The sequence below is a fragment of the Bufo bufo genome, chromosome 6 (genome assembly GCF_905171765.1).
Source record: "Bufo bufo chromosome 6, aBufBuf1.1, whole genome shotgun sequence".
Taxonomy (NCBI): Eukaryota; Metazoa; Chordata; class Amphibia; order Anura; family Bufonidae; genus Bufo; species Bufo bufo.
In genome coordinates this window covers 437,412,873-437,688,968 of record NC_053394.1, presented here as the reverse complement: position 1 = coordinate 437,688,968, position 276,096 = coordinate 437,412,873, and the positions used below count along the sequence as shown (strand labels likewise).

Here is a 276,096-nt window from a genome sequence, read left to right as displayed (position 1 = left end):
AGATATGTGCCCCTCACAGTAGGTTATTACCAGATATGTGAACCCCCTCACAGTAGGTATAACCAATATGTGCCCCCTCACAGTAGTTATTACCAGATATGTGCCCCCTCACAGTAGTTATTACCAGATATGTGCCCCCTCACAGTAGTTATTACCAGATATGTGCCCCTCACAGTAGTTATTACCAGATATGTGCCCCTCACAGTAGTTATTACCAGATATGTGCCCCCTCACAGTAGTTATTACCAGATATGTGCCCCTCACTGTAGTTATTACCAGATTGTGCCCCTCACAGTAGGTTATTACCAGATATGTGCCCCTCACAGTAGTTATTACCACATATGTGCCCCCTCACAGTAGTTATACCAGATATGAGCCCCCCTCACAGTAGTTATTACCAGATATGTGCCCCCTCACAGTAGTTATTACCAGATATGTGCCCCTCACAGTAGTTATTACCAGATATGTGCCCCCCTCACAGTAGTTATTACCAGATATGTGCCCCCTCACAGTAGTTATTACCAGATATGTGCCCCTCACAGTAGTTATTACCAGATATGTGACCCCCTCACAGTACTTATTACCAGATATGTGCCCCCCTCACAGTAGTTATTACCAGATATGTGCCCCTCACAGTAGTTATTACCAGATATGTGCCCCTCACAGTACTTATTACCAGATATGTGCCCCTCACAGTAGTTATTACCAGATATGTGCCCCCTCACAGTAGTTATTACCAGATATGTGCCCCTCACAGTAGTTATTAACAGATATGTGCCCCTCACAGTAGTTATTACCAGATATGTGACCCCCTCACAGTAGTTATTACCAGATATGGCCCCCCTCACAGTAGTTATTACCAGATATGTGCCCCACACAGTAGTTATTACCAGATATGTGCCCCTCACAGTAGTTATTACCAGATATGTGCCCCCTCACAGTAGTTATTACCAGATATGTGCCCCTCACAGTATTTATTACCAGATATGTGCCCCTCACAGTAGTTATTACCAGATATGTGCCCCTCACAGTAGTTTATACCACATATGTGCCCCTCCACAGTAGTTATTACCATATATGTGCCCCCTCACAGTAGTTATACCAGATATGTGCCCCTCACAGTAGTTTATTACCAGATATGTGACCCCCTCACAGTACTTATACCAGAATATGTGCCCCCTCACAGTAGTTATTACCAGATATGTGACCCCCTCACAGTAGTTATTACCAGATATGTGCCCCCTCACAGTAGTTATTACCAGATATGTGCCCCTCACAGTAGTTATTACCAGATATGTGCACCTCACAGTAGTTATTACCAGATATTTGCCCCTCACAGTAGTTATTACCAGATATGTGCCCCTCACAGTAGTTATTACCAGATATGTGCCCCTCACAGTAGTTATTACCAGATATGTGCCCCTCACAGTAGTTATTACCAGATATGTGCCCCTCACAGTAGTTATTACCAGATATGTGCCCCCTCACAGTAGTTATTACCAGATATGTGCCCCCCTCACAGTAGTTATTACCAGATATGTGCCTCTCACAGTAGTTATACCAGATATGGGCCCTTCACAGTAGTTATTACCAGATATGTGCCCCCTCACAGTAGTTATTACCAGATATGTGCCCCTCACAGTAGTTATTACCAGATATGTGCCCCTCACAGTACTTATTACCAGATATGTGCCCCCCTCACAGTAGTTATTACCAGATATGTGCCCCTCACAGTAGTTATTACCAGATATGTGCCCCCTCACAGTAGTTATACCAGATATGTGCCCCTCACAGTAGTTATTACCAGATATGTGCCCCCTCACAGTAGTTATTACCGGATATGTGCCCCTCACAGTAGTTATTACCAGATATGAGCCCCCCTCACAGTAGTTATTACCAGATATGTGCATTCACAGTAGTTATTACCAGATAGAGTGCCCCTCACAGTAGTTATTACCAGATATGTGCCCCTCACATTAGTTATTACCAGTAGTTATAAGTGCAAGATAATGCACCTGGGCGTAAAAACCCAAGAGCAGAATATAAAACCAGTGATACAGTCCTAGCCTCAGTATCTGAGGAAAGGGATTTAGGGGTCATTATTTCAGAAGACTTAAAGGTAGGCAGATCCATGTCATAGAGCAGCAGGAGATGCCAGCAGAATGCTGGGGTGTATAGGGAGAGGCATTACCAGTAGACAGAGGGAGGCGCTCATGCCGCTCTACAGAGCACTAGTGAGACCTCAACTGGAGTATTGTGCGCAGTACTGTAGGCCATATCTCCAGAAGGATATTGATACTCTAGAGAGAGTTCAGAGAAGAGCTACTAAACTGTCCATGGATTGCAGAATAAAACTTACCAGGAAAGGTTAAAGGACCTTAATATGTATAGCTTGGAAGAAAGAAGAGACAGAGGGATATGAGAGAAACTGCTAAATACATAAAGGGAATCAACAAGTTCAAAAGAGGAGAGCATATTTACAGAAGAAAACCTGCTAAAGAGGACATAGTTTTAAAATTAGAGGGGCAAAAGGTTTAAAGTAATATCAGGAAGATTACTTACTGAGAGAGTGGTGGATGCATGGATAGCCCTTCCTGCAGGAAGTGGTAGCTGCAAATACAGAGCAGGAGTTTAAGCATGCATGGGATAGGCATAAGGCCATCCTTCATATAAGATAGGCCGGGGGCTATCCATAGTACTCAGTATATTGGGCAGACTAGATGGGCCACATGGTTCTTATCTGCCGACACATTCTATGTTTCTATATGTGCCCCTCTCAGTAGTTTATACCAGATATGTGCCCCCTCCAGTAGTTTATTACCAGATATGTGCCCCCTCACAGTAGTTATTACCAGTATTTGCCCCTCACAGTGTTATACCAGATATGTGCCCCTCACAGTAGTTATTACCAGATATGTGCCCCCCTCACAGTAGTTATTACCAGATATGTGCCCCCTCACAGTAGTTATTACCAGATATGTGCCCCCCTCACAGTAGTTTATTACCAGAAATGGTGCCCCCTCACAGTAGTTATTACCAGATATGTGCCCCTCACAGTAGTTATTACCACATATGTGCCCCTCACAGTAGTTTATTACCAGATATGTGCCCCCTCACAGTAGTTATTAGCAGATATGTGCCCCTCACAGTAGTTATTAACCAGATATGTGCCCCTCACAGTAGTTATTACCAGATATGTGCCCCTCACAGTAGTTATACCAGATATGTGCCCCTCACAGTAGTTATTACCAGATATGTGCCCCTCACAGTAGTTATTACCAGATATCTGCCCCTCACAGTAGTTATTACAGATATGTGCCCCCCTCACAGTAGTTATTACCAGATGTGTGCCCCTCACAGTAGTTATACCCAGATATGTGCCCCCTCACAGTAGTTATACCAGATATGTGCCCCTCACAGTAGTTATTACCAGATATGTGCCCCTCACAGTAGTTATTACCAGATGTGTGCCCCTCACAGTAGTTATTACCAGATATGTGCCCCCTCACAGTAGTTATTACCAGATATGTGCCCCCTCACAGTAGTTATTACCGGATATGTGCCCCTCACAGTAGTTATTACCAGATATGTGCCCCCTCACAGTAGTTATTACCGGATATGTGCCCCTCACAGTAGTTATTACCAGATATGTGCCCCCTCACAGTAGTTATTACCAGATATGTGCCCCTCACAGTAGTTATTACCAGATATGTGACCCCCTCACAGTAGTTATTACCAGATATGTGCCCCCCTCACAGTAGTAATGTCCAGATATGTGCCCCTCACAGTAGTTATACCAGATATGTGCCCCCTCACAGTAGTTATTACCAGATATGTGCCCCTCACAGTAGTTATTACCAGATATGTGCCCCTCACAGTAGTTATACCAGATATGAGCCCCCCTCACAGTAGTTATTACCAGATATGTGCCCCCTCACAGTAGTTATTACCAGATATGTGCCCCCTCACAGTAGTTATTACCAGATATGTGCCCCTCACAGTAGTTATTACCAGATATGTGCCCCCTCACAGTAGTTATTACCAGATATGTGCCCCCCTCACAGTAGTTATACCAGATATGGCCCCCTCACAGTAGTTATTACCAGATATGGCCCCCTCACAGTAGTTATTACCAGATATGTGCCCCTCACAGTAGTTATACCAGATATGGCCCCCTCACAGTAGTTATTACCAGATATGTGCCCCTCACAGTAGTTATTACCAGATATGTGCCCCCCTCACAGTAGTTATACCAGATATGTGACCCCCTCACAGTAGTTATTACCAGATATGTGCCCCCTCACAGTAGTTATTACCAGATATGTGCCCCTCACAGTAGTTATTACCAGATATGTGCCTCTCACAGTAGTTATACCAGATATGTGCCCTTCACAGTAGTTATTACCAGATATGTGCCCCCTCACAGTAGTTATTACCAGATATGTGCCCCTCACAGTAGTTATTACCAGATATGTGCCCCTCACAGTAGTTATTACCAGATATGTGACCCCCTCACAGTACTTATTACCAGATATGTGCCCCCCTCACAGTAGTTATTACCAGATATGGCCCCCTCACAGTAGTTATTACCAGATATGTGCCCCTCACAGTAGTTATTACCAGATATGTGCCCCCTCACAGTAGTTATTACCAGATATGTGCCCCTCACAGTAGTTATTACCAGATATGTGACCCCCTCACAGTAGTTATTACCAGATATGTGCCCCCTCACAGTAGTTATTACCAGATATGTGCCCCCCTCACAGTAGTTATTACCAGATATGTGCCCCCCTCACAGTAGTTATTACCAGATATGTGCCCCTCACAGTAGTTATTACCAGATATGTGCCCCCTCACAGTAGTTATTACCAGATATGTGCCCCTCACAGTAGTTATTACCAGATATGTGCCCCTCACAGTAGTTATTACCAGATATGTGCCCCTCACAGTAGTTATTACCACATATGTGCCCCCTCACAGTAGTTATACCAGATATGAGCCCCCCTCACAGTAGTTATTACCAGATATGTGCCCCCTCACAGTAGTTATTACCAGATATGTGCCCCCTCACAGTAGTTATTACCAGATATGTGCCCCCCTCACAGTAGTTATTACCAGATATGTGCCCCCTCACAGTAGTTATTACCAGATATGTGCCCCTCACAGTAGTTATTACCAGATATGTGACCCCCTCACAGTACTTATTACCAGATATGTGCCCCCCTCACAGTAGTTATTACCAGATATGTGCCCCTCACAGTAGTTATTACCAGATATGTGCCCCTCACAGTACTTATTACCAGATATGTGCCCCTCACAGTAGTTATTACCAGATATGTGCCCCCTCACAGTAGTTATTACCAGATATGTGCCCCTCACAGTAGTTATTACCAGATATGTGCCCCTCACAGTAGTTATTACCAGATATGTGACCCCCTCACAGTACTTATTACCAGATATGTGCCCCCCTCACAGTAGTTATTACCAGATATGTGCCCCTCACAGTAGTTATTACCAGATATGTGCCCCTCACAGTAGTTATTACCAGATATGTGCCCCCTCACAGTAGTTATTACCAGATATGTGCCCCTCACAGTAGTTATTACCAGATATGTGCCCCCTCACAGTAGTTATTACCAGATATGTGCCCCCTCACAGTAGTTATTACCAGATATGTGCCCCCTCACAGTAGTTATTACCAGATATGTGCCCCCTCACAGTAGTTATTACCAGATATGTGCCCCTCACAGTAGTTATTACCAGATATGTGCCCCTCACAGTAGTTATTACCAGATATGTGCCCCTCACAGTAGTTATTACCACATATGTGCCCCTCACAGTAGTTATTACCAGATATGTGCCCCCTCACAGTAGTTATTACCAGATATGTGCCCCTCACAGTAGTTATTACCAGATATGTGACCCCCTCACAGTACTTATTACCAGATATGTGCCCCCCTCACAGTAGTTATTACCAGATATGTGCCCCTCACAGTAGTTATTACCAGATATGTGCCCCCTCACAGTAGTTATTACCAGATATGTGCCCCTCACAGTAGTTATTACCAGATATGTGCCCCTCACAGTAGTTATTACCAGATATGTGCCCCTCACAGTAGTTATTACCAGATATGTGCCCCTCACAGTAGTTATTACCAGATATGTGCCCCTCACAGTAGTTATTACCAGATATGTGCCCCTCACAGTAGTTATTACCAGATATGTGCCCCCTCACAGTAGTTATTACCAGATATGTGCCCCTCACAGTAGTTATTACCAGATATGGCCCCCTCACAGTAGTTATTACCAGATATGGCCCCCTCACAGTAGTTATTACCAGATATGTGCCTCTCACAGTAGCTATACCAGATATGTGCCCCCCTAACAGTAGTTATTACCAGATATGTGCCCCCTCACAGTAGTTATTACCAGATATGTGCCCCTCACAGTAGTTATTACCAGATATGTGCCCCTCACAGTACTTATTACCAGATATGTGCCCCCCTCACAGTAGTTATTACCAGATATGTGCCCCTCACAGTAGTTATTACCAGATATGTGCCCCCTCACAGTAGTTATACCAGATATGTGCCCCTCACAGTAGTTATTACCAGATATGTGCCCCCTCACAGTAGTTATTACCGGATATGTGCCCCTCACAGTAGTTATTACCAGATATGTGCCCCCCTCACAGTAGTTATTACCAGATATGTGCATTTCACAGTAGTTATTACCAGATATGTGCCCCTCACAGTAGTTATTACCAGATATGTGCCCCTCACAGTAGTTATTACCAGTAGTTATAAGTGCAAGATAATGCACCTGGGGCGTAAAAACCCAAGAGCAGAATATAAAATCAGTGATACAGTCCTAACCTCAGTATCTGAGGAAAGGGATTTAGGGGTCATTATTTCAGAAGTCTTAAAGGTAGGCAGACAATGTCATAGAGCAGCAGGAGATGCCAGCAGAATGCTGGGGTGTATAGGGAGAGGCATTACCAGTAGACAGAGGGAGGCGCTCATGCCGCTCTACAGAGCACTAGTGAGACCTCATCTGGAGTATTGTGCGCAGTACTGGAGGCCATATCTCCAGAAGGATATTGATACTCTAGAGAGAGTTCAGAGAAGAGCTACTAAACTGGTCCATGGATTGCAGGATAAAACTTACCAGGAAAGATTAAAGGACCTTAACATGTACAGCTTGGAAGAAAGAAGAGACAGAGGGGATATGATAGAAACTGCTAAATACATAAAGGGAATCAACAAGGTAAAAGAGGAGAGAAGATTTACAAGAAGAAAAACTGCTACAAGAGGACATAGTTTTAAATTAGAGGGGCAAAGGTTTAAAAGTAATATCAGGAAGTATTACTTTACTGAGAGAGTGGTGGATGCATGGAATAGCCTTCCTGCAGAAGTGGTAGCTGCAAATACAGTGGAGGAGTTTAAGCATGCATGGGATAGGCATAAGGCCATCCTTCATATAAGATAGGGCCGGGGGCTATCCATAGTATTCAGTATATTGGGCAGACTAGATGGGCCACATGGTTCTTATCTGCCGACACATTCTATGTTTCTATATGTGCCCCTCACAGTAGTTATACCAGATATGTGCCCCCTCACAGTAGTTATTACCAGATATGTGCCCCTCACAGTAGTTATTACCAGATATGTGCCCCCTCACAGTAGTTATTACCAGATATGTGCCCCCTCACAGTAGTTATTACCAGATATGTGCCCCTCACAGTAGTTATACCAGATATGTGCCCCTCACAGTAGTTATTACCAGATATGTGCCCCCCTCACAGTAGTTATTACCAGATATGTGCCCCTCACAGTAGTTATTACCAGATATGTGCCCCCCTCACAGTAGTTATTACCAGATATGTGCCCCCTCACAGTAGTTATTACCACATATGTGCCCCTCACAGTAGTTATTACCAGATATGTGCCCCCTCACAGTAGTTATTACCAGATATGTGCCCCTCACAGTAGTTATTACCAGATATGTGCCCCTCACAGTAGTTATTACCAGATATGTGCCCCTCACAGTAGTTATACCAGATATGTGCCCCTCACAGTAGTTATTACCAGATATGTGCCCCTCACAGTAGTTATTACCAGATATCTGCCCCTCACAGTAGTTATTACCAGATATGTGCCCCCCTCACAGTAGTTATTACCAGATGTGTGCCCCTCACAGTAGTTATACCCAGATATGTGCCCCCTCACAGTAGTTATACCAGATATGTGCCCCCTCACAGTAGTTATTACCAGATATGTGCCCCTCACAGTAGTTATTACCAGATGTGTGCCCCTCACAGTAGTTATTACCAGATATGTGCCCCTTCACAGTAGTTATTACCAGATATGTGCCCCCCTCACAGTAGTTATTACCAGATATGTGCCCCCTCACAGTAGTTATTACCAGATATGTGCCCCCTCACAGTAGTTATTACCGGATATGTGCCCCTCACAGTAGTTATTACCAGATATGTGCCCCCTCACAGTAGTTATTACCGGATATGTGCCCCTCACAGTAGTTATTACCAGATATGTGCCCCCTCACAGTAGTTATTACCAGATATGTGCCCCTCACAGTAGTTATTACCAGATATGTGCCCCCCTCACAGTAGTTATTACCAGATATGTGCCCCCCTCACAGTAGTAATGTCCAGATATGTGCCCCTCACAGTAGTTATACCAGATATGTGCCCCCTCACAGTAGTTATTACCAGATATGTGCCCCTCACAGTAGTTATTACCAGATATGTGCCCCTCACAGTAGTTATACCAGATATGAGCCCCCCTCACAGTAGTTATTACCAGATATGTGCCCCCTCACAGTAGTTATTACCAGATATGTGCCCCCTCACAGTAGTTATTACCAGATATGTGCCCCTCACAGTAGTTATACCAGATATGTGCCCCCTCACAGTAGTTATTACCAGATATGTGCCCCTCACAGTAGTTATTACCAGATATGTGCCCCCCTCACAGTAGTTATTACCAGATATGTGCCCCCCTCACAGTAGTAATGTCCAGATATGTGCCCCTCACAGTAGTTATACCAGATATGTGCCCCCTCACAGTAGTTATTACCAGATATGTGCCCCTCACAGTAGTTATTACCAGATATGTGCCCCTCACAGTAGTTATACCAGATATGAGCCCCCCTCACAGTAGTTATTACCAGATATGTGCCCCCTCACAGTAGTTATTACCAGATATGTGCCCCCTCACAGTAGTTATTACCAGATATGTGCCCCTCACAGTAGTTATACCAGATATGTGCCCCCTCACAGTAGTTATTACCAGATATGTGCCCCTCACAGTAGTTATTACCAGATATGTGCCCCCCTCACAGTAGTTATTACCAGATATGTGCCCCCTCACAGTAGTAATGTCCAGATATGTGCCCCTCACAGTAGTTATACCAGATATGTGCCCCCTCACAGTAGTTATTACCAGATATGTGCCCCTCACAGTAGTTATTACCAGATATGTGCCCCTCACAGTAGTTATACCAGATATGAGCCCCCCTCACAGTAGTTATTACCAGATATGTGCCCCCTCACAGTAGTTATTACCAGATATGTGCCCCCTCACAGTAGTTATTACCAGATATGTGCCCCTCACAGTAGTTATACCAGATATGTGCCCCCTCACAGTAGTTATTACCAGATATGTGCCCCTCACAGTAGTTATACCAAATATGTGCCCCTCACAGTAGTTATACCAAATATGTGCCCCCTCACAGTAGTTATTACCAGATATGTGCCCCTCACAGTAGTTATTACCAGATATGTGCCCCTTTCACAGTAGTTATTACCAGATATGTGCCCCCCTCACAGTAGTTATTACCAGATATGTGCCCCTCACAGTAGTTATTACCAGATATGTGCCCCCTCACAGTAGTTATATCCAGATATGTGCCCCCTCACAGTAGTTAAACCAGATATGTGCCCCTCACAGTAGTTATACCAGATATGTGCCCCTCACAGTAGTTATTACCAGATATGTGCCCCCCTCACAGTAGTTATTACCAGATATGTGCCCCTCACAGTAGTTATTACCAGATATGTGCCCCCTCACAGTAGTTAAACCAGATATGTGCCCCTCACAGTAGTTATACCAGATATGTGCCCCTCACAGTAGTTAAACCAGATATGTGCCCCTCACAGTAGTTATACCAGATATGTGCCCCTCACAGTAGTTATTACCAGATATGTGCCCCCCTCACAGTAGTTATTACCAGATATGTGCCCCTCACAGTAGTTATTACCAGATATGTGCCCCCTCACAGTAGTTAAACCAGATATGTGCCCCTCACAGTAGTTATACCAGATATGTGCCCCTCACAGTAGTTATACCAGATATGTGCCCCCCTCACAGTAGTTCTACCAGATATGCCCCCTCACAGTAGTTATTACCAGATATGTGCCCCCTCACAGTAGTTATACCAGATATGTGCCCGCTCACAGTATTATGCCAAGATATGTGCCACAGTAGTTATACCAGATATGTGCCCCTCACAGTAGTTATACCAGATATGTGCCCCCCTCACAGTAGTTCTACCAGATATGCCCCCTCACAGTAGTTATTACCAGATATGTGCCCCCCTCACAGTAGTTATACCAGATATGTGCCCGCTCACAGTATTATGCCAAGATATGTGCCCCTCACAGTAGTTATGCCCTGATATGTGCCCCCTGACAGTAGTTATGCCCAGATATGTGCCCCCTCACATTATTCTGCCCAGATATATGCCCCCTCACAGTAGTCATGGCCAGATATGTGCCCCCCTACAGTAGTGATACCCAGATATCTGCCCCCTTCACAGTAGTTATGCCCAGTAGTTATTCATAGATTTCCACTCTAGGATCAGATTACGCTCCTCCCTGCTGCCAGGGTCTCTCTGCTCTGCTATCTGATTGGTTGCAGGCCGGGGTGGGCGGGGAGGGGAGGGGCTGGCTTCCACTCTAGGACAGAGATATAGGGAAAAAAGAAGAGGGGATTAGTCGCAGACTCCTTGGTGTCTAGAGAGTCTGGGATATCCAGGCAGGGCGCCAAAGGGAACGGACCGTGGTGATATGATGTATCTAGGGTCCAAAATATATTTAGGGTGAATACTTATTGATTTTTTTATTTATTGCTATTATTTTTTTTTTTTATATATATGTTTATTGATATATTTTTATTTATTTTTTTGTGTGTCGGATGTTGAAGGCTGCCACAGGTGTAATGTCCAGATAGAATTAATCTAAAGTGGACATGGTACATGAAGGAGAAACAAAACAAGAAAAAAAGAAACCTGTATACGGCGCCAAATCCCTCAGAGGTAGTCAGCTGCTTATTTAGAATGGTCAAACAGGGTAGTTGAGTGCTAAAAAAGCGTCGTCTCATTCACTATTGAAAAATCCCAGATGCTTGGTAACCCAGCAGGGTTATTTTTAGGATTAATAGTGATGGTATATTAAAGATGGTATATTATAAAAATGGTACATTAAAAATGCCCCGTGGGAACAAAATACATTTTTCAATCAAGGTATTCTCTTTGAAAAAGATTTTCTAAAATGCAATTTTCGAAATGGAAATTTTCAAGTAAAAAAACTCACTTCACCCAGGAGGGGCAGGGTGGGATAAAGCACATAACACCCACTCTGCTTCCTCCTGCGCCTGGGTCGCCTAAAAGATCGTCTGGAAATAAACGGCAGTCACAGCTGGAACGTCTGGTAAATTTCCTCTTTATTAGCACAGGGTAGGGTAAAGGTAAAGGTAGGCTCAACGCGTTTCGGGGTCACCAAGGATCCCCTTCATCAGGAGCATAAGTAAATACAATAGTTCACATGTATTTATACTTAAAAAGAGCGGCAAAAACCTGTTTGCAGGGCATCAGCAGCGGGGAGGAAGTGATGTCACTTCCGGTATGCGTTCCAGAGTGGAGCGCATATCGGCCGGCTGAGTTTGAATAGTTCCGGTTTGCGTTCCAGCGTGGAACGCACCGGAACCTGGAAGGTAGGAAGGCAGGCGCTTGGAAGGTAGGAAGGCAGGTCACTTCCTCCAAGCGCCTGCCTTCCTACCTTTCAGGTTCCGGTGCGTTCCACGCTGGAACGCAAACCGGAACTATTCCAAACTCAGCCGGCCGATATGCGCTCCACTCTGGAACGCATACCGGAAGTGACATCACTTCCTATCCCCGCTGCTGATACCCTGCAAACAGGTTTTTGCCGCTCTTTTTAAGTATAAATACATGTGAACTATTGTGATTTACTTATGCTCCTGATGAAGGGGATCCTTGGTGACCCCGAAACGCGTTGAGCCTACCTTTACCTTCACCCTACCCTGTTCTAATAAAGAGGAAATTTACCAGACCTTCCAGCTGTGACTGCCGTTTATTTCCAGACGATCTTTTAGGCGACCCAGGCGCAGGAGGAAGCAGAGTGGGTGTTATGTGCTTTATCCCACCCTGCCCCTCCTGGGTGAAGTGAGTTTTTTTACTTGAAAGTTTTTTTACTTGAAAATTTCCATTCGAAAATTGCATTTTAGAAAATTCTTTTTCAAAGAGAATACCCTGATTGAAAAATGTATTTTGTTCCCACGGGGGCATTTTTAATGTACCATTTTTAATATACCATCTTTAATATACCATCACTATTAATCCTAAAAATAACCCTGCTGGGTTACACAAGCATCTGGGTTTTTTCAATAGTGAATGAGACGACCGCTTGTTTTAGCACTCAACTACCCTCTGTTTGACCATTCTAAAATAAGCAGCTGAGTACCTCTGAGGGATTTGGCGCCGTATACAGGTTTCTTTTTTTCTTGATTTTGGTTTCTCTTCCACTCTAGGATCAGATTACGCTCCTCTCTGCTGCCAGCATCTCTCTGCTCTGCTATCTGATTGGTTGCAGGGAGGGGAGGGGCTGGCTTCCACTCTAGGATCAGATTACGCTCCTCTCTGCTGCCAGCATCTCTCTGCTCTGCTATCTGATTGGTTGCAGGCCGGGGTGGGCGGGGAGGGGAGGGGCTGGCTTCCACTCTAGGATCAGATTACGCTCCTCTCTGCTGCCAGCATCTCTCTGCTCTGCTATCTGATTGGTTGCAGGGAGGGGAGGGGCTGGCTTCCACTCTAGGATCAGATTACGCTCCTCTCTGCTGCCAGCATCTCTCTGCTATCTGATTGGTTGCAGGCCGGGGTGGGCGGGGAGGGGCTGGCTTCCACTCTAGGATCAGATTACGCTCCTCTCTGCTGCCAGCGTCTCTCTGCTCTGCTATCTAATTGGTTGCAGGCCGGGGAGGGGAGGGGCTGGCTTCCACTCTAGGATCAGATTATGCTCCTCTCTGCTGCCAGCATCTCTCTGCTCTGCTATCTGATTGGTTGCAGGCCGGGTGGGCGGGGAGGGGAGGGGCTGGCTTCCACTCTAGGATCAGATTACGCTCCTCTCTGCTGCCAGCATCTCTCTGCTCTGCCATCTGATTGGTTGCAGGCCGGGGTGGGCGGGGAGGGGAGGGGCTGGCTTCCACTCTAGGATCAGATTACGCTCCTCTCTGCTGCCAGCATCTCTCTGCTCTGCTATCTGATTGGTTGCAGGCCGGGGTGGGAGGGGAGGGGCTGGCTTCCACTCTAGGATCAGATTACGCTCCTCTCTGCTGCCAGCATCTCTCTGCTCTGCTATCTGATTGGTTGCAGGCCGGGGTGGGCGGGGAGGGGAGGGGCTGGCTTCCACTCTAGGATCAGATTACGCTCCTCTCTGCCGCCAGCGTCTCTCTGCTCTGCTATCTGATTGGTTGCGGGGAGGGGAGGGGCTGGCTTCCACTCTAGGATCAGATTACGCTCCACTCTGCTGCCAGCATCTCTCTGCTCTGCTATCTGATTGGTTGCAGGCCGGGGTGGGCGGGGAGGGGAGGGGCTGGCTTCCATTCTAGGATCAGATTACGCTCCTCTCTGCTGCCAGCATCTCTCTGCTCTGCTATCTGATGGGTTGCAGGCCGGGGGGGGGGGGGGGGGGAGGGGCTGGCTTCCACTCTAGGATCAGATTACGCTCCTCTCTGCCGCCAGCGTCTCTCTGCTCTGCTATCTGATTGGTTGCAGGGCGGGGAGGGGAGGGGCTGGCTTCCACTCTAGGATCAGATTACGCTCCTCTCTGCCGCCAGCGTCTCTCTGCTCTGCTATCTGATTGGTTGCAGGCCGGGGTGGGCGGGGAGGGGCTGGCTTCCACTCTAGGATCAGATTACGCTCCTCTCTGCTGCCAGCGTCTCTCTGCTCTGCTATCTGATTGGTTGCAGGCCGGGCGGGGAGGGGAGGGGCTGGCTTCCACTCTAGGATCAGATTACGCTCCTCCCTGCAGCCAGGGTCTCTCTGCTCTGCTATCTGATTGGTTGCAGGCCGGGGTGGGCGGGGAGGGGAGGGGCTGGCTTCCACTCTAGGATCAGATTACGCTCCTCCCTGCTGCCAGGGTCTCTCTGCTCTGCTATCTGATTGGTTGCAGGCCGGGGTGGGAGGGGAGGGGCTGGCTTCCACTCTAGGATCAGATTACGCTCCTCTCTGCTGCCAGCGTCTCTCTGCTCTGCTATCTGATTGGTTGCAGGCCGGGGTGGGCGGGGAGAGGAGGGGCTGGCTTCCACTCTAGGATCAGATTACGCTCCTCCCTGCTGCCAGCGTCTCTCTGCTCTGCTATCTGACTGAGCTGCACAAATATGTGCCCCCTCACAGTAGCTATACTTTGATATGTGCCCCCCTCACAGTATTATTCTTAGATATGTGCCCCCTCACAGTAATATGCGCAGCTGTGCCCAATCACAGTAATACACCCAGCTGTGCCCCTCACAGTAGCTATGCTTTGATATGTGCCCCCCTCACAGTATTATTCTTAGATATATGCCCCCTCACAGTAATACACCCAGCTGTGCCCCCTCACAGTAATATACCCAGATGTGCGCCCTTACAGTAATATAACCAGATGTGCCCCCTCACAGTAATATACCCAGATGTGCCCCCTCACAGTAATATACCCAGATGTGCCCCCTCACAGTAATACACCTGTAACATCCCAGAGTATGTCACTAAAACTCTGTCACCCAGCTTCATGATGTTAAAGTGTAGATGTGTTGTCATCTTGTGTATTCTGACATTGCATTTATATTGTATGCCATTTCTATGTCTGTATTGAATGTATATGCTGTAATATTCATGTACACCAGCAGGTGGCAGCAATATGTAGACAGAATAAAGCCAGTTAGTATATCTAGACTGGAATAGACCATTCCAGGCTAGCTTCCCCCTATCTGAGGAGGAGTGGAAAGTTCCCACACCCTACTTCAGAGGGAGGATAGAAAGTTCTAGGCAGAGTACCAGCCACCCCCTGTTGGGGTAGGCTGTGTGAATAGGAGCTCCCAGAAAACAGGGATCCCAACCAAGGATTCAGGCCTTTGCTGAGGCCCAAAGCAACATTTCCAGCCTGAGTTACTTACCTCAGCTGGATGACAAAGAAAGCAGCAACTTCAGAACTATTAGATCTCCAGGACGCCACCATCATTCCCTGCGAGCAGTCCTGTAAGTACAGATTCAAAATACAAGGAGAAGATAAGTACTTCCATAGCTAGTCAGGCCCAAACCAAGCAGAACCCAAGACAGAGCAGAAGACAGATACCTGCCAGATTCTTAAAGGCGCATGTATTAGATGCAGAATATATATATATAATTCCTGCCACATATTGCCAACACTTGCTGGGACCCTAGACTATTGCTGTAACATTGTATGGATCTAGAGCTGCATAAGATAACCTCAAGTAAAGACAAGTTGGACCCCATTCTCTGTGTGGAATCCCATCATTCCTCCATTACTCCTATTTACAACACTCAATTTTGTTGCATGTGAGCCGGGATACAGGAGTCCAGCCGTACTAAGGTAGGAGACACCGTTGACACAATACAGAGACAATATCCCCCTCTGGCATTCCTCACCTAGTACGTGTGCTCATACCATCTTAAATGGCCCTTCTACAGTACCTGCGCAAGCTGCAACTGGCATCACGAACTTGACTACACCTAAATCTGACCCACTGCATAGCAGCCCCAATGACAGTGTCTGCTCATTGCACACCCAGCTGTGCCCCATCACAGTAATATACCCAAATGTGCCCCCTCACAGTAATACACCCAAATGTGCCCCCTCACAGTAATATACCCAAATGTGCCCCCTCCCAGTAATACGCCCAGATGTGCCCCCTCACAGTAATACGCCCAGGATTGTGACCCCTCTAAGTAAAACAAAAAAATGTTCCCCAGTAGAAGCAGCAGGATACAGGGAGCTTATGGCCGGCGCCGCCCCCTGCCCAGACCTGCAGTGTGGAGCGCAGACAGGGGGAGGAATGATGGAGCAGGGAGCAGACAGACTTCTCTCTGCTTCATCATCACAGGCAGCCATCTTTGCTTCTTAGAGTGCGGGACATACCTCCCTCATACCGGGACCGTGGACAGTCACTGAGATCCGAGACTGTTCCGCCGGATCTGGGACGGTGGGGAGGTATGCTATGTGGAGGTATAAGAGCTGTAGAGCTCTGTGAGGGTATATATAATAATTATCTCCTGTAGGGCTCTGTAAGGGTATATAATAGTATTATCTCCTGTAGAGCTCTGTAAGGGTATATAATAGTATTATCTCCTGTAGGGCTCTGTAAGGGTATATAATAGTATTATCTCCTGTAGGGCTCTGTAAGGGTATATAATAGTATTATCTCCTGTAGGGCTCTGTAAGGGTATATAATAGTATTATCTCCTGTAGGGCTCTGTAAGGGTATATAATAGTATTATCTTCTGTAGAGCTCTGTGAGGGTATATAATAGTATTATCTCCTGTAGAGCTCTGTGAGGGTATATAATAGTATTATCTCCTGTAGAGCTCTGTAAGGGTATATAATAGTATTATCTTCTGTAGGGCTCTGTGAGGGTATATAATAGTATTATCTCCTGTAGAGCTCTGTGAGGGTATATAATAGTATTATCTCCTGTAGAGTTCTGTGAGGGTATATAATAGTATTATCTCCTGTAGGGCTCTGTGAGGGTATATAATAGTATTATCTCCTGTAGGGCTCTGTGAGGATATATAATAGTATTATCTCCTGTAGAGCTCTGTGAGGGTATATAATAGTATTATCTTCTGTAGAGCTCTGTAAGGGTATATAATAGTATTATCTCCTGTAGGGCTCTGTAAGGGTATATAATAGTATTATCTCCTGTAGGGCTCTGTAAGGGTATATAATAGTATTATCTCCTGTAGGGCTCTGTAAGGGTATATAATAGTATTATCTTCTGTAGAGCTCTGTGAGGGTATATAATAGTATTATCTCCTGTAGGGCTCTGTAAGGGTATATAATAGTATTATCTCCTGTAGAGCTCTGTAAGGATATATAATAGTATTATCTCCTGTAGGGCTCTGTAAGGGTATATAATAGTATTATCTTCTGTAGGGCTCTGTGAGGGTATATAATAGTATTATCTCCTGTAGAGCTCTGTAAGGGTATATAATAGTATTATCTCCTGTAGAGCTCTGTGAGGGTATATAATAGTATTATCTCCTGTAGGGCTCTGTGAGGGTATATAATAGTATTATCTCCTGTAGAGCTCTGTGAGGGTATATAATAGTATTATCTTCTGTAGAGCTCTGTGAGGGTATATAATAGTATTATCTCCTATAGAGCTCTGTGAGGGTATATAATAGTATTATCTCCTGTAGAGCTCTGTGAGGGTATATAATAGTATTATCTCTTGTAGAGCTCTGTGTGGGTATATAATAGTATTATCTCCTGTAGAGCTCTGTGAGGGTATATACTAGTATTATCTCCTGTAGAGCTGTGTGAGGGTATATAATAGTATTATCTCCTGTAGAGCTCTGTGAAGGTATATAATAGTATTATCTCCTGTAGAGCTCTGTAAGGATATATAATAGTATTATCTACTGTAGGGCTCTGTGAGGGTATATAATAGTATTATCTTCTGTAGGGCTCTGTGAGGGTATGTAATAGTATTATCTTCTGTAGAGCTCTGTGAGGGTATATAATAGTATTATCTCTTGTAGAGCTCTGTGAGGGTATATATAGTATTATCTCCTGTAGAGCTATGTAAGGGTATATAATAGTATTATCTCCTGTAGAGCTCTGTGAGGGTATATAATAGTATTATCTCCTGTAGGGCTCTGTGAGGGTATATAATAGTATTATCTCCTGTAGGGCTCTGTGAGGGTATATAATAGTATTATCTTCTGTAGAGCTCTGTGAGGGTATATACTAGTATTATCTCCTGTAGTGCTCTGTAAGGATATATTAGTATTATCTCCTGTAGAGCTCTGTGAGGGTATATATTATCTCCTGTAGGGCTCTGTAAGGGTATATAATAGTATTATCTTCTGTAGGGCTCTGTGAGGGTATATAATAGTATTATCTCCTGTAGGGCTCTGTGAGGGTATATAATAGTATTATCTCCTGTAGGGCTCTGTGAGGGTATATAATAGTATTATCTCCTGTAGGGCTCTGTGAGGGTATGTAATAGTATTATCTCCTGTAGAGCTCTGTGAGGGTATATAATAGTATTATCTCCTGTAGGGCTCTGTGAGGGTATATAATAGTATTATCTCCTGTAGAGCTCTGTGAGGGTATATAATAGTATTATCTCCTGTAGAGCTCTGTGAGGGTATATACTAGTATTATCTTCTGTAGGGCTCTGTGAGGGTATAGAATAGTAGTATCTCCTGTAGAGCTCTGTGAGGGTATATAATAGTATTATCTACTGTAGAGCTCTGTAAGGATATATAATAGTATTATCTCCTGTAGAGCTCTGTGAGGGTATATAATAGTATTATCTCCTGTAGGGCTCTGTAAGGGTATATAATAGTATTATCTTCTGTAGGGCTCTGTGAGGGTATATAATAGTATTATCTCCTGTAGAGCTCTGTGAGGGTATATAATAGTATTATCTCCTGTAGAGCTCTGTGAGGGTATATAATAGTATTATCTCCTGTAGGGCTCTGTGAGGGTATATAATAGTATTATCTCCTGTAGAGCTCTGTGAGGGTATATAATAGTATTATCTCCTGTAGAGCTCTGTGAGGGTATATACTAGTATTATCTTCTGTAGGGCTCTGTGAGGGTATATAATAGTAGTATCTCCTGTAGAGCTCTGTGAGGGTATATAATAGTATTATCTCCTGTAGAGCTCTGTGAGGGTATATAAAAGTATTATCTCCTGTAGAGCTCTGTGAGGGTATATAATAGTATTATCTCCTGTAGGGCTCTGTGAGGGTATATAATAGTATTATCTACTGTAGAGCTCTGTGAGGGTATATAATAGTATTATCTCCTGTAGAGCTCTGTGAGGGTATATAATAGTATTATCTACTGTAGAGCTCTGTGAGGGTATATAATAGTATTATCTCCTGTAGAGCTCTGTGAGGGTATATAATAGTATTATCTTCTGTAGGGCTCTGTAAGGGTATATAATAGTATTATCTCCTGTAGAGCTCTGTAAGGATATATAATAGTATTATCTCCTATAGAGCTCTGTGAGGGTATATAATAGTATTATCTCTTGTAGAGCTCTGTAAGGATATATAATTGTATTATCTTCTGTAGGGCTCTGTGAGGGTATATAATAGTATTATCTCCTGTAGAGCTCTGTGAGGGTATATAATAGTATTATCTTCTGTAGGGCTCTGTGAGGGTATATAATAGTACTATCTCCTGTAGAGCTCTGTAAGGATATATAATAGTATTATCTCCTGTAGGGCTCTGTGAGGGTATATAATAGTATTATCTCCTGTAGAGCTCTGTGAGGATATATAATAGTATTATCTACTGTAGGGCTCTGTGAGGGTATATAATAGTATTATCTCCTGTAGAGCTCTGTAAGGGTATATAATAGTATTATCTCCTGTAGAGCTCTGTGATGGTATATAATAGCATTATCTCCTGTAGAGCTCTGTAAGGGTATATAATAGTATTATCTCCTGTAGGGCTCTGTAAGGGTATATAATAGTATTATCTCCTGTAGAGCTCTATGAGGGTATATAATAGTATTATCTCCTGTAGGGCTCTGTGAGGATATATAATAGTATTATCTTCTGTAGGGCTCTGTGAGGGTATAATAGTATTATCTCCTGTAGGGCTCTGTGAGGGTATATAATAGTATTCTCTCCTGTAGGGCTGTGTGAGGGTATATAATAGTATTATCTCCTGTAGGGCTCTGTGAGGGTATGTAATAGTATTATCTCCTGTAGAGCTCTGTGAGGGTATATAATAGTATTATCTCCTGTAGAGCTCTGTAAGGGTATATAATAGTATTATCTCCTGTAGAGCTCTGTGAGGATATATAATAGTATTATATCCTGTAGAGCTCTGTGAGGATATATAATAGTATTATCTCCTGTAGAGCTCTGTAAGGATATATAATAGTATAATCTCCTGTAGGGCTCTGTGAGGGTATATAATAGTATTATCTCCTGTAGAGCTCTGTAAGGATATATAATAGTATTATCTCCTGTAGAGCTCTGTAAGGATATATAATAGTATTATATCCTGTAGGGCTCTGTGAGGGTATATAATAGTATTATCTCCTGTAGAGCTCTGTAAGGGTATATAATAGTATTATCTCCTGTAGAGCTCTGTGAGGGTATATAATAGTATTATCTTCTGTAGGGCTCTGTAGTGATATATAATAGTATTATCTCCTGTAGAGCTCTGTAAGGATATATAATAGTATTATCTCCTGTAGAGCTCTGTGAGGGTATATAATAGTATTATCTTCTGTAGAGTTCTGTGAGGGTATATAATAGTATTATCTCCTATAGAGCTCTGTGAGGGTATATAATAGTATTATCTCCTGTAGAGCTCTGTAAGGATATATAATAGTATTATCTTCTGTAGAGCTCTGTGAGGGTATATAATAGTAATATCTCCTGTAGAGCTCTGTAAGGATATATAATAGTATTATCTCCTGTAGTGCTCTGTGAGGGTATATAATAGTATTATCTCCTGTAGAGCTCTGTGAGGGTATATTAGTATTATCTACTGTAGAGCTCTGTGAGGGTATATAATAGTATTATCTTCTGTAGGGCTCTGTGAGGGTATATAATAGTATTATCTCCTGTAGAGCTCTGTGAGGGTATATACTAGTATTATCTTCTGTAGGGCTCTGTGAGGGTATATATTAGTATTATCTACTGTAGAGCTCTGTGAGGGTATATAATAGTATTATCTCCTGTAGAGCTCTGTAAGGATATATAATAGTATTATCTCCTGTAGAGCTCTGTGAGGGTATATAATAGTATTATCTCCTGTAGGGCTCTGTGAGGGTATATAATAGTATTATCTTCTGTAGGGCTCTGTGAGGGTATATAATAGTATTATCTCCTGTAGAGCTCTGTGAGGGTATATAATAGTATTATCTCCTGTAGAGCTCTGTGAGGGTATATAATAGTATTATCTCCTGTAGAGCTCTGTGAGGGTATATAATAGTATTATCTCCTGTAGGGCTCTGTGAGGGTATATAATAGTATTATCTTCTGTAGGGCTCTGTAGGCATATAATAGTATTATCTTCTGTAGAGCTCTGTAGGCATATAATAGTATTATCTCCTGTAGGGCTCTGTGAGGGTATATAATAGTATTATATCCTGTAGGGCTCTGTGAGGGTATATAATAGTATTATATCCTGTAGGGCTCTGTGAGGATATATAATAGTATTATCTCTTGTAGAGCTCTGTGAGGGTATATAATAGTATTATCTCCTGTAGGGCTCTGTGAGGATATATAATAGTATTATCTCTTGTAGAGCTCTGTAAGGGTATATAATAGTATTATCTCCTGTAGAGCTCTGTAGGCATATAATAGTATTATCTCCTGTAGGGCTCTGTGAGGGTATATAATAGTATTATATCCTATAGAGCTCTGTGAGGGTATATAATAGTATTATCTCCTGTAGGGCTCTGTGAGGGTATATAATAGTATTATCTCCTGTAGGGCTCTGTGAGGGTATATAATAGTATTATCTCCTGTAGAGCTCTGTGAGGGTATATAATAGTATTATCTCCTGTAGGGCTCTGTGAGGGTATATAATAGTATTATCTCTTGTAGAGCTCTGTGAGGGTATATAATAGTATTATCTTCTGTAGGGCTCTGTGAGGGTATATAATAGTATTATCTTCTGTAGGGCTCTGTGAGGGTATATAATAGTATTATCTCCTGTAGAGCTCTGTAGGCATATATTAGTATTATCTACTGTAGAGCTCTGTGAGGGCATATAATAGTATTATATCCTGTAGGGCTCTGTGAGGGTATATACTAGTATTATCTCCTGTAGAGCTCTGTGAGGGTATATAATAGTATTATCTCCTGTAGGGCTCTGTGAGGGTATATAATAGTATTATCTTCTGTAGGGCTCTGTGAGGGTATATAATAGTATTATCTCCTGTAGGGCTCTGTGTGGGTATATAATAGTATTATCTCCTGTAGAGCTCTGTAAGGGTATATATAGTATTATCGCCTGTAGAGCTCTGTGAGGGTATATAATAGTATTATCTCCTATAGAGCTCTGTGAGGGTATATAATAGTATTATATCCTGTAGGGCTCTGTGAGGGTATATAATAGTATTATCTCCTATAGAGCTCTGTGAGGGTATATAATAGTATTATCTCCTGTAGAGCTCTGTGAGGGTATATAATAGTATTATATCCTGTAGGGCTCTGTGAGGGTATATAATAGTATTATCTACTGTAGGGCTCTGTAAGGATATATAATAGTACTATCTCCTGTAGGGCTCTGTGAGGGTATATAATAGTATTATCTCCTGTAGGGCTCTGTGAGGGTATATAATAGTAATATCTCCTGTAGGGCTCTGTGAGGGTATATAATAGTATTATCTCTTGTAGAGCTCTGTGAGGGTATATAATAGTATTATCTCCTGTAGGGCTCTGTGAGGATATATAATAGTATTATCTCTTGTAGAGCTCTGTAAGGGTATATAATAGTATTATCTCCTGTAGAGCTCTGTGAGGGTATATAATAGTATTATCTCCTGTAGGGCTCTGTGAGGGTATATAATAGTATTATCTCCTGTAGAGCTCTGTGAGGGTATATAATAGTATTATCTCCTGTAGGGCTCTGTGAGGGTATATAATAGTATTATCTCCTGTAGGGCTCTGTGAGGGTATATAATAGTATTATCTCTTGTAGAGCTCTGTGAGGGTATATAATAGTATTATCTTCTGTAGGGCTCTGTGAGGGTATATAATAGTATTATCTCCTGTAGAGCTTTGTGAGGGTATATAATAGTATTATCTCCTGTAGGGCTCTGTGAGGGTATATAATAGTATTATCCTGTAGGGCTCTGTGAGGGTATATAATAGTATTATCTCCTGTAGGCTCTGTGAGGGTATATAATAGTATTATCTCCTGTAGAGCTCTGTAGGCATATAATAGTATTATATCCTGTAGGGCTCTGTGAGGGTATATAATAGTATTATCTCCTGTAGGGCTCTGTGAGGGTATATAATAGTATTCACTATGTGGTTCACATCAAACCACTATTTATTAACCGCTAATTCAACATCGGAATAATAGCAGCAATGCATACAATTTATGATTAAAACATTCATGTTAAAAAAAACCTAAAAAAATAAAATACAATGCACTGATTGTTTCAATATATGCAGAAACGCACCAAAATAGAGTCTCCTAAAAGTGTGTTGGACTCTATATATTGCAACAATGTTCCTTTGCCTGATGGCAGTATGTATCCAAATCAATCGTGTTGGGGATACTGTCTCTTTAAATAGAGAATGTGGCCAAGTCCACAGGCTGCAATAGCTTATACTATTGAATGCTGCTGGGGGATGCCGTTTCCCTCTATATGTTTGTCTTCAGCAGTCCTTTCGCCGGCTTATAATACGGCCTTCAATAGTTAGGTATGTTGTATATTGCAGGGAAGTATTGCTTACCCATATAGACGAGTCTTCAGCAGTCTGGTTTAGCCGCTCGTTGCACCGCTCACTCTCGGCGTCCTCGCTCTCTGGTGTTTGTCACGTGGTATACCAGAGATATCGCGGGACTTGGAAGTTTCAGTCCGATATTCCTATGAGAGGTGCCTAGGTAAGATGAAAAAATGGAGCGCTCCACTTGTGAAGAATGATTTAGATTTCATCAATCATATCCAAAATCTTGTTGTAGACAGGGATATAACGCTAGACGCGTTATAAAAGGAGATGACGTACCAACAGGGATAAAGCTACTGAGGAAGAGGATTGAAGTCCTCGAAACGCGTTTAGCGTTATATCCCTGTCTACAACAAGATTTTGGATATGATTGATGAAATCTAAATCATTCTTCACAAGTGGAGCGCTCCATTTTTTCATCTTACCTAGGCACCTCTCATAGGAATATCGGACTGAAGCTTCCAAGTCCCGCGATATCTCTGGTATACCACGTGACAAACACCAGAGAGCGAGGACGCCGAGAGTGAGCGGTGCAACGAGCGGCTAAACCAGACTGCTGAAGATCGTCTATATGGGTAAGCAATACTTCCCTGCAATATACAACATACCTAACTATTGAAGGCCGTATTATAAGCCGGCGAAAGGACTGCTGAAGACAAACATATAGAGGGAAACGGCATCCCCCAGCAGCATTCAATAGTATAAGCTATTGCAGCCTGTGGACTTGGCCACATTCTCTATTTAAAGAGACAGTATCCCCAACACGATTGATTTGGATACATACTGCCATCAGGCAAAGGAACATTGTTGCAATATATAGAGTCCAACACACTTTTAGGAGACTCTATTTTGGTGCGTTTCTGCATATATTGAAACAATCAGTGCATTGTATTTTATTTTTTTAGGGGTTTTTTAACATTAATGTTTTAATCATAAATTGTATGCATTGCTGCTATTATTCCGATGTTGAATTAGCGGTTAATAAATAGTGGTTTGATGTGAATCACATAGTGAATACTATTATATACCCTCACAGAGCCCTACAGGAGATAATACTATTATATACCCTCACAGAGCCCTACAGGAGATAATACTTTATATGCCTACAGAGCTCTACAGGAGATAATACTATTATATACCCTCACAGAGCCCTACAGGAGATAATACTATTATATACCCTCACAAAGCTCTACAGGAGATAATACTATTATATACCCTCACAGAGCCCTACAGGAGATAGTACTATTATATACCCTCACAGAGCTCTACAGGAGATAATACTATTATATACCCTCACAGAGCCCTACAGGAGATAGTACTATTATATACCCTCACAGAGCCCTACAGGAGATAGTACTATTATATACCCTCACAGAGCTCTGCAGGAGATAGTACTATTATATACCCTCACAGAGCTCTATAGGAGATAATACTATTATATACCCTCACAGAGCTCTGCAGGAGATAGTACTATTATATACCCTCACAGAGCCCTACAGGAGATAGTACTATTATATACCCTCACAGAGCTCTGCAGGAGAAAGTACTATTATATACCCTCAAAGAGCTCTATAGGAGATAATACTATTATATACCCTCTCATAGCCTTACAGAAGATAATACTATTATATATCCTCACAGAGCTCTACAGGAGATAATACTAGTATATACCTTCACAGAGCTCTACAGGAGATAGTAGAAAATTGGTACCTGGAATTTTACTTTCCTTGAGTCCGAAGGCAGCACAGAATGGGGTTAACGTTGACCTCTTTTGTTTCATAGGTCCGCCCACCTAGATTTAAACAATCAAACAATTAATCAATCATATAATCAATACGCCTATAAGGTCTGGTGAATGCAAACTGCCCCTTGTATTAAAAAATAGATCCACACAGTTGCAGAACAAAAAATATAATTTATTTAGGGAGGGTAAGCCTGTGCTGCCTTCGGACTCAAGGAAAGTAAAATTCCAGGTACCAATTTTCTACTTTCCCTTATCGTCCTCGGCAGCACAGAATGGGATTTTTATAGATTCCAAAGGGGGGGATTATACTGAAGCTGAACTTAGAATGCCTGTGCCAAAGGCTGAGCTCCTGGACTCGATGTCGAGGCGATAATGCTTTGCGAAGGTGGAAGGAGTGGACCAGGAGGCTGCGCTGCAGATTTCTTGTATAGACACCTGCCCATATTCCGCCCAAGAGGCTGCTGTCGATCTCGTGGAATGAGCCTTGATGGAAAGTGGTGGAGTTTCCCCCTCTAACAAGTAGGTTTCTGTGATGGTGTTCTTTATCCCCTGGGCGAGTGAATCCTTGGATGGCGTTCGCCCTCTTCTCGGTCCAGAATAAAGCAAAAAAAGACTTTCGTCTAAACGGAACTCTTCCGTTCTTCGCAAATATGTTTCTACTGCTCTTTTCACATCCAGCATATGTAATTGCTCCTGTTCTTCATCCGCCGGATTTGGGAAGAATGTAGGCAAGAAGGTTTCCCTATTAATATTCATAGTGGAAGAACCTTTGGTTGAAAGGAAGGTATGGTTCTAATCAATATCCCATCAGGAAGGATTCGTATATATGGATGTCTGGAAGATAACGCTCGTAGTTCCCCCAATCTTTTGCCGAAGTAATGGCTACAAGAAACAGAACTTTGCAGAGAGATATCTGATGTCCACCTGTTCCAACGGTTCAAAGGGTGGTTTTGTGAGTCCCCTTAGTACTAGGGATAAGTCCCACACAGGAAAGGGTTCGTGAATCAGAGGATGGAACAGATATTTATTCTCTGTCAAGATATTAATGGCAGTCATCTGGGATTTTAAGGTATTCGGCTTCAAGCCCATATCAAATCCTTCTTGAAGGAACTGAAGAATACTGGAGATGTTTATTTCCGTATATCCTTTCCCGACAACCAAGACCGGAATTTTCCTAATACTTTGGCATATTTCACATTGGTAGAACGCTTGCGGGAATTCATTAGTGTGTCAATGACCGAAGCTGGTAGGCCCTCTTCCTCTAATCTGCTTCTCTCAACATCCAGGCCGTGAGGTGTAACCTGTCTAGGTTCTGATGGAATAGACCCTGCTGGAGGAGAAGGTCGGGGGCACATGGAAGCTTCCAATAGTTCCCTTCGGACAGTTGGAGAAGAAGAGGAAACCATGACCTCCGGGGCCAAAATGGTGCTATTATATTACTTTGGGTCTTTCTACCGCAATCTTCTGTAGAACCCTCGGTATGAGGGGTGCTGGTGGAAATAGGTAGACAAATAGGCGACTCCAAGACATCGAGAAGGCGTCTACCACTGTCGGCCGTCGTGTTTGCTCAGGGAACAGAACTTCTGGAGTTTCCGATTTTGTCTGGAGGCCATCAGATCCCAGGTTGGACAACCCCATCTGGCTATGATTTGCTTGAAGTAAATCGGATTCAAACCCCACTCGCTCGGACTGACTGTCATCCGACTCAGACGATCTGCTTGTATATTGTAACAGCCTCTTATATGAATCGCTCTTAATTGCAAAGATGTGATTCTGCCCAGGTGAAAATCCGTTTGCATAATTTCATCAAGGACGGGCTCCTCGTTCCTCCCTGTTTGTTCAGATAGAACACCGTGGAGAGGTTGTCTGAGCGAACCAGCACCGATTTTCCTTCCAGGAGGTTTGAAAATGGACTAGCGATTCCAGAACAGCCTTCATTTCCTTGAAGTTCGAGGACTGTCGCATCCTGGGGAGACCATTTCCCTTGGATCCATCTGTTCTGCACATGAGCTCCCCAGCTTCTGGCTGAGGCATCCGTGGTCATTATTATCGGTGACAGATACTGAAATGATTTCCCTACTGTGAGCTTCTCCGTCTGTAACCACCAGTTCAGACTCTGAATAACGGAAGGCCTCAGGCTGATTCTTCTTTCCAAATCGCAATGACTGGTGCGTCTTGCCTGTATCATATTCCATTGAAGGTCTCGCATATGGATCTTCGCCCAGGGGACCGCATCTATGGTAGAAGTCAGATGACCCAAGGTCTTCATCACTCTGCGTACGGATGGCTTGTGAATGGATCTCAAGGTTCTCACTTCCTCTCTGATCTTCTGACTTGTCTGAAGGAAGGAAACTTTCATGCAGCGGGTGTCTATCACCATCCCCAAGAATCTTTTCGACGTCGTTGGGGAGAGCTGAGATTTCTTCCAACTCATTATGAAACCGAGGGACTGGAGAAGCGAGATGACTGTACGGAGATGAAGTTGTAACTGTTCCTCCGTTGCTGCTGCCACTAGCCAGTCGTCGAGGTAAGGATAGACTTGAATGGCCTGTAAGCGTAGATGCACTGCTGCCACCACTGATTTGGTAAAAATCCTGGGTGCGGACGTCAGCCCGAAGGGCAACGCTCTGAATTGAAAGTGCAGGATTCTCCCTGCTCTTCTGACGGCCACTCTTAGGAATTTCCTTGAGGAAGATCTTATGGGCACATGCAGGTAGGCGTCCTCCAAGTCCAGGGAGGCCATGAACTGATCTCGCTGAAGAGTGGACACCACCGATCTTAATGTTTCCATCTTGAAATGGATTTTTCTCAGAAAATGATTTAAGTATCTGAGGTCTATACGATATACCCTCACAGAGCCCAACAGGAGATAATACTATTATATCCCCACAGAGCTCCATAGGAGATAATACTATTATATACCCTCACAGAGCTCTACAGGAGATAATACTATTATATACCCTCACAGAGCTCTACAGTAGATAATACTAATATATACCCTCACAGAGCCCTACAGAAGATAATACTATTATATATCCTCACAGAGCTCTACAGGAGATAATACTAGTATATACCCTCACAGAGCTCCATAGGAGATAATACTTATATACCCTCACAGAGCCCTACAGAAGATAATACTATTATATACCCTCAGAGAACTCTACAGTAGATAATACTATTATATACCCTCACAGAGCTCTACAGTAGATAATACTATTATATACCCTCACAGAGCTCTACAGGAGATAATACTATTATATACCCACACAGAGCCCTACAGTAGATAATACTATTATATACCCTCACAGAACTCTACAGTAGATAATACTTTATATACCCTCACAGAGCTCTACAGGAGATAATACTATTATATACCCTCACAGAGCCCTACAGTAGATAATACTATTATATACCCTCACAGAGCTCTACAGGACATAATACTAGTATATACCCTCAAAGAGCTCTACAGTAGATAACACTATTATATACCCTCAGAGAGCCCTACAGTAGATAATACTATTATATACCCTCACAAAGCTCTACAGGAGATAATACTATTATATACCCTCTCAGAGCCCTACAGAAGATAATACTATTATATACCCTCACAGAGGTCTACAGGAGATAATACTAATTTATATCCTCACCGAGCCCTACAGTAGATAATACTATTATATATCCTCACAGAGCTCTAAAAGAGATAAAACTATTATATACCCTCACAGAGCCCTACAGAAGATAATACTATTATATACCATCACAGAGCACTACAGGATATAATACTAGTATATCCCTAAAGAGCTCTACAAGACATAATACTATTATATACCCTCACAGAGCTCTACAGGAGATAGTACTATTATATACCCTCACAGAGCTCTATAGGAGATAATAATTATATACCATCACAGAGCCTTACAGAAGATAATACTATTATATACCCTCACAGAGCCCTACAGAAGATAATACTGTTATATACCCTCAGAGAGCCCTACAGGATATAATACTATTATATCACTACAGAGCTCTACAGGCGATAATACTATTATATAACCTTACAGAGCTCTACAGGAGATAGTACTATTATATACCCTCACAGAGCTTTATAGGAGATAATACTATTATATATCCTCACAGAGCTTTACAGGATATAATACTAGTATATACCCTCATAGAGCTCTACAGGAGATAATACTGTTATATACCCTCACAGAGCTCTACAGGAGATAATACTGTTATATACCCTCACAGAGCTCTACAGGAGATAGTACTATTATATACCCTCCCCGAGCTCTATAGGAGATAATACTATTATATATCCTCTCAGAGCCTTACAGAAGATAATACTATTATATACCCTCACAGAGCCCTACAGGAGATAATACTATTATATACCCTCACAAAGCTCTACAGGAGATAATACTATTATATACCCTCACAGAGCTCTACAGTAGATAATACTATTATATACCCTCACAGAGCTCTACAGGAGATAATACTATTATATATCCTCACAGAGCCCTACAGAAGATAATACTATTATATACCCTCACAGAGCCCTACAGGATATAATACTAGTATATCCCTACAGAGCTCTACAAGAGATAATACTATTATATACCCTTACAGAGCCCTACAGTAAATAATACTATTATATACCCTCACAGAGCTCTACAGGAGATAGTACTATTATATACCCTCACAGAGCTCTATAGGAGATAATACTATTATATATCTTCACAGAGCTCTACAAGATATAATACTAGTATATACCCCCACAGAGCTCTACAGGAGATAATACTATTATACCCTCACAGAGCCCTACAGGAGATAATACTATTATTACCCCTCTATGGATAATACTATTATATACCATCACAGAGCCTTACAGAAGATAATACTATATATCACAGAGCCCTACAAGATAATACTTTATATACCTCAGCCCTACATATAATATATACCCATAGAGCCTACAGGAGATAATACTTTATATACCCTCACAGAGCTCTACAGGAGATAGGAAGAATACGTACCTGGTATTTTACTTTCCTTGAGTACGGAGGCAGCACATCACGGGTTAATCCCATTCCCTTCAGATTGTAGGACCGCCCACCTAGATAAATCAGAATAATTAATAATTAATTAGCTCCCTAATAAGGCAGCAACCAGAATGCATCCTTGTGTTAAAAAATAGATCCAGACACAAAAAATTCATAATGAAAATATTTATTAGGGAGGGTATTGATGTGCTGCCTCCGTACTCAAGGAAAGTAAAATACCAGGTACGTATTCTTCCTTTCCCTTTTCGTACTCCGGCAGCACATCACGGGATTTGTAAGATCCCAAAGGGGGGGCTTCCGCATCTAGTACTGCACTCAAAACCCCAGTGCCGAAGGCTGAGCTCTTGGTATAGATGTCCAGGCGGTAGTGGTTCGCGAAGGTCAGTGTTGAAGACCAGGACGCTGCGTTGCAGATGTCTTCTAGAGAAACTTGCGCTTTTTCCGCCCAGGATACTGCAGTGGCTCTTGTAGAGTGTGCTTTGATTGGAGCAATCCCGTCAAGTGCATATGCTTCCATAATGTAGACTTAATCCACCTTGCAATGGTATCTTTGGATGGACATTGCCCTCTTCTTGAACCGGCATATAACAGGAGCAGGTTCTCTGCCTTTCTGAACTCCTTGGTTCTGAGAAGGTAAATTTCAACAGCCCTCTTAACATCTAGTGTGTGTAACGCACTCTGTTGTTCATCAGAAGGATCAGGAAAGAACGCTGGAAGGAAAGACTCTCTGTTAATGTTAGAAGAAGATGAACTTTTGGTTGGAAGAAAAGGCATGGTACGAAGTAGCACTCCGTCTTGAAGAATCCTCAGGTACGGATGTTTAGAGGAAAGGGCTCGTAACTCTCCCAACCTCTTTGCTGATGTAATTGCGATTAGAAAGACACCTTATAGGTAAGCCATTTGAAATCAGCTTGCTGGAGAGGCTCGAATGGAGAAGTCGTTAATCTTCTGAGTACCAAGGACAGGTCCCAGACCGGTATGGGTTCTCGAAAAACAGGTCTTAACTTCTTATTGCTTTAAAGAACCTGACGATGAGCGGGTGATGAACAAATTTACTTTCGGTCATGGCATTGATCGCCGTCATATGTGCCCTTAGTGTATTGGGTTTGAGACCCTTTTGAAAACCGTCTTGAAGGAACTGCAGTATAGAAGAGATGTAATGACTGAACAATTCGACTCACAGAGCCATTGTGAGAATTTATTCCAGATCTTGGCATACTTCATATTGTTGATTGCTTCCGAGAGCAAAGAAGTGTATTGATTACTGAGTCTGAGAGTCCTCTTTCCTCTAGCGCAGATCTTTCAGCCTCCAGGCTGTGAGGTGTAGTCTGTCCAGATGCTGATGATATAGACCCTCTTGAAGCAAAAGATCCGGAACTAGAGGGAGCTTCCAGAATTCCCCCTTGGAAAGATGGAGAAGAAGGGGAAACCACGACCTTCTCGGCCAGAATGGCGCTATTATATCGCCTGAGGCCTCTCTGCAAGGATCTTCCGAAGGACTCTCACAATGAGAGGGACCGGAGGAAAGATGTACACGAACAGGTGTCTCCAACTGAAGGAAAAAGCGTCCCCGTGTGGGTTCCTCCCACCTGTTCAGAGAGCAAAACCTTGGCAGCTTTTGTTCCTTCTGGACGCCATCAGGTCCCATGCTGGCAGACCCCATTTGGCCACTATTTGCTGGAATATGTCTTGATTCAGCTCCCATTCTGCCGGTTTGATCATCCTCCGACTCAAGCGATCCGCTTGAATATTGCAGCAGCCTTTGATATGCATGGCTCTAATTCTAAAAGGTGGGACTCTGCCCAGGAGAAGATCTGCTTGCACAAGCCTAGGAGAACCGCATTCCTCGTCCCTCCTTGCTTGTTCAGATAAAATACCGCCGGGAGGTTGTCTGACCGCACAAGCACTGGTCTTCCCTTTGTCTCTGCTGCAAACTGGTGGAGAGCCAAGTGGACCGCTTTCAGCTCCCTGAAATTTGAAGATTGCTTCTTCATCTGTGGGGACCAGAGGCCTTGAACCCATCTGTCTTGGAGGTGTGCTCCCCAGCCTTGGCCAGATGCGTCTGTTGTGATTATGACCGGAGACATGAACTGGAAACTCTTCCCAGAGGAAAGATTCTTGGTCTGCAGCCACCAGTTTAGACTCTGAATTGTTGAAGGCTTCAATCTTACTTTTGCTTTCAGACTGTGGTGGGTGTGATGCCACGTCTGGAGCATATCCTGCTGTAAGTCCCTGGTATGGATCATGGCCCAGGGGACGGCATCCGCTGTCGCTGTCATATGTCCCAGCGTCTTCATGACTCTGCGCACTGAAGGACGATGTAAGGATAATAGGGTTCTTATCTCTTCTTTAAAGTCCCAACCTTTACAGCTGGCAGGAAAGTGTCATGCTGCGTGTGTCTATCCTGAATCCTAGGAAAGACTTGGAGGTAGTAGGAATGATTTCTGACTTCTTCCAATTTATTAGGAATCCTAGGGATTGAAGCAGTTTTATCGCTTTCTGGAGATGAATCTGCAGAAGGTGTTCGGATTGGGCGCCAGAAGCCAGTCGTCCAGGTAAGGAAAGACTTGAATATTCTGGAGACGAAGAGTCACCGCTACTATAACTGCAATCTTGGTAAAGATTCTTGGTGAAGAGCAGAGGCCAAAAGGAAGAGCCTTGAACTGGAAGTGGAAGATACCTTCTCCCTCTGCATAGCCAGTCTTAGAAACTTTCTGGACGACTCTTTTATGGGGATGTGTAGATACGCGTCCTTTAAATCTAAGGATACCATGTACTGATCCCTTGTGAGTACTGCTGTTATTGATCTTATAGTTTCCATTTTGAAATGAACTTTCTTCAGGTACTGATTTAAGTAACGCAGATCTATGATAAGACGGCTTCTTCCGTCTGACTTGGGTACATGGAATACTCTGGAGTATACCCTTTCCCCTCTGGTGGTAAGGAACGGATTCCAGTGCGCCTTTTTTTACAAATTCTTCCAGTAAACGAACTAGTAGAGGATCTCTTCCCCTGTTTGTCAGAAATCTGTCTTGGGAAGTGGTCGAACTCCAGTTCGTAACCTTCTCTGACGATCTGGAGACCCCAATTGTCTGAGGTAATCCGCAGCCATTCTGGATAGTAGTTTGACAGGCGGCCTCCCACTTCCTGACCTGTGGCGTCAGAACTCCATGTTTGGTTGCTTGGAGTCGTCTGGCTTTTTTCCTGGCTTTTCAGGAGCTGGTCTGAATCTACGGTCAGATCTTCCCCTGGTTGAGCGTCCTCTAAAACTTGACCTCCTATACTCCTGTCCTCTATAGGGACGAAAAAACTTCCGTTTGTCTCTACGTCTGGTCTGAGGAAAATTCAAAGTCTTCTCCTCCATATTAGCTTCCAGAAGCTTATCCAGCTGAGAGCCAAAAAGTCTTCCAGGCTCAAACGGCAAGGAGCAGAGATTACTTTTAGACGAAGGATCACCGGACCATAGCTTCAACCAGAAGGCTCTTCTAACGGAGTTTGATAGAGCCATATTTTTCGCCGTCACCTAACGTATCCAGAGGAAATCACAAAGGAACTCCGCCGCCATTTTCAAAGATGGTAGCTGTTGAAGCAATTCCTCCCTTGGCACTCCATCCTCTATATCCCTACCCAGCTGGCTTAGCCATACCCTGAGAGCCCGAGCTACAGGGACTGTAGCCATAGCAGCCTTGCTTAGGGAGGCCAGGTAGGTGTGCAGTCTCTTTAAGAGCCCATGCCTTCTTCTCCATAGGCTCCTTGAGCAAGGAGGAGTCATCAGTAGCTAAACGGGTAACCGCCGGGTCTACTCTTGCTGGGACTTCCCAGCTGGTGGATTCAGCAGGATCTGTTTTGTACGCTGCTCTAAATCTGGATCCCAGATTTATCTTTCCCACTGGCTGTTCCCATTCTTTGCACATAATGGACTCAAGACAGGGTGACTAGGAAACACAGAGGCTTTCTTAGGAAAATAAAAAAGATTTTCTTCTCCGTTCTGATGTCTTTTCTTTTTTAGACTCCATGCTCCTCTTTACTTCCTTAATCAATTGGTTAACGTTACTTTTATTAAACAGAAAGTTATCCTCCAGAATCGGTGCTCGGACTCAGAGTCTGAAGAGACTTCACCTTCAGAGCGTGAAGACTGCTCAGAAGACGACTCAGAAGATAACTGATCTCTCCTGTTACTCTTCTTCCTAGTTTTAGCAAGAAATTTCTTAAATAGAGACATCATTTTCCTGGTTTCTGCATCAGAAGCCTCATCTGAATGAGAACAACTCTTACATATATTGGTGGAGCAATTAGGAGGTAACGGCTGAATACAAGATATGCACAATGCTTGTTTGGATTTGCGTTTCTTAGCAGATCTAGATGGGGAGACCTTAGGAGGATTCCCACTACACTGCTCACAGTAATCCTCTGGATATTCATCAGGCAGAGGCTGATCACATGAATGGCACAACCTGTGCCTGCTCTTCCTGGACCTCTTCCCTGTTCTGCTTGAGGAGCTGGACATCTGTAACACATAATACAGGAACCAGTAAACAAGGGAAGCTTATGGAGGATTTGCCTGACACAGGACAGGCAGGAATTACCTTTACAATACCAGAGCTCTGCTGCCAGGCACATGCGGCAGCGAGCACTACAGGCAGCTAGTTTAAATACTTACAGCTGTATCAGGTAGGCAGCGGCATGCAGGATGACGTCAGACGCCCAGCGCCTGCGTTCCACCAGGCGCTTCTTGCGCTCCACAGAACCGGAAGTCCGGAACCGGAAATACTGCTGCCGCCGAAGGAGGCACACGGGGTGATGTCAGACGCCCAGCGCCTGCGTTCCACCAGCGCTTCTTGCGCTCCACAGAACCGGAAGTCCGGAACCGGAAATACTGCTGCCGCCGAAGGAGGCACACGGGGTGATGTCAGACGCCCAGCGCCTGCGTTCCACCAAGAGCTTCTTGCGCTCCACGAACCGGAAGTTCGGCTGACGAGGAGGAGGCATGTGAGAAAACGTCAGACGCCCCGCGTCTGACAGAATAATAGTTGGTGCGGTAAGCGCTACCTCCAATGCAGAAAGCGCGTCCTGGAAAAACACAGGAGCAAACGCTAGGGGCCAGGAAATATACATGGCCAAATAGAAAGAAAATAAAAAAGGTCAATCAGGCTATCTGATCCAGGTAACCAGCCGCTAGGTGGGCTTACTGAAGGACAATAAAAAACACAAGGATGCATTCTGGTTGCTGCCTTATATTAGGGAGCTAATTAATTGATTAATTATTCTGATTTATCTAGGTGGGCGGTCCTACAATCTGAAGGGAATGGGATTAACCCTTGATGTGCTGCCGGAGTACGAAAAGGGAAAATACTATTATATACCCTTACAGAGCCCTACAGGAGATAGTACTATTATATACCCTTACAGAGCCCTACAGGAGATAATACTATTATATACCCTTACAGAGCCCTACAGGAGATAATACTATTATATACCCTTACAGAGCCCTACAGGAGATAGTACTATTATATACCCTTACAGAGCTCTACAGGAGATAATACTATTATATACCCTTACAGAGCCCTACAGGAGATAATACTATTATATACCCTTACAGAGCCCTACAGGAGATAGTACTATTATATACCCTTACAGAGCCCTACAGGAGATAATACTATTATATACCCTTACAGAGCCCTACAGGAGATAGTACTATTATATACCCTTACAGAGCTCTACAGGAGATAATACTATTATATACCCTTACAGAGCCCTACAGGAGATAGTACTATTATATACCCTTACAGAGCCCTACAGGAGATAGTACTATTATATACCCTTACAGAGCCCTACAGGAGATAATACTATTATATACCCTTACAGAGCCCTACAGGAGATAGTACTATTATATACCCTCACAGAGCTCTACAGGAGATAATACTATTATATACCCTTACAGAGCCCTACAGGAGATAATACTATTATATACCCTTACAGAGCCCTACAGGAGATAATACTATTATATACCCTTACAGAGCCCTACAGGAGATAGTACTATTATATACCCTTACAGAGCCCTACAGGAGATAGTACTATTATATACCCTTACAGAGCCCTACAGTAGATAATACTAATATATACCCTCACAGAGCTCTACAGTAGATAATACTAATATATACCCTCACAGAGCTCTACAGGAGATAATACTATTATATACCCTCACAGAGCCCTACAGGAGATAATACTATTATATACCCTTACAGAGCCCTACAGGAGATAATACTATTATATACCCTTACAGAGCCCTACAGGAGAGAATACTATTATATACCCTCACAGAGACCTACAGAAGATAATACTATTATATACCCTCACAGAGCCCTACAGGAGATAATACTATTATATACCCTCACATAGCCTTACAGGAGAGAATACTATTATATACCCTCACAGAGCCCTACAGGAGATAATACTATTATATACCCTCACAGCCCTACAGGAGATAATACTATTATATACCCTTACAGAGCCCTACAGGAGATAATACTATTATATACCCTCACAGAGCCCTACAGGAGATAATACTATTATATACCCTCACAGAGCCCTACAGGAGATAATACTATTATATACCCTCACAGAGCCCTACAGGAGATAATACTATTATATACCCTTACAGAGCCCTACAAGAGATAATACTATTATATATCCTTACAGAGCTCTACAGAAGATAATACTATTATATACCCTCACAGAGCCTTACAGAAGATAATACTATTATATATCCTCACAGAACTCTACAGGAGATAATACTAGTATATATCCTTACAGAGCTCTACAGGAGATAATACTATTATATACCCTCACAGAGCACTACAGGAGATAATACTATTATATACCCTCACAGAGCTCTACAGGAGATAATACTATTATATACCCTCACAGAGCTCTACAGGAGATAATACTATTATATACCCTTACAGAGCTCTACAGGAGATAATACTATTATATACCCTCACAGAGCTCTACAGGAGATAGTACTATTATATACCCTCACAGAGCTCTACAGAAGATAATACTATTATATATCCTTACAGAGCACTACAGGAGATAATACTATTATATACCCTTACAGAGCTCTACAGGAGATAATACTATTATATACCCTCACAGAGCACTACAGGCGATAATACTATTATATACCCTCACAGAGCTCTACAGGAGATAATACTATTATATACCCTCACAGAGCTCTACAGGAGATAATACTATTATATACCCTCACAGAGCTCTACAGGATATAATACTATTATATACCCTCACAGAGCTCTGCAGGAGATAGTACTATTATATACCCTCACAGAGCTCTACAGAAGATAATACTATTATATATCCTTACAGAGCACTACAGGAGATAATACTATTATATACCCTTACAGAGCCCTACAGGAGATAATACTATTATATACCCTTACAGAGCTCTACAGGAGATAATACTATTATATACCCTTACAGAGCTCTACAGGAGATAATACTATTATATACCCTTACAGAGCTCTACAGTAGATATACTATTATATATCTCTCACAGAGCTCTTCAAGAGATAATACTAATTATATAGCCCTCACAGAGCCCCATACAGGAGATATACTATTATATACCCTCACAGAGCACTACAGGCGATAATACTATTATTATTCCCTCCACAGAGCTTCATACAGGAGATAATACTATTATATACCCTCACAGAGCTCTACAGGAGATAGTACTGTTATATATCCTCACAGAGCTCTACAGGAGATAATACTAGTATATACCCTCACAGAGCTCTACAGGAGATAATACTATTATATACCCTCACAGAGCCTACAGGAGATAGTACTATTATATACCCTCACAGAGCTCTGCAGGAGATAGTACTATTATATACCCTCAAAGAGCTCTACAGGAGATAATACTATTATATACCCTCACAGAGCTCTACAGGAGATAATACTATTATATACCCTCACAGAGCCTACAGAAGATAATACTATTATATACCCTCACAGAACTCTACAGGAGATAATACTAATTATATCCCTCACAGAAGCTCTACAGAAGATAATACTATTATATACCCTCACAGAGCCCTACAGGAGATAATACTATTATATATCCTTACAGAGCACTACAGGAGATAATACTATTATATACCCTCACAGAGCCCTACAGGAGATAATACTATTATATACCCTCACAGAGCTCTACAGAAGATAATACTATTATATACCCTCACAGAGCCTTACAGAAGATAATACTATTATATATCCTCACAGAACTCTACAGGAGATAATACTAGTATATATCCTTACAGAGCTCTACAGGAGATAATACTATTATATACCCTCACAGAGCACTACAGGCGATAATACTATTATATACCCTCACAGAGCTCTACAGGAGATATTACTATTATATACCCTCACAGAGCTCTACAGGAGATAATACTATTATATACCCTCACAGAGCTCTACAGGATATAATACTATTATATACCTCACAGAGCTCTGCAGGAGATAGTACTATTATATACCCTCACAGAGCTCTACAGAAGATAATACTATTATATATCCTTACAGAGCACTACAGGAGATAATACTATTATATACCCTTACAGAGCCCTACAGGAGATAATACTATTATATACCCTTACAGAGCTCTACAGGAGATAATACTATTATATACCCTTACAGAGCTCTACAGGAGATAATACTATTATATACCCTTACAGAGCTCTACAGTAGATAATACTATATATATCCTCACAGAGCTCTTCAAGAGATAATACTATTATATACCCTCACAGAGCCCTACAGGAGATAATACTATTATATACCCTCACAGAGCACTACAGGCGATAATACTATTATTATTCCCTCACAGAGCTCTACAGAGATAATACTATTATATACCCTCACAGAGCTCTACAGGAGATAGTACTGTTATATATCCTCACAGAGCTCTACAGGAGATAATACTAGTATATACCCTCACAGCGCTCTACAGGAGATAATACTATTATATACCCTCACAGAGCCCTACAGGAGATAGTACTATTATATACCCTCACAGAGCTCTGCAGGAGATAGTACTATTATATACCCTCCAAAGAGCTCTACAGGAGATAATACTAGTATATACCCTCACAGAGCCCTACAGAAGATAATACTATTATATACCCTCACAGAGCTCTACAGAAGATAATACTAGTATATACCCTCACAGAGCCTACAGAAGATAATCTATTATATACCCTCACAGAGCTCTACAGGAGATAGTACTATTATATATCCTCACAGAGCCCTACAGGAGATAATACAATTATATACCCTCACAGAGCTCTACAAGAGATAATACTATTATATACCCTTACAGAGCTCTACAGGAGATAATACTATTATATACCCTTACAGAGCTCTACAGTAGATAATACTATTATATATCCTCACAGAGCTCTTCAAGAGATAATACTATTATATACCCTCACAGAGCCCTACAGGAGATAATACTATTATATACCCTCACAGAGCACTACAGGAGATAATACTATTATTATTCCCTCACAGAGCTCTACAGAAGATAATACTATTATATACCCTCACAGAGCTCTACAGGAGATAATACTATTATATACCCTCACAGAGCTCTACAGTAGATAATACTATTATATACCCTCACAGAGCTCTACAGGAGATAATACTATTATATACCCTCACAGAGCTCTACAGGAGATAATACTATTATATATCCTTACAGAGCCCTACAGGAGATAATACTATTATATATCACTACAGAGCTCTACAGGCGATAATACTATTATATACCCTCACAGAGCACTACAGGCGATAATACTATTATATACCCTCACAAAGCTCTACAGGAGATAATACTATTATATACCCTCCAGAGCCCTACAGGAGAGAATACTATTATATACCCTCACAGAGCTCTACAGGAGATAATACTCTATGAGGGTATATAATAGTATTATCTACTGTAGAGCTGTGTGAGGGTATATAATAGTATTATCACACAGCTCTACAGGAGTAACTACTACTATATACCCTCACAGAGCCCTACAGGAGATAATACTATTATATACCCTCACAGAGCACTACAAGAGATAATACTATTATATACCCTCACAGAGCTCTACAGGAGATAATACTATTATATACCCTCACAGAGCTCTACAGTAGATAATACTATTATATACCCTCACAGAGCTCTACAGGAGATAATACTATTATATACCCTCACAGAGCTCTACAGGAGATATGATATTATTACCCTCACAGAGCTCTACAGAAGATAATACTATTATATACCCTCACAGAGCTCTACAGTAGATAATACTATTATATACCCTCACAGAGCTCTACAGTAGATAATACTATTATATATCCTCACAGAGCCCTACAGTAGATAATACTATTATATATCCTCACAGAGCTCTACAGGAGATAATACTATTATATACCCTCACAGAGCTCTACAGTAGATAATACTATTATATACCCTCACAGAGCCCTACAGGAGATAATACTATTATATACCCTCACAGAGCACTACAGGCGATAATACTAATTATTATACCCTCACAGAGCACTACAGGAGATAATACTATTATATACCCTCACAGAGCTCTACAGGAGATAATACTGTTATATATCCTCACAGAGCTCTACAGGAGATAATACTAGTATATACCCTCACAGAGCTCTACAGGAGATAATACTATTATATACCCTCACAGAGCCCTACAGGAGATAGTACTATTATATACCCTCACAGAGCTCTGCAGGAGATAGTACTATTATATACCCTCAAAGAGCTCTACAGGAGATAATACTATTATATACCCTCACAGAGCTCTACAGGAGATAATACTATTATATACCCTCACAGAGCCCTACAGAAGATAATACTATTATATACCCTCACAGAACTCTACAGGAGATAATACTATTATATACCCTCACAGAGCTCTACAGAAGATAATACTATTATATACCCTCACAGAGCCCTACAGGAGATAATACTATTATATATCCTTACAGAGCACTACAGGAGATAATACTATTATATACCCTCACAGAGCCCTACAGGAGATAATACTATTATATACCCTCACAGAGCTCTACAGAAGATAATACTATTATATACCCTCACAGAGCCTTACAGAAGATAATACTATTATATACCCTCACAGAGCTCTACAGGAGATAATACTATTATATACCCTCACAGAACTCTACAGGAGATAATACTAGTATATATCCTTACAGAGCTCTACAGGAGATAATACTATTATATACCCTCACAGAGCACTACAGGCGATAATACTATTATATACCCTCACAGAGCTCTACAGGAGATAATACTATTATATACCCTCACAGAGCTCTACAGGAGATAATACTATTATATACCCTCACAGAGCTCTACAGGATATAATACTATTATATACCCTCACAGAGCTCTGCAGGAGATAGTACTATTATATACCCTCACAGAGCTCTACAGAAGATAATACTATTATATATCCTTACAGAGCACTACAGGAGATAATACTATTATATACCCTTACAGAGCCCTACAGGAGATAATACTATTATATACCCTTACAGAGCTCTACAGGAGATAATACTATTATATACCCTTACAGAGCTCTACAGGAGATAATACTATTATATACCCTTACAGAGCTCTACAGTAGATAATACTATTATATATCCTCACAGAGCTCTTCAAGAGATAATACTATTATATACCCTCACAGAGCCCTACAGGAGATAATACTATTATATACCCTCACAGAGCACTACAGGCGATAATACTATTATATACCCTCACAGAGCCCTACAGGAGAGAATACTATTATATACCCTCACAGAGCTCTACAGGAGATAATACTCTATGAGGGTATATAATAGTATTATCTACTGTAGAGCTGTGTGAGGGTATATAATAGTATTATCACACAGCTCTACAGGAGATAATACTATTATATACCCTCACAGAGCTCTACAGGAGATAATACTATTATATACCCTCACAGAGCACTACAAGAGATAATACTATTATATACCCTCACAGAGCTCTACAGGAGATAATACTATTATATACCCTCACAGAGCTCTACAGTAGATAATACTATATATACCCTCACAGAGCTCTACAGGAGATAATACTATTATATACCCTCACAGAGCTCTACAGGAGATATGCTATTATATACCCTCACAGAGCTCTACAGAAGATAATACTATTATATACCCTCACAGAGCTCTACAGTAGATAATACTATTATATACCCTCACAGAGCTCTACAGTAGATAATACTATTATATATCCTCACAGAGCCCTACAGTAGATAATACTATTATATATCCTCACAGAGCCCTACAGTAGATAATACTATTATATACCCTCACAGAGCCCTACAGGAGATAATACTATTATATACCCTCACAGAGCACTACAGGCGATAATACTATTATTATTCCCTCACAGAGCTCTACAGGAGATAATACTATTATATATCCTCACAGAGCTCTACAGGAGATAATACTGTTATATATCCTCACAGAGCTCTACAGGAGATAATACTAGTATATACCCTCACAGAGCTCTACAGGAGATAATACTATTATATACCCTCACAGAGCCCTACAGGAGATAGTACTATTATATACCCTCACAGAGCTCTGCAGGAGATAGTACTATTATATACCCTCAAAGAGCTCTACAGGAGATAATACTATTATATACCCTCACAGAGCTCTACAGGAGATAATACTATTATATACCCTCACAGAACTCTACAGGAGATAATACTATTATATACCCTCACAGAGCTCTACAGAAGATAATACTATTATATACCCTCACAGAGCCCTACAGGAGATAATACTATTATATATCCTTACAGAGCACTACAGGAGATAATACTATTATATACCCTCACAGAGCCCTACAGGAGATAATACTATTATATACCCTCACAGAGCTCTACAGAAGATAATACTATTATATACCCTCACAGAGCCTTACAGAAGATAATACTATTATATACCCTCACAGAGCCCTACAGAAGATAATACTATTATATATCCTCACAGAACTCTACAGGAGATAATACTAGTATATATCCTTACAGAGCTCTACAGGAGATAATACTATTATATACCCTCACAGAGCACTACAGGCGATAATACTATTATATACCCTCACAGAGCTCTACAGGAGATAATACTATTATATACCCTCACAGAGCTCTACAGGAGATAATACTATTATATACCCTCACAGAGCTCTACAGGATATAATACTATTATATACCCTCACAGAGCTCTGCAGGAGATAGTACTATTATATACCCTCACAGAGCTCTACAGAAGATAATACTATTATATATCCTTACAGAGCACTACAGGAGATAATACTATTATATACCCTTACAGAGCCCTACAGGAGATAATACTATTATATACCCTTACAGAGCTCTACAGGAGATAATACTATTATATACCCTTACAGAGCTCTACAGGAGATAATACTATTATATACCCTTACAGAGCTCTACAGTAGATAATACTATTATATATCCTCACAGAGCTCTTCAAGAGATAATACTATTATATACCCTCACAGAGCCCTACAGGAGATAATACTATTATATACCCTCACAGAGCACTACAGGCGATAATACTATTATTATTCCCTCACAGAGCTCTACAGGAGATAATACTATTATATACCCTCACAGAGCTCTACAGGAGATAGTACTGTTATATATCCTCACAGAGCTCTACAGGAGATAATACTATTATATACCCTCACACAGCTCTACAGAAGATAATACTATTATATACCCTCACAGAGCTCTACAGGAGATAATACTATTATATACCCTCACAGAGCCCTACAGGAGATAGTACTATTATATACCCTCACAGAGCTCTGCAGGAGATAGTACTATTATATACCCTCAAAGAGCTCTACAGGAGATAATACTAGTATATACCCTCACAGAGCCCTACAGAAGATAATACTATTATATACCCTCACAGAGCTCTACAGAAGATAATACTAGTATATACCCTCACAGAGCCCTACAGAAGATAATACTATTATATACCCTCACAGAGCTCTACAGGAGATAGTACTATTATATATCCTCACAGAGCCCTACAGGAGATAATACTATTATATACCCTCACAGAGCTCTACAAGAGATAATACTATTATATACCCTTACAGAGCTCTACAGGAGATAATACTATTATATACCCTTACAGAGCTCTACAGTAGATAATACTATTATATATCCTCACAGAGCTCTTCAAGAGATAATACTATTATATACCCTCACAGAGCCCTACAGGAGATAATACTATTATATACCCTCACAGAGCTCTACAGGAGAGAATACTATTATATACCCTCACAGAGCACTACAGGAGATAATACTATTATTATTCCCTCACAGAGCTCTACAGAAGATAATACTATTATATACCCTCACAGAGCTCTACAGGAGATAATACTATTATATACCCTCACAGAGCTCTACAGTAGATAATACTATTATATACCCTCACAGAGCTCTACAGGAGATAATACTATTATATACCCTCACAGAGCTCTACAGGAGATAATACTATTATATATCCTTACAGAGCCCTACAGGAGATAATACTATTATATACCCTCACAGAGCCCTACAGGAGATAATACTATTATATATCACTACAGAGCTCTACAGGCGATAATACTATTATATACCCTCACAGAGCACTACAGGCGATAATACTATTATATACCCTCACAAAGCTCTACAGGAGATAATACTATTATATACCCTCACAGAGCCCTACAGGAGAGAATACTATTATATACCCTCACAGAGCTCTACAGGAGATAATACTCTATGAGGGTATATAATAGTATTATCTACTGTAGAGCTGTGTGAGGGTATATAATAGTATTATCACACAGCTCTACAGGAGATAATACTACTATATACCCTCACAGAGCCCTACAGGAGATAATACTATTATATACCCTCACAGAGCACTACAAGAGATAATACTATTATATACCCTCACAGAGCTCTACAGGAGATAATACTATTATATACCCTCACAGAGCTCTACAGTAGATAATACTATTATATACCCTCACAGAGCTCTACAGGAGATATGCTATTATATACCCTCACAGAGCTCTACAGAAGATAATACTATTATATACCCTCACAGAGCTCTACAGTAGATAATACTATTATATATCCTCACAGAGCTCTACAGGAGATAATACTATTATATATCCTCACAGAGCTCTACAGTAGATAATACTATTATATATCCTCACAGAGCCCTACAGTAGATAATACTATTATATATCCTCACAGAGCCCTACAGTAGATAATACTATTATATATCCTCACAGAGCCCTACAGGTGATAATACTATTATATATCCTCACAGAGCTCTACAGGACATAATACAAACCGGATTACAAAAAAGTTGGGACACTATACAAATCGTGAATAAAAACTGAATGCAATGATGTGGAGATGGCAAATGTCAGTATTTTATTCAGAGTAGAACATAAATCACGGAACAAAAGTTTAAACTGAGAAAATGTACCATTTTAAGGGAAAAATATGTTGAATCAGAATTTCATGGTGTCAACAAATCCCCAAAAAGTTGGGACAAGGCCATTTTCCCCACTGTGTGGCATCTCCCCTTCTTCTTACAACACTCAACAGACGTCTGGGGACCGAGGAGGCCAGTTTCTCAAGTTTAGAAATAGGAATGCTCTCCCGTTCTTGTCTAATCCAGGCCTCTAACTGTTCAATCGTCTTGGGCCTTCTTTGTTGCACCTTCCTCTTTATGCCAAATGTTCTCTATAGGTGAAAGATCTGGACTGCAGACTGGCCATTTCAGTACCCGGATCCTTCTCCTACGCAGCCATGATGTTGTGATTGATGCAGAATGTGGTCTGGCATTATCTTGTTGATAAATGCAGGGTCTTCCCTGAAAGAGATGACGTCTGGATGGGAGCAGATGTTGTTCTAGAACCTGAATATATTTTTCTGCATTGATGGTGCCTTTCCAGACATGCAAGCTGCCCATGCCACCCGCACTCATGCAACCCCATACCATTAGAGATGCAGGCTTCTGAACTGAGCGTTGATAACAACTTGGGTTGTCCTTGTCCTCTTTGGTCCGGATGACATGGCGTCCCAGATTTCCAAAAAGAACTTTGAATCGTGACTCGTCTGACCACAGAACAGTCTTCCATTTTGCCATACTCCATTGTAAATGATCCCTGGCCCAGTGAAAACGCTTGAGCTTGTGGATCTTGCTTAGAAATGGCTTCTTCTTTGCACTGTAGAGTTTCAGCTGGCAGCGGCGGATGGCCCGGTGGATTGTGTTCACTGACAATGGTTTCTGGAAGTATTCCTGAGCCCATTCTGTGATTTCCTTTACAGTAGCATTCCTGTTTGTGGTGCAGTGTCGTTTAAGGGCCCGGAGATCACGGGCATCCAGTATGGTTTTACGGCCTTGACCTTTACGCACAGAGATTGTTCCAGATTCTCTGAATCTTCGGATGATGTTATGCACAGTTGATGATGATAGATGCAAAGTCTTTGCAATGTTTCGCTGGGTAACACCTTTCTGATATTGCTCCACTATCTTTCTGCACAACATTGTGGGAATTGGTGATCCTCTACCCATCTTGGCTTCTGAGAGACACTGCCACTCTGAGAAGCTCTTTTTATACCCAATCATGTTGCCAATTGACCTAATTAGTGTTAATTGGTCTTCCAGCTCTTCGTTATGCTCACATTTACTTTTTCCAGCCTCTTATTGCTACTTGTCCCAACTTTTTGGGGATTTGTTGACACTGTGAAAATTGGAATCAACGTATTTTTCCTTTAAAATGATACATTTACTCGGATTAAACGTTTGATCCGTCATCTACGTTCTATTACAAATAAAATATTGACATTTGCCATCTCCACATCATTGCATTCAGTTTTTATTCACAATTTGTTTAGTGTCCCAACTTTTTTGGAATCCGGTTTGTATTATTCCTCCCCCTGTTGATATGTAATACTATTACTCCTCCTCTTTTAGATATGTAATAGTATTATACCTCCCTGTGTAGATATGTAATAGTATTACTCCTCCCCCTGTAGATATGTAGTAGTATTACTCCTCCCCCTGTAGATATGTAGTAGTATTACTCCTCCCCCTGTAGATATGTAGTAGTATTACTCCTCCCCCTGTAGATACGCAAAAGTATTACTCTTCCCCCTGTAGATATGTAATAGTAACGCTCCCCCTGTAGATATGTAATAGTATTATTCCTCCCCTGTAGATATGTAATAGTAATGCTCCTCCCCCTGTAGATATGTAATAGTATTACTCCTCCCCCTGTAGATATGTAATAGTAATGCTCCTCTAACTGTAGATATGTAATAGTATTACTCCTCTCCCTGTAGATATGTAATAGTAATGCTCCTCCCCCTGTAGATATGTAATAGTAATGCTCATCCCCCTGTAGATATGTAATAGTATTATTTCTCCCCTGTAGATATATAATAGTAATGCTCCTCCCCCTGTAGATATATAATAGTAATGCTCCTCCCCCAGCATATATGTAATAGTATTACTCCTCCCCCAGTAGATATGTAATAGTATTACTCCTCCCACAGTAGATTTGTAATAGTATTACTCCTCTCCCTGTAGATATGTAATTGTAACGCTCCTCCCCCTGTAGATATGTAATAGTATTACTCCTCCCCCAGTAGATATAATAGTATTACTCTTCCCCCTGTAGATATGTAATAGTAATGCTCCTCTAACTGTAGATATGTAATAGTATTACTCCTCTCCCTGTAGATATGTAATAGTATTTCTCCTCCACCTGTAGATATGTAATAGTAATGCTCCTCCCCCTGTAGATATATAATAGTAATGCTCCTCCCCCAGTATATATGTAATAGTATTACTCCTCCCCCAGTAGATATGTAATAGTTTTACTCATTCCCCTGTAGATATGTAATAGTAATGCTCCTCCCCCTGTAGATATTTAATAGTATTACTCCTCCCCCTGTAGATATGTAATAGTATTACTCCTCCCCCAGTAGATATGTAATAGTATTACTCCTCTCCCTGTAGATATGTGATAGTAATGCTCCTCCCCCTGTAGATATTTAATAGTATTACTCCTCCCCCTGTAGATATGTAATAGTATTACTCCTCCCCCAGTAGATATGTAATAGTATTACTCCTCCCCCAGTAGATATGTAATAGTATTACTCCTCTCCCTGTAGATATGTAATAGTAAAGCTCCTCCCCCTGTAGATATGTAATAGTAACACTCCTCCCCTGTAGATACGCAATAGTATTACTCATCTCCCTGTAGATACGTAATAGTATTACTCCTCCCTCTGTAGATACGCAATAGTATTACTCCTCCCCCTTTAAACTGGATAATAGTTTGTCCCTTCTTCCACTTCCGGTGACGCTTGGTTTGTAGCTCCTCCTCTGGGGCGTGTCGTCAGTGTTCCCGCCCGCGGCGCTGTGCATTGTGGGATTCGTAGGAGGCGGTGTGGAACGTTAGGCGCCATCTTGTCTGCTCTTTGTGGCGGTTCTTCTACTCACGGCCTCGGTCTCTGGAGTTTTTTCCCCCGGACATATTCGTAGTCAGAATGGGACGGAAGAAGAAGAAGCAGCTGAAGCCCTGGTGCTGGTATCCTTATTCCGTCCGGTAACCGTGCCTCACCCCCCCCCCCCCTCCCGGGTAACCGTGCTTCGTCCCCCCTCCCGGGTAACCGTGCTTCGTCCCCCCTCCCCTTCCCTTCCCTGGTAACTGTGCTTCGCCCCTTCCCGGGTAACCTTGCCTCATCCCCCCTCCCCTTCCCGGGTAACCGTGCCTTATCCCCCCCCCCCCTTCCCGGGTAACCGTGCCTCATTCCCCCCCCCCCCCCTCCCCTCCCGGGTAACCGTGCCTCACCCCTCACCTCCCGGGTAACCGTGCCTCACCCCTCACCTCCCGGGTAACCGTGCCTCACCCCTCACCTCCCGGGTAACCGTGCCTCACCCCTCACCTCCCGGGTAACCGTGCCTCACCCCTCACCTCCCGGGTAACCGTGCCTCACCCCTCACCTCCCGGGTAACCGTGCCTCACCCCTCACCTCCCGGTAACCGTGCCTCACCCCTCACCTCCCGGGTAACCGTGCCTCACCCCTCACCTCCCGGGTAACCGTGCCTCACCCCTCACCTCCCGGGTAACCGTGCCTCACCCCTCACCTCCCGGGTAACCGTGCCTCACCCCTCACCTCCCGGGTAACCGTGCCTCACCCCTCACCTCCCCGGGTAACCGTGCCTCACCCCTCACCTCCCGGGTAACCGTGCCTCACCCTCACCTCCCGGGTAACCGTGCCTCACCCCTCACCTCCCGGGTAACCGTGCCTCACCCCTCACCTCCCGGGTAACCGTGCCTCACCCCTCACCTCCCGGGTAACCGTGCCTCACCCCTCACCTCCCGGGTAACCGTGCCTCACCCCTCACCTCCCGGGTAACCGTGCCTCACCCCTCACCTCCCGGGTAACCGTGCCTCACCCCTCACCTCCCGGGTAACCGTGCCTCACCCCTCACCTCCCGGGTAACCGTGCCTCACCCCTCACCTCCCGGGTAACCGTGCCTCACCCCTCACCTCCCGGGTAACCGTGCCTCACCCCTCACCTCCCGGGTAACCGTGCCTCACCCCTCACCTCCCGGGTAACCGTGCCTCACCCCTCACCTCCCGGGTAACCGTGCCTCACCCCTCACCTCCCGGGTAACCGTGCCTCACCCCTCACCTCCCGGGTAACCGTGCCTCACCCCTCACCTCCCGGGTAACCGTGCCTCACCCCTCACCTCCCGGGTAACCGTGCCTCACCCCTCACCTCCCGGGTAACCGTGCCTCACCCCTCACCTCCCGGGTAACCGTGCCTCACCCCTCACCTCCCGGGTAACCGTGCCTCACCCCTCACCTCCCGGGTAACCGTGCCTCACCCCTCACCTCCCGGGTAACCGTGCCTCACCCCTCACCTCCCGGGTAACCGTGCCTCACCCCTCACCTCCCGGGTAACCGTGCCTCACCCCTCACCTCCCGGGTAACCGTGCCTCACCCCTCACCTCCGGGTAACCGTGCCTCACCCCTCACCTCCCGGGTAACCGTGCCTCACCCCTCACCTCCCGGGTAACCGTGCCTCACCCCTCACCTCCCGGGTAACCGTGCCTCACCCCTCACCTCCCGGGTAACCGTGCCTCACCCCTCACCTCCCGGGTAACCCTGCTTCGTTCCTACCATCATAGTGTTTCCCCATAAGTCAGTTTAATGGCCTCACACCTCAGGACTACAGGCCCCTGTTATATCCTGTATCCTCCTGTGATGTGTGCGCCTTCCGCCAGGCCTGAGCCTCGTACGCCCCCACCTTCGGCCAGGCCTGAGCCTCGTACGCGCCCCCCCACCTTTCGCCAGGCCTGAGCCTCGTACGCCCCCCCCCCCCCCCACCTTTCGCCAGGCCTGAGCCTCGTACGCCCCCCCCCACCTTCCGCCAGGCCTGAGCCTCGTACGCGCCCCCCCCACCTTCGACCAGGCCTGAGCCTCGTACGCGCCCCCCACCATGTATTTAGCTCCTGTCCTGTGGGTGTGGGATAACTTTCTCTGGCATAGCCCTTTGAGGCATCAGTGGACCAGAGCCTGTGACTCTCCTGCTCACCTGTAGGGCCCCGTTCTATGGGTGCAGTTAGGGTGAACTTCAGGGCCCTCCCGATGCACTGCAGCCCCACACACTACACCGCTCTGGTGATGCTGGGTGGTCCTGCTTAGGTCGGCAGCTCAGAGGCGGATGCAGTGCTACCTGCCGTGCCTTGTGGGACCCCCAGGCATGTGCTGTCTGCTCAGGGCCCCGGGGGCCGAGCCCGCACACCTGGCTGCTGCTTCCACTCACAACATGCGGTATCTTAGATGATTCAGGATCCTTAACTGGCTGCCAGGTACTGCAACAGAGACTTCGATGATGAGAAGATCCTCATCCAGCACCAGAAGGCCAAGCATTTCAAATGCCACATCTGTCACAAGAAGCTGTACACCGGCCCAGGCCTGGCCATCCACTGTATGCAGGTGAGCCCCGTCTCCCACCCGTCCCATAGCGCGGTGGAGGTGCCACGTCCGTCTGTGTGCCTGAAGACTGATCTTTTCTCTAGGTACATAAGGAGACCATCGATGCTGTGCCCAACGCCATCCCTGGGAGGACAGACATCGAGCTGGAAATCTATGGCATGGAAGGCATTCCTGAAAAAGACATGGAGGAGAGGAGGAGAATGCTTGAGCAGAAGACACAAGGTATGTCCGGCCAGCCACTGTCCACTGTCCGCGGCTTCTTACTGTCAGTCTTCTCATGATGCCTCTTGTCCTGTGTTCTTCCCAGCCGATGGACAGAAGAAGAAACAGGATGACTCCGATTATGAAGATGACGATGAGTCCGGGCCATCCAGCGCGTTCCCATCCCAAATGCAGGCCCAGCAGGGGTACATGCCCGGTCTGCACGGATTAGCGGGAGCTCCAGGCATGCCCCCAGGTGAGCGCCCGCTCCCAGGTGCTGGTTCTCATAGATTGGGCACGTGGTTGCGTGCTTCTGTGTGATTTTTAGATGAGCTCTGCCCATCGGTGTAATAACCCTGAGCTGTGTATGTGCTAGAACCCTGTCCATACACGGACTTGGGCCACTCTCACACCTGTGTTTGGTGTGGATCAGCACAGACGGATCCATTCAGATAATACAACCGTCTCCATCCATTCAGAACGGATCAGTTTGTATTATCTTTAACATAGCCAAAATGTCAATAAGGGGTGGATCCGTCTGACTGCAAGCAGTGTTTTGGTGTCCGCCTCCGGAGCGGAACGGAGGCGAACTGATGTACTCTGAGCGGATCTTTTTTCAATTCAGAATGCAGTTTAAATGGGGTAGGGAATCAATGACCCCCGTTCAGGGCGACCTGTGGAGGATGGTCGGGTCAGTCATTGTTCTAGCACATAGATGAGGCTTTTCCGTTGGCTCAGTTTCCAGGATCATCAAAGATGTTCTGATGTCAGAGGTCAGTTTCCAGCCACGAATGCTGACATCTGAGCAACAAACCTCACCAGCAATTTACCCAGGAGAATTTCTTCTTTGAGCAAATCCAGGAAGCTGTATTCTCAAATTATTAGGGGGGATAAAACCTGGGTCTCGGGATCCTGAGTCCTTGCAGTGGAAGCACAAGGGGTCACCAACTCCGTGTGTTCAGCTGGAGAGATCAAGGCAGTCGATTGGTATCCAGAATGCGCTTTATTTCTAGAATTCATGCCACACAAGGCGACAATTGCTGAGACACCTCTGCTTCCACCTCGAAGGCGTTCCGTGAGGCAGTCGGGGAATGTGGCTTCATGGAGCTCAGCCACCCACAATTTGTCCCAAAATAGTTTAAATGGAGCAGCGCGGGTGAGACAGCCGCACTGGGCGGGGGTCTGAGTGTCAGAACCTCACCACCTGAAATTGATGACGTTTCCTGAGAAGAAGTCGTCAATATCTACGTCTGAGGTTTTATCCTGTATCAGATACAGATAAACCTGGAAGACCATACGGAACGGACTGTAAAAGAACTGGCACGTTCATACCAAAAGTGTGAATGAGCCCTAATGTCTACGAGGGGCAGTATACTGGGTCAGAGAGGGGCATTTATCAAGACGTGTGCTCCAAATCTACAAGCCGATGCCTCTTGGTAATTTAGACGCCTCTAGCCCTCAGTGCGCCAGAATCTCGCTTTTACACTGGTGTCTGGCCGAGGGAAGCCCCCTGCATGACTGTGCCCCTCCGAGCTTTGGTAAATAGAGCCTGTGCTGCTGGTGACTGATCCTCTTACAGCTAGTCTTCTGTTTCTCTCAGGAATCCCTCCTCTAATGCCCACTGTGCCACTGATGCATGGGCTCCCGCCCGTCATGCCCGGGATGCCTCACGGGTTAGTATCTCCTCTTGCTTTACTGTTTTGATATAAAGCCATTTACCTGGGTATGACTCTTTTCTCTCTTTTTTCCAGGATGTTACAGATGGGTGGCCTGATGCATCACCATGGCCCGGGAATCCCCCCTATGATGGCTGGTTTGCCTCCAGGTGTGTTGATTTGGCTGGGAAGGTTCGGCTTCATGGTTAAGAACTCTTTAATAACGTGTCTTCTCTACCTTTCAGGTGTGCTACCGCCGATGGGCCCTCGTCCAGGGATCCCTGCTGTTACTCAGGCTCAGCCCATCTCAGCTCCAGGTGTTAGTAGACTTCTACCTCCCAGTACCTCTGCCCAAGCCATGTCGTCTGTGCCCAAGCCACTATTCCCCAGTGCTGGACAGGTAAGAATCATTGAGCCGAGACGTATCCTGTGTGTTGTGACACAGACCTATTTCTCAACCAGAATGGCAGCTAAACTGATGGCGGTAGTGACAGGGCTGTGGGACATGCTTCTGTGTCCCCTCTGTACATTATATTCCTGGAGATGGCCAAAGATAGAAGCCGTCGCTCTGTGTTTGTGTTGGGGTAACGAGGGGCGGCTCTGGGGGCTCTGTGTGTGTGGGGTAACAAGGGGCGGCTGTGGTGGGCTGTGTGTGTGGGGTAACAAGGCAGCTCTGTGTGAGTGTTGGGGTAACGAGGGGCGGCTCTGGTGGTCTCTGTGTGAGTGGTGTAACGGGCGACTCTGGTGGGCACTGTGAGTGGGGTAACGGGGCGACTGGTGGGCTCACGGGGCGGCTCTGGTGGGCTGTGTGAGTGGCCTAACGGGGCGGCTCTGGTGGGCACTGTGTGAGTGTTGGCCTAACGGGGCGGCTCTGGTGGGCACTGTGAGTGTTGGCCTAACGGGGCGGCTCTGGTGGGCACTGTGTGAGTGTTGGCCTAACGGGGCGGCTCTGGTGGGCACTGTGTGAGTGTTGGCCTAACGGGGCGGCTCTGGTGGGCACTGTGTGAGTGTTGGCCTAACGGGGCGGCTCTGGTGGGCACTGTGTGAGTGTTGGCCTAACGGTGCGCCTCTGGTGGGCACTGTGTGAGTGTTGGCCTAACGGGGCGCCTCTGGTGGGCACTGTGTGAGTGTTGGCCTAACGGGGCGCCTCTGGTGGGCACTGTGTGAGTGTTGGCCTAACGGGGCGCCTCTGGTGGGCACTGTGTGAGTGTTGGCCTAACGGGGCGCCTCTGGTGGGCACTGTGTGAGTGTTGGCCTAACGGGGGTGGTCTCCGTGTGAGTGTTGGCCTAACGGGGGTGGTCTCCGTGTGAGTGTTGCCCTAACGGGGGTGGTCTCCGTGTGAGTGTTGGCCTAACGGGGGTGGTCTCCGTGTGAGTGTTGGCCTAACGGGGGTGGTCTCCGTGTGAGTGTTGGCCTAACGGGGGTGGTCTCCGTGTGAGTGTTGGCCTAACGGGGGTGGTCTCCGTGTGAGTGTTGGCCTAACGGGGGTGGTCTCCGTGTGAGTGTTGGCCTAACGGGGGTGGTCTCCGTGTGAGTGTTGGCCTAACGGGGGTGGTCTCCGTGTGAGTGTTGGCCTAACGGGGGTGGTCTCCGTGTGAGTGTTGGCCTAACGGGGGTGGTCTCCGTGTGAGTGTTGGCCTAACGGGGGTGGTCTCCGTGTGAGTGTTGGCCTAACGGGGGTGGTCTCCGTGTGAGTGTTGGCCTAACGGGGGTGGTCTCCGTGTGAGTGTTGGCCTAACGGGGGTGGTCTCCGTGTGAGTGTTGGCCTAACGGGGGTGGTCTCCGTGTGAGTGTTGGCCTAACGGGGGTGGTCTCCGTGTGAGTGTTGGCCTAACGGGGGTGGTCTCCGTGTGAGTGTTGGCCTAACGGGGGTGGTCTCCGTGTGAGTGTTGGCCTAACGGGGGTGGTCTCCAGCGGTCTCTCTTCACTGCTTCCTCTCTTTGTGCTGCAGATGGGATCACCAGTCACCAGTTCCACCTCCTCGTCCTCCGGCTCCGAGGGCCTCTCTGCACCCGCTAAAGTGCTCTTTCCTAGTGCTGCACAAGTATGCAGGAGATTGCAGTATTTAGTCTCTGCTTCACATATTAACCCTTTGGACTTCTGTTGATTTACTGACAAACTTTAAATAGTGGAAGTTTTGTTTTACACTGCAGTCTGAAGGGTTAATGCATGCGTTGCTTTTACTGGCCGTTAGTGCATGAATGTGTGCCTTCTAGTACATCCACCGACAGCCTTGGACTATTGGCTATTGCCCCCGTTGCACAGACCTCATTCTAAAACCTATGCGGGACCGTTCGGAGGCTGTGTAAATTCCACCGTAATATGGCATGTTACTGCACTCTATCGACACCGTATCGGAGGTCCATGCCTCACAAGCCTGTAATACAGCCTTAAAGGGTTTCTATCACTTCGTATGACATAATTAGCTCTCAGACACTAGCGATCCGCTAGTGTCTGCTCTGGCCAACCATCCTAATATAAGAGCTTTTGGGGCAGCCGTTTTGCTAAAAAAATAACTTTTATAAATATGCTAATGAGCCTCTAGGTGCTATGTGGGCGTCATTAGCACCTAGAGGCTCCGTCTACCTTCATACACAGCCACCGCCCAGCGCGTCCCTCCAGCCCGCCCATCTCCTGCTGAATGCGATCCTCCGTGTGACGCAACGGACGAATTCTCGCGCATGCGCCGTGCGCGGCTGTATTCGGCGCATGCGCAGTGAATGTCTGACCGCTTCCCTGCTCAGACATCTCCACTGCGCCGATGACGTCATAGTGCTCCAAGGAACAGGCGCAGTGGAGATGTCTGAGCAGGGAAGCGGTCAGACATTCTCTGCGCATGCGCCGAATACAGCTGCGCACGGCGCATGCGCGAGAATTCGTCCGCTGCGTCACACGGAGGATCGCATTCAGCAGGAGATGGGCGGGCTGGAGGGACGCGCTGGGCGGTGGCTGTGTATGAAGGTAGACGGAGCCTCTAGGTGCTAATGACGCCCACATAGCACCTAGAGGCTCATTAGCATATTTATAAAAGTTGTTTTTTTAGCAAAACGGCTGCCCCAAAAGCTCTTATATTAGGATGGTTGGCCAGAGCAGACACTAGCGGATCGCTAGTGTCTGAGAGCTAATTATGGCATAAGAAGTGATAGAAACCCTTTAAAGGGGTCCTCTCACTTCAGAGAGTGGCAGTTATCATGTAGCTGCAGTTAATACCAGGCCCTTCCTAATGTATTGTGATTCTCCATGTTGCCGCCTCTGCTGGCTTCATTCATTTTCCGATCTAATTATACATGACTCGTTTCCATGGTTACGACCACCCTGTAATCCAGCAGCGGTGGTCGTACTTGCACATTATTGGAAAAGGTGCTGGTCTGTTTGTGCTCCCACGGTCTCCGCCACCAGAGAGGTCGGAGCTGTTTCCTCTTGTATGCATGCACGACCACCACAGGGTGGTCGTAACCATGGAAATGAGCCGTGTGTAATGTAATCGAATAAGGAATGAAGCCAGAAGAGGAGGCAACATGGAGAATCACAATACATTAGTGAAGGCCATGAGAACTGCCATCTGCTGTGGTCAGAGCACCCACTTAAAGGGGCCCTCCGGTTCTAGGAAAAAAAAAACATTAACTGGGGAAGGAACTGAGCACTTGTGGCGTCTTCATCTTCTCAGGCTCTGCTCTGACCAGCTGATGGAGCATTCAGCAGTCCACCACACTTAATACTTGCACAGCCTTGGCCTCGGATCGGCCAGCACTGCTCGTGTGACTTCTGAATGCATCAGGTGGTCTGAGAAGTGGTGCAGCCGTGTGGGATGGCTGAAAAGGTTGTCGGTGAATGTTTTTTTTATTGAACCAGAGGGTCGCTTTAATGTCTCAGGAGGGAGATCCTTCTGTTCACACAGTCCATGGGGTTGTTTTTGTAAGTTCCTCCAGGTTTTGGGAGTTCAGTGCATGCTGAAGACGCTTGTGTTGGATTAGTGTTCTTTGCTGTAGATGCTATTGTGGATTGGGACTGGTTCACCAGTCTGCTTAGTCTACCTCGGCAGCCGGTAGAGCTTTCACTTGCCGTGGTGTGTGCTGGTCCGGCAGCCGGTTCAGCTTACACTTGCCGTGGTGTGTGCTGGTCCGGCAGCAGGTGCAGCTTACACTTGCCGTGGTGTGTGCTGGTCCGGCAGCAGGTACAGCTTACACTTGCCGTGGCGTGTGCTGGTCCGGCAGCAGGTACAGCTTACACTTGCCGTGGTGTGTGCTGGTCCGGCAGCAGGTGCAGCTTACACTTGCCGTGGTGTGTGCTGGTCCGGCAGCCGGTACAGCTTACACTTGCCGTGGCGTGTGCTGGTCCGGCAGCAGGTACAGCTTACACTTGCCGTGGTGTGTGCTGGTCCGGCAGCAGGTGCAGCTTACACTTGCCGTGGCGTGTGCTGGTCCGGCAGCAGGTGCAGCTTACACTTGCCGTGGCGTGTGCTGGTCCGGCAGCCGGTACAGCTTACACTTGCCGTGGCGTGTGCTGGTCCGGCAGCCGGTACAGCTTACACTTGCCGTGGCGTGTGCTGGTCCGGCAGCCGGTACAGCTTACACTTGCCGTGGCGTGTGCTGGTCCGGCAGCCGGTACAGCTTACACTTGCCGTGGCGTGTGCTGGTCCGGCAGCCGGTACAGCTTACACTTGCCGTGGCGTGTGTTGGTCCGGCAGCCGGTTCAGCTTACACTTGCCGTGGCGTGTGCTGGTCCGGCAGCAGGTGCAGCTTACACTTGCCGTGGCGTGTGCTGGTCCGGATTTGCTCTGTACTTTGTCGCCTTAATCTTGGTTACTAGAATGTCTGGTTTCTCTCGGCAGGCTCCATCGACAGTGGCAGGACCGGTGGGCACAGACTTTAAGCCCTTGAACAGTGCCACAGTTACAACATCGGAACCTCCTAAACCAACGTTTCCCGCTTACACTCAGTCAACCATGTCAACCACTAGCACCACAAATAGCACTGCTGCTAAACCGGCTGCTTCCATAACAAGTAAGCCCGCTACCCTGAGTACTACTAGTGCTACTAGTAAGTTGATCCATCCAGATGAGGATATATCACTGGTAAGTCCCGACTCTTTACCACATAATAACCGCCATACCTCTAGGACCCCGTGTCGCCTATTGTGTAACCTTTGCTCTTGCTCATTGGCTGTACATTGTTAAATGCTGCTTTCAGTTGCTATAGTGTGTGAAACGTTTTGCCTGCTCTAATGGATCCCCTTATGTTTGTATTGCTGTTTTTTAGGAAGAGAAGCGTGCTCAGCATCTGAAATACCAGCGTAACCTTCCTCGGCCAGGACAGGCACCCATGGGAGGTCTTGCAAGCCCTCTTGGAGCTATGATGGCACCACAGCCTGGCATCCCACCTCAGCAGCCTGGCATGAGGCATCCAATGCCCCCTCATGGTGAGTGTATGGTACTGATACCTGCCAGTAAAGAGCAGATTGGCTGGTGAATAGGGAGAGTGAAGCTTCTATACTGTGCCCTCACCAGTCGGGATGCTTAAGAGCTCCGTACATTTATATATGACGTCTTAAAGGGGCTCCCCGGTTATAGTGCACAGTGCTCGGTGATGTACAGAAGATCTCTGATGCGGCCTCTCCTTGAGGGATCAGTAAGTTCTGCTGTACGCCATTGATATCCTGGAGAAGACTTCACCTGGTTCTTGCCCTTTGCCGAGCTGACGTTCTGTCTGTGGTATCTCCATCTCATGCATCCTTCTCTCCACAGGTCAGTTTGGGAGCCCGCACCAAGGCATGCCAGGATTTCACCCAGGGGCAATACCTCCCTTTGGACAAGCACCACCTATGGTCCCACAATTCCAAGGTGGGCCCCCTCGACCGCTGATGGGAATGCGACCTCCTGTCATGTCTCAAGGTGGCCGCTACTGACCATGCTGCACGATAAATAGGTTTGGAGATTAACCCTTTCTCACCTTGTGCTGTGTAAATAGCCACGCTCCATCTCTCCCCGCATACCAGGAACTGTTGGACATTTCTTTTACATGGGGGAGGGTATTTTTATTTCTGGGGAGGGAGAGTTCAGGGACATGAGAGCGGACACTTTGCTGATGTCACAATTTATACTGTATGGCTTCTTTCCCATCTAGGTTTTTAGAAGTGGCGTATAGTAAATATGGTTCGTTTAATTGTGAAGGCGCCAAATACCACCACAAGGCAAGTTGTGTGACATTACTTTGCTGTATGTAAGGTGACGCCTTCACAGCTCCTCCCAGGGCTGTTGGACCCCTGGTCCCCAACTATGGTTGGTGAGGGCAGTATCAGTTTGTTGTATCTGGATATCCTCCGACCTCTGTATTCACTTGCGCATTATGTAATAAAACGAGAGAAACCCTTCTGACTTCTTATTAATTGCCGGAGCTGCTCCAAGGTTTGTACAGTTGCATGTTCCACGCAGACGCTGCTCCTCGTCTACCAAGTAACGGGCTGCTTGCATGGAGTGTGTCCCCTCTAGCTGCACCTGTACTAACCTGCGTCCAGAGCGATTGCCTTCACGTCCTGCTTTACAGATCCAGCTAGGGGCATCTGTGGGGAGGCCTCTGGCAGCCATTTTTACAGGTCTAGCTACCGTGCAGAAAGTGGGAGGACGGCATTGTGTTCAGAGGAGCTTTGCCTAGTGATTACATCTGTTCTATCAGTTTTGCATGTCTTTCACTCCAGTTACTGAAACTGTTCTAAAACCAGCCTTTTTCTTCTCCCCGTAGCACTGCCCTAGCACAGGCTGAGTCTGTGTTGCCCTGTTCAATCTGAGGCAAGTGGCATTTATTTTCTTCAGGGGCCCTCACAGCCTTAGCTGTTGGATATATATGTCCCCAAACTTGCAGCAAGTTTGGTGAAGGCCCCTGCCATTTTCTGTAATGTAGGGCTTCTGCTGGTTCAATGTTGTGTACTGAGAGTTGCTGCATTAAATCCCGGCCCCTCGGTGACCAGGCTCTGGCTGGGCAGTGCTTGGTGTTGTCAGTGCCACTGCTGACAGCACTGCGTACTCCATGGTTGCTCCAGACTCTCAGCGTTACTGTCTATGAACACAGCGCATTCTAGGCCATCACTGCCGCAGGGCCGTCTGACCTTGGAAGTCCAGGGTCAGGTTCTCGTGTGCTCTAGACAGTAATGTCTCCTTCGGCACATGGTCTGTCCTCCAGATTTCAGGCCTTCAGTGTCACCGTTTACAAGGGATGTGCTGAAGTACGGATATGTCATGTATGTGCTTAATGTTTCATGCTCAATAAAGTTACCTGTGTGACCAGGACCAGCTTCTTCTCTCACTGAACCATCACACCCAGCATCCACAGCAGGTCACCCCTCTAGACTCTCCATGGTGACAGACCTGTAGTATGTACCGTGTCTGTAACTGCACAGACCCTGGGGTTCATAGGGGTTGTATGTGTCCTTGGGCCCATGTGGTGTGTGTGTGTGTAGAGTCCCTGGGGTCTGTGTGTGTGGGGAGGCCTGGACGCTTGCACTGTGTGGTTTCTTGGCCTGTTAAATTAAAACTATTGTGGACAGGACTGTTCGTGTGTCCATACCAAACAGTTATCTTATTGTAAGCAGAATGTTCAGCTCTCGTCAAAATTTCCTTATTTCATCTCGGGAGGAGAGCACACAGGAGCCTGTTAGTGTGTAGACCTGGAGGCCCCCCCCCCTAGTGTGTAGACCTGGAGGCCCCCCCCCCCCCCGCCCCTAGTGTGTAGACCTGGAGGCCCCCCGCCCCTAGTGTGTAGACCTGGAGGCCCCCCGCCCCTAGTGTGTAGACCTGGAGGCCCCCCCGCCCCTAGTGTGTAGACCTGGAGGCCCCCCGCCCCCTAGTGTGTAGACCTGGAGGCCCCCCCCGCCCCCTAGTGTGTAGACCTGGAGGCCCCCCCCGCCCCCTAGTGTGTAGACCTGGAGGCCCCCCCCCGCCCCCTAGTGTGTAGACCTGGAGGCCCCCCCCGCCCCCTAGTGTGTAGACCTGGAGGCCCCCCCCCGCCCCCTAGTGTGTAGACCTGGAGGCCCCCCCCCCCGCCCCCTAGTGTGTAGACCTGGAGGCCCCCCCCCCGCCCCCTAGTGTGTAGACCTGGAGGCCCCCCCCCCCGCCCCCTAGTGTGTAGACCTGGAGGCCCCCCCCCCCCGCCCCCTAGTGTGTAGACCTGGAGGCCCCCCCCCCCGCCCCCTAGTGTGTAGACCTGGAGGCCCCCCCCCCCGCCCCCTAGTGTGTAGACCTGGAGGCCCCCCCCCCCGCCCCCTAGTGTGTAGACCTGGAGGCCCCCCCCCCCGCCCCCTAGTGTGTAGACCTGGGGGCCCCCCCCCCCGCCCCCTAGTGTGTAGACCTGGAGGCCCCGCCCCCTAGTGTGTAGACCTGGAGGCCCCGCCCCCTAGTGTGTAGACCTGGAGGCCCCCCCCTGCCCCCTAGTGTGTAGACCTGGAGGCCCCCCCCTGCCCCCTAGTGTGTAGACCTGGAGGCCCCCCCCTGCCCCCTAGTGTGTAGACCTGGATCGCTGGACACAAGTCTCTCAGGTGTGGGATTTTGTGAATACCTACCAGACCCGTACTCTGCACCTGAGGGGGACTGTGCTCCGTCGTGAGGCCTTCTGGATATCGCCTAGCCGGCGCTCACACGGTAGGAATTCATAAACCGATCTAGCAGATATTTACTGCGTGCGTTCAGTGGAGATGCTATTCCCTCCATCTATTCTCTATAGAAGGGTTATCTGTATACTGTAGTGCCTTCACATCCCCTGCCACGTTTCGTAGTCTCTTCCAAGTGTGCCTTGTGCATTTAAACAAGCTAGTTCTTTTATACTACTATGACTAAGGCTGATTTCACCAGAAACGCATAAGCAAGATATTTTTAACTTTTTTTTTTTGTATATCTTGAGAAGTAAAGACTTTCTGTATTTTTGGCTGGTGCTGAACGTTCTGCGCTTTTTACTTGTCATCCCTGGGAGTCAGCCCTGCGTTTGTGCATCTAACATGGAGGTGAGCAGATCTTATATTTCTCATTGCTCAGTCTTCTTAGTACTGGCTTTTCTAACGGTGGCTGCAGATAATGCTCAGCTGTGCCAAGTGTCCAGTGAGGAGAGGCGATTAAGGAGCCCTCCGGGAGATGTGGACACAGAATTGCATGTCGGCCCCAGAGGGCAAGACCTGAAGTCTCCTTAACCCCTTCCCGACATCCCCTGTACTTGTATGACGCAGCGGGAAGTGACTCCCTGACAGCTGCCATACACCCACTAAATCAGCAGCAGGGGCCCTGCTGCATCCACCGGCATCGGTGACAACACAGATGCCCGTGCATTAACCCTTTGTATGCTGGGTCACCACTGACCGCAGCATGCACAGGGTTTGTGGAGGGAGAGGGCTGCGATGACTGTGACCCGATGACTGGTAAGGCAGCCCTATGCCTTAAATGGGTGTCAGAGCCTACCCGATATGGAAGCCCATGAGATCCAGTCCCAAGGATAAGTCTCATAGGCACGCTGTCAGTGTATTACAATGACTGGCAATACATTACAATACACAATGCATTGTAGAGCGGAACAGACCCCTGAAAGTTAATGTTCCACAGTGGGACAAAAATAAGTTCTGTGTTTTTGATAATTAAAAAAAATGAAGTTTCCAGTGGGGAAAAAAAAGCACCCTTTCCCATCATCAAGCCCTATACAATAAAAAAAAATGAAAATAGACATTAAGTATCGTCGTGTCCGTAATGACCGGCTCTATAAAAATATCTCCCCAGGGATCAGCATCCTCCGCGCACTGCAGCTGTTCTAAAACTACGAATCCCAGCATGCTCCTTTCACTTCTATGGGACTTACAAGAACAGATGAGTAAGAGTGCATGCTGGATGTTGTAGTTTCACAGCAGCTGGAGTGCCAAAGGTTGCTGATACCTGCTCTACCCTGTCAGATGACAGCCATAAAAAAACTAGTAGGGAGCGATCAAAAATTACAATGTACCCCACAATGGTACCACTGAAAACGTCACTTCATCCAGCAAAAAATGACCCTCCACACAAGACGATCGGCAGAAAAATATGGCTCTCAGAAAATGACACAATGCTTTGTGTAGAAGTGGTAAAACGTAAAGAAATTACATAAAATTTGGTTTCTCTGTAATCGTCCTGACCAGCAGAATGAAGGTAACGTTGCTTTAACCGCACGATGTTCGCTGCTTCCCAAAAAGCTTGATAATTGATAAATCGTATGTGACCAAAATAGAAGCAATGTTAACCTCGAAGAGCGGAAATTAAAATGTATGGTTGTCTGAAAATGGCTGCACTGGCGCCCGTAAACCGTTGCACCAAAATCTGCCCTCCAAAAACCATATGGCGCTCCTTCCCTTCTGATTCCTGCCGCGTGGCCAAACAGCAATTTACCACCACATATGGGCCGATGCTGCTCTCAGGAGGAAACGTTGACTTCATCATGTAAATGCAGTTAATACCAGGCCCTCCCCTACTGTGTTCTTCCTTTATAGATTGTAAGCTCTTGCGGGCAGGGTCTCTACCCCTAGTGTACCAGTCTGTTAATAGTTTCTTGTACTTCTATGTTTTTTGTGTAACCCTGGCTGGATGTACAGGAAATGAATGGCCCTTTAAAATAAATAATGTATTGTGCTTCTCCATGTTGCCTCCTTTGCTGGCTTTTTTTCTATCCCGTTATACAAGGCACGTTTCCTTGGTTACGACCACCTTGTATTTCAGCAGCTGTGGTCGTGCTTGCACACTGTAGGAAAAGGCAGTGCCCGTAGGAACGCACACAGGCTGGTGCTTTTTCCTCTACATAATAAATCCAATTTACTAGTGAGACAACCCCAACTTGGGGTGCTTTTTCTCCTGTTACCCCTTGTGAAAATGAAAATTGGGAGCTGAAAATGGCCTGTACACCCCTCAGTAAATTCCTTGAGGGTGTAGTTTCCAAAATGGGGTCACTTTTTGGGCATTTCTATTGTAGAGGTACTTTTTTTTTTTTTTTTTTGTGTGCCTTCATATGTGACCTGGTACCCAAAAACCATTCCAGCAAATTCTGCCCTCCAGAAAGCACATGGCGCTCCTTTCCTTCTGAGCCATGCAGTGTGCCCATACAGCAGTTTGAAGAGAAGGCTGTGGTCCGTGTGCACCAGCTCGCCATTCACTTCTATGGACGGCTCCTTTTTATACACTTTAACAGAGAGATCTGTCCCATAGAAGTGAAATGGTGAGCAGGTAAACAGTGGAGGGAAGGCTGTGCTCACACGGAGCACGGCATTCTCTTCGTCCAGCTGATCGGTGGGGGTCCTGAGGAGGGGTCATCAATATTAAAAATCCCAGAAAACTTCCTTAAAGGGAACCCGTCACCGGGATTTTGTGTATAGAGCTGAGGATATGGGTTGCTAGATGGCCGCTAGCACATCCGCTATACCCAGTCCCCATAGCTCTGTGTGCTTTTGTGTATAAAAATGATTTTATACATATGCAAATTAACCTGAGATGAGTCAGAGCTTGAAAATATGACTCTTCTCTGGTCACACAAGTAAGATATGTCTCTTTTATGTTAATTTTCATATGAATCAAATTGATTTTTTTTTTTACACAATAAAAATCCTGGTTACAGGTTCCCTTTAACTCGTTTATGAGGTATCATTATCTGTCTTACGAGCAGAGAAATTCAGATTTAGAAAATGGCTAATTTTGTGAATTTTTCCGTATGGACAACCGGTACCATCTCACTATTTTTCTTGTGCCCCTTTCCCGGAATCACAATTGCCATAAAAAAATTTGAATCAGTGTTTTTCTTCTCCTCAGCAGCAGCCATGTCTCCCCGACCCTATGGTTCTAGTGCACGTTCATATGTACAGGGAGTGTGGCCGTTTTATTGGAAGGAGCATGTTCTCAATAGTATACAGATCACCGGCCAGCTGTAGTACTGTGACGGTACCAGCAGTGGTGCACACCGGCCAGCTGTAGTACTGTGACGGTACCAGCAGTGGTGCACACCGGCCAGCTGTAGTACTGTGACGGTACCAGGAGTGGTGCACACCGGCCAGCTGTAGTACTGTGACGGTACCAGCAGTGGTGCACACCGGCCAGCTGTAGTACTGTGACGGTACCAGCAGTGGTGCACACCGGCCAGCTGTAGTACTGTGACGGTACCAGGAGTGGTGCACACCGGCCAGCTGTAGTACTGTGACGGTACCAGCAGTGGTGCACACCGGCCAGCTGTAGTACTGTGACGGTACCAGGAGTGGTGCACACCGGCCAGCTGTAGTACTGTGACGGTACCAGGAGTGGTGCACACCGGCCAGCTGTAGTACTGTGACAGTACCAGGAGTGGTGCACACCGGCCAGCTGTAGTACTGTGACGGTACCAGGAGTGGTGCACACCGGCCAGCTGTAGTACTGTGACGGTACCAAGAGTGGTGCACACCGGCCAGCTGTAGTACCAGTAGTAGTGCGCATAGTAAGGGCTCATTCACACAAATGTATGTGTTCCGTGCATTGGGGCCGCAATTTGCGGTCCCCAATGCACGGAGAACGTTCGTAAGGCCTCTGGGACGCATCCAGACCCAAGGAGACGTTATACTGTATGGGGGCAGCCACAAGGAGACGTTATACTGTATGGGGGCAGCCACAAGGAGACGTTATACTGTATGGGGGCAGCCACAAGGAGACATTACACTGTATGGGGGCAGCCACAAGGAGACGTTACACTGTATGGGGGCAGCCACAAGGAGACGTTACACTGTATGGGGGCAGCCACAAGGAGACATTACACTGTATGGGGGCAGCCACAAGGAGACGTTATACTGTATGGGGGCAGCCACAAGGAGACGTTACACTGTATGGGGGCTGCCACAAGGAGACGTTATACTGTATGGGGGCAGCCACAAGGAGACGTTATACTGTATGGGGGCTGCCACAAGGAGACGTTACACTGTATGGGGGCTGCCACAAGGAGACGTTACACTGTATGGGGGCTGCCACAAGGAGACGTTACACTGTATGGGGGCAGCCACAAGGAGACGTTATACTGTATGGGGGCAGCCACAAGGAGAAGTTATACTGTATGGGGGCTGCCACAAGGAGACGTTACACTGTATGGGGGGCGGCCACAAGGAGACGTTACACTGTATGGGGGGCGGCCACAAGGAGACGTTACACTGTATGGGGGGCGGCCACAAGGAGACGTTACACTGTATGGGGCAGCCACAAGGAGACGTTATACTGTATGGGGGCAGCCACAAGGAGACGTTATACTGTATGGGGGCAGCCACAAGGAGACGTTACACTGTATGGGGGCTGCCACAAGGAGACGTTACACTGTATGGGGGCCACAAGGAGACGTTATACTGTATGGGGGGCCACAAGGAGACGTTATACTGTATGGGGGCAGCCACAAGGAGACGTTATACTGTATGGGGGCAGCCACAAGGAGACGTTACACTGTATGGGGGCAGCTACAAGGAGACGTTACACTGTATGGGGGCAGCCACAAGGAGACGTTATACTGTATGGGGGCAGCCACAAGGAGACGTTATACTGTATGGGGGGCCACAAGGAGACGTTATACTGTATGGGGGCAGCTACAAGGAGACGTTATACTGTATGGGGGCAGCCACAAGGAGACGTTATACTGTATGGGGGCAGCCACAAGGAGACGTTATACTGTATGGGGGCAGCCACAAGGAGACGTTATACTGTATGGGGGCAGCCACAAGGAGACGTTATACTGTATGGGGGCAGCCACAAGGAGACGTTATACTGTATGGGGGCAGCCACAAGGAGACGTTACACTGTATGGGGGCAGCCACAAGGAGACGTTAATTGTTATACTTTTATGTCATATTTTTCACCATTTCGGGTATCTGTAACTAGTCGATTGACTTCTAGTAACAACAAAAACATTACAGGGTTAATTCTGTACCAGAACGAGTGGTTTATAGTAATCTTGTGTATCATCTCCTACTAGAAGGTGTATTGCAGGCTGTAAGCAGAAGTGTTGGTTGCGCTCCTGTCCTGCGCAGTCTCGCCTGTTATCTGATTCAGACGTCAGTGGGCGGAGCCTGCTTGGAGGAGCCGTGGTAGCCGCTGCGGGCAGCAGTTGGTACGGAATCATGTTGGGGCGGGCGGACGCACATTTTGAAGCGGTCAGCGCACATGACCGCTTCTATGACGTCACAAAATACCGCGGTATTAGGAAACAGCGATATTGCCATATCGCTGTTTCCTAATACCGTGGTATACCACCAACACTGGTATATCGCCCAACCCTAGTTTGGCCTAAGAGGTACGGTGCAGACCGGACTGCCACCCCGACAGTATTCCTACTCTGGGGGCATTGTATAGATACTACTGTATGTGCCACGTGTGACCTCTGTCATCACTCACTCAATGCCAGTTGTCGCCCAGCTTTTCCACTGTTGGATTTCAAGTCCTACCTAGTTATTTCTCACCAGCGTAATCACACAGTCCTCGCTCCTGTTGCCAGGGGATTTCACTGCCCTGTCACTTCTGGGATTGCCCGGTCTCCTGCCCTGTCCCTGGGGGGGCGCGGGTTGTATAATCTGTATGTAGTGAGCTTCCTCTAGGGGCGGCTGTATGATCTGTATGCAGAGAGTGACCCCTAGGGGCGGCTGTATGCAGAGAGCGACCCCTAGGGGCGGCTGTATGATCTGTATGCAGAGAGCGACCCCTAGGGGCGGCTGTATGATCTGTATGCAGAGTGTGACCCCTAGGGGCGGCTGTATGATCTGTATGCAGAGAGCGACCCCTAGGGGCGGCTGTATGATCTGTATGCAGAGTGTGACCCCTAGGGGCGGCTGTATAATCTGTATGCAGAGAGCGACCCCTAGGGGCGGCTGTATGATCTGTATGCAGAGAGCGACCCCTAGGGGCGGCTGTATGATCTGTATGCCATGAGCGACCCCTAGGGGCGGCTGTATGATCTGTATGCCATGAGCGACCCCTAGGGGCGGCTGTATGATCTGTATGCAGAGAGCGACCCCTAGGGGCGGCTGTATGATCTGTATGCAGAGAGCGACCCCTAGGGGCGGCTGTATGATCTGTATGCCATGAGCGACCCCTAGGGGCGGCTGTATGATCTGTATGCCATGAGCAACCCCTAGGGGCGGCTGTATGATCTGTATGCCATGAGCGACCCCTAGGGGCGGCTGTATGATCTGTATGCCGTGAGCGACCCCTAGGGGCGGCTGTATGATCTGTATGCCATGAGCGACCCCTAGGGGCGGCTGTATGATCTGTATGCGGAGAGCGACCCCTAGGGGCGGCTGTATGATCTGTATGCAGAGAGCGACCCCTAGGGGCGGCTGTATGCAGAGAGCGACCCCTAGGGGCGGCTGTATGCAGAGAGCGACCCCTAGGGGCGGCTGTATGCAGAGAGCGACCCCTAGGGGCGGCTGTATGATCTGTATGCAGAGAGCGACCCCTAGGGGCGGCTATGATCTGTATGCAGAGAGCGACCCCTAGGGGCGGCTATGATCTGTATGCAGAGAGCGACCCCTAGGGGCGGCTGTATGATCTGTATGCAGAGAGCGACCCCTAGGGGCGGCTGTATGATCTGTATGCGCAGAGCGACCCCTAGGGGCGGCTGTATGATCTGTATGCAGAGAGCAACCCCTAGGGGCGGCTGTATGCAGAGAGCGACCCCTAGGGGCGGCTGTATGATCTGTATGCAGAGAGCAACCCCTAGGGGCGGCTGTATGCAGAGAGCGACCCCTAGGGGCGGCTGTATGCAGAGAGCGACCCCTAGGGGCGGCTGTATGATCTGTATGCGGAGAGAGACCCCTAGGGGCGGCTGTATGATCTGTATGCAGAGAGCGACCCCTAGGGGCGGCTGTATGATCTGTATGCGCAGAGCGACCCCTAGGGGCGGCTGTATGATCTGTATGCGCAGAGCGACCCCTAGGGGCGGCTGTATGATCTGTATGCAGAGAGCGACCCCTAGGGGCGGCTGTATGATCTGTATGCAGAGAGCGACCCCTAGGGGCGGCTGTATGATCTGTATGCAGAGAGCGACCCCTTGGGGCGGCTGTATGATCTGTATGCAGAGAGCGACCCCTAGGGGCGGCTGTATGATCTGTATGCGGAGAGCGACCCCTAGGGGCGGCTGTATGATCTGTATGCAGAGAGCGACCCCTAGGGGCGGCTGTATGCAGAGAGCGACCCCTAGGGGCGGCTGTATGCAGAGAGCGACCCCTAGGGGCGGCTGTATGATCTGTATGCCATGAGCGACCCCTAGGGGCGGCTGTATGATCTGTATGCAGAGAGCGACCCCTAGGGGCGGCTGTATGATCTGTATGCAGAGAGCGACCCCTAGGGGCGGCTGTATGATCTGTATGCCGTGAGCGCCCCCTAGGGGCGGCTGTATGATCTGTATGCAGAGAGCGACCCCTAGGGGCGGCTGTATGATCTGTATGCGGAGAGCGACCCCTAGGGGCGGCTGTATGATCTGTATGCGGAGAGCGACCCCCTAGGGGCGGCTGTATGATCTGTATGCGGAGAGCGACCCCTAGGGGCGGCTGTATGATCTGTATGCAGAGAGCGACCCCTAGGGGCGGCTGTATGCAGAGAGCGACCCCTAGGGGCGGCTGTATGCAGAGAGCGACCCCTAGGGGCGGCTGTATGCAGAGAGCGACCCCTAGGGGCGGCTGTATGATCTGTATGCAGAGAGCGACCCCTAGGGGCGGCTATGATCTGTATGCAGAGAGCGACCCCTAGGGGCGGCTATGATCTGTATGCAGAGAGCGACCCCTAGGGGCGGCTGTATGATCTGTATGCAGAGAGCGACCCCTAGGGGCGGCTGTATGATCTGTATGCAGAGAGCGACCCCTAGGGGCGGCTGTATGATCTGTATGCAGAGAGCGACCCCTAGGGGCGGCTGTATGATCTGTATGCGGAGAGCGACCCCTAGGGGCGGCTGTATGATCTGTATGCAGAGAGCGACCCCTAGGGGCGGCTGTATGATCTGTATGCAGAGAGCGACCCCTAGGGGCGGCTGTATGATCTGTATGCCATGAGCGACCCCTAGGGGCGGCTGTATGCAGAGAGCGACCCCTAGGGGCGGCTGTATGCAGAGAGCGACCCCTAGGGGCGGCTGTATGCAGAGAGCGACCCCTAGGGGCGGCTGTATGCAGAGAGCGACCCCTAGGGGCGGCTGTATGCAGAGAGCGACCCCTAGGGGCGGCTGTATGATCTGTATGCCATGAGCGACCCCTAGGGGCGGCTGTATGCAGAGAGCGACCCCTAGGGGCGGCTGTATGCAGAGAGCGACCCCTAGGGGCGGCTGTATGCAGAGAGCGACCCCTAGGGGCGGCTGTATGATCTGTATGCCATGAGCGACCCCTAGGGGCGGCTGTATGATCTGTATGCAGAGTGTGACCCCTAGGGGCGGCTGTATGCAGAGAGCGACCCCTAGGGGCGGCTGTATGCAGAGAGCGACCCCTAGGGGCGGCTGTATGATCTGTATGCCATGAGCGACCCCAAGGGGCGGCTGTATGCAGAGAGCGACCCCTAGGGGCGGCTGTATGATCTGTATGCCATGAGCGACCCCTAGGGGCGGCTGTATGCAGAGAGCGACCCCTAGGGGCGGCTGTATGATCTGTATGCCATGAGCGACCCCTAGGGGCGGCTGTATGATCTGTATGCCATGAGCGACCCCTAGGGGCGGCTGTATGATCTGTATGCAGAGAGCGACCCCTAGGGGCGGCTGTATGATCTGTATGCAGAGAGCGACCCCTAGGGGCGGCTGTATGATCTGTATGCAGAGAGCGACCCCTAGGGGCGGCTGTATGATCTGTATGCCGTGAGCGACCCCTAGGGGCGGCTGTATGATCTGTATACGGAGAGCGACCCCTAGGGGCGGCTGTATGCAGAGAGCGACCCCCAGGGGCGGCTGTATGATCTGTATGCAGAGAGCGACCCCTCGGGGCGGCTGTATGATCTGTATGCAGAGAGCGACCCCTAGGGGCGGCTGTATGATCTGTATGCCGTGAGCGACCCCTAGGGGCGGCTGTATGATCTGTATACGGAGAGCGACCCCTAGGGGCGGCTGTATGCAGAGAGCGACCCCCAGGGGCGGCTGTATGATCTGTATGCCGTGAGCGACCCCTAGGGGCGGCTGTATGATCTGTATGCCATGAGCGCCCCCTAGGGGCGGCTGTATGATCTGTATGCCATGAGCGCCCCCCAGGGGCGGCTGTATGATCTGTATGCGGAGAGCGACCCCTAGGGGCGGCTGTATGATCTGTATACGGAGAGCGACCCCTAGGGGCGGCTGTATGCAGAGAGCGACCCCCAGGGGCGGCTGTATGATCTGTATGCAGAGAGCGACCCCTCGGGGCGGCTGTATGATCTGTATGCAGAGAGCGACCCCTAGGGGCGGCTGTATGATCTGTATGCCGTGAGCGACCCCTAGGGGCGGCTGTATGATCTGTATACGGAGAGCGACCCCTAGGGGCGGCTGTATGCAGAGAGCGACCCCCAGGGGCGGCTGTATGATCTGTATGCCGTGAGCGACCCCTAGGGGCGGCTGTATGATCTGTATGCCATGAGCGCCCCCTAGGGGCGGCTGTATGATCTGTATGCCATGAGCGCCCCCCAGGGGCGGCTGTATGATCTGTATGCGGAGAGCGACCCCTAGGGGCGGCTGTATGATCTGTATGCCATGAGCGCCCCCTAGGGGCGGCTGTATGATCTGTATGCCGTGAGCGACCCCTAGTGCATACTTGCCTGCATTTGGGGCAGTCGAGCACTCCAGAGCGGGGATAATTACTGTAAGGCCAGAACTGTTGGAGGCCATGCTGGTGCAGAAGTGGGTGCGTCTCGGATCGTGCTGGGTGGGGGGTGTTCGGGGCGCACGTTTGCTCCTCTGTTAATGCCTTTATGTTTCTGTTAATTCAGCCGGTTACTGGTAGAGAAGAGCTCGCAGCGCGCTGCCAGTACAGGTTAGTTGTCATCTGTAAGTACTCTGTGTTTGTACATTTCTCTCTAACCTTGCACTGTCTCTGGGCGTGGCCTCTCTGTAACCAGCCCTGGCCTCATATCTGCCACTGCTTTGCTAACCTGTGTGCATGCTCCTGTGCTGTGCCAGTCATACCCCCAGGTGCCCCGGCTGCTGCCCTCCTCTTGGGGCTCAGAAGTTACCGCTGCCTCCATCACTGTGAGGTAGTGTCTGGTGAATGTAGACTGCAGGCTGCGCTCATCTCAGAAGTCTGTCACCCCAGCCGGGGCCCCTGGTGTGCAGTCTGTTCATTCTCATCCTGTGCTAGGTGAGCGCCCTGTACCCCTCCAGGTGAGGTGTCCGCTCCAGGGAAGACATACCATGTGCACAGGTGCCCGGAGGTAAGGGGGTCATCCTTACATTGTCTAGTAGATGGGATGTAAGCGGCTGAGATCTTCAAATTCATAGCTTCCAGTTCATGGCAAATTGTAGGGGAGACGTAAGAGGGCACAGAGACTCTAAAGGAACGACAACTGCATTAGGATAATAAGCTCTGAGGTCCTGTCCCCCAGAACCTTGATCTCCATGAAGAGTGGACATGTGGAACATGCTGGGCTTGTGTACAGGGACGTGAGGGTGGTGGTTGGGTGTTGGTGATGTGTACAGGGGAGTGAGTGGGCGCTGGTTGGGTGTCAGCCATGTGTTCACTTGAATGGAGCTTAGCCGCGCCCTTGCCAATTGATACTAGTCGTGATGTCACTGGGCCAGCGGTAAACGGTGAGAAGGCCGTGGCGCTGCTACCTTCTCAAACAGCTGATCGGCGGGGTCCCGGGTGTCGGACCCCCACCAATCTGATGCTGATGATCTATTCAGAGGATAGATCAACAGTTTAAACAAACTGCAGAACCCTTTTAATGAATATAAAAGTCAATAATATAGTGATATGCAGTACCCAAAACTCGTCACTAGATGGCACTAATACAAAGACCATCGTATACACCAGGGGTACTCAACTAGTTTTATTAAAGGTCCACATACCTGGGTCTGCAGTCAGGTGAAGGTCCGAGCTGAACGCCAACAGTAAAGATGCCATGTGATCCATGCGCGTGGGGCGCTCTGACGTTATAGTGGAGCGCCCCGGGTAAGTCCCAGAATTAGTAATGGCCACATTAGTGCCCCAATAAGAATAATGCCCCCAGTAAGAATAATGTCCCCATTAGTGCCCCCAGTAAGAGTAATGCCCCCATTAGTGCCCCCCTTAAATAAATAAAAAATTTGCATTCACCTGGCTGCGGTGAACATTCGCTGCTGACTGCAAGCTCAGGACCGGTGCTCCAACGTGATGACGTCTTGTAGGTCCTGAGCTTCTAGTCAGCAGGGAGTGTTCTCCACAGCGTCAGCAAATGGAGGTGGAGGTACGGTAATTTTTTTTTTTTTTACTAGCACAAGTTGCGGTGGAGGTAAAGGCTGTACTAATGGGCGTTCCATGATGGAAGCGCTCATTAGTAAGGGTACTTTCACACTTGCAGCAGGACGGATCCGACAGGCTGCTCACCCCGTCAGATCCATCTTGCCACTACTTCGCCGTGCCGCTGCTCTGTGCCCATCGACTATAATGGGGATGGGGGCAAATCTACGGCGCAGCACGGTGAGAGGCCGCCAGACTAAAAGAACTACATGTCCGACTTTTTCGTCTGGCGGCCTCACGCCCTGCACTGCCATGCTGCGCCATAGCTCCACTCCCGCTATAGTCAATGGGGAGTGGCAGTCCGGCGAAATAGCGGCAGGACGGATCTGACAGGGTGAACAGCCTGTCGGATCCGTCCTGCCGCAAGTGTGAAAGGAGCCTAACAGTCCTTACAGGAAAATTCTGGCACCGGCAAGGGAACTAAAATACCAGCCTTGCTGGTGAACTACTGGCCGGGTGGCAACCCAAGCCACAGAACAGACATATGATAGATTTGTTCCGCATCCAATTCCCATTATTGGGGGATTGGATGCGGCCCCTTAATTACAATGGGGCCACAAGAGATGCAGACAGCACACTGTGTGCTGTCTGCATCTTTTTCCGCTCCATTGAAACTAAGGGGTCCGCATCCAATGCCCCAATAATGGGAATTGGATGCGGAACAAAACTATCATGGTTTGATGGGGCTTAATCACTTTATTTAATCAGGTTACCTTTAATTTTAAAGAAGATGGCCCAGGAGAGATGGGAACACGACACTGACTGGAGCCCTTTCCTGCAGTCAGTGACGTGTTCCCGCCTCTCTGTAGCCCTCTCCACGCCCCCCTTCCTTCCCAAATGTGACATTTATATCATTGGTGGCAGTGGTGATGTCCCTCCCCTCTCCAGCAGCACGTAAGTGTCCTTTGGAGCTTGAAGCTCCCTTACCTGCTGCCGCTGCTGCAGGGGAGGAGGGACCTGTGAGCGCACTGAGGGAGAAAGCGCTGGTGCCTGCATGTGGAGGGAGCAGTCTCTCACTGCGCCCCTGGGAAGGAGGAAGTGCGCCGGTAAGCTCCTCCTCCTGCACCTACCAGAGTGTGCAGGAGAGGAGGAGCGCTACATGTGGAGGAAGCCGGCCTGTCTCACTGCGCTGTGGGACAGGCGGAAGTGCGCCGGTAAGCTCCTCCTCCTGCACCTACCAGAGTGTGCAGGAGAGGAGGAGCGCTACATGTGGAGGAAGCCCTGTCTCACTGCGCTGTGGGACAGGAGGAGGTGCGCCGGTAAGCTCCTCCTCCTGCACGGCACAGTGTGCAGGAGAGGAGGAGCGCTCTGAAGGATGGCCGGGGTCCGGACAACTGGTGACCGCGGTGATGGACCATGTGATTGGAGCATGTGATCTGACGTCACCAAAGGTCCTTTAGCCCATAGTTCATCTTTTAAAGAACTAAAGACCGGGAGAACTACGCGAACAAGAGGAGAAGGTGAGTTAATTTTTTTTATTTTTTTTTAACCCTCAATTGATCACCTACTAAGCATTCTGTTTTCAGAATGCTATTATTTTCCCTTATAACCATGTTATAAGGGAAAATAATACAATCTACAGAACACCAAACCCAAACCTGAACTTCTGTGAAGAAGTTCGGGTCTGGGTACCACAGTCGGTTTTTTATCACGCGCGTGCAAAACACATTGCACCCGCGCGATAAAAACTGAACATCGGAACGCAATCGCAGTCAAAACTGACTGCAATTGCATTCCTACTCGCGCGGGTTTGCCGCAACACACCGGGACGCATCCGGAACTAATCCGGACACGCTCGTGTGAACCCAGCCTAAGGGAAGTCGGCTCCAAAGTCTGTTCTGGTCATTGGGATCTTTCTCCTGGGCTTTGTTTCTCTGTGTTTTCCCTGTTTCCTCTGTCTTTCTTCCTGTTGCTCACCTTTTCCCGTGTGTGTGTGTGGTTTTTGATCACAAACTTATCAGTTAGACACACTTTCCTAACTTGGAGTTTTCCAATCATTGTTGGCTAGGCGTGTACATATGATAATGATGGTGATGTCATTGTATTACCCAAAATGCATTTCTTCTGTTGGTGTAAAGTTACTCATTTACCCCTATGTGACACGATTACCTAAGCTATTAGTAAGGGTTAAATATCTAAGTTTGACTTTCTCACATTCTATACAGATCACATATGGAACCTTAAATCAGAGCTAGGGGATTCGTTTTTACACAATAACTAAAACACGGACTTTGTGGTGCCATCTAGACTTTTCCCATACTTAGAATTTATGTACCGATAATCATATAATGAACCTTGTTCTCACAGAGATATCTGTGCCTCCTCTGCTACTCCAATGGGTGATTGATTAGTTAAAAAAACATTTCCCTAGACAGAGACTCATTAACACTGTTTATACTTAAAGGGCTTCTGTCAGCCCACTAAACCGTTTTTTTTTTTTTGCTTAATAATAATCCCTACACTGCGATTTATCCATACATAAGTAAAATAATAATTTTGGTTCAGTAGAATTTGCTAAAACCCTATTTTTATAATATGTAAATTACCTTGCTACCAGCAAGTAGGGCGGTTACTTGCTGGTAGCAGCCGCATCCTCCGATGGTAATGACGCCCCCTCTGCTTGTTGATTGACAGGGCCAGCGGACGGGATCTTTCTCCGCTGGTCCTGCCTGTTTTCATTCAATATCTGGCGCCTGCGCCGCGGCCGTACCTATCTTCAATCGGCGCAGGCGCACTGAGAGGCGGCCACTCACTCGGCCGCTCCATCCTCAATGCGCCTGTGCCGATGACGCCACATCTACCCCCGGCGCAGGCGCATTGAGGAGCGAGCGGCCGAGTGAGTGGCCGCCTCTCAGTGCGCCTGCGCAGATTGAAGATACGTACGGCCGCGGCGCAGGCGCCAGATTTTGAATGGTAACAGGCAGGGCCAGCAGAGAAAGATCCCATCCGCTGGCCCTGTCAATCAACAAGCCGAGGGGGCATCATTACGATCGGAGGATGCGGCTGCTACCAGCAAGTAGCCGCCCTACTTGCTGGTAGCAAGGTAATTTACATATTATAAAAATCGATTTTTAGCAAATTCTACTGAACGAAAATCATTAATTAGCTTATGTATGCTGAGATCGCAGTGTAGGGATTATTAGTAAAGAAAACAAAAAAAAACGGTTTAATGGGGTGACAGAAGCCCTTTAAACTGTTTTCATCATACTCTAGGAATGTATGCGTTCCTATTGAGAAATATATATGATAACAGAGACCTAAATATCATTCAGAATATTTAATATAAAGCAATACATAGGCCCTATTGATTTTCTTATACAAAAACTAAGTTTGGTTATACGTGTATATAGATATTACAGATTTTCTGCTTCATTAATAGATACCAAACTGTAGAGGTAACTAGCACCAGCTGCGTCTAGAAAATAGCCTTATCTTAGTAATCTATAAGGAGACAAGAATGCCTCTTCTCAGACTGGTACATCCATGAGAAGAAATCTTATCCTTTCCATGACCCTCTCTTGGCCATCTTATAACAATATGGCCTCTTATGGGTCTAATGAAATCCACTATAATTAGGATTTTTAAGATATAAATATTATTTACTTATGAAAAAACACAACAGTTGGGTGTCGGGCTGGTGTACAGGGGAGTGAGAGGGCGCTGGTTGGGTGTCGGTGATGTGTGCAGTGAGGAGGAGGTGGTTGGGTGTCGGTGATGCGTGAGGGGGAGTTGGGTGGGTGTTGTGTACAGGGGAGTGAGGGGGAGGGGGAAGAGTGTCGTTTATGCATACAGGGGAGTGAGGAAGACGTGGTAGGGTGTCGGTGATGCGTACAGGGGAATGAGAAGGTGGTGGATGAGTGTCGGTGATGCGTACAGGGGAGTGAGAAGGAGGTGGTAGGGTGTCAGTGATGCGTACAGTGGAGTGAGAAGGTGGTGGATGAGTGTCGGTGATGCGTACAGGGGAGTGAGAAGGAGGTGGTTGGGTGTCGGTGATGCGTACAGTGGAGTGAGAAGGTGGTGGATGAGTGTCGGTGATGCGTACAGGGGAGTGAGAAGGAGGTGGTAGGGTGTCAGTGATGCGTACAGTGGAGTGAGAAGGTGGTGGATGAGTGTCGGTGATGCGTACAGGGGAGTGAGAAGGAGGTGGTAGGGTGTCAGTGATGCGTACAGGGGAGTGAGAAGGAGGTGGTAGGGTGTCAGTGATGCGTACAGGGGAGTGAGAAGGAGGTGGTAGGGTGTCAGTGATGCGTACAGGGGAGTGAGAAGGAGGTGGTAGGGTGTCAGTGATGCGTACAGGGGAGTGAGAAGGAGGTGGTTGGGTGTCAGTGATGCGTACAGGGGAGTGAGAGGACCCTGGTTGGGTGTCAGTGATGCGTACAGGGGCGGTGATGTGTACAGGGGAGTGAGGGAGAGGTGGGTGTTGTGTACAGGGGAGTGAGAAGGAGGTGGTTGGGTGTCGGTGATGTGTACAGGGGAGTGAGAAGGAGGTGGTTGGGTGTCGGTGATGTGTACAGGGGAGGTGGTTGGGTGTTGGTGATGTGTACAGGGGGGGTGAGGGGGAGGTGGTAGGGTGTCGGTGATGCGTACAGGGGAATGAGAAGGAGGTGGTTGGGTGTCGGTGATGCGTACCGGGGTGTTGATGTTTACAGGGGAGTGAGGGAAATGAGTCGTTTTATGCGTACAGGGGAGTGAGGAAGACGTGGTAGGGTGTCGGTGATGTGTACAGGGGAGTGAGAGGGCCCTGGTTGGGTGTCAGTGATGCGTACAGGGGCGGTGATGTGTACAGGGGAGTGAGGGAGAGGTGGGTGTTGATGTGTACAGAGGGGCTGAGGGGGAGGTGGCTGGGTGTCGGTGATGTGTACAGGGGGGCTGAGGGGGAGGTGGTTGGGTGTCGGTGATGTGTACAGGGGGGCTGAGGGGGAGGTGGTTGGGTGTCGGTGATGTGTACAGGGGGGCTAAAGGGGGAGGTGGTTGGGTGTCGGTGATGTGTACAGGGGGGCTAAAGGGGGAGGTGGTTGGGTGTCGGTGATGTGTACAGGGGGGCTGAGGGGGAGGTGGTTGGGTGTCGGTGATGTGTACAGGGTAGTAGGTGGGAGAATAAGTTTGTGTGTTGGGGAGCAGCGGAGGGGGGCTGGGGGTTTGTACTCTGATCGCTGTATTGGATGTTTAACCCCTTCTTTCCACAGGTCAGGAGCGGTTTCTACAATCTGCTGTCTCAGGACTGTACTGACCACTGCCACATGTTGTCCTAGAGATGTGGGTGCACTGAACCGGTTTAAAGAAGGTAGGGGAGTGGAAGATTACTCTCCCTATGGACCTTAAGTGAGTACATTATGTAAAGTGAGGACCCCTTTAAAGATATGAGTGTGGAGTAAGGATCATCGCGTTCGGTAGGAGAATACGGTCATCGTAGTAACATGAAGCAACGGTGCTGGAACCAACCACTGTCCTTCTACCAGGATCTACAGTGACTGCAGCGACTGCTCCTCTGGGATGTGGAGATCAGTAGAGCAGTGGAATGTATGTCACAAAGAGACACTATCTTTACCCCTGTAATTACTGGTCACATGGCTCCATGCTGCCTTCCTGCTGGTACTTGGCCATTAGTGTTAATGTTCCTGCTGCCCAGTGTGTGTGAATTATGAGCAATAAACTTCAGAATCTTAATGTGTTAATTGTAAAAAAAAAAAAAAAAAAGAATTAAAGAAATCTCATCCCCCGTGAAGTTGTGTCTGGGTCTTGGCGACCTCCCTATCACTTGTCAGTTACAACCTACATGGTCAGTAGCAGAACTGAACCCTGGAAAGTGGTCACACTGCCAGGATCCCAAACATGGAGGTCAGTGAGTGCTGCTGAGGCAAGGATTTTATTACTGTTAGTTGACAGGGCATTGGCTAAGCTTTACATCATGTGAGATCTTCATGGACTCTGGATCAGACAGAATTCGGTGCACAGGGCTCTCATTGCACCTTCAGGTTGTATGCGACAAGCCCTGCGTATGAAAATCCCAGGTAAAAAGTCACATTCTCATTCCCGTAAGGCACCGAGGAGGAGTTTATGGAGACCATCTCAATCCGCTCCTTTTTGCAATGTCCCGTCACATAAATCCTTCCATTCTCTGTAAAACCTGGCACGGTTCTAAGGAGCTTCTGCACGCTTTTTAATTTTCCCACATTTCCATCATTCAGCTTTAATCTCCACTCATTCACAGGTCCCTCCATGTGTTTCTCCACCTTGCTTCTGTGGAGCAGTTTGAGAAGGCCAAAACCATGTCCCAAGAAGAAGATGACATTGCTCCGTTTTTTGCGCACAGGGACATTCTTGATCCTGATTTCGTGCAGTCGTCGAGCGTTCTGAAGAGCAGAACTTAGAATCCGGTCTTTATTTGCATCAGGCTCCTGGTCCATGATGTCATCCTTCCAGTAGAGTAGCAGGAGCAGAAGATGGGCACTCGCAGGAAAAGACTTCCTTGGGTTTTGGAATCTTTTGCTGAGGTCCCGTAATTCCTGAAGACCTAGTAGTTGGGGAGAGCTGGAATCTACACCGGCAAGTGCTATGTGACTCATTATGTAATTGATTAGGTCAACCTCATCCAAGTCTTCACCGGCCGAACAGGGCGTGTAAAGATTGATGATGCTTGAAAGCTTTTTTCCAGCATTGTAATCAGACAGCAAGGACAGAATTGTCGTGGTGGTGCCGCCCCCAAGGCTGAGAATGTACATCTTTTGCCTGAATTTATTGATGGACTTTTTACCGTCTTGATCTTCACTGTTTTCACTTGTAAGCAAAAGTTGTGAGCTAAAAAACTCTGCAAAGACCTTAGTTTTGCGCAGCAGCCAGATTCGCGGGGATTTGACTTGTTCATCCTCCTTGTTCTTCCGCTCCTTGTCATCACTTTTCTCAGTATGGAAGTAACTGAGATCCTCAGATATCCAGTCCAATGCAGTGTAAATATTCTTCTGTAGACCTTTTAAATGGTTGTGAAACTTGGACCAGGGTTTCTTGATGGGATCTGGAATGTATTCCGTTAGGAGGTAGTCCAGAAGTTCATTGCTTTTTCCATTTTAAATTTTAGGGAAAATTTCGAGTGTTGACAAAAACTTTAACAAACGGCAGCCGACTTCCACTTCACCAACATATCCAGAGTTGTTCATGGTCTCGGTTTCAGCCTTGGCTGCTCTTTGTGCTGCACGAAAACACTGCATGGCTTTCAGTGCGTACTCGATAACCTCTGGGGCTTCCTCTAGGGGCACTCCATTACTGTGCTTATCTAGTAAGAAACTGAAGTTCTTCTTATATACTTGTCCTTCAGTGTCCAGTATAAAGGAATCGTTGGGCAGCTGGTACTTGGCGGTCTCTGCCCAGTGTATCGCGTCTTCAAACTGCTCGTATTTATAATGCAGTCGCGCAAGCTGCTGGGCCAGAAAGGGATCTTTGTCAAAAAGCTCGTAGGCAACTTTTACCAGCTCAATGGCTTTTTCTTGTTTTTTTTCTTCCTCACAGACGTGTTCAATAAGTGGAGACAGGAACGAGTCGACGCTGTCACCCCTGCTAATTTTACGTCTGCGAAAAATCAAGTCTCTGACAAATCCGTGAAACTCATCTCTACCAAATCTGTGCAGAAACAAGACATTCTCCTGAAGCAGGGCCATAGCAATTTGGCTGTGTGGATTATCAGGGAGCTGCTTTAAGATTTCCTGTGCCACATACGGATGGATGATATGGATGCAGGTTATACAAGTTTTCGGATCAACTCTTTCAATGAAGATTAGTTTAGCTTGGTCACTGAGGGAACTATTGAAATTGTATTGCCTTAATCCACTTATTTCTTCTGTATGTGCTTCAAGTCCCATGAACGCCTCACAGTGGGACACAGAGATGTAAGAGTTTTGGATGTAGCAGTTCAGTAAAGCCACGTACCTCATCAGACGGGTCACGTTGGAGGAGTGGTCAACATTTTCCATGACGTTATGAACAAAGTTGGTCACATATTTTTCGACAAACTCTTGACTCATTAAAATGAATGTTATGATTGTCTCAGGGGAGAACTGCTTCTTAAGTTTCTCTGCTTTTGTCGTAAATTTCCTTTTTTCATCCTTCTCAGTTTGTGAGTAATTGCAACAGTGTCGAGTGCAGAAGACTTGGTGAGATTTTCTGGGGCATTCGCTCTTTTACAGCTTAGAAGGATGAAGCATAATTTTGTGGGAGCCGTCTTCTTAGACACCATTACTTTGGTTAACTCATCCCTTAGGTCATCGATGTACTCATCGTCACAGTCTTCAATAAGCAGCAGGACTGGGAGACCAGAGTTGGATGTCTTTCTCTTCATATTCTCGGAAACTCACAGCATGTTCACATACGGTCATGACTGGAAATGAGGATTTCATCACAGCACACCTTAACTCTCTCCTTTTTTTCCAAAGAATTTGTCTTGCAACGGTACTCCCTCCACTTCCTGGCTGGTGGACAATTTTTATCCTAGCAACTGGAAGTCTGACCTGGTTTCCAGACAGATTGTCACTTAAAATGTTCTGGACCTCCATACAAGCTTCTCGCTCAATAAAGGCTTCACATTTCCCTTGTTCTGCAAGCCAGAAGTGCTTCCAGCTGACCTTCCCACCTCTGTAGAACGTTGTTTCAACCTCTTCAACTTCCCCCTTGTTCAGATCTTCCAGATTTGTGTTCTCGCATTCGTTGGCGCACAGAACTTCTAGAGAATGCATTCTCTCTTCATCTGGGGTGGTGAGGACACATACTCCCTTTTGTGGAAACTGATAATTGTCTAACAGAAGACGACACAGGGAGGAAATTCTGGACCGTTGCATCGATATGACTGAGTTTCATTCCCACAATGCTTCTCTGGTCTAGGATCTTCTTATTGCAGGAAGTCTGTGCTTGGCTGGCCCACTTCTCATAGTTGTCTTTGTGCTCTGCGATGCAGATTATATAGTCCGTGCCACTTAACTCTGTGTAAAACTCATGGAAAGTATCGATTATTGGTTTCTCCACAGAAGATAGCAAAAGGAAGACAACAATGAAGTATCCCTTTGGCAGAATTTCTTCACAGATGAATGTAATGGTCTTTTTTAGAAGCTTCCTCTTTGTTCGGACCCAGGTGCTTTCATCACATGGCTCATCCCCTCCTCGGTAATTGCTGCGACCATTACAAAATATCCAGCTGGTTTGGTTAAACAGGGACAGACTCTTTTTGAGGTCTCCCGTGCTCATCCTGTCTTCATTTGAGTAACTCTTTAAGGAATGAATGTTAATTGCATGATGCTTTTTATATTTGGAGCACAGGCCATTACTATCTGAGCTTGGATCAAAGTCAAAAACGCACAAAATATTCAACCGCATTAAAAAATTCACATGTATGAGATCATTGTCAGTGCACTGGTTTGTGACAAGTATGTACCTGAGAGAATCACTGATGTGTTTTTTACCATCAGTCAACAAAACAGAGATTTTCCTTCCTAAATCCTCTGTGGTGGGCACAACACAGGTAGCATTCAGTTCTGCCTTTTCTCTTGCCGTATCCAAATTTGGAATGTTTTGGTTAAACTGCACAGCGTCCAGGATTGACTCAGATTTGGCTCCAGTTCTACAGTAATAGGTTGCCTTTACTTTGACTCTTGCCTCATTTGGTATATTTACCTGGAAAAGTTGTCCTTTTACAAACCCTAAATCGGGCACTATGTCCACCTCCACCACAAAGCGCTGATGTCCATGCTCTTTAGCTAGAACCTCAATGAGTTTGGGGTGCGGATACAAGCTCTGGCTGCATGCTGCTGACCAGTATTAAACCACTTTTCTATGAAATCCAGTGAAATCCTGATTCTTCACTAGGACCCCCATTATCTGCCCATGTTTGTAACATTTGTCTTCCTTGCTGTCCATCACCCCGAAATGTATTGTGCCATTTGTCCTACTGTTCATACAAGCAGAAGCAAATCTGATCACTTTAGAGGCAAATTTTGCTTGTAGTTTTTTGCAGTTCAGCTCAGAGGCAGTGACGAGTGATTTGTACTTATGGCAGGGATTGATAAGGTCTTCTACTCCAGATTCTGGAGGCAGGACTTCGCCCTTTACGTACTTGAAATTTCCTACTTCTTTATCGAAAGGTCTATAAATTGAATTGTGTGTATGTACTTCTGATTCACACGCTGAATGCACAGCTGGCGTGTCCTGGTGCCCTTCTTCAGTTGTTGGATTTGTGCTGGTTCTTGGTTGGGATGGACCGAGTTTGTGTTTCTTCACGAGCGCATTTCTTTCTTCAATAAGCAGTTGTATTTGTCCTTGTTTCATGCCAAGACCTTTCAGAAAACCTTCCTTTATTTTCCTCAGAACTGGTCCAGTAACTTCTTCAATAAACAGCTTATCTATGTGTTCAGCCTTAATGCGGATGGAGCGCAGCCATTCTCGAACATGATCTTCAGTCCAATCGTCCAGAGGTCTTGATTCGTAATCTGAGAGAATATTGGGTCAGTAGTGATCCATCGAGCACATTTACACTTTACATCAGGGATCAGCAACCGCCAGCACTCCGGCTGTTCTAAAACCACAACTCCCTGAATCCTCCTTTAACTTCTATGGGAGTTACAAGAACATCCAAGAAAGTGTGCGTGCTGGGAGTTGTAGTTTGACATCAGCTGGAGTGCCGAAGGTTGCTGATCCTTGCTTTACATTATCACTTGTCTCGGATGCCGTTCTGCCCTTGCTGACAGTTCAGTTGCTATTTTTTGGTTAAGGTTTTTCATATCCTGCTCTTTTTAACTGAGGTCAGTATGCTTTACTGCCAGCCACATATTTCCATATGCTAGATCCCTGATATCTGAATCTTGGGCATTTATCGGGTGGCTATGTCCTTGCTATTGAAGGGATTTGTCTCAGCAGACATAAGGCGTGGTGAGCATCACTGTGATATGAAAGAGATGAACATGAGACGGAATAATAGATATTGGGAAAATGACGGGTGGATACGAGAGATATTGTGTACCTGTAGCTGTGTGGTGGAGAGGACAGACATCTACCTATGTGATGGAGAGTCATGAGAGGTCCTTGGGAAGCATGCTGCAGAGCTGGGGTTGAAGGACCGCATCAGCAGAGATGTATGTGCTCTGTGTGTTTTATATAGGCTTCCTACACAGATTGTAAGCCCCAATGGGGACAGAGTCCGATGTGAGTGACAGCACTTTCTGCTGCATATGTAAGCGCTATAGAACTAGGACGGTCCAGGCCTTGTCAGACCGAGGTACCTTGGGGCCACCATTCATTGACTGATCATTGTATTTTCACTTCACATACAGTACAGACCAAAAGTTTGGACACACCTTCTCATTCAAAGAGTTTTCTTTATATTCATGACTATGAAGGCATCAAAACTATGAATTAACACATGTGGAATTATATACATAACAAACAAGTGTGAAACAACTGAAAATATGTCATATTCTAGGTTCTTCAAAGTAGCCACCTTTTGCTTTGATTACTGCTTTGCACACTCTTGGCATTCTCTTGATGAGCTTCAAGAGGTAGTCCCCTGAAATGGTCTTCCAACAGTCTTGAAGGAGTTCCCAGAAATGCTTAGCACTTGTTGGCCCTTTTGCCTTCACTCTGCGGTCCAGCTCACCCCAAACCATCTCGATTGGGTTCAGGTCCGGTGACTGTGGAGGCCAGGTCATCTGGCGCAGCACCCCATCACTCTCCTTCATGGTCAAATAGACCTTACTTTCAAAGTTTTCCCAATTTTTCGGCTGACTGACTGACCTTCATTTCTTGAAGTAATGATGGCCACTCGTTTTTCTTTACTTAGCTGCTTTTTTCTTGCCATAATACAAATTCTAACAGTCTATTCAGTAGGACTATCAGCTGTGTTTCCACCTGACTTCTCCTCACCGCAACTGGTGGTCCCAACCCCATTTATAAGGCAAGAAATCCCACTTATTAAACCTGACAGGGCACACCTGTGAAGTGAAAACCATTTTGCGTATTATGCGTATTTCTCCTTCCTTCTGTTCTTTGTCTCTTTCCTCTCTTTCCTTAAAAAAATCTTCCCTCTTCATATCCCTAACTTTACTAAGGGCTCCTTCCAAAAGTCCTACGGGATAATTTTTCTCTATAAACGCTTCTTTCATTACTTCTGCTTCAATTTCAAACTGGTCGTTCAAAGTGCAGTTGCGTTTTAACCTTCGGAATTGGCCCTGGGGTATGTTGCTGAGCCAACTTGGAAGGTGGCAGCTACTGTATAAAATATAGCTGTTTCTAGAGGAAGGTTTAATATAAGTGCAACACCTCAGCCTATTTTCTTCCACATAAATATTTAAATCAAAAACCTCTAATTTTTCCGTGCTTATGGCTCCCGAAAATTTAAGATTAAAAACATTAGAGTTGATTTCTTCTAAAAAACGTCCAGCTTTTAGATTCCAGATTTCCATAGAAAAAATATATCATCGATATATCTTTGCCAGAGCACCAGGTCCGTCCCCAGTCGGGGGGCAATAACCAGTCCCTCCCAGTTGGCCATGAACAAATTGGCATAATTGGGGGCGAACCGGGTGCCTATAACAGTACCTTGGATCTGTAAATAAAAGTCCCCATTAAAATTAAAATAATTATGGGACAATATAAAATCAATGCCATTAATTAAAAACTCTATTTGTTTTTGAGCCAGTCTACCTTCTTGTTCCAGTTGCGCCCTAACTGCTTGTATATGGTTGATAGAGATTGCACGTCTAATGTGCACATCAGCCATTGCTCCTCAAAATGCATATCCTCTATTGTTTTAATCATTTGAGTCGCATCTTTCGTATAGGAGGGCATTTTCTTCACCCTAGGTTGTAGCAGTACATCAATGTATTAGGACAGGTTACAGGTCAAAGAGTCTATCCCTGATACAATGGGGCGTCCTGGTGGATTATTTTTATCACTAAAATCCACCAATTCTTTGTAAAATTGTTGGGTCGGATCTCCTATTAATTTTCTATAAGTCCCTATGTCTAAGACAATTGTCAGACGTAGGGACTTATAGAAAATTAATAGGAGATCCGACCCAACAATTTTACAAAGAATTGGTGGATTTTAGGGAATAAGGGATAGTAAGTGGTATTTTAAAATTCTATTTTATACTTAATACATTTCCACGGATACCAGTATTTTATACTATACCTAAAATACATAAGGATAAAAATAATCCACCAGGACGCCCCATTGTATCAGGGATAGACTCTTTGACCTGTAACCTGTCCTAATACATTGATGTACTGCTACAACCTAGGGTGAAGAAAATGCCCTCCTATACGAAAGATACGACTCAAATGATTAAAACAATAGAGGATATGCATTTTGAGGAGCAATGGCTGATTTGCACATTAGACGTGCAATCTCTATACACGGTGATCAACCATATACAAGCAGTTAGGGCGCAACTGGAACAAGAAGGTAGACTGGCTCAAAAACAAATAGAGTTTTTAATTAATGGCATTGATTTTATATTTTATATTTTCCATTCCGCATGCAGTCATTCAGATTTGTCTTCAAATCCTGGGGCCTGATTCAGTTCATGAGGTGATCATTGAGAGGGCACACAGAGCCCTTCGCCCTAAACCACAGCCCTCAGAACCCCCTCGGGACGTTATTTGCAAATTTCTGCATTTCCCAGTCAAAGAGGCCATAATGTACGGGGCCAGACAAGCGGAACCACTGAGATGGGAAAATAATACTATTGCTGTCTTTCAAGATCTGGCACAATCTACCTTGAAGAAACGCAGATCCCTGAAACCCCTAACGGAATGGCTCCGTCAGCATAACATCACTTACCGCTGGATCTTCCCTGTCGTTTCTTCATGAAGGCCGTCGCACCACCATCTCCTCCTATGGCGATCTAGAAAAATCGTTCGCTCATTTAAAAATCTCCCCTCTGGACATAGAGAATTGGGAGATAGTTCAGAATTTATCATCTCTGACGCCTTTACCTGCAGTATCCCCCTGGGAGACCCTGTGCAATCCAAGATCGCAGAAGAATAAGAGAGGCTACCTGGCATCTACTCCAAAGAGACTTTCATTGCCGGATAAATGAAAGCCCTTATTACCCCAGGTCGCTGACCTTTTCCAATCCAGTAGTACTGGCCCTTGAGGGTTCTATCTGCCTACTTAAATGACGTTATGTCGATATCTCCCCCCCCCCCCCCCCCCACTGTTACTGTTTTCTGCACTAACCTATTTAAACAGTATTTTCACATCTGAGATTACTTACAAGTTCTTGTTATGTTTTTTGTTATTTGCTCTCATTTTTTCTCATTGTGACAGGTATATCTCATTTATGCCCAAGAAGGCGTTCTCTTATTTCATCGATATCAGAAGTAAGATTTTTATTATGCTAAACTCCCTAGCTCTCACCCCGCCAGGCAGCACCTTTCTTGGGGAAACCAGGTTGGCCTCCTTCCATACCCCCCCCTTCCCACATTTTATATAAGATAATGGCGGACGTTCACCTGGTTTCCTTCAATGTTAAAGGGCTAAGATCACCCTCCAAAAGATGTAGAATCTTTTCACTGCTGAGGAAAGAGAATAGCTCTGTGATTTTTCTACAGGAAACTCATTTTAAGCATGGTCATTACCCCAAACTTTTGTACGCCAAATTTCCCTTATGGTACCATTGTGGAGCTGGTGGCGCTGCTTCAAGGGGTGTGAGTATAGGTTTCCGCAAGGATTTTCCTTTTACCTTCCATACACAAGTCCTAGATCCGGATGGTAGATACCTCATTCTGAAGGGATTAATAGGCCAACAAGCCTTCACTCTAGTGAACGTCTATGCCCCCAATTCCGGCCAGATAGACTGGTTCCTTTCCCTCCTGAACCTGTTAGAGAAACATAAGGAGGGCACCCTAATCTTAGGGGGCGACTTTAATCTAACCCTCAATCCATTTTTAGACTCCTCCTCTAAAAAGTCCTCAGTCTCCACCAGGGGTCTCAAAGCCCTACAGGTTAAACTATTTAACTTAGGCCTAGTGGATGTTTGGAGGTGTCTACACCCAGATGAGATAGATTTTTCCTACTACTCTCAGGCCAATAACACGTACACTAGAATTGACTATGTTTTTATCCCCAAAGAAAAATTACAGCTATGTAAATTAGCAAAGATTGGAAACATCACGGTATCCGATCACGCCCCAATAACATGCGAACTACATTTATTAACGAGCCCCCCTAGAGCCCCAAACTGGCGCTTCAACGAATCTTTACTAAGCAACAATACTCATAAGACCCAGATTGCCTCCTATCTTGAGGAATACTTTTCTCTCAACAACACCCCAGATATCTCTCCCCATACATTATGGGACGCCCATAAACCCTATATTAGGGGTAAACTCATCAGCCTTTGTTCTTTCCTCAAAAAAGAATCAGAGAAAAAATTAAACCACCTCCTGTCAAGGATCCACACACTTGAAAAAGTGCATAGACAATCCCATCTTGCTTTGCATCTGTCGGAACTCCGGTCCCTTAGATCAGAACTAAAGAACCTCTTGAATGAGCGTTCAGCTAAGTTTTTTCTTTCATCTCAGCAGAAGTTTTACGCCCATGGCAATAAGGCTTCCAAGTATATGATACGGAGGATAAAACAGAGAAGAGAGTCCCAATATGTCCAAAGCATCAAATCCCCACAAGGCACCTCTTTGTTTAAATCAGAAGAAATCGCTGAACAATTTAAACTCTTTTATAAGTCACTATACAATCTCCCCACCCACGAACTAAAATAGAAGAAATCGCTGAACAATTTAAACTCTTTTATAAGTCACTATACAATCTCCCCACCCACGAACTAAAATACTCCCCTGAGGAAAAAATACCTCACATTAAACACTTCCTAGATTCCCTTACCCTCCCAGCCTTGACCCCTCCCCAAAAGGACCTCCGAACCCGACCCGAACTTCGTCCCGAACCCCAACCCCATTGAAGTCAATGGGGACCCGAACTTTTCGGCACTAAAAAGGCTGTAAAACAGCCCAGGAAAGAGCTAGAGGGCTGCAAAAGGCAGCAACATGTAGGTAAATCCCCTGCAAACAAATGTGGATAGGGAAATTAATTAAAATAAAAAATTAACCAATATCAATTGGACAGAGGTCCCATAGCAGAGAATCTGGCTTCATGTCAGCGCAGAATCAGTCTACATGTCATAGCAGAGAATCTGGCTTCACGTCACCCACCACTGGAACAGGCCACTGTCACACATTTAGGCCCCGGCACCCAGACAGAGGAGAGAGGTCCCGTAACAGAGAATCTGGCTTCATGTCAGCACAGAATCAGTCTTCATGTCATAGCAGAGAATCAGGCTTCACGTCACCCACCACTGGAACAGGCCACTGTCACATATTTAGGCCCAGACACCCAGACAGAGGAGAGAGGTCCCGTAACAGAGAATCTGGCTTCATGTCAGCACAGAATCAGTCTTCATGTCATAGCAGAGAATCAGGCTTCACGTCACCCACCACTGGAACAGGCCACTGTCGCATATTTAGGCCCAGGCACCCAGACAGAGGAGAGAGGTCCCGTAACAGAGAATCTGGCCTTATGTCAGTGCAGAATCTGTCTTCATGTCATAGCAGAGAATCAGGCTTCACGTCACCCACCACTGGAACAGGCCACTGTCACACATTTAGGCCCCGGCACCCAGACAGAGGAGAGGTTCATTCAAATTTGGGTTGCCCCGCAATATAATGGTAAAATGAAAATAAAAATAGGATTGAATGAGGAAGTGCCCTGGAGTAGAATAATATATTGTTAAGGGGAGGTAGTTAATGTCTAATCTGCACAAGGGATGGACAGGTCCTGTGGGATCCATGCCTGGTTCATTTTTATGAACGTCAGCTTGTCCACATTGGCTGTAGACAGGCGGCTGCGTTTGTCTGTAATGACGCCCCCTGCCGTGCTGAATACACGTTCAGACAAAACGCTGGCCGCCGGGCAGGCCAGCACCTCCAAGGCATAAAAGGCTAGCTCTGGCCACGTGGACAATTTGGAGATCCAGAAGTTGAATGGGGCCGAACCATCAGTCAGTACGTGGAGGGGTGTGCACAGGTACTGTTCCACCATGTTAGTAAAATGTTGCCTCCTGCTAACACGTTCCGTATCAGGTGGTGGTGCAGTTAGCTGTGGCGTGGTGACAAAACTTTTCCACATCTCTGCCATGCTAACCCTGCCCTCAGAGGAGCTGGCCGTGACACAGCTGCGTTGGCGACCTCTTGCTCCTCCTCTGCCTTCGCCTTGGGCTTCCACTGGTTCCCCTGTGACATTTGGGAATGCTCTCAGTAGCGCGTCTACCAACGTGCGCTTGTACTCGCGCATCTTCCTTTTACGCCCTAGTGTAGGAAGTAAGGTGGGCACATTGTCTTTGTACCGGGGATCCAGCAGGGTGGCAACCCAGTAGTCCGCACACGTTAAAATGTGGGCAACTCTGCTGTCGTTGCGCAGGCACTGCAGCATGTAGTCGCTCATGTGTGCCAGGCTGCCCAGAGGTAAGGACAAGCTGTCCTCTGTGGGAGGCGTATCGTCATCGTCCTGCGTTTCCCCCCAGCCACGCACCAGTGATGGGCCCGAGCTGCGTTGGGTGCCACCCCGCTGTGAACATGCTTCATCCTCCTCCACCTCCTCCTCATCCTCCAGTAGTGGGCCCTGTCTGGCCACATTTGTACCTGGCCTCTGGTGTTGCAAAAAACCTCCCTCTGAGTCACTTCGAAGAGACTGGCCTGAAAGTGCTAAAAATGACCCCTCTTCCTCCTGGGCCACCTCCTCTTCCATCATCGCCCTAAGTGTTTTCTCAAGGAGACATAGAAGTGGTATTGTAACGCTGATAACGGCGTCATCACCACTGGCCATGTTGGTGGAGTACTCGAAACAGCGCAACAGGGCACACAGGTCTCGCATGGAGGCCCAGTCATTGGTGGTGAAGTGTGTCTGATCCGCAGTGCGACTGACCCGTGCGTGCTGCAGCTGAAACTCCACTATGGCCTGCTGCTGCTCGCACAGTCTGTCCAGCATATGCAAGGTGGAGTTCCACCTGGTGGGTACGTCGCATATGAGGCGGTGAGCAGGAAGGCCGAAGTTACGCTGTAGCGCAGACAGGCGAGCAGCGGCAGGGTGTGAACGCCGGAAGCGCGAACAGACGGCCCGCACTTTATGCAGCAGCTCTGACATGTCGGGGTAGTTTCGAATGAACTTCTGCACCACCAAATTCAGCACATGCGCCAGGCAAGGGATGTGCGTCTAACCGGCTAGTCCCAGAGCTGCAACGAGATTTCGCCCATTATCGCACACCACCAGGCCGGGCTTGAGGCTCACCAACAGCAACCACTCGTCGGTCTGTTGTTCTATACCACCCCACAACTCCTGTGCGGTGTGGGGCCTGTCCCCCAAACATATGAGTTTCAGAACGGCCTGCTGACGTTTACCCCGGGCTGTGCTGAAGTTGGTGGTGAAGGTGTGTGGCTGACTGGATGAGCAGGTGGAAGAAGAAGAGGAGGAGGAAGCTGAGGAGGAGGAGACAGGAGGCAAAGAATGTTGCCCTGCGATCCTTGGCGGCGGAAGGACGTGCGCCAAACAGCTCTCCGCCTGGGGCCCAGCCGCCACTACATTTACCCAGTGTGCAGTTAGGGAGATATAGCGTCCCTGGCCGTGCTTACTGGTCCACGTATCTGTGGTTAGGTGGACTTTGCCACAGATGGCGTTGCGCAGTGCACACTTGATTTTATCGGACACTTGGTTGTGCAGGGAAGGCACGGCTCTCTTGGAGAAGTAGTGCCAGCTGGGAACAACATACTGTGGGACAGCAAGCGACATGAGCTGTTTGAAGCTGTGTGTGTCCACCAGCCTAAATGACAGCATTTCATAGGCCAGTAGTTTAGAAATGCTGGCATTCAGGGCCAGGGATCGAGGGTGGGAATTTACACTTTCTCTCAAATGTTTGTGAGATGGAGAGCTGAACGCTGCCGTGTGACATGGTTGAGATGCTTGGTGACGCAGGTGGTGGTGTTGGTGGTAGATCCCATGTTTGCTGGGCGGCAGGTGCCAACGTTCCTCCAGAGGCGGAGGAAGAGGCCGAGGCGGCAGCAGTAGAAGAGGTAGCAGGGGGAGCCTGAGTGACTTCCTTGTTTTTAAGGTGTTTACTCCACTGCAGTTCATGCTTTGCATGCAGGTGCCTGGTCATGCAGGTTGTGCTAAGGTTCAGAACGTTAATGCCTCGCTTCAGGCTCTGATGGCACAGCGTGCAAACCACTCGGGTCTTGTCGTCAGCACATTGTTTGAAGAAGTGCCATGCCAGGGAACTCCTTGAAGCTGCCTTTGGGGTGCTCGGTCCCAGATGGCGGCGGTCAGTAGCAGGCGGAGTCTCTTGGCGGCGGGTGTTCTGCTTTTGCCCACTGCTCCCTCTTTGTCTTTTGCTACGCTGTTGGCTCGGTCTCACCACTGCCTCTTCCTCCGAACTGTGAAAGTCAGTGGCACGACCTTCATTCCATGTCCCCTGCATCGTCTTCCTCCCTGACCTCCTGTTCAGTCTGCACACTGCAGAAAGACGCAGCAGTTGGCACCTGTGTTTCGTCATCATCAGAGACGTGCTGAGGTGGTATTCCCATGTCCTCATCATCAGGAAACATAAGTGGTTGTGCGTTAGTGCATTCTGTCTTCCACCGCTGGGGAAGGGCTAGGTGGATGCCCTTGGGAAACCCTGCCAGCAGAGTCTTCAAACAGCATAAGAGACTGCTGCATAACTTGAGGCTCAGACAGTTTCCCTGATATGCATGGGGGTGATGTGACAGACTGATGGGCTTGGTTTTCATGCGCCATCTGTGCGCTTTCTGCAGAAGACTGGGTGGGAGATAATGTGAACGTGCTGGATCCACTGTCGGCCACCCAATTGACTAATGCCTGTACCTGCTCAGGCTTTACCATCCTTAGAACGGCATTGGGCCCCACCAAATATCCCTGTGAATTCTGGTGGCTACTGGGACCTGAGGTAGTTGGTACACTAGGACGTGTGGCTGTGGCAGAACGGCCACGTCCTCTCCCAGCACCAGAGGGTCCACTAACACCACCACGACCATGTCCACGTCCGCGTCCCTTACTAGATGTTTTCCTCATTGTTACCGTTCACCGCAATAAGAAAAATATTATTCGGGCCAATGTATTGAATTAAAATTCAGGCCTTTTTTTACAGACACCTAACACTATCTGGCTATCTATTTAGGTACCGTATTACACTAATACAGGCACAGCAGTAATGACAGATTTAGCTGAATATAAATAATAGGATATAGCAAAAAATAACCAGACTGTTGATGGTTAAATGCACTTCGGTGACACAGGCTCAGCCTGCACCTGATGTAGGATATGGCCAAAAAATAACCAGACTGTTGATGGTTAAATGCACTTCGGTGACACAGGCTCAGCCTGCAGCTGATGTAGGATATAGCAAAAAATAACCACACTATTGATGGTTAAATACACTTGGTGATAGCTTGTGCTGGCGCACCACAAGTCACAAAATGGCCGCCGATCACCCCAGAAAAAAGTGATATAAAAACGCTCTGGGCAGCCTAAAAAAAGTGAGCAATTCAATATCAGCACTTCAATGATCCACAGCTGGAGATCGATCACTGAATGAAGTCTTTTGGAGGAGTTAATCTGCCTAATCTCGCCCTAACGTCGCAGCAGCAACCTCTCCCTATGCTTGAATCAGCAGAGTGACGTGCGGCGCAACGTGACCCAAGCTTATATAGAGGCTGGGTCACATGGTGCACTGGCCAATCACAGCTATGCCAATAGTAGGCATGGCTGTGATGGCCTCTTGGGGCAAGTAGTATGACGCTTGTTGATTGGCTGCTTTGCAGCCTTTCAAAAAGTGCCAAGAAAGCGCCGAATACCGAACCCGAACACGGACTTTTACGAAAATGTTCGGGTCCGTGTCACGGACACCCAAAAATTCGGTACGAACCCGAACTATACAGTTCGGGTTCACTCATCCCTACCTATCAGCCTTCCTTGACCACTTGAACCATGTATACAATGAGTTACAGTTCACATTACTTTGTGATAATCATAGGGTGAGCTTTCTAGATACAGTAGTAATTAAGGACCAGGCTGGCAATTTATCAACTGATTTATTCAGAAAAGACACAGACATAAATAGCATTCTTCACTTCTCCAGTTTCCATCCAACATCTCGAAAGAGGGCAATTCCGAAATCCCAATTTTCAGAGAGTGCAACGAATTGTTACTGATCCGAATGTACAAATAATTAGGATAAATGAGATGACTGGTAGGTTTGAGGAGAGGGGATACCCTCCCTCCACTTTGAGGGAAACGAGAAAAGAATTAGATACAACCGTGGTTATAAAACCATCCAGACTAGCACTTGTGCACAAGTATCATCCCTGTAATCAGAGGTTTGACAACATCATACAAGCATTGGCATTTATTGGGGAAGGCATACCCCTTGATTGAGGAATTCAAGAATCCACCTTTGATATGTAATAAAAGAAACCCCAATTATAGGGATAGACTTGTGCACGCTGATTTAGGGAGTACGAAAGTGACATTAAAACAAAGGGTTCTGACAACACAGCGCAAGAGCACTTTTCAATCTCCAGTGCTCCCACATAATTAGGGGTCCCACTTTCTATCACCCACATAATGGACGACCATTCCCCATAGAGGGTTTTTTTCACCTGTGAATCCACGAATGTGGTCTATTTAATAAAATGTCCATGTGGCCTATTATATATTGGGGAGACGACACAAACAATCAGGGATCGTATTGGAAAACATAAATCAACAATTAGAACAAAAAAATCTTATGTTACCCATCCCGTTTCATTTTAATCAGTGCAAGCATACTATAGCCCAACTTAGGTTTCCGATACTTGAACAGATCAAAAGACCAAGGAGAGGTGGAGATATTAAGAGGCTATTACAACGTCGAGAGGCCTACTGGATCCATACGTTGGACACTTTGTATGTGATACGCTTGATATTGGTGGAGTGCCGTGTAAGTACAATCTGTGCACCGCAGGGCAGTTTAAACCTACGGATCTACCCTATTGTTTTTCTTTGTAAGTTGCAGGATATCCATCAGTAGGAGATCTGCAGACCTTGGTAACTTTTTGAAGGGAGGAAGAAAAAAAGAATCTGTTTTATACCGTATATTTACGACTATGAGATTTATGATCTCATTATATATATTTTTTTCAGACATCCATGGTCCATTGAAGGATCCCACATCTGACAATATGGTATTTGGATACATATTTATTCAGGTTACTTTGATTCATTTCGTTTCTTTGCCCTTCTATATATTGCTGAGTTAATTGCATGAAGTGATTGTTTAATTAGTTTTCGCCCTTGTGGGCGTGACGTCATGAGAGGCGGTACCGTATACTTTTTCCTTATATATACCTGTATCCTTTGAGTATATTCTTACCTGTTGATGAAGGCATGCTTGCCGAAACGCGTCCTGGGTATAGGACATATCGATTTGATTTGATGCAATAAAAACAAAAAACATCATACTATCAAGACACGACTGCTGGGATTTCTTCTATATCATTAGTGGAGTTTGCTCCTATCCCGTGCAGCGTGCACACAAGGGTGAGTGCCGGCTGTTCCATTTTCAAGTCTGTAGAAAGCCCTGCTATTCCTGCCACAAGTGTGAGCGATGCTGAAGAGAAGTCCCAGCCCCTGAAGTCCAGCACTGAGCGCTCTCCACCCTCGTTTGCACCTGGGGTAAGAACAGTGTACACCTTCAGAATAATCGTACCAAGGACCCCACAAACAGGTGGGAAGCACCACCATTACTGGAGGGACCAGGGATCACCCCCCCCCCCCCCCCCCCATAATGTGCAAAAAGATTATATCTGGTTTGGGCCTCATTCACACGTCCGCAATTTCGTTCCGGACCCATTCATTTCTATGGGGAAGCACGATGTGCTTCCCGAATACGGAACTGCGGACCTGCAACTCTGTTCCCGAAAAAAATAGAACATGTCCTATTCTTGTCCGCAATTGCGGACAAGAATAGGCATATTCTATTAGTGTCAGCGATGTGTGGAACGCACATTGCCGTGTCCGTGTTTTGCGGATTGCGGATCCTTAAAACACGTTACGGACACGTGAATGGACCCTTGTTAAAAAAAAAAAGTCAGATACATTAATTCAGCAAAAAAAGCTCACATTTTTTGCACATGTACGGCGCTCCTCGGGACCAGTCCTAGACTAGAAGGCCTCGAGGGCTCAGTGTGACCAGGATCACAGTGCGGTGTGCAGGATGGCTGGCTACTGTCCCCGGCGCCTGGCAACCTCCATCTAGGCCCCAGCAGTCCATAAGCTCCGGAGCCGCCTGGCACAGAGACTTGTGCTGCCATGGAAGAGGTCCCAATACGGTGAAGAAGACCCAGACCTTGGGTGTGAACCTTCTCTCCGGAGGACGGGAAACCTGAACTGAGGTGTGGAGGCTGCAGACCTTCTTATCTTCTCAGACTTCCTGTTTTGGATGGGAGGGTAAAAGATATGTATGACTCAGTATAGGTCATCAATATCAGATATGTGGGGGGGTGCTACACAGGGAAGCTGCAATACCAAGCACTGCCACTATACAATGTACGGCGCTCTACTTGGTAAGCTGCTGGGAGCCTGCATAATGTAATGTAGAGGCTGAACTGTAATGAGGAGGCCTGTAATGTGGATGCTGTGATGTAATGTGGAGGTCGGTAATGTGGAGGTCGGTAATATGGAAGCTGTGATGTAATGTGGAGGCCGGTAATGTGGAGGCTGTGATGTATTGTGGAGGCTGATAAAGTGGAGGCTGGGATGTAATGTGGAGGTGTCATGAGGGTGTCATGAGGGTGTCAAGAGCCACGCCTGACTCCGTTATACCCGGGGTCAGGAAGTCGCAGCGGGTGGCTGCGCGCTCTATGTATAAAGACAGTGCTGTTTCTTTATGGTAGCTTTCTGGGTTTGCCTTGCAACCCTTTTTGGCTCACTCAGGGATCCGTAGCTCCTTCTCCTCTCCTTATATTCCCCTCTCCCACTTCTCTGGTTGCCAGATATAGAGCTTCCTGCCTGGACTTCTATACTGACCCACTGGAGCTGTGTAGCTGTGTTCCCTGGTTGTTGTTCCAGAACGTTACCCTCCGGATCCCTGTTGGGCCTTCGTGGTCTGCTGTTGTCGCCCACCTGGGATTATATGTTTGTCTGTATTGTCTGTCCTCTCCTTGGTGTTTCCCTCTTAGTTCAGTGGTGCAGACTAGTGATCCCACCGGCCCGTTCACTATCTAGGGCTCATCTTAGGGAAAGCCAGGGTTTAGGCACGTGATCGGAGTACGGGTGAGGAACCCGTCTAGGGACGTCAGGGCAGTCAGGTGCCAGCCGCAAGGTGAGTCAGGGGTCACCACCTTTCCCTCTCCCTTGGACAGGGCCTTCCCATTTCCCTCCCTTTGCGTGACGCCGGTCATTACAGGAGGCCTTCTCCACCGTCACTCAGAAACAGGTGAAGGACATACAGGAATCCACAGAGCTGTGCAAGAACACAAGGAAGAAGAATCCGTCACCCGAGCCCGGAGTTTGTCATGTGACCTGTACCCGCGTCATAAACCATGCCCAGCACCTCTCATTGGCTTATCCCCGAGTCTTGTCTCCATTGGAGGCTTCTAATCCACCCAATGAGCGGCATTGGGGGCGGAGCAGCAGCTTATAAAGGCGGCAGCGGCGGCTCTTCCGGATCACACACATCAGAGTCTTCGTTGCTGTTTTGTGCTCTGCAGAGAACGATGTCTGGACGCGGCAAACAAGGAGGCAAAGTCCGGGCTAAGGCCAAGACCCACTCATCTCGGGCGGGGCTGCAGTTCCCGGTCGGCCGTGTGCACAGGCTCCTCCGCAAGGGCAACTACGCCGAGAGGGTGGGCGCCGGCGCTCCCGTCTACTTGACCGCTGTGCTCGAGTGTCTCACCGCCGAGATCCTGGAATTAGCCGGCAATGCCGCCCGCGACAACAAGAGGACCCGCATCATCCCCCGTCACCTGCAGCTGGCCGTGCGCAACGACGAGGAGCTCAACAAGCTGCTGGGCGGAGTCACCATCGCCCAGGGAGGTGTCCTGCCCACCGTGCTGCTGCCCAAGAAGACCGAGAGCAGCAAGCCAAGAGCAAGTGAGCCCGGCTCACCCCCGACCAAAGGCTCTTCTAAGAGCCACCCACAGAGTCTGTACAACAGAGCCGGCGCAAGCTGATAACCGTCACTGCCGTCCAGTCCGTTATTTCCTATCTCCGGGACTGATTAAACCTCCAGTATACTAGCACAGATAGTATTGTAGCTGCAGGCAGATGCGGGGGAGAACACCCAGGACTGGGGTGCGGTTACTATACACGTAACCGGGGTTGGGGCTGTATTGGATGACAGAGCACTTACTGTGTTTGGGACGCTCTACGGGTCATGCTGACAGAGAAGCAGGATTCCATGTTGTTGAGGTTCCTTGCTGACGTGGGTTTTCAGACAGGGAGGAAAGCACACTGAAGCCCCATGCACTGCACTGATACACGGGCTGACAAGCTGCATGTCAGGGCATCATCCCCAGCAGTCCGGAGAGCCACGTTCCAGGAAGTGTAGGGGTTAAAGAGCGCGACGGACAAGGGGAGCGCTACTGCCAGGGAGCAGGGTACGTCTAAGGCGACACAAGGCCGCTCCCCTATGGAGGACAGCGATGGGCTGAGCGGAGGGACAGGAAAAAGCTTGTTTAAGGGAACATTTGGTGGCTCTGAGAAGAGCCTTTGTGCGGTAGTCGCCGGGGAAGGTGCGAGATCTAAGCCCTCTCCCCACGGATCCTGCGGGCCAGCTGGATATCTTTGGGCATGATGATAACCCTCTTGGCGTGGATGGCGCAGAGGTTGGTGTCCTCGAAGAGGCCGACCAGGTAAGCCTCGCTGGCCTCCTTCAGAGCCATGACGGCCGAGCTCTGGAAGCGCAGATCGGTCTTGAAGTCCTGGGCGATCTCTCTGACGAAGCGCTGGAAGGGCAGCTTCCGGATCAGCAGCTCGGTGGACTTCTGGTAGCGGCGGATTTCCCGGAGAGCGATGGTCCCGGGCCAGTAGCGGTGAGGCTTCTTGACTCCGCCAGTGGCGGGAGCGCTCTTCCTGGCAGCCTTTTGGCCAGCTGCTTGCGGGGAGCCTTCCCGCCGGTGGATTTCCGAGCGGTCTGCTTGGTTCTGGCCATAGCTCTGCAGAGATGTACTCAGCAAGTGAATGATGTGAGGAACGGACCGTGCAGATCATTTATACTCCGTGGAGCTGACATGCTGCACGTGTCAGGAAGATGCTAGTACTGCAGCGCTCCTTCCTGCAGACATCTCCCCTGATATCCGCCAGGCCTCTGACATCATGCGCTGGCGGAAGTGACGAACAGAGGCCTGGCAAGCTGAACTCTCAGCCCTAGAGAGTTCCGGCCTGTTTGCGCATGCGCGCAATCCCTTGTTCCCCGCAGTGAGATGAAGCGGGGGAACGGATGCCCGGGGCTGCCTTCACTGAGGACGGGGATAGAGGCTTCAGACCCCTTCAGTGCCCGTCCTCTGCACCGGCCCTCCCAGGATGGGGCAATAGTAACAGGCCGTATGGTAGTAACTCCTGACACCACAGGAGCAGCTTCCACGAGATCCCGAGGCCAGGAAACAACAACTGAAGCAGGTAAAGGGAGGGGGCCTTTTAAACTTGAGCTTCTACGTTGTCAGGAGGACACCCTTCTGAGAGTGCCGTTGTGGAGGCGCCGGAGAAAATGGGCTGTTACTTCCAGCCACGTGCTCTTGCCACCATTCTGATGCTGCCACCCGTCTGATGCCTCTACTGCCATTCCTACAATGGGGCTTCTTGGCCTACTGATATTTACGTTACATTTTGATTAGGATATGCAGTCACTGGGCCTCGCTATCACACTGCTGTTGTTGGGTTCTGCTACTACTGTGATCTGCCACCATCTTGTACTGTATGCCACTGCTGCTGCCACCCACTCCGTCATGGGACCACTATTGTCCCTGTTACTATCACTGCTGCCCCCCTCCCCACTCTGTCATGGGGCCACTGCTTGACACTTGGGGCACTGCACGGTGATAAATTAGACCTGACGGTAACAGTGACTTGTGATACTGAAGCACAGTAAATCTACAGCTAACAAAAGGGGTTAATAAGCATGTGTTTGCACTGCCACAACACACATTACATTTTTTTTTTTTTCCTATACTACTTTATTGGCGCTGCCTCTATTTCTTTATTTTCTTCCACTAAGAAGCCATTTGGACACAGCTCCTGCAGGGGCGCACAGGTTTTTGGCGTTACTGAAGGCAGCTGTATACTTTTCTCTTTGTAAAACAGAAAGATTAGCTATGAATCTTGGTTCCCTGCACAGTGATGTAGACGGCGGTACATTTCCCCTGGAATACTGACGGCACTGAAGATACAGAACGGAATAACTATGAATGTGGGCGCGCTGTAGTGTAATGCACATGCCGATACCTTCACCCGGGTATACCTGATTTATCACGATTCGTTACAAATTAATTCAGAACAAAAGTAATTTTTTTTGGCAGAGTTCATGAAATTGACCGAATAGAATTTTTCAAAACTTCGCTTCTCTGTAAAATATGTATGTGTGTATTTATTGAAACCTCATATAATTATACATCCCTTGTAATCTGCTTGAAGGATCCAGTTTCCCTTTATTTTCCATCCATTTGCCTAAATCCAGACCTTGTTTTAGAACCAGCCAACAACCCAATAAGGGGAATCGTGTCCACACTGCCCTTTCAATACCACTGAGGAAGGTGTTGAGACAACATCGAAACATGTCTTCATTTCTCGGCTCGGCCTGGGCGCAGCTAAGCAGGGGACTAAATCCTACCTGTTATGTGCCATAATGGCCACCATAAAATTCAGGGAGTGCAGGTTCCACATGCATGCCGAGCCCACTCCATACCTCTCCTGGTGCCAGACGGCTTCCAATGAATGCAGCTGTACTGAGCTGAAGGTGCGGCTGACTCCAGTTGGTCTTGCACCCCTCACCAGCCTGTCTGTCCCATAGGCGGATTTTAATTAGTCTAAGTATAAAGCTGTAGCCGCTCTCACTGCATTCATTGGAAGCCGTCTGGCACCAGGAGTGGTATATGTTGGTACCTGCATCCCCTGGAAGTAATGGAGGCCATTATGGCACCAAAAATGGTAAAAGGCAAAGTGGACCCAGCATGCATGTGGAACCTGCACTCCATGAATTTTATGGCGGCCATTATGGCGCATAACAGGTAGGATTTAGTGTTAGGTTCCCATATTATAGAGATCGCCTTGACGTTTGGCAGACAGGCCCAAATAATTTTGTACAAAATGTATTTGCCAAGAATCTCAAATTTACAAAATAAGCGCAGCATTAGCACCAGAATATTTTCTATAACTTTGGCTTTATTGTACTTTATTTGTGTTTGCAGAGTGCGGCTGCATTGTGTTTTCTGCTTTGTGTTTCTAGCCATGGCAGCGTGCACCTGCGCATAAGGATGTGCTCTCTTTTTGCAGTTGTACTAATCATACGCCGGCAGCGTGTACAATCATACAGAGGAGCAGACGGCAGCGTGTACAATCATACAGAGGAGCAGACGGCAGCGTGTACAATACAGAGGAGCATTTTTTCACTGATTCGTTGTTCCATATCCATATTTTCTCTCTGATTTAAGTCCTCTTCCTGTCAGGGATCGAACCGGGTGACTCCGGCGTCCTAGGCTGTAGCCTTGCTCACTAGACCACAGAGCTTCCTGGACAGTTTTCTGTTACTTTTTTGAACCACCTCCTTGACCTGAATGTTCATGCTTTTGGTTTGACCAATCAGATCTGTGTACGCCCTATTTAAGGAAGACCATGTCACTTCCTCCCTTGCCAGATTATTGAGCTATCTCAGCCGTAGTCTTGCTTCAGCCTCTCAGTACTTGTCTGCTAACCTGCTCGTGTACCGAACTCTGCCTCTATCGACTACTCTCCTGCCTCATCCTGAATCCTTGCACCTGCCATCTCGTGTACCGAACTCTGCCTCCATTGACTACTCTCCAGCCTCATCCTGAATCCTTGTACCTGCCATCCCGTGTACCGACCCAGGACTGCCTGACTACTCTCTTGCCTTCCTCGTTCTTCGGCACTCATCTACCACGTGCACCTTATCGGGTCCATTGAGCCACCGCCATTCCTGCATATCGGGATCATTCATCCATTCCGTTTCCGTGCTCCTCTGTTCCTGTGTCGCTGCCATTGGACTCCTTCCCCTCTTCGAGTAACCTCTACAAGCAATTGTGCACGTAACCTTAACAGAATAATCTGGCCTCAAAAATGGAGTCCACGGTGACGCTCCTGAAACAACAAGTTATAGAGCTACAAGAATTCGGAACCACTTATCAGGAAAAGTTTTCCCAGTTACAAAGTGTGGTACAAGATCAACAAGGGGAAATAATCGCCCTACAGAGACAACTCCTGGAGGGGCAGGCCCCTGCTGGAGATACTCGCATGCCGCTCCCAGCAAGGTTTAATGGAGATCAACGCCAATTCCGAGGTTTTTTGAACCAATGTCGAATCTATTTAGAAATGAATCTAGGCCGGTTCACTACTGGAAAGATGAAGGTATTGTTCATCATCAATCTTTTGTCTGATGAGGCTCTCGCATGGGCATCTCCTTACGTGGAGACCGACAGCAGCCTTCTGCGGGATCTGGAGACCTTCATCTCCGCCATAAGTCAGGTGTTTGATGATCCTAATCGTTGTGCTACTGCGGAACTAAAACTACATAATCTACGCCAAGGAAACCGTTCAGTGGTCGTTTACACAGCCGAATTCCGCCGCTGGGTGACCGACACCACCTGGAATCATGCCGCCCAAAAGAGTCAGTTCCGGCGGGGGTTGTCTGAGCAAATGAAAGATGAACTTGCTAGGACAGAGATTCCAGAAGACTTTGAAGACTTCATTCAACTTTGTATCAGAGTCGATCAGAGACTTACTGAAAGGAGAAGGGAGAAAGCATGGGCGCAGGAGACCATTTCAGACCATCAGCTCCCCGTAATCCTGAACCTGCACAGGAACCTATGCAAATCGATGCATTACGGAGATCCATAACTGTAGCGGAAAAGGAAAGACGCATCTCAGAAGATCTTTGTCTCTACTGCGGAAAACCGGGACATTATGCTATCGACTGCCGTAGAAGGGTCCGTAGAATAAACGCGGTCAGAAAGATAGAAGAACAATTGGAATCAGAAATTCCATACTCCATACACTCTGAAATAAACTCTATTTCCCCTATTGCTTGGAAGAAAGACCAAACTACTATCCCCGAGTCTCATTTCATGGTACCCATTCAGATCTTCACCACTGAACTCGAAATCTCCTGCTCTGCTATGCTGGACTCTGGGACCGGGGTCAATTTTATGGACTTAACATTTGCACAAAAAAACCATATCCCACTATTAAAGAGAACAACACCATTGGATATGGAGACTGTGGAAGGCTCACCTCTTTCCTCAGGTCCAGTTACGCAAGAAACGGTAAAGCTCCAAATACGCATCAACACGGATCACCTTGAGGACATCCATTTTTCTTTGATCTCTTCACCCAAATTTCCCATAATCTTGGGGATCCCATGGTTGGCGATTCATAATCCATCCATTGACTGGGAAAATCATGTACTACACTTCCCGTCGGAATTCTGTCAGTGTAATTGCCTGCAAGACACTCAGTCTTCGGCTCCAGCGATCCATCTGGTTCCGGAACAGTCTACAAGTGAGTTATTACCTCTGCCGTACAAGAATTTTCAGGATGTTGGCGACAATAAAAATGCAGATAAGCTTCCTCCTCACTGTTCTTACGACTGTCCGATTGAACTATTACCGGGAGCAGAAATACCGTTTGGCTGCATTTATCCGCTTTCTGATCCTGAATTGAAGGCTTTGAAAAAATATCTAGATGAAGATCTAAAAAAGGTGGTTTCTCCGACCCTCCACCTCTCCAGCTGGTGCTCCTTTTTTCTTTGTAGAAAAGAAAGATTCCTCTTTACGCCCCTGTATAGACTACCGGAAACGTAATAGTATCACTGTAAAAAATCGGTATCCCCTTCCTTTAATATCTGAACTTCTCGAAAGACTGCACACTGCCAGAATATTTACGAAACTCGATCTCAGAGGAGCATATAACCTGGTCCGTATTCGTCCGGGTGACGAATGGAAGACTGCTTTCCGAACTAGGTATGGACATTTTGAATACCTTGTTATGCCTTTCGGACTGTGTAATGCGCCAGCTACATTTCAACACTTTGTTAACGATGTGTTCCGGGACATGTTGGATCAGTTCGTAATAATATACTTGGACGACATTCAAATTTTTTCTGAAAGTCTGGAGCAACATTGTATGGACGTCTGCAAGGTTCTACAGAGACTTCGAGAACACCAACTCTACATTAAACTTGAGAAATGCGAATTTGAAAAAACAACTGTTCAGTTTTTGGGATACATCATTTCTCCAAAGGGTCTAGAGATGGACCCCAGCAAGATTAGAGCTGTAACGGAGTGGCCTACTCCCAGAAATGTAAAAGACATACAAAGATTCATCGGTTTTGCCAATTTCTACAGGAGATTCATCCGGAATTTCTCCAGGGTCATCAAACCAATCACACAACTCACAAAGAAAACCGTACACTTTACCTGGACTCCCGAGGCACAAGAGGCATTTAGTCAACTAAAGACTCTGTTCAGAGGCACACCAATACTAATCCATCCAGATCCAGAACTACCATTCACGGTAGAAGTGGATGCATCTGATTCAGCAATGGGGGCGGTTTTGTCACAACGTGCAGGAGATAAAGAGTTGCTTCACCCTTGTGCCTATTTTTCTCGCCAAATGTCCCCAGCCGAGAAAAATTACGACATCGGGAATAAGGAACTACTTGCAATCAAGGAAGCTTTCTCGGAGTGGAGGCACCTTTTGGAGGGGGCCACCATTCCCGTAACCGTCTTGACTGATCACAAGAACCTTGAGTTTCTGCATAACGCCAAAAGATTATCCTCCAGACAGGCCAGATGGAGCCTGTTCTTTTCCCTTTCGTCCTAACCAGCAGCACAAGTGGGGTATTCGCCCGTGGGAAGCTGGTCAGGACAGGCAGAATTTTTGCTGAATAAAATTCTGCATCATTAGTAATTAATTAGTTAATTAATTCCCCCCTCCTTATATAGGCTGCCCTCCATAGGGCTAGTTGCTTTTTTTCTGTCCTGTGGGTTTGGTCAGACAGGCATGACTCTACCCAGAGTCTCTCCCCCTGTAGTTTTGGGGAGAAATTGCTAATTTCTGCATTTATTCTTATATTTATAGATCTTCTCTTATAGGTCCAGGCAGAGGACTGCTGTCTCCTGCCTGTCAGCCGGGCGTAAGTATGAGAACATCCTGGCTATATGTAGCCGGTAAGTTAGACAGGGGCGCGTACGTGTCCAAGATACGTGCGGAGCTCCCTTCCCCCTGTCCTTTCTCTGCTTCTGTCTGTCCCCACCCCTCCCTTCCCTCTGTACCTTCGGTCTGGCCTGTGTGATCGCGTGTCAGCTCCGGTGAGTCGGACGCGAAACCGGAAGTGCGTCACTGGGCACTTCCGGTCCGCAAGCTCATTTGCCGCGGCAAATTACAGCAGATAATCAGTATTATTCTTGCGGGGAAGGGGGGGAGGAGGGTAATACCTAGGTCTTAGGTGGGAACTTACTATATTCCATAAGTTGGTTCTACAGTGGGGAGCCTGGGGATTGTTGGAGGAGGAGCTGTTGCTCCCTCCTCTCCCCTCCCTCCCCTTCCTGCTATATAAGGCCAGGCTGCTTGCTGGGTCAGTGTTGCACTCAGTTTCTGTGTGCAGCTGACCTTGACTGTTGGCTGATCCAGTGTTCTTCTTTACTCTGATCAGAGGGCTCAAGATTGTGCTCAAATTCTTAAGGTCATGACGTCCCCTTCTCACGGTAAGATTGACGTCTGAGGTAGACCCTTTTTTTTTGGGGGTTGGAACTGTTTAATAGTGCTTATTTATTTTCTTAGGAAAAGCTGCCCACAAGCAAAAACACCTGACTTGTTCCAGTTGTGGCACCCCGTTAACTGATGCCTACGAGTTCCATCGGTGTTCAGGCTGTCGCCCTAGGCCGGCCAATCCTGAGCCTACGGTCATAGAAATGTTCTCGTGGATGAAAGAGTTCATGGACACGTCCATCGCGGAGATCAAGGGGGCGGTTTCCAATAAGAGACCTAGGCAGGCCTCTCCTGGGCCTGTTCCAATGTCTGAAGACGTGATCTCGCTTGGCGAGAATTCCTCCTCTGAGGAAGAGGAGTCAGTCTTTTCCAGCCGAAAAGACACAGAGATTACTACGCTCCATCAGGTCAAGGGACCAGGATGTTGAGCATGGGGAAGCTCCACACTCCACCGCTAGGGGGCCAAGGGCCTTCAAAGTGGACGAGTCGCTTAAAAAATTAATGGCGACAGAATGGAAACATCCAGAGAAAGGCGCGGTCTTAACCAAAAGGTTCAAACTTATGTTCCCCCTACAGGACGGGGACTCCCTGGATTGGGTCCCACCACCTAAGGTGGATATGGCAATAGCCAAGCTTTCCAGGAGAACCTTGGTGCCTTCCGATGACGGGAGTAATCTGAAGGATCCCCTGGACAGACGCGCAGAATGTTCGCTTAGGCGTAATTATGCTGCGGCGTCCGCCTCTGCGGCCATAGCCTGTACCGAAGTGTCTGACTTCATTCGCGCCCGCACGCTTAAGATCCAATCAGACATAGATTCGGGAGTCACCAGAGATGACATCCTAGACCAATTTAAGACTCTATTATTGGGCATAGATTTTATGGCGGATGCGTCTCAGCAGCAACTAAGGCTAGTTGCTAAGTCAATGGCTTTGTCTGCTGCCAGCAGACGGCCTTTATGGCTGAAGCCCTGGGTAGCGGACAATATATCCAAATTTAATCTGTGCACTCTCCCTTACGAGCCTGGCAGGTTGTTCGGCTCCGAACTAGACCGCCTCATGGAAAATCTAGCGGACAAGAAAGGAAAATCACTCCCTCAGCAATCCTTTCAAGGACGTGGAAGAGGCAGAGGTGGAAGATTCCAGGGAAGAGAGAGGAACCAGAGACATTCGGAAGGTAACAGGAGAGGTAGAGGTCGCGGGAACCGCAGGGCTGATCAATGACTCTCGGCAGCCCACCACCTCCCCATCCCCACCCCCCAAGCTTCCACACGAATCTCCCTGCCTGAATCCTCCAGTAGGAGGTCGTTTATTTTTGTTCAAAGATTTTTTGAAGCAAATAATTCCAGATCCTTGGGTGCTGCAGGTCATCATGACCGGTTACAGGATCGATTTAATTTCCCAACCTCAAGAGAGGTTAGTCCTTACAGGACGTCTAACACCCAGCAGACAGCTGGTCCTGGAGGACTCTGTACTCCAGTACATTGTCAAGGGGGCCTTAGAGGAGGTTCCTCCTCGCAAGTTCGGTCAGGGAGTGTATTCTCCCATTTTTCTTGTTCCAAAGCCGTCAGGAGACTGGTGCATGATTATCGATCTGCGTTACCTAAATCGGTTCATCAGAAAGAACCTTTTCCGATGGAAACCATTCGCTCAGTCCTAAACATCCTGAACCCGGCAGACGTAATGGTAACGATAGATCTGAAGGATGCTTACCTTCATGTTCCTATCTGTCCGGCCCACAGGAAATATCTCAGAGTTGCTGTCTTCATAAAAGAGGTAGTGAAGCACTACCAGTTTGCTGTGCTGCCCTTCGGCATCTCCTCTGCGCCACACACCTTCACAAAGGTTGTGGCTCCTGTGGTCGCCCACTTAAGGCTCCTCGGCTTAGAAGTCATCCCTTATTTAGACGACTGGCTTTTAAAAGCCGCGTCCGCAGACATCTTACAAGTCCAGCTTCAACAAGCTCTCCACACTCTGCAGACCCTGGGATGGCTCGTAAATTGGGACAAATCAGAATTGGTCCCCTCTACCACAAGGCGGTTTCTGGGGTTTGTGATAGATTCACAACTAATGACCCTATATCTGTCTCCACAGAGGAGAGACAAAGTAATAAAATCTGCAGAGTTCCTCCTATCCCCCAGACGGGTGTCTATTTGGGTTCTCATGAGGATGTTAGGCCACATGTCGGCGTCAGCAGAGGCAGTGCCTTGGGCCTTGTGGCATCTTCGGCCACTACAAGAGGAAGTCTTAGCGGTTTGGAATCGCAAACTCAGAGACCTAGATCGGAATCATTCCCTGTCTGTAGAAGTCCGTTCCTCCCTCAGGTGGTGGAAGAACTTAGTGGATGGAATGCCCTTAGCCCAACCTACTTGGGTGATCCTGACCACGGACGCTGGGGAGCCCATCTGGGACACAATACAGTTCAGAATACCTGGAATCCTCAGGAGAGACTCCTATCGTCCAATCTGAGGGAGCTGAGGGAGGTCAGGTTAGCCCTCAATCACTTCTCTCCTCTCAGCCAAAATCAAGCCGTGAGAGTACGGACCGACAACACAACTGTGGTTGCTTATCTAAACAGACAGGGAGGAACGAGATCCCGGACCCTCCTGAGGGAGGTGGGATTAATTCTATCTTGGGCAGAGAGCAATGTATCTCATCTAGTGGCAGTCCACATCAGAGGGGATCTCAATATAGTAGCAGATCGTCTAAGTCGGGGCCTTCCGGTACCGGGAGAATGGTCCCTGAACGACAACATCTTCTCCAGGATAGTCCAATGCTGGGGGACTCCCGAGATCGATTTGATGGCAACTCGTTTGAACGCCAAGTAAGAAAATTCTGCTCCTTGTACAAGGAGGACAATCCGGTAGCGATAGATGCTCTGTCCATAACATGGAGGTTCAGGCTGGCCTATGTATTCCCTCCAATTTCCATGATACCAAGGGTATTGATGAAGATCAAGAAAGACCAGACCTCAGTGATAGCCATCATACCATTCTGGCCAAAGAGGTCTTGGTTCACCCAGCTCATGCAGATGAGTCAGGGCAATTATTGGAGACTTCCCCTAATACAGAACCTAGTGTACCAGAACACAGGTCCCTGTCTAGATCTGAGGAGGCTCAGTCTGACAGCCTGGAGACCGACCGGTCCCTTCTAGAAGCTAGAGGGTTTTCGGTGGAGGTCCTGAGAACCATCTCTCACTCCAGAGCGGATTCTACGAATCAGAAATATTCCCGCATATTCAAAATATTTATGCGATGTTGCACGAATAGAGAGGTAGTTTCCTCAGATCCTCCTCTCTCTGATATTCTTCAATTCCTGCAGGATGGTCTAGACAAGGGTCTAAGCCCATCTACACTGAGAACTCACGTTGCTGCCCTGTCAGCATGCCTTGGTAAACCAATTTCTCAGGACCCCCTAATCAAGAGGTTCCTTAAAGGTGCTCAGAGGCTTAGGCCCAGCATCCAGAGACCAATCCCTGAGTGGGAGCTGCCAGTGATCTTAAGGGGGTTGTGCTCCCCCCCTTCGAGCCTTTGGAACAGGTAGACTTAAAATACCTTTCCCTCAAGGTTACCTTTCTCTTGGCCATAACCAAGGGTCGGTGAGCTCCAGGCCCTGGGGGCAGCGGAACCATATTTAAAGTTTCTGCAGGACAAGGTCCTGTTAAGATTTCTGCCTACCTTTCTACCAAAGGTTCCTTCATTTGTGAATACCAATCAGACGATAACACTGCCTATGTTCTCTCCTACTTCTAACACTCCTGAGGAGGAGAGATTACTTTCCTTGGACATTCTAAGGGTCCTCAGAATATACTTGAACAGAACTGAAGAGTTCAGGAGATCAGAAAATCTGCTGATCGCTTATTCGGGGAACAACAGAGAGCTCAAGGTTTCCAAGCCCACCTTGAGCAGATGGATTAAAGAGGCTATTAAGCTGGCGTTTACGTCCCAAGACTTACCACCGCCATCCTTCTTATCTGCCCATTCTACAAGGGCAGTTTCTACATCATATGCAGAAAGGAGACTAATCCCTTTAGAGCAAATTTGTGCTGCTGCCTCGTGGAGTACGCAAAACACTTTTATTTCCCATTACCGCCTAGAGAGTAGGCGTTCAGAGGGAACTGCCTTTGGACGGTCTGTGTTAAATGCTGCTCTTCCATAGGTCAGCTCTCTAACTCCTGTGGGATAGTTTAACTACTTAGTAGAAAGTCCTTTAGCCCTCCCAAAATTTGTGTGAGGTTCCTTGCTACTTCCCCACTTGTGCTGCTGGTTAGGACGAAAGGGAAGCATCAATTTTGACGTAAATTTGTTTTCCCTTAGTCCTAACAGCAGCACACAAATATCCCTCCCTCTATGCTGTTATGATTACTTGTTAAAAAAGCAACTAGCCCTATGGAGGGCAGCCTATATAAGGAGGGGGGAATTAATTAACTAATTAATTACTAATGATGCAGAATTTTATTCAGCAAAAATTCCGCCTGTCCTGACCAGCTTCACAGGGGCGAATACCCCACTTGTGCTTCTGTTAGGACTAAGGGAAAACAAATTTACGTCAAAATTGACGCTTCTCGTTTTAACTTTATTATTACCTACCGTCCAGGTTCTAAGAACGGCAAAGCAGACGCGCTGTCCAGAATGTTCTCTGACTCCTCCCAAGAAAATAAGAATCAAACCACGATCCTGCCTGAAAGAAACTTCTTGGGGGCCACCCATTCGGAGGATTTATGGAAACTAATTAAAGACGGATATCAGAGTGACTCTTTTCTTAGCCACCCCACTAGTGAGGTTAACCTTCACTTCCAGGATGGTTATTGGATCAAACCTGATCATCAACTATATGTTCCCGAAATAGCTCGACTTGAAGTCCTTAAACTGGCTCATGATTCCAAGTTGGCCGGTCACTTGGGCATAAAAAAAACTCAAGAACTGTTATCTCGTTCCTTCTGGTGGCCCAATTGTAAAGGGGATGTGAAAAGGTATGTTTCTTCATGTTTGACTTGTGCGCACTACAAGACGCCACGTTCTTCCCCTCTGGGATTATTACAACCACTTCCGGTTCCATCTCGCCCTTGGGGCTCAGTCTCTATGGACTTTGTGGTCGATTTACCTCCTTCTCAAGGAATGAACACTATCCTTGTTGTCATAGACCGTCTTACCAAGATGGCACACTTCAAACCTTTCAAAGGAATACCATCTGCAAAACAGACAGCAGAACTCATGATCCGTGAAGTGTTCCGGCTACACGGGATTCCAGACAACATGGTCTCTGATCGTGGGGTACAGTTCACGTCCAAATTCTGGAAAAACTTCTGTTCTGCCCTTGGAATCAAAGTAAATTTGTCATCAGCTTTTCATCCACAATCTAATGGTCAGACTGAAAGAACTAATCAAACCCTCGAACAGTATCTACACTGTTTTATTACCCATTTACAAGATGACTGGATGGAACATCTCTCCACTGCAGAATTTGCATACAATAACTCGGAACACAGTTCGACTTCTTTCAGCCCGTTCTACGCAAACACAGGCCTCCATCCAGTCTTCATTCCCCATCTGCCAATCACCACGGCCCTCCCAGCAGTAACCGAACGGTTAACTAACCTGCAAGAGGTACGGGGAAAAATCATGGAGAATTTACACGAGGCCCAAAAACAAGCTGCGGACAAACACCGTAGACCAGCACCAGTTTTTCATATTGGGGACAAAGTGTGGCTGTCTACAAAAAATATTAAGCTGAGAGTCCCTTCTCAAAAACTGGGTCAAAGATACATTGGACCATATCAGATTTCGGCTCAAATTAATGATGTCACATTTAAACTCAAACTCCCGGATTCGCTCAAGATACATCCGGTCTTCCATTGTTCACTCTTCAAACCATTTGTCGAGAATACTTTCCCTGATCGCTTTTTGATGCCACCCCCACCAGTCAGGGTGCATGGAGAAGAGGAGTTCGTTGTAGAAAAGATCCTGGACTCTAGAATTTGTCGAAGAAAACTGCAGTATTTGATCTGTTGGAAGGGTTATGGTCCTGATGAGGACTCGTGGGAACCCAAGGAGAATGTACACGCTCCCAGACTGGTCAGTGAGTTTCATCGGCAATACCCCGACAGGCCTATCTTTGAGATGCCCGGAGGTCATCGTGGAGGAGGGGGAGTACTGTCAGGGATCGAACCGGGTGACTCCGGCGTCCTAGGCTGTAGCCTTGCTCACTAGACCACAGAGCTTCCTGGACAGTTTCTGTTACTTTTTTGAACCACCTCCTTGACCTGAATGTTCCTGCTTTTGGTTTGACCAATCAGATCTGTGTACGCCCTATTTAAGGAAGACCATGTCACTTCCTCCCTTGCCAGATTATTGAGGTATCTCAGCCATGGTCTTTCTTCAGCCTCTCAGTATTTGTCTGCTAACCTACTCGTGTACCAAACTCTGCCTCCATCGACTACTCTCCTGCCTCATCCTGAATCCTTGCACCTGCCATCTCGTGTACCGAACTCTGCCTCCATTGACTACTCTCCAGCCTCATCCTGAATCCTTGTACCTGCCATCCCGTGTACCGACCCAGGACTGCCTGACTACTCTCTTGCCTTCCTCGTTCTTCGGCACTCATCTACCACGTGCACCTTATCGGGTCCATTGAGCCACCGCCATTCCTGCATATCGGGATCATTCATCCATTCCGTTTCCGCGCTCCTCTGTTCCTGTGTCGCTGCCATTGGACTCCTTCCCCTCTTCGAGTAACCTCTACAAGCAATTGTGCAGGTAACCTTAACACTTCCGTTCCATTATTGCACAAAACATATCCATTTGGTTTCCGTATTTGATCCGTTTTTTGCAGATCGTATACAGAAACAGTAACTTATTAATCACCAAACACATGAGCAATATGGGCTGGGCATAGCATTTCTACAGTATGGATCCGCAAAATACTGATGAAATATGGATGTGTTCCGTGTGCGTTCCGTATTTTTTGCGGAACCACTGACTTGAATGGGACCTTGGACCGTGATTTGCGGACAATATTAGGACATGCACTACTTTTTTGTGGAACGGCCATGCGAACAAACGGAAATGGAATGCACATGGAGTAACTTCTGTATTTTCTACAGCCCCATTGAAGTGAATGGTTCCACATATGTTCCGCAAAAAAAAACTGAACGGAAGCTGAAAGAAAATACATTTGTGCGCATGAGCCCTTACGGTGATTAAAAAGCGCTGTGTGATGTAAGACTGGACTATAAATGACTAGAATAAGCAGGACATAAAGACAGATTGCTCACTAAGGATTTAAATGAATCTGTCCTTTTTTGTGTGTAATACTGACGACAAACAGTGGGAAGCAGAGGGGGTATTTTTTGCCCACTGAGCAGTTTCACGATTTTACAAGTCACGAGGAACAGAATGGTGATTTCAGCTCTGGAGATAACTGGCATATACATGATGTAATATCAGAAGAGTGACTGCTGCTCTTGTTGGGACTGGAGTATAGGACATGATGTAACAGCAGACTAGTGACTGCAGCTCTGGATGTGACTGGAGTATAAGGATTGATACGACAGCGATATTAGGCCAGTTTCAGACTACGATTGGAAATCAGGACCTAACCAGGAAGCTGTTCATCATTCGACCCACAGTCCGACCAGATCATACTCATGTGAACCCTGCCGAACACTGTAAATGTTTGTCCTGAAAGAAGTGAGATCTCCGATGCTACAAACAAAACATTTTATTATGAATGTATGAAAATGCTATTTACACACAGATTTATCACACGGGGGCCAGTCCACAGACATAGCGGCCCCAGCCTGTTCTCCAGCTCCAGGCTCCTGTGCACCTTCCATGCAAGGCTCACACTTTGCTGTCCATCTGCAGCTGTATATTATAAGCTACAAAGCCAATGAATGTGAAGCCCAGATAGAAGGTGACATTCTCACTGCCATGAGGCACAGACGAGGGGTTGAGTGACAGGATCTCGATTTTGTTTTTCTTGCAGTGTCCCTCTGCATACAGCCTTCCATTCTCAGTCCAGCCATGGACATTTGTCAGCAGCCGATGCACGCTGTTGAACTTCGTCAGGTCGTCATTGTCCCACTTCATGCGCTTTTCATTGAGTGGTCCTGCAATTTCCTTTTCAATGGTGCTCCGGTGAATGATCTTCTGAAGGCCGTGTCCCTTCCCCAGAAAGAAGAGCACGTTGGTTCTTTTCTTCCGAACTGGGACGTTCTTGATTCTTATCTCGTGCAGTCCCCTCGCCGTCTTCAGGGCATTGGCCAAAACATTGTCTTTATTGACATCTGGTTTATTGTCGACTTTACTGTCTGGCCAGTAGAGCAGGAAGGTGAGCAGGTAGACACTGGGTGGAAAAACCTTCCTGGTGGATAGAAACCTCTTGCCAAGTTCACGGAGTTTCTGCAATGATAACAGTTTTGGAGATCCGGGGCACACACTTCCCAGGGCAATTTGAGACATTATATAGTTGGCAAGACCAGCATCATCGAGCCCCTGACAGGCGATGTCCTCCGGGTATAGATTAATTATCTCCTCCAGCTTTTTACTAGATCGTTCATCTTTAGAATCCGACAGGATGGAGAGGATGGTGGCCGTGCTTCCTCCTCCCAGCTTATAAATACTCATCTTACGGATCAGCTGACTGTTAACATCGATGTCTGTGTGCGACAGCAAAAACTCTGAGCTAAAAAACTTTGCAAATTCTTTAGTCTTCCTCAGCAGCCATTTCCTGGGACTGTGAAGATGTTCCTCTGTCTTGATCAGCTTTACTCCATCTTCAACTTTCTCTGACTGGAAGTAACCCACATCATCAGCAATCCACTCCAGTGCATTGTAGATAGTTTGGTAGAGTCCCTTTAAGCGGCTGTGAAATTTAAACCATAGTTTCTCGATCTCCACCGGTATATGGTCTGTCAGAAGATATTTCAGGAGCTCTGTATTCTCTGCGCCTGTGTTTTTGGAGAACACGGGCTGTAATGAAAGCAGATATAACAGTCTGCAGCCAACATCAATCTCCCCAAAGTATGCCGAGTCGTTCATGCAATCCGACTCAGATTTTGCAGCTTGTTCGGCTGCTCTGAAACAGTCCATAGATTTAAGGCTGAGCTCTATCAACTCAATGACATACTCTGGAGTCAAGTTGTGTCTCTTCTTGTCAAAGAGCTCATTGAACCACATTCTGTAGACCTGACCTTCTGTGTGTAGTATGAAGGAATTGTGTGGCAGCTGGGACTTGGCCGTCTCTGCCCAATTCCGAGCCTCCTCAAACTTCTTATACATGCAGTGTAAGCGGGCCAGCTGCTGAGCAAAGAAGGGATCCTTGTCAAATCGCTGATATGCAGCTTTCAAGAGCTTAATGGCTTTCTCAGTATTTTGTTCCACTTCGCAAACGTGTTCAATCATAGGCGAGAAGAACGTGTCCACACTGTCACCTCGACTTTTCCGGTAGCGCAGTAAGAACAAGTCTCGAATAAACTTTATGAATTCATCTTGACCAAATCTATGCTGAAGTAGAACTTTCTCCTCCAGGAGATCTTTGGCTATTTCACTCTGAGGATGTATTTCTGAGAGTTGGTTCAACACTTCTTTGGCAACCAGAGGATGAATGAAGTGGATTGAGCTGATCCAAGTGTTCTGCTCCCTCAGCTCAATGAACAGAAGTCGTGCTTGCTCGCTTTTGAAGAGGTGACTCTTGAAATTGCATTCTTGTATCGCCTTGTGCTCTTGTTTGGTCATGACTCCAAAACCGAGAAAGGCTTCACAGTGTGAAGCAGAAATGTAAGAATTCTGGACATAGCAATTAAGCAGTGCAACGTATCTCATGAGCCGCGTGATGACTGACGAGTGATCGATTCCTCGCAGGACATTCTGCACAAAGTCCTTCACATACTGTTCATTAAATTCATGGCTCATGAGGACAAAGGTGATTATGAACTCTGAACTGGGGAAGTCCTTCTCCAGCTCCTTTGCTTTTATAGAGAAGTCTCGCTTCTCCTCCAGGCTGAGCTTATGAGTGATCACAACTGTGTCGGACACAGAGGTTTTGAAAAAATCTTCTGGGACATTTGATCGTTTGCAACTCATGAGAATGAAACATGGCTTGGAATAAACAATTTTCTTAGTCACCATGGCTTCTGTCAGCTCATGTCTCAGATCATCCAGGTAGTCTTCTTCACAGTCTTCTACCAGTAGCAGGACAGGCAGACACTGGTTGGGACTGTCCTCTTCATACTCCCTGAGCTTTACGGCATGCTGACCAACAGTGGAGAAAAGGTACGATGACCTCACAATGGCGCATCTTAAATTATTCCTATTCTTCCACATGACTTGACGTGCGACTGTACTCCCTCCGCTTCCAGGGTGATGGTAAATTTTTATGCGGGCGACCGGAAGTCGTACAGTATTTTCATACAGAATCCCATGGAGAATATTTTGGACTTTGTTGCATGCACTGCGCTCAATAAAATCTCCACATTTTTTATGTTCTGCGAACCAGAGATGTTTCCAGCTCATCTTGCCTCCTCGATAGAATGTCATCTCCAGGTTCTTCACCTCCTTTTTGCTCAGACGATTGAGATTTTTATCACAGCATTCATTCACACACAGGATTTCCAGCGAGTGCATTTTCTCTTCATCAGGCCTCTTAAGAACACAGACACCTTTGGACGACACTGGCAGATTCCTATAAGAGTTTCCGATAGGGAACATACTCTGCACTGTAGCATCAATGTGACTCAACTGTAATCCAACAATGCTCCTCTGCTCCAGAGTCTCCATGTCACATGATAGCTGGGCAAGGCTGGCCCATTTGCTATAATATTCCTTGTTTTCTGCTATACAAATGATGTCTTCCATCCCTTGCATCTGGGAGTAGAAGCTGTGGAAAGTGTCCACAATTGGCTTCTCCACAGGAGACATCAGCAAAAACACCACCACAAAGGTCCCACTTGGGAAAATCTTACCACAGATTAAAGAGATTGCTTCAGTCATGTATTTTTTCTTGTTCTTAATCCAGGTATTTTCATCACAGGGTTTGTCACCGCCTCGGAAATTGTTTCTACCGTTGCAGAATATCCAGCTGGTCTGATCAAAGAGTCCCAGAGACTTCCTCAGTTCACTTAGGCTCATCCCACTGTCATTGGAGTAATCAGTGAGGGAATGAATGTTACGGGCATGGTGTTCCTTGTATCTGGAGCACAGCCCTGACTCTTCAGAGTCTGCATCAAAGTCAAACACACAAAAAATCTTCAAGCGCATGAGGAAGTTGAGATTTGCTAGTTGGGTAGGTTCCCACTTGTTGGTCACCAGTATGTACCAGATGGTGTCATCCATGTATTCTTTACCTCCAGTGAGGAGGTCTATTTTCTTTGTGAGGTTTTCCTGGGCTGTTGTCTCACATGGTGCTATAGTTTCTGCTTTTTCTCTTCTTGAATCGAGTTCCTGCAGACCCTGGATGAACATCACCACATCATCCTCGGGTACCGGCTCGGATTTTGCGCCAGTTCTGCGGTAATATATTTTTTTCTCCATATTTACTTTGTTGCTTTTCTCAATGAACTTTGGTAAACTTGCTTGGAAGACTCGTAATTTCACAGACCCTGAATAAGGCACTATGTCCACCTCCACCACAAACCGTTGATCTTCATACTGTTTATCTACAACCTCAATGAATTTCGGGGTGCGAATACAAGCTCTGGCTGCATCGTGTTCTGTTTTATTGAAACACCTCTCAATGTAGTCCAGTGCATCGACATACCAGTCCTGGTCCTCCACCGGAATCCCCATTATGTGTCCATGTCTACAAAGTTTGTCTTCCTTGCTGTCCATCACCCCGAAATGTATTGTACCATTCGACCTCACGTTCATACAAGCAGAAGCAAATCTGATCACCTCCGAGGCAAATTTTGCTTGCAGTCTGGTTCGATCCAGTTTAGAGGCAGTACTGAGTGACTTGTACTCATGACACGGTTTGATGAGGTCTTCTACTCCAGATTCTGGAGGCAGGACATGGCCCTTCACATACTTGAAATTTCCAACTTCCTTATCAAAGGGTCGAAAAGTAGCAAAGGACACAAATTGTGAGGACTGAGGCAGGGGGGTGGTCTGGTCAGGCTTACTGCTCTTCTGAGGACTCTGTGTGGATTGTGTCTTGTCTTTGGGAAGCCTTTGTGGAGGACTCACAATATCTGGATTTACAGGGGACTTTGCTTTCTTGGGCACAGAAGCAACCTCACATGAATGAGGGGACTTGACTTCCTCAGGCTGAGGAGCAACCTCACGTGAACGAGGTGACTTTATTTCCTCGGCTGGAGAAGCGACTTCACGTGAACGAGGGGACCTGACTTCCTCCAGCTGAGAAGCAACCTCACATGACTGACTCGATGCTCCCATTTCATGCACAGGTTTTGGATATTTTTTGCCCCCTTCAGATCTTTGTGATGAGTTTTGCTCCTCCTCCTTGGATACCAGCTCATTCCTCTTTTTGATCAGCAGTTTGATGGGACCTTGCTTCATTCCAACATTCTTTAAGAACTCTTCATCTATTTCTTTGAGCACCGGCCCTGAGACTTCTTCCTCATAAAGTTTGTCAATGTACTTCTGGTTTATAGGTATTGATTGGAGCCAGTGTGAGACGTGCTGTTCGGTCCACTTATTCAGAGGCCTTGTGTTGTAATCTAAAGGAAACACAGAGATGTATTGAGTGTACGAACTACAGGATAAGGAGACAAGAGCCACTTGCCAACGCTAACAACCCCACTGTGCACAGGAATGCTGGAGAGCAACATGCCACCGAAACGGTGGATATCCCACCACCCGCTGAGAGGAGCCCAGTGTCTATATTCACAGGAGAGGGTAGCTGTTCTGTATAAAATAAATAAAACCTGAATTTATGGAAAATTTTGAAAAAAAAAAATTAAATTTTTAACATTCCCCATATGTCTACTTTATGTCGCCATCATTTTGTAAATGTCATTTTTTTTTTTTTTTAGGATGTTAAAAGGCTTAGAATTTTAGAAACTATTTTTTAAAATGTAAAAACATTTCAAAGACTTATGTATTGGAAACCACACATAAAATTACCCCGTTTTAGAAACCCCATCCCTCACATTATTCAAAACTGATTTTAGAAACATTGTTAACCCTTTAGGTGTCGGAGAATTAAAGCAAAATGGAGATGATATTTTTTTTTTTTTTTTTTACAGAATTTCCATTTTAATCAGTTTTCTTCCTGTAATGAAGCAAGGGTTAACAGCAAAGCCAAGGTCAATATTTATTACCCCAATTCTGCAGTTTATGTGGTCGTACACTGCTGTATGGGCGCACTGCAGGGCTCAGAAGGGAAGGAGCGCTAGATGGCTTTTAGGTGTCATATTTTGCTGGAATGGTTCTTTGGCTACATGTCGCATTTGAAGAGACCCTGAGGTACCCCTACAGTGGAAATCCCAAAAAGTGACCCCATTTTGGAAACTACCAACCTCAAGGAATGTATCGAGGGGTGTAGTAAGCACTTTGACCCCACAGGTGTTTTCCAGAAATGAATGTGTGGGGGAGGATGAACAGTGAATAGGTAAGCTGTGAATGTAATATATACAATTAATAATATATAACATTATAATAATATAAAAATATATAAAGTATCAGGGCGTAATAAGGGGGTATAATTACAGGGTACTTGAAGCAAAAAATTATTACTGCATGGATGTGCGGTACGCTGTGAAGCAATCCTTCATGCACGTTGCAGGTTTGGCAGTGATAAATGGTGTCCTTTCACATCCCCCTTTTAGAACAAAACCTGCATCTTTTTTGGGTCCTTCCCTTCCTTGCGGTTTGGGGGGGACTTCACCAGGGAAATGTTGCCCTGATACAACATGAGCGTCATCACCTCCAGAAATACTGGGGCACTCCCCTTCCTGGTTTGGAAAAATTAGAACCTCCTAAAAAAATGAAAGAATGTTCCCGGGTGGCCTGAAGAATGGAATAACACGTACGCATTGTACAGTGCCATCATGTGTGCCCGGCCAGCTTCTTGTACCCAACCTTCATTTCCGCCTGGCACTGTACGGCTTCAGCACTTGATCTGAAAGATCAACCCCTTCCATGTGCTATTGTAGTCCAGGATGCAGACTGGCTGAGGGTAGTAGTACCTCGTACAGAGCTAGAGCAGCCAATGAACTGTGGTCAGTAGAAGAACATTCCTCTTGTCCTTAACCCCCAGCATGTCCTCATGGAGGAGAGCCCTGCTGTTGCCCTTCCTGATTGGCAAGCTGCGCAGGGACCTAGGGAGGCTTCTCTGACTTTGGCTTTCAGTGCTGCACGCTATAATACCTCAGGGACTTAAAGGAGTTGTGTCACTTCAGAAAGTGGCATTTACTAATGTATTGTGATTGTCTATATTGCTTCCATCACTGGCTGGATTCATTTTTCCATCACGTTGCACATTGATCATTTCCATGGTTACGACAATCCTCTCTGCTACATTTACCGGAATGGGGTTCTGGCCATATAAATTAGTTTGGGCTTAAATTTACAAAATTCACCAAGAAAAAGATTTTTCAAAAATCAATATTTGCGAAGCCTGGATTCCTGAGCCACCCACAAACTCTGGAATCTGAGGCTGATAATCCTATGGGGTGGGGTCCATGTGGGATCACTCTGGCGGGGGGGCCGCCTCAGCTGCTGTCCTGGGGGAGACTTTTAGAGGGCCCCTCATCACTGGATAAGGAAGAGGTGAGGAATGTGGCGTCCTCTTCTGCCTCGCTGGCCGTATCGGAGGTAGTGATGGCGGACGCCTCTTCAGCTCTCTACAGTATTTTAGATGAACAGGGTATTTGTGTGATTCAACACGTGTACAGGGTGTAATATTATTTATTCACAGGGTGAATATGTTGTGCTTTTACACGTGAAGGGTCAAATAAAATTTAGGAAAAAGAAAAAGAAAAGAAAAAAATTAGACCCACAAAAAGTTTTTCAGGTGAAATTTATGGAAAACGTAAAAAGTTCCGGTTACAGTGATATTATATGATGAAAGTCGGGCATTAAATAGAAGCAGTAATGGTGATTTCCTCAAACAAGTTATTGAAAGAAAAGCCGCCCCCAGTGCTGGGTATACCGCCACAAAAATGTCAGTGTCTCAGGAACTTGTCATCTGGCCTTGATCATCAATTACATATTGACAACGACGTCTCCTGCTGTTCACAATAGGGATCGACCGATTATCGGAAGTACCGGTATTATCGGACAATATTCTGGATTTTGTACATTATCGGTATTGGCATCTAACCTTGCCGATATACCGATAATGCGTATAAAGCGAATACTAGTGAGCGCTTCCATTATGGGAGCGCGCACTAGTATGCATCGGGTGCCGAGAGCGGGGAAAAAGCGCAGAAAGCACTTCCGATACTCACCCTCCCTGGTCTTTTTTAATGGTGCCCGCGCTGCACTGTCCTGACCCCTTACAGCGTCAGGACGTAGTCCGCGCACTATGACCTGACGCTGCACGCTGTCAGGTGACAGTGCAGCGCGGGCCGGAGAAGACAGGGGAGCGAGATGCCGGACCCGGAGATGAAAAGGAGCCGCGGCGCTGGAGAGGTGAGGAGTTTTTTATTTTATTCATCTGAGGTCTGATAGGGGTTAATAAAGGTCTGATCTGAGCTCTGATAGGGGTTAATAAAGGTCTGATCTGAGGTCTGATAGGGGTTAAGAAAAGATCTGATCTGAACTCTGATAGGGGTTAATAAAGGTCTGATCTGAGCTCTGATAGGGGTTAATAAAGGTCTGATGTGAGCTCTGATAGGGGTTAATAAAGGTCTGATCTGAGGTCTGATAGGGGGTTAATAAAAGATCTGATCTGAACTCTGATAGGGGTTAATAAAGGTCTGATCTGAGGTCTGATAGGGGTTAATAAAGGGCTGATCTGAGGTCTGATAGGGGTTAATAAAGGGCTGATCTGAGGTCTGATAGGGGTTAAGAAAAGATCTGAACTGAACTCTGATAGGGGTTAATAAAGGTCTGATCTGAGGTCTGATAGGGGGTTAATAAAAGGTCTGATCTGAGGTCTGATAGGGGTTAATAAAGGGCTGATCTGAGGTCTGATAGGGGTAATAAAGGGCTGATCTGAGGTCTGATAGGGGTTAATAAAGGGCTGATCTGAGGTCTGATAGGGGTTAAGAAAAGATCTGATCTGAACTCTGATAGGGGTTAATAAAGGTCTGATCTGAGGTCTGATAGGGGGTTAATAAAAGGTCTGATCTGAGGTCTGATAGGGGTTAATAAAGGGCTGATCTGAGGTCTGATCTGAGGTCTGATAGGGGTTAATAAAGTCAGTGAGGATGGTGTGGAAATTGGCATTTGGCACTAGTATATTATAAATGTAAATTATAAATTGACTACCAACTAAGGGCTTTATTAATTTTTTATTTACATTTAAAATATACTAGTGCCAAATGCAAATTTCCACCACCTCAGTGACTACTAACTAATATAATATATATTATGAGATATAAAATATCAGTATAAATTATCGGCTATCGGCCTGAAAGTTCATAGATTATCAGTATCGGCTCAAAAAATTAATATCGGTCGATCCCTAGTTCACAAGGCGACTTATTGTCCGCTGAGGCATGGCATCCCACTCTTCTTGAAGGGCGGCCCTCAGGTCATTGAGGTTCTGGAGTACAGAGTTACGCGCCTCTACACGGCGAATCAGCTGATCCCATAGGTTTTCAATGGGATTCAGGTCTGGAGAAAGTGCAGGCCACTCCATGTGAGGTCCCCCAGTCTCCAGCAGCCGTTCCCTAATAATGTGACCAGATGAGCTGGAGCATTGTCCTCCATGAAGATGACATCAGGCCTGTGTTGTTCCTGCAGAGGCACAATAGCTGGATTAATGAGGTTCTTCAGGTAGTATGGGCTTGTGACTGGACCATTCGCACAGTGTAGGGCAGTTCTGTACTGACTAGACACACCTGCCCACACTGTAACACCACCACCACCAAAGGCTCGTCTGGTGACCACAGTGGCTGATGCAGAGCGCTCTCCTTGACGTCTCCAACATCGTTGGCGGCCATCATTTCTGCTCAGTGTGAATCGCCTTTCATCAGTGAACAGCACTGAGGCCCACTGGTCCCTCGTCCAGCGTAGATGCTCCCGGGCCCATACAAGGCGATGACGGCTGTGCCTGGTGGTGTGGTCAGGTACCCCTGCAGGTCGTCTAGCACACAGACTACGCTAACGTAAATGGTTTCCAATGGTCTGACATGACACTTGGGTGCTTCTCACCTCCCTTAAATGTGCCTGGAGTTGTGTGCCATTCATCATCCAGTTCTGCAGGGCATTGTTCACAATGAAGCCGTCATCAGTGTGGGATGTGGCCATAGGACGTCCACTTTTCTGCCTTTCTGTGACTCTTCCAGTCTCTCTGTATCTCTGATACAACCTGCTGATGACACTCTAAGCTCAGGGGCCACTTCCGTCTGAGAACATCCTGCTTGAAGCCTCACAATGACACGGTACTGTTCATCAATTGTTAGGTGTCGTCTTGGTCTCATGATGTCAAAATGTGAGCAGCATGATGAGGGGGACTGTTTAATACCAATTCTAACTGAACCAGGAAATTTATTGGGCGATTCATGGATCAAAACACCTGTTATGAATTTTGCCGTTAAGCTCCTTGTTGTGCTAAAAGTACTGAAATATTGAACGTTGGACGGAAGTTCAGAAGTTTAGAGACATGACACTCTAAGTTCTCCTGTAAAGGTTAAAGGGCATTTTAGGTTCATCCTGAAATTTCACCCACAGGCCAAAATATCCCGGAATTTTTGAGAGAAGTGTATATTGATGATTCACTGCCTCAGCGAGACATAAAAAATAAAAATAATGACTTTATTGTGAAATACAATAAAAAGTGTGGAGGCCTGCCCAACCACAGGGGGGGCTACACCAAAGTGCCAAATGTTGGGAGAAGGACACACCCCATACCGTCTGATTAATTGTGCCCTAAAGCTAGCACTCCATGTCGGCAGCCCATTGATCAGCCTGACACCGGCACAGAAGAAACCTCCCTGGATGTATCCGTATTGGTAAGGTCCCTACATTAACTCTGATCGCTACACACTGCTGCCATTCATGCCCTACGCGTTTCAACAGGAGCGGAGGTTATGCAGCAGTAGCAGAGGTCACATACAATAACAGGCGGCACGGCGTCTGGCACTATTGTGGCAGTGACACGAAAGCCCTCGCCTTCTCTCTATAGGGAACAAAGCCCCACCTAGGGGCCCGAATTCAGTGCAGGGCAGGGACCCATCATGAAGAGGGAGCGGGGAACGCCCACAGATAGAACTTTTATCCCTACTGACAGTCTCGCTAAGGTATAGAGGAATCCCGGCATGGTCATGAAGCACGTCAGAGGTACAGAGGCGCAGTGTAAAAACATTCACTTGAATGGAGCGAGTACTTGTGTTTATACTGCTCCGCCGCTGCAAGGGAGATGACTCTGTTCAAACAGCTGATCGGCGAGGGTTCCGGGTGTTGGACCCCGCCGATCTGATATAGATGACCTATCCTGACCACAGGGCATCAATCTAAATCCCCTGCACAAGCTCTTAACGCTAAAAGACGTATATACTCTACTGCTACTTAGTGCTTAATGACGGATAAACTCGCTATACACATGGTGACAGCGCTAAGATCGCGGTGGTTACACACAACCAGGGACTTCCGCTACCCGGCCCCAGACCAATGAGGACCATCCCGAGCCAGCAATCGCTCTGATTGGCTCGTCTGTACAGAGGATTGTAATGTGGCTACAGGTTGTGATCCCCCACAGTTCATGATTGTGGGGATCAGAACCTGGTTAGATGCCCCCGCAGTATGTTGTAGCCCCCTGTTGTGCACCCATTGAGCCCATGCAGCCCCCAATGTGCTCCGATAATACCATTCGGGGCGGCCACGTGGCCTCTGCTGCAAAGGCCAACATCAGTGCTGAAGTTATGGCCCCTAAAAACAATTCCATGTGAGAAAATCCCTATGTCGCTCCTTCCCTTCGGAGCGCTGCCATGTCCCCAGACAGCAGTTTACGATCACAAATGGGAAGTTTCCGTATTCAGGAAAAAATGCATAACAAGCCAAGCTTGTAGAGCCAATACACTTACCACATCTCTCAATGAATGCATTGAGGGGTGTAGTTTCCAAAATGGGGTCACTTTTTGGTGGTTTCCTTTATAGAGGTACCTCAAGGTGGTTGCATCACCTCACGGAGTATGAGAAACTAAATCTGTCTCCTCTTATAGGTAGATTGAAGCAGAAGCTGCCGCCGTCCGTGGTGGGACGGACCAACCTTATTAAGATGATCTGTACGCCTCAGCTGCTTTATCTTCTGCACAGTTTGTATGTGTACTGGCATATCTGGAGGACTCACCAATCACCATCCTGGTGAGGTGGCGGCAGACAAAACGTTATATATGGCGCCCAAACTGACTGCTCAGACACAGCCAAGACTAAGTGGCTGCTTAACCTGGAACGAGGGGTTAATAGGAAGAGGGGCCCTCACTACATTTAAGAAATTTTGGACTCCTTGTATCGATGCCTTTGATTTGGCATCCCGGGAACTTCAGAGATATCGGCTGGGCCTAGCGTGATTGGTGATAGCACTCTGCATTCACGGCAATGGCGCAATGTGGGCGTGATCGGTGGTTGGCGGTCTTCTAGTTCTAGATTTACAGAGGAGCGGAGTCCTGTGTCCATGGTAAATGGATTGTACATTCTGCTGTAGCGGGGGGGGGGGGGGGCTCGGGTGCATAGATACTTCTGTTTCTTATACGTGGTGGCGATGTTTATTGACTGGACTATTGCCGATGGAAAGCATTTTTGGGACACTGTGAGAGGGTGGGGGCTGGGATGGGAAATGTAGGGGGGTTCGATATGTTAATTTATCAAAAGGTATAATAAAAAAAAAAAGTAATAACTATTTTATGAGGTATCACTATCCGTACTAAAAGCAGGGATTCTCTAATTTAGAAAATTGAGAATTTTTTGAAAATAGGAACTGCAACCTCCGACAGCCCCATCCGGAAAGGGGGGGGTCCAGGGATGACAGCACAGGGGGGCAGGGACTGCAGCGGGTGATCAGATCAACCACAAGTCCCAGGCGCAGCACAAGGTGGCTGAATGCCGTCTCAACAAGCGCTGTGCTGTTGGACATGCCCTTCTTGTGCAGCGATCGGCTGGTACAGCACCGATCATCCCCATCTGTGGCCTTCTGCAGCCCCCTCACTGGTTAGCACTGACCGGCCAATACCCCATGCCCTTAGATAAGATGGCGGGCTGTAGAGTAAAAGAACCCAGGTCACATGACTGAACATCAGCTGGTTCAGGACTTACCCGCCATTGGTGCAGGCAGCGCTGTGGTCAGCGGAGGAGGCAATGGTGGCGCTGCGGTCAGCGGAGGAGGCAATGGTGGCGCTGCGGTCAGCGGAGGAGGCAATGGTGGCGCTGCGGTCAGCGGAGGAGGCAATGGTGGCGCTGCAGTCAGCGGAGGAGGCAATGGTGGCGCTGCGGTCAGCGGAGGAGGCAATGGTGGCGCTGCGGTCAGCGGAGGAGGCAATGGTGGCGCTGCAGGCAGAGAAGAGAGCATCAGGAAACATCGAATTTGCGCCAAGACCCGCCGCTTTTACATTAAACTGACATGGCGCGTGCCATGTTCTCCTCAACAGCACAGGGGAGAAGGAGGCAGTCCCTGCCCCTGCACCGCTGCCACCAATGGGCTGATAGCAGGGAGGAGGAGGGGAGGGGCTGTGGCCACTGCGCCACCAATGAATATCGTTTATGCTTAATACAAACGCCGGCTGCGGGTGCCGGACACATCCCATACCCGGCACCCAGCCTCTATGACTGCGCGTTGTGATCCGCCGCTATTAACCCCTCAGGTGCCGCACATGGTGGTGCAGTGCGCCCCCCCCCCAAAGTATTATAATCATTGGTAATGCAGTGCGCCCCAACCCCCCAAGTATTATAGTCATTGGTGGTGCAGTGCGCCCCCAACCCCCCAAGTATTATAATCATTGGTGGTGCAGTGCGCCCCCAACCCAAGTATTATAATCATTGGTGGTGCAGTGCGCCCTCAACCCAAGTATTATAATCATTGGTGGTGCAGTGCGCCCCCCCGCCAAGTATTATAATCATTGGTGGTGCAGTGCGCCCCCCCCCAAAGTATTATAATCATTGGTGGTGCAGTGCGCCCCCCCAAACTATTATAATCATTGGTGGTGCAGTGCGCCCCCAACCCCCCAAGTATTATAATCATTGGTGGTGCAGTGCGCCCCCAACCCCCCAAGTATTATAATCATTGGTGGTGCAGTGCGCCCCCCCAAACTATTATAATCATTGGTGGTGCAGTGCGCCCCCAACCCCCCAAGTATTATAATCACTGGTGGTGCAGTGCGCCCCCAACCCCCCAAGTATTATAATCATTGGTGGTGCAGTGCGCCCCCCCCCCAAAGTATTATAATCATTGGTGGTGCAGTGCGCCCCCCCAAACTATTATAATCATTGGTGGTGCAGTGCGCCCCCAACCCCCCAAGTATTATAATCACTGGTGGTGCAGTGCGCCCCCAACCCCCCAAGTATTATCATCATTGGTGGTGCAGTGCGCCCCCCCCAAAGTATTATAATCATTGGTGGTGCAGTGTGCCCCCCCAAACTATTATAATCATTGGTGGTGCAGTGCGCCCCCAACCCCCCAAGTATTATAATCACTGGTGGTGCAGTGCGCCCCCAACCCCCCAAGTATTATAATCATTGGTGGTGCAGTGCGCCCCCAACCCCCCAAGTATTATAATCATTGGTGGTGCAGTGCGCCCTCAACCCCCCAAGTATTATAATCATTGGTGGTGCAGTGCGCCCCCAACCCCCCAAGTATTATAATCACTGGTGGTGCAGTGCGCCCCCAACCCCCCAAGTATTATTATCATTGGTGGTGCAGTGCGCCCCCCCAAACTATTATAATCATTGGTGGTGCAGTGCGCCCCCAACCCCCTAAGTATTATAATCACTGGTGGTGCAGTGCGCCCCCAACCCCCCAAGTATTATAATCATTGGTGGTGCAGTGCGCCCCCCCCAAAGTATTATAATCATTGGTGGTGCAGTGCGCCCCCCCAAACTATTATAATCATTGGTGGTGCAGTGCGCCCCCAACCCCCCAAGTATTATAATCACTGGTGGTGCAGTGCGCCCCCAACCCCCCAAGTATTATAATCATTGGTGGTGCAGTGCGCCCCCCCCAAAGTATTATAATCATTGGTGGTGCAGTGCGCCCCCCCAAACTATTATAATCATTGGTGGTGCAGTGCGCCCCCAACCCCCCAAGTATTATAATCACTGGTGGTGCAGTGCGCCCCCAACCCCCCAAGTATTATAATCACTGGTGGTGCAGTGCGCCCCCAACCCCCCAAGTATTATTATCATTGGTGGTGCAGTGCGCCCCCAACCCCCCATCCCCCAAGTATTATCATTGGTGGCAGTTCTGATTGGAGCACCGGCTGTGTAAGGCTCCATTCACATTTTGCGGAACGGAATTGCGGACCCATACATTTCTATGGGGCCGCACGACGTGCGGACCCGCATTTCCGAGTCCGCAATTCCGATCCTGAAAAAAATAGAACATGTCCTATTCTTGTCCGCAATAGCGGACAAGAATAGGCATATTCTCTTAGTGCCGGCAATGTTCGGTCCGCAAACTGTGGAACGCACATTGCCGCTGTCAGTGTTTTGCGGATCCGCAAAACACACATGGATGTGTGAATGAACCCTAATCCTGAGGCTCCGATCGGTTACCATGGCAGCCAGGACGCTACTGAAGCCCTGGCTGCCATAGTCAGCTCCCTGTTGCTGTGTGCACTATGCCCAGGGCAGCAGGGACAGTGTGAGGTCCTAGTCACCCTATAGAGATCTACCAGGGGGAATAGGACAAGGGATGAAAGATCCCAGGTTATGGCCCCTAAGGGGGAAATAGGTATGTAAAAAAAAGTAAAAAAACAAACAAACACCAAAATATTAAGTTTAGATCACCCCCTTGCCCAATTTTACATATACAATATATAAGCAATAAAAATAATTACATATCGCCACGCCCGAAAAAGTGCGAACTATTAAAATATTTAAAAATATCTCCTAGGCGCTGAACGCCATAACAGAAAAAAAAAAAAAAACTTGCAATTTGCCATTTTTTTCTCACCTTGTCCCGACAAAATTTAGGTTAGGACTGTTCTATTATGGTCCAGACGTTCCATAAAATGTGGAACGCACGCGGCTTTATTGGTGTTTTATTTTTTTCCCCTGGTATCGAGTATCGCAATACTTTTTTATGGTATTGAAATCGAGTCAAAATTTTGGTATCGTGACAACCCTCGGTAAGACATGTGTGATATTTCTTTTTATTATACAGTAATTATATGTATTTTTAAATTTGGCGACTACATTTTTCAGGTTAGGAGCCAATGGCTCCTTGATATTTTTTTTAGTCTGGAGCCCTGCATAAGGTTTGGGGGGGACGGGGAGGGTGGGCACACGAAGCACCAAACACCACCACACAGACACAGCACAACCCCTGGGGGCCACCACAGGCTTCACAGTCACATCCGGAGAAGGGGCCGCTGATCCCTGGTAACAGGCCTCATGTGCCCCTTCCGATACTCACTGTACTGCAGAGATCAGCGGCGGCGGCCCTCGGTGTACTGCAGAGATCAGCGTCCCTCAGGTCACAGGAGGAGGACATCAGAGTAACAGGACAGATCTTCAACCCCTGCAAAAATGACAGAAATTCCAGTTAGGAAGCAGCATCATACACAGCAGCCGGGACAGCAGAGTGTGGCACCCATCACAGCAAAATGCAACACCCGTCACCTGGGAGAGCAGAGTGCGACACCCGGGACAGCAGAGTGTGGCACCCATCACAGCAAAATGCAACACCCGTCACCTGGGAGAGCAGAGTGCGACACCCGGGACAGCAGAGTGTGGTACCCAGCACCCATCACAGCAAAATGCAACACCCGTCACCTGGGAGAGCAGAGTGCGACACCCGGGACAGCAGAGTGTGGCACCCAGCACCCATCACAGCAAAATGCAACACCCGTCACCTGGGAGAGCAGAGTGCGACACCCGGGACAGCAGAGTGCGACACCCGGGACAGCAGAGTGCGACACCCGGGACAGCAGAGTGTGGTACCCAGCACCCATCACAGCAAAATGCAACACCCGTCACCTGGGAGAGCAGAGTGCGACACCCGGGACAGCAGAGTGTGGCACCCAGCACCCATCACAGCAAAATGCAACACCCGTCACCTGGGAGAGCAGAGTGCGACACCCGGGACAGCAGAGTGCGACACCCGGGACAGCAGAGTGCGACACCCGGGACAGCAGAGTGTGGTACCCAGCACCCATCACAGCAAAATGCAACACCCGTCACCTGGGAGAGCAGAGTGCGACACCCGGGACAGCAGAGTGTGGCACCCAGCACCCATCACAGCAAAATGCAACACCCGTCACCTGGGAGAGCAGAGTGCGACACCCGGGACAGCAGAGTGCGACACCCGGGACAGCAGAGTGCGGCACCCGGAACAGCAGAGTGTGGCACCCAGCACCCATCACAGCAAAATGCAACACCCGTCACCTGGGAGAGCAGAGTGCGACACCCGGGACAGCAGAGTGCGACACCCGGGACAGCAGAGTGTGGCACCCAGCACCCATCACAGCAAAATGCAACACCCGTCACCTGGGAGAGCAGAGTGCGACACCCGGGACAGCAGAGTGTGGCACCCAGCACCCATCACAGCAAAATGCAACACCCGTCACCTGGGAGAGCAGAGTGCGACACCCGGGACAGCAGAGTGCGACACCCGGGACAGCAGAGTGTGGCACCCATCACAGCAAAATGCAACACCCGTCACCTGTGGGAGCTCTGTCAGCGCTGGTGAAAAGAAGAGGAAGGAGCGTGTCCCACCCGCCCTCCTAATGTTTCTTTAGTCGTGGTCTTTTAAAAGGGTGGGGGGGTTAGTCGCTCAGCCTTACTGGGTGGACTCTGGATGAGTAGTGCACTAATGGACTCGATTTAATATTGGAAAAGTTTAATGGCTTAATATTTTATGGTATTTTATTAGTTATGGTTACACACCTTCCCCCCCCCCCCCCCCAGTTAATAAAGACCGCAGCCATTTTTTATCCACAATGGTAGTCGTGTATTATTTATTATATTATAAGGTAAATTGTTGAATATGGCACCATGCATTCTGTCCTGAGTCCTGTCCGCTTCCCTTCCTCACTCAGTCAGAGCTCAGACCAAGTGCCAAGAGGGAGTGAATGGAAGCCTCCGCGCATGCGCACCGCCTAAGCTCTTCGGTTCACTTGCGTCTCAGCTCAGCAGAGTCAGCGAGTGAACCGAAGATTCGATTCATGTGAAAGATCCGAGCTTCCCATCTCTAGCCGCACTACTGAGTGAGTGATTCACAAATCACAACACAGACATGACAGATGGGGGTGGAGGCGGCGTTCGGACCCGCGCGAATGCTTGCTTCTGTTCTGCAGCTCTGCTACTGCGTCTGCTAGTGTCAGTGAGCCTGTCTGTGCCCGACCCTGCGTCTGCTAGTGTCAGTGAGTCTGTCTGTGCCCAGCCCTGCGTCTGCTAGTGTCAGTGAGCCTGTCTGTGCCCGACCCTGCGTCTGCTAGTGTCAGTGAGTCTGTCTGTGCCCAGCCCTGCGTCTGCTAGTGTCAGTGAGCCTGTCTGTGCCCAGCCCTGCATCTGCTAGTGTCAGTGAGTCTGTCTGTGCCCGACCCTGCGTCTGCTAGTGTCAGTGAGTCTGTCTGTGCCCAGCCCTGCGTCTGCTAGTGTCAGTGAGCCTGTCTGTGCCCGACCCTGCGTCTGCTAGTGTCAGTGAGCCTGTCTGTGCCCAGCCCTGCGTCTGCTAGTGTCAGTGAGTCTGTCTGTGCCCAGCCCTGCGTCTGCTAGTGTCAGTGAGTCTGTCTGTGCCCAGCCCTGCGTCTGCTAGTGTCAGTGAGTCTGTCTGTGCCCAGCCCTGCGTCTGCTAGTGTCAGTGAGTCTGTCTGTGCCCAGCCCTGCATCTGCTAGTGTCAGTGAGCCTGTCTGTGCCCAGCCCTGCGTCTGCTAGTGTCAGTGAGCCTGTCTGTGCCCAGCCCTGCGTCTGCTAGTGTCAGTGAGCCTGTCTGTGCCCGACCCTGCGTCTGCTAGTGTCAGTGAGCCTGTCTGTGCCCAGCCCTGCGTCTGCTAGTGTCAGTGAGCCTGTCTGTGCCCAGCCCTGCGTCTGCTAGTGTCAGTGAGCCTGTCTGTGCCCAGCCCTGCGTCTGCTAGTGTCAGTGAGCCTGTCTGTGCCCAGCCCTGCGTCTGCTAGTGTCAGTGAGTCTGTCTGTGCCCAGCCCTGCGTCTGCTAGTGTCAGTGAGCCTGTCTGTGCCCAGCCCTGCGTCTGCTAGTGTCAGTGAGCCTGTCTGTGCCCGACCCTGCGTCTGCTAGTGTCAGTGAGCCTGTCTGTGCCCAGCCCTGCGTCTGCTAGTGTCAGTGAGCCTGTCTGTGCCCAGCCCTGCGTCTGCTAGTGTCAGTGAGCCTGTCTGTGCCCAGCCCTGCATCTGCTAGTGTCAGTGAGCCTGTCTGTGCCCAGCCCTGCGTCTGCTAGTGTCAGTGAGCCTGTCTGTGCCCAGCCCTGCGTCTGCTAGTGTCAGTGAGCCTGTCTGTGCCCGACCCTGCGTCTGCTAGTGTCAGTGAGCCTGTCTGTGCCCAGCCCTGCGTCTGCTAGTGTCAGTGAGCCTGTCTGTGCCCAGCCCTGCGTCTACTAGTGTCAGTGAGCCTGTCTGTGCCCAGCCCTGCGTCTGCTAGTGTCAGTGAGCCTGTCTGTGCCCAGCCCTGCGTCTGCTAGTGTCAGTGAGCCTGTCTGTGCCCAGCCCTGCATCTGCTAGTGTCAGTGAGCCTGTCTGTGCCCGACCCTGCGTCTGCTAGTGTCAGTGAGCCTGTCTGTGCCCAGCCCTGCATCTGCTAGTGTCAGTGAGCCTGTCTGTGCCCAGCCCTGCGTCTGCTAGTGTCAGTGAGCCTGTCTGTGCCCAGCCCTGCATCTGCTAGTGTCAGTGAGCCTGTCTGTGCCCAGCCCTGCATCTGCTAGTGTCAGTGAGCCTGTCTGTGCCCAGCCCTGCATCTGCTAGTGTCAGTGAGTCTGTCTGTGCCCGACCCTGCGTCTGCTAGTGTCAGTGAGCCTGTCTGTGCCCAGCCCTGGCCGGCCCCTAGGCAAGAAGAAGACAAAGTATGTACCCCCATTATCTCGCCTGCCTGCCTGCGCCCAGCCCCTCCTCAACCCTGTGATACCCCTATAACTTAGGGGTATCAGGGTACATTATACAGGGGTAATATAACTAAGGACCCCTGTATAATGTACCCTGTTACCCCTTAGTTATAATATTACCCATAATGTCCCCTGATACCCCTCAGTTATATAACTGAGGGTAATCAGGGTACATTATACAGGGGTAATGTAAGCTATATTACCACCGTATAATGCCTGATAGGCCTCCTGAGTAACTTATATTACCCTTGTATAATTATGTACCCGGATACCCCTTAGTTATATGAACCCAGTGGGGTCATATAACTAAGGGGTATCAGGGTACATTATACAAGGGTAATATAACTGAGGAGGCCTATCAGGCATTATACGGTGGTAATATAGCTTACATTACCCCTGTATAATGTCCCATTATAGCCCTCCTCAGTTATATTACCCTTGTATAATGTACCCTGATATTCCTTAAATATATAATATAACTAAGGGGTATCAGGGTGCATTATACAGGGATAACATAACTGAGGAGTGCTATCCTATCAGGGACGTAATACAGGGGTAATGTAAGGCTACTTTTACACTTGCGTTCAGAACGGATCCGTCTGCATTAAAACTTAGAAAATTTTCTAAGTATGAAAGTAGCCTGAGCGGATCCGTTCAGACTTTACATTGAAAGTCAATGGGGAACGGATCCGCTTGAAGATTGAGCCATATAGTGTCATCTTCAAGCGGATCCGTCCCCATTGACTTACATTGTAAGTCTGGACGGATCCGCTCGCCTCCGCACGGCCAGGCGGACACCCGAACGCTGCAAGCAGCGTTCAGGTGTCCGCTCACTGAGCGGAGCGGAGGCTGAGCGCTGGCAGGCGGATGCATTCTCAGTGGATCCGCCTCCACTGAGAATGCATTGGGGCCAGACGGATGCGTTCGGGGCCGCTCGTGAGCCCCTTCAAACGGTGCGCACGAGCGGACACCCGAACGCTAGTGTGAAAGGAGCCTAAGCTGTATTACCCCTTTATAATGTCTGATAGCCCTCCTCAGTTATATTACACCCAATGTACCCTGATACCCCTTAATTATATTACCCCCACGTCAGGGGCATAGCACCCGGGACAGCAGAGTGTGACACCCAGCACCTGGGACAGCAGAGTGTGACACCCAGCACCCGGGACAGCAGAGTGTGACACCCAGCACCCGGGACAGCAGAGTGTGACACCCAGCACCCGGGACAGCAGAGTGTGACACCCAGCCCCCAGGACAGCAGAGTGTGACACCCAGCACCCGGGACAGCAGAGTGTGACACCCAGCCCCCAGGACAGCAGAGTGTGACACCCAGCACCCGGGACAGCAGAGTGTGACACCCAGCACCCGGGACAGCAGAGTGTGACACCCAGCACCCGGGACAGCAGAGTGTGACACCCAGCACCCGGGACAGCAGAGTGTGACACCCAGCACCTGGGACAGCAGAGTGTGACACCCAGCACCTAGAACAGCAGAGTGTGACACCCAGCACCTGGGACAGCAGAGTGTGACACCCAGCCCCCAGGACAGCAGAGTGTGACACCCAGCACCTGGAACAGCAGAGTGTGACACCCAGCCCCCAGGACAGCAGAGTGTGACACCCAGCACCCGGGACAGCAGAGTGTGACACCCAGCACCCGGGACAGCAGAGTGTGACACCCATCACCCGGGACAGCAGAGTGTGACACCCAGCACCCGGGACAGCAGAGTGTGACACCCATCACCTGGGACAGCAGAGTGTGACACCCATCACCTGGGACAGCAGAGTGTGACACCCATCACCTGGGACAGCAGAGTGTGACACCCAGCACCAGGGACAGCAGAGTGTGACACCCAGCACCCGGGACAGCAGAGTGTGACACCCGGGACAGCAGAGTGTGACACCCGGGACAGCAGAGTGTGACACCCATTACCAGGGACAGCAGAGTGTGACACCCAGCACCTGGGACAGCAGAGTGTGACACCCAGCACCCGGGACAGCAGAGTGTGACACCCGGGACAGCAGAGTGTGACACCCAGCACCTGGGACAGCAGAGTGTGACACCCAGCACCTGGGACAGCAGAGTGTGACACCCAGCACCCGGGACAGCAGAGTGTGACACCCAGCACCCGGGACAGCAGAGTGTGACACCCAGCACCGGGAACAGCAGAGTGTGACACCCAGCCCCCAGGACAGCAGAGTGTGACACCCAGCACCCGGGACAGCAGAGTGTGACACCCAGCACCAGGGACAGCAGAGTGTGACACCCAGCACCAGGGACAGCAGAGTGTGACACCCAGCACCAGGGACAGCAGAGTGTGACACCCAGCACCTGGGACAGCAGAGTGTGACACCCAGCACCTGGGACAGCAGAGTGTGACACCCAGCACCTGGGACATCAGAGTGTGACACCAAGCACCCGGGACAGCAGAGTGTGACACCAAGCACCCGGGACAGCAGAGTGTGACACCCAGCACCCGGGACAGCAGAGTGTGACACCCAGCACCTGGAACAGCAGAGTGTGACAGCCAGCACCTGGGACAGCAGAGTGTGACACCCAGCACCCGGGACAGCAGAGTGTGACACCCAGCACCTGGGACAGCAGAGTGTGACACCCAGCACCTGGGACAGCAGAGTGTGACACCCAGCACCTGGGACAGCAGAGTGTGACACCCAGCACCTGGGACAGCAGAGTGTGACACCCAGCACCCGGGACAGCAGAGTGTGACACCCAGCACCTGGGACAGCAGAGTGTGACACCCAGCACCAGGGACAGCAGAGTGTGACACCCAGCACCTGGGACAGCAGAGTGTGACACCCAGCACCTGGGACAGCAGAGTGTGACACCCAGCACCTGGGACAGCAGAGTGTGACACCCAGCACCTGGGACAGCAGAGTGTGACACCCAGCACCCGGGACAGCAGAGTGTGACACCCAGCACCCGGGACAGCAGAGTGTGACACCCAGCACCCGGGACAGCAGAGTGTGACACCCAGCACCCGGGACAGCAGAGTGTGACACCCAGCACCCGGGACAGCAGAGTGTGACACCCAGCACCCGGGACAGCAGAGTGTGACACCCAGCACCCGGGACAGCAGAGTGTGACACCCAGCACCCTGGGACAGCAGAGTGTGACACCCAGCACCCGGGACCGCAGAGTGTGACACCCAGCACCCGGGACAGCAGAGTGTGACACCCAGCACCCGGGACAGCAGAGTGTGACACCCAGCACCCGGGACAGCAGAGTGTGACACCCAGCACCCGGGACAGCAGAGTGTGACACCCAGCACCTGGGACAGCAGAGTGTGACACCCAGCACCCGGGACAGCAGAGTGTGACACCCAGCACCTGGGACAGCAGAGTGTGACACCCAGCACCCGGGACAGCAGAGTGTGACACCCAGCACCCGGGACAGCAGAGTGTGACACCCAGCACCCGGGACAGCAGAGTGTGACACCCAGCACCTGGGACAGCAGAGTGTGACACCCAGCACCAGGGACAGCAGAGTGTGACACCCAGCACCTGGGACAGCAGAGTGTGACACCCAGCACCTGGGACAGCAGAGTGTGACACCCAGCACCCGGGACAGCAGAGTGTGACACCCAGCACCCGGGACAGCAGAGTGTGACACCCAGCACCAGGGACAGCAGAGTGTGACACCCAGGACAGCAGAGTGTGACACCCAGCACCCGGGACAGCAGAGTGTGACACCCAGCACCTGGGACAGCAGAGTGTGACACCCAGCACCTGGGACAGCAGAGTGTGACACCCAGCACCTGGGACAGCAGAGTGTGACACCCAGCACCTGGGACAGCAGAGTGTGACAGCCAGCACCGGGACAGCAGAGTGTGACACCCAGCACCTGGGACAGCAGAGTGTGACACCCAGCACCTGGGACAGCAGAGTGTGACAGCCAGCACCGGGACAGCAGAGTGTGACACCCAGCACCTGGGACAGCAGAGTGTGACACCCAGCACCCGGGACAGCAGAGTGTGACACCCAGCACCCGGGACAGCAGAGTGTGACACCCAGCACCCGGGACAGCAGAGTGTGACACCCAGCACCTGGGACAGCAGAGTGTGACACCCAGCACCCGGGACAGCAGAGTGTGACACCCAGCACCCGGGACAGCAGAGTGTGACACCCAGCACCCGGGACAGCAGAGTGTGACACCCAGCACCTGGGACAGCAGAGTGTGACACCCAGCACCCGGGACAGCAGAGTGTGACACCCAGCACCTGGGACAGCAGAGTGTGACACCCAGCACCCGGGACAGCAGAGTGTGACACCCAGCACCCGGGACAGCAGAGTGTGACACCCAGCACCTGGGACAGCAGAGTGTGACACCCAGCACCCGGGACAGCAGAGTGTGACACCCAGCACCCGGGACAGCAGAGTGTGACACCCAGCACCCGGGACAGCAGAGTGTGACACCCAGCACCCGGGACAGCAGAGTGTGACACCCAGCACCCGGGACAGCAGAGTGTGACACCCAGCACCAGGGACAGCAGAGTGTGACACCCAGCACCTGGGACAGCAGAGTGTGACACCCAGCACCCGGGACAGCAGAGTGTGACACCCAGCACCCGGGACAGCAGAGTGTGACACCCAGCACCCGGGACAGCAGAGTGTGACACCCAGCACCTGGGACAGCAGAGTGTGACACCCAGCACCCGGGACAGCAGAGTGTGACACCCAGCACCTGGGACAGCAGAGTGTGACACCCAGCACCCGGGACAGCAGAGGGACAGCAGCATCTCCAGCGATCTCCTTTATTGTGGTATTTCAAAGCCTATGTGCAGCAGACAATGCAACGTTTCGGCCGTCCTCGGCCTTTGTCAAGCCTACAATGTACATCCGTTAATTCCACATATAATTAGTAAAACACTTGTACAATCCGCTCCAATCAGCAGTGGGTGGGCGGACACCTATTCACCAAGTAAAGACGTCCCATTGGGCAGAAATCCCAGCGCCTGCTTTGCATAGTAGATGATCGCACCGGAGTTCTTACCGCCAAGGAGTAATCGGATCACGGTACATTCCAGCTGCATGTTGGCGTCCGTCAAGAGCTCCTGCGCATGTCTGACTGCAAAGCGTCCTACGTGTACATGGCAACATCGCGCGCCCGGGAATCTGCGAGATCTCGTTCACAATCACATGCTCGTACCTTCGCATCACCAGACGTCATCACGGTCACATGACCTGTGTGTTGCGAACAGCTCGTTCCTCCCACTTGCCTGACATCACACCGCATCATGTTGCCAAGGACACAGCACCCGCTAGTTACTAAGTGCAATCAGATCCCGAAAAAGAGGGGAAAAAGCGCCCATTCCGTATGGTCATCACAGCTGGAGCGACCCTCGTGGTTCTCTGTGGTGCCATCAGCCACTATAGACTCAAAAACAAATGTCATAAAGTACAATAAGTGAAAACGGACACAATGCGAATCTCCGGGGGCAATTACAGTAATACACATTAAAATCTGTTATTACATGTACGTACAAAATCGTATAAAATCTATACCCGTGTATATAGAGGAGCAACATCGGACTCCACATTGAGTCCATACGGCTGCATTGGTCTCAGAGTATTTATCCATTTAAGTTCTTTTTTCCCTCAATATTTTGTCCTCGTCACCCCCTCTGATGAGTCCCCACTGCACCGATTACCCGGAGCCGAAGCTGATTGATAGATGTCCACGCTCGACGAAATGCCTCGCACTGGCTTGTCCAGCATCTTCTTCCTAATTGTGCTCTTGTGCTTACTGATCCGTTCCCTGATCTCCATCGTGGTCTCGCCCACGTATATGAGACTACAGGGACATCGGATCATGTAAACAACGTATTTCGATCTACAAGTGAAAAATCCATTAATTCTGAATTTTTTGCCACTATATGGATGCGAAAACGTATCCCCTTTCATAATGCTGCTACAATTGCAACAGAACAGACAAGGAAAATTGCCGTCCTTCCTAGGGGCCAAATACATTTGTCCACTCTCACGTGGCTCTCCAACAGCCGTCTTAACCAATTTATCACGTAAATTAGTATTTCTTTTGTATGCCATCATTGGAGGAACCTTAAATTCCTTAATCTCAGGCAATCCCTTCTGCAAAATATGCCAATCCTTCCTCAAAATTCGGGCAATATCCCCACTATCCTGTCCATATACAGATACAAATGGAATTCTCTCACCTGTTTCCTTGCGAGACGATCGGTCGAGCGTGGACTCCCTATCAAACAACATAACCTTCTCCCGTGTTCTCCTCAGAAGTTTCCTAGGGTAACCTCTTTCTATAAATTTGCTACACATCTCACCTGTTCTTTTAGAGAAGTCATTGTCGTCCGAGACAATTCTTCTCACGCGCAAAAGTTGGCTCCATGGTAAAGAGTCCACCATGCGCCGAGGATGATAGGTGTCATGAGTAAGTAAGTTGTTCCTGTCCGTAGGCTTCTGATAGAGATCTGTCCTGATCTCCCCATCAACCACATAAACCAATACATCAAGGCATTGGAGTGCCTTCTCCGATACTGTAACAGTGAACTGCAAACCAGGGACGCCCCCATATTTAAATTGGCATGAAAACTGTCCAGTTCATCTGTAGTGCCGCTCCAGACCATAAAAATGTCGTCGATGTAGGCCACCAGCACAGGACCCTCCCAATGAAAGGGGATTGATAGACCAATCTGTCCTCCACCTCGGCCATGAAGATGTTAGCGTAGGTTGGGGCCACATTGGACCCCATGGCCACACCCCGCTTTTGTGAATAGAAGGTGTCCCCAATGAGGAAGTAACTCCTCTTCAGGACCACCTCCAATAGGTGTGGGACAAATCGGCCAGCTCCTCGGGACAGTCCCATGCCGGCCAGGGCCACATCGACAAAATTTACTCCATAGCTATGATCTACAGATGTATAAAGAGAGACAACATCAAAACTCACGAGAAAAAACGGTGCAGGTAACTGTACCTGGCGCAACTTTGTGAGAGAATGTCCCGTGTCTTTGACATAGGAAGGGGCCGTGGTCGCAAGAGACTGAAGTAACTTATCAAGAAACACCGAAAGGGGGTTGAACACTGATCCCCTCAGCGTAAGGAGAATGACCGGCATGCTAGCTGTAGGGAGGCCGAGAAGGCGTTCACTGAGTCCCCCTCTGAGGAACGCAGAGTGGAGTGGTTGTCCAGAGGGAGAATGTACATGCTGCACCTGGAGGAGAAGAGCAAAAGGAAGCTCTTCTTCCTTAAGCAGCAGGCGTCCGGTACTCCGCATACAAGAGGTCGATGGCCACACAGTGGAGTCGGTGCAAGACATATTGAAATGCTTCCATAACTTTTACAGGGACCTATATAAGTCGGCAGTTACATACTCAGGGCAAGATTTAGAGTCCTACTTCGGCGAAGTGTCTCATCCTCGGCTAGGCGACCTGGATAAAGGTCTTATGGAGGAGGATGTTACGTTGGAGGAGGTGGAGAGAGCTATCAAGGATTTACCGCTAGGGAAAGCTCCCGGCCCGGATGGCATCCCGGTAGAGGTCTATTCTAGATATGGGGAAAATCGGAGTCCTCAGCTATTGAATTTGTACCGGGCGGTGCATTCCCACGGCTCCTTGCCGGATTCCATGTACGATGCTTCCATTGTTGTGATCTTGAAGCCCGGCAAGGACCCGTTGGACTGTGGATCTTATCGTCCAATTTCTCTTTTGAACTTGGACTATAAAATCCTGACCAGAATTCTAGCCAACAGGTTGAACAAGGTGATCACGTCAGTAATCCACTCTGATCAATCGGGCTTTATGCCTGGAAGGTCCACTTTGGACAATATTAGGAGAGCTCAGGTGGTTGCGCAGGTGGGTGCTACTGAGAAGGCGAGGTGGGCACTGGCCTCTCTAGACACGGCTAAAGCTTTCGATTCACTAGAATGGCCCTTTTTGTTAGCCGCGCTGGGGAGCTTTAGCTTTGGTCCCAAATTCATTAAATGGATAGAAATATTATATAAGAGCCCCACTGCCAGTATTCAGCTTAATGGCTTTGTTATAATTTGCCTGTAGTTGATAGATTTAAGTATCTAGGGATAATAATCACCAAAGAGCCCCAGCTTTCTTATGTTCTGAACATTGAACCCTTAGAGGCCATATTCCAAGATAAGGTGAAAACATGGGAGGCTCTCCCGTTGTCGGTTATGGGAAGACTGAATCTGGTAAAGATGGTGCTATTGCCCAAAGGTCTGTACCTGTTGTCCCACGCCGGTCCCTCTGGGCTTTTTCATGCTCTGATAACCTCTTTTGTTTGGGGTAAATCCAGGAGGAAGCTCTCACTGTCGGTTCTGTAAAGATCGAAGCTGCAGGGAGGCGCTTCCCTTCCTGACTTTTGTCTTTACTTTATAGCAAGCCAGCTGAGATGTCTGAGATGCTGGGTCACTGAGGCTTCAAGGCCCATCGCAGAATCCTATCTACATGACTACTTGCAGGTATCTACCCTGTGGCCTGTCCTGGAGGGCTCTTGCCATATGCTAAGGGGCCTCCTTCCAATTCACAAACTAGCCCACCAGATATGGCAGGCATCTAAATTAAACACTTACAAGGATTTACCCAGTGAAGTCCCCATATGGGACAACTGTATGTTCCCTCACTTAGTACAGTTGGAGGGGGTGTCTGAGTGGAGAAGGTATGGGATATTGACGTTGGGAGACTTATATGAGAGTGGGCAGCTAAGTTCATTCTCCCAGATCCAAGATAAGTTCCAGGTGCCGCGCGCTCTTTTCTTCAGATACCTTCAACTGAGGCACGCGCTGCAGGCCCAATTCCGGAGGGGGAACAGGAGCATGTCTAAATATCCCATCATTGGGGTTCTGAAATCACAGGGGCCGAGGGGTATAGTGTCTGCTCTGTATACACATTTGCTTAACTGTCGCATGTCGGTGACCCCGTTGGCTGTCGAGGATAAGTGGAAGTTGCTAATACCCTCTATATCTTCTGAGGAGTGGGAGGAGGCCTTGATGGCCCCGACCAAAGTATCACCTCTATAAACAACAAGATGATACAGCTTTTTATCCTTCACTGCAGTTACCTCACACCCATCAGACTTCAAAAGATGGGTTGGATTAATCACTCCAGGTGTCATAGGTGCGACGCGGAGGGCGCTAATTTTTGGCATATGATGTGGGACTGTGAGATCATTCGCCAGTTCTGGACTTCAGTGCAACCATGGCTCCTGGGATTGATGAGGAGTCGTGGTCGCATTATCACAGAGTCTTTTTGGCGGAAACATTATTTCTGGCCAGAAAAGCGATAGCCTTAAGATGGATGGGAGACCTTCCCCCTCAAAGGGACAATGGCTCTCCCTAGTAAACCATGCAGTCTCCATGGAGACTGTTGTTTATAAACATAGGGGATGTCCACAAAAATGTGATCGGGTCTGGGGAGACTGGTGCCCATCTCCACTCACCTTGCCCTCGGCAGCTGACGGCCCTCACTGATCGTCCACCTCAGAAGCAGGAACCTTGCCGTGTAGATGTTGTTGCTACGGCCGCTAAGCCCTTTGTGTATGCGCTAGGTTGGCTTCATGTAAAATGTCTATCACCCAAGTCAATATCAGGTCACCTCGCCCCTGGGACTCCCGGTATATCAATGTCCTTGTGTAGCAGCGCTCTCCTGGCATTTCTAACTAGCCCCTGCGTGGGTTGTCATGTTGTCTTATGTATGCCATACTTGTGTCATTCTCCTTTAATAAAACGAGTTTAAAAAACCACTGATCCCCTGCCGGACACCATGGGTCGGCCAGGTGGATCCTCCACCCGCTTATGTGGACAAGCCAGTGCGAGGCATTTCGTCGAGCGTGGACATCTATCAATCAGCTTCGGCTCCGGGTAATCGGTGCAGTGGGGACTCATCAGAGGGGGCGACGAGGACAAAATATTGAGGGAAAAAAGAACTTAAATGGATAAATACTCTGAGACCGATGCAGCCGTATGGACTCAATGTGGAGTCCGATGTTGCTCCTCTATATACACGGGTATAGATTTTATACGATTTTGTACATACATGTAATAACGGATTTTAATGTGTATTACTGTAATTGCCCCCGGAGATTCGCATTGTGTCCGTTTTCACTTATTGTACTTTATGACATTTGTTTTTGAGTCTATAGTGGCTGATGGCACCACAGAGAACCACGAGGGTCGCTCCAGCTGTGATGACCATACGGAATGGGCGCTTTTTCCCCTCTTTTTCGGGATCTGATTGCACTTAGTAACTAGCGGGTGCTGTGTCCTTGGCAACATGATGCGGTGTGATGTCAGGCAAGTGGGAGGAACGAGCTGTTCGCAACACACAGGTCATGTGACCGTGATGACGTCTGGTGATGCGAAGGTACGAGCATGTGATTGTGAACGAGATCTCGCAGATTCCCGGGCGCGCGATGTTGCCATGTACACGTAGGACGCTTTGCAGTCAGACATGCGCAGGAGCTCTTGACGGACGCCAACATGCAGCTGGAATGTACCGTGATCCGATTACTCCTTGGCGGTAAGAACTCCGGTGCGATCATCTACTATGCAAAGCAGGCGCTGGGATTTCTGCCCAATGGGACTTCTACTTACCTTGATTGGGACGGCAGAGTGCGACACCCGAGACCCGGGGCGGCAGAGTGCGACACCCGAGACCCGGGGCGGCAGAGTGCGACACCCGAGACCCGGGGCGGCAGAGTGCGACACCCGAGACCCGGGGCGGCAGAGTGCGACACCCGAGACCCGGGGCGGCAGAGTGCGACATCCGAGACCCGGGGCGGCAGAGTGCGACACCCGAGACGGCAGAGTGCGACACCCGAGACGGCAGAGTGCGACACCCAGCACCCATCACAGCAAAATGCAACAACCAACACTCGGGACAGCAGAGTGCGACACCCGGGACAGAATGACACCCAGCCCCCAGGACAGCAGAGCGTGACACCCAGGACAGCAGAGTGTGACACCCAGCCCCCGGAACAGCAGAGTGTGACACCCAGCAGCCGGGACAGCAGAGTGTGACACCCAGCACCCGGGACAGCAGAGTGTGACACCCAGGACAGCAGAGTGTGACACCCAGCCCCCGGAACAGCAGAGTGTGACACCCAGGACAGCAGAGTGTGACACCCAGCAGCCGGGACAGCAGAGTGTGACACCCAGCACCCGGGACAGCAGAGCGTGACACCCAGGACAGCAGAGTGTGACACCCGGGACAGCAGAGTGTGACACCCAGCCCCCGGGACAGCAGAGTGTGACACCCGGGACAGCAGAGTGTGACACCCAGCCCCCGGGACAGCAGAGTGTGACACCCAGCACCCGGGACAGCAGAGTGTGACACCCAGCACCTGGGACAGCAGAGTGTGACACCCAGCACCCGGGAGTCGGGACAGCAGAGTGTGACACCCAGCCCCCAGGACAGCAGACAGCAACTCACCCGACCTGACGCCCAGCGCCGCCGCCGCACACTGCCACTCCCAGCATCCTCAGTCCTGTTATCAGTCGTACGGAGGCTGCGCCCTGAGGCTTCTCCGCTCAGTTTCTATTTCCTCAAGATGACGAGAGGGGCGCGGCCGACAATAACATGGCGTGACACAAGACGGCCGCCAGGGGGAGCGCTTCACCCGCACAGGTACAGAGGACGGCCGCCAGGGGGAGCGCCTCACCCGCACAGGTACAGAGGACGGCCGCCAGGGGGAGCGCCTCACCCGCACGGGTACAGAGGACGGCCGCCAGGGGGAGCGCCTCACCCGCACAGGTACAGAGGACGGCCGCCAGGGGGAGCGCCTCACCCGCACAGTTACAGAGGACGGCCGCCAGGGGGAGCGCCTCACCCTTACGGGTACACAGGACGGCCGCCAGGGGGAGCGCCTCACCCGCACGGGTACACAGGACGGCCGCCAGGGGGAGCGCCTCACCCGCACGGGTACAGAGGACGGCCGCCAGGGGGAGCGCCTCACCCTTACGGGTACACAGGACGGCCGCCAGGGGGAGCGCCTCACCCGCACGGGTACACAGGACGGCCGCCAGGGGGAGCGCCTCACCCGCACGGGTACACAGGACGGCCGCCAGGGGGAGCGCCTCACCCGCACGGGTACAGAGGACGGCCGCCAGGGGGAGCGCCTCACCCGCACGGGTACAGAGGACGGCCGCCAGGGGGAGCGCCTCACCTGCACAGTTACACAGGACGACCGACGGCCGCCAGGGGGAGCGCCTCACCCGCACGGGTACACAGGACGGCCGCCAGGGGGAGCGCCTCACCCGCACGGGTACAGAGGACGGCCGCCAGGGGGAGCGCCTCACCCGCACAGGTACAGAGGACGGCCGCCAGGGGGAGCGCCTCACCCGCACAGGTACAGAGGACGGCCGCCAGGGGGAGCGCCTCACCCGCACAGGTACAGAGGACGGCCGCCAGGGGGAGCGCCTCACCCGCACAGTTACAGAGGACGGCCGCCAGGGGGAGCGCCTCACCCTTACGGGTACACAGGACGGCCGCCAGGGGGAGCGCCTCACCCGCACGGGTACACAGGACGGCCGCCAGGGGGAGCGCCTCACCCGCACGGGTACAGAGGACGGCCGCCAGGGGGAGCGCCTCACCCTTACGGGTACACAGGACGGCCGCCAGGGGGAGCGCCTCACCCGCACGGGTACACAGGACGGCCGCCAGGGGGAGCGCCTCACCCGCACGGGTACACAGGACGGCCGCCAGGGGGAGCGCCTCACCCGCACGGGTACAGAGGACGGCCGCCAGGGGGAGCGCCTCACCCGCACGGGTACAGAGGACGGCCGCCAGGGGGAGCGCCTCACCTGCACAGTTACACAGGACGACCGACGGCCGCCAGGGGGAGCGCCTCACCTGCACAGTTACACAGGACGACCGCCAGGGGGAGCGCCTCACCCTTACGGGTACACAGGACGGCCGCCAGGGGGAGCGCCTCACCCGCACGGGTACACAGGACGGCCGCCAGGGGGAGCGCCTCACCCGCACGGGTACACAGGACGGCCGCCAGGGGGAGCGCCTCACCCGCACAGGTACAGAGGACGGCCGCCAGGGGGAGCGCCTCACCCGCACAGGTACAGAGGACGGCCGCCAGGGGGAGCGCCTCACCCGCACAGGTACAGAGGACGGCCGCCAGGGGGAGCTCCTCACCCAAGAACACTGGCGCCGCTAGTACAGAGCCCAATAGGAGCTGTATATCTTCTATATGTGGAGAGCGCCCTCTAGCGGTTCTACACCCCCTAATTATAACGCCCTTGCCTCGTGCAGGGCGCCCTCTAGCGGCTGTAGCCTCATATCCACTGACAGCATAAATAATAGAAACCGCGCTTTAATCCGTGTTCAGACTCGTGAGGACAGACAAGTTTTCACATTTTCTTTTATTAAAAAAAAAAAAGCATAAAAACCCCCCAACCGTCCACTGACCCTTAAGCGCCCGAACCCCCGCTCCATCCAGTCTTATAAAAAGTCATTCTGCACCAAATATAAAAAGGAAATAACTTAATGCTCTCGCATAGTAACAGCGACCGCGTGCTGCGCCCCCTGCAGGCCGATCCATGGGGGGTGCAGGACCCTGAATACTGAGCTCAGTCCATAAATAAAAGCCTTCACTGTGCCAAAAATAAAATCTGAAGATAGTCCGGCCATCAGGAGTCCATAGTGCAGCAGCTGCGCAGGCTCGGCCCTGCTACATCCCTCCAGGGTAGCAGTATAAGGCACCGTGTGTCTCCAGCCTCCTTCCTCCTCACAGAGGCTCAGCCGGGGTCCCCATGGCGGGCCCCGAGGGCTCCTGGACGTAGTACGGCTGGAAGAGTCTCTCCTGGCTGCACAGCTGCATGGCCAGATACGTGTGCAGCAGGAGGCCGGGGAAGCGGGACGTGAAGTAGGCGACAAACTCATCCGGAACGCTCCCCAGCGTCTCCTGCACCTCCGCCGGCAGCTCCCGGTAATGGTGCTTCTGAGGAGAGAGAGAGGGTGAGCGCACAACAAACACAGCCCTGCTACATCAGCACACTGCTCTCCTGAAATCCTCTGTGCTGCTGGGAGGACCCTGCTCCTTCCTCTATGTAATTGGGGCACAGGTCGGGTCTCACCTTATTTCTTAGCGCCCGCAGTAGATCTCTTACAGATTTCCCTTTGTAACTGCGGAATTTCCTCAGATCTGTAAAACACGGAAGGTCAGGGTTATTTTACGGACAGCGGAGCGAGCACAGATGGCGGGTTCTGAGATCAGACGGCGGTACCTGTCTGCAGCGGCACCGTGATGTGTTCCCTCCAGTCCAGCTTCACCACGTCTCTGCCTCCTCTCTCCAGCCTCTTCACAATCGGCCCGTCCAGAGCCTCCTTCTCTATCCGGTCACTGACGTCCTGGAAGAGACGAACCAGAAGAGTGAGTGCAGCTCTGGAGTATAATACAGGATAAGTAATGTATGTACACAGTGACTGCACCAGCAGAATAGTGAGTGCAGCTCTGGAGTATAATACAGGATGTAACTCAGGATCAGTACAGGATAAGTAATGTAATCTATGTACACAGTGACTGCACCAGCAGAATAGTGAGTGCAGCTCTGGAGTATAATACAGGATAAGTAATGTATGTACACAGTGACTGCACCAGCAGAATAGTGAGTGCAGCTCTGGAGTATAATACAGTATGTAACTCAGGATCAGTACAGGATAAGTAATGTATGTACACAGTGACTGCACCAGCAGAATAGTGAGTGCAGCTCTGGAGTATAATACAGGATGTAACTCAGGATCAGTACAGGATAAGTAATGTATGTACACAGTGACTGCACCAGCAGAATAGTGAGTGCAGCTCTGGAGTATAATACAGGATGTAACTCAGGATCAGTACAGGATAAGTAATGTATGTACACAGTGACTGCAGCAGCAGAATAGTGAGTGCAGCTCTGGAGTATAATACAGTATGTAACTCAGGATCAGTACAGGATAAGTAATGTATGTACACAGTGACTGCACCAGCAGAATAGTGAGTGCAGCTCTGGAGTATAATACAGGATGTAACTCAGGATCTGTACAGAATAAGTAATGTATGTACACAGTGACTGCACCAGCAGAATAGTGAGTGCAGCTCTGGAGTATAATACAGGATGTAACTCAGGATCAGTACAGGATAAGTAATGTATGTACACAGTGACTGCAGCAGCAGAATAGTGAGTGCAGCTCTGGAGTATAATACAGGATGTAACTCAGGATCAGTACAGGATAAGTAATGTATGTGCACAGTGACTGCACCAGCAGAATAGTGAGTGCAGCTCTGGAGTATAATACAGGATGTAACTCAGGATCTGTACAGAATAAGTAATGTATGTACACAGTGACTGCACCAGCAGAATAGTGAGTGCAGCTCTGGAGTATAATACAGGATGTAACTCAGGATCAGTACAGGATAAGTAATGTATGTACAGTGACTGCACCAGCAGAATAGTGAGTGCAGCTCTGGAGTATAATACAGGATGTAACTGAGGATCAGTACAGGATAAGTAATGTATGTGCACAGTGACTGCACCAGCAGAATAGTGAGTGCAGCTCTGGAGTATAGTACAAGATGTAACTCAGGATCAGTACAGGATAAGTAATGTATGTACACAGTGACTGCACCAGCAGAATAGTGAGTGCAGCTCTGGAGTATAATACAGGATGTAACTCAGGATCAGTACAGGATAAGTAATGTATGTACACAGTGACTGCACCAGCAGAATAGTGAGTGCAGCTCTGGAGAATAATACAGGATGTAACTCAGGATCAGTACAGGATACGTAATGTATGTACACAGTGACTGCACCAGCAGAATAGTGAGTGCAGCTCTGGAGTATAATACAGGATGTAACTCAGGATCAGTACAATAATGAGCCGACAGGGCAGCTGGGAGCTATGGGTTGGGGGCCCCTGATGTACACGGGGAGGGGGTCTATGTATTTTGGGGTTCGGGGCTCTCTGACCTGGAAGAAGTGCAACTGTTTCTCCAGGCTCCAGAAGAAGGGGTGTTTGAGGACGGCCTGGGCAGAGGGTCGTTTCTGCGGGTCCTTGTCGATCATCTGCTCGATCAGGTGATGTGCGATCAGGTCCTCTGTAACAGGAGACAGTAGAGGTTGAGCGCTGAGGCCGGAGCTCCACGGCGCCTCCCTCCTGGAGTGCGGGGCTCACCGTGCTTCTCCAGGCTCAGGCACTCCAGGCCGTACGCTCCCAGCAGGATATTGGCTTGCCGCTGCAGGGACTTGCCAAATGGGTGACTCCCCTCCGAGACCACGTAGTAAAAGACGCAGCCGGCAGAGAAGATGTCCACAGTGAAGGTCTGCAAGACAAGACGCCGGTCAGCGCACCGCCGCACCATGGCGCGCCCCCCTCCCCCCAATGACCAAGGTTCTTACAGGGTTCTCTTTAAAGTCTTCGATTAACATTTCCGGGGCGATCCAGCCTTCTGTGCCGGGAACGCCCGACCTGCGGCTGAAGCTGTGTCTGCCCACCGCCAGCTTCTTACACAGCCCGAAGTCCGAGATCATGGCCTTCACCCGCCCGTGAGCGCTGGGCATCGAGATCAGGATGTTGTGCGGCTTCAGGTCTCTGTGAACTGAGAAGACATCACGATGCCGACAGGGTGCACAAAGCCGAGATCCCACAATGCACAAGTGTTCTGAATCACATGGGAGGGAGTCTCTACAGTACAAGCAGGAGGGAAAAGTCCCTACAGCAAGAGCAGTGATGACGGGGGGTAGAGGGAGTCCCTACAGCAACGGCAGTCACAGCAGTCGGCAGGAGGCTTCTCTACAGTACGAGCAGTCCCAGGAGGCTTCTCTACAGTACGAGCAGTCCCAGGAGGCTTCTCTACAGTACGAGCAGTCCCAGGAGGCTTCTCTACAGTACGAGCAGTCCCAGGAGGCTTCTCTACAGTACGAGCAGTCCCAGGAGGCTTCTCTACAGTACGAGCAGTCCCAGGAGGCTTCTCTACAGTACGAGCAGTCCCAGGAGGCTTCTCTACAGTACGAGCAGTCCCAGGAGGCTTCTCTACAGTACGAGCAGTCCCAGGAGGCTTCTCTACAGTACGAGCAGTCCCAGGAGGCTTCTCTACAGTACGAGCAGTCCCAGGAGGCTTCTCTACAGTACGAGCAGTCCCAGGAGGCTTCTCTACAGTACGAGCAGTCCCAGGAGGCTTCTCTACAGTACGAGCAGTCCCAGGAGGCTTCTCTACAGTACGAGCAGTCCCAGGAGGCTTCTCTACAGTACGAGCAGTCCCAGGAGGCTTCTCTACAGTACGAGCAGTCCCAGGAGGCTTCTCTACAGTACGAGCAGTCCCAGGAGGCTTCTCTACAGTACGAGCAGTCCCAGGAGGCTTCTCTACAGTACGAGCAGTCCCAGGAGGCTTCTCTACAGTACGAGCAGTCCCAGGAGGCTTCTCTACAGTACGAGCAGTCCCAGGAGGCTTCTCTACAGTACGAGCAGTCCCAGGAGGCTTCTCTACAGTACGAGCAGTCCCAGGAGGCTTCTCTACAGTACGAGCAGTCCCAGGAGGCTTCTCTACAGTACGAGCAGTCGCAGGAGGCTTCTCTACAGTACGAGCAGTCGCAGGAGGCTTCTCTACAGTACGAGCAGTCGCAGGAGGCTTCTCTACAGTACGAGCAGTCGCAGGAGGCTTCTCTACAGTACGAGCAGTCGCAGGAGGCTTCTCTACAGTACGGGCAGTCGCAGGAGGCTTCTCTACAGTACGGGCAGTCGCAGGAGGCTTCTCTACAGTACGAGCAGTCGCAGGAGGCTTCTCTACAGTACGAGCAGTCGCAGGAGGCTTCTCTACAGTACGAGCAGTCACAGGAGGCTTCTCTACAGTACGAGCAGTCACAGGAGGCTTCTCTACAGTACGAGCAGTCACAGGAGGCTTCTCTACAGTACGAGCAGTCACAGGAGGCTTCTCTACAGTACGAGCAGTCACAGGAGGCTTCTCTACAGTACGAGCAGTCACAGGAGGCTTCTCTACAGTACGAGCAGTCACAGGAGGCTTCTCTACAGTACGAGCAGTCACAGGAGGCTTCTCTACAGTACGAGCAGTCACAGGAGGCTTCTCTACAGTACGAGCAGTCACAGGAGGCTTCTCTACAGTACGAGCAGTCACAGGAGGCTTCTCTACAGTACGAGCAGTCGCAGGAGGCTTCTCTACAGTACGAGCAGTCGCAGGAGGCTTCTCTACAGTACGAGCAGTCGCAGGAGGCTTCTCTACAGTACGAGCAGTCGCAGGAGGCTTCTCTACAGTACGAGCAGTCGCAGGAGGCTTCTCTACAGTACGAGCAGTCGCAGGAGGCTTCTCTACAGTACGAGCAGTCGCAGGAGGCTTCTCTACAGTACGAGCAGTCGCAGGAGGCTTCTCTACAGTACGAGCAGTCACAGGAGGCTTCTCTACAGTACGAGCAGTCACACCATAAGGAAGAAGTCAAAGTAGGAGTCAGAGGGGAAGGGAATCTTTAAGGTAAGAGCACTGTGAGGCTGGGTTCACACTTGAGCGAATTTGATATGCGCGTTTAACGCGCGTTTTTGTCCATGGTGAACGCGCGTATTACGCGCGTTTGTGTGATTGACTGCAGTGTCCTATGGCTGCAAACGCGCGACAAAACGCCCCAAAGAAGCTCAAGAACTTGTTTGAGAGTAGGGCGTTTTTCAGCGCTGTAAAACGCTCAAGTGTGAACCCAGCCTAAGAGTTACACTGTGGACCACAATCCGGGAGAAGAGACAGCTCCATCATCAGTGAGGGGGAGATCTCATGCAGACCTCTGTCCATATGTCCTACAAGGAGACAGACAGCCACTTACCGATGCTGAGAGAATGCAGATACGCCAGCCCGGACATGGTCTGCTCCAGGAGGGTGATGGGCTCCAGGCCATGACGGTCAAAGTCCTTCTCCTCCACATACTGTCGGACACAATAAGTACAATGTGAGAATGCAAGCCAGTCTAAGAGACACCCCCGGACCCCTCTCGCCAACGTGACCCCTAACCTCTTGCAGTGTGGCCATACACAGCTCTATGGCAATGTACTGGAACTGGCGATCCTTCTCCGTGCAGAAGTAGCGGATGACATTGGGATTTTCATCGGATTCTCTCAGCAACTGAACCTCCCGATCCGCAAAGCTGAAGCATTCCGGCAGGATCCTCTTCACGGCAACGTCTCGATCATCAAAGCGGCCCCTGCAGGGAGGAAGATCCACACAAGATGGCCGCTCACTGAGGGTCACCCTCGAAGAGGAAAACCTGTCTATAGGGGGATCTCGTAACGGACGCCCCCAATGCTACACACCCACCTGTACACTATTGTGCCCTCCGCGCCATGGCCCAGGACGTCACGTGGGTTGAACGAGATCTTGCCCACGGCCACTATCGTCTCTTCATCTGTGAGGGGAAAATTGCGATCAGCGGCAATAACGGGAGACAACCGGGATGGCGGGGCAATAGTCCGGACCGTTACCTGGGTCTTCCTGCTCAGTGGAGACCACACTGCCGACCTCGGAAAGATTAGAGTGCAGCGAGTGGTTGGAGGCTCGCGGAGACACGTTGGGGGTACTGTTAGCAGAGCTCTCCCCCCGCACCCCCGTAACGTCCAGGTAGTCACCATCGGCGGCGACCTCTGCCGGGGGCTGGAAGGCGACGTGCTGCATCTGCAGGAGCTGAATCTTCTCCTCCAGCTGCTTCTGGAACTGTTGGTGCTGGAGCTGCTGCTGCTGGTGCACAGTCTGGAGAAACAGGGGGCATTGTGAGTAGTGCTCCCCAAGTCCCCAGGGAGACCGGTGGGGTGACATTCTTACCTTGGGGTAGGTGATGACAAAGGCCACCCATCCCGCCAAAAGGAAGGTGCTGAGGATGATGGTGGCCAGGTCCTTGAGCATGGAGTCCACCGGTGCCTCAGGCTTGGGCAAGAACGGCTTGGAGATATCGGTGATGTCCTTAGAGTAGGACGGCGGCAGTTCTGAGGAAGAATCCTCCGACATCCCCATCACCTCCTGCAGGGGGCGAGATCAGGACGTTACTATAATAGCGCCACCTCTAGGCTACAGCGGTGCCTACAATTAGCACAGGGAGGGGGAGTCGCACCTCCGAGAAGCGCGTCTTGTCTCCTCCAGCTTCTATGACTTTCTCCTGTTCCCGGGGCAGTGTGGGGGGGAAGGCGTCAAGGATCTTGGTTGGGGCAGACAGCGGGATCTCGTGGTGGCCTGTGACAACAACGAGAAGGCGATGAAGAAGATCCAGCAGCCGCAGCACACAGAGAAACCTCGAGCCTCACAGCAAGAGCAGAAATCAAGTTCCGGGAGTGAACACTAGGGGGAGCCTGTACCTATTAACAGCCACTGGTTCTTCCAGTAATTCAGTCTGTCCTTCGCCTTTAAGCCGGTCGGGATCTTCAGATCTGTGCTGGGCGTGAACTCACATTCCCCGTTCTCCTCAATTGTCACCCCGTCCGTCCTGGGGCCATCGAGCAGCGGCATCACCTTCCCCCGAGGCTACGGAATAAACACAGTAAGTATGGTGGATGCTGTACTGGAAACCATCAGAATGCAGCTGACGGATCATTCATTGCAAGGGGGTCCCCACTGCTTGAGATCTGCCCCCCTTTAGTCCTGTCTGACCAGTAGATGGAGGTTACAGCAGGAGATGCGCATGTTCTACGAGAAGCGACTCACCACGACCGAGACGCCCTCATGCACCAGAGAGGAGGAGGCGTAGAGACTGGTCGAGTACTTCCCCACGTAGAGAGTCGGCCTGAAGACAAAGGCAACAGGGTCAGACAGTTCGGTAATTCACCAGGAGGGGGCGCCAGTCATCAGCTCCAATGAGACAGCGCCATCTAGTGGCCAAACATGGAACCACAAGCCAGAACTCGGCTGGCTACACAGGCGGAGGCAGTCATACCACAGACATGTGATGTCACGTGACATGGGTGCTACGGGCCCACGACCCCGGTGGTTCTCCGAGGGAGAACGCCGCAGGACCCAGGGCGGCACTTACGTCAGTTTGCTCTTGGTTTGAGTCTCCTTTGGGAAGGGATACTTCCACTTGGTGATGCGTCCGACCTCCCCGGACATGAAGGTGAGGTAGCGCAGGGTCTCCACCCCCACGTTGGTGTGCAGCACCTTCCTCAGGCCCTCTCTCTGCCAGATGTACAGCGCCACCACCGGAGAGCCGTAATTCTGGATCCACAGGACGTCCCCGGCGTCGCTGTCCACCGTCACCACCAGACCGTCCCCATTGGACACGAAGTGAGACATTTCTGGAAGAACAGGAAGGTGCACTTACAGGCGTCCCTCCCACTAGCAGGATTACAACCCCCACCCTCCTCCAAAGGGCCCAACTCACTGTACTCTGTGCCCTCGTCCGGCAGCGTGGCGGCGTAGTCATAGTAGGTGGCGTTCCAGCGCAGCTCCTTGTTCTTCGTGTCGTACATCGTGATTGTATACTCTGCAAGACAAGAAGCGTCCTGTGACCATCCCAGCCGCCAGAAGGGGGCGCAGTGGAGCCCAGGAGAGGACGCACCTGTCCGGCCCAGATACAGCAGAGAGGTGGAGGGGCACAAACTTTCTGCAAAGGACGATGTCAAGGTCTGCTGCTTCTCGCCCGTCACCAGGTCCACCACGTACCAGACGTCCTGCTTCTTCCCTGCAGAGAGACGCCAACCCATCAGCAAATACTGCGCAATACCGTCAAACACCAGCACGCACCGGGGGGGCACTATAACCATGACAACCAGGCAGCAAGTGAGCCCCAGAAACCACCAACTTACCCATGTATAAAACGCCGTCCGAGCTGCGGCACGGCGACGCCGCCACCAACTCCGGGATTGTAAACGGGAGTTTCTGGGAGGGAAAAAATAAAAAATTAAATGCCAGCGCTCTGGTAGCGGGCCGGTATCTCAGCTGCTGACAGGACAGCGCCCCCTGTGGTCACCATCTTTAGAGAACACAAGCTCATTTACATACAGGCCCCGCCTTCACTTACCGTCAGCCCCTCGCTGTGCTTGCTGCCCAGGGTGTACAAGCTGCCGTCACTCGGGTCGGGGAGGAAGGCCGGCCTGCGGAGAGGATGGACGACGTCAGGATGGGGGCGATGACTTACCAAGGCCTGACCGCTACTAACAACGGCCGCCTCCTCGTACACATGGCACATCACACCCCCATCCCTTCAAACATTAGGCCTGTGCAGGAAAGGGTGGATCCTGCTGGGGCAGAGCGACGCTCTGCAGGGGTCAGTGTACGCAGTGGTGGGATCACAGGAAGGATCCTGCTGGAGCAGAGCGACGCTCTGCAGGGGTCAGTGGACGCAGTGGCAGGACAGGAAGGATCCTGCTGGGGCAGAGCGACGCTCTGCAGGGGTCAGTGTACGCAGTGGTGGGATCACAGGAAGAATCCTGCTGGAGCAGAGTGACGCTCTGCAGGGGTCAGTGGACGCAGTGGCAGGACAGGAAGGATCCTGCTGGGGCAGAGCGACGCTCTGCAGGGGTCAGTGGACGCAGTGGCAGGACAGGAAGGATCCTGCTGGGGCAGAGCGACGCTCTGCAGGGGTCAGTGGACGCAGTGGTGGGATCACAGGACTTACTCTTCCATATGTGTCGGGACTTGAAGTACGGGATCTGCCAAGAGAACACAACAGATTAGTGTCAGACGTGATCCACTGGCCCCGGGGCCCTCAGGGGACATGTGGAAATAGTCACCTTCTTTTAGCGTCCACCGGATGGCGCCGGTCCTCTTGCTGACAGCGTGGAGACTCCCGTCCAGGGTGGAGACAAAGAGCAGGGACTCCGGCAGCGACACACTGCTCCCTCTACCACCATCCTGAGGAGAGAAGAGACAGGAAGTCATAGGGGGGCCCACAGCACTCCCATCATCCCGGGAGCCCCCACAGCACTCCCATCATCCCGGGAGCCCCCACAGCACTCCCATCATCCCGGGAGCCCCCACAGCACTCCCATCATCCCGGGAGCCCCCACAGCACTCCCATCATCCCGGGAGCCCCCACAGCACTCCCATCATCCCGGGAGCCCCCACAGCACTCCCATCATCCCGGGAGCCCCCACAGCACTCCCATCATCCCGGGAGCCCCCACAGCACTCCCATCATCCCGGGAGCCCCCACAGCACTCCCATCATCCCGGGAGCCCCCACAGCACTCCCATCATCCCGGGAGCCCCCACAGCACTCCCATCATCCCGGGAGCCCCCACAGCACTCCCATCATCCCGGGAGCCCCCACAGCACTCCCATCATCCCGGGAGCCCACAATGCTTGCAGTGGCCGCTAACAGAGCGAACAGTGAGAGCGCCTACACCTGCCGCATTAACTCCGTCCTGCCCGGGGCCAAAACAGACTGATCCACCGCATCTCCCCCCCCCCTCACCTGTATACACCGCATCTCCCCCCCCCTCACCTGTATACACCGCATCCCCCCCCCCCTCACCTGTATACACCGCATCTCCCCCCCCCTCACCTGTATACACCGCATCTCCCCCCCCCCTCACCTGTATACACCGCATCTCCCCCCCCCCTCACCTGTATACACCGCATCTCCCCCCCCCTCACCTGTATACACCGCATCTCCCCCCCCCTCACCTGTATACACCGCATCTCCCCCCCCCTCACCTGTATACACCGCATCTCCCCCCCCCTCACCTGTATACACCGCATCTCCCCCCCCCTCACCTGTATACACCGCATCTCCCCCCCCCTCACCTGTATACACCGCATCTCCCCCCCCCTCACCTGTATACACCGCATCTCCCCCCCCCTCACCTGTATACACCGCATCTCCCCCCCCCTCACCTGTATACACCGCATCTCCCCCCCCCTCACCTGTATACACCGCATCTCCCCCCCCCTCACCTGTATACACCGCATCTCCCCCCCCTCACCTGTATACACCGCATCTCCCCCCCCCTCACCTGTATACACCGCATCTCCCCCCCCCCCTCACCTGTATACACCGCATCTCCCCCCCCCCTCACCTGTATACACCGCATCTCCCCCCCCCCCTCACCTGTATACACCGCATCTCCCCCCCCCCCTCACCTGTATACACCGCATCTCCCCCCCCCTCACCTGTATACACCGCATCTCCCCCCCCCTCACCTGTATACACCGCATCTCCCCCCCCCCCCCACCTGTATACACCGCATCTCCCCCCCCCCCCCCCCTGTATACACCGCACCCCCCCCCCCCCCTCACCTGTATACACCGCATCTCCCCCCCCCCTCACCTGTATACACCGCATCTCCCCCCCCCCCTCACCTGGATCGGTACCGGCAGGTATAGGGGGGGGGGGGATCGGTACCGGCAGGTATAGGGGGGGGGATCGGTACCGGCAGGTATAGGGGGGGGGTCGGTACCGGCAGGTATAGGGGGGGGGGATCGGTACCGGCAGGTATAGGGGGGGGATCGGTACCGGCAGGTATAGGGGGGGGGATCGGTACCGGCAGGTATAGGGGGGGGGGGGGATCGGTACCGGCAGGTATAGGGGGGGGGGGGATCGGTACCGGCAGGTATAGGGGGGGTTCGGTACCGGCAGGTATAGGGGGGTTCGGTACCGGCAGGTATAGGGGGGGATCGGTACCGGCAGGTATAGGGGGGGTTCGGTACCGGCAGGTATAGGGGGGGGTTCGGTACCGGCAGGTATAGGGGGGGGGTTCGGTACCGGCAGGTATAGGGGGGGGGGATCGGTACCGGCAGGTATAGGGGGGGTTCGGTACCGGCAGGTATAGGGGGGGATCGGTACCGGCAGGTATAGGGGGGGATCGGTACCGGCAGGTATAGGGGGGGGTTCGGTACCGGCAGGTATAGGGGGGGGGGTTCGGTACCGGCAGGTATAGGGGGGGGGGATCGGTACCGGCAGGTATAGGGGGGGGTATCGGTACCGGCAGGTATAGGGGGGGGGTTCGGTACCGGCAGGTATAGGGGGGGGGATCAGTACCGGCAGGTATAGGGGGGGGGATCAGTACCGGCAGGTATAGGGGGGGGGATCGGTACCGGCAGGTATAGGGGGGGGGATCGGTACCGGCAGGTATAGGGGGGGGGGATCAGTACCGGCAGGTATAGGGGGGGGGATCAGTACCGGCAGGTATAGGGGGGGGTATCGGTACCGGCAGGTATAGGGGGGGGGATCGGTACCGGCAGGTATAGGGGGGGGATCGGTACCGGCAGGTATAGGGGGGGGGATCAGTACCGGCAGGTATAGGGGGGGGGATCAGTACCGGCAGGTATAGGGGGGGGTATCGGTACCGGCAGGTATAGGGGGGGGTTCGGTACCGGCAGGTATAGGGGGGTTCGGTACCGGCAGGTATAGGGGGGGGTTCGGTACCGGCAGGTATAGGGGCAGCAGCTGGCAGCCGTCACTCACCATCTGGCAGAGCAGCAGGAGCACCAGGCACAGGAGGCTCCGCTGTGTCCCGGCCATATCGGCTTCCCCCGGATCAGTGTGGCCCCCGGAGTGACTGTGGCCCCCGGGCCTCTGCACCGGACACTCACGCGCTCCGCTCCCCGCACTTCTCCTCCATTACCGACCAATGTGTTTGAGGCTCCAGCTTCTTCCTGTAGGAGGAGCCTAAAACCACGCCTCCAGCCCTGACGTCACCGCCCAGGAGAGAATCAACAACACGTGGGGAGGGGGGGCGGGGAATGAAGGAAAAGCGGAGCCAATCAGATTTCTGCTCTGCTGTGATAGGCGGAGCACGGAATGAAAGCTGCGAGGTGATTGGCTGACAGGGAAAAGAGATTGTATCCAAAGATTTATACCCCCCGCAGTAACAATGTATCAACCCAACAGCCCCCCCAACTTCTGTATGTACCCCCATATTATATACATATCCCCCCATATTATATACATATCCCCCCATATTATATACATCACCCCTCCCCCATATTATATACATCACCCCTCCCCCATATTATATACATCACCCCCATATTATATACATCCCCCACCCCCCCATATTATATACATCACCCCCCATATTATATACATCCCCCACCCCCCATATTATATACATATTCCCCCATATTATATACATCACCCCTCCCCCATATTATATACATCCCCCCATATTATATACATCACCCCTCCCCCATATTATATACATCACCCCCCCATATTATATACATCACCCCCCCATATTATATACATATCCCCTTATATTATATACATCCCCCCCCATATTATATACATATCCCCCCATATTATATACATCACCCCATATTATATACATCACCCATCCCCCATATTATATACATCACCCCTCCCCCACATTATATACATCACCCCTCCCCACATTATATACATTCCCCACCCCATATTATATGCATCACCCCCCATATTATATACATCACCCCTCCCCCACATTATATACATCACCCCTCCCCCATATTATATACATCACCCCCCATATTATATACATCACCCCTCCCCCACATTATATACATCACCCCCCACATTATATACATCACCCCCCCATATTATATACATCACCCCTCCCCCACATTATATACCTCACCCCCCATATTATATACATCACCCCTCCCCCACATTATATACATCACCCCCCATATTATATACATCACCCCTCCCCCATATTATATTCATCACCCCCCATATTATATACATCACCCCTCCCCCATATTATATACAACACCCCCCATATTATATACATCACCCCCCCCCCCCACATTATATACATCACCCCTCCCCCACATTATATACATCACCCCTCCCCCACATTATATACATCACCCCTCCCCCACATATTATATACATCACCCCCCATATTATATACATCACCCCTCCCCCACATTATATACATCACCCCTCCCCAACATTATATACATCACCCCCCATATTATATACATCACCCCTCCCCCACATTATATACATCACCCCCCATATTATATACATCACCCCCCATATTATATACATCACCCCTCCCCCACATTATATACATCACCCCTCCCCCACATTATATACATCACCCCCCATATTATATACATCACCCCTCCCCCACATTATATACATCACCCCCCATATTATATACATCACCCCTCCCCCACATTATATACATCACCCCCCATATTATATACATCACCCCCCATATTATATACATCACCCCTCCCCCACATTATATACATCACCCCCCATATTATATACATCACCCCTCCCCCATATTATATACATCACCCCCCATATTATATACATCACCCCTCCCCCACATTATATACATCCCCCCCCACATTATATACATCCCCCACCCCCACATTATATACATCACCCCCCATATTATATACATCACCCCTCCCCCACATTATATACATCACCTCCCATATTATATACATCACCCCTCCCCCATATTATATACATCACCCCCCACATTATATACATCACCCCTCCCCCACATTATATACATCCCCCCCCACATTATATACATCCCCCACCCCCACCCCATATTATATACCTCAGCCTCCCTGATGACGCTGCCCCAGGAGCTGACTCTCCCCTGTGACTCCTCCCCTCGTACAGTACACCGCCCCCTTCACGCTCCTTAGCTTTCGCTGTGCTGCCACCTCCCGACCACGAGGGGGCACGGTGAGCCGGCAGAAGGAGCGGACGCTTCATTGCAGCAGGCGGGGTCTGGCCTACGGAGATTTACAAGACACGCCCCTTGCGGAAGTGCGTCACGCCTCACTTCCCCTATATAAGGGCGCGCAGCCTGACTGCTGCCTCTTCTTTCTCCGGGAGTGGTGAGTGTCGCTTTGTTGGCTGGGAGTAGTCTGGACCCTGGACTTTCCGTTGTGCGGGGGAGGGGGTGGCCTGTTATCGGTACCCGGTGCTCCGTCTCTACCGGTGGTTGGTATTGGTGATAACGGGTGGGCTGCTCGTTAACCTCTTCTGCTCCAGTGTGTTTCTCGGCTGACCACGTGACCTGGACTTTGGTGGGCGGGGTCACAGCAGTAATGATGATTTTAACGCGTTAGACTTCTGATTCTGATGAGGTCACCCTCTGATCTGATGCTGCGCTGTGATTGGCTGCTGCGGCAGGCCGCCACGTTGTCTTGTCCTTACTTCCTGTGTTCTTCTCTTTCAGGTGGATCGATGGCGGTGGACTTGGAGCGACCAGGAATCTGCGTGCTGTCGACTGGGCTGTTTGGGTGTCTTGTATAAATAAAGTTGTGTTAATCAGACTCCCGCGTCCGTGTCGTTTGTCTGGCAGCACTGGCTTTGAACCGGTGAGCGCTCTGTCCGTGGCGCCATCGGCCAAGCTCCAGTGCGACAGTGACGGCTTGTTATAACTGGCGCTGCTTGGCTCCGTCCCAAGTGGTGCTTTTAAAACAAAGCTACAAGTCCTGAGGTGACGGAGCGGCTGGGGGTTGTAGTACTTCTTCAGGGAGTGTAGTCTGGACTCCGTCGTAGATATGTCTGACAGACCGGAAGGTTGGGAGCATGACGCGTTTCAGGATCCGTACTGTGAAGATATTGCTCTCTGGTCTGTGCCGGATGTGGCCCAGATCTACCGGGCTTCAGCGCTGTACGGATCCTGAAGTGTATTACTAGGTTAGGGGTGAGCCTGTAGAGTGCCGCGGGGCGTACTGTGCATGCGCTGCTGCCTGTTTACATGGGGGCGCCATAGACGTGGATGGCGCTGAGGCTGCGCTTGTACCGTGTGCTTCCCATTCATTTCAGTGGAGTGTGACACCCGCTCTGATCCATACAGCGAGGGTGTCCAAGATGGGAGTACCCCTGTAAGGTATGTTTGTCTCAAGGTAAAGTATAAAAATAATCAGTACGTTTAGAACCAAATTTAAAGTTCGGCCGCATCTTGGGAGGACTTCCATACCGCACTGTGGCGCTGCAGGCTCCTGTCGGTTTGCACCCGCCTACGACATGGTGTCGCTTTAAAGGGATTCTGTCATGAGATTTTACCCCTCTAACCTGAACAGATGCCCATGTCCGGAGTAATAAGAATCCTAAGCTGGACTTATTAAACCTCACTGTGGCTCTAGTTTATAACCTGTCAATCACTCACTTAAGGTGCCCAAGGGGAGGTCCGTTAATACAGGGTGCCCAGCCGCACCCCTCGCCGTCCAGTGCCTAATGTTCATGCGCACTTCGCTCAACCAAGCCGCTGGCAGGAGTCCGTGGCGCATCAGGCTGAGCCTAGTGCGTGGGATCTGGCAGAAGGACGGGTAGAATTGCGAAGGCGGCGCTGGGCACCGGATGGGGTGCGGCCGGGCACCCTGTATTAACGGACCTCCCCTTGGGTGCCTGTCAAGGGGAGTTCCGTTAATACCGGGTGCCCGGCTGCACCACTCGCTGTTTGGTGCCCAGCGCCGCCTTTAATAAGGCCAGCTTAGGATTCTTCTTATTACTCCGGACATGGGCATGAGATCTTACCCCTCTAACCTAAACATGACAGAATCCCTTTAAGACCTCGTTCTCACCAGTGTTTGCGGAGAAGGAAATGAATATCCGTTTCTGACTTCAGCACGTGCCGCGCAGCGTTTCCCGCCTCTCGCCCTGCAAATCCCACAGACACAATATAATCCACATGGCCAAAGACTGTCTGGGGATAAAAACGTGCTGCGGTCCACACCGCGTGGGTACAGGTCCATGATCCGCATCTGACGGTCCACACTGCAAAAAAAAAACTAGTGGAAGCACGGACAGAAAACCCGCGGTAGCACTTGGCGGGCCTCCTCACCGTATCATGGGAAATGCGGACAAGTGCTCACATGGCCGCTGTCAGTCATGTGCATTTGGGGTCCATTCACAGGTACGCAGCTGTTCCGCAATATTGGGAACGGGTGTGGACCCCATTCATTCTCTATGGGGCCGGAAGAGATGTGGAGAGCATACAGTGTGCGATCTGCATTTCCAGAGCGGATTCGCAAAATAAATAGATGTCCTATTGCGGACAAGAATAGGCTGTTCTGTGGGTGGGGATGGCGGGTGTATTCACTACAGACGTGTGCGGACCCTTAAGCTGCAGTTTTTTCATGCAGAAAGCAATCCTTACAGCTCATGCACACAAACGTGTTTTTTTGCAGACTGTATACGGAACCATTCATTTCAATGGATCCACAAAAAAAAAAACTGAAGTTACTCCGTGCGCATTCCGTCTCCATATGTCCATTCCACAAAAAAAAAATAGAACCTATTATTGGCTGCATCACGGACAAGGACAGGACTGTTCTATCAGGGGGCAGCTGTTCCAGTCCGCAAAATACGGAATGCACATGGACGTCATCTGTTTTTTGCGTATTTTTTTTTTATTTTACGGACCACAAAATACACTGCTCAAAAAAATAAAGGGAACACTTAAACAACACAATGTAACTCCAAGTCAATCCCACTTCTGTGAAATCAAACTGTCCACTTAGGAAGCAATACTGAGTGACAATCAATTTCACATGCTGTTGTGCAAATGGGATAGACAACAGGTGGAAATTATAGGCAATTAGCAAGACACCCCCAATAAAGGAGTGGTTCTGCAGGTGGTGACCACAGACCACTTCTCAGTTCTTATGCTTCCTGGCTGATGTTTTGGTCACTTTTGAATGCTGGCGGTGCTTTCACTCTAGTGGTAGCATGAGACGGAGTCTACAACCCACACAAGTGGCTCAGGTAGTGCAGCTTATCCAGGATGGCACATCAATGCGAGCTGTGGCAAGAAGGTTTGCTGTGTCTGTCAGCGTAGTGTCCAGAGCATGGAGGCGCTACCAGGAGACAGGCCAGTACATCAGGAGACGTGGAGGGGGCCGTAGGAGGGCAACAACCCAGCAGCAGGACCGCTACCTCCACCTTTGTGCAAGGAGGAACAGGAGGAGCACTGCCAGAGCCCTGCAAAATGACCTCCAGCAGGCCACAAATGTGCATGTGTCTGCTCAAACGGTCAGAAACAGACTCCATGAGGGTGATATGAGGGCCCGACGTCCACAGGTGGGGGTTGTGCTTACAGCCCAACACCGTGCAGGACGTTTGTCATTTGCCAGAGAACACCAAGATTGGCAAATTCGCCACTGGCGCCCTGTGCTCTTCACAGATGAAAGCAGGTTCACACTGAGCACATGTGACAGACGTGACAGAGTCTGGAGACGCCGTGGAGAACGTTCTGCTGCCTGCAACATCCTCCAGCATGACCGGTTTGGCATTGGGTCAGTAATGGTGTGGGGTGGCATTTCTTTGGAGGGCCGCACAGCCCTCCATGTGCTCGTCAGAGGTAGCCTGACTGCCATTAGGTACCGAGATGAGATCCTCAGACCCCTTGTGAGACCATATGCTGGTGCGGTTGGCCCTGGGTTCCTCCTAATGCAAGACAATGATAGACCTCATGTGGCTGGAGTGTGTCAGCAGTTCCTGCAAGACGAAGGCATTGATGCTATGGACTGGCCCGCCCGTTCCCCAGACCTGAATCCAATTGAGCACATCTGGGACATCATGTCTCGCTCTATCCACCAACGTCACGTTGCACCACAGACTGTCCAGGAGTTGGCAGATGCTTTAGTCCAGGTCTGGGAGGAGATCCCTCAGGAGACCGTCCGCCACCTCATCAGGAGCATGCACAGGCGTTGTAGGGAGGTCATACAGGCACGTGGAGGCCACACACACTACTGAGCCTCATTTTTACTTGTTTTAAGGACATTACATCACATTACAAGTTGGATCAGCCTGTAGTGTGTTTTTCCACTTTAATTTTGAGTGTGACTCCAAATCCAGACCTCCATGGGTTAAAAAATTTGATTTCCATATTTTAATTTCTGTGTGATTTTGTTGTCAGCACATTCAACTATGTAAAGAACAAAGTATTTCAGAAGAATATTTAATTAACTCAGATCTAGGATGTGTTATTTTTGTGTTCCCTTTATTTTTTTGAGCAGTGTAGATACAGTCTTGTGCACCCAGGTGCCATGCCCCCGGCTACCATCACATTAGGGGCGCCGCTGATCCCTATGAGCACGGTCTGCTACGTAGGTGCCATGCCTCCGGCTACATCTTCTGCTTCCATCACATCAGGGACGTCGCTGCTCAGCTCCCAGAAACCTGGGGGGGGGGGGGGGGGGGGCGCATCTGCACAGGAGCATTATATTTAGGCCTCATGCACACGGCTGTAGTTTTAGTCCGCATCCAATCTGGTCAGATGCGCACGTCCTATTCTTGTCCGTTTTAATGCAGACCGGATGCGGTCCTGTGCAGGAGGCCTTAGTGCCAAGACCAGATGGTGCCTGTGGGGAGTGTTCACATATGGTACAATCGTCATATATGGTACGGGAGCGAGCGGCATTTAGTGCAGCGTGGGACGTATTCAGAATAAAGCGCGGCAGTGGCAAAAAAGATTTATTTAATAAAACAATGAGCAGATTCTGATCACCCACAAATAAGACAAGTGCAGCGTGAACACAGCAGAGCCGGGAGTGCAGACGTAGACCCCGGCGCTCCACTGCAGTCACCCCCCATCTCGCCATGTAGTGCAGTTTGCTGTGAACCTTGGGGGGGGGGGGGGGTTCTCCCATGATGCACCTGGATACACTGGGGGTCATGATGCCAGCCTGCAGCATATTTGGGGGAGCAGACCCCGTCACACTGTCCTCACCCCCACAGTTCACCGCAGATTCGACGAGGCGGCGGACACTTTAACGCGTTCCAGGCTTCCAGCCCTGGGTGGGTTAATATCACAGGGGTCAGGATGTATGGAATATTCATTGCACATAGAAGACGGACGCCGCCACAAGCGCAGACGAGACGCACGGTCAGATAAGGTAAAAAAAAAAAAAACTAAAATAAATCTCCATAAAATCACCGGAGAATAAGACATCGATGTAAACAAAGGAAACTTGGCAAATTTACCAGAACTCTGCAAAGCTGCAAAAAGTAAAAGTCTGGGGCGGCCATCTTGGCGCTCCGCTTGCTGTGGCTGTGTGCATATATGAGTGGCACTGCTATAACCTTATTATCGAGCGGTCAGAGGGACGGCGCTCTACGATTGTACGTCACGACATAAAGCATCATATGCTCCTTCTCTACAGATCACAGAAAAAAAGCCTCATACAATAAATTAAACCTCTAATTAGCGGCCTAAAAACGGCGCAATTATTCCTTCATAGGGTTAACAAATCTATGGGAGGGCCCAGCTGCGGAATGTAGTGTAGTACCACTCGGCGCCAGCAGGGGGCAGGGCTGCACAGGAGAGAGGTTTGGTCATGGATTCAGCTGAGCCCCCTGCTGGCGTAGCGCCGGTACTGCTGGGTCATGGCTCCTTCGTTCTACCATTGAAACCATCACCTGGACGAGGCCGCGGCGGGCGTTACAGGGCGGAGCTTCCTCATTAAAGGGGGGGGGGGCTCGTCCTGTATGTAGTGATTATTGGTCCTCGTTCTGCGGCAGTCACGCTGTGTCACGGCGCAGCCCTCCCCCATCGCGTCCGGCTCATGCAGGGAGGGGAGCGCAGCGACACAGAATGGCGGCACCGCACGCACTCCGGGTATTAGAGTAGAGAAGAGGCACCTGTGGGTGCAACGTGCTGCAGCCAGGAGACTCATGGCCTCTATACACCCCACGGGTTATGCTGCAGCACATTCCCTCCATACTCGCTGCTCCTTTCTTCACACATGGGGCTCTCCTCCGTGTGCCCCCCCCCAGGGTCTAGTGCGACTCCGGGGAGGGGGGGGGGGGGAGGGGGGACAGGCACAAATCAATGGTAAAGAAAAGTCTGTAACACTGTAAACAGCATGGCCGCCATCACTGAGTCTCCGCCGTCTCCTCCGCCTCTCCGCCGGATCGCGGGTCCATGGCCGAGTGCATGATGTTCACGTACACGTCATCCATGTTTGGCATGACAAAGATTTTCTATGTGGGAGAGAAGACGACACGTCACGTACACGGTGTCATACTGCAACACGTAACATGGCCCCTCCCCACCGTTAGTTGAGGCGACCGCGGCCGCCATGTTGTCTGTCTCACCTGAAACTCCTGCTCCAGTTTCTTCTCGATCCACTCAGTGACATGAGCGAGGGTCACCTCCCTCTCCCCAAGTTTTGGCCGCGCTTTTAGCTCCAGATGTGGGGGTGTCCGGAAACCGTACCTTGTGTGCGGGAACGAAACCAGAGTGAAATGACACCAGGAGAAGAGAGGACGCGCAGGGAACGCACCAGGGGAGCGCAGGGAACGCACAAGGGAGCGCGCTGGGGGTGCACAAAGGAGCGCGGTGGGAACGGAGAAATCACTGAAGGCACACAGAACGCAGAGCGAGAAGAGGACACAGCAGAGCGAGAAGAGGACACAGCAGAGCGAGAAGAGGACACAGCAGAGCGAGAAGAGGACACAGCAGAGCGAGAAGAGGACACAGCAGAGCGAGAAGAGGACACAGCAGAGCTAAAGCAGATGAAGAAAAGCAGCACAGGGGATGCACAGCAGAGAACGGCTGTCACTCACCAGATGCGGTCAGTCGGGGGAGGGGGGATGTTGATGGCCAGCGTTCCTCTGCACTCCTGCACCTCCACGGTCAGCAGCAGCGGGGTGTTCGACACTTCTTCAATCTTCTTCTTTATAAACTCTGTCTCTGTTGCCTTCTGAAAATATTTGGACTTGGTGATTTTATCTACAAATCTCATGATCTTGCTCGTTCGATGAGGCCCCACGTACCTGCAAGAGAGAGACGCAAGGCTAGACCGGAGAAAGGAGACTGCAGAGAGGACCCTGTACAGAGAGATGGAGACTGCAGAGAGGACCCGGACAGAGAGAGGGAGACTGCAGAGAGAGGACCCCGTACAGAGAGAGGGAGACTGCAGAGAGGACCCCGTACAGAGAGAGGGAGACTGCAGAGAGGACCCCGTACAGAGAGAGGGAGACTGCAGAGAGGACCCCGTACAGAGAGAGGGAGACTGCAGAGAGGACCCTGTACAAAGAGAGGGAGACTGCAGAGAGGACCCCGTACAAAGAGAGGGAGACTGCAGAGAGGACCCCGTACAGAGAGAGGGAGACTGCAGAGAGGACCCCGTACAAAGAGAGGGAGACTGCAGAGAGGACCCCGTACAAAGAGAGGGAGACTGCAGAGAGGACCCTGTACAAAGAGAGGGAGACTGCAGAGAGGACCCCGTACAGAGAGAGGGAGACTGCAGAGAGGACCCCGGACAGAGAGAGGGAGACTGCAGAGAGGACCCTGTACAAAGAGAGGGAGACTGCAGAGAGGACCCTGTACAAAGAGAGGGAGACTGCAGAGAGGACCCCGTACAAAGAGAGGGAGACTGCAGAGAGGACCCCGTACAAAGAGAGGGAGACTGCAGAGAGGACCCCGGACAGAGAGAGGGAGACTGCAGAGAGGACCCTGTACAAAGAGAGGGAGACTGCAGAGAGGACCCCGGACAGAGAGAGGGAGACTGCAGAGAGGACCCCGTACAAAGAGAGGGAGACTGCAGAGAGGACCCCGTACAAAGAGAGAGAGACTGCAGAGAGGACCCTGTACAAAGAGAGGGAGACTGCAGAGAGGACCCCGTACAGAGAGAGGGAGACTGCAGAGAGGACCCTGTACAAAGAGAGGGAGACTGCAGAGAGGACCCCGTACAAAGAGAGGGAGACTGCAGAGAGGACCCCGTACAGAGAGAGGGAGACTGCAGAGAGGACCCCGTACAAAGAGAGGGAGACTGCAGAGAGGACCCCGTACAAAGAGAGGGAGACTGCAGAGAGGACCCCGTACAAAGAGAGGGAGACTGCAGAGAGGACCCTGTACAGAGAGAGGGAGACTGCAGAGAGGACCCGGACAGAGAGAGGGAGACTGCAGAGAGGACCCTGTACAAAGAGAGGGAGACTGCAGAGAGGACCCTGTACAGAGAGATGGAGACTGCAGAGAGGACCCCGTACAGAGAGAGGGAGACTGCAGAGAGGACCCTGTACAAAGAGAGGGAGACTGCAGAGAGGACCCTGTACAGAGAGATGGAGACTGCAGAGAGGACCCCGTACAAAGAGAGGGAGACTGCAGAGAGGACCCCGTACAGAGAGAGGGAGACTGCAGAGAGGACCCCGTACAAAGAGAGGGAGACTGCAGAGAGGACCCCGTACAAAGAGAGGGAGACTGCAGAGAGGACCCTGTACAAAGAGAGGGAGACTGCAGAGAGGACCCCGTACAGAGAGAGGGAGACTGCAGAGAGGACCCCGGACAGAGAGAGGGAGACTGCAGAGAGGACCCTGTACAAAGAGAGGGAGACTGCAGAGAGGACCCTGTACAAAGAGAGGGAGACTGCAGAGAGGACCCCGTACAAAGAGAGGGAGACTGCAGAGAGGACCCCGTACAGAGAGAGGGAGACTGCAGAGAGGACCCCGTACAAAGAGAGGGAGACTGCAGAGAGGACCCCGTACAAAGAGAGGGAGACTGCAGAGAGGACCCTGTACAAAGAGAGGGAGACTGCAGAGAGGACCCCGTACAGAGAGAGGGAGACTGCAGAGAGGACCCCGGACAGAGAGAGGGAGACTGCAGAGAGGACCCTGTACAAAGAGAGGGAGACTGCAGAGAGGACCCTGTACAAAGAGAGGGAGACTGCAGAGAGGACCCCGTACAAAGAGAGGGAGACTGCAGAGAGGACCCCGTACAAAGAGAGGGAGACTGCAGAGAGGACCCCGGACAGAGAGAGGGAGACTGCAGAGAGGACCCCGGACAGAGAGAGGGAGACTGCAGAGAGGACCCCGGACAGAGAGAGGGAGACTGCAGAGAGGACCCCGTACAAAGAGAGGGAGACTGCAGAGAGGACCCTGTACAAAGAGAGGGAGACTGCAGAGAGGACCCCGTACAAAGAGAGGGAGACTGCAGAGAGGACCCCGGACAGAGAGAGGGAGACTGCAGAGAGGACCCCGGACAGAGAGAGGGAGTGGTCCCTGTGCACACATGTAAACCCAACACTTGAAAGGTCACAGCTGTTGTGCTTTTTCATAAGTGTAAACAGTTATATCTACTTATTTTAGTTATAATGGGTATTCATTGCCTTTAAGAGCAATGTTGATTTATATTCACCGTTTTGTATGGATTTTCATGTAGGCCGAAGTAAGTCCATGAGAAGATTACTGCGCCGTTCAAAAGCTAGTGTTATAGTAACAATATATTATACATGTAGACGGTTAGAAGATACACCGCACCTGCAGATTCTGAGGCTTCATTGTTTTTCCTATCTGAACATGAATTCCACAGTGTGAGAATTGTCTAGATGTTCCTCAAAGTATACATTCATGTATCAAAGTTTGTTCCTCGGCCCTGAGACAAGGCCTCTAGACGTCAGAGGTGTAGTAGTGAAAATATCAGGCATATATGAGTTAACCCTTAATGGTATGATGCCTATTGTTTATACAACAGTGGCACCTAGATATGAGCAGTTAATACTACATCAGTAGCAAAAGTGCATTCTGGGTAGTATTATGATGTCACATTCCTTATCAATGCCCACGCCCACCCAACAATGATTCGAAAGTTCCAAACTCGGAGGGTGTGTTCATCTGATAAGTTTTGGGTTAAGAAACCAGTTACCAGGAGAAGGAAAAAAAAAAGAAAGGAGGAAAGAAAAAAAAAACAAACAAAGAAACATTTGGATTATAGATCTCTGGGGAATCATTTGGATTATCGGGAAAAACTCTTGAGAGCTGGCTGCCCCAAGACTCTGCACATCACTTGACCCTTGGGTATATGTATATTTTTGTTTTATGTAGTATTGATCTAAGTTAATTGGCTTGATACTTAGTCAGATACCCGCTCATTTGCGGACGTGTAACGTTAGTTGCCACATCAGTATTCTCTCTTGTTTCAGTTACGATGCATATAACTGAATAAAGGGGATAATATTGGAGAAACTCTCTGTTGGGAATCTTATTATTCCCTAGTTTGACATCAAGCCAATAATTTATAAGTTTTGTTGCAATACTACGATTATCAGAGTTTGGTCATCATTTTTTGGGCAAAGCAAGGGCTCGTATCTGTCATCTTCTTGATTGAGTTTTCCGCATAATCCATTGATTGTATCTCTCTCACAAATTTAAAGCTGTATCGCATAATATTGGTTGAGTAGTGTTTTGTTGGCATCATATAGTGGTGAATTCTGGGTACTGCATATCATTGTATATTATTGAAATTTACGTTGATTAATTTTGGATTGTATATTAAAACTATTGTATAATAAACCATTTATATTTTTTGCATAGACGCTTGTACCCTGTTTTACTGATTGCACAAAATAATCAGGTTCTTGATCGAACTCGTTTTGAGATGATTATGTCCATCTCTTGATCCGTTAAATTTTTATTTTTTTATCTTTATATAAAGCATTTGCTTTATATACCCGACACAGCTGTCAGTCAAACATGTGACCCCGCCCCTGAGGTACACACAGGAGCTTACCCCTCTGCTCCGGGCGTCTGCAGCCGGTCACTGGTTATCTCTGCTGCATCTTCTTCATCAGATGATCCGGCACTGGACGACTCTTCATCGCTGTCTGCCAGGTAATAGGCCCTCGGTCTGGTGCTGATAGAGACAACAGGCAGAGGTATGAGCATCACACAGCCTCCAACCTCGCTGTGAAGCACTGAGGGCATGTACAAGGCATTGTGGGTAGTGACACGATTCAGAGGAGCCAACATGTACATCATGTCTGCTCAGTCAGGGGAGGGACAGAGGACCACTACATAGGGGAGGGGGGTCCACTACTTTATACACACAGGTCGGGGGAGGGGGTCCATTGCTTTATACACACAGGTCGGGGGAGGGGGTCCATTGCTTTATACATACAGGTCAGGGGAGGGGGTCCATTGCTTTATACATACAGGTCGGGGGAGGGGGTCCTGAGCTCCACCCACTGCGGATACTGTCAGTGTCATGTGATCACAGGGGGAGTGGCGCTTAGCGTTCCGTATCTTACACTCACCCATCAGAAATCCCAGGCGGAGGCAAAGAGAAAGACGGAGAGACTCATTAATACTCCGGTGCACAGAGTGGGGGGCTGCACCCCCAAACCTCCTCGATCCAATCCATCTACTACACCCAGCATCCACCACTACCCCATATCATCCAGCATCCACCTCTACTCCATATAATCTACTCCACCCAGCATCCACCTCTACTCCATATAATCTACTCCACGCAGCATCCACCTCTACTCCATATAATCTACTCCACCCAGCATCCACCTCTACTCCGTATAATCTACTCCACCCAGCATCCACCTCTACTCCGTATAATCTACTCCACCCAGCATCCACCACTACCCCATATCATCCAGCATCCGACCCATATCATCTACTCCACCCAGCATCCATTATCAACCCAAAACAATTACTCCATCCAGCATCCACCTCTACTCCATATAATCTACTCCATCCAGCATCCACCTCTACTCCATATAATCTACTCCACCCAGCATCCATCATTAACCCAAAACAATTACTCCACCCCTACTTCATATAATCTACTACACCCAGCATCCACCTCTACTCCGTATAATCTACTCCACCCAGCATCCACCTCTACTCCATATAATCTACTCCACCCAGCATCCACCTCTACTCCGTATAATCTACTACACCCAGCATCCACCTCTACTACGTATAATCTACTCCACCCAGCATCCACCTCTACTCCATATAATCTACTCCACCCAGCATCCACCTCTACTCCATATAATCTACTACACCCAGCATCCACCTCTACTACGTATAATCTACTCCACCCAGCATCCACCTCTACTCCATATAATCTACTCCACCCAGCATCCACCTCTACTCCATATAATCTACTCCATCCAGCATCCACCTCTACTCCATATAATCTACTCCACCCAGCATCCACCTCTACTCCATATAATCTACTCCACCCAGCATCCATCATTAACCCAAAACAATTACTCCACCCCTACTTCATATAATCTACTACACCCAGCATCCACCTCTACTACGTATAATCTACTCCACCCAGCATCCACCTCTACTCCGTATAATCTACTACACCCAGCATCCACCTCTACTACGTATAATCTACTCCACCCAGCATCCACCTCTACTCCATATAATCTACTCCACCCAGCATCCACCTCTACTCCATATAATCTACTACACCCAGCATCCACCTCTACTACGTATAATCTACTCCACCCAGCATCCACCTCTACTCCATATAATCTACTCCACCCAGCATCCACCTCTACTCCATATAATCTACTCCACCCAGCATCCACCTCTACTCCATATAATCTACTCCACCCAGCATCCACCTCTACTCCATATAATCTACTCCACCCAGCATCCACCTCTACTACGTATAATCTACTCCACCCAGCATCCACCTCTACTCCATATAATCTACTACACCCAGCATCCACCTCTACTACGTATAATCTACTCCACCCAGCATCCACCTCTACTCCATATAATCTACTCCACCCAGCATCCACCTCTACTCCGTATAATCTACTCCACCCAGCATCCACCTCTACTCCACCCAGCATCCACCTCTACTCCATATAATCTACTCCACCCAGCATCCACCTCTACTCCATATAATCTACTCCACCCAGCATCCACCTCTACTCCATATAATCTACTCCACCCAGCATCCACCTCTACTCCACCCAGCATCCACCTCTACTCCATATAATCTACTCCACCCAGCATCCACCTCTACTCCACCCAGCATCCACCTCTACTCCATATAATCTACTCCACCCAGCATCCACCTCTACTCCATATAATCTACTCCACCCAGCATCCACCTCTACTCCATATAATCTACTCCACCCAGCATCCACCTCTACTCCATATAATCTACTCCACCCAGCATCCACCTCTACTCCATATAATCTACTCCACCCAGCATCCACCTCTACTCCATATAATCTACTCCACCCAGCATCCACCTCTACTCCGTATAATCTACTCCACCCAGCATCCACCTCTACTCCATATAATCTACTCCACCCAGCATCCACCTCTACTCCATATAATCTACTCCACCCAGCATCCACCTCTACTCCATATAATCTACTCCACCCAGCATCCACCTCTACTCCATATAATCTACTCCACCCAGCATCCACCTCTACTCCGTATAATCTACTCCACCCAGCATCCACCTCTACTCCATATAATCTACTCCACCCAGCATCCACCTCTACTCCATATAATCTACTCCACCCAGCATCCACCTCTACTCCATATAATCTACTCCACCCAGCATCCACCTCTACTCCATATAATCTACTCCACCCAGCATCCACCTCTACTCCATATAATCTACTCCACCCAGCATCCACCTCTACTCCATATAATCTACTCCACGCAGCATCCACCTCTACTCCGTATAATCTACTCCACCCAGCATCCACCTCTACTCCGTATAATCTACTCCACCCAGCATCCACCTCTACTCCATATAATCTACTCCACCCAGCATCCACCTCTACTCCATATAATCTACTCCACCCAGCATCCACCTCTACTCCATATAATCTACTCCACCCAGCATCCACCTCTACTCCATATAATCTACTCCACCCAGCATCCACCTCTACTCCATATAATCTACTCCACCCAGCATCCCCCTCTACTCCGTATAATCTACTCCACCCAGCATCCACCTCTACTCCACCCAGCATCCACCTCTACTTCATATAATCTACTCCACCCAGCATCCACCTCTACTTCATATAATCTACTCCACCCAGCATCCACCTCTACTCCATATAATCTACTCCACCCAGCATCCACCTCTACTCCATATAATCTACTCCACCCAGCATCCACCTCTACTCCATATAATCTACTACACCCAGCATCCACCTCTACTCCGTATAATCTACTCCACCCAGCATCCACCTCTACTCCATATAATCTACTACACCCAGCATCCACCTCTACTCCATATAATCTACTCCACCCAGCATCCACCTCTACTCCGTATAATCTACTCCACCCAGCATCCACCTCTACTCCGTATAATCTACTCCACCCAGCATCCACCTCTACTCCATATAATCTACTCCACCCAGCATCCACCTCTACTCCATATAATCTACTCCACCCAGCATCCACCTCTACTCCATATAATCTACTCCACCCAGCATCCACCTCTACTCCATATAATCTACTCCACCCAGCATCCACCTCTACTCCATATAATCTACTCCACCCAGCATCCACCTCTACTCCATATAATCTACTCCACCCAGCATCCACCTCTACTCCATATTATCTACTCCACCCAGCATCCACCTCTACTCCATATAATCTACTCCACCCAGCATCCACCTCTACTCCACCCAGCATCCACCTCTACTCCATATAATCTACTCCACGCAGCATCCACCTCTACTCCATATAATCTACTCCACCCAGCATCCACCTCTACTCCATATAATCTACTCCACCCAGCATCCACCTCTACTCCATATAATCTACTCCACCCAGCATCCACCTCTACTCCACCAGCATCCACCTCTACTCCATATAATCTACTCCACCCAGCATCCACCTCTACTCCATATAATCTACTCCACCCAGCATCCACCTCTACTCCATATAATCTACTCCACCCAGCATCCACCTCTACTCCATATAATCTACTCCACCCAGCATCCACCTCTACTTCATATAATCTACTCCACCCAGCATCCACCTCTACTCCGTATAATCTACTCCACCCAGCATCCACCTCTACTTCATATAATCTACTCCACCCAGCATCCACCTCTACTCCGTATAATCTACTCCACCCAGCATCCACCTCTACTTCATATAATCTACTCCACCCAGCATCCACCTCTACTTCATATAATCTACTCCACCCAGCATCCACCTCTTCTTCCCTATAATCTACTCCACCCAGCATCCACCTCTACTTCATATAATCTACTCCACCCAGCATCCACCTCTACTCCATATAATCTACTCCACCCAGCATCCACCTCTACTCCATATAATCTACTCCACCCAGCATCCACCTCTACTCCACCCAGCATCCACCTCTACTCCATATTATCTACTCCACCCAGCATCCACCTCTACTCCATATAATCTACTCCCAGCATCCACCTCTACTCCATATAATCTACTCCACCCAGCATCCACCTCTACTCCACCCAGCATCCACCTCTACTCCGTATAATCTACTCCACCCAGCATCCACCTCTACTTCATATAATCTACTCCACCCAGCATCCACCTCTACTTCATATAATCTACTCCACCCAGCATCCACCTCTACTCCATATAATCTACTCCACCCAGCATCCACCTCTACTCCATATAATCTACTCCACCCAGCATCCACCTCTACTCCACCCAGCATCCACCTCTACTTCATATAATCTACTCCACCCAGCATCCACCTCTACTCCATATAATCTACTCCACCCAGCATCCACCTCTACTCCATATAATCTACTCCACCCAGCATCCACCTCTACTGCATATAATCTACTCCACCCAGCATCCACCTCTACTTCATATAATCTACTCCACCCAGCATCCACCTCTACTCCATATAATCTACTCCACCCAGCATCCACCTCTACTCCACCCAGCATCCACCTCTACTCCACATAATCTACTCCACCCAGCATCCACCTCTACTCCATATAATCTACTCCACCCAGCATCCACCTCTACTCCATATAATCTACTCCACCCAGCATCCACCTCTACTCCATATAATCTACTCCACCCAGCATCCACCTCTACTCCACCCAGCATCCACCTCTACTCCACCCAGCATCCACCTCTACTCCGTATAATCTACTCCACCCAGCATCCACCTCTACTTCATATAATCTACTCCACCCAGCATCCACCTCTACTCCATATAATCTACTCCACCCAGCATCCACCTCTACTCCATATAATCTACTCCACCCAGCATCCACCTCTACTCCGTATAATCTACTCCACCCAGCATCCACCTCTACTCCGTATAATCTACTCCACCCAGCATCCACCTCTACTCCGTATAATCTACTCCACCCAGCATCCACCTCTACTCCGTATAATCTACTCCACCCAGCATCCACCTCTACTCCATATAATCTACTCCACCCAGCATCCACCTCTACTCCTTATAATCTACTCCACCCAGCATCCACCTCTACTCCATGTAATCTACTCCACCCAGCATCCACCTCTACTCCATGTAATCTACTCCACCCAGCATCCACCTCTACTCCATGTAATCTACTCCACCCAGCATCCACCTCTACTCCATGTAATCTACTCCACCCAGCATCCACCTCTACTCCATGTAATCTACTCCACCCAGCATCCACCTCTACTCCATATAATCTACTCCACCCAGCATCCACCTCTACTCCATATAATCTACTCCACCCAGCATCCACCTCTACTCCATATAATCTACTCCACCCAGCATCCACCTCTACTCCGTATAATCTACTCCACCCAGCATCCCCCTCTACTCCGTATAATCTACTCCACCCAGCATCCACCTCTACTTCGTATAATCTACTCCACCCAGCATCCACCTCTACTTCATATAATCTACTCCACCCAGCATCCACCTCTACTCCGTATAATCTACTCCACCCAGCATCCACCTCTACTTCATATAATCTACTCCACCCAGCATCCACCTCTACTTCATATAATCTACTCCACCCAGCATCCACCTCTACTCCATATAATCTACTCCACCCAGCATCCACCTCTACTCCATATAATCTACTCCACCCAGCATCCACCTCTACTCCACCCAGCATCCACCTCTACTTCATATAATCTACTCCACCCAGCATCCACCTCTACTCCATATAATCTACTCCACCCAGCATCCACCTCTACTCCATATAATCTACTCCACGCAGCATCCACCTCTACTCCATATAATCTACTCCACCCAGCATCCACCTCTACTTCATATAATCTACTCCACCCAGCATCCACCTCTACTCCATATAATCTACTCCACCCAGCATCCACCTCTACTCCACCCAGCATCCACCTCTACTCCATATAATCTACTCCACGCAGCATCCACCTCTACTCCGTATAATCTACTCCACCCAGCATCCACCTCTACTCCACCCAGCATCCACCTCTACTCCACCCAGCATCCACCTCTACTCCGTATAATCTACTCCACCCAGCATCCACCTCTACTCCACCCAGCATCCACCTCTACTCCACCCAGCATCCACCTCTACTCCGTATAATCTACTCCACCCAGCATCCACCTCTACTCCGTATAATCTACTCCACCCAGCATCCACCTCTACTCCATATAATCTACTCCACCCAGCATCCACCTCTACTCCGTATAATCTACTCCACCCAGCATCCACCTCTACTCCGTATAATCTACTCCACCCAGCATCCACCTCTACTCCGTATAATCTACTCCACCCAGCATCCACCTCTACTCCGTATAATCTACTCCACCCAGCATCCACCTCTACTCCGTATAATCTACTCCACCCAGCATCCACCTCTACTCCGTATAATCTACTCCACCCAGCATCCACCTCTACTCCGTATAATCTACTCCACCCAGCATCCACCTCTACTCCGTATAATCTACTCCACCCAGCATCCACCTCTACTCCGTATAATCTACTCCACCCAGCATCCACCTCTACTCCACCCAGCATCCACCTCTACTCCACCCAGCATCCACCTCTACTCCACCCAGCATCCACCTCTACTCCACCCAGCATCCACCTCTACTCCACCCAGCATCCACCTCTACTCCACCCAGCATCCACCTCTACTCCACCCAGCATCCACCTCTACTCCACCCAGCATCCACCTCTACTCCACCCAGCATCCACCTCTACTCCACCCAGCATCCACCTCTACTCCACCCAGCATCCACCTCTACTCCACCCAGCATCCACCTCTACTCCACCCAGCATCCACCTCTACTCCACCCAGCATCCACCTCTACTCCACCCAGCATCCACCTCTACTCCATATAATCTACTCCACCCAGCATCCACCTCTACTTCATATAATCTACTCCCACAATCCTCCACTGGCTCATCTGGGAATGCTCACCCTTCTTTCCCGCTCTCGCCCACTTTGAAGGCTTCCCCGAGCGGCTCCTTCCCCAGTCTGGTCAGGTTCATTTTTGTTTCTAAAGTCATAAGAAAAGATCCGTTGTAGGAAATCTCCAGATCCGTCCACAGACCTGAAACAGCAAGAAGAGATCCGTCACTCCACCATGAGGGTTTGCTCCATCTCAGGCAGTACAGCATAGTAGTGCTGTGCTCCATCCTCAGTGATTGTAGTGCTGTGCTCCATCCTCAGTGATTGTAGTGCTGCGCTCCATCCTCAGTGATTGTAGTGCTGCGCTCCATCCTCAGTGATTGTAGTGCTGCGCTCCATCCTCAGTGATTGTAGTGCTGTGCTCCATCCTCAGTGATTGTAGTGCTGTGCTCCATCCTCAGTGATTGTAGTGCTGCGCTCCATCCTCAGTGATTGTAGTGCTGTGCTCCATCCTCAGTGATTGTAGTGCTGCGCTCCATCCGCAGTGATTGTAGTGCTGTGCTCCATCCTCAGTGATTGTAGTGCTGTGCTCCGTCCTCAGTGATTGTAGTGCTGTGCTCCATCCTCAGTGATTGTAGTGCTGCGCTCCATCCGCAGTGATTGTAGTGCTGTGCTCCATCCTCAGTGATTGTAGTGCTGTGCTCCATCCTCAGTGATTGTAGTGCTGTGCTCCATCCTCAGTGATTATAGTGCTGTGCTCCATCCTCAGTGATTGTAGTGCTGCGCTCCATCCTCAGTGATTGTAGTGCTGTGCTCCATCCTCAGTGATTGTAGTGCTGCGCTCCATCCGCAGTGATTGTAGTGCTGCGCTCCATCCTCAGTGATTGTAGTGCTGCGCTCCATCCTCAGTGATTGTAGTGCTGCGCTCCATCCTCAGTGATTGTAGTGCTGCGCTCCATCCGCAGTGATTGTAGTGCTGCGCTCCATCCTCAGTGATTGTAGTGCTGTGCTCCATCCTCAGTGATTGTAGTGCTGCGCTCCATCCTCAGTGATTGTAGTGCTGCGCTCTATCCTCAGTGATTGTAGTGCTGTGCTCCATTCTCAGTGATTGTAGTGCTGCGCTCCATCCGCAGTGATTGTAGTGCTGTGCTCCACCCTCAGTGATTGTAGTGCTGTGCTCCATCCTCAGTGATTGTAGTGCTGCGCTCTATCCTCAGTGATTGTAGTGCTGTGCTCCATTCTCAGTGATTGTAGTGCTGCGCTCCATCCGCAGTGATTGTAGTGCTGCGCTCCATCCTCAGTGATTGTAGTGCTGTGCTCCATCCTCAGTGATTGTAGTGCTGTGCTCCATCCGCAGTGATTGTAGTGCTGTGCTCCATCCGCAGTGATTGTAGTGCTGTGCTCCATCCTCAGTGATTGTAGTGCTGTGCTCCGTCCTCAGTGATTGTAGTGCTGTGCTCCGTCCTCAGTGATTGTAGTGCTGTGCTCCGTCCTCAGTGATTGTAGTGCTGCGCTCCATCCTCAGTGATTGTAGTGCTGTGCTCCATCCTCAGTGATTATGGTGCAGGTGGAGTGATTGTAGTGCTGCGCTCCATCCTCAGTGATTATGGTGCAGGTGGAGGTATTGTAGTGCTGTGCTCCATCCTCAGTGATTGTAGTGCTGTGCTCCATCCGCAGTGATTGTAGTGCTGCGCTCCATCCTCAGTAATTGTAGTGCTGTGCTCCATCCTCAGTGATTGTAGTGCTGTGCTCCGTCCTCAGTGATTGTAGTGCTGTGCTCCGTCCTCAGTGATTGTAGTGCTGTGCTCCATCCTCAGTGATTGTAGTGCTGCGCTCCATCCTCAGTGATTGTAGTGCTGCGCTCCATCCTCAGTGATTATGGTGCAGGTGGAGTGATTGTAGTGCTGCGCTCCATCCTCAGTGATTGTAGTGCTGCGCTCCATCCTCAGTGATTATGGTGCAGGTGGAGTGATTGTAGTGCTGTGCTCCATCCTCAGTGATTGTAGTGCTGCGCTCCATCCTCAGTGATTGTAGTGCTGTGCTCCATCCTCAGTGATTGTAGTGCTGCGCTCCATCCTCAGTGATTGTAGTGCTGTGCTCCATCCTCAGTGATTATAGTGCTGTGCTCCATCCTCAGTGATTGTAGTGCTGCGCTCCATCCTCAGTGATTGTAGTGCTGTGCTCCATCCTCAGTGATTGTAGTGCTGTGCTCCATCCTCAGTGATTGTAGTGCTGTGCTCCATCCTCAGTGATTATAGTGCTGTGCTCCATCCTCAGTGATTATAGTGCTGTGCTCCATCCTCAGTGATTGTAGTGCTGCGCTCCATCCTCAGTGATTGTAGTGCTGTGCTCCATCCTCAGTGATTGTAGTGCTGTGCTCCATCCTCAGTGATTGTAGTGCTGCGCTCCATCCTCAGTGATTGTAGTGCTGCGCTCCATCCTCAGTGATTGTAGTGCTGCGCTCCATCCGCAGTGATTGTAGTGCTGCGCTCCATCCTCAGTGATTGTAGTGCTGTGCTCCATCCTCAGTGATTGTAGTGCTGTGCTCCATCCTCAGTGATTGTAGTGCTGTGCTCCATCCTCAGTGATTGTAGTGCTGTGCTCCATCCTCAGTGATTGTAGTGCTGTGCTCCATCCTCAGTGATTGTAGTGCTGTGCTCCATCCTCAGTGATTGTAGTGCTGTGCTCCATCCTCAGTGATTGTAGTGCTGCGCTCCATCCTCAGTGATTGTAGTGCTGCGCTCCATCCTCAGTGATTGTAGTGCTGTGCTCCGTCCTCAGTGATTGTAGTGCTGTGCTCCATCCTCAGTGATTGTAGTGCTGTGCTCCATCCTCAGTGATTGTAGTGCTGCGCTCCATCCTCAGTGATTGTAGTGCTGCGCTCCATCCTCAGTGATTGTAGTGCTGTGCTCCGTCCTCAGTGATTGTAGTGCTGTGCTCCATCCTCAGTGATTGTAGTGCTGCGCTCCATCCTCAGTGATTGTAGTGCTGTGCTCCATCCTCAGTGATTGTAGTGCTGTGCTCCATCCTTAGTGATTATAGTGCAGGTGGAGTGATTGTAGTGCTGCGCTCCATCCTCAGTGATTATGGTGCAGGTGGAGTGATTGTAGTGTGCTGGTGCGGAGGCGGATACTCTTACCTCTGTGGTCTATGGTTGGCTGGAAGGCTTGCAGGATTTTCGGCACAGACACCCCCATGTCCAGCTCGGTCAGCGTCAGTTCATTCATGAAGTATGGCAGCTGCGGGACACGAGCAGCACCATTATAAGCAGAAATCATCATATAACGACCAGTGATTAGGGGGGGGGGGGGGGGGGCATGGACTCCCAAAATGTAAATAACCCCCACAGATGCTAAATATGGGAGGGACACAATGGTGGACATGGAATGGGGGAGTCTTCAGGTCTGAGCTGCCCAGCAGGGGGCGTTCACAGAGGCACGAGAGACATAATGGAGCAAGAAGCAGCGAGGTGGTGCCAGCCATTACTCCTCTGCAGAGTGCCTGGCGCTGCCCACTGATGTCAGCGCCTCGTCTCTGAGGACACCCCCTACCAGGTTACTGTGCCAGGAGAGGGTTAATTCTTACAAACTGCTCTGATGAGTTTCCCTCCAGTGATGGGGATCACTGACCCGGCATCTCAGCCAGAAGAATGATGAGGGTAGTGGCGACTTGAGTCTTCTCTTCGGTTTTTATATCGCCCTGACCGCGAGTAAACACCCACCTTGATTTTGCTGAGCTTCATCTGGATCTTTTTGGACACCAGGTCGGACCAGTACTTCTCCCTCAGGAAGTCCCAGAACATCCTCCCGAGCAGAGTGTTGACCCAGGCCTGCTCCTCCAGAACCGCCTGTTCCGCGACCACCTGTCAGGAGACATGCATTAGCCACACGCCCTGCAGAGGGCGGAGCCTGGAGTGACATGGAGGCCCAGAGTCGGGGGACACACTCAGCTCCAGGGTCCCAGGTCCCGCACAGTCCCCAGTGGCCCGGCTGCCCCCTCACCTTCTTGGCTGCTGTGGGGCTGCTGTTGGCACTGGTGGCAGGGCTCTCGTCCGGGCTCCTCTCCTCCTGTGGGACGCACCGGGCCATGTACACACCATAGTCCAGTAGCATCCTCTGCCGGACGTTTGCGGGCAGCTCCTTGGCCCGGGCCTGGGCCATCACTTCATCCATGCTGCCCTTACTGCTGCTGCGGCTGTGGCCCAGGGCCCCGGACTGGCTGCTCTGCCTGCTGTGTGAGAGCAGGGGCCCTGAGGAGACAGGGGAACAAGCTGTAAGGATCTACCGGTACATACCGTCACCAGGGGGCGCCATCCAGTGGACATGTCCTGGCTGTGGACCCATGTGGCGCAAATACCTGACTTCAAAGCTGCCGCTCCGCCTGCTTTCTTCATGTCGGCCTTCATCCTGGAGCCCAGAAGAAACCTGTGGAACCATTCCTCCTTCTCTCTGCCTGACCTCCCAAACAGGTAAAGCACTTGGTCCTTGGCCCCAGGGGCCCCGCTCTTCTTGCCATCTTCGGCTTGGGTCTCCCCTTTCTCCTCCGTGCTCTCTTTATCCCCCTGAGCTTTGGACATGAAATCTTCCTGCCGGGCCAGTTCCAGACAGATGGGGTACTTCTTATTCCAGAGACGCTTCCGCGCCAGACTCTGCGGGACAAGATGGACCTGTGTGGCCCCCAAGAGCGAGCGTCAGTGGGTGATACCACCTTACCAGACACTATGGCGGCCGCTCCTCATTACCAGTCACTATGGCGGCCGATCCTCATTACCAGTCACTATGGCGGCCGCTCCTTATTACCAGTCACTATGGCGGCCGCTCCTCATTTACCAGTCACTATGGCGGCCGCTCCTTATTACCAGTCACTATGGCGGCCGCTCCTCATTTACCAGTCACTATGGCGGCCGCTCCTCATTTACCAGACACTATGGAGGCCGCTCCTCATTACCAGTCACTATGGCGGCCGCTCCTCATTTACCAGTCACTATGGCGGCCGCTCCTCATTTACCACACACTATGGCGGCCGCTCCTCATTACCAGTCACTATGGCGGCCGCTCCTCATTTACCACACACTATGGCGGCCGCTCCTCATTTACCACACACTATGGCGGCCGCTCCTCATTTACCAGTCACTATGGCGGCCGCTCCTCATTTACCAGACACTATGGAGGCCGCTCCTCATTACCAGTCACTATGGCGGCCGCTCCTCATTTACCAGTCACTATGGCGGCCGCTCCTCATTTACCACACACTATGGCGGCCGCTCCTCATTACCAGTCACTATGGCGGCCGCTCCTCATTTACCACACACTATGGCGGCCGCTCCTCATTTACCACACACTATGGCGGCCGCTCCTCATTACCAGTCACTATGGCGGCCGCTCCTCATTACCAGTCACTATGGCGGCCGCTCCTCATTACCAGTCACTATGGCGGCCGCTCCTCATTACCAGTCACTATGGCGGCCGCTCCTCATTACCAGTCACTATGGCGGCCGCTCCTCATTACCAGTCACTATGGAGGCCGCTCCTCATTACCAGTCACTATGGAGGCCGCTCCTCATTACCAGTCACTATGGCGGCCGCTCCTCATTACCACACACACTATGGCCGCCGCTCCTCATTACCACACACACTATGGCCGCCGCTCCTCATTACCACACACACTATGGCCGCCGCTCCTCATTACCACACACACTATGGCCGCCACTCCTCGTTACCACACACATTATTGCCGAAGCTCCTCGTTACCACACACACTATAGCCGATGCTCCTCGTTACCAAACACACTATAGCCGACGCTCCTCATTACCACACACTATGGCAGACGCTCCTCATTACCACACTATGTGGACACTCCTCGTTACCACACACTATGGGGATGCTCCTCGTTACCACACACTATGGCGGCCGCTCCTCCTTACCAGACACTATGGCGGCACTACAGCATGGAACCAGTGTAAGGACATCCCCAGAGCTCTCCTTACCTTGCTGTCCACCAGCTCGTAGATCTTCTGGCTGACATAGGTGACGTCGGGTTTGGCCTCATTGTATATGGCTCTACGGGAGACGTTCTTGTTGGGTTTAGACAGACGTAGCGTGGAACCTTCCAGGCGGACAAACACGGACTGGGTCATGGTGGCGTGATATGTCTCTGGGTCGTAGCTCTGGATCTCGTTCATCCATCCCTAAGAGACACAAACAATCAAAAGACGCTACCAGAGCAGTGGCACACACAAAGTGGGTCACCTCCCTGTCAGGTCACTGACAGAGCAGGACTTTCCTGGGGCTTCCATATACCCTAGATGATGGAGGCAGAGAAACCACCTACAAGAAGACCCTGTGGCAACTTACCATCATGAAAACTATAGCTGGAACAGACCACCTTCTACCATGCATCTATCACTTCCCAGCATGCCCCACGCATTGTAACTTACCTTCCATATGTCAGGCTCGGTGATGTTCAGCGGCTCCACTGGGGTCTCGTGTTGGCGCAGGCAGCGATGTGGAGAACGAGGAAACGCAAAAAACCAAATCATGGCGATGGCAGCCATGAAACCAAAGCCCATTCCCAAACAGAGTCCTTCAAAGTAACTGGGGAGGGGGAGTATAAAATAAGCGTAGACGGAGAGTACGAGGAGGCACAGAGTTAGCACGGGAACTTCGCATTGTTCTACATACACATCACCCTCATCTTCAGAGGAAGCACAGAGCCTGGCCTCCTCCTCAGGAGAATCCGCTGCACCATCCTCCTCATCCTCAAAGTCAAAGTCTTCAGAGTAAAGCTCTGTGAACTCTTCGTCCTCCTTGCTGGCCAGAGCAGACAGAGAGCATTTCTCCAGAGCCAGGGTGGCAGACTTACTCCCAGCATCCCTCACTAATGGAGACATTACAGGTTCCTTTCTGTGTTCTGGAGACTTCTCCTCCCTTGGAGAATTGGACTCAGGGGAGCAGTAATCATTCTCGGTGTCTCCTTCCTCCTCCTTGATGCTGTAGTTGTTATTCGTCTCCAGGTGACCATTGAGGCTGGATAGGCTGGACAGCTCTGAAGCACTGGAAGATAAGGCTTTTGACCTGTAGCTTGAAGACTCGTCGCCCATCATTTTACTGAGCAGCTGGAAGGGCTCATAGATGACCTCTGAGAAGCGTCTCTTTGTGTCTTCAATCTTGGCTTCCACTTCAGTGACCTTGAAAAAGGATCGCCCATCGGATGGGGAGGTGATAGGAGAAGACGGGGCTGTCTTGGAGTCGCCACCAGTCACTCGGGGCTGTGTAAACTGCTTGAACAGTTGCAGGTTGAGTTTAGAGTCGGCCGGTCGGTGCGAGCCGCCCTCTGCCTCCTGCTTGGAGGTGTCCGTGGACAGAGATTTCACCAGGGATTTCATTAAGTGCCTGTGCCTTATGGAGGTGCTGGACTCTTTAGGTTCTACCTCTGTCGAAAGAGACTTGACTAAGCTCAAGAAAGGCTTTGGGCTGGAGACAGTGGGGGATGCCATGGTCAATGCAAGCACTTTGGATGGTGAGGAGACCAGTGATGGCTTTTGCTCTGTGGGAGGGAACACGTTGGCCGAGTCGAGACTGTTGTGAGAGGTTGACAGGGGTAATGGCACAGCGCTGAAGCACTTGGGTTGAGCTTCTAAGGAGCTGACAGTGGGTGCGGTTGGATTGGCGGCAGGTAGCAGTGTTGGCAATGAAGGCTCTAACATGGCGTTAGCGGGAGAGGTAGCAAGGCTAGAGATCACGTGTGTACCGGTATCAAAGCAGAGGTCCTCGCTGGCCTCCACTGCAGTTACAATGCTCTGGTCATCTAGGTCCTCGCTGAGAGTCTCTTCCTCTTCTTCCTCCTCCTTCCCCATGGCTGAGAAGCGGATGGTGATGGTCTCTCGGGAAATGGAACGCTGGACCTCCACTTTGGGTGCGGTTGTCTTGGCAGAGGCTTGGCGTGCTTTGTCTCCATGGCTGCCGTCCAGACTGGTCATTGCACTCTCACAAGAGTTTCAGGACCTAAGAAAGGGCACAAGACAAGTCAGCAGACATCAATCACATCACCCATGTCCACAGCTTCACCCGTGTCACCCACATTATCCATCACTGGCCACCAGGAGGATGAGGTTGTGTCTGCCACCATTGTAAGAGAGCACCGGGCCCTGAGTAACGCCACAGAGTATAATCTCACACATGATTATGATGATGAAACATCTCATTACATTGTGAAATCCTCAGCGGAGACTGAGCACAGATCTATCGCAATGCCGGATGTGACCGTCCCGGAGTCTATCGGGAGTCAACCATACATATGGGTCTAAGTATACCTACGCGTGCGTCTGTTAGCGTATGTATTCATGTCTCTGTATGTAGTATGTACGCCCTTATGTGTATACGTCTCAGTGTGTGCACATGTATGTGTATCTGTATGTGATCTGCTGCCTCTAGTGGTCAGTCCTGTGTACTGCAGACCTCGGGTACATTACAGATGGATCATATGGTTGAGGCTCCATCCTGAAGAACCTGACGGCACAGCTAATAACCTACAGGCCCCCGATGTCCAGCACAGGCCGGGACTACATGTCGGGGTCTCTCCTGAAGCACTAGTGATATAAGGGTACAGGGGGCGGCACTAGTATTATATAACAGTGCACCGGGGGGGTGGCACTGGTGATAAGAGTACAGGGTGTAACACTAGTGATCTAACACTGCACTGGGGGCGACACTAGTGATCTAACACTACACAGGGGGCGACACTAGTGATCTAACACTACACAGGGGGCGGCACTAGTGATCTAACACTACACAGGGGGCGGCACTAGTGATCTAACACTACACAGGGGGCGGCACTAGTGATCTAACACTACACAGGGGGCGGCACTAGTGATCTAACACTACACAGGGGGCGGCACTAGTGATCTAACACTACACAGGGGGCGGCACTAGTGATCTAACACTACACAGGGGGCGGCACTAGTGATCTAACACTACACAGGGGGCGGCACTAGTGATCTAACACTACACAGGGGGCGGCACCAGTGATCTAACACTACACAGGGGGCGGCACCAGTGATCTAACACTACACAGGGGGCGGCACCAGTGATCTAACACTACACAGGGGGCGGCACCAGTGATCTAACACTACACAGGGGGCGGCACTAGGGATATAACACTACACAGGGGGAGACACTAGCGATCTAACACTACACAGGAGGAGACACTAGCGATCTAACACTACACAGGGGGCGGCACTAGCGATCTAACACTACACAGGGGGCGGCACTAGGGATATAACACTACACAGGGGGTGACACTAGGGATATAACACTACACAGGGGGCGGCACTAGGGATATAACACTACACAGGGGGTGACACTAGGGATATAACACTACACAGGGGACGGCACTAGTGATCTAACACTACACAGGGGGCGGCACTAGGGATATAACACTACACAGGGGGCGGCACTAGGGATATAACACTACACAGGGGGTGACACTAGTGATCTAACACTACACAGGGGGTGACACTAGGGATATAACACTACACAGGGGGCGGCACTAGGGATATAACACTACACAGGGGGCGGCACTAGTGATCTAACACTACACAGGGGGCGGCACTAGTGATCTAACACTACACAGGGGGCGGCACTAGTGATCTAACACTACACAGGGGGCGGCACTAGTGATCTAACACTACACAGGGGGCGGCACTAGTGATATAACACTACACAGGGGGCGGCACTAGTGATCTAACATTGTGATGATGGTGTCGCTCCAGCTCTGCCGTTCATTATTGATGTGCACTCTTGTGTGTAATGTGACACGGACGGCACGTGTTCGGCCTTTACATGTAATTAACGTCGCTGCTCCTCATGAAAGTGTAATAAATACAGGTGAAAAGAGATGAGAACAAATCGCGTGTAACTGACACCTGGGACAGAGTGCAGAGTGACTATCACACCACGAAGCGGGGCCGTCATCACCCCGATTGTGCAGGGAGGGCACTTCCTACCCACGATCCTCTGCTGCAGGACACTGGGGCACATCTCAGAGAAGCCTGAGCCAAGAACGTGCGCCACAAACAGCAGGTACAGGACTGGTCAGCAACTGAAACAGGAGGGTCCACAGAACCTGCCGCTCACCGTGGGGACATCACTATGGAGGCGGACTACAAGTCCCATCATCTGCAGAGAGGAAGGAGAAAGCACTTAGTTGTGCATGTAAGAAAGGTGCGCTTCAAAGTGCATATCCACAGCCATGGCACATCGCCTGGCATGCAGCAGGTTAATGAACATGGGCCGCGGTCACACGTTGCCAGATGGGCGGGCGCACGGAGAACAACAGAGTCTGTGTGTACCACGCCTGGAACCACGTACACCGCAATCTCCAGCGTGAAGACCTCACCACAGATACAGCAGACCAGTACACGGCACGCTCTAGGACCAGTACACGGCACGCTCTAGGACCAGTACACGGCACGCTCTAGGACCAGTGTCCTAACCACAGATACAGCAGACCAGTACACGGCACGCTCTATGACCAGTATACGGCACGCTCTATGATTACAGATACAGCAGACCAGTAAACGGCACGCTCTAGGACCAGTAAACGGCACGCTCTAGGACCAGTGTCCTCACTACAGATACAGCAGACCAGTACACGGCACTCTCTATGACCAGTGTCCTCACCACAGATACAGCAGAACAGTAAACGGCACGCTCTACAACCAGTGTCCTCACCACAGATACAGCAGACCAGTACACGGCACGCTCTATGACCAGTATACGGCACGCTCTATGATTACAGATACAGCAGACCAGTAAACGGCACGCTCTAGGACCAGTAAACGGCACGCTCTAGGACCAGTGTCCTCACCACAGATACAGCAGACCAGTACACGGCACTCTCTATGACCAGTGTCCTCACCACAGATACAGCAGAACAGTAAACGGCACGCTCTACAACCAGTGTCCTCACCACAGATACAGCAGACCAGTACACGGCACGCTCTAGGACCAGTAAACGGCACGCTCTACGACCAGTGTCCTCAGCACAGATACAGCAGAACAGTAAACGGCACGCTCTACAACCAGTGTCCTCACCACAGATACAGCAGACCAGTACACGGCACGCTCTAGGACCAGTAAACGGCACGCTCTACGACCAGTGTCCTCAGCACAGATACAGCAGAACAGTAAACGGCACGCTCTACAACCAGTGTCCTCACCACAGATACAGCAGACCAGTACACGGCACGCTCTAGGACCAGTACACGGCACGCTCTAGGACCAGTACACGGCACGCTCTAGGACCAGTACACGGCACGCTCTAGGACCAGTACACGGCACGCTCTAGGACCAGTGTCCTCACCACAGATACAGCAGACCAGTACACGGCACGCTCTATGACCAGTATACGGCACGCTCTATGATTACAGATACAGCAGACCAGTACACGGCACTCTCTATGACCAGTGTCATCAGCACAGATACAGCAGACCAGTACACGGCACGCTCTACAACCAGTGTCCTCAGCACAGATACAGCAGACCAGTAAACGGCACGCTCTAGGACCAGTAAACGGCGCGCTCTACAACCAGTGTCCTCAGCACAGATACAGCAGACCAGTAAACGGCACGCTCTAGGACCAGTACACGGCGCGCTCTAGGACCAGTACACGGCGCGCTCTAGGACCAGTACACGGCGCGCTCTAGGACCAGTACACGGCACGCTCTAGGACCAGTACACGGCACGCTCTAGGACCAGTACACGGCACGCTCTAGGACCAGTACACGGCACGCTCTAGGACCAGTACACGGCACGCTCTAGGACCAGTACACGGCACGCTCTAGGACCAGTACACGGCACGCTCTAGGACCAGTACACGGCACGCTCTAGGACCAGTACATGGCACGCGGCACGCTCTACAACCAGTGTCCTCACCACAGATACAGCAGACCAGTAAACGGCACGCTCTAGGACCAGTAAACGGCGCGCTCTAGGACCAGTACATGGCGCGCTCTACAACCAGTGTCCTCAGCACAGATACAGCAGACCAGTAAACGGCACGCTCTAGGACCAGTAAACGGCGCGCTCTAGGACCAGTACACGGCGCGCTCTAGGACCAGTACACGGCGCGCTCTAGGACCAGTACACGGCGCGCTCTAGGACCAGTACACGGCACGCTCTAGGACCAGTACACGGCACGCTCTAGGACCAGTACACGGCACGCTCTAGGACCAGTACACGGCACGCTCTAGGACCAGTACATGGCACGCGGCACGCTCTAGGACCAGTGTCCTCAGCACAGATACAGCAGACCAGTATGCGGCACACTCTATGACCAATACACGGCACGCTCTATAACCAGCACAGATACAGCAGACCAGTACACGGCACGCTCTACGGCCAGTACACGATAGATGTATAGATATAGCATTTTACGCACCAGGACCCACATGCTCGGTCTGAGCCCCCCTCCCCCGGCTTACAGTTTAATCCACTGACAGATTACAGGGAGAGGGATTATGGGTAACGCTGTAATCTGTCAGTGCTGGCAGCAGCAAGAAACCAGCCCCGATCAGAGCCTCTGCTGGGACCCACAGGCAGATCGCCCAATGTCTCAGGTCCTGCCTGTTTATCGGGATAGGCAGCAGAGCTTGCAATTAAACGTGTATTCCATTATTTACATGAGTGACGTTTCCACCCCCTTCCCCCCCATCCCGTTAACCTTTTGCATGCTGGAGCCGGATGACTGTTCCCCATCCCACCCCAAGAGATAAAGACACCACTGATCAGTACAAGACGACACTGGCAGAGGGGAAGGGGGGGGGGCCTGAACACCACATTGACCCCGTGAGTGGTCGGGCAGCAACCACTGAAATACTGTGTCCTAGATTTCCTCCCTGCAGAACAGGTCCGACCAGTTCCATCATCAGAGCCAACACCGTGTTTACTGAGCACCTGAACAATGAGCCGTAGAAGGCGCAAGACACCGGGGCGCAGGCCAGAGGGGGTGCAAGACACCGGGGCGCAGGCCAGAGGGGGCGCAGGCCAGAGGGGGCGCAAGACACCGGGGCGCAGGCCAGAGGGGGCGCAGGCCAGAGGGGGCGCAAGACACCGGGGCGCAGGCCAGAGGGGGCGCAAGACACCGGGGCGCAGGCCAGAGGGGGCGCAAGACACCGGGGCGCAGGCCAGAGGGGGCGCAAGACACCGGGGCGCAGGCCAGAGGGGGCGCAAGACACCGGGGCGCAGGCCAGAGGGGGCGCAAGACACCGGGGCGCGCAAGACACAAGCAGCTGAGGACCTCTGAGGAGATGACAGGACGGCTCATCGCGGGTGAGGACCTCTGAGGAGATGACAGGACGGCTCATCGCGGGTGAGGACCTCTGAGGAGATGACAGGACGGCTCATCGCGGGTGAGGACCTCTGAGGAGATGACAGGACGGCTCATCGCGGGTGAGGACCTCTGAGGAGATGACAGGACGGCGCTGGATGTGAGAACTGTGGGCGACACCCCTCCTGAGCCCGGCACAGTGCTTATTTCCCTTCATAGGAGCCCCTGGGGGGCACAGGACACAATCGGACTCCTGCCGCTCCACATACATCGCCGGCCGCCGGATATTTCCACTATATGTCTTTATTTCCTGTGATTATACAGCGCCACCACGCATTATGCCCCAGGAGCTGACAATCACTGCTCCAGCCCAGCACTGCAGGGGAGCTGCATACGGAGGACGGCGCTCCACACACATGCTGATGGGGGCTGGGGTGACAACTGTGGACTGTGACCGCTCACAGGTGATATCTGACACGTCTCCAGGACGTTATAAGGTTATTACAGTCCCTTCCCCCCCTTATCTCACTTCTATGTTTAAGCTGTGATTATAAATCAGCAAAACAAGCTCGAAATGAGTCGCAGGCCCAACCCATCCCCCACAACCCCCCCCCCCCCACACCGCACCCACCCCCCCCGCACCCAGCCCACACCACACTACAATGTGACCTTGACCCCAACACCATCCTCACACCCCACCTTCCAGATATCAGTTATATTATACAGGAGGTGACATCACCGCTCTCCAGATATCAGTTATATTATACAGGAGGTGACATCACCGCCCTCCAGATATCAGTTATATTATACAGGAGGTGACATCACCGCTCTCCAGATATCAGTTATATTATACAGGAGGTGACATCACCGCTCTCCAGATATCAGTTATATTATACAGGAGGTGACATCACCGCTCTCCAGAGATCAGTTATATTATACAGGAGGTGACATCACCGCTCTCCAGATATCAGTTATATTATACAGGAGGTGACATCACCGCTCTCCAGATATCAGTTATATTATACAGGAGGTGACATCACCGCTCTCCAGATATCAGTTATATTATACAGGAGGTGACATCACCGCTCTCCAGATATCAGTTATATTATACAGGAGGTGACATCACTGCTCTCCAGATATCAGTTATATTATACAGGAGGTGACATCACCGCTCTCCAGATATCACTTATATTATACAGGAGGTGACATCACCGCTCTCCAGATATCAGTTATATTATACAGGAGGTGACATCACCGCTCTCCAGATATCAGTTATATTATACAGGAGGTGACATCACCGCTCTCCAGATATCAGTTATATTATACAGGAGGTGACATCACCAATCTCTAGATATCAGTTATATGATACAGGAGGTGACATCACCGCTCTCCAGATATCAGTTATATTATACAGGAGGTGACATCACCGCTCTCCAGATATCAGTTATATTATACAGGAGGTGACATCACCGCTCTCCAGATATCAGTTATATTATACAGGAGGTGACATCACCGCTCTCCAGATATCAGTTCTATTATACAGGAGGTGACATCACCGCTCTCCAGATATCAGTTCTATTATACAGGAGGTGACATCACCGCTCTCCAGATATCAGTTCTATTATACAGGAGGTGACATCACCGCCCTCCAGATATCAGTTATATTATACAGGAGGTGACATCACCGCTCTCCAGAGATCAGTTATATTATACAGGAGGTGACATCACCGCTCTCCAGATATCACTTATATTATACAGGAGGTGACATCACCGCTCTCCAGATATCAGTTATATTATACAGGAGGTGACATCACCGCTCTCCAGATATCAGTTATATTATACAGGAGGTGACATCACCGCTCTCCAGATATCAGTTATATTATACAGGAGGTGACATCACCGCTCTCCAGATATCAGTTATATTATACAGGAGGTGACATCACCGCTCTCCAGATATCAGTTATATTATACAGGAGGTGACATCACCGCTCTCCAGATATCAGTTATATTATACAGGAGGTGACATCACCGCTCTCCAGATATCAGTTATATTATACAGGAGGTGACATCACGCTCTCCAGATATCAGTTATATTATACAGGAGGTGACATCACGCTCTCCAGATATCAGTTATATTATACAAGAGGTGACATCACCGCTCTCCAGATATCAGTTATATTATACAGGAGGTGACATCACCGCTCTCCAGATATCAGTTATATTATACAGGAGGTGACATCACCGCTCTCCAGATATCAGTTATATTATACAGGAGGTGACATCACCGCTCTCCAGATATCAGTTATATTATACAGGAGGTGACATCACCGCTCTCCAGATATCAGTTATATTATACAGGAGGTGACATCACCGCTCTCCAGATATCAGTTCTATTATACAGGGGGGTGCAGGTATAGTTATAATATACAGGGGGGAAGCAGGTATAGTTATAATATACGGGGGGGCAGGTATAGTTATAATATACGGGGGGGCAGGTATAGTTATAATATACGGGGGGGCAGGTATAGTTATAATATACGGGGGGGGCAGGTATAGTTATAATATACGGGGGGGCAGGTATAGTTATAACATACAGGGGGGTGCAGGTATAGTTATAACATACAGGGGGGTGCAGGTATAGTTATAATATACAGGGGGGCAGGTATAGTTATAATATACAGGGGGGGCAGGTATAGTTATAATATACAGGGGGGGCAGGTATAGTTATAATATACGGGGGGCAGGTATAGTTATAATATACGGGGGTGCAGGTATAGTTATAACATACAGGGGGGTGCAGGTATAGTTATAATATACAGGGGAGCAGGTATAGTTATAATATACAGGGGGGCAGGTATAGTTATAATATACAGGGGGGCAGGTATAGTTATAATATACAGGGGGGGCAGGTATAGTTATAATATACAGGGGGGGCAGGTATAGTTATAATATACAGGGGGGGCAGGTATAGTTATAATATACGGGGGGGGCAGGTATAGTTATAATATACGGGGGGGCAGGTATAGTTATAATATACAGGAGGGGCAGGTATAGTTATAATATACAGGGGGGCAGGTATAGTTATAATATACAGGGGGGGCAGGTATAGTTATAATATACAGGGGGGGCAGGTATAGTTATAATATACAGGGGGGCAGGTATAGTTATAATATACAGGGGGGCAGGTATAGTTATAATATACAGGGGGGCAGGTATAGTTATAATATACAGGGGGGCAGGTATAGTTATAATATACAGGGGGGGCAGGTATAGTTATAATATACAGGGGGGGCAGGTATAGTTATAATATACGGGGGGGCAGGTATAGTTATAATATACAGGGGGGCAGGTATAGTTATAATATACAGGGGGCAGGTATAGTTATAATATAGAGGGGGGCAGGTATAGTTAGAATATAGAGGGGGGCAGGTATAGTTATAATATAGAGGGGGGCAGGTATAGTTATACTATAGAGGGGGGCAGGTATAGTTATAATATACGGGGGGGCAGGTATAGTTATAATATACAGGGGGCAGGTATAGTTATAATATACAGGGGGCAGGTATAGTTATAATATAGAGGGGGCAGGTATAGTTATAATATACGGGGGGGCAGGTATAGTTATAATATACGGGGGGGCAGGTATAGTTATAATATACAGGGGGGCAGGTATAGTTATAATATACAGGGGGCAGGTATAGTTATAATATACGGGGGGGCAGGTATAGTTATAACACACAGGTAATTACAGGGTGACTAGTATACACTATTATCAGCTCCTCTGTGACCACACGAGCCCCCACAGCCTATATGAGCCGCCATGTGTCAGCCCCGGTGCACTCACCGCCTCCGTGTCTCATGTCCCCGCCAATAGACCCGGTGTCGCCGGTTTCTGCCCAGGGCCGTCTGACAAGCACCAGAAGGCACGGCTAATCTATCCCCGATTTGCAGATTTCCCTTCGGTCCTTGATTCAGCACACCTAGATGCCAGATTTGCGTGCTGCGCCTCGTTTTCAGAAGAGCACACGCCCATTGGCTGAGGGCCAGCGTCTCCATGATTTGCACTGGCAGGACTTCCTGGTAGAGGTTCCAACGGGGTGTTTCCTGATTGGCTGAGAACTGTGATTGACAATTGATAGGCGAGGCTATAAACCAGAGCGTGCTCATCCGTAATACAGCCCGATATCAGAGGCGATATCCACGATACCCACGATACCCACGTTCTAAGAGGCGATATCCGCGATACCCACGTTCTAAGAGGCGATATCCGCCATATATACTCTATGAAGCAGGGTTGTCCTGCTGGAATTCCCTCTTTGCATGTTAGGACCTGATACAGACGATGTGTGTGAGCGGACACTACACAGTATATATACCGCACAGTGTGTACAGGACTCTACACATAAAAGCTAAAGCACAAACACACACACCGCGCACGCGTGTATGTATATAGCCTTTGTGCCATTAGCCCCCATTATACCTCTCATTAGCCCCCATTATGCCTCTCATTAGCCCCCATTATACCTCTCATTAGCCCCCATTATACCTCTCATTAACCCCCATTATGCCTCTCATTAGCCCCCATTATGCCTCATTAGCCCCATTATACCTCTCATTAGCCCCCATTATACCTCTCATTAGCCCCCATTATACCTCTCATTAACCCCCATTATACCTCTCATTAACCCCCATTATACCTCTCATTAGCCCCCATTATACCTCTCATTAACCCCCATTATACCTCTCATTAGCCCTCATTATACCTCTCATTAGCCCTCATTATACCCCTCATTAGCCCCCATTATACCTCTCATTAGCCCCCATTATGCCTCATTAGCCCCATTATACCTCTCATTAGCCCCCATTATACCTCTCATTAGCCCCCATTATACCTCTCATTAGCCCCCATTATACCTCTCATTAGCCCCCATTATACCTCTCATTAACCCCCATTATACCTCTCATTAGCCCCCATTATACCTCTCATTAGCCCCCATTATACCTCTCATTAACCCCTATTATACCTCTCATTAGCCCCATTATACCTCTCATTAACCCCCATTATACCTCTCATTAACCCCTATTATACCTCTCATTAGCCCCATTATACCTCTCATTAACCCCCATTATACCTCTCATTAACCCCCATTATACCTCTCATTAACCCCTATTATACCTCTCATTAACCCCCATTATACCTCTCATTAACCCCCATTATACCTCTCATTAGCCCCTATTATACCTCTCATTAGCCCCCATTATACCCCTCATTAGCCCTCATTATACCCCTCATTAGCCCCCATTATACCTCTCATTAGCCCCCATTATACCTCTCATTAGCCCCCATTATACCTCTCATTAGCCCCCATTATACCTCTCATTAGCCCCCATTATACCTCTCATTAACCCCCATTATACCTCTCATTAACCCCCATTATACCTCTCATTAGCCCCCATTATACCTCTCATTAGCCCCCATTATACCTCTCATTAACCCCCATTATACCTCTCATTAACCCCCATTATACCTCTCATTAGCCCCTATTATACCTCTCATTAGCCCCCATTATACCTCTCATTAGCCCCCATTATACCCCTCATTAGCCCTCATTATACCTCTCATTAGCCCCCATTATGCCTCTCATTAGCCCCCATTATGCCTCATTAGCCCCCATTATACCTCTCATTAGCCCCCATTATTCCTCTCATTAGCCCCCATTATACCTCTCATTAGCCCCCATTATACCTCTCATTAGCCCCCATTATACCTCTCATTAACCCCCATTATACCTCTCATTAACCCCCATTATGCCTCTCATTAACCCCTATTATACCTCTCATTAGCCCCCATTATACCTCTCATTAGCCCCCATTATACCTCTCATTAACCCCTATTATACCTCTCATTAGCCCCCATTATACCTCTCATTAACCCCTATTATACCCCTCATTAGCCCCCATTATACCTCTCATTAGCCCCCATTATACCTCTCATTAACCCCTATTATACCTCTCATTAACCCCCATTATACCTCTCATTAACCCCCATTATACCTCTCATTAACCCCCATTATGCCTCTCATTAACCCCTATTATACCTCTCATTAGCCCCCATTATACCTCTCATTAGCCCCCATTATACCTCTCATTAACCCCTATTATACCTCTCATTAGCCCCCATTATACCTCTCATTAACCCCTATTATACCCCTCATTAGCCCCCATTATACCTCTCATTAGCCCCCATTATACCTCTCATTAACCCCTATTATACCTCTCATTAACCCCCATTATACCTCTCATTAACCCCTATTATACCTCTCATTAGCCCCCATTATACCTCTCATTAACCCCCATTATACCTCTCATTAGCCCCCATTATGCCCCTCATTAGCCCCCATTATACCTCTCATTAGCCCCCATTATACCTCTCATTAACCCCCATTATGCCTCTCATTAGCCCCCATTATACCTCTCATTAGCCCCCATTATGCCTCTCATTAGCCCCCATTATACCTCTCATTAGCCCCCATTATACCTCTCATTAGCCCCCATTATACCTCTCATTAGCCCCCATTATGCCTCTCATTAGCCCCCATTATACCTCTCATTAGCCCCCATTATACCTCTCATTAACCCCCATTATACCTCTCATTAACCCCTATTATACCTCTCATTAACCCCTATTATACCTCTCATTAACCCCCATTATACCTCTCATTAACCCCTATTATACCTCTCATTAGCCCCCATTATACCACTCATTAGCCCCCATTATACCTCTCATTAGCCCCCATTATACCCCTCATTAGCCCCCATTATACCTCTCATTAGCCCCCATTATACCTCTCATTAACCCCCATTATACCCCTCATTAGCCCCCATTATACCTCTCATTAGCCCCCATTATACCTCTCATTAACCCCTATTATACCTCTCATTAGCCCCCATTATACCTCTCATTAACCCCTATTATACCTCTCATTAGCCCCCATTATACCTCTCATTAACCCCTATTATACCCCTCATTAGCCCCCATTATACCTCTCATTAGCCCCCATTATACCTCTCATTAACCCCTATTATACCTCTCATTAACCCCCATTATACCTCTCATTAACCCCCATTATACCTCTCATTAACCCCCATTATGCCTCTCATTAACCCCTATTATACCTCTCATTAGCCCCCATTATACCTCTCATTAGCCCCCATTATACCTCTCATTAACCCCTATTATACCTCTCATTAGCCCCCATTATACCTCTCATTAACCCCTATTATACCCCTCATTAGCCCCCATTATACCTCTCATTAGCCCCCATTATACCTCTCATTAACCCCTATTATACCTCTCATTAACCCCCATTATACCTCTCATTAACCCCTATTATACCTCTCATTAGCCCCCATTATACCTCTCATTAACCCCCATTATACCTCTCATTAGCCCCCATTATGCCCCTCATTAGCCCCCATTATACCTCTCATTAGCCCCCATTATACCTCTCATTAACCCCCATTATGCCTCTCATTAGCCCCCATTATACCTCTCATTAGCCCCCATTATGCCTCTCATTAGCCCCCATTATACCTCTCATTAGCCCCCATTATACCTCTCATTAGCCCCCATTATACCTCTCATTAGCCCCCATTATGCCTCTCATTAGCCCCCATTATACCTCTCATTAGCCCCCATTATACCTCTCATTAACCCCCATTATACCTCTCATTAACCCCTATTATACCTCTCATTAACCCCTATTATACCTCTCATTAACCCCCATTATACCTCTCATTAACCCCTATTATACCTCTCATTAGCCCCCATTATACCACTCATTAGCCCCCATTATACCTCTCATTAGCCCCCATTATACCCCTCATTAGCCCCCATTATACCTCTCATTAGCCCCCATTATACCTCTCATTAACCCCCATTATACCCCTCATTAGCCCCCATTATACCTCTCATTAGCCCCCATTATACCTCTCATTAACCCCTATTATACCTCTCATTAACCCCCATTATACCTCTCATTAACCCCTATTATACCTCTCATTAGCCCCCATTATACCTCTCATTAACCCCCATTATACCTCTCATTAGCCCCCATTATACCTCTCATTAGCCCCCATTATACCTCTCATTAACCCCCATTATGCATGGCGAGTTCTTGGAAGTTTTTATTTTTTGTCACAAGTTAGTGGAATATGAGACTTTGTATGAAAAAAAAAAAAAAAATCATCATTTTCCACTAACTTGTGACAAAAAATAAAAAATTCTAGGAACTTGCCATGCCCCTCACGGAATACCTTGGGGTGTCTTCTTTCCAAAATGGGGTCACTTGTGGGGTAGTTATACTGCCCTGGCATTTTCCAGGGGCCCTAATGTCTGGTAAGTAGGTAAATGACCTGTGAAATCCTAAAGGTGCTCTTTGGAATATGGGCCCCTTTGCCCACCTAGGCTGCAAAAAAGTGTCACACATCTGGTATCTCCGTACTCAGGAGAAGTTGGGGAATGTGTTTTGTGGTGTCATTTTACATATACCCATGCTGAGTGAGAGAAATATCTTGGCAAAAGACAACTTTTCCCATTTTTTCATACAAAGTTGGCATTTGACCAAGATATTTCTCTCACCCAGCATGGGTATATGTAAAATGACACCCCAAAACACATTCCCCAACTTCTCCTGAATACGGCGATACCACATGTGTGACACTTTTTTGCAGCCTAGGTGGGCAAAGGGGCCCAAATTCCTTTTAGGAGGGCATTTTTAGACATTTGGATACCAGACTTCTTCTCACACTTTTGGGCCCCTAAAATGCCAGGGCAGTATAAATACCCCACATGTGACCCCATTTTGGAAAGAAGACACCCCAAGGTATTCAATGAGGGGCATGGCGAGTTCATAGAAAAAAAAATTTTTGGCACAAGTTAGCGGAAATAGATTTTTTTGATTTTGTTCTCACAAAGTCTCCCTTTCCGCTAACTTGGGACAAAAATTTCAATCTTTCATGGACTCAATATGCCCCTCAGCGAATACCTGGGGGTGTCTTCTTTCCAAAATGGTGTTATTTGTGGGGTGTTTGTACTGCCCTGGCATTTGAGGGTCTCCGCAATCATTACATGTATGCCCAGCATTAGGAGTTTCTGCTATTCTCCTTATATTGAGCATACGGGTAATGAGATTTTTTTTTTCCGTTCAGCCTCTGGGCTGAAAGAAAAAAATGAACGGCACAGATTTCTTCATTCGCATCGATCAATGTGGATGAAAAAATCTCTGCCAAAAAAAGAAAAAGGAGGGGAAAGGCGTCTGCCAGGACATAGGAGCTCCGCCCAACATCCATACCCACTTAGCCCGTATGCCCTGGCAAACCAGATTTCTCCATTCACATCAATCGATGTGGATGAATAAATCATTGCCGGGATTTTTTTTTTTATATATACAAAGTGTTTGCCAAAGTATATGAACACCGCCGCCTCCTCAGCTCATATGCCTCGGCAAACGTATCTTTTACTGCAGAGGAGAAATCTCGTCTTGCAGCGCCGCATACACCGACTTGCGTGTAATCTGACAGCAGCGCAATGCTTCTGTCCGAATGCACATCAGTGCTGCAGCTGGTCGATCGGTTGGTCCACCTGAAAGGTAAAAAAAACAAAACAAAAAAGAAAAAACCAGGCCGCAACGCAATAAATTTATTAACTGTTGAACAGAACATAGAAACTTTTTTTAAACTTTTTTAACTGAACGTTTAACTTTTTTACTTACCGGTATTTTTTTTTTTGTTTCGTTTTTTTTACCTTTATAGAACAAACCTCTCCTTCCCCATGGGACAATGTGCAAAGCGCAAATCGCCCAAAGATGTGGCGAAGTACGTTATGCACTTTATCCCAGGTGAAAGGAGAGGTTTGCAGCAGCTGTGAGTAAAAGGGCCCTAATAGCCCTGTGTGCCTGTCCTGGTGAGATGTGATCCCTATGCTAGGTGTACCTGTGTGTGGTACTTCCGGAAACACTCACCAAAGCATAGGGCAGGGTGGTCAGGGCAGTCAGGACAGAAATAGCGGGTGTCACGCCTTATTCCACTCCTGCTACAGACACAACATCTTTTTCGGGGTGACGGTTGGGTTGAGGTACCAGGAACGACACTGGGGAAATGTCGCTCGTGTAGACGGCTCACTACACTGGTGGATGGGGCCACGGAACCTCCTGGGTAAAGGAGGTTCTCGATGATCTCTTCCTGGAATTTGAGGAAAGATCGTGTTCTCCCAGCCTTACTGTAGAGAACAAAACTATTATACAGCGCCAATTGAATTAAATATACAGACACCTTCTTATACCAGCGTCTGGTGCGTCGGGAAACTAAATAGGGAGCCAACATCTGGTCATTGAAGTCCACCCCTCCCATGAGCGCATTATAGTCGTGGACACAGAGGGGCTTTTCAATGACACGGGTTTGCTCGCTCAATTTGGATTGTCGTGTCTGCGTGAATGGAGGAGAGCATGTAAACGTCACGCTTGTCTCTCCATTTCACCGCGAGCAGTTCTTCGTTACACAAGGCAGCCCTCTCCCCCCTTGCAAGACGGGTGGTTACAAGCCGTTGGGGGAAGCCCACGCGACTAGTTCGCGCGGTGCCACAGGCGCAAATCCGTTCTAGAAACAAATGCCTAAAGAGGGCCACACTTGTGTAAAAATTGTCCACATAAAGATGGTACCCCTTGCCGAATAAGGGTGACACCAAGTCCCAGACTGTTTTCCCCACTGCTCCCCAGGTAGTCAGGGCAACCGACCGGCTCCAGGGTCTGATCTTTTCCCTCATAGATCCGAAATTTGTGGGTATAGCCTGTGGCCCTTTCACAGAGCTTATACAATTTGACCCCATACCGGGCACGCTTGCTTGGGATGTATTGTTTGAAGCCAAGGCGCCCGGTAAAATGTATTAGGGACTCGTCTACGCAGATGTTTTGCTCAGGGGTATACAAATCTGCAAATTTCAGGTTGAAATGGTCTATGAGGGGCCGAATTTTGTGGAGCCGGTCAAAAGCTGGGTGGCCTCTGGGACGGGAGGTGGTGTTGTCGCTAAAATGCAGAAAACGCAGGATGGTCTCAAATCGTGCCCTGGACATAGCAGCAGAGAACATGGGCATGTGATGAATCGGGTGCGTTGACCAATATGACCGCAATTCATGCTTTTTTGTCAGGCCCATGTTGAGGAGAAGGCCCAAAAAAATTTTAAGTTCGGAAACTTGGACTGGTTTCCACCGGAAAGGCTGGGCATAAAAGCTTCCCGGGTTGGCGGATATAAATTGTGTGGCATATTAGTTTGTTTCTGCCACGACTAAGTCCAAGAGCTCCGCAGTCAAGAACAGCTCAAAAAATCCCAGGGCCGAACCGATTTGAGCCGTCTCAACCCGAACTCCAGACTGGGCGGTGAAAGGGGGAACTACTGGTGCGGCTGAAGTTGGTGACTGCCAATCAGGGTTTGCCAGCACCTCAGGGATTCTAGGGGCTCGCCACGTCACCATGTTGTACGGCAGTGCTGGTACTAGGTCCAGGAAGGGCTGCGCTGCTGGTGTATGTCTCACCACGTGATCCGGCAGCGACAGCCCCACTCTGCTGCTCTTGAAGCGGATCCTGCGTAACCTGTGGTCTAGCGACATGGGGCCGGGTACGCCTGGTGCTGCCAGGGACCTCCACCTCCTCGTCCGAACTTTGGGTCAGAGAGCCACTGCTTTCCACAGGTTCATATTCTGACCCGCTAGATTCGTCAGATGAGGGTTCCCACTCCTCATCCGACTGGGTCAGAATCCTGTAGGCCTCTTCAGAAGAATACCCCCTGTTTGACATTTTGGACTACTAAATTTAGGGGTATTCCCTGAGACTACCCAAGAAAAAAAGCAAACCTGTCTTACAAAGGGGAGGCTAGCGAAGTACCGGAGGCCGCTGCGGTTGATAAAAAATATCAAAACTGATTTTTTTATCGCCGCAGTGCGTGTAAAGTGAATGTGCAGTGATTAAAAAATATATATTTTTTGTCACTGCGGTGGGGCGGGCGTGGGTGAACGCACGTGTGGGCGACCGATCAGGCCTGATCGGGCAAACACTGCGTTTTGGGTGGAGGGCGAACTAAAGTGACACTAATACTATTATAGATCTGACCGTGATCAGTTTTGATCACTTACAGATACTATAAAAGTACAAATGCTGATTAGCGATACGCTATTCAGCGAATAAGTGACTGCGGTGCGGTGGGCGCTAACTGATCCCTAAACTACCTAACCAAGGGGCCTAAACTATCCTAAAACCTAACAGCCAATACTAGTGAGAAAAAAAAGTGACAGTTTATACTGATCACTTTTTTTCCTTTCACTAGTGATTGACAGGGGCGATCAAAGGGTTAATTGGGGTGCAGGTGGGTGATCTGGGGCTAAGGTGTAGTGTTTGGTGCTACTCACAGTTCAGTCTGCTTCTCTGCTGGATCCAACCAACGAAAAGGACCAGCAGAGGAGCAGAGAAGCCATATAACAGATCATATTTACTAATATGATCTGTTATACGGCTTGTGATTGGATTTTTTGAAAATCGCCAGCCTGCCAGCCAATGATCGTTGCTGGCAGGCTGGTGACTAACTTGTTCTTTAACTTTTGCCGGCCCGCGATGCGCATGCGCGGGCCGGCTTTGAGCGAAATCTCGCGTCTCGCGAGATGACGCGTATATGCGTGACTCTGCGCAGCGCTGCCACCTCCGGAACGCGATCCTGCGTTAGGCGGTCCGGAGGCGGTTAACCCCCATTATACCTCTCATTAGCCCCATTATACCTCTCATTAGCCCCCATTATACCTCTCATTAGCCCCCATTATGCCTCTCATTAGCCCCCATTATGCCTCATTAGCCACCATTATACCTCTCATTAGCCCCCATTATACCTCTCATTAGCCCCCATTATACCTCTCATTAGCCCCCATTATGCCTCTCATTAACCCCCATTATACCTCTCATTAACCCCCATTATGCCTCTTATTAGCCCCCATTATGCCTCTCATTAGCCCCCATTATACCTCTCATTAGCCCCCATTATACCTCTCATTAGCCCCCATTATACCTCTCATTAGCCCCCATTATGCCTCTCATTAACCCCCATTATACCTCTCATTAACCCCCATTATGCCTCTTATTAGCCCCCATTATGCCTCTCATTAGCCCCCATTATACCTCTCATTAGCCCCCATTATACCTCTCATTAGCCCCCATTATACCTCTCATTAGCCCCCATTATACCTCTCATTAGCCCCCATTATACCTCTCATTAGCCCCATTATACCTCTCATTAGCCCCCATTATACCTCTCATTAGCCCCCATTATACCTCTCATTAGCCCCCATTATGCCTCATTAGCCCCCATTATACCTCTCATTAGCCCCCATTATACCTCTCATTAGCCCCCATTATACCTCTCATTAGCCCCCATTATACCTCTCATTAGCCCCCATTATACCTCTCATTAACCCCCATTATGCCTCTCATTAGCCCCCATTATACCCCTCATTAGCCCCCATTATACCTCTCATTAGCCCCCATTATGCCTCTCATTAGCCCCCATTATACCTCTCATTAGCCCCCATTATACCTCTCATTAACCCCCATTATGCCTCTCATTAGCCCCCATTATACCCCTCATTAGCCCCCATTATACCTCTCATTAACCCCCATTATACCTCTCATTAGCCCCCATTATACCCCTCATTAGCCCCCATTATACCTCTCATTAGCCCCCATTATACCTCTCATTAGCCCCCATTATACCTCTCATTAGCCCCCATTATACCTCTCATTAACCCCCATTATACCTCTCATTAACCCCCATTATACCTCTCATTAGCCCCCATTATACCCCTCATTAGCCCCCATTATACCTCTCATTAACCCCCATTATACCTCTCATTAACCCCCATTATACCTCTCATTAACCCCCATTATACCTCTCATTAGCCCCTATTATACCCCTCATTAGCCCCCATTATACCTCTCATTAGCCCCCATTATACCCCTCATTAGCCCCCATTATACCTCTCATTAACCCCCATTATACCTCTCATTAACCCCCATTATGCCTCTCATTAGCCCCCATTATGCCTCTCATTAGCCCCCATTATGCCTCATTAGCCCCATTATACCTCTCATTAGCCCCCATTATACCTCTCATTAACCCCCATTATACCTCTCATTAACCCCCATTATACCTCTCATTAACCCCCATTATACCTCTCATTAGCCCCTATTATACCCCTCATTAGCCCCCATTATACCTCTCATTAGCCCCCATTATACCCCTCATTAGCCCCCATTATACCTCTCATTAACCCCCATTATACCTCTCATTAACCCCCATTATGCCTCTCATTAGCCCCCATTATGCCTCATTAGCCCCCATTATGCCTCTCATTAGCCCCCATTATGCCTCATTAGCCCCATTATACCTCTCATTAGCCCCCATTATACCCCTCATTAACCCCCATTATACCTCTCATTAACCCCCATTATGCCTCTCATTAGCCCCCATTATGCCTCTCATTAGCCCCCATTATGCCTCATTAGCCCCATTATACCTCTCATTAGCCCCCATTATGCCTCATTAGCCCCATTATACCTCTCATTAGCCCCCATTATACCCCTCATTAACCCCCATTATACCTCTCATTAACCCCCATTATGCCTCTCATTAGCCCCCATTATGCTCTCATTAGCCCCCATTATGCCTCATTAGCCCCATTATACCTCTCATTAGCCCCCACTTACCTCTCTGCTCCTCTTCCTCCCGCTGTTGGCTGTGCTCTGAACTGGCGCGCACAGCGTGACGTCACAGAGCCCTGCACATCCGACAGCCGAGGACCAGGAAGCGGTAAGTACAGAGCGTTCACCACGTCCTGGTCCTCCGGTACTATTGAGCGCTTCCAAAATGGGAGCGCTCATTAGTATTCGCCGGCCAGCGGGCTTGATTAGGGTGTTCCCAGGCCCCCGGCACACCCCGTGCACATGTCTATGACTCTACATGACTTCCATTCCTACCGGATCCAGCCTGACAGTCCCGGAAGGGCAGCAGCAGCAGCAGCATGTCCTCAGGACGCAGATACAGCTGAGTACAATGGGGAAGTGCCCTGCCAGCAAGGCCGGTACCGCGGGGGCGGGCGACAATCATATTCACATAATGCCGGCAAGATTGTGTGTCTGAACAAAAATATAAAGGCCACACTTTCCGTTTTGCTCCCATTTTGCATGAGCTGAACTCAAAGTTCTGAAACATTTTCTACAGACACAAAAGACCCATTACTCTCAGATATCGTTCACAATCTGTCTGAATCTGTGTTAGTGAGCGCTTCTCCTTTGCCGAGCTAATCCATCCCACCTTACAGGGGTGGCAGATCAAGGTGCTGATTAGACAGCATGAATATTGCACAGGTGTGCCTTAGACGGCCCACAATAAAAGTCCACTCTGAAATGTGCAGTTTGATCACACAGCACAACGCCACAGATGTCGCATGGTTAGAGGGAGCGTGCACTTGGCATGCTGACTGCAGGAATGTCTACCAGAGCTGTTACCTGAGCAATGAATGTTCATTTCTCTCCAAAGGCGTTTCAGAGAATTTGGCAGTACATCCAACCGGCCTCCCAACCGCAGACCACATGTAACCAGCCCAGGACCTCCACCTCCAGCATGTTCACCTCCATGGTCGTCTGAGACCAGCCACCCGGACGGCCACAGCCACAATCGGTTTGTATAACCAAAGAATTTCTGCACAAACTGTCAGAGACCGTCTCAGGGAAGCTCATCTGTTCGTCGTCCTCATCGGGGTCTGGACCTGACTGCAGTTCGTCGTCGGAACCGACTTGAGTGGGCAAATACATTCGATGGCGTCTGGCACGTTGGAGAGGCGTCCTGTTCACGGAGGAGTCCCGGTTTTCACTGTTCAGGGCAGATGTGGCGTCGTGTGGGTGAGCGGTTTGCTGACGTCATCGTTGTGGATGGAGTGGCCCATGGTGGCGGTGGGGTTATGGTATGGGCAGGCGTGTGTTATGGACAACGAACACAGGGGCATTTTATTATTTATGATATTTATTTTATAGGTAATATGGGCTATATCATGAATTATTATATTTACAGGTTTTACATACGTGTTGTATCACATGTATTGAATTTTATCCCTGGTTTGGATTAATTTGCTATATGTACTCAGCACTTGTCCAGTCACTTTGTGTTGAGCCGAAACGTGGCTTTCTTTCCACATGGGTGAATAATAGTTTTTTACTTTTTCACTACTGGAGTGCTGCCCGGTTTTTATTCTTGTGTATTTTGGGACTGTGCTGGTCTCTTGTTTGGGCATTGCACCCGTGTGCTGTTGCTTTGTTTTACATTTTTATATATATTGTAGGGATTTGCTCTGGTAGGCAGGGTAAGCGGACGCAGTACAGAGGCAGGACCACGGTAATAAAGCAAAAGTTCAATAAATCAAAGACAACACCTGAATCCTGGTGTTAATTCACAGCACATAAAGTCCACAGCACAAACGTGGCACCTGGCGGACTGTTTTGTCCACGGCCGTCCACCGCAGGCTTTAGGGCGCCTGAATTTCAGCGTGCGGCTCTCCAGCACGCCACCAACTGGTTGGAACCCAAGACCACAGTGCTTCACAGCTCCCCTATGAAAGTGCAGCATAATCCACACCCAGCCCAAAACCTGGCCTGGAACGTTGGGGAACAGCCACCCACCCACCCTGCTCTTTGGCTGCTCCCAATAAGAACCGGCCCGGATCGGCTTTACAGCCACACTAAGTAAAAAAAACACAGTGTCAGCCAGCACTAGCCGAGGCTGACGCACTAAACTGCCGGTTCCTATCTCACCGAGGCCAGGAACATGCTGTATTGTACTACATTGACTGTCAGTGTAATACACTGACATTGTGCCTGTGAGCTGGATCTCACTAGACCCCGTAGGCCATCAGGGGCTGATGGAGAGGTGGGGGGATCCCCTTTCCTTTGCGATCCTCATATGCTATAGTCAGCGTTGATCACGGCATATAAGGGGTTAATTGGCGTTTACAGCTCCTGCCCGATCATCATGACATACTAGTGCAGTGATAGGCAAACTGCGGCTCTCCAGCTGTTGCAAAACTACAACTCCCACCATGCCCTGCTGTAGGCTGAAAGCTGTAGGAAGTCTTTGCATGCTGGGAGTTGTAGTTCTGCAACAGCTGGAGAGCCGCAGTTTGCCTGTCACTGTTAGTGCATCAGTCACTTTCCACTGTGACGTACCAGTACGTCATATGTCACCAAGGGGTTAAGAATTAGCATAATTGCTGGTGCTATATGACCCCTCTCTCACAGCTCACTCATGTGTTAAAAAATAGACAAATAGCTGCAAAATTATTGGGAGGGTAAGAATGCGCTGCCTTTGGACTCGAGGAAAGCAAAATTACAGGTAAGACACATTTTCTATTTCCTGATTGTCCTCTGGCAGCACAGAGCGGGATGTGAGTAGCAAAAAGATAGGGAGGGTAAATGTTGTAGAATTAGCCGTCTCTGGCCCGGGTGGATCCTGAACGGCAGATCGGGCCCTGTCTGGACAAGAAGAGGACTCCTTTTCCATACAACAGACAGACCGTGGTAGACCTTGTCATGTAAAGATCTGGTTAACGCCTTGGGAAAAGGTTAATGATTGACAACTTTTACTCCTCCGGCCAAAGTGCAGATGTAATGGAAAAAAGGAACTTAAATGAGAATCACCAATGACCTCTTGTAAGAGAATAAGGAAGAGGAGGTCTCAGGTCTAAACCAACGTTTCTGGTGATGGGTGGCTGATTCGGGCCAGGCTGCCATTTTATTGCAGACATACGTTTTTCTTGGATAGGTCCTAACTGAAGGAAGCACAGCCTGAGACGGTCCCTAAGGAATCAACCTGTTGTGGTAGAAACATTACAGTAATGATCGGTCCTGATGTGGAGGAAATATTCAGAGGTCTCTTAAAGGATAGGGGATAACTATCGGTCCTACCGCAGGGGCCCCCACTGAGCATAAGAATGGGGGCCACATACCCCTTGCTGCTCCCCTAAAATGACCTGAGCAGCTGGTTGCATATGTGCACTCCGGAACTCCCATAGAAATGAATAAAGCCGCATCACGCATGTGCGACCGACTGCTCCGGTCATTTTAGGGGAACAGCAATGGGCTGCAGGGGGTACGGGGCCCCCGTCCTCATGATTGGTGGGGGTCCCAGACCATCACTGCGGCCAGAGAGACGCCCCACCCACCCTGTAGTGACCCCATCAGAGCATCACAGATTACATTATTATTTATTATTGTAGCACCTTGCATTCCCTGGCGCTGTACATATGATAAGCGGTGCACAGACATGATTCAGACGTGCACTAAGCATGAACAAGACGAGTTACAGACTGGTACAGAAGGAGAGAGGGCCCTGGCCGCGGGAGCTTACAATCTACATGGTATGGGAGAAGGACACAGTAGGTGCGGGTGAAGCTGGACATGGCGGTATAGAGGCAGCAGGGTCACTGGTTGTAGGCTTGTCTGTAGAGGTGGGTTTCAGGTTTCTTTTGAAGGATTCCTCTGTCGGTGAGAGTCTAATTGTAACAGGGTGCCGAAGGATCACTCGGTCTCCTATCAGCCGCAGACCTGCATCTTAGCTTCGGGAGCGAGGATCTGTGTTTGGCCTCGTTCCCAGGGCGGCTTTGCTAGGATCCTCTTCCTCCCGCTGTTGGCTGTGCTCTGAACTGGCGCACACAGCGTGACGTCACAAAGTGCCTTACAGCCCTGCACATCCGACAGCCGAGGACCAGGAAGTGGTAAGTACAGAGCGTTCACCGCTTCCTGGTCCTCCGGTACTAATGAGCGCTTCCAAAATGGGAGCGCTCATTAGTATTCGCCAGCCAGCGGGCTTGATTAGGGTGTTCCCAGGCCCCCGGCACACCCCATGCACATGCCTATGACTCTACATGACTTCCATTCCTACCGGATCCAGCCTGACAGTCCCGGAAGGGCAGCAGCAGCATGTCCTCAGGACGCAGATACAGCTGAGTACAATGGGGAAGTGCCCTGCCAGCAAGGCCGGTACCGCGGGGGCGGGCGACAATCATATTCGCATAATGCCGGCAAGATTGTGTGTGTGTACATACACTGAACAAAAATATAAAGGCCACACTTTCCGTTTTGCTCCCATTCTGCATGAGCTGAACTCAAAGATCTGAAACATTTTCTACAGACACAAAGGGGTCCTAGGACAGAGCCTTGCGGGACACCAGCAGAGAGGGAATGAGACGAGGAGGTGGTGCGAGAGTGGGAGACGCTAAACGTCCGGTCTGTGAGGTATGATGTGATCCAGGAGAGGGCCAGGTCGGTGATGCCAAGAGATGAGAGAGTTTGTAACAGAAGGAAGTGATCGACAGTGTCGAAGGCAGAGGACAGGTCAAGGAGAAGGAAGACAGAGTAATGGAGAAGGCAGAGGACAGGTCAAGGAGAAGGAGGACAGAGTATTGTTTCTTGGTTTTGGCTGTTCGTAGGTCATTGGTGACTTTGGTGAGGGCAGTCTCAGTCGAGTTGTGGGGTCGGAAGCCAGATTGTAGGCGGTCAAAGAGGGAGCAGGAGGAGAGGTGAGAGGACAGTTCAGAATGGACATGTTGTTCAAGTAGCTTTGAGGCATACGGAAGAAGTGATATGGGGCGATAACTGGACAAAGAAGATGGGTCAAGTGAAGGCTTTTTGAGGATGGGTGTAATGGTGGCATGTTTAAAAGCAGAGGGGAAGACACCAGAGGTTAGTGATAGGTTGGAGAGATGAGTTAGGGCTGAGATAAACACTGTGGTGAAGTTAGGGATGAGGTGGGATGGGATTGGGTCAAGTGATGGTGAGATGAGATCTGGAGAGTAGAGTGAAGAGTTTTTCTTCTGTAATGGTGGAGAAGCAGGTTTTGGGAGAAGAGGACCGAGCAGTTGTGTAGAGGGTCTGTGAGGACTGTGTGCTGAAGCTTTCTCTGATGGTAATGATCTTTTGTTTGAAGTATGGAGCAAAGTCCTCAGATGAGAGGAGAGGGTGGGGGCGATGGGGGGGGGGAGAAGGGAGTTAAAAGTCCTAAAAAGTTGTTTAGGGCTGTGGGACAGGGAAGTATGAGAGATGAGAAGTAGGCCTGTTTTGAATCAGCGAGTGAGGATTTGAATGTGAGGAGGGATTGCTTGTATGTGGTGGAGTGATCCTTAGAATGGGATTTCTTCCATCGCCGCTCAGCAGCCCTGGAAGTTTGTCTGAGTTTTTGGTCAGGTTGGTGTGCCAGGGTTGTCTGTGGATTTTTCGGATTTTGTTGTGTGCGAGGGGGACAGCAGGGTCCAGAGCTGTACTTATTGTGGTGTTATATAGGGTGGTGCGTCCTGGAGGGAACAAATGGTAGAGAGCGGCAGAAGAGAGTCAGAAAGCAAGCGAAAGTCGAGATGTTTAGGGTTCTTGTGGGGGTGTGTTAGTGTGTGGACCGGGGGAGCAGCAGAAGAGACCAGTAAGGAGAAGGTGAGTAGGTTGTGGTCGGATAGGGGGAGAGGTGAGTTACAAAAGTTAGATAGGGAGCAGAGGCGGGTAAAGATAAGATCCAGAGTGTGACCATCTCTGTGGGTGGAAGCGGAAGACCACTGTGAGAGGCCGAAGGAGGAAGAGAGTGCTAGAAGCTTGGAGGCAGCTGAGTGGCAGGTGTCAATGGAGATGTTGAAGTCACCCATGATGATAGTGGGGATGTCGGCAGAAAGAAAGTGTAGGAGCCAAGTGTTGAAGTGGTCAAGAAAGATGGTGGCTGGGCCTGGGGGGAGGTAAATGATGGCTAGTTGGAGGGAGAGTAGATGCGAACAGAGTGTACTTCAAATGAAATGAGTGTAATGGAGGGTGGCAGTGGAGTTAGGCTGTAAGAGCAGGTGTCTGATAGGAGAAGACCAACTCCTCCACCATGTTTTCAGCCAGGCCGGGGGGTGTGAGTAAAATTAAATCCGCTATAAGACAGTGCAGCAGGGGAGGAGGTGTCAGAGGGTGTCAGCCATGTTTCTGTGAGACCCAGAAAGGAAAGTTAGCAAGAGATGATGAGTTCATGAATGTAAGAAAGTTTGTTGCACACAGAGCATACATTCCATAATGCTCCTGCAAGGGAGCAAGGGTCAGGGAGGAGCGGGGGAGAGCAGTGGGAGAGCAGAGGTCAGGGGAGAGCAGAGGTCAGGGGGAGAGAAGAGGTCAGCGGAGAGCAGGGGTCAGTGGGAGAGCAGAGGTCAGAGGAATGGTTATTAGGTTTAAGAGGTTGAAGAAATTTGTAGAAGGAGATTTCTAGTGGGACGTAGAGGTGATAGTGGAAGATATCGCCAGCAATAAGGAGAAGCAGAGAAAGTGTTAGTAGGTGAGAATAAGAGAGGGCATGAGGTATCTGGCAACGTAAAACACTTCCTTCCCAAACATACACAAACAGGGGTGTGCAAGCATCAGGTGAGATGGTAAGATGGAGGAAGAGATGAATAGTTCCTTGCTTGGTGAAGGGATGTGGGGGTATGTCAGGAGGTTTTGAAAGAGTGGGAAAACTAAGATGAAAAATTGAAGCGTTGTTTGCATTAACTATTTCAATAGTTTCCTTTGGTTCCCTTCTGGTTACATTCTGGTATAATTCGGTATGTGCACTTAAAGAGTTGCACTTAAAAGATGTTGCATTGAAAAGACCAAGGTCTGAAAGACCACTCAGTGTTCAATCAGGTGTGAACAGGAGGGGAGGGGGCTACATCTGACCTCATTAAAGGAGGACCAGAGACAGGGGTGAAATAGTCAATGGAAACAAATACTTAATAAACCCAGCAGGAGAAACAGACATTAAGGTTCAATGCAGACATACCAGGGGATGAGAAGAAGGAAAGATGAGGGCTGTGGACAATATCAGCTGGGTGGAGCAGTTAGGTTCAATGCAGACCTACAATGCAGCGCTCCACTGCACGTCTGTATCTAGGCCTGTCGAGAGAATGATGGAGCGCTCTTCCCAATCTCACACCTAGTATTATCATCAGGATTAGGGCTCATGCCCAGGAACCGCAAATGGTGGGCACCGGCTGTGTGAACTCCATATTGCGGTGTGGACCCATTGACTTGAATGGGTCCGTGATCTGCAAGATACGGCCAAAGATAGGACATGTCCTAACTATTGCGGAGCGGAGGCATAGATCGAAAGCCCATGAAGACACTATGAAGCTCTTCCAATCTGTTCTTTTGCACCACAAAAGAGAAGATGTACTATCTTTTGCCGTATCCTGCAGATGGAGGACCCATTAAAGTCAATAGGACAGCATCCACAGCATGGAGTGCACACGACTGGTGCCAGTGCATTGCAATCCCAGCACGGGCACTGAGCCCCTACCCTTCAGATAACATCTTTCCCTCACAGCAGCAGTAAAGTGGCAATGGTCTTTTGGATCATTTGTGCTGACTGCTACAGAAGACCAATGTGAAGAGCACCATGTATATATAAAGGGGGATAGATATTTTTTCTTTCTTTTCCCCCCGCTCTCTCCAGTTTGGGTTGGATATATGTAAGTATTATGTGATTTTTTTGTACCACTTATCTTCATGTATAAGAAGTAAATTGTGGCTCTGGACCACGAGGTCTGTCTGGGAGGGCCCATTCCCCTAGTATACAGCCTATAGGGCCAAGATAGTCTTCTCTACCCAACTTATTATCCTCAATGGCTCTTGTATCAACAAGTACAACCTCGTGCCCCTTGGTGGTTCAAGCTTGTGGTTGTCTTGTATAATCTAGTATATTCCATGCAATAATGTGTCTTATGAGCCAGTGTTCTGTGTGCAGATCAGTCAGTGTATTATCAGCAGAAGGATAACGTACAATCACCATGAAGTCTGGTTACCTATTACATATTCTTACAATGTTATGTCCGATGAGCCGGTGCACTGTGTGCAGATCAGTCAGTGTATTATCTGCAGGAGGATAACGTACAATCACCGTGAGGTCTGGTAACCTGTGTCCATACATTACATATTCTTACAATGTTACAGTTGTGTTCAAAATAATAGCAGTATGTTTAAAAAAGTGAATAAGGCTCAGAATCCTTCTAATAGCGGTTATTTCCATCCACACAGATGCTTCGGGAACACTGCACATTCTATTCCAAATCAAAACATGAAGGAAAATATATCACATTTGTGTTGTTCCTCTAAATAATTGAAGAAAAGTGAATATTAGACTGTTCAAAAAAATAGCAGTGTTTGTCTTCTTCTTTACAAGCTCAAACACTCACTCTATAAACTGAGAAATGTCTGAAGCTTTTCTTCCCTCTGAATCCCGTCACTAATACTCGGTTGTATACCCGCTGTCTCTGAGAACTGCTGGACGTCTGTGCTGCTCGAGTCACCACCTTCTGCCCCTGTGACCAGGTTCTCCAGCCCGGATGATCGAACTACATTCCACAGTTCTTCTCCATTTCTTGGTTTTGCCTCAGAAACTGCATTTTTGATGTCGCCCCACAAGTCTTCTATTGGATTAAGATCCGGGGATTGGGCCGGCCGCTCCATAACGTCAGTCCTTGTTGGTCTGGAACCAAGATGTTGCCCGTTTACTGGTGTGTTTGGGGTCGTTGTCTTGTTGGAACACCCATTTCAAGGGCATTTCCTCTTCAGCATAAGGAGCATGACCTCTTCCAGTATTCTGATGGATTCAGACCTGATCCATGATCCCTGGTCTGCGATAAATAGGCCCAACACCGTAGTGTGAGAACATCCCCATATCATGATGCTTGTCCACCATGCTTTACTGTCTTCACAGTGCACTGCGGCTGAATCTGACATTCAGATCTCTATGATATTTGAGGTGCTAATGAGACCGGCGCCCACCATTGGAGATGTTCTGCATGGGACAAATAAGGCAACTGGTTTAGGTAAATTGGATTTGAAATGGGGTTATCCTCAGATCAGGGGCACTGCTAGGTAAAACATTCGTGGCCAGGGCCCCTGATATTCTGTCCGGGGGCCCCAAATGTGCTGCCTGCCAGATAGATATAACTGTAAGTCCTCAGGAGGCAATACAATTGAATCTAATGCACTGGAAGAGCTGAAGGACCTGTGGTGACATCATAGTCATGTGATCAGTGCCAAAGGCAGTGGTTGAGAAGGACCTGCGATGATGTCACCATCACGTGACCAGTGCAGGAGAGGACGGTGCTCAGCAGTGAGGGGGAGAAGGTCCTGGGGAAGAAGCTGTGGTGAGGTCTGTACATGAGGAGAGGTAAGTGAAGGGAGAGGCAATGCTCGGAGTTGTAGTTATTTAACTGGGACTGTATGTTAAGGCTGAAGGGAGGGATGTTATTTACATGGGACTGTATGTTGGATTAGGGTGGAGTGATGTTATTTACATGGTACTGACTGTTGGATTAGGGTGGAGTGATGTGATTTACATGGGGTGAAGTTATTTACATGGGGCTGTCTGTTGGAGGTGGCTGGGGAGGAGATCATATATTTACATTGGACCGTATGTTGAAGGCAGCTGTGGGAGGGGGGTGATGTTATTTACATGGGACTGTATGTTGATGGCGGCTGTAGGAGGGGTGATGTTATTTACATGGGACTGTATATTGGATTAGGGTGGAGTGTTGTCATTTACATGGGACTGTGTGTTGGAGTGGCTGGGAGGGGATCATATTATTTACATGGGACTTAGGGTTGTTGCGGGTATCGAAATTTCGATACCCAATCGATACTTTTGTCCCGGTATCGATACGAATACCGGGATTTCCGTTTTTTCGATACTGGGCTGCGCTTCTGCGCAGTCTAGTATCTCTGAACATGAGCGCGCTGCTATCGGCGCGCTCATGTTCTCTCTCAGCAGCACGGGGAGAAGGAAGCTGTCCTCCCTCCCCCTGTGCTGCTGCCGCTGCCACCAATGAGAAGAGGGGGGCGGAGGGGGGGCGGCAATGAGAAGAGAGGGGGTGGGGGAGGGGCGGCAATGAGAAGAGAGGGGCGGAGGAGGGGGCGGCAATGAGAAGAGAGGGGCGGAGGAGGGGGCGGGCGCACTGCGCCACCAATGATAGGATTACTATCGGAGCGATGGGAGGAGACATCAGCTTCACTAGTGGGCGTTCCTTTTCCCTGCGCTGCGATTGGACAGCGCTACAGCCAGGGAGAAGGAACGCCCACTAGTGAAGCTGATGTCTCCTCCCATCGCTCCGATAGTAATCAGCAGCATGTGGAGCAGGAGAGGAGACAGTAATGGGGCCACTGCGGGCGAACGGAGCGGGCGCCCAGGACTAAATGGTGAGTGCTGAGACATCGCTGGGCGCCGCTCTGTGTGGCCTAATAGTGAAAGTCTGGACTCATATACAGTAGTCAGTCTTTAACACATACAGGAGGCGGGTGCCGGCAGCAGAATCGCATTGCCGGCACCCTGCCCCTGACAGGGGAGCTGCGATCAGCGGCAGTTAACTGCCGCTGATCTGCTAGTACCCGCCTCCTGTTAAAAGGGGGTAAAATCATTGGTGGTGCAGTGTGCCCCCCCCCCTCAATCCCCCCATCCCATTAAAATCATTGGTGGCACAGTGCGCCGGCCCCTCTCAACCCTCCAGTATTAAAATCATTGGTGGCAGTGGCCACAGGGACCTCTCCACTCCCCCTCATTGGTGGTGCAGTGGCAGCTTCTGATCGGAGCCCCAGCAGTGTAAGCCTGGGGCTCCGATCGGTTACCATGGCAGCCAGGACGCTACAGAAGCCCTGGTTGCCATGGTAACATCCCTGATGCTGTGTGCACAAAGCACAGAGCAGCAGGGACAGTGGGGAGTCCTATTCACCCTGATAGAGATCTATCAGGGTGAATAGGAAAAGGGATGAAAGATCCCAGGTTCTAGCCCCTAAGGGGGGAAATAGTTATTAAATAAAAAGTGAAAAAAAAAAAAACACTAAAATATGAAGTATAAATCACCCCCCTTTTCCCAATTTTCACATATAAATATATAAATAACATATTACATCGCCACGTCAGAAAAGTCCAAACTATTAAAATATAAAAAAAAAATCTAGGTGGTGATGCCGGAACAGAAAAAATAAAATAAAAACTGCGCGATTCGCCATTTTTAAAAATGAGGAATGCACGTGGCTTTTTTTGTTTATTTTTTTCGCGTGGTATCGAATGGTATCGAGTATCGCAATACTTTTTCATGGTATCGAAACCGAATCAAAAATTTGGTATCGCAACAACTCTACATGGGACCGTATGTTGAAGGCGGCTGTGGGAGGGGGTGATGTTATTTACATGGGACTGTATTTTGGAAGGGGCTGTAGATAGAAAGGAATTTTATTACATGGAACTGTATATTAGAGGGGGCTGGAGAGATGGTGTGATATTGTTTACATGGGACTGTATATTGGAGGGGGCTGGAGAGATGGTGTGATGTTATTTACATGGGACTGTATGGTGTAGGGGCTGAGGAATTATAATTTCTGAGGGCACTAAGGAGAGGAATACAGCCAGGTCCATAAATATTGGGGACATCGACCCAATTCTAACATTTTTGGCTCTATACACCACCACAATGGATTGAAATGAAACAAACAAGATGTGCTTTACCTGCAGACTGTCCGCTGTAATCTGAGGGGATTTACATCCAAATCAGGTGAACGGTGCAGGAATTACAGCAGTTTGTATATGTGCCTCCCACTTGTTAAGGGACCAAATGTAATAGGACAGAATAATAATCATAAATCAAACTTTCACTTTTTAATACTTGGTTGCAAATCCTTTGCAGTCAATTACAGCCTGAAGTCTGGAACACATAGACATCACCAGACGCTGGGTTTCATCCCTGGTGATGCTCGGCCAGGCTCTACTGCAACGGTCTTCAGTTCCTGCTTGTTCTTGGGGCATTTTCCCTCCAGTTTTGTCTTCAGCAAGTGAAATGCTCAATCGGATTCAGGTCCGGTGATTGACTCGGCCATTGCAGAACATTCCACTTCTTTCCCTTAAAAAACTCTTTGGTTGCTTTTGCAGTATGCTTTGGGTCATTGTCCATCTGCACTGTGAAGCGCCGTCCAATGAGTTCTGAAGCATTGGGCTGAATATGAGCAGATAATATTGCCCGAAACACTTCAGAATCCATCCTGCTGCTTTTGTCAGCAGTCACATCATCAATAAATACAAGAGAAGCAGTTCCATTGGCAGACATACATGCCCACGCCATGACACTACCACCACCATGCTTCACTGATGAGGTGGTATGCTTAGGATCATGAGCAGTTCCTTTCCTTCTCCATACACTTCTCTTCCCATCACTCTGGTACAAGTTGATCTTGGTCTCATCTGTCCATAGGATGTTGTTCCAGAACTGTGAAGGCTTCTTTAGATGTCGTTTGGCAAACTCTAATCTGGCCTTCCTGTTTTTGAGGCTCACCAATGGTTTACATCTTGTGGTGAACCCTCTGTATTCACTCTGGTGAAGTCTTCTCCTGATTGTTGACTGTGACACACATACACCTACCTCCTGGAGAGTGGTCTTCATCTGGCCAACTGTTGTGAAGGGGGTTTTTCTTCACCAGAGAAAGAATTCTTCGCTCATCCACCACAGTTGTTTTCCGTGGTCTTCCGGGTCTTTTGGGGTTGCTGAGCTCACCGGTGCGTTCCTTCTTTTTAAGATTGTTCCAAACAGTTGTTTTTGGCCGCGCCTAATGTTTTTGCTATCTCTCTGATGGGTTTGTGGTGTTTTTTCAGCCTAATGATGGCTTGCTTCACTGATGGTGACAGCTCTTTGGATCTCATCTTGAGGTTGACAGCAACAGATTCCAGATGTAAAATAGCAGACTGGAAATGACCTCTGGACCTTTTATCTGCTCATTGTAATTGGGATAATGAGGGAATAACACACACCTGGCCATGGGACAGCTGAGAAGACAATTTGTCCATTACAAGTGGGAGGCACATATGCAAACTGCTGTAATTCCTGCACCCGTTCACCTGATTTGGATGTAAATCCCCTCAGATTACAGCTGACAGTCTGCAGGTAAAGCACATCTTGTCCGTTTCATTTCACATCCATTGTGGTGGTGTATAGAGCCAAAAATGTCAGAATTTGTGTCCATGTCCCAGTATTTATGGACCTGACTGTATATCTACAGAGGGCACTGCCAGGGCACTATAACAGTAGAGGGTGATATAAATACTGGGGGCACTTCAGGGCGAGCACTATAACATTAGGGGGCTGTATAAACACTGGGGGCACTGTAGGGGTGAGCATTATAACAGTAGGGGGTGATACAGTGGCGTAACTACGGGGGAAGCAGGGGAAGCGGCTGCCAAGGGGCCCGCAGCGTGTGTGACAGTTTATTTTCAAGTTAGTTAAATAGTTAATCATGATCGATTCTTGTCTTAATGTTCAGGGCCCCTTCACAGCAGGCGCAGCAGCGGACCAGGACCCCCTCCTCCCCCCCCACCCCGCTAAAGTGAGTCTAATCTTTACTGCCTCCTGAAGTCTGTGCAGCGCACAGGCTGTATTGAGCCCGCCCACAGTACTGATGATTCAGAGCAGGGGGAGCGGCAGCAGTACTGACAGGAGGCGGGGACAAAACAGCCAGGGAGGACAGGAGGAGCTGCGGGCAGGAGGGCAGCAGTTAGAGAAGAGGCAGGAGGACAGGAGGAGCTGCAGGCAGGCGGCAGCAGTAGAGAAGAGGCAGAGGACAGGGAGGAGCTGCAGGCAGGCGGCAGCAGTAGAGAAGAGGCAGGAGGACAGGAGGAGCTGCAGGCAGGCGGCAGCAGTAGAGAAGAGGCAGGAGGAGCTGCAGGCAGGAGGCAGCAGTAGAGAAGAGGCAGGAGGACAGGAGGAGCTGCAGGCAGGCGGCAGCAGTAGAAGAGGCAGGAGGACAGGAGGAGGCTGCAGGCAGGAGGGCAGCAGTAGAGAAGAGGCAGGAGGAGCTGCAGGCAGGCGGCAGCAGTAGAGAAGAGGCAGGAGGAGCTGCAGGCAGGCGGGCAGCAGTAGAGAAGAGGCAGGAGGAACAGGAGGAGCTGCAGGCAGGCGGCAGCAGTAGAGAAGAGGCAGGAGGACAGGAGGAGCTGCAGGCAGGAGGCAGCAGTAGAGAAGAGGCAGGAGGACAGGAAGAGCTGCAGGCAGGAGACAGCAGTAGAGAAGAGGCAGGAGGACAGGAGGAGCTGCAGGCGGCAGTAGTAGAGAAGAGGCAGGAGGACAGGAGGAGCTGCAGGCAGGCGGCAGCAGTAGAGAAGAGGCAGGAGGACAGGAGGAGCTGCAGGCAGGCGGCAGTAGTAGAGAAGAGGCAGGTGGACAGGAGGAGCTGCAGGCAGGCGGCAACAGTAGAGAAGAGGCAGGAGGAGCTGGCAGGCAGGCGGCAGCAGTAGAGAAGAGGCAGGAGGAGCTGCAGGCAGGCGGCAGCAGTAGAGAGAGGCAGGTGGACAGAGGAGCTGCAGGCGGCAGGCAGTAGAGAAGAGGCAGGAGGACAGGAGGAGCTGCAGGCGGCAGCAGTAGAGAAGAGGCAGGAGGACAGGAGGAGCTGCAGGCGGCAGCAGTAGAGAAGAGGCAGGAGGAGCTGCAGGCAGGCGGCAGCAGTAGAGAAGAGGCAGGAGGACAGGAAGAGCTGCAGGCAGGCGGCAGCAGTAGAGAAGAGGCAGGAGGACAGGAGGAGCTGCAGGCAGGCGGCAACAGTAGAGAAGAGGCAGGAGGAGCTGCAGGCAGGCGGCAGCAGTAGAGAAGAGGCAGGAGGACAGGAAGAGCTGCAGGCAGGCGGCAGCAGTAGAGAAGAGGCAGGAGGACAGGAGGAGCTGCAGGCGGCAGCAGTAGAGAAGAGGCAGGAGGACAGGAGGAGCTGCAGGCGGCAGCAGTAGAGAAGAGGCAGGAGGACAGGAGGAGCTGCAGGCAGGCGGCAGCAGTAGAGAGAGGCAGGAGGACAGGAGGAGCTGCGGGCAGGAGGCAGCAGTAGAGAAGAGGCAGGAGGACAGGAGGAGCTGCAGGCAGGAGGCAGCAGTAGAGAAGAGGCAGGAGGACAGGAGGAGCTGCAGGCAGGGCGGCAGCAGTAGAGAAGAGGCAGGAGGACAGGAGGAGCTGCAGGCAGGCGGCAGCAGTAGAGAAGAGGCAGGAGGACAGGAGGAGCTGCAGGCAGGTGGCAGCAGTAGAGAAGAGGCAGGAGGACAGGAGGAGCTGCAGGCGCAGCAGTAGAGAAGAGGCAGGAGGACAGGAGGAGCTGCAGGCAGGCGGCAGCAGTAGAGAAGAGGCCAGGAGGACAGGAGGAGCTGCAGGCGGCAGTAGTAGAGAAGAGGCAGGAGGACAGGAAGAGCTGCAGGCAGGCGGCAGCAGTAGAGAAGAGGCAGGAGGACAGGAGGAGCTGCAGGCGGCAGTAGTAGAGAAGAGACAGGAGGACAGGAGGAGCTGCAGGCGGCAGTAGAGAAGAGGCAGGAGGACAGGAGGAGCTGCAGGCGGCAGTAGAGAAGAGGCAGGAGGACAGGAGGAGCTGCGGGCAGGAGGCAGCAGTAGAGAAGAGGCAGGAGGACAGGAGGAGCTGCAGGCAGGCGGCAGCAGTAGAGAAGAGGCAGGAGGACAGGAGGAGCTGCAGGCGGCAGTAGTAGAGAAGAGGCAGGAGGACAGGAGGAGCTGCAGGCAGGCGGCAGCAGTAGAGAAGAGGCAGGAGGACAGGAGGAGCTGCAGGCAGGAGGCAGCAGTAGAGAAGAGGCAGGAGGACAGGAGGAGCTGCAGGCAGGCGGCAGCAGTAGAGAAGAGGCAGGAGGACAGGAGGAGCTGCAGGCGGCAGTAGTAGAGAAGAGGCAGGAGGACAGGAGGAGCTGCAGGCAGGCGGCAGCAGTAGAGAAGAGGCAGGAGGACAGGAGGAGCTGCAGGCGGCAGTAGTAGAGAAGAGGCAGGAGGACAGGAAGAGCTGCAGGCAGGCGGCAGCAGTAGAAGAGGGCAGGAGGACAGGAGGAGCTGCAGGCGGCAGTAGTAGAGAAGAGACAGGAGGACAGGAGGAGCTGCAGGCAGGCGGCAGCAGTAGAGAAGAGGGCAGGAGGACAGGAGGAGCTGCAGGCAGGCGGCAGCAGTAGAGAAGAGGCAGGAGGACAGGAGGAGCTGCGGGCGGCAGCAGTAGAGAAGAGGCAGGAGGACAGGAGGAGCTGCGCTGCAGGCGGCAGCAGTAGAGAAGAGGCAGGAGGAGCTGCAGGCAGGCGGCAGCAGTAGAGAAGAGGCAGGAGGAGCTGCAGGCAGGCGGCAGCAGTAGAGAAGAGGCAGGAGGACAGGAGGAGCTGCAGGCAGGCGGCAGCAGTAGAGAAGAGGCAGGAGGACAGGAGAGCTGCAGGCAGGCGGCAGCAGTAGAGAAGAGGCAGGAGGACAGGAGGAGCTGCGCTGCAGGCGGCAGCAGTAGAGAAGAGACAGGAGGAGCTGCGCTGCAGGCGGCAGCAGTAGAGAAGAGGCAGGAGGACAGGAGAGCTGCAGGCAGGCGGCAGCAGTAGAGAAGAGGCAGGAGGACAGGAGGAGCTGCAGGCAGGGCGGCAGCAGTAGAGAAGAGGCAGAGCAGCAGCACGTCAGGTTCAGCGCCCAGCCCAGCGTGTGGTACTTGGTAGCTAGTAACTAATTTGTTAGGTACTAATGGAAATGTCTACTCTGTGGGGCAATAAAGGGGCATAACTACTGTGAAGGGGAAATAATGGAGCATAACTACTGTTTGGGGGCACTAAGGGGCATACCTACTAAGTGAGTGGGACGTCCGACGTTGTGTGGTGAGTGTAGGCGTCTTACAAGCCGCTGCTGAGGGAGTGGGTTGTGGGAAGTTGCTCTGGGCATTCATAAATTTGCTCTGGGGCCCATACATTTCTAGCCACTGTCTGCGCCTCCCTGGCCACTGTCTGTACCCCTGGGCCCTGGCCATTATCTGTGCCCCCCTGCCTTTGTCTGTGCCCCTGTGAGCATTATAACAGTAGGGGGTGATATAAATACTGTGGGCACTGTAGGGCGAGCATTATAACAGTAGGGGGTGATATAAATACTAGGGGCACTGTAGGGCGATTATTATAACAGTAGGGGGTGATATAAATACTAGGGGCACTGTAGGGTGAGCATTATAACAGTAGGGGGTGATATAAATACTAGGGGCACTGTAGGGTGAGCATTATATCAGTAGGGGGTGATATAAATACTGTGGGCACTGTAGGGCGAGCATTATAACAGTAGGGGGTGATATAAATACTAGGGGCACTGTAAGGCGAGCATTATAACAGTAGGGGGTGATATAAATACTAGGGGGCACTGTAGGGCGATCATTATAACAGTAGGGGGGTGATATAAATACTAGGGCACTGTAGGGCGATCATTATAACAGTAGGGGTGATATAAATACTAGGGGCACTGTAGGACGAGCATTATAACAGTAGGGGGTGATATAAATACTGTGGGCACTGTAGGGCGAGCATTATAACAGTAGGGGGTGATATAAATACTAGGGGCACTGTAGGGCGAGCATTATAACAGTAGGGGGTGATATAAATACTGTGGGCACTGTAGGGCGAGCATTATAACAGTAGGGGGTGATACAAATAGTAGGGGCACTGTAGGGTGAGCATTATAACAGTAGGGGTTGATATAAATACTAGGGGCACTGTAGGGTGAGCATTATATCAGTAGGGGGGTGATATAAATACTGTGGGCACTGTAGGGCGAGCATTATAACAGTAGGGGGTGATATAAATACTAGGGGCACTGTAAGGCGAGCATTATAACAGTAGGGGGTGATATAAATACTAGGGGCACTGTAGGGCGATCATTATAACAGTAGGGGTGATATAAATACTAGGGGCACTGTAGGGCGATCATTATAACAGTAGGGGGTGATATAAATACTAGGGGCACTGTAGGGCGAGCATTTATAACAGTAGGGGGTGATATAAATACTGTGGGCACTGTAGGGCGAGCATTATAACAGTAGGGGTGTGATATAAATACTAGGGGCACTGTAGGGCGAGCATTATAACAGTAGGGGGTGATATAAATACTGTGGGCACTGTAGGGCGAGCATTATAACAGTAGGGGGTGATACAAATAGTAGGGGCACTGTAGGGTGAGCATTATAACAGTAGGGGTTGATATAAATACTAGGGGCACTGTAGGGTGAGCATTATATCAGTAGGGGGTGATATAAATACTAGGGGCACTGTAGGGTGAGCATTATAACAGTAGGGGGGTGATATAAATACTAGGGGCACTGTAGGTGAGCATTATAACAGTAGGGGTGATATAAATACTAGGGGCACTGTAGGGCGAGCATTATAACAGTAGGGGGTGATATAAATACTGGGGCACTGTAGGGTGAGCATTATAACAGTAGGGGGTGATATAAATACTAGGGCCACTGTAGGGCGAGCACTATAACAGTAGGGGGTGATATAAATACTGGGCGCACTGTAGGGTGAGCATTATAACAGTAGGGGGTGATATAAATACTAGGGGCACTGTAGGGTGAGCATTATAACAGTAGGGGGTGATATAAATACTAGGGGGCACTGTAGGGTGAGCATTATAACAGTAGGGGGTGATATAAATACTAGGGGCACTGTAGGGTGAGCATTATAACAGTAGTGGGTGATATAAATACTAGGGGCAACTGTAGGGTGAGCATTATAACAGTAGGGGGTGATATAAATACTGGGGGCACTGTAGGGTGAGCATTATAACAGTAGGGGGTGATATAAATACTGCGGGGGACTTCAGGAAAGCATTATAGCAGTAGGGGGCAGTATAAATATTGGAGTCACTATGAGGGCATTATTAATACTGGAGGGCTTTTCCTACTAATGGGGACACACTTGGGGGAGCATTATCACTGTTGGGGGCACTGTAGGCGGCAGTATTACTAATGAGGACACTCTAGAAGGGAATTATTATTGGTTGGACTATGAGGAGCATATAGTACTATGAGGAGCACTGTTACTATGGGGGCACTGATATTTCTTTAGGATAGTATCTGGGGGTATTTTGGGAGCACAGCGAGCAGGATAACACTGCGGGGACTCCAGGTTGGGAGATGATGATAGAAAAGTGAGGACACTAAGATGTCTGTGTGTCACACTCTGCAGAGACGAGGAGCGGCTGAAAGAAGTTGTACGGACCAAATGGAGAGATGATGACAGAGAAGATCTACATTGGAGGAGACGTCACCTGGAGGCCCTGGATGTGAGAGGTACGTGCTTGCTGTATAGTGAGTACAGGAAAGTGCGGTGTGTGGGGGGAGGGTCGACTTAGAGAATTGAGCTACATTCATTGGGGCTTGGGCCCTGGATCTTTGAGACCGTAGCAAAGCCCCTGCCTCAGATTGAATTCACCCCGACCGTCCTTGGTCCTTACATGGCAGCTTCCATGGCCCTTACCATGTTGGCAGCTTCCAGGGTCCTTACAAAATTAGCAAGCCATGAAGGTGTCTTCAAAAACAAGCAGCTGATGTTTGCTGTCTCCTAAGCACCTGAGGCCATGATTGAGCAAGTGCTACAGGGTTGTTAGGGCACTGACAATATTTCACATGACATCAATGTGTGGGGAAAATCACGCAGGGGCCAGATGGGTGACTTCATGCTGTGCTTTAACGTTTAAAGGGAAAAGGTTTCACACTGAATGAGAAAATTAAGTGAAGAAAATGACTTTTATAGGTCACATTCTGAAGACAATGGTATCGTCCAGATGTTCTGGTAACCCAGATGAAGAGCACAGTTTTCTTAGGTTGTAAATTACTTTGCAAAATTAATTTCAAATAGGTTTGATGGAGGTGGGATCGTGGAGGTAAGGTCCTGGAGGTGGATCGTAGAGGTAAGGTCCTGGAGGTTGGATCGTGGAGGTAAGGTCTGGAGGTGGGATCTTGGAGGTAAGGTCCTGGAGGTGGGATCTTGGAGGTAAGGTCCTGGAGGTGGGATCGTGGAGGTAAGGTCTGGAGGTGGGATCGTGGAGGTAAGGTCCTGGAGTGGGATCTTGGAGGTAAGGACCCTGGAGGTGGGATCTTGGAGGGGAAGGTGCTGGAGCTGGGATCTTGGAGGTAAGGTCTGGAGGTGGGATCGTGGAGGTAAGGTCCTGGAGGTAAGGTCCTGGAGGTGGGATCGTGGAGGTAAGGTCCTGGAGGTTGGATCGTGGAGGTAAGGTCCTGGAGGTGGGATCTTGGAGGTAAGGTCCTGGAGGTGGATCTTGGAGGTAAGGTCCTGGAGGTGGGATCGTGGAGGTAGGGTCCTGGAGGTGGGATCTTGGAGGTAAGGTGCTGGAGGTGGGATCTTGGAGGTAAGGTGCTGGAGGTGGGATCTTGGAGGTAAGGTCCTGGAGGGGATCGTGGAGGTAAGGTCCTGGAGGTGGGATCTTGGAGGTAAGATCCTGGAGGTGGGGATCTTGGAGTAAGGTCCTGGAGGTGGGATCGTGGAGGTAAGGTCCTGGAGGTAAGGTTCTGGAGGTGGGATCTTGGAGGTAAGGTCCTGGAGGTGGGATCTTCGAGGTAAGGTCTTGGAGATGGAAGTGAGGTCTTACAGGTGAGGTTCTAGAGGTGGTGTCCTAGAAGTGAGTTCCTGTTGAACTATGAAAAGATGGCTTACCTGTGCCACACCAAATAGTTGATGCCAGCTCTGTGTGGTTCATTGCACCCTAGGTCAGTGCAATGTGCTGGTGACTACAGACTGTCCAGTATGCGAGCAGATACCTTACTGATGTTAAGGGACATTATTTTTCAGGCTGAGGAAGACACTTTCACTGTTGTTTCTGGATGTGAACAGGTTTATACATTTCTTTATGGGCTGGACTTTGAGATAAGAGATCACAAGCCGTGGAAGTGTTATATTCCCCTTGATCAAAACCATTCTCCAAAATTGAAGATGTGTTCTCCAATTTTTACCCCATCAGTTTACAGTGAGACACAGACCTGGGCCTACAAATGCAGCAGATGCACTTTCACCTTCTTCCCCCACTCCTTACCCCTATCTCATAACGTAGCGGAGGAGTTTATTTGCTCTGTGGCTCCTAAAGCCGTTCTCTATGCATTGACCCCACTTGACGCTGAGGAATGTTCAGAGGTAAATGCAGAAAAAGACCTGGAGCCATTGTAATCCAGCATGTGACAGAGTTAAACATGAGCTGAGGATTGCAGGACAATTCATTCTGCATAGGAAGCCGAATCTTGATGTCTCAAAAAGTATAAAAATGAACTCTGCAATTAGCCCCATCAAGGTATTGTGTGCACCAAACAACAGCTACATGAGAAGGTTTTGGTGGCCAGTGAACAAGTATATGTAACATATGGTCTCCTCATGTCGAGCCTCTCAGCTGGTATGCCGTGAACTAGAACCAATCACCCATACCTCATGGTCCATGGGAAGATCTGGCTATTGATCTGTGTGGACACCACCTTCTAGTAGTTGTGGATTTTTATTTGCAATGGCAAAAGTTCGTCATTCTTACGGAACCGACTTCAACGGCTGTAAATGATGGGTTGGAACGTATCCTTGCTTCTCATGGTTTACCTAAACTAATTAAGTCATAAGGACTATCAGTTTTCTTCTAAAGATTTCAGGATTACCTGAAGTCATACAAACCAGCCTGGACACAAGCAAAGGGGAAGTGGAGCTCCAGAGCAGGACTCTGCTGAAGGCACATTTGGAGGGAAGAAGTTAGAAAAAGGAGCCGTGGTGTTTTCTTTTTTGGCTTATCAAACATCTCCTATAATTCGAGTAAGTCCTGGGGAACTTCTTTGTGCTCGCAAATTCAGGACACAATTACTGGTCATGGTGGGTTCAGAGCCTACTGGTCTTTTGGAATTTGATGAAGAAAGGAAGAATCGTGGTGAACAGAATGTGTCAAAACAGAGTCATCAAACAAGGAGATGAATTATTGCTATAATAGAGAGGCCTAACAAGCTGTCTCCTTCCTTTCTAAAGGAAAAAATAGGCACTCAAGTGTGTCTGGAGGATCCAGATGGAAGCACAATAGTGTGGAGTTCATCTTTTTTAAATAAATTTGTGGACCCAGAAAGTCAAGTGATGGAAGATTGTGAGTAGCATTATTAATCCTACTTCTGACACCAACAGCCTTTTAGTGAGATAACGGAGGGTAAGCACCACCACCTTATAAATTCCCTGGTTCTTTTGTAAGGAAAAGGAATGGTAGAGAATATTTGCCTTTAGGGGCCTCATATGCAGCCTGGCCCATAGCATGGCTTCGACTGAAGATGACATTGTCCCCAGCAAAACCCATCAGCTGGTGTATTATCACAGGTTCTGGTCTCATGACACTGTCCAGGAACCATTCTCTCTCAGGGCATTGTCTGGGAGTTGATTGTAAACCCCAAATTCTTCTTGTGAAAAGAAGGGACCAAGGAGGACTTACCCATTCCAGCTTCTTCAGCACTTGCAGTGTCCACAAGACAAGGGCTTCCGGGGTCTCCACACAGTTGACTTGAGCAGCCAATTAGCTAGGTATGGGACCAGCAAGATCCTGTCCTGACCCAGAACTGCAGTCACTGAGGAGATGGTCTTTGTCAAGACTGTGGGTGCTGTCAAGATACCAAAGGGCAGAAGTTGGAACTGAAGGTGATGCCAGTCATTGCTGAAGAAGACCACTACTCTACAGTACAGCGGTGATGGTTCCAGATGGAAAAGAACATTAAAATAGATATCCTTCAAATCATTATGGACATGAAGTGTCCTTCTATAAAGACATGGTGACTGCACCAACGGACGGGAAAAAAGTATTCAAATCTCACATGGGAGAAGTCAGGAGAGGATCTCTAAGATCTATGAAAGGATCATCTCCTTCTGGTCTCTGTGGAAAAGATTTTCCATCATTTTGTCAGGTTCAGGCCCAAATAGGTTATCAGGCTAAAACTCAATCAGAGAGGTTAATTTTGGATATGACATCAGCAATCCAGGGCTTGATCCAAACCATCCAACGTTCGGCCATGGAGAGAGCCAGTGACATCACCTCTACGTCCTGCTGCGGTTTGCACCGTACCCCGGTGACATCACCTCTACGTCCTGCTGCAGTTTGCAACCGTACCCCGGTGACATCACCTCTACGTCCTGCTGCGGTTTGCACCGTACCCCGGTGACATCACCTCTACGTCGTGCCGTGGCTTGCACCATACCCCGGTGACATCACCTCTACGTCCTGCTGCCGTTTGTACCGTACCCCGGTGACATCACCTCTACGTCCTGCTGCGGTTTGTACTGTACCCAGGTGACATCACCTCTACGTCCTGCTGCGGTTTGCACCGTACCCCGGTGACATCACCTCTACGTCCTGCTGCGGTTTGTACTGTACCCAGGTGACATCACCTCTACGTCCTGCCGTGGCTTGCACCATACCCCGGTGACATCACCTCTACGTCCTGCTGCCGTTTGTACTGTACCTGGTGACATCACCTCTACGTCCTGCTGCGGTTTGTACCGTACCCCGGTGACATCACCTCTACGTCCTGCTGCGGTTTGCAACCGTACCCCCGGTGACATCACCTCTACGTCCTGCTGCGGTTTGTACTGTACCCAGGTGACATCACCTCTACGTCCTGCCGTGGCTTGCACCATACCCCGGTGACATCACCTCTACGTCCTGCCGTGGCTTGCACCATACCCCGGTGACATCACCTCTACGTCCTGCTGCCGTTTGTACTGTACCCTGGTGACATCACCTCTACGTCCTGCTGCGGTTTGTACCGTACCCTGGTGACATCACCTCTACGTCCTGTACCATATAATATTGTAACGTGTTACTTTATGTCAGGGATGGCCAGCCTGAGATTCTCCAGCTGTCGCATAACTACAACTCCCAGCATGCCCACACTGCCTACAGCAGAGCATGGTGGGGGTAGTAGTTTTACAACAGCTGGAGAGCCGTAGGTTGGCCATGCCTGCTTTATAAGACCGCCACCTGCTGGACAGTGGTAGAAATCTGATATTATATAATATTAGACTGACAAAGTATAACCTGCTGATGCTGTTTGGTCTACAATCACACAACCAAGGCGATGCCTTCTTTTATTTTGGGTTCTGCAGCAGGGTATCTGATGAGGCAGGGGCATGTGAAGGGTACCTGCCCACGGTGTGGATGTGTGTGCAGAAAATCTACATGAAAACTGCACATAATCCGCATTGTGTACAATGACTGTAATACTGTGTGGCATCTGCCATGCTGCCATACACAGGCTGGATATCCTCCTGCGGCGGGGGTCGTACAGAGGCTGGATATCCTCCTGTGGTAGAGGTCCTACGGAGGGCTGGATATCCTTCTGCGGCGGGGATCCTACGGAGGCTGGATATCCTCCTGCAGCAGCGTGCCTACAAAGGGCTGGATATCCTTCTGCGGCGGGGATCCTACAAAGGCTGGATATCCTCCTGCAGCAGGGGTCCTACAGAGGCTGGATATCCTCCTGCGGCAGGGGTCCTACAGAGGCTGGATATCCTTCTGCGGCGGGGATCCTACAAAGGCTGGGATATCCTCCTGCAGCAGCGTGCCTACAAAGGCTGGATATCCTCCTGCGGCAGGGGTCCTACAGAGGCTGGATATCCTCCTGCGGCGGGGGTCCTACAGAGGCTGGATATCCTCCTGCGGGCGGGGGTCCTACAGAGGCTGGATATCCTCCTGTGGTAGAGGGTCCTACAGAGGCTGGATATCCTCCTGTGGTAGAGGTCCTACAGAGGCTGGATATCCTCCTGCGGCAGCGTGCCTACAGAGGCTGGATATCCTCCTGCGGCAGCGTGCCTACAGAGGCTGGATATCCTCCTGCGGCGGGGGTCCCTACAGAGGCTGGATATCCTCCTGTGGTAGAGGTCCTACAGAGGCTGGATATCCTCCTGTGGTAGAGGTCCTACAGAGGCTGGATATCCTCCTGCGGCAGCGTGCCTACAGAGGCTGGATATCCTCCTGCGGCAGCGTGCCTACAGAGGCTGGATATCCTCCTGTGGTAGAGGTCCTACAGAGGCTGGATATCCTCCTGCGGCAGCGTGCCTACAGAGGCTGGATATCCTCCTGTGGTCATTCCAAGCTCATCAGAGTTCTCAGGAGAACGCCTACTGCCATCATGCATGGTGTGGAGACACACAGGACCAGCACCTGGTGTCCCCATCTGATATTCGCAGAGCGACCATTGACCAGGTCTGTGTGCTGCCTTATGACTTAAGAAACACAGTGTTAAGAAAAAACGTCTCAAGCTCCATCACCAGATCTCTGGGACTGGATGGAGCAACGGCTCTCCCATGTACAGCAGCCGACAACCACCTTGTCTGAACAACTGCTCCAAGATAGAAGAGCCTGGAATGACCATAGGAGATAATCCAGATTCTGTACGGCCGCCCGCCGCCACAAGAGGATATCCAGATTCTGTACGGCCACCGGCCGCCACAGGAGGATATCCAGCGCCTGTAGGGCCACCGGCCGCCACAGGAGGATATCCAGCGCCTGTAGGGCCACCGGCCGCCACAGGAGGATATCCAGCTCCTGTACGGCCGCCAGCCATCGCAGAAGGATATCCAGCATCTGTACGACCATCTCCATGCCAGAGGGGAGCCTGTATCACAGCATGGGGAGGTGCCACCCAGTATTAATGTGACCTCCAAATATACCCTGCTGCAAAATAAATGGGGCCACACCTTGTGTGATCAGTGATCAGTGACCAAGCACCACTAGCAGTTTATACTGTCAATCGCATTACGTTCTCCAAGTATTCTCGTCTCCTCTCATTTTCTGCTAGTATGTTCTGGAATCACAGTTTTTACTCCCCAAAGCTGCTTCTTTATGATCAGCCCTGCTCTGCAGTGTTATTCCATATGCGTAATACGAGGCGCATTTCTTCACACTCCTCACTTTCCCCTTTCGTCCTAACCAGCAGCACAAGTGGGGTATTTGCCCCTGTGAAGCTGGTCAGGACAGGCGGAATTTTTAATGAACACAAAAATTTCTGCCTAAGTATCCTAATTAATCAATTAAGCCTCTACCCCATATAACCCCCCCCCCTAACTGGACAGGGTTGCTTTTTTATTGTCCTGTGGACTCCAGGACAGGCTTGACTCCTTTATGGAGTCTCCCATTGTTATCCATAGTGTTATTATATGGTTATTATAATCTTTAATTCTGCCTTTTTTGTTTTTTCTAGGTATCCTGGACCTGCCCTCTCCTACCTCTGTGGGAGCGTGCCTCCGGTGGATCACTTCGGAGCCCATCTGTGTGTATCAGATGCAGGGGGGTGATGGCGGCGGTTTGGCTCCTGCCTCTCACCTCATGTGCCGCTGAAGCGGTCGCTTCGCTCCTCCGGCGTCTCGCGAGTACCGGAAGTGCGTCATTGTCGTCACTTCCGGTCCGCGGCTCCGACCTCCAGCGCTGTGCTCAGCGCTTCCCCTGTTAAAAATACATCTTAAGTTCGTGCCTCAGTTTTGCACGGGGGGAATTAGGAAGGTTATGTTATATTTATTAAAATTGTACCTTTTGACCGGGAATCCACCCCCTGGGTGGGGGAGGGATTACAATCTCCTCCCCCTTGCTCTATTTAAGGCACCTGTGTGAGGCAGGTCAATGTTGCTCTCAGTTTTCTGAGCTCAACTGACTTCTGCTGTTGATTACTCCTGCGCTCTGGAAGCTTTCCTTGAAGTCACCTTGCTTTCTTCTAAGATGTCATCGACACCTCACGGTAAGGTACTGCTCTCCCTTTTTGTACCATTTTGGGTCCAAATTCTTATTCTGTTGTCTGTGTTTTAGGCAAATCTGCCCAGAAGCAGAAACATCTCGCCTGCTCCAGCTGCAGCACCCCATTGCCGGATTCGTACGAATTCCACCGATGCCCAGGCTGCCGTCCCAGACCAGCAGACCCAGAACCAACGGTGGTGGATATGTTTTCATGGATGAAACAGTTCATGGATACGTCCATTGCCGAGATCAAGGGAGCAGTCTCTAGCAAGAGGCCCAGACAGGCTTCTCCGGCTCCTGTACCTATGTCTGAAGACATCGTCTCCATTGAGGATAATTCTTCCTCTGAGGAAGAGAGTTCGGCCTTCCTTTTTCCGGCCGAAAAAACTCAAAGACTGTTACGCTCCATCAGGTCGAGGGACCATGCTGTTGAGCAAGGGGAAGCTCCACAGTCCACCTCTAGGGGGCCAAGGGCCTTTAAAGTGGACGAGTCTTTAAAGAAGTTAATGGCGACCGAGTGGAAACACCCGGAGAAGGGGCCAGTATTAACAAAAAGATTTAAACTAATGTTCCCTCTACAGGATGCGGATTCCTTAGTTTGGGTTCCACCTCCAAAGGTGGATATGGCCATATCAAAGCTCTCTAGAAGGACTCTAGTCCCCTCTGACGATGGCAGCAACCTAAAGGATCCCCTAGACAGACGAGCAGAGTGCACGCTTAGACGCAACTACTCGGCTGCCTCCGCCTCTGCCTCGGTTGCTATAGCGTGCTCTGAGGTATCAGAGTTCATCCGTGCACGCACTCTCAGAATCCAATCAGACTTGGATTCTGGGGTTGGCCGGGACGACATCCTGGACCAATTTAAAACTCTCCTACTGGGCATTGATTTCCTATCAGATTCCTCCCAACAGCAATTAAAATTAGCGGCCAAGTCTATGGCGCTCTCCTCAGCCAGCAGGCGCCCACTCTGGTTAAAACCATGGGCGGCGGACAACACGTCCAAATTTAACCTTTGCTCCCTTCCTTATGAACCGGGTAGATTGTTCGGTTCTGAGTTAGATTCTCTCATGGAGAACCTAGCAGACAAAAAAGGTAAATCCCTCCCCCAGCAGTCCTTTCGGGGTCGAGGAAGAGGTAGAGGAGGAGGAAGATTTCAAGGGGGAGATAGAACCCAGAGGCGTTCTGAAGGTAGTAAGAGAGGTAGGGGTCGCGGTCGTGGGAACCGCAGGGCTGACCTATGACTCTCTACAGCCCGTCAATTCCCCTTCCCCACCCCCCGGGGTCCCAGAAGAAGGACCAGTTTTCAGTCCCCCAGTCGGTGGACGTTTGAGGCTATTCAAAAATTTTTGGATGCAAAAAATTCCAGACCCTTGGGTGCTACAAGTGATAGCATCAGGGTACACAATAGATTTAATTTCCCTTCCTCGGGACAAGTTCGTCCTAACAAGGACTTTAGCACCCGACAAACAATTAATCCTGGAAGACTCGGTTCTCCAGTATATACAGAAAGGAGCATTAGAGGAGGTTCCTCCTCGCGAGTGGCGGCAGGGGGTTTATTCCCCCATTTTTCTGGTACCAAAACCATCAGGAGACTGGCGGATGATCATCGATTTACGTTACCTAAATCGTTTCATCAGGAAGAAGCGTTTCCGGATGGAAACCATCCGCTCTGTAATAAACATCCTGAACCCAGGAGATGTGATGGTAACTATAGACCTGAAGGATGCCTACCTTCATGTTCCAATCTGCCCAGCACACAGGAAATATCTCAGAGTTGCTGTGGCCTTGCAAGGGGTAGTGAAGCACTACCAGTTTGCTGTATTGCCCTTCGGCATATCCTCAGCTCCGCACACCTTCACAAAGGTAGTGGCTCCTGTGGTCGCCCATTTAAGACTTCTTGGGCTAGAGGTCGTACCGTACTTGGACGATTGGCTTTTAAAAGCCGCAAACGCAGACGTCCTGCAGAGTCAGCTTCAACAAGCTCTCCAGATTCTCCACGGTCTGGGATGGTTGATAAATTGGGACAAGTCGCACTTAGTCCCCTCAACCACGAGAACGTTCTTGGGGTTTGTGATCGATTCACAACTGATGACCCTGTACCTGTCCCCACAGAGGAGGGACAGAGTAATAAAAGCCGCACAGTCTCTTATACCGCCCAAACGAGTCTCCATAAGGGTTCTTATGAGGATGTTAGGCCACATGTCAGCATCTGCAGAGGCAGTTCCTTGGGCCTTATGGCACTTACGCCCTCTTCAGGAGGAGGTCTTAGCAGCTTGGAGTCGCAAGCCGAAAGACCTAGACAGAATGCACTCCCTGTCGGTAGAAGTCCGTTCTTCGCTCAAGTGGTGGAAGAACCTAAAAGATGGGAGGTCTCTGATCCAACCTCGTTGGGTCACGTTGACCACGGACGCTTCACTGCTGGGCTGGGGGGCCCATCTGGAGGACAACCCAGTACGAGGTACTTGGAATCCCCAGGAGAAAATCCTCTCATCCAATTGGAGAGAGCTGAGAGCGGTCAAACTAGCCCTCCTTCATTTTGCTCCTCTCATTCGCAGTCAGGCGGTGAGAGTCCGGACAGACAACACAACTGTGGTCGCTTACCTGAACAGACAGGGAGGGACGAAATCCCAGACCCTCCTGAGGGAGGTGGGTTCTATTCTCTCTTGGGCAGAGGTCAACCTGTCCCACCTAATGGCAGTCCATATCAAAGGGGATCTCAATGTGGTCGCAGATCGCCTGAGTCGGGGTCTACCAGTTCCAGGGGAGTGGTCCCTGAACAAGAGTATCTTCTCCACGATTGTCCAGCGGTGGGGCACCCCGGAAATCGACCTGATGGCTACCCGATTGAATGCCAAGGTGAGCAAGTTCTGTTCCCTTTACAGGGAGGACAACCCAGTAGCAATAGACGCTCTGTCCATAACTTGGAGGTTCAGGCTGGCATACATCTTCCCTCCAATTTCCATGATACCAAGGGTATTGATGAAGATCAAGCAAGAACAGACCTCGGTGATCGCCATCATGCCATTCTGGCCAAAGAGGTCTTGGTTCACCCAGCTCATGCAGATGAGTCAGGGCAATTATTGGAGACTTCCCCTAATACAGGACCTTGTGTATCAGGACACAGGTCCCTGTCTAGATCTGAGGAGGCTCAATCTGACAGCCTGGAGATTGACAGGTCCCTTCTAGAAGCTAGAGGGTTATCTGTGGAGGTCCTGAGAACAATTTCTCACTCCAGAGCGGAATCTACAAGCAAGAAGTATTCTAGAATCTACAGAATATTCCTGCAATGGTGTAATGTCAGAGAGGTAGTTGCCTCAGACCCTCCTCTCTCCGCTATTCTACAATTCCTCCAGGATGGTCTAGACAAGGGTCTAAGCCCATCTACACTCAGAGCTCACGTCTCTGCCTTATCGGCATGCCTTAGCAGACCGATTTCTCAGGACCCCCTAATCAAAAGGTTCCTGAAGGGAGCCGAGAGGCTTAAACCCAGAATCCTGAGACCAGTCCCACAGTGGGACTTAACAGTGGTTCTAAAAGGGTTATGTGTTTCCCCCTTTGAGCCTTTGAATGAGGTAGACTTGAGGTTCCTATCCCTAAAGATCACCTTCTTACTAGCTATCACATCAGCTAAGAGAGTTGGGGAACTTCAGGCTCTGGGGGCTTCTGAGCCCTATTTAAAATTCCTTCAGGACAAGGTCCTGTTAAGGTTTTTGCCAACCTTTTTACCAAAGGTTCCTACTTTCTCTAATATCAATCAGACGATATGTCTGCCCACTTTTTCACCGGCTGCGACTTCTCCCGAGGAGGAAAAGCTCCGTACATTGGACATCTCAAGAGGTCTTAGGATATATTTGGACAGAACAAGTGAATTCAGAAGGTCGGAAAACCTCCTTCTGACCTATTCAGGGAAGAACAGGGGTCTGAAAGCCTCCAAACCCACTCTGAGCAGGTGGATTAAAGAAGCAATCCGTCTGGCCTTTCTGTCCCAAGATTTGACACCTCCTTCTTTTGTCTCCGCCCATTCTACCAGGGCTGTATCCACCTCTTATGCAGAGAAGAAACTGATCCCCCTGGATCAGATTTGTGCAGCCGCTTCTTGGAGTTCTCTGAACACCTTCATCTCGCATTATCGTCTAGAGGCTAGACAGGCGGAGGGAATGGCCTTTGGACAATCCGTTTTAAGTGCCGCCCTCTCCTGAGAGGGGAGTAGGGAGCCCTCCCAATTTGGGTGAGGTTTCTTGCTACTTCCCCACTTGTGCTGCTGGTTAGGACGAAAGGGAAGCGTCAATTTTGACGTAAATTTGTTTTCCCTTAGTCCTAACAGCAGCACACAAATTTCCCTCCCCTTGTGTGATTATTATCATTTACTTGTTATAAAGCAACCCTGTCCAGTTAGGGGGGGGGGGGGTTATATGGGGTAGAGGCTTAATTGATTAATTAGTTTAATTTTTGTGTTCATTAAAAATTCCGCCTGTCCTGACCAGCTTCACAGGGGCAAATACCCCACTTGTGCTGCTGTTAGGACTAAGGGAAAACAAATTTACGTCAAAATTGACGCTTCCCTGGACAGGCCCCCCCCCCCCCCCCCCCCGACGCCCCCTCATCCCTGGACAGGCCCTCCTGTCAGCCCCAGATGACCCCTCATCCCTTTGGTCCTCCCTCCTCCCGGGACAGGCCCTCCCCACGCCTCCAGATGACCCCCTCATCCCTTTGGTCTTCCTGACGCCACCAGATGACCCCCTCATCCCTGGGTCCTCCCGGGACAGGCCCTCCTGACGCCACCAGATGACCCCCTCATCCCTGGGTCCTCCCGGGACAGGCCCTCCCGACGCCACCAGATGACCCCCTCATCCCTGGGTCCTCCCGGGACAGGCCCTCCCGACGCCACCAGATGACCCCCTCATCCCTGGGTCCTCCCGGGACAGGCCCTCCCCGACGCCACCAGATGACCCCCTCATCCCTAGGTCCTCCCGACGCCCCCAGATGACCCCCTCATCCTTGGGTCCTCCCAGGACAGGCCCTCCCAACGCCACCAGATGACGACCCCCCTCCTCATCCCTGGGTTCTCCCGACGCCCCCAGATGACCCCCCCTCATCCCTGGTCCTCCCCACGCCTCCAGATGACCCCCCTCATCCCTGGGTCCTCCCCACGCCTCCAGATGACCCCCCTCATCCCTGGGTCCTCCCCACGCCTCCAGATGACCCCCCCTCATCCCTGGGTCCTCCCCACGCCTCAAGATGAACCCCCTCATCCCTTTGGTCCTCCTTGACGCCACCAGATGACCCCCTCATCCCTGGGTCCTCCCGGGACAGGCCCTCCCGACGCCACCAGATGACCCCCTCATCCCTAGGTCCTCCCGACGCCCCCAGATGACCCCCTCATCCCTGGTCCTCCCGGGACAGGCCCTCCCGACGCCACCAGATGACGACCCCCCCCTCATACCCTGGGTTCTCCCGACGCCCCCAGATGACCCCCCCTCATCCCTGGGTCCTCCCCACGCCTCCAGATGACCCCCCTCATTCCCTGGGTCCTCCCCACGCCTCCAGATGACCCCCCTCATCCCTGGGTCCTCCCGGGACAGGCCCTCCCGACGCCACCAATGACCCCCTCATCCCTGGGTCCCCGGGACAGGCCCTCCCGACGCCACCAGATGACCCCCTCCTCCCTGGGTCCTCCCGGGACAGGCCCTCCCGACGCCACCAGATGACCCCCTCCTCCCTGGTCCTCCCGGGACAGGCCCTCCCGACGCCACCAGATGACCCCCTCCTCCCTGGGTCCTCCCGACGCCACCAGATGACCCCCTCCTCCCTGGGTCCTCCCCACGCCACCAGATGACCCCCTCCTCCCTGGGTCCTCCCCACGCCTCCAGATGACCCCCTCCTCCCTGGGTCCTCCCCACGCCTCCAGATGACCCCCTCCTCCCTGGGTCCTCCCCACGCCTCAGATGACCCCCCCTCATCCCTTTGGTCCTCCGACCCACCAGATGACCCCCTCATCCCTGGGTCCTCCCGGACAGGCCCTCCACGCCCCCAGATGACCCCCTCATCCCTGGGTCCTCCCAGGACAGGCCCTCCCGACGCCACCAGATACGACCCCACCCTCATCCCTGGGTTCTCCCGACGCCACCAGATGACGACCCCCCCCCTCATCCCTGGGTCCTCCCGACGCCCCCAGATGACCCCCCTCATCCCTGGTTCCTCCCGACGCCCCAGATGACCCCCCCACCTCCTGGGTCCTCCCCCACGCCTCCAGATGACCCCCTCCTCCCTGGTCCTCCCCACGCCTCCAGATGACCCCCCTCCTCCCTGGGTCCTCCCCACGCCTCCAGATGACCCCTCCTCCCTGGGTCCTCCCCACGCCTCCAGATGACCCCCTCCTCCCTGGTCCTCCCCACGCCTCCAGATGACCCCCTCCTCCCTGGGTCCTCCCCCACGCCTCCAGATGACCCCCTCCTCCCTGGGTCCTCCCCACGCCTCCATATGACCCCCTCCTCCCTGGGTCCTCCCCACGCCTCCAGATGACCCCCTCCTCCCTGGGTCCTCCCCACGCCTCCAGATGACCCCTCCTCCCTGGGCCTCCCCACGCCTCCATATGACCCCCTCCTCCCTGGGTCCTCCCCACGCCTCCAGATGACCCCCTCCTCCCTGGGTCCTCCCCACGCCTCCAGATGACCCCCTCCTCCCTGGGGTCCGGTCCCACACGCCTCCAGATGACCCCCTCCTCCCTGGGTCCTCCCCACGCCTCCAGATGACCCCCTCCTCCCTGGGTCCTCCCCACGCCTCCAGATGACCCCCTCCTCCCTGGTCCTCCCCACGCCCCCCTCATTCCTGGGTCCTCCTGGGACAGGCCCTCACGACACCCCCTGTATCAGACTTCAGTCCATTAAGCAGTTCCTCGCCCAGGTGCATACAAGTATCCAACACCTTTACAAGACCCAGATTTTCACTTCCTCCTCTGCTGGGACGCCCAGCGTGCTGACATCACCGAGCATCCGCCGGGCAGTAGATACCTGGCTCCAGCGTGTACCCATCCTCCTGGTACCAGTGTCTCCCCCTGTGGTAGCAGCAGGTAGGTGCAGTCACAGAGGAGACCCTGGGTGCACTAGACTTCACAGGTGGAGGCCAAAGCCATCTCTCCCTATGGCAGCTGAGTTGTTACAATGTATCAGTGCAGGTATAAAATGGAGCGATTGGTGCCCCCGGCTCGCAGAAAATGGTCTGCACTGATACAGTTAAACAAACACACAGCTCTGCTAATACATTACAAGTTCCTAATCACTGGCAATAAGCCCCAATCTTGATGAATAGAAGACTATGGCTCATTCTTCTGGAAACAGCGCCACATCTGTCCACAGGTCATGTCTGGTATTACAGCTCAGCTTCAGTGAGCGGGTCTGTGCCACAATACCACACACAACCTGGCGCCGTATCTACTAAAAGCCATGTTTTTCTTGCCCTTTGGCTTGGGGATAAGTATCTGATCGTTCTGCAGCCCCACCGAGCTGAATGCAGGGGCATGCTCCTTTCAAGTGGTGGAGCGTGGGCCCCATGCTTAAGATCAGCAAGGGCCCCAACAGTCAGACCCTGATCCCCTCTCCTGTGAATACATCATCTTTAAAGGATAACTGTTTTTTTGTAATGTGAAGAGGCAGTGATGGTTGATATTTTGGTCATCAATTTAATTACAGAAATTTTATGTTTCTATTAAAGAGCATCTGTCAGCAGTTCTGTCGCTGTTACATGTGCTCCCGGCAAATGAAGGCATCTGTGTTGGTCCTGTCAAAGTGCAGCATTTGAAGAGAGAGCTGAGCCTCTAGGTGTAATGGCGACGCCCCCGTTGCTCCTAGAGGCTCATTTGCATATATTAAAGATCACATTTCTCAGCAATGCGGACACATAAGGACATGGGAGCAACACGGCTGCCGAGCGCACATGTAACCGGGCCAGCCCTCCGTCATAGGTACAAAACGGAGAAAAGGTCTCTGAAGTGGCCCCCGCTGCTGCCCCCATGTATTACACGCAGTTCCCTGCCGGCTGCAGTCTCTATGATAGACGACTATTGGGAGGGCAGGAGATGAGTAACAGCTGCACTCTATAGGGAGAGGTGTAATATGCAGCTGTTACTCATCTCCCTGCCCTCCCAATAGTCGTCTATTAACCATCATAGAGACGGCAGCCGGCAGGGAACTGCGTGTAATACATGCGGGGAGCGCTGCTCCTGCACAAAATGGGCCACTTCAGAGACATTTTTTCTAACAGAAACATACAAATTTCAGTAATAAAAGTATATTCCAAAAATGGAGATAGTCACTGCCCCGCTCCTGACCACCACCCCCGATCAGACGGAGGTGAGACCGGTCTGACCCCCACCCTCCACCACCCCCCGATCAGACGGAGGTGAGACCGGTCCTGACCCCCACCCCTCCACCACCCCCGATCAGACGGAGGTGAGACCGTCCTGACCCCCACCCTCCACCACCCCCCGATCAGAGGGAGGTGAGACCGGTCCTGACCCCCACCCTCCACCACCCCCGATCAGAGGGAGGTGAGACCGGTCCCTGACCCCACCCTCCACCACCCCCGATCAGAGGGAGGTATGACTGGTCCTGACCCCCACCCCCGATCAGACGGAGTGACCGGTCCTGACCCCCACCCTCCACCACCCCCGATCAGAGGAGGTAAATGACCGTGTCCTGAACCCCCACCCCCCGATCAGACGGAGGTGGACCGGTCCTGACCCCACCCCCGATCAGACGGAGGTGACCGGTCCTGACCCCCACCCCCGATCAGACGGAGGTGACCGGTCCTGACCCCCACCCCCGATCAGACGGAGGTGACCGGTCCTGACCCCCACCCCCGATCAGACGGAGGTGACCGGTCCTGACCCCCACCCCCGATCAGACGGAGGTGACCGGGTCCTGACCCCCCACCCCCGATCAGACAGAGGTGACCGATCCTGACCCCCACCCCCGATCAGACAGAGGTGACCGTCCTGACCCCCACCCCCGATCAGAGGGAGGCGAGACCGGACCTGACCCCCACCCTCGATCAGACGGAGGTGAGACCGGTCCCTGACCCCCACCCTCGATCAGACGGAGGTGAGACCGGTCCTGACCCCCACCCTCGATCAGACAGAGGTGACCGGTCCTGACCCCCACCCTCGATCAGAGGGAGGTGAGACCGGTCCTGACCCCCACCCTCGATCAGACAGAGGTGACCGTCCTGACCCCCACCCCCCGATCAGAGGGAGGTGACACCGGTCCTGCCCCCCACCCCCGCTCAGACAGAGGTGACTGGTTCTGACCCCCCACCCTTGATCAGACGGAGGCGACACCGGTCCTGACCCCCACCCCCGATCAGAGGGAGGTGACACCGGTCCTGACCCCCACCCCCGCTCAGACAGAGGTGACCAGTCCTGACCCCCACCCTCTACCCCGGAGCGGACAGACGGACGAGGCTCAGGCTTTAACAGGTTTATTTCAGGTCAGTAACTATCAGATTTACAGGCAAATAATGGAAAAGGCAAAACCCAGTCCTGGGGATATGTACAGAATGTTCAGAAGTTACACGGGGGTCCGATAACCGTGCGGCCGGGATCAGTGCGCAGGTTCTGCTCCACAATAACTTATCACCAATAACCTAGAACCAAAGAAAATGTACAACACGTCCTACTGCCCAGCGGGGGCAGGGCGCCCACATCGCACCCCGGGCACAAAGCCGGCCATAGACACAAGATGGCGGACAGGAGACCTATATATCATCTGGCACAACCGGGGTGACATCAGGGAGGAGGGGCGTGGGACAGGAGAGCGCCGTCAGGGCGGGGTTAGGAGCGCGCCGTCAGGAGGGGGGCGTGGGGCAGGAGCGTGCGTCTGGGCTTGGGCAGGAGAGCGCACAGTCAGGGAGGGGCGGGAGAGCGCGGTCAAAATAGACTGGCGCAGAGACGGGTGCAATCTCCCATCTATGCGCAGGTTATGTGACTGACGACGGCGCCACAGAACGCAAAATATACCGAGGATGAGGCCAACGACGGGCCAAGCGCCTGGTGCCCCAGTGGTGAGGTATAAGCTGCAGGCACATCTGTAGTTGGCCAGCAGCGAGGATCGGGGAGGCGCACGTATTTACAGGGAATACAAAATCATCTGCTCAGAAAACCGGCCTTGTATAAAATCCACAAGACGGCGGAAGGCACAGACGGGAAATTTAAAGAGACAGTACATGGTCTGATCACAGAGGTAAAGGGTGAATGGCCATGGGATGCCCTGCTGATCCAGGACTCCAGTCACATATTGCGATTGCAGCTCTGGAGGAGACTAGAGAATATCTACTCTCTCGTACTCTAGCTGCCTCCAGAGCTGCGGTTACATCAGACGGTTTCCTAACAGCCATCTGCTGCGCTGCCTCTCCCCCAATGCACTACAGCAGAGGATGTCCTTGAAACTCAGGGGGGGGGGGGCAGCAGAACTGTGACTGCAGCTCTGGAGGTGACTAGAGCACAGGACCTAGTTGCAGTTTTATATTCAGAGTCGTATCCATAGATGGTGACTGAGCGAGGATCGATAGCTGTGACCGCACGCCATGGAAGACTGGGGGAGGGGCTTATCTGGTGACCAGCCAGAAACAGGCTCCTCCCCATCTCCATTTATGGACCTAATTATAATCTGTCTCTGCCATGTTGGGGGTAGTAGTACACACAACAGCAGTGACCATTTCACACAATGCCCATCTCAAGTCGTCTCAGTGGTTAAGTAAATTCCAAGTGTGGGGGAGGGGCGGCCTATCACTGCGCCTCACCGATGACATCACCTCCTAGTAAGGCCCCATGCACACGGCCATTGCACGCATTGCGGCCCGCCAAAAACACTACAATGGGTCCATACTACGGGGTGCTTCCGTGGGTTTCTCTCCGTGCCTATTTTTTTTGGGGTACGGACGGACCACGGACATGGGTCCGGATCAGTCCTGCGGCAGGCGCACACATGGTGCCCGTGCGTTGGAGACCGCAAATTTCCCCGAGCAACAGCCGTGGGCACGAGGCCTAAACAGGATAAGAAATGTATGGGAGTGGCTGCAGTACCGCACCGCAACCAGCAGGGAGCACTGCAGGCCATCATCCAACCGGATCACCATCTGCAGCTCCTGAGGACTACAACTCCCAGCCGCGGGTAACCCACTTTGCCTCAGGTTACAAGGGGTGTGAACACTTATTCAAAGCCTTTCCCTTTGGATACAGCATTATAAGGTGTGGACAAGGCACAAGACGAGGGACAAGTCTCCTCTAATATTATTGCTGCGACTGGAGGCTTCGCCCTAAACCGCGGCGCGGGGAGCGCTACCCCCACCGTCATGTAGGAGGGACCAAACCCCCAATAGACTGAGAAGGCACGGCTGATGCCCCCCCTATTATAATACACCGGGGCCACACTGCCGCGTTAAACTGCCCCCAGGGCCACGCACCCCCTCGCCGCCACATCCAGCCTTATGTGCACGACCTCAGCGGCTCTGTAACTTTCTAACAGACTTCGGTGGTTCACACTGAGCCAGTTACAAGATCTGCTTGCCGTAAGTGAATGACAACCCTCACATTTCTGTGCTGTTTGCACAGCAGAGGGTTTGTTACAATGTATTAGTGCCAGTTTAACCCCTCCAGTAAGGAAAGGGAGTGACGCCGCTGACACATTGCATCAAGCACTCAGCTGTGAGTAGGGTCAGGTTCTTATTCACTGACAGCAAGCAGAGAATAGCAAAGAATTGATACACAGCCAATGAGAAAGATTCAGGAACTCATCATTCACATCAGACTGGACTGTTTTGTTTGCATTTGAGCCGCTCCCGATGGCCGCCCCGCCGCTACTGAGGAGTCGCCCGCGGTCTATCCCAGGGATTTAATGGTCGAGTGCAAATTAACAGCAGTTTAACCCTTTCAGGAAAAAGTAATAAAAAAACAAAAAATAAAATAAAATAAAAACACACACAAACCCCAGTGACAGAAGATCCTAATGACGCGACACCCGACAGAGGGCCACAAGTTAAAGGACCCCCAGGGGCCCGGAGACAAGTAGCTGAAGCGGCTGCAGTCAGTGGCTGAGGACACGCCCCCGACACCCGCTCACCCTGTGAATTTTTTGGCACAATTATTATTAAACCTTGATATCAATCCCCCCAAAAAAGACGATTTATTCACATTTAATCTAAAAATATACTATATAGAGTGAAAATATAGAGGAGTCGCCGCGGCAACCCCGCTTCATAGAAACCCCGCTATACAAGGGAGGAGTCCACAGTCCCTGCACCCCAAACCTGCTGTGCACCCTCAGGGGGACTAACATGGTGGCTCCAGTGGTATAATCTGCACGCCCTAATGACGGCCATTACTAGAGGACACGCCCCCCATCTATGGCATCAGAATCAGCGGTCATCTAATTCAGTTCCGCTTTTACCGGGCGATTGCTCCATCACGGCGACTTCTGGATGGAAACCTCTTCCCGACGTCAAAGTGCAAGGTTAGCGATGACATGGATATTACGGGGAGGAGGATGATGGGGGTCTCGCCCCTCCGGCCGTCACTGACCAGATGTTGTAATAGTTATTACTCAGAAGGGGGAACATACTGCATCCACAAGTCCCAGCAAGGTCCCTTTAAGGGGGCGGAGTCCAGGCAGAGTCCCCGCCTCCTGGCGGCCCAGTCCTTGTTAATTGGTTAAAAGTAATACTATAATATAAAACTAGATGCTCTGTGCCGAGGGGGGATCCTCATCACCCCCAACATGGCGGATCATCACCCCCAACAATGGCTAAAACTTCAGGAAACTTAAAAACAGATGGTAAAAAAAAATGGCGAAAAGTTTTAAAATACAAATTTGTGCTGGTTAGTTATAAACACGCAGATAAGGCAGGAGGCAAATCCAGGGCCAGGCTCCACTGCGAGGGGCGGCCGCGAGGGGCTCTGGTTGGCTGACAATCCACAAGCGCGCGGCCCCAGAGCTCGACGCTAAACCTCAAAGACATTTAAAAAAAAAAAATTCAATAAAAACTGGAGAAATTCCTTAAAAAAATAAAAACCAACAAGGAAAGCGGAGTCCTGTGATCACTGCAGCATCAGCTGCTTGAGGTTGTCGTGAAGAATCGTGTCCTTCACGTCGCGGAAAACCAGGCGAATGTTCTCTGTGTTGATGGCGGTGGTGAAGTGGTGGTAGAGCGGCTTCTGCTGCTGGTCCCGGCGCTTGTTACGGAAACAATCCACCAGGAACTTCTGGACGTCGGAGAGGCAGTGCGGGTCGCCCCCAAACTCCGGGAAGTAGTCCTTAATGCTGACCACTTTCACCTTCTCCTCCAGCAAGTCCGTCTTGTTCAGGAACAGGATGATGGAGACGTTGCTGAACACCCGGTTGTTGACTATCGTCTCGAAGATGTTGAGGGACTCGGTCAGGCGGTTGGTCTGGCGGTCTTCCATCAGCACCTGATCGTACTCGCTGGACGACACCAAGAACAGGATGGAGGTGACGCTGTCGAAGCACTCGAACCATCGCTTCCGCTCTGACCGCTGGCCGCCCACGTCCACCATCTTGAAAGGCACGTTTTTTATTTCAAAGTCGTATTCGTGAATCCCCTTGGTGGGCCGACGAGCCAGGAGGATGTCCTGCTGAGACGGGAGGTAGTCCTGAGGGGAGAGAAGGGGAGTCAGGTGATCAGCGGCTAACGCTGCTCATGTCTGTCTGTCGTGACAGGATCCGGCCAGCAGGTGGAGCTCTGACAACACAGACCGGCTGCTGCCGGACATAAACCCCCCCCCCCCACCACTGACTTCAAGGCCTCGCTCTGTTTAACCCCGCGTTCACATCTACAGCTATTGCGACACTACAACTCTCAGCAAGCACACTTAGCTGTTCTCGGAACTCCCATAGAAGGTAACAGAGCATGCTGGGAGTTGTAGTTTCACAACAGCTGGAGTGTCAGAGGTTGCTGCCCGCTAACCTGCAGATTCATGTAAAAAACACGTATGTAAACAGCAGCTACACATGTGGCGCTCCAGCTGAAGCGCCATTACGTCTGCTGCAGCAAGCACAGGGTTAACGGAGGTTAATAAGCGGCACATAGTGGGATCGGGCAGGGCCGGGTCACATGATCAGCCCCGCACCCACAAGAGGAGGAAATGAGAAGTGAAATACTACAAGAGGTGGGAGGGGCCACGGGGCATTACACGGGGGGACCCCCCAGGGGCATTAAACGGGGGAAAGGGGACCCCTGGAGGCATTACAGGGGGGGGGGGGGGGGGGACGACCCCCCAGGGGCGGCTCTTCTATATGTGATTACAAGCTCACTGCTGCGCACCAATCACAGACAAATCTAGATCACAGACAGGAGACGACAGCAGCGCGGGGGGGGGGGGGGGGGGGGACAACACTGAGGGGAGATCAGCGGCCAGGTACTCACCAGTTCTCCCAACTTGTCTAGATTGTCCAGGAAATATTTCACTGACTCACCCTGAGAGAAACAGAAACCAAAGTCAGGACATAAGCAAAACTAGACCCAGCACTGCTCCAGTCACATCCAGAGCAGCAGCGACCAAGCACTGCTCCAGTCACATCCAGAGCAGCAGCGACCCCCCACCCAGAATGGGACACATCACCCTTCATAACCAGCTCTAAGGATAAGAACCCACAACCTGGAAGTGCCGTAGTGATCAAGATGCAGCCTGGGACTTGTAGTACACTACCTGGCTGGATACAGTGACTGAAAATCATCAGGGACCACATAAAAAGTGCCCCCAGAAGACAGCACCCCCCCTCCCCCACACAGTGTCCTCCCACAATCCCACCATATACTAGGAAGCGCCTGATTAATGATAAGAATGCCAGCCCTGCAGTGAAGACCGACACCCTTAGGACATCCCTTTGTAACCAGCATGTTATGAGTGGGTTGCACAGCGATGAGGCCATGACGGCTCCTGGGATAAGTGGCCGCAACAGGACAGGCGCCGCTTCTCAGCCCAGGACTCCAGAGACACCCCACCCTCTATAGACCTGCCGGCGTCTGCACCGTCAGCTTCGCACAGCAGTCAGGATTGTGCACCCTGCCATTCTCAGCCCCCCCCCCCCGCAACCTGAAGAATACCTCGACTCCCTGCACCCCACCGCCATTCTCAGACCCCCGTAACCTGAAGAATACCTCGACTCCCTGCACCCCACCGCCATTCTCAGCCCCCCGCAACCCGAAGAATACCTCGACTCCCTGCACCCCACCGCCATTCTCAGCCCCCCCCCCGTAACCTGAAGAATACCTCGACTCCCTGCACCCCACCGCCATTCTCAGCCCCCCGCAACCTGAAGAATACCTCGACTCCCTGCACCCCACCGCCATTCTCAGCCCCCCCGTAACCTGAAGAATACCTCGACTCCCTGCACCCCACCGCCATTCTCAGCCCCCCCCGTAACCTGAAGAATACCTCGACTCCTGCACCCCACCGCCATTCTCAGCCCCCCCGCAACCTGAAGAATACCTCGACTCCCTGCACCCCACCGCCATTCTCAGCCCCCCGCAACCTGAAGAATACCTCGACTCCCTGCACCCCACCGCCATTCTCAGCCCCCCCCCCCCCGCAACCCGAAGAATACCTCGACTCCCTGCACCCCACCGCCATTCTCAGACCCCCGTAACCTGAAGACCTCGACTCCCTGCACCCCACCGCCATTCTCAGCCCCCCCCCCGCAACCTGAAGAAGACCTCGACTCCCTGCACCCCACCGCCATTCTCAGCCCCCCCCCCGCAACCTGAAGACGACCTCGACTCCCTGCACCCCATCGCCATTCTCAGCCCCCCCCCCCGCAACCTGAAGAAGACCTCGACTCCCTGCACCCCACCGCCATTCTCAGCCCCCCCCCCCGCAACCTGAAGACGACCTCGACTCCCTGCACCCCACCGCCATTCTCAGCCTCCCCCCCCGCAACCTGAAGACGACCTCGACTCCCTGCACCCCACCGCCATTCTCAGACCCCCGTAACCTGAAGACCTCGACTCCCTGCACCCCACCGCCATTCTCAGACCCCCGCAACCCGAAGAATACCTCGACTCCCTGCACCCCACCGCCATTCTCAGACCCCCGTAACCTGAAGACCTCGACTCCCTGCACCCCACCGCCATTCTCAGCCCCCCCCCCCCGCAACCTGAAGACGACCTCGACTCCCTGCACCCCACCGCCATTCTCAGACCCCCGTAACCTGAAGACCTCGACTCCCTGCACCCCACCGCCATTCTCAGCCCCCCCCCGCAACCTGAAGATACCTCGACTCCCTGCACCCCACCGCCATTCTCAGACCCCCGCAACCTGAAGAATACCTCGACTCCCTGCACCCCACCGCCATTCTCAGCCCCCCCCCGCAACCCGAAGAATACCTCGACTCCCCTGCACCCCACCGCCATTCTCAGACCCCGCAACCCGAAGAATACCTCGACTCCCTGCACCCCACCGCCATTCTCAGACCCCCGCAACCCGAAGAATACCTCGACTCCCTGCACCCCACCGCCATTCTCAGCCCCCCCGCAACCCGAAGAATACCTCGACTCCCTGCACCCCACCGCCATTCTCAGACCCCCGTAACCTGAAGACCTCGACTCCCTGCACCCCACCGCCATTCTCAGCCCCCCGGTAACCCCCAACACCTGAAGTCCTCGACTCCCTGCACCCCACCACCGTTCTCAGCCGCCCCACCCACCGGTAACCCCCCCAAAACCTGTAGAAGACCCCCGACTCCTTTTTTGGGTACCCGCACACACGAGGCGCTACAAACCATCGAGGTCACGGCTCTGCAGGCAGCACTAAGAACATGGCCGCTCAGAACTGCAAGAAGCTGATCACTCCTCACACAGTGGATGAAAACCCATCCTAACAATGCAGCTGAGGGCTTGTTACAATGTGTCAGTGCAGGGATGGCTTTAGGCTTTTAGAGACATTTTGTAGTGACAGCTGCAGAACTATCTAAAATGAAACACTGTAACAAACCACCTGCTGACAAAGGAGTCAAGACCAGAATTCACCTCCGGGATTTAACCTATTCATGTTGACAATTCCCTGACAGCAAGCAGATGTGCAGCTGAGAGTGCCAGAGGAGAGGGGAGATCATCGGCTGCGAGACGCCCCCACAGCCTGTGCCAGCCAGAACAGAGTGGTCTGCATTCTGCTGAGTCTCAGTCATCGGACTCCAGTCACATCCAGAGCAGCGGCCACAATTCAGTGCATGGAGGGAGCAGAGGCTGCAATAAAGCTCTTCGGACACAAGACAAAGCATCATCGATGCGCAGCAGAATTGTGAACGCAGCTCTGGAAGTGACTGGAGTAAAGGACGCAATGTGAATAACGATGTGCGGATGGATCAGTGGCTGCGCTGCTTACCAGCTGGAACTCGCGGCGCCGGTCGTAGGCGTGCTGAATGCCGCTGTCCGCCCACAGGGCCTTTATGGATGACAAGTGCAGGAGGAAGACTTGGGTCTCCACCATCCCCTGAGCCACTATGACGGAGCGCGTGTCGAAGGCCATCATCACTTCTCCATGCTTCTGATTGGACGGGTCTCCCCAGGGAATGTGCAGCTTCTCGCGAGCGTCCACCAGCACCCGGATACCTGCAAGAGAGAGGCGTCAAGAGGGCGCAGACTGGCACTGTGATACCCCCACCTGAGGAGAGCGCGGACCGGCACCATGATCCCCCCAAACCTGAGGAGGGCGCGGACCGGCACCGTGATCCCCCCCAACCTGAGGACCAGGGGCACAGACCGGCACCGTGATCCCCCCCCCCCAACCTGAGGACCAGGGGCACAGACCGGCCCCGTGATCCCCCCCCCCAACCTGAGGAGGGCGCGGACCGGCACCATGATCCCCCCGACCTGAGGAGGGCGCGGACCGGCACCGTGATCCCCCCCAACCTGAGGACCAGGGGCACAGACCGGCACCGTGATCCCCCCCAACCTGAGGAGGGCGCGGACCGGCACCATGATCCCCCCGACCTGAGGAGGGCGCGGACCGGCACCATGATCCCCCCGACCTGAGGAGGGCGCGGACCGGCACCATGATCCCCCCCGACCTGAGGACCAGGGGCGCAGACCGGCACGGCACCCTCCCCCAGGACCAGGGGCACAGACCGGCACGGCACCCTCCCCCAGGACCAGGGGCACAGACCGGCACGGCACCCTCCCCCAGGAGGTATATAGCAGACAGCGGTGCTCTGGATACGTCATCTCAGCCACAAACACAGAGAGGCGACTGTCACCACGACCATACAGCCTACTGATAAACAGGCAATTTACAGCCGGAGGCATGAGGCTCAAGGAACCTCAGTCATCTGCCAGTACTGTATGCATTGTACAGACTGCTCTTTGTGGACTACAACTCCCAGCATGCACACAGCCTCCGGCTGACTGCGCACTCCAGGGTTTCTCGTCTATTTTTTGCGCTCTGACCTCAGACAGGAAATCTTCGCGGCCTGTAATCGGTATTTGATTGCTTTGTTCTTGTAAACACTCCCAGTCCTGATTAAAAGAGCGGAGGCGGCCCCGGACTTAACCCCTGCAGCCTGCTGTGGGCCCTGACTGGAAGCTAGGGGACACTGAAGACCAGATGCATCATGGGTACAAGTACAAGATCTGGGGCCGCCCAAATCCAAGCACACCCTGTCAGGGGCTGGCACGGAATGCTGGGAATTGTAGTTCTTCAGGAGCGCCCCGAAAACACAATGAGACTGTGCAAGAAAGTGCTATTGTCACGGGAAGTACGGGGAAGGCAGGACAACCAAAGGGACCACAACAACAGACTAGGCCCCAAACCTAGGCAGAACTGCACAGGAACCTGAGACTGCTGAAACACTGCACCAAACCCTCAGCTTAGGGAACCGGGACAGACAACTGGCTCCTTCCAAACTGAAGGAGCCAGTGTCTCCCTGAGGCCTAGTCAGGACAAACACACCAAGAAAAGGGAAAAGGACTTAGCTTGAGAAGCAACTGGAACAGGAGAAACACCACACAAGCAGAGCTATCAGCCGCAGGGAAACAAGTGAGAGGCGGAACATATAAAGAGCCACCTGATGGAAACCGGTCAGCAACAGAGAGATTTGTCAGATCGACCCCTGAGTCTTCCGTCTATCTGAACTTCTAAGATCTCTCCCAGGGCCGGCGGTGACAGCAATACTCTGGAGCTTCAGAGCTGAAAAGCCCCCTGCATCCCCTGCGGAATCAATGTCTGCACAGCGCATTCTGGAGTATAACAGGACAAGTAATGTATGTACACAGTGACTGCACTAGCAGTATAGTGAGTGCAGCTCTGGAGTATAATACAGGATGTAACTCAGGATCAGTACAGGATAAGTAATGTATGTACACAGTGACAGCACTAGCAGTATAGTGAGTGCAGCTCTGGAGTATAATACAGGATGCAACTCAGGATCAGTACAGGATAAGTAATATATGTACACAGTGACTGCACCAGCAGAATAGTGAGTGCAGCTCTGGAGTATAATACAGGATGTAACTCAGGATCAGTACAGGATAAGTAATGTATGTACACTGTGACTGCACCAGCAGAATAGTGAGTGCAGCTCTGGAGTATAATGTAGGATGTAACTCAGGACCAGTACAGGATAAGTAATGTAATGTATGTACACAGTGACTGCACCAGCAGAATAGTGAGTGCAGCTCTGGAGTATAATCCAGGATGTAACTCAGGATCAGTACAGGATAAGTAATGTATGTACACAGTGACTGCACCAGCAGAATAGTGAGTGCAGCTCTGGAGTATAATCCAGGATGTAACTCAGGATCAGTACAGGATAAGTAATGTATGTACACAGTGACTGCACCAGCAGAATAGTGAGTGCAGCTCTGGAGTATAATCCAGGATGTAACTCAGGAGCAGTACAGGATAAGTAATGTATGTACACAGTGACTGCACCAGCAGAATAGTGAGTGCAGCTCTGGAGTATAATACAGGATGTAACTCAGGATCAGTACAGGATAAGTAATGTAATGTATGTACACAGTGACTGCACCAGCAGAATAGTGAGTGCAGCTCTGGAGTATAATCCAGGATGTAACTCAGGATCAGTACAGGATAAGTAATGTATGTACACAGTGACTGCACCAGCAGAATAGTGAGTGCAGCTCTGGAGTATAATCCAGGATGTAACTCAGGAGCAGTACAGGATAAGTAATGTATGTACACAGTGACTGCACCAGCAGAATAGTGAGTGCAGCTCTGGAGTATAATACAGGATGTAACTCAGGATCAGTACAGGATAAGTAATGTATGTGCACAGTGACTGCACCAGCAGAATAGTGAGTGCAGCTCTGGGAGTATAATACATGATGTAACTCAGGATCAGTACAGGATAAGTAATGTATGTGCACAGTGACTGCACCAGCAGAATAGTGAGTGCAGCTCTGGGAGTATAATACAGGATGTAACTCAGGATCAGTACAGGATAAGTAATGTATGTACACAGTGACTGCACCAGCAGAATAGTGAGTGCAGCTCTGAGGGGAGGAGGAGGTCATAGATCTAGAGCGCACCTTCACCATGTCACCCTATCTGTTATCTCGGAGCCCATCCTCACAATGGCAGGGACGGGGCGAGACTTATTCTAGTGCTGCTGCTGAGACATTGGGAAGACAAAACCTTTGCTGTGTGACTTGTTGCCGGCAGTACGTGAAGAGCAGAGAACAGGAAGTGGCAGCGCGCCAGGCCCGGCCTCCTGACTGCATGGCAGCTCCACTAGGAAGCATCAGTCATCCAGAGTCAACAGAAAGGACGATGATGTGACCTCCGACAACCAAACCTCAGGATCACCTAACCGAGGGCAAATCCATTACCTCAGACTGTATGCAAGGGGAAGGCACCAGCTACCAAATGCAGAGTACAGGGATCAGAACGTGGGCTGCAGAGACTGAACCAGCAGGTGTGGTACAGGGATCAGAACATGGGCTGCAGAGACTGAACCAGCAGGTGTGGTACAGGGATCAGAACGTGGGCTGCAGAGACTGAACCAGCAGGTGTGGTACATGGATCAGAACATGGGCTGCAGAGACTGAACCAGCAGGTGTGGTACAGGGATCAGAACATGGGCTGCAGAGACTGAACCAGCAGGGGTGGTGCAGGGATCAGAACATGGGCTGCAGAGACTGAACCAGCAGGGGTGGTACAGGGATCAGAACGTGGGCTGCAGAGACTGAACCAGCAGGTGTGGTACAGGGATCAGAACGTGGGCTGCAGAGACTGAACCAGCAGGTGTGGTACAGGGATCAGAACGTGGGCTGCAGAGACTGAACCAGCAGGTGTGGTACAGGGATCAGAACGTGGGCTGCAGAGACTGAACCAGCAGGTGTGGTACAGGGATCAGAACGTGGGCTGCAGAGACTGAACCAGCAGGTGTGGTACAGGGATCAGAACGTGGGCTGCAGAGACTGAACCAGCAGGTGTGGTACAGGGATCAGAACATGGGCTGCAGAGACTGAACCAGCAGGAGTGGTACAGGGATCAGAACATGGGCTGCAGAGACTGAACCAGCAGGAGTGGTGCAGGGATCAGAACGTGGGCTGCAGAGACTGAACCAGCAGGTGTGGTACAGGGATCAGAACATGGGCTGCAGAGACTGAACCAGCAGGTGTGGTACAGGGATCAGAACATGGGCTGCAGAGACTGAACCAGCAGGTGTGGTACAGGGATCAGAACATGGGCTGCAGAGACTGAACCAGCAGGTGTGGTACAGGGATCAGAACGTGGGCTGCAGAGACTGAACCAGCAGGTGTGGTACAGGGATCAGAACGTGGGCTGCAGAGACTGAACCAGCAGGTGTGGTACAGGGATCAGAACATGGGCTGCAGAGACTGAAACAGCAGGTGTGGTACAGGGATCAGAACATGGGCTGCAGAGATCAGAACATGGGCTGCAGAGACTGAACCAGCAGGTGTGGTACAGGGATCAGAACATGGGCTGCAGAGACTGAACCAGCAGGAGTGGTACAGGGATCAGAACGTGGGCTGCAGAGACTGAACCAGCAGGAGTGGTACAGGGATCAGAACGTGGGCTGCAGAGACTGAACCAGCAGGAGTGGTACAGGGATCAGAACGTGGGCTGCAGAGACTGAACCAGCAGGTGTGGTACAGGGATCAGAACGTGGGCTGCAGAGACTGAACCAGCAGGTGTGGTACAGGGATCAGAACGTGGGCTGCAGAGACTGAACCAGCAGGTGTGGTGCAGGGATCAGAACATGGGCTGCAGAGACTGAACCAGCAGGTGTGGTACAGGGATCAGAACGTGGGCTGCAGAGACTGAACCAGCAGGTGTGGTACAGGGATCAGAACGTGGGCTGCAGAGACTGAACCAGCAGGTGTGGTGCAGAGATCAGAACATGGGCTGCAGAGACTGAACCAGCAGGTGTGGTACAGGGATCAGAACGTGGGCTGCAGAGACTGAACCAGCAGGTGTGGTACAGGGATCAGAACAAGGGCTGCAGAGACCCGCAGCAGCTGGCGGGCACAGCAGGAAGCAGACTGGTTTGGGGGGGGGGGGGGGGGATCCTTGTGGCATCCAGAGATTGGCAGGGGGTGACCGGCCAGACTGCAACGACAACCAGAGAAACACAGCATCTGACCCCCAGAGCCGCCTCAGGCTATCCTCGCCACGTCTGGAGAGGGTGGCCCGTCTCGCAGTCTCGTCCTGTTCCTGGATGGGGTTGAGGTCGGGGGGCTGTGCGGACGGTCAGGTTCTTCCATGTCTTTATGGAGCTTGTGCATCGGGCGCAGTCCTGAAGGAGCAGAACAGCTCCAGAGTCCAGTGGGGGCGTGCCCTCCGTCCTATGACTGGTGCTTGGCGATGGGAGGCTGATGCTGATGGCAGAGGAGGTCTGGACTCCGCAAGTATTGAATCCGCAGGGGGTCCATGCTCCTCAGCACTCGGGGACCCCACTCTTCTCCATAGGGTGTAAGTATACAGTACAGAGGTGGCGGTATTCTTCATACACAGCCCAGGGCCTGACAACACACCTATAACCCTGCACTACAAGTACCAGCCTGACCACTACCACCCTCCACCACAACCGGCTCAGGGGTATAGGGAAGCCCCTCCCAGAGTGCAGGGTCAGAGGTCAGGACAAAGCTCCGCCTCCAGTCTGGGGTCAGCTGATGAACATCTCCAGAGGTATGCGAGGGGCGGGGAAAAGAAAGGAAGCCAGGCGTCATGTGACCCACTGTCAGTGTACAGTATACACAGGATATACACCGACAGCCCAAAGCACCGCCGCCATTCTTCCACAGCAGATGAAGACATCCTCTGACTACCCCAGAGACAACAGAGACGCTGGTTGTCACAGGGCCTCCATTTTTCCTGACCTCCTTCCACCGTCGCCCCCCCCCCCCCCCCCCCTTACTCCTAACATTAGTGAGGAGAACGACAGCTGATGGGCGGGGCTGCACACCAAGGGGCGGGGTTACACCCCCCATACATGTATTATCTCTAATGAGACCCTCAAAACAAACCTCAGAGACCAGACCCCCAGCAGAGGAGAAGCACCTCATCATATTACATACGGGGCATGGGGGGGGGGGGGGGCAACGGTCAGTCATATTACATACGGGGCATGGGGGCAGCGGTCAGTCATATTACATACGGGGCATGGGGGGGGGGGGCAGCGGTCAGTCATATTACATACGGGGCATGGGGGGGGGGGGGGGGGCAGCGGTCAGTCATATTACATACGGGGCATGGGGGGGGGGGGGGCAGCGGTCAGTCATATTACATACGGGGCATGGGGGGGGGGGGGGCAGCGGTCAGTCATATTACATACGGGGCATGGGGGGGGGGGGGGCAGCGGTCAGTCATATTACATACGGGGCATGGGGGGGAGGGGGGCAGCGGTCAGTCATATTACATACGGGGCATGGGGGGGAGGGGGGCAGCGGTCAGTCATATTACATACGGGGCATGGGGGGGGGGGGGCAGCGGTCAGTCATATTACATACGGGGCATGGGGGGGAGGGGGGCAGCGGTCAGTCATATTACATACGGGGCGTAGACGGGGGGCAGCGGTCAGTCATATTACATACGGGGCGTAGACGGGGGGGGCAGCGGTCATTACATACGGGGCGTAGACGGGGGGCAGCGGTCAGTCATATTACATACGGGGCATGGGGGGGGGCAGCGGTCAGTCATATTACATACGGGGCGTAAACGGGTGGGCAGCGGTCAGTCATATTACATACGGGGCATGGGGGGGGGCAGCGGTCAGTCATATTACATACGGGGCGTAGACGGGGGGCAGCGGTGAGTCATATTACATACGGGGCATTGGGGGGGGGCAGCGGTCAGTCATATTACATACGGGGCGTAGACGGGGGGGCAGCGGTCAGTCATATTACATACGGGGCGTAGACGGGGGGGCAGCGGTCATTACATACGGGGCATAGACGGGGCAGCGGTCAGTCATATTACATACGGGGCATGGGGGGGGCAGCGGTCAGTCATATTACATACGGGGCGTAAACGGGGGGGGAGCGGTCAGTCATATTACATACGGGGCGTGGGGGGGGGGGCAGCGGTCAGTCATATTACATACGGGGCATTGGGGGGGGGGCAGCGGTCAGTCATATTACATACGGGGCGTAGACGGGGGGCAGCGGTCAGTCATATTACATACGGGGCGTAGACGGGGCAGCGGTCAGTCATATTACATACGGGGCATAGACGGGGCAGCGGTCAGTCATATTACATACGAGGGGGCAGCGGTCAGTCATATTACATACGGGGCGTAGACGGGGGGGCAGCGGTCAGTCATATTACATACGGGGCGTAGACGGGGGGGCAGCGGTCAGTCATATTACATACGGGGCGTAGACGGGGGGGCAGCGGTCAGTCATATTACATACGGGGCGTAGACGGGGGGGGCAGCGGTCAGTCATATTACATACGGGGCGTAGACGGGGGGGCAGCGGTCAGTCATATTACATACGGGGCGTAGACGGGGGGGCAGCGGTCAGTCATATTACATACGGGGCGTAGACGGGGGGGCAGCGGTCAGTCATATTACATACGGGGCGTAGACGGGGGGCAGCGGTCAGTCATATTACATACGGGGCATAGACGGGGCAGCGGTCAGTCATATTACATACGAGGGGGCAGCGGTCAGTCATATTACATACGGGGCGTAGACGGGGGGGCAGCGGTCAGTCATATTACATACGGGGCGTAGACGGGGGGGCAGCGGTCAGTCATATTACATACGGGGCGTAGACGGGGGGGCAGCGGTCAGTCATATTACATACGGGGCGTAGACGGGGGGGCAGCGGTCAGTCATATTACATACGGGGCGTAGACGGGGGGGCAGCGGTCAGTCATATTACATACGGGGCGTAGACGGGGGGGCAGCGGTCAGTCATATTACATACGGGGCGTAGACGGGGGGGCAGCGGTCAGTCATATTACATACGGGGCGTAGACGGGGGGGGCAGCGGTCAGTCATATTACATACGGGGCGTAGACGGGGGGGGCAGCGGTCAGTCATATTACATACGGGGCGTAGACGGGGGGGGCAGCGGTCAGTCATATTACATACGGGGCGTAGACAGGGGGGGGGCAGCGGTCAGTCATGTTACATACGGGGCATAGACGGGGGGGGGCAGCGGTCAGTCATATTACATACGGGGCGTAGACGGGGGGTAGCGGTCAGTCATATACAAAGGGGTGGGGGGGCACATAGTGTTCTCTCCGCATCTCTTCCAGCCCCATAGAAAATGAATGGGTCCGCACTCCGCACCCGTTCCCAATATTGCGGAACCATTTGCGGACGTGTGAATGGACCCTTACGGGGGGGGGGGGGGTGCCAACTTGGGGGGGCAGCGGTCAGCCTCACACACAGGGGGGTGGGCAGCGGTCAGCCTCACACACAGGGGGGGGGGCAGCGGTCAGCCTCACACACAGGGGGGTGGGCAGCGGTCAGCCTCACACACAGGGGGGTGGGCAGCGGTCAGCCTCACACACAGGGGGGTGGGCAGCGGTCAGCCTCACACACAGGGGGGTGGGCAGCGGTCAGCCTCACACACAGGGGGGTGGGCAGCGGTCAGCCTCACACACAGGGGGGTGGGCAGCGGTCAGCCTCACACACAGGGGGGTGGGCAGCGGTCAGCCTCACACACAGGGGGGGTGGGCAGCGGTCAGCCTCACACACAGGGGGGTGGGCAGCGGTCAGCCTCACACACAGGGGGGTGGGCAGCGGTCAGCCTCACACACAGGGGGGTGGGCAGCGGTCAGCCTCACACACAGGGGGGTGGGCAGCGGTCAGCCTCACACACAGGGGGGTGGGCAGCAGTCAGCCTCACACACAGGGGGGTGGGCAGCGGTCAGCCTCACACACAGGGGGGTGGGCAGCGGTCAGCCTCACACACAGGGGGGTGGGCAGCGGTCAGCCTCACACAGGGGGGTGGGCAGCGGTCAGCCTCACACACAGGGGGGTGGGCAGCGGTCAGCCTCACACACAGGGGGGTGGGCAGCGGTCAGCCTCACACACAGGGGGGGTGGGCAGCGGTCAGCCTCACACACAGGGGGGTGGGCAGCGGTCAGCCTCACACACAGGGGGGTGGGCAGCGGTCAGCCGCACACACAGGGGGGTGGGCAGCGGTCAGCCTCACACACAGGGGGGTGGGCAGCGGTCAGCCTCACACACAGGGGGGTGGGCAGCGGTCAGCCTCACACACAGGGGGGTGGGCAGCGGTCAGCCTCACACACAGGGGGGTGGGCAGCGGTCAGCCTCACACACAGGGGGGTGGGCAGCGGTCAGCCTCACACACAGGGGGGTGGGCAGCGGTCAGCCTCACACACAGGGGGGTGGGCAGCGGTCAGCCTCACACACAGGGGGGTGGGCAGCGGTCAGCCTCACACACAGGGGGGGGGGGCAGCGGTCAGCCTCACACACAGGGGGGTGGGCAGCGGTCAGCCTCACACACAGGGGGGTGGGCAGCGGTCAGCCTCACACACAGGGGGGTGGGCAGCGGTCAGCCTCACACACAGGGGGGTGGGCAGCGGTCAGCCTCACACACAGGGGGGTGGGCAGCGGTCAGCCTCACACACAGGGGGGTGGGCAGCGGTCAGCCTCACACACAGGGGGGTGGGCAGCGGTCAGCCTCACACACAGGGGGGTGGGCAGCGGTCAGCCTCACACACAGGGGGGGGGGCAGCGGTCAGCCTCACACACAGGGGGGTGGGCAGCGGTCAGCCTCACACACAGGGGGGTGGGCAGCGGTCAGCCTCACACACAGGGGGGTGGGCAGCGGTCAGCCTCACATACAGGGGGGTGGGCAGCGGTCAGCCTCACATACAGGGGGGTGGGCAGCGGTCAGTCATATTACATACGGGGCATGGGGGGGGGGGGGGCAGCGGTCAGTCATATTACATACGGGGCATGGGGGGGGAGGGGGGCAGCGGTCAGTCATATTACATACGGGGCATGGGGGGGGGGGGGGCAGCGGTCAGTCATATTACATACGGGGCATGGGGGGGAGGGGGGCAGCGGTCAGTCATATTACATACGGGGCATGGGGGGGAGGGGGGCAGCGGTCAGTCATATTACATACGGGGCATGGGGGGGGGGGGGCAGCGGTCAGTCATATTACATACGGGGCATGGGGGGGGGGGGGGCAGCGGTCAGTCATATTACATACGGGGCGTAGACGGGGGGCAGCGGTCAGTCATATTACATACGGGGCGTAGACGGGGGGGCAGCGGTCATTACATACGGGGCGTAGACGGGGGGCAGCGGTCAGTCATATTACATACGGGGCATGGGGGGGGGGAGCGGTCAGTCATATTACATACGGGGCGGAGACGGGTGGGCAGCGGTCAGTCATATTACATACGGGGCATGGGGGGGGGGGCAGCGGTCAGTCATATTACATACGGGGCGTAGACGGGGGGCAGCGGTGAGTCATATTACATACGGGGCATTGGGGGGGGGCAGCGGTCAGTCATATTACATACGGGGCGTAGACGGGGGGCAGCGGTCAGTCATATTACATACGGGGCGTAGACGGGGGGGCAGCGGTCATTACATACGGGGCATAGACGGGGCAGCGGTCAGTCATATTACATACGGGGCATGGGGGGGGCAGCGGTCAGTCATATTACATACGGGGCGTAAACGGGGGGGCAGCGGTCAGTCATATTACATACGGGGCGTGGGGGGGGGGGCAGCGGTCAGTCATATTACATACGGGGCATTGGGGGGGGGCAGCGGTCAGTCATATTACATACGGGGCGTAGACGGGGGGCAGCGGTCAGTCATATTACATACGGGGCGTAGACGGGGGGCAGCGGTCAGTCATATTACATACGGGGCATAGACGGGGCAGCGGTCAGTCATATTACATACGAGGGGGCAGCGGTCAGTCATATTACATACGGGGCATAGACGGGGCAGCGGTCAGTCATATTACATACGGGGCGTAGACGGGGGGGCAGCGGTCAGTCATATTACATACGGGGCGTAGACGGGGGGGCAGCGGTCAGTCATATTACATACGGGGCGTAGACGGGGGGGCAGCGGTCAGTCATATTACATACGGGGCGTAGACGGGGGGGCAGCGGTCAGTCATATTACATACGGGGCGTAGACGGGGGGGGCAGCGGTCAGTCATATTACATACGGGGCGTAGACGGGGGGGCAGCGGTCAGTCATATTACATACGGGGCGTAGACGGGGGGCAGCGGTCAGTCATATTACATACGGGGCATAGACGGGGCAGCGGTCAGTCATATTACATACGAGGGGGCAGCGGTCAGTCATATTACATACGGGGCGTAGACGGGGGGGCAGCGGTCAGTCATATTACATACGGGGCGTAGACGGGGGGGGGGCAGCGGTCAGTCATATTACATACGGGGCGTAGACGGGGGCAGCGGTCAGTCATATTACATACGGGGCGTAGACGGGGGGGCAGCGGTCAGTCATATTACATACGGGGCGTAGACGGGGGGGGCAGCGGTCAGTCATATTACATACGGGGCGTAGACGGGGGGGCAGCGGTCAGTCATATTACATACGGGGCGTAGACGGGGGGGCAGCGGTCAGTCATATTACATACGGGGCGTAGACGGGGGGGGCAGCGGTCAGTCATATTACATACGGGGCGTAGACGGGGGGGGCAGCGGTCAGTCATATTACATACGGGGCGTAGACGGGGGGGGGCAGCGGTCAGTCATATTACATACGGGGCGTAGACAGGGGGGGGGCAGCGGTCAGTCATGTTACATACGGGGCATAGACGGGGGGGGCAGCGGTCAGTCATATTACATACGGGGCGTAGACGGGGGGGTAGCGGTCAGTCATATACAAAGGGGTGGGGGGGCACATAGTGTTCTCTCCGCATCTCTTCCAGCCCCATAGAAAATGAATGGGTCCGCACTCCGCACCCGTTCCCAATATTGCGGAACCATTTGCGGACGTGTGAATGGACCCTTACGGGGGGGGGGGGGGGTGCCAACTTGGGGGGGGCAGCGGTCAGCCTCACACACAGGGGGGTGGGCAGCGGTCAGCCTCACACACAGGGGGGGGGGCAGCGGTCAGCCTCACACACAGGGGGGTGGGCAGCGGTCAGCCTCACACACAGGGGGGTGGGCAGCGGTCAGCCTCACACACAGGGGGGTGGGCAGCGGTCAGCCTCACACACAGGGGGGTGGGCAGCGGTCAGCCTCACACACAGGGGGGTGGGCAGCGGTCAGCCTCACACACAGGGGGGTGGGCAGCGGTCAGCCTCACACACAGGGGGGTGGGCAGCGGTCAGCCTCACACACAGGGGGGTGGGCAGCGGTCAGCCTCACACACAGGGGGGTGGGCAGCGGTCAGCCTCACACACAGGGGGGTGGGCAGCGGTCAGCCTCACACACAGGGGGGTGGGCAGCGGTCAGCCTCACACACAGGGGGGTGGGCAGCGGTCAGCCTCACACACAGGGGGGTGGGCAGCAGTCAGCCTCACACACAGGGGGGTGGGCAGCGGTCAGCCTCACACACAGGGGGGTGGGCAGCGGTCAGCCTCACACACAGGGGGGTGGGCAGCGGTCAGCCTCACACAGGGGGGTGGGCAGCGGTCAGCCTCACACACAGGGGGGTGGGCAGCGGTCAGCCTCACACACAGGGGGGTGGGCAGCGGTCAGCCTCACACACAGGGGGGTGGGCAGCGGTCAGCCTCACACACAGGGGGGTGGGCAGCGGTCAGCCTCACACACAGGGGGGTGGGCAGCGGTCAGCCTCACACACAGGGGGGTGGGCAGCGGTCAGCCTCACACACAGGGGGGTGGGCAGCGGTCAGCCTCACACACAGGGGGGTGGGCAGCGGTCAGCCTCACACACAGGGGGGTGGGCAGCGGTCAGCCTCACACACAGGGGGGTGGGCAGCGGTCAGCCTCACACACAGGGGGGTGGGCAGCGGTCAGCCTCACACACAGGGGGGTGGGCAGCGGTCAGCCTCACACACAGGGGGGTGGGCAGCGGTCAGCCTCACACACAGGGGGGTGGGCAGCGGTCAGCCTCACACACAGGGGGGTGGGCAGCGGTCAGCCTCACACACAGGGGGGTGGGCAGCGGTCAGCCTCACACACAGGGGGGTGGGCAGCGGTCAGCCTCACACACAGGGGGGTGGGCAGCGGTCAGCCTCACACACAGGGGGGTGGGCAGCGGTCAGCCTCACACACAGGGGGGTGGGCAGCGGTCAGCCTCACACACAGGGGGGTGGGCAGCGGTCAGCCTCACACACAGGGGGGTGGGCAGCGGTCAGCCTCACACACAGGGGGGTGGGCAGCGGTCAGCCTCACACACAGGGGGGTGGGCAGCGGTCAGCCTCACACACAGGGGGGTGGGCAGCGGTCAGCCTCACACACAGGGGGGTGGGCAGCGGTCAGCCTCACACACAGGGGGGTGGGCAGCGGTCAGCCTCACACACAGGGGGGTGGGCAGCGGTCAGCCTCACATACAGGGGGGTGGGCAGCGGTCAGCCTCACATACAGGGGGGTGGGCAGCGGTCAGCCTCACATACAGGGGGGTGGGCAGCGGTCAGCCTCACATACAGGGGGGTGGGCAGCGGTCAGCCTCACATACAGGGGGGGGGGCAGCGGTCAGCCTCACATACAGGGGGGTGGGCAGCTGTCAGTCTTGCAGCCAGCTCTGGGGGGCAGCCCACCCCTGACAGCAGGTAGGGGGCGCTCTCTTTGGAGGTGCAGGGCAGAGGGGCGGGGTCACCCCTCCCCCACCCGGGCCCCCCATCTCTCACCTTTGATGACGTTGCTGTAGATGGTGGCCCGGAACTCCTGCTTGGCCCTCACGTCGAAGTCCTGGCCGTGGATGATGCGCATCTGCTTCAGGAAGGTGGACTTTCCGCTCTCGCCGGCGCCCAGCAGCAGGATCTTCACCAGCCGCTTGACGTGGGTCTTCTCCCGGGAGATGCAGCGGTCGATCTCCTTGGACTTGCGCTGCTGCTCGGCCTCCCGGCTGTTCAGCACACAGTTGGGGAAACACACGGAGAGCACGGAGCGGGTCGGCAGGAAGTCCGCCATCTTACACACTACATGAACACCGAGCCCAGGGAGGAGGCCGGCGCGTCACTACGTCACCGCGTCACTGGCTGGCGTGCGCGAGCCCGCCGACAAAAGAGCGCACTGCCCCGCCCGGGACTTGAGCTCGAGCAGCCGCGCATGCGTGCCCCGCCTCCTACGCTTGAGTCAAGTGAGGCGCCATTGTACCGAAGCCAGATTAACCTGGCGGTAAATGGAAATGACCACAACAGAATGGCGGCCTGAGAGGAGACCGTTTACAGGCTCCGGAGGATGAGATGGGTAGGGTAGCCTGTCTAAGACACACAGGAGATGGGGCCTCCCGCAGAAGACCTATGTACCACCTCCTGTCAGTGAAAGGAGACTTCAGTCTTACTCAATCCCGCTCACAGTAGAAGGATTTGTTACAGTGCATTAATCTTGATAATCCAAGAATGACACATTGTAACAAATTGGCAGCAGCGGATAGAACTCGTCACCGGTGTGGTTTTCTATACTTCTCTTACATAGTGGAAGGAGCAGGGTCCTTCCAGCAGCACAGAGGATTTCAGGAGAGGAGTGTGCTGATTCTGTGGAGGTCACAGGCTGATACATAGTGGAATGAGCAGGGTCCTCCCAGCAGCACAGAGGATTTCAGGAGAGGAGTGTGCTGATCTAGTGGAGGTCACAGGCTGAGAGTTACATAGTGGAAGGAGCAGGGTCCCCCCAGCAGCACAGAGGATTTCAGGAGAGGAGTGTGCTGATCTTGTGGAGGTCACAGGATGAGAGTTACATAGTGGAAGGAGCAGGGTCCTCCCAGCAGCACAGAGGATTTCAGGAAAGGAGTGTGCTGATCTTGTGGAGATCACAGACTGAGAGTTACATAGTGGAAGGAGCAGGGTCCTCCCAGCAGCACAGAGGATTTCAGGAGAGGAGTGTGCTGATCCTGTGGAGATCACAGGCTGAGAGTTACATAGTGGAAGGAGCAGGGTCCTCCCAGCAGCACAGAGGATTTCAGGAAAGGAGTGTGCTGATCTTGTGGAGATCACAGACTGAGAGTTACATAGTGGAAGGAGCAGGGTCCTCCCAGCAGCACAGAGGATTTCAGGAGAGGAGTGTGCTGATCTTGTGGAGGTCACAGACTGTTACATAGTGGAAGGAGCCGGGTCCTCCCAGCAGCACAGAGGATTTCAGGAGAGGAGTGTGCTGATCTTGTGGAGATCACAGGATGAGAGTTACATAGTGGAAGGAGCAGGGTCCTCCCAGCAGCACAGAGGATTTCAGGAGAGGAGTGTGCTGATCCTGTGGAGATCACAGGCTGAGAGTTACATAGTGGAGGGAGCAGGGTCCTCCCAGCAGCACAGAGGATTTCAGGAGAGAAGTGTGCCGTTCTTGTGGAGGTCACAGGCTGAGAGTTACATAGTGGAAGGAGCAGGATCCTCCCAGCAGCACAGAGGATTTCAGGAGAGGAGTGCGCTGATCTTGTGGAGGTCACAGGCTGAGAGTTACATAGTGGAGGGATCAGGGTCCTCCCAGCAGCACAGAGGATTTCAGGAGAGGAGTGCGCTGATCTTGTGGAGATCACAGACTGAGAGTTACATAGTGGAAGGAGCAGGGTCCTCCCAGCAGCACAGAGGATTTCAGGAGAGGAGTGCGCTGATCTTGTGGAGGTCACAGGATGAGAGTTATATAGTGGAAGGAGCAGGGTCCTCCCAGCAGCACAGAGGATTTCAGGAGAGGAGTGTGCTGATCTTGTGGAGATCACAGGCTGAGAGTTACATAGTGGAAGGAGCAGTGTCCCCCCAGCAGCACAGAGGATTTCAGGAGAGGAGTGTGCTGATCCTGTGGAGGTCACAGGATGAAAGTTACATAGTGGAAGGAGCAGAGTCCTCCCAGCAGTACAGAGGATTTCAGGAGAGGAGTGTGCTGATCTTGTGGAGGTCACAGGATGAGAGTTACATAGTGGAAGGAGCAGGGTCCTCCCAGCAGCACAGAGGATTTCAGGAGAGGAGTGCGCTGATCTTGTGGAGGTCACAGGATGAGAGTTATATAGTGGAAGGAGCAGGGTCCTCCCAGCAGCACAGAGGATTTCAGGAGAGGAGTGTGCTGATCCTGTGGAGGTCACAGGATGAAAGTTACATAGTGGAAGGAGCAGGGTCCTCCCAGCAGCACAGAGGATTTCTGGAGAGCAGTGTGCTGATCTAGCTAGGGATGCGGTTTAGATGAGTTAACCCCTTCCTGTACACTTCTATATACTGGGTCAGGCTGATACATTTGTTCTCAGGGTTTAATATCCGTTCAACTTAAAAAACAAGAAGAAAAACAAGACGATGGCCGCTATGAGAGGATCGGGTGCAGTCTGTGCGCGGTGTGCGGCCTGGACTGTGATGCAGGAAATGGCGTCTGTCGTCCCCCAGCGTGACACAATGTGACGTGGGACGTGTGGAAGTGAAAACGCCATTGGGGGTCGGCGTGGTTAACCATTCGGATGCTGGGAGTGATGAGAGATATAATATACAGTACAGACCAAAAGTTTGGACACACCTTCTCATTCAAAGAGTTTTCTTTATTTTCATGACTATGAAGGCATCAAAACTATGAATTAACACATGTGGAATTATATACATAACAAGCAAGTGTGAAACAACTGAAAATATGTCATATTCTAGGTTCTTCAAAGTAGCCACCTTTTGCTTTGATTACTGCTTTGCACGCTCTTGGCATTCTCTTGATGAGCTTCAAGAGGTAGTCCCCTGAAATGGTCTTCACTTCACAGGTGTGCCCTGTCAGGTTTAATAAGTGGGATTTCTTGCCTTATAAATGGGGTTGGGACCATCAGTGGTGTTGAGGAGAAGTCAGGTGGATACACAGCTGATAGTCCTACTGAATAGACTGTTAGAATTTGTATTATGGCAAGAAAAAAGCAGCTAAGTAAAGAAAAACGAGTGGCCATCATTACTTTAAGAAATGAAGGTCAGTCAGTCAGCCGAAAAATTGGGGAAAACTTTGAAAGTAAGGGCTATTTGACCATGAAGGAGAGTGATGGGGTGCTGCGCAGATGACCTGGCCTCCACAGTCACCGGACCTGAACCCAATCGAGATGGTTTGGGGTGAGCTGGACCGCAGAGTGAAGGCAAAAGGGCCAACAAGTGCTAAGCATCTCTGGGAACTCCTTCAAGACTGTTGGAAGACCATTTCAGGGGACTACCTCTTGAAGATCATCAAGAGAATGCCAAGAGTGTGCAAAGCAGTAATCAAAGCAAAAGGTGGCTACTTTGAAGAACCTAGAATATGACATATTTTCAGTTGTTTCACACTTGTTTGTTATGTATATAATTCCACATGTGTTAATTCATAGTTTTGATGACTTCATAGTCATGAAAATAAAGAAAACTCTTTGAATGAGAAGGTGTGTCCAAACTTTTGGTCTGTACTGTAAGCAACAGAAGAGATTCTCCTGGTTCACCAACAGCACCCCGGGGTCCCATCCCTGTGCCAGTATATATCATAGCATCATCCTCCGTGTATACAGTATATATCACAGCATCATCCTCCGTGTATACAGTATATATCACATCATCATCTCCGTGTATACAGTATATATCACATCATCATCCTCCGTGTATACCAGTATATATCACAGCATCATCCTCCGTGTATACAGTATATATCACAGCATCATCCTCCGTGTATACAGTATATATCACAGCATCATCCTCCGTGTATACAGTATATATCACAGCATCATCCTCCATGTATACAGTATATATCATAGCATCATCCTCCGTGTATACAGTATATATCACAGCATCATCCTCCGTGTATACAGTATATATCACATCATCATCCTCCGTGTATACAGTATATATCACATCATCATCCTCCGTGTATACAGTATATATCACAGCATCATCCTCCATGTAATACGTATATATCACAGCATCATCCTCCGTGTATACAGTATATATCACATCATCATCCTCCGTGTATACAGTATATATCACAGCATCATCCTCCGTGTATACAGTATATATCACAGCATCATCCTCGTGTATACAGTATATATCACAGCATCATCCTCCGTGTACACAGTATATATCACAGCATCATCCTCCATGTATACAGTATATATCACAGCATCATCCTCCGTGTATACAGTATATATCACAGCATCATCCTCCGTGTATACAGTATATATCACAGCATCATCCTCCATGTATACAGTATATATCACAGCATCATCCTCGTGTATACAGTATATATCACATCATCATCCCTCCGTGTATACAGTATATATCACAGCATTCATCCTCCGTGTATACAGTATATATCACAGCATCATCCTCCGTGTAATACAGTATATATCACAGCATCATCCTCCGTGTATACAGTATATATCACAGCATCATCCTCCATGTATACAGTATATATCACAGCATCATCCTCCATGTATACAGTATATATCACAGCATCATCCTCCATGTATACAGTATATATCACAGCATCATCCTCCATGTATACAGTATATATCACATCATCATCCTCCGTGTATACAGTATATATCACAGCATCATCCTCCGTGTATACAGTATATATCACAGCATCATCCTCCGTGTATACAGTATATATCACAGCATCATCCTCCGTGTATACAGTATATATCACAGCATCATCCTCCGTGTATAAAGTATATATCACAGCATCATCCTCCATGTATACAGTATATATCACAGCATCATCCTCCGTGTATACAGTATATATCACAGCATCATCCTCCGTGTATACAGTATATATCACAGCATCATCCTCCGTGTATACAGTATATATCACAGCATCATCCTCCATGTACACAGTATATATCACAGCATCATCCTCCGTGTATACAGTATATATCACAGCATCATCCTCCATGTATACAGTATATATCACAGCATCATCCTCCGTGTATACAGTATATATCACAGCATCATCCTCCGTGTATACAGTATATATCAAGCATCATCCTCCATGTATACAGTATATATCACAGCATCATCCTCCGTGTATACAGTATATATAACAGCATCCTCCTCCATGTATACAGTATATATCACATCATCATCCTCCATGTATACAGTATATATCACAGCATTATCCTCCGTGTATACAGTATATATCACAGCATCATCCTCCATGTATACAGTATATATCACAGCATCATCCTCCGTGTATACAGTATATATCACAGCATCATCCTCCGTGTATACAGTATATATCACAGCATCATCCTCCGTGTATACAGTATATATCACAGCATCATCCTCCATGTATACAGTATTTATCACAGCATTATCCTCCGTGTATACAGTATATATCACAGCATCATCCTCCATGTATACAGTATATATCACAGCATCATCCTCCATGTATACAGTATATATCACAGCATCATCCTCCGTGTATACAGTATATATCACAGCATCATCCTCCATGTATACAGTATATATCACAGCATCATCCTCCATGTATACAGTATATATAACAGCATCCTCCTCCATGTATACAGTATATATCACAGCATCATCCTCCGTGTATACAGTATATATCACAGCATCATCCTCCGTGTATACAGTATATATCACAGCATCATCCTCCGTGTATACAGTATATATCACAGCATCATCCTCCGTGTATACAGTATATATCACAGCATCATCCTCCGTGTATACAGTATATATCACAGCATCATCCTCCGTGTATACAGTATATATCACAGCATCATCCTCCAAGTATACAGTATATATCACAGCATTATCCTCCAAGTATACAGTATATATCACAGCATCATCCTCCAAGTATACAGTATATATCACAGCATCATCCTCCGTGTATATAGTATATATCACAGCATCATCCTCCGTGTATACAGTATATATCACAGCATCATCCTCCAAGTATACAGTATATATCACAGCATCATCCTCCGTGGTATACAGTATATATAACAGCATCATCCTCCGTGTATACAGTATATATCACAGCATCATCCTCCGTGTATACAGTATATAATCACAGCATCATTCCTCCGTGTATACAGTATATATCACAGCATCATCCTCCGTGTATACAGTATATATCACAGCATCATCCTCCGTGTATACAGTATATATCACAGCATCATCCTCCATGTATACAGTATATATCACAGCATCATCCTCCATGTATACAGTATATATCACAGCATCATCCTCCGTGTATACCAGTATATATCACAGCCTCATCCTCCGTGTATACAGTATATATCACAGCATCATCCTCCGTGTAGACAGTATATATCATCAGCATCATCTCCGTGTATACAGTATATATCACAGCATCATCCTCCAAGTATACAGTATATATCACAGCATTATCCTCCAAGTATACAGTATATATCACAGCATCATCCTCCAAGTATACAGTATATATCACAGCATCATCCTCCGTGTATATAGTATATATCACAGCATCATCCTCCGTGTATACAGTATATATCACAGCATCATCCTCAAGTATACAGTATATATCACAGCATCATCCTCCGTGTATACAGTATATATAACAGCATCATCCTCCGTGTATACAGTATATATCACAGCATCATCCTCCGTGTATACAGTATATATCACAGCATCATCCTCCGTGTATACAGTATATATCACAGCATCATCCTCCGTGTATACAGTATATATCACAGCATCATCCTCCGTGTATACAGTATATATCACAGCATCATCCTCCGTGTATACAGTATATATCACAGCATCCTCCTCCATGTATACAGTATATATCACAGCATTATCCTCCGTGTATACAGTATATATCACAGCATCATCCTCCATGTATACAGTATATATCACAGCATCATCCTCCATGTATACAGTATATACTGTACTGTGAGATATCCTCCATGTATACAGTATATACTGTGCTGTGAGATATCCTCCATGTATACAGTATATACTGTGCTGTGAGATATCCTCCATGTATACAGTATATATCACAGCATCATCCTCCGTGTATACAGTATATATCACAGCATCATCCTCCGTGTATACAGTATATATCACAGCATCATCCATCCGTGTATACAGTATTTAACACAGCATCATCCTCCGTGGTATACAGTATACTATACCCAGCATCATACCCTCCATGTATACTAGCTATATCAATCACAGCATCATCCGTCCGTGTATACAGCTATATCACAGCATCATCTCCGTGTATACAGTATATATCACAGTCATCATCCTCCGTGTATACAGTATATATCACAGCACAGTCCTCCGTGATACAGTATATATACACGCATCATCCTCCGTGTATACAGATATACTATACACAGCATCCATTCCTCCATGTATACACCAGTAATATCACAGCAATCATCCTCCCGTGTATACAGTTATATCACCAGCATCATCCTCCATGTATACAGATATATATCCACACTCATCATCCTCCGTGTATACAGTATATAATCACAGCATCAATCCCTCCGTGGTATTACAGTATATATCACAGCATCATCCTCCGTGTATACAGTATATATCACAGCATCATCCTCCGTGTATTCCAGTATATATCACAGCATCATCCTCCGTGTATACAGTATATATCACAGCATCATCCTCCGTGTACACAGTATATATCACAGCATCATCCTCCGTGTATACAGTATATATCACAGCATCATCCTCCATGTATACAGTATATATCACAGCATCATCCTCCATGTATACAGTATATATCACAGCCATCATCCTCCGTGTATACAGTATATATCACAGCATCATCCTCCATGTATACAGTATATATCACAGCATCATCCTCCATGTATACAGTATATATAACAGCATCCTCCTCCATGTATACAGTATATATCACAGCATCATCCTCCATGTATACAGTATATATCACAGCATCATCCTCCATGTATACAGTATATACTGTACTGTGAGATATCCTCCATGTATACAGTATATACTGTGCTGTGAGATATCCTCCATGTATACAGTATATACTGTGCTGTGAGATATCCTCCATGTATACAGTATATACTGTACTGTGAGATATCCTCCATGTATACAGTAAATACTGTACTGTGAGATATCCTCCATGTATACAGTATATACTGTACTGTGAGATATCCTCCATGTACACAGTATATACTGTGCTGTGAGATATCCTCCATGTATACAGTATATACTGTGCTGTGAGATATCCTCCATGTATACAGTATATACTGTACTGTGAGATATCCTCCCATGTATACAGTATATACTGTACTGTGAGATATCCTCCAGTATATACTGTGCTGTGAGATATCCTCCATGTATACAGTATATACTGTGCTGTGAGATATCCTCCATGTATACAGTATATACTGTGCTGTGAGATATCCTCCATGTATACAGTATATACTGTACTGTGAGATATCCTCCATGTATACAGTATATACTGTGCTGTGAGATATCCTCCATGTATACAGTAATAACTGTACTGTGAGATATCCTCCATGTATACAGTATATACTGTTACTGTGAGATATCCTCCATGTACACAGTATATACTGTGCTGTGAGATATCCTCCATGTATACAGTATATACTGTGCTGTGAGATATCTTCCATGGTATACAGTATATACTGTGCTGTGAGATATCCTCCATGTATACAGTATATACTGTACTGTGAGATATCCTCCATGTATACAGTATATACTGTACTGTGAGATATCCTCCATGTATACAGTATATACTGTGCTGTGAGATATCCTCCATGTATACAGTATATACTGTGCTGTGGAGATATCCTCCATGTGTACAGTATATACTGTGCTGTGAGATATCCTCCATGTGTCACAGTGTATACTACTGTGCTGTGAGATATCCTCCATGTATACAGATATACTGTGCTGTGAGATA

General features: G+C 50.1%; 7 protein-coding genes, 1 non-coding gene and 1 pseudogene across 14 annotated transcripts; 3 read left to right on the top strand and 6 right to left on the bottom strand.

Moving 5' to 3' along the window:
• The first annotated feature begins 49,424 nt into the window (after positions 1-49,424).
• On the top strand, positions 49,425-60,594 carry ZNF207 (zinc finger protein 207). Of its 2 annotated transcripts, XM_040438013.1 has the most exons (11): positions 49,425-49,585; positions 51,880-52,006; positions 52,090-52,228; positions 52,314-52,463; positions 53,808-53,880; positions 53,959-54,032; positions 54,108-54,262; positions 55,815-55,907; positions 58,695-58,937; positions 59,122-59,281; positions 59,607-60,594. In XM_040438013.1, the coding sequence occupies exons 1-11, from the start codon at positions 49,545-49,547 to the stop codon at positions 59,765-59,767; spliced, it is 1,416 nt and encodes a 471-aa protein (XP_040293947.1). In that variant the 5' UTR covers positions 49,425-49,544; the 3' UTR covers positions 59,768-60,594. The 2 variants fall into 2 exon arrangements, with proteins under 2 accessions (XP_040293947.1, XP_040293946.1); XM_040438012.1 differs by lacking the exon at positions 55,815-55,907 and having other exon boundaries at positions 49,426-49,585.
• An 18,695-nt stretch (positions 60,595-79,289) lies between these two features.
• Positions 79,290-96,759, bottom strand: LOC121005834 (sterile alpha motif domain-containing protein 9-like). The gene is given in 7 exon segments (XM_040438596.1): positions 79,290-82,379; positions 82,382-82,592; positions 82,594-83,040; positions 83,042-84,033; positions 84,036-84,106; positions 84,108-84,744; positions 96,744-96,759. Coding segments are annotated over 7 exon segments (4,515 nt in total). The 3' UTR covers positions 79,290-80,238.
• Positions 96,760-99,087: 2,328 nt separating this feature from the next.
• On the top strand, positions 99,088-99,543 carry LOC121005833 (histone H2A type 1-like). Its single transcript, XM_040438595.1, has one exon. It carries the CDS (start codon positions 99,088-99,090, stop codon positions 99,541-99,543), a length of 456 nt encoding a protein of 151 aa, XP_040294529.1.
• Positions 99,544-100,113: 570 nt separating this feature from the next.
• LOC121005569 lies at positions 100,114-100,523 on the bottom strand (annotated as a pseudogene).
• Positions 100,524-115,012: 14,489 nt separating this feature from the next.
• Positions 115,013-146,190, bottom strand: LOC121003192 (sterile alpha motif domain-containing protein 9-like). 4 transcript variants are annotated; one of them, XM_040434833.1, is made up of 5 exons: positions 146,070-146,190; positions 131,000-131,104; positions 127,840-127,917; positions 127,687-127,707; positions 115,013-119,981 (listed from the first exon to the last, which is right to left on the bottom strand). In XM_040434833.1, exons 4-5 carry the CDS (start codon positions 127,691-127,693, stop codon positions 115,147-115,149), a joined length of 4,842 nt encoding a protein of 1,613 aa, XP_040290767.1. In that variant the 5' UTR covers positions 127,694-127,707; positions 127,840-127,917; positions 131,000-131,104; positions 146,070-146,190; the 3' UTR covers positions 115,013-115,146. The 4 variants fall into 4 exon arrangements, with proteins under 4 accessions (XP_040290767.1, XP_040290766.1, XP_040290768.1 ...); XM_040434832.1 differs by having other exon boundaries at positions 127,687-127,887; XM_040434834.1 differs by lacking the exon at positions 127,840-127,917 and having other exon boundaries at positions 127,687-127,827.
• Positions 146,191-148,034: 1,844 nt separating this feature from the next.
• Positions 148,035-160,209, bottom strand: ERN1 (endoplasmic reticulum to nucleus signaling 1). Its single transcript, XM_040436082.1, has 22 exons — positions 160,008-160,209; positions 157,335-157,455; positions 157,220-157,253; positions 156,623-156,695; positions 156,408-156,480; positions 156,161-156,283; positions 155,984-156,085; positions 155,636-155,897; positions 155,311-155,389; positions 154,965-155,130; positions 154,724-154,842; positions 154,438-154,632; positions 154,101-154,365; positions 153,937-154,024; positions 153,634-153,823; positions 153,449-153,548; positions 151,025-151,224; positions 150,801-150,948; positions 150,596-150,723; positions 148,874-148,997; positions 148,724-148,791; positions 148,035-148,587 (listed from the first exon to the last, which is right to left on the bottom strand). Exons 1-22 carry the CDS (start codon positions 160,062-160,064, stop codon positions 148,375-148,377), a joined length of 2,928 nt encoding a protein of 975 aa, XP_040292016.1. The 5' UTR covers positions 160,065-160,209; the 3' UTR covers positions 148,035-148,374.
• Positions 160,210-162,863: 2,654 nt separating this feature from the next.
• Positions 162,864-162,996, top strand: LOC121006185. The gene has a single exon (XR_005780052.1). It is a non-coding gene; the product is annotated as a small nucleolar RNA SNORA76 (small nucleolar RNA).
• Positions 162,997-168,183: 5,187 nt separating this feature from the next.
• TEX2 (testis expressed 2) lies at positions 168,184-197,902 on the bottom strand. Of its 3 annotated transcripts, XM_040438849.1 has the most exons (13): positions 197,771-197,883; positions 190,604-190,775; positions 187,037-188,603; positions 186,587-186,787; positions 184,956-185,265; positions 184,601-184,848; positions 184,321-184,461; positions 183,739-183,838; positions 180,669-180,801; positions 173,020-173,142; positions 169,080-169,289; positions 168,609-168,729; positions 168,184-168,494 (listed from the first exon to the last, which is right to left on the bottom strand). In XM_040438849.1, the coding sequence occupies exons 3-13, from the start codon at positions 188,576-188,578 to the stop codon at positions 168,387-168,389; spliced, it is 3,237 nt and encodes a 1,078-aa protein (XP_040294783.1). In that variant the 5' UTR covers positions 188,579-188,603; positions 190,604-190,775; positions 197,771-197,883; the 3' UTR covers positions 168,184-168,386. The 3 variants fall into 3 exon arrangements, with proteins under 3 accessions (XP_040294783.1, XP_040294782.1, XP_040294784.1); XM_040438848.1 differs by lacking the exon at positions 190,604-190,775 and having other exon boundaries at positions 197,771-197,902; XM_040438850.1 differs by lacking the exons at positions 190,604-190,775; positions 197,771-197,883 and adding an exon at positions 188,680-188,818.
• Positions 197,903-246,590: 48,688 nt separating this feature from the next.
• Positions 246,591-267,177, bottom strand: GNA13 (G protein subunit alpha 13). Its single transcript, XM_040434976.1, has 4 exons — positions 266,892-267,177; positions 252,994-253,220; positions 250,038-250,088; positions 246,591-249,264 (listed from the first exon to the last, which is right to left on the bottom strand). The coding sequence occupies exons 1-4, from the start codon at positions 267,172-267,174 to the stop codon at positions 248,692-248,694; spliced, it is 1,134 nt and encodes a 377-aa protein (XP_040290910.1). The 5' UTR covers positions 267,175-267,177; the 3' UTR covers positions 246,591-248,691.
• Positions 267,178-276,096: the final 8,919 nt, after the last annotated feature.

Bases quoted from the DNA above. Each gene is read 5' to 3' on its own strand.
- ZNF207 (XM_040438013.1), top strand. From the start codon at position 49,545: ATGGGACGGAAGAAGAAGAAGCAGCTGAAGCCCTGGTGCTG. The intron at 53,881-53,958 runs GTTAGTATCTCC...TCTTTTTTCCAG, and splicing joins ATGCCCGGGATGCCTCACGG to GATGTTACAGATGGGTGGCC. The intron at 59,282-59,606 runs GTGAGTGTATGG...TTCTCTCCACAG, and splicing joins GCATCCAATGCCCCCTCATG to GTCAGTTTGGGAGCCCGCAC.
- LOC121005833 (XM_040438595.1), top strand. From the start codon at position 99,088: ATGTCTGGACGCGGCAAACAAGGAGGCAAAGTCCGGGCTAAGGCCAAG.
- ERN1 (XM_040436082.1), bottom strand. From the start codon at position 160,064: ATGGCCGGGACACAGCGGAGCCTCCTGTGCCTGGTGCTCCTGCTGCTC. The intron at 155,131-155,310 runs GTGAGTCGCTTC...TTTATTCCGTAG, and splicing joins ATGAGGGCGTCTCGGTCGTG to CCTCGGGGGAAGGTGATGCC. The intron at 154,366-154,437 runs GTAAGAATGTCA...CTGTTTCTCCAG, and splicing joins TTGTCATCACCTACCCCAAG to ACTGTGCACCAGCAGCAGCA.
- TEX2 (XM_040438848.1), bottom strand. From the start codon at position 188,578: ATGACCAGTCTGGACGGCAGCCATGGAGACAAAGCACGCCAAGCCTCT. The intron at 183,839-184,320 runs GTGGGTGTTTAC...CGTGTCCCGCAG, and splicing joins TGAAGCTCAGCAAAATCAAG to CTGCCATACTTCATGAATGA. The intron at 168,495-168,608 runs GTGAGACAGACA...TCTCCCACATAG, and splicing joins AACTGGAGCAGGAGTTTCAG to AAAATCTTTGTCATGCCAAA.
- GNA13 (XM_040434976.1), bottom strand. From the start codon at position 267,174: ATGGCGGACTTCCTGCCGACCCGCTCCGTGCTCTCCGTGTGTTTCCCC. The intron at 253,221-266,891 runs GTGAGAGATGGG...TCTCTCTTGCAG, and splicing joins CTACAGCAACGTCATCAAAG to GTATCCGGGTGCTGGTGGAC. The intron at 249,265-250,037 runs GTGAGTACCTGG...CTCTCCCCTCAG, and splicing joins TAGACAAGTTGGGAGAACTG to GACTACCTCCCGTCTCAGCA.